Raw genomic sequence first — 288,358 nt, 5'->3', positions numbered from 1 at the left:
GCTAAAAATGCAAACTTATCAAGAGGTAAAGGATTACCTGATTTTATGATTGCGAAAAAGAAAAAAGCACGTATGGATTATGTCTACTGGGATGATCCAAATGAACTAGTCGACCGTCTTCGTTTACTTATGGCATCTCAAGCAGCTGGAAATCCAAGTCACACCAATGAAATCATTTCAATTATCGAAGAGCTACGAGAAGCAGGAATTATTTATTAGCAGCCACTGCATCAAATTTATATCATTTACTTGCTGACTGTTGAAGTGAAAAGAGCAAAAATGAGTATCGATATTTTTGGTCGGTCACTACCAACTGGTGCTGCAATCAGTGGACCACCAGGACCACCTGGACGAGGATTTCAAATAACTGTTGATGGACAGTATGATGTTGAGAGCAAAAGACTGTGTCATGTTGGCAAGCCTGCTGAAGATAATGATGCAGCAACCGTCAAATTTACACGTGATCTTGTTCACAAAGAGCTGTCTCTAATGTATGATAGTATGAGGAATGATCAGTCAGAAATCATTTCACACTTGCACTCTCAAGTGGTAACACTGGATTCTATTGTGACGCTTTCAAGAAAAGAAAATCAAGAATTAAAAGTTATAATAAAACGTATAAAGTTACGAAAAGAATTAATTAATAGAAATACACAGCGAATAAAAGAACTGGAAGCTAAAATTTTTGTTGACAATGGAGGACAAAAAATCAGTAATAGCGTATGAGCTGCACAGACCAGCACGCAGAAATTACCAACGTCGTCATGTTGACATACGAGCACTTGATGAAACTTGGCAAGCTGATCTAGTTGAAACGATTCCTTGTGCAACAGTTAATAAAGAAAACAAATATCTGCTAACTGTCATAGATATTTTTTCAAAGTATGCTTGGGCTGTACCGATTAAAAGTAAAAGTGGCAGTGATGTCACTAGTGCAATGAAATCTATATTTCAACAAGGACGTGTACCAAAAAATCTGCATGTTGACCAAGGCAAAGAATTTTACAATAAAGAATTTCAAGAACTGATGAAACGTAAAAACATCAACATGTACTCAATATTCAGCAACTTGAAGGCATCAATATGTGAACGTTTTAATCGAACACTTAAGAATAACATGTGGCGTCAATTCACTGCTCGTGGTACCTATAAATGGATTGATATATTGGAAGAATTGATACACAAATATAATACTAGAAACATCGTACTATTCAACTGGAACCTATTGATGTAACTGCTAAAAATGAAAAGCAGATATTTGAAAAAATATACAAACCTCTTCAAGATCAGCGGCAAGCACGAAAAAATAAATTCAAAGTTGGAGACAAAGTTCGAATCAGCAAGTACAAACATGTATTTGAAAAAGGCTACACACCCAACTGGACCACTGAAATTTTTACAATCAAGACAGTGCAGAATACAAATCCAACAACGTACAAACTTGTAGACAATCAAGATAAGCCAATTGAAGGATTTTATGTTGAAGAACTCAGCAAAGTCAAGCATCCAGATGTCTATCTAATAGAAAAAATTATAAAAAAACGTGGAAATAAATTATATGTAAAGTGGCTCGGCTTCGACAGCTCTCACAACACCTGGATTGATAAATCAGACCTGTAAAAACTTATTATTTAATCGTATATTCTATTAAATAAAAAACAAAATTTTTAATTGTATAAACATTTTTAGGTAGATTTTTCTAAAATCTAACTATTGTATTTGTCCTCATGGTCGATTTTTCAAGGAATTTTGTCACAACCTATCATAATTAGTTGAGTAGGGTTCGAAAATACCATCCGTTAAAAAATTTATATATGTATATATATATGGGATATAACGCAGTTTTGAGGACACGATTACGCCTACAATTCTTATCAGATCTTAATGAAATTTTTCACACTTATTCTATGGGCGATTATCACGGTTAAGTTCGAAGATGGGCAAAATCGGTTGATTAGTTTAGAAGTTATGGCTTTTTGAAATTTCCATGATTTTTTGAAAAAATCAATTTTTTTCCACATTCAAGTTCATTTAATTTTAAAACTAATACTCATAGACAATTTCCGTAAAAAGTATCTGAAAGCTTGTCTAATAAGCTTTAATTTATGACCGTAGACTTCATATTTCGACCATTTCATCCTATAATTTGATGGCCTTGAAAATTTTAATGGAATCAAAAAATGTTGAAAATATGGGTTTCATTCCATATAACTTATGAATTTCCCATTATAATCCGGTTTCGTCAGTTGTATTTTATTGTGCACAAAATAACCTGTAAATTTCACTGCTATCTTATATTTTAAAAGTATTTCTTTTATTACTTATGATGTATCAAATGTACCTCTACGACGTATGATTATAACTGGTCTTGTTATTACGATAGCACCAACAGTTCTTATCGGATCTTAATGAAATTTTCCACACTTATTCTATAGGCGATTATCTTGATCAAGTTCAAAGATGGGCTGAATCGTTCAAATAGTTTTGAAGTTATGGCTGTTTAAAATTTTCACGATTTTTCGAAAAAAACAGTTTTTATTCACTTTTAAAGTTTATATAACTTTAAAACTGAAACTCATAGATAATTTCTGTAAAAAGTATTCTAAAGCTTGACTTATAAGCTTTAATTTATGACCTTAACCTTTATGTTTCGAGTATTTCTTTCAATAATTTGATAGCCTTGAAATTTTCATGAAATCAATAAAAGTTGAAAATAAGGTTTTCATTCCACATAACTTATGTGTTTTCCATTATAATACAATTTTGTCAGTTGTACTTTATTCTAAACAAAATAAACTGCAAATTTCACAGCTATTTTATATTTTAAAAGTATTTCTTTTAATATTTATGATGTTTCAATCGTACCTGTAGTTTTAAAATTATATCTGATCTTGCCATCGTAATAGCAATTACAATTATGATCTCATACTAATAAAATTTTCTATAGTTTTTTCCGTGAAGGTTATTTGTTAGGTTACCTATAAAATGTTTTATCGAATCAACTATCTGAAGTTCTCTATCGAAAATAGTCGTTGTCTTTTTTTACCCTCACTCTAAGAAAACGAGCCTAATATCATATCATGTCTATATACACTAACATGTATCACAAGATATGTCTGTATGTGCCTTTTTATAAATCTACCTTCCATTTCGGCTGCCGAATGGCCTTTTTTTTATTTATAAACCTTAAAACTAATTTTACAAAAACTTGAAAATAATTTACATGAGTTATCTTTTTTTTATTAACAACTATTTACATAAGTTATCTTTTTTTTTTTTTATTTACAACTATTTACATAAGTTCTCTACTTTTTGTTTTTTTACAACTACCCTCGCGGTATTCATGATACGGTTTGAACACTGTATGAAAAGAGCACACACGTAGTCGTTAACAAGTAGTTTTACCGTATTTATACGGTATGTTTGTGAAATTTAATTACGGTATTCCTACAGAGCTTATACTGCGTTTATACGAAGCTTATACAACATTTCTACCGTATTAATACGTTATTTCTACCGTAATAATACGGTACTTCTACTGTATTAATACGGCATTTCTATAAGATTAATACTCTACCGAGTTCACACAACAATTCTACTGATTTAATGAGGTGTTTATACGGAATTTATCCAGTACATGATAAAAAAAACTATATATAATTATTAATGATAAATGGCTCTATATAATTATTTATATTGCTTTACAATGTATTATGTCACTCGTATATTTTTAATCATATAGTAGAGATTCTATAGACTTTTGATTAAAATATATTTGTTAAAGCTCAAGTTCAAATTCAGAGATAAATTATTTATGGAAACATTGATAATAAATATTTTTGTCATTATGTAATATAGGTTGTACTATATTACCATCAAAAAAGGTACTTATCACTATCAAATAACGGAGGAGTACCCGCGCCAGAATGGTCACAATTTCGGAATATAAGACTTCTGAAATAAGTTTCTTACCAGGGACACTACAAATCGTAGGCGCTACCTAGTGGCGCGCACCAAACTATTCTCGCTGCTGCTGCCTAGCACCAGTGACTTCCCTCTCTTCCATATATATCTTTTCTCCCAAGAAATTTTTCTCTCGATTTGAGTAACTTTTTTTTTTTTTGGTTGGAGCATACGAAAATTCTTTTGTTAAACAAATAGTAATTATTCTAAGAAATTTTATTTTTTTCAAGCAAAAAAATACAATTTTGCTACAATAACCTGGCACGGCTTTCTTCAATAAAATATCTCTTATTTTAAGAAATAAAAACTTTTAAAACAATTAAAAATTTTTCGACTAAAGCATAAAAATATGTTAACTTGAGGAAAAAAAATTTTGATTCAAAGTAAAGTTTTCAAAATAATTATTTATTTGATGTGAAAAAATTTTTAATTTCCGAATCGTTAAAAAAAATTTTCTTGTATCAAGAATATTTTTCTTAGTTCAAGTTAATTGTAGTTTCTGTGTAGAGAAACTCAAATTTAAAAGACGCGTGAAGGTTTTTATAATGTACAAATAAAGAACTTTATGAGCTAAAAAAAGACTTTTATGTCAAAATACCCATACGACATAAACACTGCAGTGTTTAGACATGTTTCAATTGAAGAATGTAATTTTTAATCATAAAATAATCCTAGTTATTAATATTGATCCTAAATGTATTTCAAAATTATCTGATGTTCTTGCGAATCATTACTACATAGAAAAAACAGTTAACTCGAATCAAGAAAACAATTCCTGATTCAAGAAATTTTGTTTTAACGATTCAGAAAAGTTAAATTTTCTTGCACCAAGTAAATAATTATCTTGAAATTTTAATCTTGAATCAAAATTTTTTTTCCTCAAGTTAACATATTTTTATGTTTAAATTGAAAAATTTTTACTAGTTTCAAGAGTTTTTATTTGTTGATGAGAGAAATTTGTTTGAAAAAAATTTTTTTGTGAAAGTAAAAATGAACTAGTTCATTTTTACAGCTGTACTTTTTTATTGAAAAATTGAAAGCAGAACATAGTGAAGAGATGAGCCATTTAAGAATGCAAGTAGTAGTAAAACATATTGTATCTGTTATAGAATCTGAAGATTGTTTGTTAATAAAACTGAAAGATATGAAAAGTATTTTTCAGCCTGCAAGAGTGAGACGGCATAATCACTGTATAAATGCGGCATAACCACCATATTTATACCGTTTAAATACGGTGCGAACATTATATGAATACCGTGTAACCACTGTTTAAATGAGGTATAGCAACCGTATAAATACGGTATAACCGACGTTTAAGTACAGCATAAAAACCATATAAATGGAGTATAATCATTGTACAAATACGGTATAGCGAGAGCGTAAATACGGTATACAGTATAAATACGGTACAGTCCCTATATAAATTTGGTATCAACACTATTGTGTTAATACCAAATTTATATATATTTACGGTATTAATACGGTAATAAAATTTCACAAACATACCGCATTTATACCTAGGGTATACCGTAATAATACTTATACCCAAAAAATACTCGGAAAATACCGTAGAAATACCGTTATAGCAATTCCGCGAGGGTATTTACATAAGTTTTCTTTTTTTAATTATTGTCTCATCATCATTATCATCTACAATTCCTTTATAGCCCCATGGTAGGGTGTCATGGCTGCCATCAATGAGCTGACGCTTATCATCAGCCGAACTTAATGCTATTTTATTTTGTACAATCGTTTTTACATTATGTTTTCGCTCTTAATTAAATACTGTTTTGTTGTTAAATTTACATGATTATTTAAACATTGCAAAAAATCATCAAACGTGATTGTTCGCAAAGTTGGACCTTTTACACCCTTTCCTCGCTTTTTGGCCTTTTCATTTTTATATGTCTTGAATGCATATAATTTCACCCTGAGTCCAGTGAATTCAGTCATGATTCCACCATTATTCTCATCCTTCATCAGACCCAGGACTTTCTTATTGACTAATGGCATATCATAAATATTATCCGCGGGGTAGTCAGAAGTGTCGAACTTGGAGATGTCACGTTTGATGATTTTATAAACATCTGGCACAGTAAAATGATAGATGAGACTGTCGGTATCAGTATACATTAATTGGGACTCGTCATTTTTAAAGTTCTTTTTTACATAATTATAATGAAAATCATAAATAAATGTTTTAGACAAATCTAAAATACAAAAGCCCACATAGATAGGTTTATTGAAACAGACTTTTACTTTCTTCATCTCAATAATTACCATATCTTTATCAACCATGGTAAGACTATGGAAATTTGGCTTACATATCAATTCTTTGACGCCATATCTACCCTCCCATTCGGTTTTTAATTGTACATCTTTATGCTTTCTTACATTTTCCATAGTCTTACCAAATACAGCGTTGTTCATCAGTTTGTAAAAATTTTTTTCAAACTCATTCTTTGCTAATTTTCTACAATCAGTATTTTTATCAATATAAGTTTTGAGCCAAGGTGATTGTTTGAATTGCAGTACTCTGTGGACTTTTGTTAATTTTAATCCTAATTCTAGACATTGTTTTAAATTTTTATAATGTATTATATAATTTTTTTTATCATACAAAGTTGTTGATAATTTTGAGTGTTTGGATCCTGGCGGAACAAAGTGCTCAGGACACAAGGGCAAGTCCTTGTGAAGTTCATGTAACTCCTCAGGATACTTTAAATCTACTTCTAAAATGTATGCTACACAATCATCATTATCATTTACAAATTTATTTACATCATCTACATTTTCCACCCACTCAAATGAACCTGCCGGCAGTGACATACTCATAGCTGCAACATATAAATTGTTTACATCATAATACATTAAATATGATTCAGCTTTGCTTGGATCAAAGTCCTCACCCATGTATCGATTATTAGCAGCAGCATATCGGTTTGTACACTGAGATACCCCACCCCTGATGCCTTTTTCAATAAAAAGTACCATTTTAGGATCAGTTAAAAGCTGAAGTTCCACACCAGTGTATTTTAACATAGCATCATTAGACGGACCAGGAGCTGTATAGTAGTGTAATGGATCTAAGCTGTAAGTTTCGAAGCAGCTACGTCTAAAATTTTCAAACACATCTGCTAGAAGAAGTACATCAGTTTTAGGATATAAATCTGAGTACTCTCCTAGTGTGTTGATGTTAAATTTGTTCCAGACTAGCTGAGCAAAGGAATAATCCTCATCAGAGACACTTTCATTCGTTAATTTTGAAAAAAATGTGTCACGATATTTAAATATCGCGGCATCTTCGCATTAGGTCGGAGAAGGGCAACAGATGGCAGCACACGCTGCTCATCACGTCTCACCCATTATTATTATTATTATACTATTATTATTGTTATTCTACGTATTATTTTATTTTATTTACTGTGGTTTTATTATGTATTTAATTTACTAGGTAAAAATTGCGGCTAAATCAGTAAAAATACTGAATTTTATTTACTGATAAATGGATTTTATAGCCGCCGGGATAAATAATTGCGTATTTATTTATTTGAGTATATGATTATTATTTTGGTTGGTTGATGCATGCGCGTCAACGCAACAGTTGGCATCGGTAAATTTATTTATTTAAAATAAATTTACTATTTTTATAAATAAACCAGGGCGAAATTTACTTGTGAATTATATTATTAATTGGCTCTGAAATAAGGGAATGGTCATTCAATGTCGGGAATGGACAAATTACACGTAAAACAAGTCATGCATCATGTTGGTGGTAAATGAGTAAATTAACATGAGACAGGTATATTGCTCCATTGGTGAAAATGAGAAAACATTATAAAATGGCGCCGGCCGAGGTGCCGGCATGGGACTCACGTGCTGCCATGGCCAGACGTGGATAAGCAATTGTAAGAGCAAGGTGTGTTGCTGTTGCCGTAAAATTTTTCTTTGTTGGGACGCCATTTGGCAATTATTGAAATTTATAAAGTGTATGGGACACTTGGCAATCAGAGTTGATTTGAGTTGTCGCAATAATTATTGCCAAATTAATAATTGAGACCAATGGAACCTGTACGCATTTTATATTACAACGGAGACTGTAAGTACCTGTGTGCTATATACATTGGCGTGTAATTTGTCCCGCGTTGGTGGCCATTCGTATATCTCTCACGTGTGAGTGAGAGAAAGAGCAATACTTATAGTAGATTCCAATATATATATATATATATATATATATATATTGTGACGTTACATTGCCGAGGAGATGGGATTTAAGGTTGGAGTACGTGGGAGTCTGTGTGCTAGAGAGAGATAATGTGAGTATGTGTGTCGAGTTGAGGGTAGTGAATAGTGAGCTGAGTATATGGAGTATAAATGTGTATGATCAGTTAAGTGTGGGATAGAGTACGTGTATGATATGGGGTATGTTTCTTGAGTGTCTGTGTGATGTAGCGTGGATTTAACGGGGGATGTCTAGCTGTGTCGCGGATAGTGGCCAAGATAACGTGCCTCCCGCCCAGGCTTAGCCCTCGGGGTTGACGTGGTGATCACGGAGGTGCGACTGAGATGTCGCCGCCCCTTCGTGATGGTACCCGAAGTTAGCTGGGGTACGTGTACGGTTATTGGAGGGATGGCAAGCCTCGTTTGCGATGCTCGAGGAAGCCAACAATTCGCTAACTTCGGATATCACGGGGAGTGACATTACGGGAAGGCCCGTGAGTCCACGGCTTGTATGTTTGTGAAAGTAAGGATGGATGGAGAAGCGAGAATGTAGGATTGAAAGAGATGGAGTAGAGTAAGCGAGTTAGAGTGGGAGATTATCGTGAAACAGTGGTGCGAGTACCGTTGAAGAGAAAAGTTGAGACCTGGCGTCGCTCGTATACGAGTCGACCCAGTAGTCGAGTTTGGAGTCTTAGAGTAAGCGGTAGTGAGTCGGAGAGTCGCCACGGTGGACCTCGACGGCCACCCTAGACTTTTCGTCGTTTTGGAGCCTGTAGCCCGGTGTATGGTGCTCTTGGAGCCGTTTGTCGTGATAGTTGTCGCAAATTACCGCATTATTTATTTATATTTTATTTTATATCTTATCTAGTAGTGTATAAAGTTTGTGATTCGTCGTCGTTGAGAGGTTCCCGATGTCTTGCCCAGGTATTTATTTGTGTGATGTACCGAGAGTACTGGACCGCGGGTCTTTTGGGCCCTCCGCGTCACTCTCGCGTTATCTTTATTGTATTTTATTTAGTTTGTTTTGTTATTTTACGTCTTTCCTATTAGTTAATTAATCGGCTTCTTTCGCATTGAAAGAACCGCGACCCTCTCTCCACAACCTAGCATACTGAGCGCACCAGGACATGCCGCTACCACCGGTCATGTCTCTCATCTCCAAAGGGTATAGTTTTTAGGTTTTAATTTACGTGTACGTTTAGACCGGTTGCCGATACCGGGGAAATAAAAGTCGGCTGGCGCCCGTCAGGATCTGGAGGAGATGAGAGGGGTGATTGGTGGGCGAAGTGTAACGTAGCCCGATTTTGAGTAATTTGAGTTATGAGTTTTGGAGTAAATTTATCGAGTAAAAAGTTTTGAGTAATTATTGGGTTTAATTGAGTTTTAAGAAATATTACGTTACAATATATATATATATATATATATATATATATATATATATATATATATATATATATATATATATATATATATATATATACTTGCGTACTTATTTGTCCCAGCGGAAATTTTTATCCAAAACTTGGAAACCTAATAATTATCATTTTATTTGTTGATTAATTATTGGGGAGTGTTCATATGTTTTGACGGTAAAGATTAAAAACATTTACATTTATTATTTATAATTTTGAGTATTATTGGGAACGTTTTATTTTAGTTGCGGTAGACATTTACAATAAATCAGGAGACACGGTAGTGTCTCGCGCCAAGTACACGTTCAATCACATGTATATGTGTGAAGTGTCATGGCGCGAGCCTGCCGTGTATCTATTCCGTAGACATAGTGGTTTTTGGCTCTTTTTAGCTCTCATTTTTAAAAACTTTTTTAAAATAATAAATTTTCTAATAAGAAAATTCCTTCTTCATTCGAAAGATGATTGATTGTTCGTCTTAAAATTATGAAACTTTATTCATTTTAGTTATGGGAATTAATTTAAATAATGAAATTAGGCCAGCATATACTATAGCACCCCCAATTTAGACACTTTTATAAATTTTTTCATGCAAAAAAGGCACTGCCAGAGAATAAAAAGTTGTAAGAAATGCCATGATTCAGTAAAACATTGAAATTTTTTTAAAGCAATGATTCATTTTTGCGCCACTAGCAGTGCTTCAGTCTGTATTTTTTACTATAGTTTCATTGAGTTACATAGAAATTCTGATATAAAATTCAAACGATCCGTACTTAAATTATCGATATCATATCAGGAGATGACGATCAATTGAATATAAGAACGTTTTAGATTTCAATGATATAAATAAATCCTCGTTAATGGCTAAGATGAATTTTTTTTATTCATTTCGTATTCAAAGTTCACTTGTATTTTTTAAATGTTTCCTGATTTTGCATACATATATAGATATATATACCACAGAAATATTATTTGTGGGTTGCTAAAAAGTATATTTTTTTTATTTTCTTAAGTTCTATCTAGTTATATCCGCTAGGTGGTATCAAAATCGTATAATATTTAGCACAATGACAGATACAGATTCCCTAATAGCCCCTTTAGCTTGAAATTGACGGTAATTTGATGTTGAAATTACCTGAAATTTGCTGCCCGAATTTAGCGTCAATTTGACAGTAAAAGTTGGAAAGAAAAATTTGCGGTTAATTTTTGCTCAATTTAAAGGTAACTTTTTACGAAAAAAAAAACTCGGTAATGTTCATTCTTACCATTTCAGAAGGTAAGCATATTTATAGATAAAATTGTCTACAATTTGAGGGTAAAAAAATACTTAACAATTTTTCAAGTCAAATTAACAATAAATTGACATAAAATTTACCTAAAAATTGATGACAACTTTGTTCTAGTCAACTTTTGAAGTGAATTTGCATTCTAACTCGGGCAGTAAATTTACGTCAAATTCAATAGCAAGTTGCATACAAATTGTCGTCCAATATGGAAAAGTCCGAAGTTGACAGAAATTTGACGAAAAATTCAACGAAACTTTTGTAAGTAAACTTTTGCTAAAGCAAACTGTGCTATTAGGGTGTTGTCATTGGCTGTCGTTGGCCGAACTACCTTGATAGCACAGTTTGCTTTAGCAAAAATTTCCTTGAATTTTTCTTCAAATATCCGTCAACTTCGGACTTTTCTGTTTTTGACGACGATTTGCATACAACTTGCTAAACAATTAGACGTAAATTTACCACCCGAATTACAATGCAAATTCACTTCAAAAGTTGACTAGAAAAAATTTTTTGTCAATTTCCAGGCAAATTTTTACATCAATTTATTTTATGTATCAATTTGCTTACCTTCTGTAATGGTAAGAAGAAACATTACTGACTTTTTTTTATAGTAAGAATTTACCTTTAAATTGAGGAAAAATTAACCGCAAATTTTCCTTTCTAACTTTTGCTCTCAAATTGTCGACGAATTCAGGCAGCGAATTTCAGGCAATTTTAATATCAAATTACTGGTAATTTTAAGCTAAATTGGCTATTAGGGTATGTATAAGGATATACATATACATGTATATGCATATATATATTCTAATAACCACTTTAGCTTGGAACTGACAGTTATTTGACAATTGAAATTACCGAAATTCGCTGTCCAAATACGCCAACAATTTGAAAGCGAAAGTTGGAAAAATCAACTTAATGTCATTGTTTGACGGTAACACTTGTAGTCAAGTTGAATTGAAGTTACATTTTAACCGTAACTGTTTGCTATCCAATATTTTCCTTTAAGTTGGCTTCAGAATACGGCAGTGTCTTGAAGTTCACTTGCGGTTATGGTAGCTATCAGGGTACTTCCCTAATAACAACTTTAGCTTGAAATTGACAGTAATTTGACATTGAAATTGCCTAAAATTTTCTGCCTTAATTTGCCGACAATTTGACAACAAAAGTTGGAAAGAAAAATTTGCGGTTAATTTTTCCTTAATTTAAAGGTTATTTGTTACTACAAAAAAAAAGTCTGTAATGTTCGTTCTTACCATTGCTGAAGATAAGCGAATTTATACATAAAAATGTCTACATGACGGTAAAATACTTTACAATTTTTCGAGTCAACAATAAATTGATGTAAAAATTTGCCTGAAAATTGACGATAAATTTTTTCTAGTTAACTTTTGAAGTAAATTTGCATTCTAATTCGGGTAGTAAATTTACGTCAAATTGTATAGCAGGTTGTATATAAGTTGTCGTCAAAAACGGAAAAGTCCGAAGCTGACGGACATTTGACGAAAAATTCAAGGACACTTCTGTAAGTAAACTTTTGTCAAAGCAAACTGTGCTACATGGAGATTTCAGAAGTCCCCATGCTGTGCTATAAAGGAAGTTTCCTCATGTTATGTCCTCAGTGGTCTCAAGTGCCTCCACCTATTAATTAATTAGTGAACTTGAAAATCATAAATAGGCGTGCATTTAACTTCCATTTGAAATTTACATATTGAGATCTTACAACATTTATTGCATCTTATCCATAATTAGTCGATAATTTAAATAATAAATCAATGTATTACATACTTATTAAATTATCTATTTAGATTATAATAAAGTTGGAATAAACAGATAAATAAATCATTATATTGTATTCGGAAAAATAGAAACCTAGTTTTAGTGGTTTCGGAATGTTTCCTGTCACCCGATACCTAAAACCTAAATAACACGCTTAAAAATCATGAATAGACCCTTTTCTAGTTTGAATCCATTGAGATTCTGAAAAAAATGCATTCCATTGGGTCAGAGGGGCGGGAGGATAAATAGTTAGCACCATATGCTAGTTGTAATAGGTGGAAGGTGCTGAGAGGTCGAACTACTAAGCCATTTGATGTTTTAAATTACTGACAGAAAAGTCCGACGTTGTCGGATATATTTGACGTTAACTTTAAAGGGAACTGTCGATAAACAATTGCAGCTCTTTGTCTTATAAAAATTAATTAATCAGGTTATAATATTTAGCAGTACAAAATTACTACAATTGTTAACAAACAATTTTATTGTTTCTACAAGATTATACTAGAAACAATATAGGCTCACTTGACTTGAATTATAAATCGATTTCTAATAGTGTATATTAAAATCATTATCAATCAACACGACAAAAAAAAGACAAATCCTACCAAAAACAGATTCTCTGTATAAAATCGCGCCAAGTACACGTTTAAATTTTTTTACAATTAAGAAAAGATTCTTTTTACAAAAAAAATAAATCAAATCGAAAAAATACCAAGTACCTAATATAATTCAAAATCATGAAAAACATTTTCATAGAATTGAAAAAAAAAATTTCAATGTACTTGGTGTGCCTATAAACTGGAAAAAAAATAAAATTCAATTTTATTAGAAAATAATTTATATGCGAAATCAATTTTGCTTGAATAAATTTAGTAATGCACACCAAGTACATTGAAATTTTTTTTTTCAATATTTTTTTCAATTCTATGAAAATGTTTTTCATGATTTTGAATTATATTAGGTACTTGGTATTTTTTCGATTTGATTTATTTTTTTTGTAAAAAGAATCTTTTCTTAATTGTAAAAAAATTTAAACGTGTACTTGGCGCGATTTTATACAGAGAATCTGTTTTTGGTAGGATTAGTTATTATCTGGAAAAATATTCTGATTTAATGCTATAATATTATTTGGTTTATTTATTATTTTGCGGTAAATATCTATTAGTATGTAAATTATTATTTGTGATCAGTATTTATTATTTTGAGTTTAATATTTTATATAGTTATCAGTGATCAATTATTTTGCGTTGAATATTTACAATAGTAATTATTATTTTGTGATCATTCCGTATTATTTTGCGTTGATTATTGTACAAGTATTGGATTATTATTTTAACACACTGGTGATCATTTGTTGTAACTATTTACAATAATTATCAGCTATTATTATTGGTAGTAAATAGTTACAAGTCATCAAAGTATTATTATTCTTTTGCGTATTCGGTGGTAAATATTGTGATGAATATATATTGTGCGCATAGAAATTATTATTATTATTAATTATTTATATTTATTAGCTATCACGTGCGAGTGATAGCAAGACGAACATTTTTTTTAAATAATTATTATTTTGCGTACTTGACCAGTGGTCAAGAAATTATTGTGAAGTGAATTTTTATTATTTATATTATTGTTTATATGCCCGCATTATAATTTAAAGACATCGGGTTGTCAAATGGCTACCAACCCGGGATTTAATTAAATTTTATTATTCTTTATTTAATGCATTCTATCTCTTTCTTGCTATCCTTTTCCAACACCTGAAACTGCTCTCTGTATTTTTATCCTTTCATTTTCATTTCTTATTTATTGTTTATTATATTTTGTTCGTGGGGATACACGAACTGGCGCCCGATTCGGTTATCTAACCCAGCCTGGGACGAGCTGTGTGTCCGGTGGGGATCGTGAGCATCTCCAAAGGATATTTTTGGTTTCTTTTGTTATTTTTATTTTCAGTTTTACCATCGGTGGGCCATAACGGCTATTCTGCACACACCACACTCCGCCGTGGGTTGTGACGAATAATAAGGAACGTTATAAATGATACTTGATCAGGCAATTGTTTGTCATTAAGCTTATCAACACTGGATATATAGTGTTGATAAGCAACCATTTTTATATAGTGGAAACCTAAACATGCAAATAACCTTCTTAATAAGACAATTTATAGATAAATTGAGTAAAATATAGATAGCCCGAACTGGGAATCGAACCCAGACCAATTCGGTAACGCACCGAGTGCTCTACCAGTTGAGCTATATTCATATGGAAATATACCTTTACGCGTAACTAATTTAAATTCATCTGGATCGGGATAGTGAAGTTTCGTTATAAGCTTTTCATCATCACCAAAATTTGAAGCTAATTTTTTAAGGCTAGATGCTACAAATCTGAATGAGTCTATGAAACGTAATGTTACTGAAGTATTTTCAATCGATTTTGTAAAAGATATATATTTTTCTTTATTAATTGGTAGTAGAGTTACATCACCTTTAATTAATGTAGCTAAACTTTTAATTAAAAAATGTGAATCATAACCGGATAAATTGTGAAAGACTATGGGAATATCATGAGACTTTGGATAATTGACATTACAAGATATATGAGCTGGACCGCGATAATTACCAGTGAAATGACAATGATCATAACACTTATCGGTATTTGTAGTGATCGTTTTTTCACAAATATGACAAACAGTTGCCTGATCATGTGTCTCTTGCTGTTGTTTAGTGAGTGGTTTCATTGGTATAGGATTTTTCAAATATCTTTCGTATTCAATAGCTAATTTTTCCAACTTTAAAATAAACCATCCAATACAAAATTTTGAACGATTTAATTCAAATTTAGATAATTTATTATCATAACTGCAATGCTGATAGAATGCTACACTGTGTGGAACATGCTTCTGAGTTTCATCATCTCCTTGGGTCTTTTCTAGTGTACATTCCAAGTCTGCATACACAACAAAAGGTACAGTGTCTTTGTATTGATAGTTTTTTAATTTTTAAATTTGATCTTTTCCCTTCGGAAATGTCATATGGACTTTATTTATTTTAAAACAATCAGCTTTATGATTTTCATATGAATAATCATATTTGAAATGATTTAAGCATCTATCACAAAAGAATAATTTACATTTTGCCATGGAAATTTGAGATTTAACTAATCGTGACAGATCATTGATTAAAGCAAAGTGAAATTTAGGTTGAAAATTTTTAATATCAAAATCAGATGTATTTAATTTAATATTTTGCTGTACCATTAAGAGATGAATAACTTTTTTATCAGACTTTATGAGTTTACTTAAGTATAATGGAACTATTGTACTTTTTTCGGATTTTTTATTACAAAATTCTGACTCGATACGTAGACATTAATTGATAAATTATTCAATTTTTCAAATTTTGGTATATCATTCAAAGCGATTGGAAATTTTATACCTTCATATTTAAATATAGAGCTGAAGTGAGGATATGATGTTTTTCTTAAAGGATTACTATTATCAGGATGTAATGCTGCTACAACGCTCCATAGAAAACAGTATTCATCAAAATTCTGAATATTAAATACTGTTTTTTTCGCTTGTATGTCCTTGGATAGCTCCACAAACGTTGAATCTCCAGCTTGAAGAGGCGCATATCTTGACATCGTAATGATCAAACTGTGGATTTCAGTTAAACTCCACCCAGAGTCTTTTTGATTGAATTCCTCGACTTTCTTCAATAATTTATCGTTAACATGATCTTTGTACCAAGTAGCAAGAGATGTTGCATGTAAAATTTCTCGGCTCTTGGTGTTGAATGTCTTTGTTTCTTCAATGACATTTTCAGCTTTTATATTTCTGAATTTGCAAATCAATTCAACATTTACTTTAAGCCCAGCAAGATCTCTGAGCATAGTCTCAACTTTTTCAATTATAAGATCTTGAGCATCATCAAGAAAAGTATGAAGATCTGTATGGGCTTGATTCACCACACATCCTGATCTGATGTTATTTGAGAATGCATTTTCAAGATCTTGCCACTTGATGAGACGTCGGTTTCCACGCAAATCACCACCAGTTACTTCACCACTCAATTGTGCAAATTGATCAGCATACCAGTATAAAAGTACAATATTTGCTTGTATACTTCTCCTGACTTGAACATTTATGTTAGGATCTAGCAAGGTCTCGTTGAAGTAATTAATTATATCACTGCACACTTGATAACACTACTGACAATGTTCTTCAGCTAATGGCTGATCGTGTAAATCATTAAATGATTTAATTATTGAATCTACTGGACGCTGAAGCGCCACAATAAAATCATTTTGTGCCATTTTTGATAGAATTGTTTTTTATTCAATCACTAATTTACTCGATTAAACATTTTCTGTTTAAAGTTTTTGAATGCACAAATAACTGTTTGAAGTCTAAACACTTCTTTAACACAGAAATAAATTGTGGACACGATTAAAAAAATAATTTTTGATATAAAATAAATCACCAACAATCAAAAATTTTAATGAAAGTTTTTTCTGTTTAAAGTTTTTGAATGCACAAAATAACTGTTTGAAGTCTGAACAGTTCTTTAACACAGAAAGAATCAAAATTTTTATTCACAATTGTTTATAAATAATTATTATAAAAATAATAATTTTTCTCTAGCACAGAGTTTTTTTATCACTTATCAACAAATTTTTTACCACGAAAATCTTTTAAGCACGAAAGTTAGGTAAAAAATATCACTTGAAATATTGATTATTAAAAATCAGAATAACTTTATATCACAAAGAATTTCACACACAATCAACAGAGTGAATACACGGAGTTATGTACTTCACTGCGAGACTTGTACTTCTTTTTAATGAAGTATGCTCTCGCGTGGTGCATTTATAGGTGGGGCGCGACTCATCAACTGCGCAGTAAAAAATTTCATAGTTCTCAAAAGTACCAACCTTATAAAATAAAATCCCCAGAAACTGGAAAAAATCCCCTAGAAAGTGGCAAAAATTCCCTAGATTTCATCAACATAACCTAAGATCTAGATGGTGCGACGAAAGGTTTGACGTCATCTACTACGCAGTTAAAAATTGAACTAGATGTCGTTATGATCTAAAAATAGAATTGAGTGAGTCATGTTCTAAAAATAAATATTCTACTACGCAGTTAAAAATAAAAATAACAATGGAAAGTTTTTTTCTCAGAACTGGATGTGTCATCATCTAAAAATAAACATTCTACTACGCAGCTAGAAATAAACATTCTACTACGCAGTTATCTTAAACAAAGAATATTTTTCAGCCAATGAAATTGAAGATTATTAATTAAAAATAGTGTGGTGGGGAGAATAATAAAATAAAAAATAGCTGAGCTGTATTAATTCTTCAGTTGCTTTCTGACTGTTGCTGAGATACAAGCTATAAAAATGGAAATGATACTAGATGTTCAAGGGTTCAAAGGTGTTGATAATCAATTTATCGTGAAAGAACTTGCTACAATTACGATTCAACATGAGATCGAAGGACATGAAGAGTTATCATGTACACTATTTCAACCACCATATAATTGGGAATCGCTACCACATTAATGTCAGCGTCTAAACACCTGGATCATACACAATCATCATAGGATCACCTGGAATGCTGGAAAGACACCATATTCTACGCTACATAAAGTTTTCGATCATGTAACAAGTAATTACAAGTACATTTATGTCAAAGGTGGTGAAAAAACTTTATGGGTACAAGATGTAGTCGGACAAGATAAAGTTGTCATCGATCTGGAAGATTTCAAATGTCCCGCCCTCAAAAATAATAAATTTTTCGATTGTAATTTCTGTAATTATCATTGTAAATTAAATGGTGAATATCTATGTGCTTTACAAAATGTAAAATTACTGAAAAATTGGTTTTTGAATAATTGAATAAAATTTTTAAAAAAAATTTTACTTCTGTCTTTTTTTTTCAACTTAAATAATTTTTATTTCTGACTTTTTTTCAAACTTAACTAATTTAAATTTAATAATTATAAAATAGTGTAAAGTTATCTGGAAAATAATTATATATTTTAAGGTATTAAAAAGTTAATTTTAATTTAGCTTGATTTTAATAAGTGATTTTTATAAGTTAAAAATTATTTTAATTTAATTTAAAAAGAATAAAGATTTTATTCAAAAGTGTGCAACTGCTTCAGTTATTTGAAAAATATATAGTTATCAGGTAAGTATATCATTTGTTTATTATTAATTAATTTTTTTCATTATGATTTGAAAACATAGAGATGTATAGAATTAACATCCATCTCAGTAGCTGGTTTATTTCACTAGGTGACAGTTATTTGACCGACATTATGCATTTACTGTATACGGAATTGACAACAGTATGGATGTATCAATCTGTGTTATCTAGTTTATCCCGCGAGATGGCAGCTATTTCCCACACATTATTTTTCTAAATTGATTTATGTGATATAAATAAAATGATTGTTTAAGAATAATATTTAAAATCGTCAAGAGATGTATCTAAAATAATATTTTAATATAATTTATATTAATAAATGTTTATTAACATTTTTAACAAAAGTGCACGTGCTGAAGTCTACAAGTGCGCCATTCAAAAGCGAACCAATCAGGTTCCATCTTTTATATAACAAGTGTTTTGATTGGTTGATTTTTACCACAACAAAAAAATTGTTTCCTTAAGAAGATAAAAATCTCTCTAGAAACTTAAATCCAAAAAAAGTCTAGACAAGTGCTGAGAGACGCTGGACTCGTCATGTATTTTTGGTGTTTGTAAGTTTTTCTTTTATAAATAATTAATCATTTATTTATTTATAAATATTAATTATTGAATCTATGTGTGATTATAAATAAATCATTTATGTAATATAATAATAATTAAGAATAAAATAAAACTGGAAAGATTTGTGGTGTCTATGTGTGGTGAAAAGAAAATATATATATTTAAACAATAAATACAATTATTTTATTGTTTTTAAGGGCGGGGTCTGGGTTTTCACTTTCGAAAAATCGTTTTTTTTTTTTTTTGTTTTATCTTATTGTTTAACATTTCAAGAATATGTCCTCAAAATTTTAATCCGATTTAAGTAATATTCTTGAAGTTATTGTTTAATTAGTCTCGGCGCCTTTAACGCTCTAACTCTAATAGCTACGGGCGGTTGGGATTGCAGTGCAGCTGTCGAGCAGGTATACAGGTTATTCATTGCTATTGTCCTGATCCCATATCCAGTATTAGAAATATTTCATTTAGTAAAGCCAGGTAACTAAAACCATATAGATATATTTTATATTTGTACGTTTACTATACACTACATTATTTTCAAATAAGAAACGAGCTTCAGTTAGTGATTAGACGTTCGACCGTGCACTTGTAATTTTATTTTTTCAAAAAATTTCCTGAGCAATAATGCCGAGAGTAAGTAAAATTTCGCGAGAAGGCCGTCAAAGTGGAAGGACCTATTTGTGTCGATCAAAAAAAAGATCAAACCCGAAAAAAAAATAAAAGATGAGGCTACCACCAAAAGTGCTTCGGCGAAGAAAATAAAACTAAATACGAGTGCTAGTGTACCGGAAGATGTTGAAAAACATTTTAGAATCATAGATTTTTTGCTTGTGTTTTCAACCATCGCAAGTTTAGTAAAATGTGCTCAGTGCGATGGTTCAATCGAGTTCAAGAGCTGTAAAAAAGAAGGACTTGGCTTCCAAATCCAAGTCAAATGTACAAATTGTGATCCACGCTTTATACCGTCGAGTGAGAAAACTGGTCATCGCTATGAAATCAACACTCGTTTTGCCTTTGTAATGCGTACATTAGGTTTGGGTTTAGCAGGCTGCAATAAATTTTGCGGACTCATGGACATAGCAAGTAGTTTTCTATCAAAACAATCTTATTTGGATCTCATGAAATCTATTCGCTGCAGCATCGAAACGACTGCTGAGAAATTTCTTGTCTCCGCCGCAGACGAAGAAAAACAGCTAACACGTGCAAATTCGGAGTCAGACACTTTGACCGTTTCTGGTGATGGCACGTGGCAGAAGCAAGGCTTTAGCTCTTCCTTTGGCGTCACTTCCTTGATTGGATATTGGTCTGGAAAAGTTATCGATATTTTCGTAAGTAGTTCGCACTGCCAGGCTTGCAAATTATGGAGAAATCAATTAAATACTGATGAATTTCAAGATTGGTACGAAGAACATGTTGGAAATGATGAATGCCAAGCAAATCACACCGGGCCATCAGGTAACATGGAAGTAAATGCTGTCATCGAACTGTTTCGCCGATCAGAAGAAAAATACGGAGCGAAAATCAGCAACTATATTGGAGACGGAGATAGTGAAACTTACGGCAATTTAGTAAAAGCTAAACCTTATGGTGAAAATTTTATTATAAATAAAAAAGAATGTGTAGGTCACGTGCAAAAAAGAATGGGTAAACGTCTACGTGATCTAGTAAATAAAACTGTTGAACATAAAGTTGTAAAAACCGGAAAAAATGCTGGTAAAACAAGACAAAGTAAATTACTCGGTGGCAAAGGAAAGCTCACTGGAAAAGTCATTGATAATTTGAGTCGATACTACGGAGCAGCAATCAGACATAATTGTGATTCTTTAGAAGGAATGAAAAATGCAGTCTGGGCAACTTTCTACCACCAGCAGTCAACAGACGATTACCCTCAACACCATAAGTGCATGAGCGGTGAAAACTCGTGGTGTTCGTATCGAAAAGCTTTGGCCACAACAGGAGTGGAAAATTTCAATCATGACTACACTCCACTTCCACAAGATGTCATAGAAGCGATCAAACCGATTTATGAAGATTTGAGTAAAGACGAACTTCTAGAAAGGTGTCTTGGAGGTTTTACTCAAAATGCCAACGAAAGTTTGAACCAGCTGATTTGGAGAATTGCACCGAAAAAATTATCTGGCAGCAGACAAATTGTTGAATTTGCATCTTATGTAGCTGCATGCACATTCAATGAAGGTGCTGGTGCTCTTTTAACTTTTCTGTCTGACATGGACGTCAGTGTCGGCCTAAGCGCTCACGAGTATGCATCATCTACGGACAGCAATCGCATTGATAGGGCCGAGTTCCAAGCTGTACAGCAGAGCAAAGAAGCCAGAATAAAACGAAGACTTGAAAAAAAACAGGCTGAAGACATCGACAATGCTGAAGGATGTGTGCTGTATGGAGCTGGAATTGATGATTCTGTGTAAGTTTAAAAAAAAAATTTTTTTCTTCACTTTTTTGCTTCATAAACTTTAAACGCGTTTTTCTCAAAACTACTTTTTCGAAGTCCGTGTTCACTGCCATTTGAAAACTACTCGACCGATTCATTTCAAACTTTGTACACATTTTCTTCATATAAAATACCTCCCCCCTACGTTTAGTAAAACTTTTTTTTTTAACATTAAGGGTGTTTCCCACCCAGAAAATGGCGGAAATTTTAGTCGAAAATAACGGTTCACACTTTAGGTGGCCCCCAAAAATTTTTAAATTAAAAAAAAAATAATCAGAGAACGTTGGGGGGAAGATTTGTTTATAATTTAACTAAATTTTTATGGTTTTTCATTTTCAGATAATTTCCGGCCGAGTTAAAGTGAACACCGCAAATTGTTTTTTTTTTCAAGACGTCCTGGGGGAAGCTCTGTCACGGGCTAATGGTTTAATATTTTTGCATGAAAAATTTACAGAACATAGTCAAAACTATGCTCAATAATGTATGAAGGTTTCAATAAAATTGCTCAATCGATATTTGAGATAAAAAATCACAAAAATAGTGTTTTTTTTTACGCTGAAACCCAGACCCCTCCCTTAATAATTGAATGAATGAAATAAATAATTATTAAATAATAAAATTGATTGAAGATTGATTGATTGAAGTAACGGTGGTTTTGTTATAAAAACTATCCTTCGACTGTATAGTTATAGGTTCACCATACGCACATTGATGCTATAACTCTTCTGTATTCTTAATTAGAAATATGATAACTAATAAGTTGAGTCATGGAAAAATACTGAATAATTAATTAAACGTAAATAGTGGTTAAATAAAAAATCAAGCATGATGTTAATAAACTAATATTTATTGCAATAAAAATTAGGTTTTAAGTTTGGTATCACGATGATGCTAATTTTATAGGAACATTCGATATTTGTCACATGGAATCCATTATCTTTCTTAATTAATTATTATTTTATAAGTATCACATAGATTCAATTATTTTATATGCAAAATAAATATAGTTGGTACATATTAATAATCATATTTCTCATTGTAGATTCCCAGCAATTATTTTTGTAAAATGAGCGAATGCTCTGTGGGATTCTGGTGTAGGTGTGGTTAATTCAATAACTAACAATTAACACAAATTACAGATAAAAGAATAGATCTTTATTAAACAATATGTACACTAAAACTATGAGAAAAATAGCGAATGCAACTACAAGATACGCGATAGCGAATGCGACTGTAAACGAATACGCGTATAAACTCGACACGTGGTCGGTAGCGGTTAATGACGCGATAAGTAATTTATACTTAATAAGACGCGAGCAACAATTCAATATATACTCAATAATTAGTAGCCTTGATATACTAGCTAATTATTGAGAATAGTTAAGCGGAGATTTAGCGGAGCGGTTCAGACTTATATCACACTAGTGATATATTGATCGAAGCGGTTAGATGGAAGGCTGTATTCGAACTGATCGATGTAGATTGGAAATAGACGTCGTCTTCTTCCTTCGTGGCTGCTCGGTGGTGACGTGGCAGCATGGCTGCAGTAACGAATTTTCCCATTGGCTTAAAAGCGCGCCAACAGGAAATAGTTAGCCGCCAATTTCTCTGATTGGCCGGCTGGTAGCGGGTTCTCATGACGACGTGGCACGGTCATGAGTAAGAAATTGCAGGTGTCGGGCCCAGATAGCGAGTGACCCGGCACTATTCTGACATTCAAGTCAGTAGCGAGTTCGGCTGCTCCCGTACGTAGCGAAAGTACACGAAGCTTTTCAAAATGATTAAGCTCGTGACTGAACATTCTCCCCAGCGCTGGCGACGGTGTCGACAGGATTGTCCTCTGGAGAGTGAGCTGGTGGCACACACAATTTAGCGATTGGTAGCGGCTGACCGAGCGTAAGACACTCTTGCGCCAATCTCAGCGTTTTCCCAAGCACGTACTGTTGCCTTAAGCATGTCGTGCAACTGTTTGTACGTTGGAAATTCGTTTGATAAACCAAGTGACGTCATCCACTTGATTCTGAGCTCTGATGGCAGACAACGTACTGTTAAGCGAATTAAAAACGAATCCAACTCACCAATTGGTATTCCTAAGCTAGCGATAGCGTCCAGCGACTTCTTGTTGGCTAGCAACAGAGCGTCCAGTTCAGCAGCGGAGCGACTAGTCAGCGGTTGACGATCCAGCAAATCATCGATGTGCATGTCGAGCAATCGACGTGGATTTGTGTAGCGAGTATTCAGTAATTCCCATGCAGGTTGGAAGGCGTCATCAGTTACCTGTAAATTGGCGAGTAGCGAAGCGGCTTCACCTTTTACTTGAGTCTTCAAATAATGCATTTTTTGTGACCCAGTTAGCGAATTTTCACTGATGACAAGCGACGTGAATAGATCTTTGAACGAATCCCATTCGTCATAATTGCCTTGGAACGTTGGCAGCTTAATCTTCGGCAAGTTGGTCTTGTGCGCACCTCCAAAGTAAGCGGTTTGATCGTGATTGATAGCATGTGCATCATATACACGTTCTATAGCGGGTCTTGATGCACTAAGTCGCACTCGGAGCGATGTATAAACTTCATTAGCGGATTGAAAAGCGTTACCTGTGTGGTATTCATTTTCGATGATCTCGGGTACATCATCATACAGTCTCTCATGAGTGGTGTTGAAGCGGGTCCACAAATCATTGAGAATAGCGAGTTCTGCATCAATAGCGGCGGCACCTTGGGTAGCGAGTATGGCGTCAGTCAAGCGGTTGGACATATTACGCATCGTGTCGATGCGGTTCATCTGTAGAGCGACTTGGGCTTCGGCGGCCATCTTGACTACACGTTGCACACAAAATGGACGCGATGAAGTAAAACCGACGCTAAGTTTTAGATCGTCTAAAAAATAAATGTCTTTTTTACACCGGTGTGTAAATTTGATCACCACAGGCAGCACTCTAGTAGTGCTCAGCAATGCCCATGGCACTTAGCGATTTTCAATGCACAATTTTCACTGCACTTTTTACTCACAGTTTTTTTTACTTTTAATTTGTAATAATTATTAATTATTGAACCCACACCAGATCCGGCTCGAAGGACCAAAATGTAAAATGAGCGAATGCTCTGTGGGATTCTGGTGTAGGTGTGGTTAATTCAATAACTAACAATTAACACAAATTACAGATAAAAGAATAGATCTTTATTAAACAATATGTACACTAAAACTATGAGAAAAATAGCGAATGCAACTACAAGATACGCGATAGCGAATGCGACTGTAAACGAATACGCGTATAAACTCGACACGTGGTCGGTAGCGGTTAATGACGCGATAAGTAATTTATACTTAATAAGACGCGAGCAACAATTCAATATATACTCAATAATTAGTAGCCTTGATATACTAGCTAATTATTGAGAATAGTTAAGCGGAGATTTAGCGGAGCGGTTCAGACTTATATCACACTAGTGATATATTGATCGAAGCGGTTAGATGGAAGGCTGTATTCGAACTGATCGATGTAGATTGGAAATAGACGTCGTCTTCTTCCTTCGTGGCTGCTCGGTGGTGACGTGGCAGCATGGCTGCAGTAACGAATTTTCCCATTGGCTTAAAAGCGCGCCAACAGGAAATAGTTAGCCGCCAATTTCTCTGATTGGCCGGCTGGTAGCGGGTTCTCATGACGACGTGGCACGGTCATGAGTAAGAAATTGCAGGTGTCGGGCCCAGATAGCGAGTGACCCGGCACTATTCTGACATTCAAGTCAGTAGCGAGTTCGGCTGCTCCCGTACGTAGCGAAAGTACACGAAGCTTTTCAAAATGATTAAGCTCGTGACTGAACAATTTTCAAAAACAAATTTTTAATCATCATCATCGTAAGCTATCAACAATTTCCTGAGGTAAATATATATATATATATATATATATATATATATATATATATATATATATATACGTTTTCTGGTTCCATATTTTTAATTTTTTTTGTTCTTCAAATTATAGATGGGTAATACGTTGACTTACAGTTATGTAATTCCTCGAACATGGGACGAGAATTATACAAGTGATGAGCTCATTGAAATCATCTGGAATCAATTAGAGCCCTACTCGATTGAGGATCAAAATTTTTATTCCGGACCGATCATAACTGTTGCTGGAGTAGCAACTATACTGAATGTTTTTAACCACCGGCTTTGTTGGTGGTTTGCGTTACCGGGTGATCTAACACCATCAGAAGAGGCTTATAGATTCAGTTCGAATTTTATAAACATAGGTCAATGGGTTAATCGCGATATTATAATGTATGGTGATGGTCACATCGATGATGGCAATGCTGACACAATAATCATCGATGATGATGATGATGATGATGATTTTATATTTAATCATAATCAGCGACGTGACTTGGAGGAAGCCATAAGACAACAGGGGATTAGAGATAGACAGTTCGCATTATTAAACAGAATGCGACACAATAATCCGAATCCAGATGACGATGTTGGGCTTGAACTCGATCCTCTGTTTGAAGAAGAGGAAACGAGTCTTGCTACTTGTCAAGATCCAGAATCAAAATTTCAAGATTTAAACAGAGAAATCCGGGTACTACGTGAAGAAAATGAAAGTTCGGAGAGACGATTGAGCGAAATGGAATTCAAAGAACAAAAAATCGATCGAATCAATCGTGACCATGAGCGAGTATCAATCGATAATTATCGGCTTAGAGGACAAATACATGGGAGAAATAAGAGAAATGAAGTAAAAATCGAGTCTAAAATATCAACTGATGATTTAGAAATGATGATCATTAGTGATGAAGAGAAAATGATTATTAGTGATGATGATGATGATGATGACCTATAATTATTATCGTTAATAATAACACTGACTTTTTTTTTTTTAAATATTTTATTATAATTTTTTTTCATTGTGACTTTGTTTAATTAGAATTGATTATTTAATTAGTTAGCTAGTTTTAAGTTAATCAGTTTTTCTTTAAACTTACATGTTTTAATTATTTATTTATTTAAAATTTGAAATATTTGAAATTAGTTATTTATTTAAAATAAGTTTAATCTTTTTAGATCTCCATTTGTTCTAATTATGATTTTTATTTATTTATTTATTATTTTTTTTTTTTAATCAGGAATGATTATTTAATTATTAAGTTAATCAGTTTATCTTTAAACTTACATGCTTTGAGTTATTTAATAGAAATAAGTTAAAAAAAATATATATATACATATATGGTGATCTCCATTTTTTTTCTAATTATAGCTTATTTTTTTTAATTAGAATTGATTATTTAATTATTTACTTAGTTCTAAGTCAATCTGTTTTTCCGTTATGTATAAATGGTAACTAATTAAATAATAATAATTAATCTCTGAATTTTGTAACATTTTTTCTTTTTGTTTTTGTTGTTTTTGTTTATAATAACTTTTTTTTTATGGATTATATGCTCAATTTATCATTGTGCTTTTCTCCATATTTAGCATATTAAGAGCTTTGTTTCTGCTCGCGGCTCCTTCCTAACCCTCAACATCTTTCTTCAACCGTCGCTGCTGCTCGCGGCTAATTCCCTACCATCACTTACATCCCTACTCTTGCGTGAACTGACTTTTAAATTTCCCCGCTTATATTACTGTCCTTCTGCGGTAGCTTTACCGGTAGTACTGGCAGGCGACGATAGGGTGAGCGTCTATCGCGCAAACGGAATTTTGAATTTCCCACATGTTTTTATGATTATTATTATTTTTTCTATCTTTTTTTATCTAACTATAATTAATTATTTATTTATTTTTTTTTTATCATTACATTAAATAACTTAAAAAAATTATTTTTAAGTATAATTATTCTCATTGTATTTAAATCTATAATTTGTGTATGGGGTACATGTAATAATTAAAAAGATATTTTAGATATATAAATTTTGAATTTATTATTGAATAAAAAATAAATACATTTAAGATGGCTGTGATACAAATTCAAATTTGTTATATTTTGAGCCATGGTATAGAATATATAGGCACTCTTCGATAGCCATGTCATTGAGATTTTTTAACTTCTCTGCATCACCAATCAGCTCGTTGTTTGTCCTGGTTGGGAAGTAGATGATGAACTGATCCTCAACATGAGCGATAATTTTAGGTCCATACTGAGTTTTAATGATCTTTATCTCAGTAATTTTGTAAGATTTGCCCACTTCCAGGTCTTGAAGTTTTTTAACTGGCAGGATATGTGCCAAGCAGTTAATTTTGTTGATTTCTGATAGATCCATTCTTAAATTGAACAATGAAAAATTAATTATTAAAACTATAATTCATTTAATTAGAACGATTTATTCAGTTGTAATTATTAGTACTTACTTGATATTAATACACATAATGTTTTCTTCAATTTCAGATAAATTATAAAAAACGAACTTATGATTTTTTGTATGCCGTCGGTTGGAAAAAAAATTTTTTTTTGACACTGACCAACCGCTAAGGACTTTTAGTGTAGACTGAATGCTATGAACTCGCGAGCTCAGCGCTCAGCTCAATTCCCCCACTCTAGCTCAAAAACAAGTTCAAACCTGTTAGATGACGTCATCTACTACGCAGTTAAAAATAGAAAGTTTTTTCTCGGAACTGGATGAGTCATCATCTAAAAATAAAAATTCTACTACGCAGTTAAAAAATAAAAAAGAAGGGAGAGAAAGTACGCCACTAGATGGCATGCCCTTCGCATGCTTCTCGCATGTGCCCTTACATACCCCAGTTTCAATATATAAAACTTTAAATCATACATTTACGTGTACATATTATATTAATCAGGGTAGGCTACGCTAGTGTCAGCTCTGGGGTTGAGCACAAACACGATGCCAAAACCTGTAACCTGATAGGCAAGCCGAAAACCCACTCTAGTCATTAATGAAATTGTACATATTTTTTTCCCTAAATTTCCAACTCAAAACATACATGGGGTGCCATCTACCAAAACACGAGCTCAGAATGGCGGAGATGAGCTCAAAGTGAGCTCAAAATGGCTGATAATTACCATCAAAATGGCCCCAGATAAGCTCAGGCGGTAAAATAGGTCCCAGATAAGCTAAAATGATAACAATTAGCGTCAAAATGGCCCCAAATAAGCTCAAATGACGTCAAAAGGCCGCAAATAACCACACCAACAGTCGATACATTATCGACAGTCGATAACTTACCATCCGTCAGTACAACAGATCATGCCCATCTTGCCCCAAGTGAGCCAGAACCCCCCCTGTCTATCTACTTAGGTAGCATTAGAAATTTTTAATGCTAGTTGAATCCTTTTATATCCTAAAAAGATAACGAAATAAAAAAATTTTTTCAGGATTAAAAAGTATTCGGTAGCATAAGAAATTCTAAATGCTGGTTAAATCCTTTCAAATCCTTCTACTCCTTTGGATTATTTTAGTAATACAAAGTATTTAATATGATTAATCGTGAATTTTGATGCAGGATTTGCAGTATTTAGCAGGATTTGAAAGTATTAAAATTTTAATCCTTCTTAATCCTGTCAAATACATTTTTTTAATCAGGGCATGATCATATACGCATGCGCCAAAGAACTCTTAACTCGAGAGAATGTCGAAAACAATAAAATTGCACCTTAAGATAATAAAAAAACGAAGAGAAGTTTTTTTTTTGAAGTGAAACTTCTTTACGGAGGCTAAAATTGAACGATTTGAGACGGAAAAGGGGAGTTAGCGCCAGAGGAGAAACATTGAGTGAAAGTCCAGAATAGGTGAGAAGGAGAATTGCTTGTATAGCAAGCCTTATATAGTTTAAAGAGTGGGGGGGGAGTTGAGAAGAGTCGAATAGAATGGACGAGTGTAATGCACATGCGTCGTAATTTAACCGCGTTATTCATATATATATATATATATATATATATATATATATATATATATATATATATATATATATATACAATATACAACAGTAAGTGGCACGTGCCCGATCGGGACGATAGCCAAAAAGGAATTAAAAAAAATATATATACAATATTGGCCATTAGATCTTGTCGGGTAGTATAGCATTGGGAAAAAAGAAATCTCTGAAAATAAAAATATGTATAACTAGTTTTCTACTAAATGTAAAAATATATGTATATTAATTAAATGTAAAATTATAAACATGTATTGTAAAATAAGTCACTAAAAAAATATGGTCTCTATTTGAAAATTTGTAAAGATTTTTTGTGTATATTTGAAAATATCTATAATTAAAGAAAACTAAATTAAAAGGTTAATCAAAAGTCATTACTATAAATGAATATATACCTCCATATAAATTACTGTATAAAATTCAATTGTAATAAATCAAAACATATATAATTAAAAGAAACTGTAATTATAGAACTATAAAATAATTCAAATATATTTTAGATATTTTCTGTAATTAAATGAATTAATAAATTAAAGAATGTAATTTTAAAGAGAACTAAAAAAAAAAAAATTAATAAAAAAAAAAGTTCTAAAAACAAAGATTTGCATAATTAAACATGAATATAAGAAAATAATATAAAAATTAATGTCTCGATAAATAAAAAATCTATAAAAAATAGACTGTTTTTGAACATCTCTATAAAATATGAATATCTATAATTAAATTAGATTATAGATATCATATTTAGAGATGTTCGAAAACAGTCAATTTTTATAGATTTTTCATTTATCGAGATATTCATTTTTACATAGTTTTCTTATATACATGTTTAATTATGCAAATGTTTGTTTTTTAGAATTTATTTTTTTTATAGTATTTTCCTTTTTAGTTCTCTTTATAATTAAATAATTTATTTTATTCATTTATTTAATTGAAGAAATTGTTTTAAATATATTTAAATGATTTTATACTTTTATAATTACAGTTTTTTAAAATTATTTATGTTTTTATTTAGTGAAATTAAATTTTATACAGTAATTTATATGGAGGTATATCTTTATTTATAGTAATTATTTTTTATTAATTTTTTCATTCAATTTTTTTTAATTATAAATATTTTCAAATATACACAAAAATTCTTTACAAATTTTTAGACATGACCATATTTTTTGTATTGATTTACAAATATAGAGATTTTTTTTATTGGGACTTTTTTTATTCACTCATTTTACAGAACATATTTATAATTTTACATTTGATTAATATACATATATTTTTAAATATAGAATTTTCTTTTTACAATTAATTATTTTTAAAATTTTTACATTTAGTAGAAAACTAGTTATACATATCTTTATTTTCAGAGATGTCTTTTCTCCCGATGCTATACTATTCGAAAGGATATAATGGCCAATATTATATATATATTTATATTTATCACATCTATTTATTTATTTAGACCGACTAAACTATTAAAAAAGTTTCACTTCTATTGTGACCTTATGTCTGTGAGGCTCACTCGTTTTTTTTCAATGATTTTTTCAGAAATTACGACATGCTAAAGTTTTTTTTCGAATTAAGAAAAAAAAAAAAAAAAGAAGGCGCCATTATAATGGCGGATCCGATTCCACTGAATCCTCTGAAATCCCACCGTGTAAATGTAAAAAAATTCCACACAACATACACTTAAATTACACCGTACTCCTCCGGGTTACACGATTTTTACCTGCTATTCCCACCGGAGCTTTGATGAAAGAAAGAGTACACCAATACTACACTGACTTTACACGACGACTGTTTTAGTGGAAATTTTAACTTTACGCTTAAATTACATCGTATTACACGATTCTTACTCGCTATTCCCACCGGAGCTTCACTAGAAGAAAGAGTACACTATAACTACACTTATTTTACACCACGGATGATTTAGTGGAAATGTAAATTGTACGCTTAAATTTCATCCTATACAACGTATTAAATAAATTGTAAATTTTTGTTCATATAGTAGAAACTCTATACTTTTTACAAAAATAATTTTTTTTCGTAAATCCAAGTTTAATTTCTGAGAATTATTATTCATAGAAGCATTGGTAATAAATACTAATGCCACGATGTAAAATAGGATATACTATGATACCAACAAAAAAAGTGCTCATCACTCTGTCAAATGACAGAGGAGTACTCGTGCCAAAATTGCTTCCAGCATTGGAGTTTAACACTTCTGAAAAAAGTCTCTTACTAGAGACACAACAACCCGTGGGCGCGATCTCGTGGCTAGCATAAAACTACTTCCGCTGCTGCTTATAGCACCAGTGACCCCCGTCTTCTACATATTTATCTTTACTCCCGAGTTATTTTTCTCTTAGTTTAAGCATTTTTTTTTTTTTTTTTTGGTTGGAGCATATAAAAATTTTTGCGCTTAAAAAATTGTACTTATTCCGAGAAAATTTATTGTCTTCAAATCAGAAAATGTAATATTGTTTCAAAAAACTAACACATCTTTCTTTAAGAAAATATCTCTCATGTTTAGAAAAAAAACTCTTAAAACAAGTATAAACTTTTTTTGTTCAAGCATAAAAATATGTTGACTTCAGGAAAAAAAAATTTTGATTCAAGATAATCATTTACTAGGTGCAAGAAAATTTCAATTTTCTGAATCGTTAAACAAAATCTCTTGTATCAAGATTAATTTTCTTGGTTCAAGTGAACTGTATGTTATGTCCAAATGAATTTTTTTTTTTTATGTTAATAATTATTTAAAATAATTATTTCTGAGCTCCTCTTTGAAAAGCGCGCGAAAACGCAGCGTCAGCTTTTTCACCTTTTTATGTGGCAAAGAATAGTGGGAAGACACCTGCAATAAGTTTAACGAATAAATGATAAACTGTCGTCACTTTCCACCAATGACGATAATTATAAATTCCCCATCAATTGTCAAAGCAAAGTTTATAAAAAGCCTGAGTACCATGGCTCAGCGCCTTCAGTTCATTTTTAACTTCTTGGTCCGCGTAAACGGCGTCGATAGCCCGTAATCTTATTGCAGAAATCTTCCGGCGTGGCAATAAGTAATCGTCGCTGATTTAGGTATCCGGCTGATTAATTTCGTGTAGGATATTAATTTATTCATTTACAAAAATTCAAATCAATTAAACCGTAAATCGATCTAGGTATCCGGCTGATTAAGTTCGTGTAGGATATTAATTTATTCATTTACGGTCATTATTAACAGACTAAATTGCCAATTGAGTTAGATACTCGGCTGATAGTCAACTATCGTGTAGAGTATAGTTTTTAATTGCAATTGAAAGATCACTAAGATCTATCCGGTTCGAGTGAATTGTGACACGAATCACGTGAATTTGTGATCTCACTTGTTCCGAGTTTCTGCGCATAAAAACCCCGTTTGGGTGTGAAAAAGGACGCATTCATAAATAAAAATCTGCTCAAAATATCCGATAAGATAAATAATCTTATAATACAAATTATATAAAAGTTGTGAAAAACTAGAGTGAACAAGTGACGTTCTGTTACAACGTTGTAATTTAAGATACTAAATAAAAGATCAAGTTCATCACTCAAACCGTTCGATTTACATTCGAAAGTAGTACATAAGACATCATCCTACCAACCCAGCCGCACCCATTCTACCAACCTTACAGGAAGGCCGAGTGAGCTGTTTAGTTCTGGAGGGATAATAGCTGCCGCACTAGAAGAATTGACATCGAAAGGTAGGTGAAAGAACTATTTTTCTATCATCATAAAATACTTTGGCTTAAACAAGAGTACCAGTCTCTTCGAAGACGTTTGGGTTCTTAATTTTCGAAAAGATCCACTATAAATAATAAATTATAGGAAGATAATTTCTTCCTCGTATTCTTTATTGTTGTCCGCACCCTCCAACCCGCTTGTCCAAAAATTACTATCGCTACCAAAGGGAGAAATCCCGGATAAATAATTAAAAATTAAGCGGCGGACATAACATGTATTACTTTGTGAAAAATAAGTTGTAGGAAGTGACATGATTGACATAAATGACTCTATCACATTTTAAGATAAGTCTGATAGTTTCGCCGAAAAAGTCAAATAATACTAAAATTTACTATGAATCCAACTTTGACCTCGAATAACTTTTAAAAAATTAACTTTATCGGAAAATTATAAGAGACTTTTTTTGTAGGACGTTTAATTTTCAACACAAGTATCCATTGATTTTTCCGATACACTAATTCCCTGGTGAGTGATAAAATTCTAAACTGTGAAAAAACATTTTTCCTATGTTATTTAAATCAGAAATCGAAAAATACGATGGACTACCTCTAGAACTTGAATTTAAGAGCCGATCTTCTGATAGAATTTTTATTTTAACATATTTCATCAATTTCTGGTGGTACCCAGAAAAAAAATCGGTCTGTCAGTTGACCCTGCAGGCCAGCCCCAAAACTTCCCGCTGTTTTCGAGCTCGTTGAGCTCGAAAACATTTTTGTGATTACATTTTCAAGCTCTTTTAGCTCGCAAATACTTTTGTATGCCATTGTTTTGTAAAAAACCATTTTTTAGCATTTCCTTCTCCCACGATATCTCGCGAACGAATTAACCGATTTTGATGGTTGAGGTGGCAATCGACGCGTTTTATCAAGTTCTGAAACTGATCAAATTTTGAAATTGATTTATTTAGCCGTTTTTGAGAAATTTCAAAAAAACCAAGGAAAAAATTTTTTTTGAATTCTTTCGTCAACGGTTTCTCTTGAACGAATGAACCGATTTTGATGGTTGAGGTGGCATTCGACGCGGCTTATATAGTTTTAGAGCTGATTAGATTTTGGAATCAATCCATCGAGCAAATTATAAGTTATCCAAATAAAACATTTTCGAAAAAATTTTATTTTTGAAATATCTCCGAACGCACCCTACCGATTAAGTTCAAATTTTTACGGCTTCAAGACATTAACAAGCCGCGTCGAATGACACCTCAACGATCAAAATCGGTTCATCCGTTCAAGAGTTATGAATATTTACATACATACATACGTACGTACGTACGTACACACATACATACACTCGGACATCCTCGTGAAATTAGTCAGGATAGCTTCCTAGGACCTCGAAACGTCGACATCTGATGGAAATTCGATTTTCGTAAATCGGACCGAAACCAATAACTTCCCGAATCTTTGAAAATTTACAATTTTCTTAGCGGGAAGTTAAAAAATGTTGTTTTCCGGCACACCCTAATTATTATTATATTATATTATCAAATAATTACAGCTTTTAGTATTTATTACAAATACATTTTACAATTATCTGATACTCTTGCACTAAGTAAATAATTATCTTGATAATTTTATCTTCTGTCAAAATGTTTTTTTTGCTTTTATGCTTAAATTGAAATAATTTCAATTGCTTAAAGTGTTATTATTTCTTAGTATGAAATATTTTTTTGAAGAAAGTTATTCGTTAAAAGTGAAAATGAATTGTATTTTTTAATTAAACAATTGAAAGCAAAATATACACTTATCCAGAAAATTAAAGGAACAAGAAAATTTTATAAATTTTGTAGTGATTGTTGGAAGGCTGTATTTTCGTGAAAAATGATCGTATCGAAAATCTTAAAAAAGCAAATTGAAGCTTTAAATCTCTAGTTTAAGGATCTTCCAGCAAAATAATTTTTTGAGCTACGGTTTTTGCGGAGTCATAAAAAATAGCTCGAGACAAAATTTTTCTAAATTTTTTGGTTTTGGTTTCTGGGTCTACGGGATCAGGAAAATTGTTTGGCTCATTTAGGAATTTTGTTTATCTACAATTTGTTTCTTTTTTGTTCATTTGTACGACAATTTGCTGCTGAGATATCAGCCTTATAATAAAAAAGGATCTTTTTGTCCTTGATAATCGATATCTCAGCAACTAATGGTCGGACAGTGATTTTGAGGGCAGCTTTAGAACTTGAATTAATACCCCACAAGCCTCATTTCCGATTTAAAAAAAAAAAAATTTTTTTCATCCTTAATATTAATTTGAAAAACTTAAAACAAATGGACTTTTTATGGTTTTTTAGTAAATCAACCGCTGTTTTAAGAATATTGATGGAAAAGGAAATGTTGTCAGATGATTTTACAGCTTAATGTACTCCTAAAAGCCCTGGAAATTTTCAAATCGATCCATTGAACTGTTTGTCCGGGCCTATTGTTCAAAGTTTTACAAAACAATTTAAGGAACAATCTTTGTTCCTTAATTTGTGTAATCATTACCAAAATGGAAAAATTAATTTTCTTTAATTTTTACGTTAGTTATTCAGTAAATGTAAGGAAAAGAAAAAAAAATGAATCTCCAAATACGAGATAAAACAAGAATTTTTTTACGTTTTACTCGGAGTTTTTTTTTCCTTTTTTATTGTAAGGCTGATATCTCAGCAGCAAGTTCTCGTACAAAGAAACAAAAAAGGCAAATTGTAGCTGAATAAATTTCCTAAACGAGCTAGCAATTGATTTTTCGGACAAAAATTTTTTCGACCCCGTAGACCCAAAAACCAAAACCAAAAAATTTAGAAAAATTTTGTCTCGAGCTATTTCTTATGATTCCGCAAAAACCGTAGCTCAAAAAATTATTTTGCTGGAAGATCTTCAAACTAGAGATTTCAAGCTTCAATTTGCTTTTTTAATTTTTTCGATACGATCATTTTTCACGAAAATATAGCCTTCCAAAAATCACTAAAAAATTTATAAAATTTTCTTGTTCCTTTAATTTTTTGGATAAGTGTAGAATTATATATAATTATTTAAAATTATATATAATTTTTTTCACTTGGGCGCTTAAATTACATCGTACTACACGATTTTTACATGCTATTCCCACCAGAGCTTCGATGAAAGAAAGAGTACACCAAAACTACACTTATTTTACTCGGCGGCGGTTTTAGTGGGAATTTCAATTTTACGCTTAAATTACACTATGTTAAACGGTTTTTTTCAGTGCACGAACTCCTTTAACGTGAAAATAACTATTTTACATACTGATTACACCAAAATTTAAAAATTTAAAAAATACGCTAGAAAATGCAGACAAAACGTCGTAAAAACTCCGAGGAAACACAGTAGAAACCTCTTGTCATCATGGCAGACAAAACACCGCTTTTTAACGAAAAACACCGTCGAAACTCCGTTGATACGTCGATTTTTTAGCGAGTTTGCACGGTAGCGCTTGAACCACTAGAATATACAGTGGAAACTCAATGGTAATAGAATGTAAAATGAGTGTCAGTAGATTAGTGTGAAACAAGGGTAAACTAAGCGTGAAATTTTCTCAAACCCACCGTGTGATACAGGTGAAATTTCGTCGTATTTTCAGTGTAATTTGGATAACACTAAGTTAACACTGAAACCCACGGTGGAAATGGATCCGCCAGGGTAGATAATAGTGCTATTAACAAAGTAATACAATGATATAAAGTTATTCCGGTCATTTAAAATGTCAGGATAGTTTGTTAATAACTTTTTTTTTTTTTTAATTAATCCAAAACAGTGAACTGAATAAAAAAAAAAAAAAGTTAAATTTGCTAGCATATCTAATTTATTTTAATAGAATATTCTATCCCATTTATTTTATTGTATATAATTAAAATTTTTTAAGATATCCATTGTCAAATATATTATTTTTTTCTGTCTGCTAAGTTCAGGCTCATATCATATATGCGACCCGGCGAGATAGGAAATTTTTTCTGGGTCTGACTATTTACATTCGAAACTAGTGGTAGGGGTAAGAGGATCATGCGTTGAAGAGAACGACTATTAGTCCTACTCATTTAGCTGTATCAGGATGTATACTTCGGTACCTATAGTATACGTATTGTGCAGATATTGTTTAATTTTGTTTAATATTGATACCTGTTCATGTGGTTATTCCACTACATCGATTGTTATGACTAATTTTGGATATTGAATAATTGTTAAAAACAAAACTTTTGTTGAAAATATTTTTTTTCTTTGAGAATCGTTCTATAACCTTAATTTCGAGTGAAGCATAAAATATAATATATTCTTCGGATAACTCAGCTATCAACAGTTTACAATTATCCTCTAACATGCGTCGGGGACCATACCAACGATATCTAGATCGCTACGGCAAATGTGTGTTGCCTCGTTCAACTTACTATCACAGAATGAAACAACTTATGATGACTGTAAGTATTAATTTTTTTTTACTAATAATAGCTTTATTAATAATATGGACACTGTAGTGATGATGATGTTTTTTAATTTAAAAAATTGCAAGCTTTAAAAAAACAAAATCATTATCAATGTACGAAACTGAGTAATAGTCGCTGGCAAATGTGTGCAATAGTATAAATTTAGCGGAAATATGATTTATTTAGATATTGAAGTGTGTAGGAGCTGCAAAAGTACCAGAAGTTCTTTCAAATTAATTAATTTCAGCTACCATGAAAACTCAATGAAACGATTTGATTTCGTTTAGAATTAATTAAGTTATATTTATTCTTTAATATTAACGATAAATTAGCAAAATGCTTAATTGTAAAAATAATTGATATAATTAATTAGAAAAAAGGTAAAGAATAATTATATAATAAATATTCATAATATTAATACTAATAACAAATACATTTTATTAAAAAAAAAAAAAAAGTATACTTTTGTTGCCAAGAAAATTGAAGCAATTAACATTTATTATTTTAATTAAACTGATACATTTTTAGAAGTACATAAACGTTTGTAGTGCAAAAAGATTATTAGAGAAATATTAGTTGAAAAGCATAATTTGATTTCTTATGATGCTGAAATTACAAAAAATCCAACAATTTAAAAACATTTTTTGCACACCTCAATCGCGAAAGCGTTAGGTGTGCTTTACTGTCACTCTCTCACTCTCGGCTCTTTCACGGACTTTAAATCCTCTCTACTTTCTTTATAGTACACCAAAGTTGTTAATGATATATACCATTTTAAAGGAAATTTATTAAGGAACATTTTTCAATGCAATCCATATTTGATTAATGATGTGATTAATTTAAAAAAAAGGATTTAGTCCGAAGCCCTCAGTGCGTCAATTGTGGTGTTCGGACTCGTCTAAACACGATAACTTTCGAAAAACAAGACTTATCGACTTAGTTTTTTTTTTATTATCTGTGTATTTCTGATCACAAGAACCCTTTCAAAAATTACTATCTGAATCCTTTTTGTTTTGGTGTAATTAATAAAAAACGTGAAAACTGATTCTTCGTGAAAAATTTAGCTGCTATTTTTACTGGTGTTATTATTTTTTTCATTGTTTCTCTCTATCAACTACTGGTGGCAGCACTAGCGTATCAATATGTTTGAAAAAAAAAGCGACATTTAAGACAAAACAAGGCGGGATATTTAGAAAAAAATGTTAGTAAAAAAATATTAAACTGAAAATACGAAATAAAAATAAAAAAATTAAATTGATAATTTGTAAGTTGAATAACAGTTCATAACAAAAAAAAATATATTAAAATTATATAATAATAAAAGTAATGATTAAAAATAAATTGAGCGATTGAGGTGTGCACTTTTGGATTTTCCAACATTTTTAATAAATAAAATCTAAAAAAAAAAAATTTCCACATATAGAAGCTTAGAAAATTGATTAGTGAAATTTTTTAAAAATATTTTATCAATAGTAATTTGGTTGCTAAAAAAAATGAAAAATGTTCAAATATCTGATGATTTCAGTGTCATAATTTTTTAGCTTTATTAAAATATTTGTAATTTTATTTTCATGTGTTATAGCAGGAGAATCAAGAGATTCAAAATTCAGCGATCGAAAATGTTGGAAATTGCTATAGCCACAGTTCAAACAATCCTATCGAAAACGTTGGCGATAACACACGATTGTCGAGTAAGCAAGGTGTTGAAGTTATTGACATGAACTTGAGTTCTCATAAGGAAAATGGGAAGCTAGAAGAAAATCAATCAAATTTATGCCTACAAGATGAATTAGATGAACATGAATATACAAGACATTTATGGTTTCGTGATGAATATGGTGAATCAACTGAATATGAAGAAGCTTGGTTTGACGTAATTATGCTCACATTATATGAAGAAGTATTTTTAAGAAAATTCTTTTATATTGTTATATCTTTAATGTGCTTTTTTGATTAGGCCGAAGAACAACTTCCAGATGAACGCTTTCATGAGGCCGCTGATGATCGGCATGATGAAGTATATTAAAAAATACAAAGGAAACGAAAATAAATATCTCGTTGCTAAAATTAAAAGAGTGAGTAAAAAAATTTGTTTCACCATCAATAACATAAAAATATGAGAACATGAAAAAAATCGAAAACCGAATTTCTCATAAATTTTGAAATTTTAAAAAAAATTTATTTTTGAAGCGAAATTGAAATTTTTTTGGTTTAAGAAAAAAAATTCTTGGCTACAGAAAAGAAGTCATCTCTTGCCAAAAAATCAACGTTTTGAACGAGAAAAAGTTTAACTTCGGCCAAAAAACTTTTTCTTGCCCCAAGAAAAAAGATTTCTTACTCCTAACAAACAAAGTTTTGAACGAAAAAAAAGTTAATTTGGGCTAAGAAAAAATTTCTTGGCCGAAGGAAAAAATTTCCTTGCTCCAAAAAATAATCGTCTTGATTGAAAAAAAAAAATCCCTTGGGCCAAGAAAAAATTTCTTGACCCAAGAAAAAAATTCTCTTGCTCCGAAAAATAAATTGCTTAAGTGAAAATAAAAGTTGCTTCGGCCAAGAAAAAAAAATTTCTTGCTCCAAAAGTTTGCTTCTTTAATGAAGACTTAAATTTTTCTCAGTCAAAAATGTATTCTCTCTCCGAAAGGTTGACGTGTGGATTTTTTTTATTTTTTGGTTTTATTTGAAACGTAAATTTTTGTGTTTTTTTTCCGAGCAAAATTATTCAAGACTTGAATTTAAAGTAACTTTAATATTAAAGTCATGAATCATGATGTATTATAGGATATACTATAGTACAATTCGAAAGGGTACTTGTAGTTCTGTCTTATCATTGTGACAGCTTGAGTTAGTACAACCTGGATGAAAGTTTTTCTCGCATTTTAAATAGCTTTCAACTATTCTAGAAATTTGTTTGTTGCAACGTGAACAAATATACGATTTTGATGACATTTTGTTCAATTATTTTCTTTAGAATTTGAGCACATTATCATTTACTATTATCTCAAACGTTAATCTTACTCACAGTTTACAGTTCTAGTGATTGTTGACTTACGAACGCACATGTATAACCTCCAAATATAACCTCAATCCTCAAGCTAGATTTTTTAACGACTTGCTTGATCATATATATCACTAATTTATAAATTTTCACTTCTCAACATATATAGACAAAATTTAAATAATTACTTTTTGTAATTTAAACTATTTTCATTCTGTCTTTCCAGTAAATATGCAACTAAATCTATTAGAGTGCACGATACACGTCCGCACACAATAATAATAATAATAATAATAATAATAATAATAAAAAAACATCGATTAAAAAAATTTTTTTATTTAAATCTTATAAATGTAATACACACAATAATAATAATGATGACATTAATTTAAAATTTATACATTAAAATTAATAATAATAAAAAATAATTTTTACAATGGATGTACAAAAACTTTAAAAAAATAAAATAAAATAAAAAAAGCTGAATGTATAATAGTGATAATAATAATAATGATTAGTTGAATTCAGCATCCATATTCAACCCAAACTCAGCAGCGTCCATATTTAAATGGATCAGTAGCACCTGGCAATTACGCCGCAGCTGATGATACTGGAGATGCCAGTAATCAATTTCTTGGCTTTGCTCCACGAACACTGAAGCATCGAGGTCCTGCAGCGTTCGTAAACGTTGTACTTCGCCCTCCAGCCCCTGCATACGTTCCTGGCAACACTGCCACTCCAATTGCTGCTGCTGGATCTGAAGCTGCTGCTGCTGCTGTTGGATTTCCAATGGAAGTTCTTCAACTAAAACAAAAAAATACAAACAATTAAGAATTTAAAAAATTTTCAAATAATAATAAAAATAATAATAATAATAATAAATACCTTCATCATCATCTGTTGATACCAAGTCGCAGTAGCTGGTTGAAGTCTCTGGTGGTGGTTGTCGCGTTTCGATCTCCATCGACTGCTGCTCGCGTACATCTTCTAATCCAAGCATGGATTCTTCTTCAGCTGAAAAAATACAAGCAAATAACAATTAAAAAAATTTTCAAATAATACTAATACTAATAATAATAATGATAATAATAAATACCTTCATCATCTGTTGATGCAAAGTCAGAGTAGCTGGTTGAAATCTCTGGTGGTTATTGCGTATACCACAGGGGCTTACCCCCATAAATCAACGGAGCTGCTGGTTGTTGTTGACACTGCTGCTGCTCGGCTTCTTCCAGCAGTTCAGCGATGTCGAGCTGATCATTCAGCACATCATCGATTATTGTATCCATCGATTCATCATCAACATCGTACCACCCTGTCGACTCCATCAGCACGTTGACCAGCGATGGAGGTGGTGCAGCTGTTGGTGAGCCCAACATTGCTTGATTTTTGAAAGAATCAATGGCGCACTCCTCGATCAGCGTATAATCCTCGGCTGATGGTTCATGTGTCGAATCATTGGTTAACTTGAACCACCAATGATTATCGGTCCAAATTAACTGGGCTGGAGTTTCACCATTAATGGTGAAAATGTGCTCCCATAACGGCTCTGTTTTAATGGCAGCAGCATGCTCATTCAGTGAGCACATCTCGACCTCGCGATCCACTTCCTCAAAAATGAGGAAGTGCGAGTAGCTCCTGATCCACACATCAGGAACGTAACATGAGGTGATGTTGTTACCCATTATGATTTTGTATATTCTACAAAAATTTAAATCAAAATTAAAAAATGAAAGTACGAGAATAATAATAATATAAAAAAAAATAACTCATATTTAATTACTTACATTTTTTCACGAAGATTGAAATAAAACCAGAAGGTTCAAAATTTGCAGTTTTCACTTGATAACACGCACACTCAGACACGAAACTTTGAATAATTTAAAGAAAAATGTAATTTAAAAAAAAAACTTTTGAAAATTGAAAGTTTGACTCACTCACACACACTACACTTATGATAAATTTGAAAACTGTAAAAATTCAAAGTCGCACTAAATAACACTACACTTTGAAGTTTAAGTAACAGACATGTTATATTATAAAAATGCAACCACTTACATTGCAGAAACCTCTACTTAACTATTGAAAAAAAATGTCCTACCCATAATTATCTTGTAATGACCAATAGCCAAAACGTTCCAGTAAAAGTTGACAAAAATCTCATGACTATTTCCACTACCATCAAAAATAAATTTTGAGCTTCACCCATAAAAATTTTTTTATAAAATTTACATGTTATGAAAACAATTGTTAAAAAAATTTATATATTTACATATATATATATATGTCTCAATGATTTTTCATTTGAATTTTAATAAAATTATACTTGAAGCTTATCCATATAAAAAAATCGGTCTATAAGTTGACCCTGCGGGCCAGCCCCAAAACTTCCCGCTGTTTTCGACTTCGTTGAGCTCGAAAACATTATTGTAAATATATTTTCGAGCTCGCAAATACTTTTGTATGCCATTGTTTTGTAAAATACCATTTTTTAGCATTTCTTTCTCCCACGATATCTCGCGAACGAATTGACCGATTTTGATGGTTGAGGCAGCAATCGACGCGTTTTGTCAAGTTCTAAAGCTGATCAAATTTTGGATTCGATTTATCGAGTCGTTTTCGAGATATTTCAGCAAAAATTAAAAAAATTTTTTCTTATTTCTTTCGACAACGGTTTCTCTTGAACGAATGAACCGATTTTGATGGTTGAGGTCGCATTCGACGCGGGTTATAAAGCTCTAGAGCCCAGTCCATTTTGGAATCAATCCATCGAGCACATTAAAAGTTATCAAAAAAAAACATTTTTGAAAAAACTTTATTTTTGAAATATCTCTGAACGAGCCCTACCGATCAAGCTCAAATTTCTCTCGGCTTCAAGATACTGACAATCCGCGTCGAAGGACACCTTAAAGTTCAAAGTCGGTTCATCCGTTCAAAAGATACAGGCATTTACATACGTACGTACGTACGTACGTGCGTACGTACATGCACACATACATACACTCGGACATCATCTTGAAATTGGTCAGAATATCTTCCTAGGACCGTAAATCGGACCGAAACCAACAACTTCCCGAATTTTAGGAAATTTACAATTTTCTTAGCGGGAAGTTAAAAATACAAATTAGTAAGCTTCTAAATAAACTATGTCAAGATATCTCAAATTTTTTTTGAAACTGATTAATTATATACTAAAAGTTTTATACATGAGAAATTTGTTAATTTCATTGGTTTTTAATCTGATTTAAATGTTTTTTCTCATATGCAACAATTATTTATGGTTTAATTAAATCATATGTTAAATATAATATTTAATGGTTATTTGTATGTAAGATACTTAGTTATTATTCGTTTATTTATCAAAATTGTTATCAATACATTCTTAAAATATATTTGAACGATTTTTTTAATAAAATGTTGTAAAATATTTTATTCAACTCATGTGCGCTATTCACGTTTTATCGTGCCTAAAATGCGAACCCTAAATGGCCGTTTACCGACTGATGAAAAATTATTTGTCAAAACGCAATAAAGATGTCTACTATCCCGGCCATTGTGACGTAATGAAAATAAACGTAACTATCTTTCAAGCTCTTACTGAATATGGGGTAATTACAAATCCCTGTTGTTACCCATTGAGTAGCCAAGATTGTGATGCCGAATGTTTTTTTTCATCATGTCACTAAACAGCTATTGAAACTTCGCTTTTTAAGCGATTAATAGATCGTGAATAACGCATATGAGTTGAATAAAATTATGGGCGCAACATGTAGGGTAAGTCATAATCCGTCACCCGCGATGTGTTTAGCACTCGTCTCCGGTGCACAGTATGCACTCGCTTCGCTCGTGCCTGCGCACCTGCGACTCGTGCTAAACGCATCGCGCTGACACATTATGAATCACCTACCCTACTAGTTACGCCAATAACTATTTTTCGCTATAGAGAAAATATAAACTAACATAATTATGAATCAAGAGGCAATAAAAAAATATTTTTTTATCAATTAACATTTAAAAAATTGTTAAAAATAAGTATTTTTTATAATTTTACATAATTATGATAGTGCATTAGATTATTTTAATATCTTTTGAATCAGTTAAGAGAGGCGATAAAAAAATAAAAATATTTTTTAGCAAATAATATTAAAGAAATCGTTTAAAATAATTATTTTCATAATTTTACATAATTATGTTGAGGTGATTTATTGCTACACATGTATGCACATCCAAATTTTCAATTAAAAAATTTTTTGTGATGAATCATGAAATAAAAAATAATAATAATAATGATAAATATACAATTAAAAAATATCAACGATGAAGAAAATAAAATGAATTTTTTAAGAACCCTTATCTTAAAATTTATACATTAAAATTTTTTAAAAACCCTTATCTCAAAATTTATACATTAAAATTTTTTAAGAATGCGTCATATTGTTAAACATTTAAAAGAGAAATTGTTATTCCTAGAATTGATATAAATAATGATAACTTTAAGATTGCCCATTGGTCAGAAGTTTTATCATTATCTATATAAAGAAAGAGTTTTCAGTAAGCATCAGTTGATTTTTTTTACGTTAAACCCGTTTTAACTGTGAAAACTCCAATAATTATACATTATTATTGATTTCGGAATTGTATCAGAAAATCATAATGTCTATCGCTAAATATAATAGTGTTCTTAAAACAGTAGCTCAAGCTTATGAGCTATTATCTCAGCTTGATGCTGTGAGTGAAGAGAAATGTCTCACGTGGATAAGAATTTGTAATGATACTTGTGAACAGTTCAATAAATTATTATTAGAACGTAAAAGCAGTGTTCATGAGAGGAAAAACTTACAAACTAACATCTCACATCTGTGCTGGTATAGTGATAAATTTTTACAATTATCTAAGCCAGTGACTGGCGGTGCTCTCAATGCTAATAATATTGTTCAATGGCGAGACTTGGAAAATGCCTTCCGAAATAGAATTAAGACCGGTTGTGTTGTTAACCTGGGGCATATTGACTTGAGAGCATTTTTAAATGATGCGAAAGTTTTAATAATTGAAAAAATTAATAATATTCGAGAACAAGAGGGAAACCTCAAAGTAAGCGTCACTCTTTTATGTGGTTTTGAAAATGTTAAAAGTGACGTTACGATAAAAGACAATAAATCCTTCAAAACTAAAAGTGATGAAATTTTAATATCTACTTCACTTGCTGATTGGTTCAGTGATAGTGTATATGAGCCGCTATTAAAAAAAGTTGAAGAATTCAATCAGAAAGATTCGGGGTGGAGTTTGAGTGAAATTATAAACTTGATTGTAAATATATCACGATACGCTCCACTGCAAGTTGATTTTTCAACATATGAGAATCTACCCCAAGATATTAAACAGAAGAAGGCTGTTCTAAACATCAAGAATAATGATGTCTACTGTTTTCTGTGGTGCATCAAAGCTGCATTGTTTCCAGCAAGAAATAACCAACCTGAAATAGTGTCATCATATCAACATGTGGATGCAGTTTTCAACCATCAAGGTATTAGATTTCCGATATCTCTCAAAGATATCCCTAAATCTGAAAAACTGAATAATTTAAGAATCAACGTTTACGGTATAGAATCGGAAACTGATAAAAATAATGAAGATAATATAGATAATATAATAGTTCCTTTATATTTAAGTTTAAATAGATCTGATAAAGAAACTATTCACTTATTAATGGTTGAGACGGATATTACTTTGCATGATGATGATGAAAATCCTGATAGCTTTCAACCTATACATCATTTTGCTTTGATTAAAAATCTCTCTCGACTAGTCAAATGTCAAATTTCAAAGTCTAAATCAAGATTATGGTTTTGCGATCGATGTTTAAATCATTTTAGGTTTCAACGTACACTTGAGAAACACACACCTGATTGTTTGAAATATAATAAAGTACGAATGAGATTGCCGGAGAAAGATAAAGATATGGTACCAAGTCTTAAAAATCTAAAATATAAGGATCCAGTACCGTTCGTAGTCTATGCTGACCTTGAATGCACTCTCGAGATCGGTGCAGATGATACACAAAAGCATGTCCCTCACAATGTAGCTCATTACCTGCAGTGTAATTATGACAATTCTTTATCTAAGTTCAAAATCAATCGTTCACCTGATTGTATTATATGGTTTTTAAAAAAATTAGAAATCTTAGGTAGAAATGTTAACAAACTTTTAAGAAATAATGTTAAAATGTTACCGCTCACAATTGATGAGCAACATTATCATAATAATTAAAAACTTTGTCACATCTGTGGAAAACCATTTAAATTAGCCAATGAAATAAGATGTCGCGATCATTGCCATTTTACTGGAAAGTATCGAGGCCCAGCTCATAATTCATGTAATTTGAATTATAAGCAAACTCAGACTATTCCAGTAGTTTTTCATTATCTATCTGGTTATGACTCACATTTTATTATAAGTTCATTAGCTACATGTTTTGATGGTCAAGTAAATGTTTTACCAATTAATAAGGAAAAATATATTGCATTCACCAAGTCAATCAAAAATACATCTGTACAATTGAGATTTATAGATTCTTTTCGTTTTATGACATTAAGTATTGAAAAATTAGCTTCATATCTTGAAAATGATGATAAAAAAATTACACAAAAGTATTATTCCGATTCAGAGCAATTTAAATTAGTTACACGTAAAGGTGTATTTCCATATGAATATATTGATTCGATAAAAAAACTTGATGACACTCAATTGCCAGATAAAAAATTATTTTATTCTAAGCTTAATGATTGTGATATCTCAGATGATGATTACAATTATGCTAAACAAGTTTGGGATAAATTTAATATAAAGACACTTGGTGAATATTCAGATTTATATTTAAAAACAGATGTCTTATTGTTGACTGAAATATTTGAAAATTTTTGTAGCAGTTGTTATAATACATATGAATTAGATCCTTTGCATTACTACACTGCGCCGGGACTTGCTTTTGATGCAATGCTCAAGCTTACAGATATAAAATTAGATTTATTAGATGATCCGGAGATGACATTATTTTTTGAGAAAGGTATAAGAGGTAGTGTTTCTCAATGTGCAAATCGATATGCAAAAGCTAATAATCGATTTATGGGTGATGATTTTAATCAAAGTGAAGATGAGTCATATATCATGTATTATGATGTGAATAATCTATATGGGGCAGCTATGAGTATGCCTTTACCACAAGGTTCTTTTGAATGGATACATGATGATGATATTGATGTACATGATGTAAACAAATTTTTTAATGATAGTCCAACAATTGGATATATTTTAGAAGTAGACTTAGAATATCCAATTGAATTACACGATCAACATAAAGATTTACCTCTGTGCCCTGAACATTTTATACCACCGGGGAGTAAATATTCAAAACTAGCTACTATACTTCATTCTAAACAAAAATATGTTATTCATTATATAAATTTAAAATAGTGTCTTAATTTAGGAATGAAGCTTGTAAAAGTTCATCGAGTCTTGAAATTCAATCAATCAGCTTGGTTGAAGCCATATATAGATAAAAATACAGACTGTCGCAAAAATGCCAAGAATGAATTTGAAAAAACTTTTTTAAGCTCATGAATAATGCTGTATTTGGTAAAACTATGGAAAACGTTCGAAAATATACAGATGTAAGAATAGTTACCAAATGGTCAGGTTGATATGGAGCAAAATCTCTAATATCAAAATCTAATTTAATTAGTTTTACAATTTTTGATAAAGACCTAGTTATAATACAATTAAAGAAAGTCAATCTATATTTTAATAAACCAATTTACATTGGTTTTAGTATCTTAGATTTATCAAAAACATATATATGATTTCCACTATAATAATATTCAGAAAAATTTTAATAATAATGAAGCAAAATTGTTATATACCGATACCGATAGTTTAATTTATGATTTTAAAGTACCAAATATTTATAATACAATTCAACGTGACATTGACAAATTTGATACCTCTGACTACCCGCCAAATAATGTTTACAACATTCCATTAAAAAATAAAAAAGTGATTGGACTTATGAAAGATGAGTGTAATGGTCAAATAATAACCGATTTTTGTGGGTTACGAGCAAAACTTTATGCATTCAAAATCCATAAGAATAATATAGCTAAAAAGAGAGCTAAGGGTGTCGAAAGATCTACTTTGCGAAAGATCACGTTTGATGATATTATGACTTGTCTGGTTGATCATGTAAATATAACAAAACATCAATATCACCGGCACACAAAAAAAATAAATTCTCTGTACTTTTGACGGGACCGATTTATTCCCATGTAGTTTGACCCGCTGAATCTGAATCCGAGGTCCGTTTAACCCGTACACCCTCAGATTTTTAGAAAACTTTAAAAAACCTCAAAGAATCACAAAAATCGACCGTTTTTTAAATTTATAAATTTTTTTAACCCTAACTAAGCATGATTTTTATGTATTTCGGTCCTCCATATACTCACCTGAAGTTTATTTAAAACATTAGCCATTTAAAGTCTGAGTAAATTCCAAAAAATTGCAAAAAAGCAAAAAAATTCTTAGTATTATGATGAAAAAAATTTTATAGGGCTAAATAAATAATTATTTTCATGTATGTTTATCTGTCACATATAATTCTCGAACATCCATCTCCAGCATATAAATCTCGAAAATTGTGTTAGATGAAATAATGCATTCGGAACATCAATGGAAAGCCTGTAGTGATCTGAAAATTACGGGATTATTCCCAGATAGCAAAATGACGTCTTGATGAGTTCTGAATGAGTTCCTATTTATGATTTGGACGTCTTAAAAACACGTTAAAGAAGTCTTTAAGAAGTTCTCAAGATGTCGAATGCGCCACCTAGCGAAGTCAGTAAGACATCTTTAAAAGTTCTCAAAGAGTTTTCAAAGAGTTCTTTTTTCTGACTCCGCAAATAAGACTTCAGAATGAACTTACCATGACGTCTTAAGGAGTTCCTAATTTTGACTTCATTTTGACTTCAAAAAAGTTAAAAAAAGAATACATTTAGACGTCACAAAACTGACGTCTTATTTATGAAGTCTTCAAGAACTCTTAATTTAGAGTTCTTAAAAATGACACCTTTAAGAAGTCATCATAAGACTTCTTGAAGAATCCTTCGAAAATACGTCGTAAAGCAGTCATTCTGACTTTCATGCTGTCTGGGTTGCAAGGTCGACAGTTGGGGTTCACGAAATGTCACTGTTTTTTATTTTTGTGGAATAGTTGCGATCGAAAAAACCGCTATGTTAAAAAAAGTGGCCAACGAGAAAGAATTGAATTCTGGTTCTCAATATCACGCGAGAACCTCTAATTGATCCTTCTAATACTTGGCCGAATAGTTTCCGGCTATAAGTGATGTTAAATTGAAAGAAGGAATTCTTATGGACCCCAAATTCGGACTTTATTCCAGGACAATAATCTCGAATATAAAATGAACGAGACTGAGAGAGCAGCATGGGCAAGCTTTAAAGAAGCATCCCAGAACGTTTTAGGAAATACGAAAAGAGTGAAGAGCAAGGTGAAAGATTCCATCAGGACATCAGTGTAATGGAAAAACGTTATCAAGGTAAGTGGGATGTCAATATGATGGCAGATCACTGTTGGACACTACAGAGAGATCTACCTGAAGAAATGAGGAAACGAAAGAGAAACCCTCTATGTAGGACATTTGAGGACAAAAGGGTTAGATATAAGCGGAGAACGAATTAATATTGACATAACGTTTCTATAAAGATTTTTCGAAGCATATTAAAATTTTTTTATGTTTTAAGCCAAAATATTTTTTATATATATATCACAGATCGAACAATATGATTTCGTTTATTTATTTCGATTTAAAAATTGATTTTTGTTATACCAAATTTTATTTTTTTCGATTTTTTGGGAATTTTTGCCATTTATTAAAAATTTTCGAGATGTCTGAGCCATGGATGTTCGAGAATTATATATGACAGATGAACATACATGAAAATAATTATTTATTTAGCCCTACAAAATTTTTTTCATCACAATACTAAGAATTTTTTTGCTTTTTTGCAATTTTTTGGGGTTTTTTGGAATTTACTCAGACTTTAAATGGCTAATGTTTTAAATAAACTTCAGGTTAGTATGTGGAGGACCGAAATACATAAAAATCATGCTTAGTTAGGGTTAACAAAATTTATAAATTTAAAAAACGGTCGATTTTTGCGTATTTTTGAGGTTTTTTAAAGTTTTCTAAAAATCTGAGGGTGTACGGGTTAAACGGACCTCGGATTCGGATTCAGCGGGTCAAAATATATGGGAATAAATCGGTCCCGTCAAAAGTACAGAGAATTTATTTTTTTTTGTGTGCCGGTGTATTTAATAAGAAGTAGTCATCATGAAGTGAAAACAATTAAACAAAGTAAATGAGCATTAAGTTGGAACGATAATAAAAGGAAATTAAGTGACACCTCAACTGATACTTTACCTTGGGGTTATAAAGTATCAAGTAAAAAGATAAAAACTAGATAATAATATAGATAAAATTTATTTAATTCTAAGTTTGTAAAAATAAAATTGAATAAATATAGTTATTATGTGTAAAATTAGAGGATAAACTAATTGGATCTGGTGTAGGTGATAATAATTTTAACAACTAAAAATTACACACTTTTTAGGTAAAATAAATTAACTATTTATTTACACTTTGTACAGAATTATTGTGAGAAATAATAATTATTATTAGCGAATTCAACTTGATTAATACGCGAGAGCGAATGCAACGTAATAAGCACGTATTAAGACTCAACACGTGGTTGATAGCGGTTACTTCCCGGAAATCAATTTACAATTGATTCTCCGCGGATGACAATTTATTTATATTCAACAAATAGCAGCCTTGATATACTGACTAATTATTGAATATAATTCAGCACAAGATTTATTATGATTACTCAATAAAACGTTTATAAAAGCGAAGCGGTTTTAAGCACGAGGTGAACTTTTGAAGAGCACGTTGTGAATTAATGAGAAAACGTCGTAAAGTGAAAGCCCACAACGGTTTCCTTGTGACGTCAGAGCGGTAGACCAATGAGAAAATTAGAAAGCGACGCTAACGAGATTTCAGCCAATAGGAAAAATCCACGTAGCTTGATGAGATCTTGAGCCAATGAGTGCGTTTCATGTCGCAACTCTTTTATTCATTGTTGGAACTAATTGATTTGAATGATGGATTTTCCTCATTGGCCAAGATCTCGCGCGTAAGTTCAAATAGCGAAAGTGCTGCCGACCTATTGGTGAGGCTCGGCGTTCTCAGGTGGTAGCGAGTTTGCTCTTGACTGAACATTGTGAAAATAAAAAACTCAGAATTGTTTATTGTTATTTTTTGTTTATTAATACTATAAAAAATACATGATAATTTTATAAATTAGACTCATAATCCAGCTATTATGTGAATTATCAAAGCCTAGCCATTTAACATACATTTTATTTCCATGTTTTTTTATTATTTTCTCAACTAGATACACATCTGAATAATTGACTTTACTGAGTTCTTCAGCATAAAATCCTCCTTCTATCGGTTGATCTTGATAATCAATCAGCTTGTAAGTTGTTGGATTCGTTTTTTGTATTGTCTTAATTGTGAAAATTTCAGTCGTCCAGTTTGGTGTGTAACCCTTTTCAAAAACATGTTTATATTTGCTTATTCGAACTTTATCTCTAACTTTGAATTTAATTTGTTTTCGCGCCTGTTTACTTTGAAGAGGTTTGTAAATTGTCTGCAGTATGTGTTTTTCATTACCAACAGTTACATCTGCAGGTTTCATTTTGATGGTTCGATGTTTCGTATAGTTATAATTATCAATCAAGTCCTTTAGTATGTCGATCCATTTGTAATTTCCACGTACTGTAAACTCGGGCCACATTTTATTTTTAAGTGTTCGATTGAAACGTTCACATATGGAGGCCTTCAAATTACTGAATGTTGAGTACATATAAATCCCATAATGTTTCATGAGATCTTTGAATTCTTTATTATAAAATTCTTTGCCTTGATCAACGTGAAGATTTTTAGGTTTTCTTCCTTGCTGTAACACAGACTTCATAGCGTTTCTGACGTCACTGCCACTTTTACTGTTGATTGGAACTGCCTAAGCGTACTTTGAAAAATTATCTATAATTGTGAGTAGATATTTATATCCACTATTAGCTGTAGAGTATGGTATCATCTCAACCAAGTCAGCTTGCCAAGTCTCATCAAGTCCACGAATGGCAACATGACGACGAAGATAATTTTTTCGAGCTTGTTTGTGGAGTTCTTTAGCTATCACTTTCTTTTTATTTTCGATTTTTATTAAGATCAGACAGTCTACGATCGATATCAGATATTATTTGAGTATCACGTACTACAGATCTTACAAGCGTTGTTACACGACTTGATAGCTGTTGGATAGATTGAATCTGTTCACTAACAAGTTGCTCTAATGCACTCACTTTGGTTGTCAATTCGATAATGAGGTCTGGATCTTTACTCGTCATTTGATTCTCTAGCTTAACTATTTCAACCGTTACTTTATCTTCAAGATCAGTTATACGATATTTATTGTAGTCACTGATTGTTTTCACACTGTCTAATTCTTGTTTTATTTCAATTTTCATAGTATTATATGTGACTGCATCATTTTCATTCTTAGGTTCGGCAACATTGCATAACCTTTTTCTGTCCAAGTCGAACTGTCCATCATCTGTCAACTTGAAACCTTTTCCAGTTGGTCCAGCACCACTACTACAGCCTTTATATTGCGTCTGATTTAATTGTGAAGATACACGTCCAAATATATCGATACCTATTTTGATGATCCTCTCTTCTCGAATGTTATTTTATAAATGATGATTTATTGTTAATGTCTCTCTTAATAAATAATTTCAGCTTCACGTAGCTCTTCAATGATTGAAATTATTTCATTAGAATGACTAGAGTTGCCTGCTGCTTGAGATGCTATTAGCAGGCGAAGGCGATCTATGAGTTCATTAGGATCATCCCAATAAACATAATCCACATATTTTCGTTTCTTTGAAACGGTCATAAACTCAGGTAGCCCTTTAACTTTTTTCATTGGTGATCCAACAAATTCAGCAATATATTTATTATATTTAGCAGACTTCTCAACATAAAGACTTCTTTCGGATCCATAATTTTTCCTATGAGTATTCGTTGAAACAATGAGTTTATGGTACACATCTAAATCACTTGTAGTAATTGATTTTTCATTCGTCTCACTTTTAAATAACAATTCTATAAGCCCCGTAGATAAAACATGATTTTGATCATTCACTGATATGGTATTATCTCTAAATTGAACTGGCAAATTACCAAAAAATAATTGATTATTTTTTTTATGAATACCAAATCTTGTATTCAAGCCATTGGAATTTTTTTTATTCAACATCTCAATATATTTAGATATAGAGTTATGATATCTCAGAGGCGTGCTTGTAGAGGTTGGAGGTTGTGATATAATGGTTTCATCCAAGTTGTTGCTACTAGTACTGTTTACATTTAAATCATCATAAGTATCATGACCATGATGTATATCACTATTATAATTAATAGTTTGATAGTCACTATGTTCGCGTTTCAGAAAAAAATTTTGCACTGATTCATCTTCTTTTTTAATTTCATGTTTTAAAGCCTTAGAATTCTCAACTAATGTTCTCAACGGTGTCACGATGGGTTTAAACATTTCATTTGCAGTTTGTTCCGAAGTGTCTTTATCGACTTTTAATATTTTATGTTTCTGTCTTATTGCATCACTAACTTTAGATATTTGTAGCAGCATATCTTTCTGCTGAGAAATATTTCTACACGCCATGTGTACATGCTTGAATGTCCTTTATAACTGTGTCAATTTGTATAGGGATGATTAATTTATACTTATAAAACAGTCAAAACCTTTTCTATAACGTCCATTATTCAATTCACTATCCTTATCAATAACAACAAATTCGTGTTTGTTATCACTTTTCTTATCGTTCCAGCATGCTAAACATAAATCTTTGAATTCACTGTACGGCATATCTGTATTCACATGATCATCATATATGTGCTTCAAATTCATTTCATCTTGACGAAAAAGTACAATTAATTAATGTAACGGGACCTAAGTCCGCCTCCGCCGACCGGAAACCGATACCTCGCCCTTTTGGGCATACTCGCGTTGCGTGTGGTCCCTATCTTTGACGCTACCATATATTATAAAAGCGAAATGTGAGCATAAGCTCACATTAACTTACCCATTAGGCATGCATTGCATGTGGGTGTCTCACCAACAACCACCACGAGACCGACCGCATTTGGACCCATACACTCCTCCCATCTCTGGTCGAAGTGGGGCTTGGAATGGATCCCCTATGGTACTAGACTTCAGCTCTGGTGAACTGCTTGCTTAGGTTTAGTGGTGGGGTGCGCAAGTTCTTCCCCAACCCATAAGGGCTACTTCCACTTAGGAATATAATCACCAAGATTTCAAACACGCCATTATAAACACATGCTCTCATCCATCACTTAGTGATCTCTAATCTGCGAGCTTTTTGTGGCCGCCATGATGTTTTGAGGCACAAAATGGCGGGGGTTACCCACTCGCCAACGAAAAAGTACAAGAAAATTGGCATTGTCACGTATCAGATGTTTTGGTATACGTGTATAGATTTGACAGAGATAAAAGCTATCAACATTTTTGTGTCGCCCCATACAAAAATATGCTCTGACATGATCTTGCTTCTCACAAGTTACGTCATCGAATATCATAAGAGAATTCGGTTGCGCATCATCTGGATTAACAACTGATTCATGATCATTAAATGGGAAGTATCCAACTCCTTCTATAGGCTGTAGTGCTGACTCTAAGAATTTATATTTAGGCTGATTAAGTGATTTAGAGTATACATAAATGTTCTCAAATCTCAAACCATTAGGATAAGTAATTAGTGCAAGGAGTGCATTCGTTTTCCCACAATTTGATGGTCCACAAAGGACTGCTCGAACAGTATTTGGTAGCAGTGCACCATGAGGTTTTATAATTTTTTTTCTCATCACCTTGAATTATTTGATCAAAATTGATCACAGGTAATTCAGCTGTCTGTTTTTCAAACTTCATCTTGAATTATTTTAGATAACACTAAATACTACGTTAATCCGTTGGTGACTCAATTCTAACTCAACAATATTCTTATAAATACCGAGTATTTATACGATTGAGATTAGTCATAAAGCTACAATGGCTAAGAGCGGACGTACCAGTAAAGTCAAAACTAAGTGTGGCAAAGGTTTTATCAACAGTGTAATAAATAAATTACCAATAGAATTATATGTGCCGGGATATCAGTACTGTGGACCTGGTACAAAATTAACGAAAAGATTAGCTTGAGGTGGTCCAGGTATAAATCCTCTGGACAGAGTATGTAAAGCGCATGACATTGCTTATTCTAAAAATCCAGACAATATGGTGGCACGTCATGCAGCTGATAAAGATCTGGCTGAAAAAGCTTTGCAACGTCTTCATGCAAAAGATGCTAGCCTTGGTGAAAAAGCCGTGGCTTGGGGGGTCAATAAAACCATGCGAGTCAAGAGAAGTTTGGGTATGGGCATGAAAAAGAATATTCGAGTACCTCGCCATATGTTAGATGTGCCTCTAGTATCTAAATCTCATAGGATACGAGTACCACGAAAAAATGGTGAAATAACACCAAAAGTTGGTGGAATATTACTTAAAAAAGAGTTGAAAATAAAGAGGGGGAAGTCTAAAAGAAATGGTAAAAAGAAAAAGAAGACAGTAGTAGTAGGGACAGGATCCTGCGAGACATGTCTAGCCCCCTCCCTGCGGCCCTTGGCGCCAGGGTTTTCCCGAGGGGGAAGAGAGAGGGGAGGAGGGACCTCGTGACGTCAGAGGGAATTCCCTAGTGGTGGGGATGTTACTAAAATAGGTATATTTGGGATGTCAGTAAAAACTGAAATGGGTATAATTAATGTTCATAATTATACCAATAATAATACTAATAATTATTATAGTAATAATAATAATAATAATAATAATAATAATAATAATAATGCCCACGGTGCATGTTGTGCGGCCAGCGGGGGTTCTATTCACCCCGTGGCGCATCGTGGGCAAAGTAGGCCGGCCTTCCATCTGCTGGCCTACAAAGCGCACAACAACCTTTGCATTGGGTTAACTCCCCAATGTGAAGTAAACTGAGTTCAAGATAATCCTGAACACAGAAGTGCTCCCTACAACCGGCCCTTCTTGGATGAGGGCTACCCACTAGCTGGGCGGAGCACCGAGATTCCGAATGATGATGACCCTGGCGAACAACGGACTGCATTTAGGTGGACGGAGGAATTACGAGCCGATCTCCTGATGTGCTATAATAACAGTGAACCGGAGCGGAGAGGTTATATGGCTAGGATGCATGCTCTCTGGAGCGATATGCACCCTAACCATAGCCATTTTTCTTAACAACATCTGCGTGATTATGCCTCTCATCTCCGGCGAATACGAAGATCACTGTTAAATAACAGACGGCTATCTCACCGTCTGTCATTTCCAGCACAGCTTCATCAGGAGAGACGCCGTTCTTCTGAAGACGCCGACAATGATTTTGAAAGACGACAAGTATGTGTCTCTAAAAAGACACACTACCCAAAACATCTACTTGACACGGAAAACCATGAGCTATCAACTCGGATTCAGGAGGATTCTACTCTACTCACCATCAATCAAGATGTCTATGATGCTGCTTCCTCACTCTTACCTCCGGCAAGACAGAATACTTCTTCTCCTGAGGCTAAGATGAGAGGGCGCATTGGGCAGCTTTCACTGAAAATTGATGATCTCCGGAAACATGTCTCCCGCATTCAGTGTGTGATTGAGTACGTGAATGCTCGTAAAGCATTTACGCCTAAAGTCCGCCGCATTGCGGCTGGACTACGATATCAACATCACACACTGAATAAGGAGAATCTTCTTAACATCAAAGAAGGTTCCCTTAACAGGTTGCGGGCTTTGGTGACTGCTAAAAAGTCACTAGAGAAAAAGCCGAAGCGGCTTACCGATGACTCTTTGTTTCGGTTAAGTCCTTCACGCTTTCTGACACCTAAGACATCTGTTTCCGGTGATTCCCCATCTATCGAGCGAGTAGAAGCTTTCTGGTCCGAGTTGTATGGCGATCAACCGAACGTGAATCGTGACACTCCAGCTCTCAACGACTTCGAGGCATTTTGTCGCCACCATCGAAACGACAATGCTGATGAAGAGAGCCCTGAAGTCAGCGTGGAAGAGGTTCGATTGGCTCTGAATAATGGTAAGAACTGGGCTGCTCCGGGTCCGGATGGCATTAACTTATTTTGGTGGAAGAAACTTACTTCTACCCATAGCCATCTGGCCCGGATTTTTACAGCATTTATTAGAGGCAACGAACCTATTCCGTGCTGGCTTGTAGAAGGGCAAACCGTGCTCATCCCTAAGAAAGGTGACTTGTCCGACCCAAAAAACTACAGGCCTACCACCTGTTTGAATGCGGCTTATAAGATTTTCACAAAAATCTTGAACAATCGCAATCTGCAGGAGATAGATCCTGTACGGCAGCAGATATACGAACAGCGTGGCAGTAAAAGAGGCCTGTCAGGTTGCAAAGAGAATCTGTCAGTAGATCGTTGTGTCATTCAAGACGCGGTCAACTATCAGCGCAACCTGTCAATGGCCTGGATTGACTACCGTAAGGCATTCGACTCAACATCTCATGAGCTCATTCTCTTTTTGCTCAAATGCCTTGGGGTCAATCGCGATACAGTGGGATGCATACAGCGTACGATGCAACTTTGGCGAACACGGTTCCACATTTCATGTGGCAACGACAAACGTGTGACCGAAGTTGTACAGTACAAGCGAGGTGTCTTCCAGGGAGATTCCCTGAGCCCGCTGCTGTTTTGCATCTCACTGCTGCCGATATCTGTTGCGCTACGCCGTACCCGTGGATACTCAGTGGGCCGTACCCGTGGATACTCAGTGGGCCCACCAACTGATCGGAAATATTCGATCACCCACTCACTCTACATGGATGATCTGAAGGTATATGCTTCTGATGAGGAACACCTTCAGACAGCCTTGAATATCGTAGGGGAGTATACACGGGATGTCGGCATGGCTTTTGGGTTGGACAAGTGCGCGGTCGTTAATCTGGTGAAGGGTAAGTGCTCTGATTTACGCGAAGATATCGAGTTAGTAGATGGGAGCGTCATTGACCATCTTGATGCCGGAGAGTCGTACAAATATCTAGGGATTGACGGGAGTCCTAGGCAGGACGTCTAGAAAATCAAAACGACTCTCTGCAGCGAGTATTGGCGGAGACTCCGGAAAATCTGGTCATCAGAACTTTCCGGGAAAAACAAAGTCTCTGCAACAAACATGCTTGCTGTCCCAGTACTACTCTACTCTTTCGGTGTCCTTAAATGGACCCGAAAAGAACTGAGAGATCTCGATATCAAGACACGCAAAGTCATGAATATCAATCGGAGCATGCACCCTAAGTCCTCAGTCACCAGATTATACCGTTCCCGGCACATCGGAGGGAGAGGTCTACAGAGCTTGGAGTGTCTACACGATCGTTTGGTTTTGGGTCTAACATACGAAGTTGTCAATTTCACTGCAGATGAGAACGACTTCCTTATGCAGATTGTTCATAATCATGAGAATCTGCAGAAGGGAACGTTCTTATATAAGGCAGCAAGGTACGCGGCAAAATCCCTCGGTCTCGGAAGAGTAAACCCTCTTATTAAACTCCCCAAGGAGGAATTTAAGAGTGTCGTCAGAAATGCTGAGCAGCAAAAACTGCTCAGTACACACATGGACAAGTCCATGCTCAGCGTGTTCTTCAAACACGTGCGTGACCATGGCTTGTCCACCCAGCTGACGTTTTTCTTCCTTAAGTCAGCTGGCCTGATGTCCGAGACCGAAGGATATATTTTTGCCAGTCAAGACGGTGTAATCAATACCCTCGAATACCGTGCAAAAGTACTCCAGATGCAGCTACCCGACACATCGTGTAGGGTGTGTAAGCAACATCCTGAGACGCTTATGCATCTCTTGTCAGCATGTCCTGTGCTGGCAAGAAGTGCATACATCCAGCGTCATAATGCTGCTCTGCGAGTACTTTATTACCACCTTAGACATACGCACGGAATCGATAAAACACCAGTGCTGCCTTATCTGTCAGGAGATATTCCGCAAGTTGTTGAGAATGACCGTTGCCGTATTTATTGGAACGTGCTATTCGCAACAACTCGGAAAATAGATCACAACAAACCTGATATTGTGCTCTTCGATAAAACCACTCGTGACATTTATGTCATCGAGTTCTCAGCACCTGCTGAGTATAACATAACACTTAAAGAAGAGCACAAACACGAGATATATCAGGATCTCCTGTTTGAAATTGGCAAACTTTACCCAGTTCACCGTGTCAAACTTGTCGTCCTCATTGTTGGCGTCCTAGGAGGGATGAAACAGTCGTTTGTGTCTGCATTAGCTAGAATACCAACTTGTTCTGCGCAAGTTGAGTTTCTGGCATCGCGAATGCAAAAAGCTGTTATTCTCGGGTCCCTCCGTCTCCTAAGGCAACGAAACTTGGCCTGCTGCGAATGCTAACTATCTTGTTGATAGAGCATCGCAGCAGTAACGATTTGGAGCTCAGCTAAGGCCCTCGGTAGAGTCGGACTACCGGGGATAACCCCCTGAGCATATAACAACAAAAACATAATAATAATAATAATAAAAATAATAATAATAATAATAATAATAATAATAATAATAATAATAATAATAATAATATTTAAAATTCTAGGTGTTTAAATGAAAAGAGAAGGTATAATTTTTTTTAATTTTTATTGATCAATTTTCTTCATACTCTCAAGCATACTTATAAAAGCATTTTTTAATCTTATTTTAGAAAATACATATTTTTTAATGAATACAACTTTGATTATAAGATAAACCTTTACCAGATAAATTTTTAAATGGTTTAATTAATTTATTTTTGAATTGTTTTGTTTTATTTTTCACAATTTTGTTGAACATTTTCAATAAAATTTTATCGTTTCGTTTTGTGTCGCCACTAAACAGTTTGCAAAATGCTGATATGGAGCGATTATTAGAAAGCCAATGCAGTATAACAATACAATATTGACCACAAACATTAGAAGTAATATCTTGTAACTGATGTCTATTCCATCTGTATGTTCTACAGTTTCTACTGAGTCGTTGAATAAATCTATGGTCACTGGGTGGTTGTCCGAAGCTGTCAAAGTAGATTCCGTATCCGTTTTTGTTGACAAAGAAGGCGACCCAATGGACGCCTGGCTTTGTGTGGTCATCGGTGTTTGCGATGATTCCGCAGGGCCTTGTCCAGACCCAGGGAATCTTGTCTGCAGGGTAAACTCCTCCGACGGTAGCATCGGTATAGGGTAAAAGCTGTAACAATTCACGGGTGTTCATGAAAACTAACCACGCAGCGTGATATCTCACTGTATACTAAATTAAATATACTCCTCTAGTCAAATATATATATATATATATATATATATATATATATATATATATATATATATATATATATATATATATATATATATATATATATATATTGTAACGAATGTGAAACTGATCTTTTAAATATTTGAATAGCTAAAAAACAAATGCCTTCTTCTCTTGTTTTATAGATGCGCGATTAAAGTCAGTCAGTCTTATATTGACAGTTAAACAGCAAACATTGTATCTCAATAAACTATATATTGCTCTTGCTTTCTTTTACTGCTGTTAATTGTGGTGTTGTTATTTCTAATATAAGTGTGTTATCATTGTAGTGTATAAGTGATATTAATTTAAGATACCAACCACTACAATTTGGTGTCAGAAGTGTTACAATTTGTGTTAGTGCGAGTCTGAGTAATTACGCGTGTGATAAAAATATAAAATAAAAGTGATCGAAACACCAAACCACGGATAATCTTATTTTTTTTTTTAAAACAGGAAAAAGTAAAGACGGTAAAAATTTTCATAGAATTGATTGAGGAGTTCAAATTGAACTTGTGGACAAAATACAATTGGGAAAGGATAAATTTGGTGATGTATCATTATTTAATTATAATTATAGCTAGATAAAATTAAAAAAAAAAAAGAAGTACAAATTAGCTAAAAATATCGTGACATCTAACCGCTCTTTTGTTTTGTAATCGATTGACATGATTAATAAACCGGGTACATTTGATGATTCTATGATGAAGAACGATAGATAACCGATTTTGTATAGATAGTAATATTCGAAAATTTTTATCTGGGCTATATAATACCTCAAATATTTTATCAAGTCAATGAATAAGTTTTACACGGATAAATAGAAAAGTTTTATGAAACTGTTGAGATTATTATCATGAGTTAGATTTACAAAAAAAAAGAAAAGTCGATACTAACGGAAATAATTAAAAAATTTATTTACTTCAATGCGATTGGGAGGGTCCTTATAAAATTGAAAATAGGCTAAATAACGTACTTTATAAAATTAGAAAAATACCAAATGAAAATATAAAATCATGCATGTAAACCGTCATATACCATATTGTGATCAATAAGAGGAAATAAAACAGAAGTCCGGCTGGGGCCCTGAACGATCTCAGTGTAGACGTTGTAAAGGGTTCCCGGGATTCTGTAGTCAATTAGTAAGTCTAGGATATCTTGCAAACTGATAGAATTGAAGATGTCTGAACGACTGCTAAAGACTGGTATAGTCCTTAGGAGAAGTCTGGCAGTGGACCCTGAATAGCCACACTGTAGACGTTGCTGAAGAGTTCCCGAGATTCTGAACGAAGTCTGGCTGAGGGCTCTGAACGATCTCGGTGGTAACGTTGTTCAAGGGATTCCCGGGATTCTATAAGGACTGGAAATGTTCTGGGTTTGAGTATATTAGCTGAAGGGAAGTCTGGCCGTGGGCCTTGAACGATTAATCGTTGCGGGGTTCCCGAGATTCCTCAGTCATTGATCGGAGACTGGATATTTCTTTTGATCTAAGTGAGCTCAACGAGGGTCAAAAGTTTGATTCTGAGGACTTATCAATGGCTAAGAGCAACCTGACTGGAGCTTTGGGATCCATCCGGAGTTGACACAGTCGACATTTCTCTTTTGTTGATGGCCACGACTTCTGAGAGATAGATGGATGCCCTGGAGAGTTTCCGAGGAGCTTTTAGGGAGAAAAATGAAATTCGTTGCAACGTGTGTTATTCAGTATCATTGATATGTTAGCTATAGATGACATATCGGAGAATGGTCTGGATGAATCGAACGGCAGAACATTGAGCATTTAAGATCAAAATTATTGAATTGATCACGATAATAAAAGTTGATAATTAACAACTGATAAATAATAGGATGTAACGATGAAATATGTTTAGCTATAAAATTTAATAAAATGTTGGAGATACTTGTTTTGTTCTTTATTATGTGCAGATAATATTTCCAATTTTATTGGGGAAGGAGAGAAGGAGTCCATTCCTAGTCCTTCAAGGAGGAGAGGAAGGAGTTTCTGTTCCCATCCCGTACCTGTTCCCATTCCCATTGAAGGTCCATTCAATCAAGAGGAGGGTTACATTTTTTTAATTTTATTTATTTGATTCGCTGAATAGGAAAATAGAGTCACGCGTATCGATTAACTATTTAGCAGAATATTTTATTTTTTTATTATAAATTCTTAGCTCAATTAAACTATAGACTATTTTTTTTTATTTTTTTATTATATTTGCGTTAGCCTACAGGGTTGTTTTTGGGCTATGGTGTTTTTTTCCCTGTAGGGTGATAGATAGGGTGTGTTGGGACCATAGCGGAATCGAACGAAGATTGTAAATAGTTTTAATTTCAATTAAGTTCGATTCTTCCAACACAAATTTTATCGGGACGATAATTTTATTGAGAAGGGGGTAGTGTAACGAATGTGAAACTGATCTTTTAAATATTTGAATAGCTAGAAAACAAATGCCTTCTTCTCTTGTTTTATAGATGCGCGATTAAAGTCAGTCAGTCTTATATTGACAGTTAAACAGCAAACATTGTATCTCAATAAACTATATATTGCTCTTGCTTTCTTTTACTGCTGTTAATTGTGGTGTTGTTATTTCTAATATAAGTGTGTTATCATTGTAGTGTATAAGTGATATTAATTTAAGATACCAACCACTACAATATATATATATATATATATATATATATACTTGTCACTGGAATTTTTAATTTAATTAATTTTTTTGTAATATTAATGATAAAATAATTTATTTAGTATTTATAACAAAATAGGAAATTACATTTGTTTTTGTAACCTAAATCGTTGACATTCTATAATTTATATATCTTTCTTACAATAATATATATTTTAAATAAAAAGAACACTTGTTTTAAAAATGTTAATTAAAGAAATGCTAATCCACTGGAGGCTGATTTTCTGCAGAATTTAAATGAAAATCTTCAGTAAATTCCGTGCTCTTCTTTCTCTTTCTCGATGGTTCAGTGCACTTTTTTAGGCTTCATGATATTGTTACACACTCAAAGTAGGGTACATCACTCTTAAAGCAGCTGAAATGATGTGAAATAATAATGAATGAAGTAAATACACTGGTCACAGAAATTAAGGGATAGAAAAAAAATCCGAAATTTTTAGGTGATTTTCAACATGCTGTAACTCGGTGAAAAATGGTTGTATGAAAAAACTAAAAAAAGCAAATTGTAGCCTCAAGTTTCTAGTTTTCAGATCTGGACCTCAAAATTTTTTATCATGTACGGTTCCGGAGTAATCATAAAAAAACCAACGAAAAAAAAATTTTCAAAATTTTTGCTGGTCTTTCAATACCTCTATGGGCGACAATAAATTTTTTTGAATAATCCGACTGTCTGACTTTTCTCGGAAATTTTATGCCCTTAAATTTGGTGGCCTTAAAAAGTCTCTACGACGATTTGGCGCCGAGTTATCAGTGATCAAAGCAAAAAAGTCCATTTTGGCTTTGATAATCAATAACTCCGGATGTATTGGTCGTACAGAGAATGGAAGCAGGGTTTTGAAAACTGGAAAACATTTTCTATAAGGCAAAATTAGTGGCATTTGATAGAAAAAATTTTTTTAAAGCGATATTGTTTGGTAAAAAACAGGTCAAAGTTCACAAATTTAAGGTTATTCGGAAATCTTGCTATAACTTTGGATATAACGGATGAACAAAGGATATCTTCGACTTTTTTCCAACCTCAAAGTGTCCTGAAAAAACCCTGAAAATTTCAAATCGCTGCGATTTTTCTTTCTTAGTGCCCCGAAGCTTTAAATTTATCGATTTTGTCAAAAATCACCATAATTGGTAGTTTCTCGGTTTTTGTTCATTTTTTCGATTTGAGAATGTTTTTTTTACCGATAATCTCCATTTCTTTGATCAAAAAGATCGATTATCAAAAAAAATTAAAAAAAAAAAAATTTTGAAAAAAAATTTTTTTTTTTCAAAATTTTTTTTTTGTTGTATCTGCAATGATTAATCATTGTCAAAAAAAATTCCAAAAATTTTTTTACCGCTGTAACTGCATCTGCATTAATTCTGAATTAATTCTGAATTAAATCTGAATTAATTCGAAAAATTATAAGAAAATAAAAATTTCATAATACTTACAGAGAAAATCACGATCGAGCGTGGAACCAGCCAAAGTGTTAGGTTATAGATTACATTTTTCTCCTGAAATTTACATATTTTTTTTTTTGTTTGAATTGAAATAAATTTTATCAAAATTTAACTTCTACTTATTTATTAGTTATAATAAAACAATTTTACAAACTCGATGTTCTTTTACCACTAATGAATTATAGTCATTAAACATTCTTATCAACTTTTAGGCAAAATTTGCGTGGCAACTTGCTTCGTACTTTTGAACGCAACTTGCTGTGAAAAAATAGTACTTAGAATCATAAGAGAAAAAGTTGCGTGCAACTTGCTGCACAAATTCGAGTACAACTTTCTGTTCACTTGTTGCCGGCTATTTTTTGACGACAACTTACCTGTACCTTGCGGCAGTAGATTGGTCTTCTTTTTCTCAGAAACTTGTAGCCAACTTGATGACAACAATTACAAATTCGGAATCTGACCGCAAGTTGTCGCTAAGTTGGCGGCAACTATCTGACACCAACTTAGTTGGACTGAAACCCTGGCTCAGGGTTTTATCTTAATTTTGTTTATCACCAACTTAAAAGATTTAAGATATTTTTTAAGACTTCGGCCTCCTGTTTATGCAATAGCAGACCTTATATATATATATATATATATATATGTCGAATTACCAGTTGATGGTATTAATGAGACTCGGGTCTACGTTGTTATCTTTGCCACTCATCTTATTTAATAAATAAATTAACGAACACACACAGGTAATTACTACTCACAAATATCGTATACACTAAATAATAAGATTACAAGCAATAATATCAGTATCGGACAACTACTCAATATCAAAGTATCCAGAAAAATATTAAAGATTTCAAAAATATCAAATATTACACAATATTAAATACACAAATTATTACAAGCGATTAGTTTATTAGAGAATAACAACTATTGACAATATTCTAGTTACTGCTGTAAGATGTAAACGGCGGTAAAATTAAAATCGAAACGAATACACGATCGGTCGGATAGCAATGTCGTCCGTTCCTTTTCTCAATTAGAACTAACTCTCTGTACCTAATATTCTTGAGTCCCCGAATCGACCAAAACTATATCTCAGGTAATTTTTACAAACTCGTACAATTACTTCCATATGTTTGAAAACTCATTATACCGAAAATATTGCTGTCTCTCGATCGTGTCTACGTTGGATGCCCAGACGGGCTCCTTCGACTTAAGTCCACCGTCATAAACGTAAATATGGAAACTAACAAAATCTTAAGCGGATTAAATTGTAAAGTATTTTTACTAAGTTTTTATTGTCTAAAAACAAACTCAATATAGTTGGGACTTTCCCAAGTCTCAGGAAAAACCCAAGTATTATTTTATCTCCGACACGGCCTTTCTGACAAGCACACGTCCTCGGGTGCATCTAAAAATTACTTCGGTTGTTAACTGGCGTGTCAATTTCCTCTCTTTTTTTTTAACTTAATTTTTCTTTTGTTCAATTCTATTATGTTCGATTCAATACTACTCAACTTAATTCAATTCAGAGATCCAATGTAACCCCAAACATTCTTGATAGCGTTTATTATGATTTTAGTTATTTTTTCTTATTCATTTTACAATTTACTAAACTTTAGAGTTAATAAGCCTGTCAGATTTCCTCAGTGAAAGTACGTGTATCATCTCAACATTGTCTTACTTCTGTCCCATCATTGAGCTCGCAATGCACCTTCAGCAAGCCACACAGGTAATGCAGTGACACCGCGACTCAACGCATGCAACATGGTCTGATAACAGGTGTATGACGACACCTAGCCTGCACTATACCGCCTGCTGCCCATCGCACACCTTTAGCAAGCCACACAGGTAATGCAGTGCCGATGACAGCCCAACGCGTATAGCCAGACTTAACATTCCTCATCACTATCGAAACAATCAGTGTCTCTTTCAACACCTTCTTCATTATTATCGATAGAACTAGTGTCTTTTTCACCACCTTCCACATTGTAATCAATGCCATTAGTGTCTTTTTTAACACCTTACACTTTATTATCAACATCACACACGTCTAGCTCCCTAGGAATATGACTTTCAGGCATTTTCTCAGTTTGTCATGAGCATATTTATACGTTCGTTTGTTACTCAAAGATCTCAAGCTGTATCTATCACCATCAAGAATTTTAGTTATCACGAATGGACCCCTGAACTTCGGATCTAATTTTGTTTGATTTCTCTCTTCATTTTTAAGCAAAACAAAGTCTCCCGTATTAAATCTAACTACTTTAGCTTTAGTCTTGACATATCTAGTTTTGTCATATTTTGCATTTAATTCCATATTATCTACCGCACGTTGCCTTACTCTAGAGATTTCAATTTATTTTTCGTTATCATCAGTCATTATTCAAAACAGTCTTGCTATTTTACTAATTAATAATTCGAACGAACAAGCCTCAGTAACACGATTAGTAATTCAGTTTATCGCTAATTGAACCTCAACTATGATCGCCTGCCATGAGTGTTCATTTTCTTTCAACTGTCATAAACATATTTTTAAGAGTACCCGTTATTCGATAAACCTGACCGTTGGCCCTACTGGCACTCGTTACTATTAAATGTAATTTAATATTTTGAGAGGTATAAAAATCTTTGAACTCTTTGCCTATAAAACATCTACCTTAGTCTGCCATCACACGAGCGGATGGACCAAACGAGGATACAGCGCGGTTCAAGGCTCTGATAGTACTTGTTGTATCTACTTTTCGGGTATCCCGCAAAATAAAATTTGAAAATCAGTATTTAAAATCACAAACCGGAATCCGGCTACCAACATGGGGAATTTTAGCATTCCAAATAAGAAATTCCATAGTACGCGTTACAAATTTTTCTCAATGTTCAAGTTACGATTGTTATCATCGTTATTATTTTTTTTTATTTATTATTTTTTTTTTTTCAATGTACGTATTTTAAGTATTCATAAGTATTCGGTTATTTTGGAATCACCAGTTACATCTTTATCTACGTTATTAAAATCGATTTTATCATTTAATTCTGATTAAATTAATTATTGAAAATAATTCTTTAAAAAATGGTAAAGTGATCTAAAATTATGGTAATGTCAAATCTTTGATTAAGAATTTTACGACCAATCATGACGTCGCACTTTGAATAAACATCTTACACAAAATGGAAAAAATCTCTACTATTTTGCCATTGATAATTACAGTAAATAAAATTTGTATCGTACAATTTACAATAGCGGTTTCTATCACCTTTAAAATTATTAATTTATGTTCTCTCTTCCCTGCATGAGATTCAAATAACAACGCTCTCTTTTAACTAATGAACAATCTGTCCAAGAATCGAAACAAAATGAAAACGACTCACGAAGTTGTCTTAAAGATTCTGATAGAGCTGCCCCAGTGCAACTATTCACACGACGTTCGTTGTTGTTAGTATTCTCCTTTCCCATTGGAGATGAACACTTTTAAGCAATATGACCACGCATGCTATACTTAAAACATAAACGAGCACAATGGACACGGCGGCTTCTTCGAAACACGATTTTCATTTCGGTGTAAATGATGTCAAAATACCATTCAAATATACAGCTAAATATTGACTGATGAGCGCACTACCTTTTAACGAATATTTAGCTAAACACGTATTCACTATCGAATACCGAGATTAATTTTACAAGATCCCGATTTTGGATTATATATATACATGTTTACTATTTTAAAGGATCTTACATAAATTATTGCAAAATGTATAGATATTTGCTCAAAACTTTATCTTGAATAATTTTATATATTTTATGCTAATTTTATTTTATCGCAACCTTCAAAGGATTAAGATATTTCTGAAAACTTCTGCCGCGTGTTTATGCAATCTGAAAAATACATTATGCAATACCAAACCTACATGTATGTAATTATTTTAAAGGATCTCATATAAATTTTTAAAAAATATACGTATTTGCTTAAAACTTTATCTTGGAAAAATTTTATAAGATTTATGCTAATTTTGTTTATCGAAACCTTAAAAGAATTAAGATATTCTTTTGAACTTCTGCTGCCTGTTAATGCAATCTGTATAATACATTATGCAATAGCAATCCTTCATGTATGGATTTATTATATTAAAGGATCTAAAATAAATTTTAAAAAAAAATATACGTATTTGCTTAAAAATGTTTTTCATAAACTGCATTGCTGTAATTTGCATTCGTTTATCCGTTAATAGATTTATTCTGAATCAGATAATGGTACTGAAAAACACGTTCCTTATAGTATAGCTTATTATGTCTTATGTAATTACGATTCTTCATTATCAAAGTTCGAGCTCAAACTCTCTTCTGATTGTATTGAATGGTTTATTAAGGAGTTGCAACTAGCATTAAGTTGGAATGATGATAAAAGACGGTTACTTGAAAACTCAATAGATACCCTGTCATGGGGGTACATGGAAACAGATAAATGACGTATAATTATTGATATTAATACTTATGAATTAAAAATTTGTAAAAAAATAGTAATAAAATTTTTGTAAAAATAGTAATAAAATAAATAGCACATTTATATTGTAAAAAAATTTTGTATTTATTTATTTATTAAAGTACAATACATACAAAAAATCATTTTAAAAAGCCTTTGAGTTGTGTCTGATTCGATTGGGAAGATACACGTCAAAAATATATCGATACCCATTCTGATAATCCTCTCTTCTCAAATGTTATTTTACAAGTGATGAATTATTGTAACTATCTCTCTTCATAAATAATTTCAGCTTCACACAGCTCTTCAATAATTGAAATTATCTCATTCGAATGACTAGAGTTGCCAACTGTTTGAGATGCCATCAACAGACGAAGGCAATCTACAAGTTCATTGGGGTCATCTCAATAAATATAATCCACATATTTTGGTTTTTTTGAAACAGTCATAAAGTTAGGTAACCCTTTACCTTTTTTTATTGGTGATCCAACAAAGTCGGCAATATATTTGATATATTTAGAACTCTTATCAACATAAAGACTTCTTTCGGATTCATAATTTTTCTTGTGTGTATTTGTGGAAATGATCAGTTTATGGTACACATCTAAGTCATTTTTAGTAATGGATTTTCTATTTGGATCACTGTTAAACATCAATTCTATAAGCCCCGAAGATATGATTTTGATGATTCACTGAAATAGTATTGTCATCAAATTGGACAGGCGAATTACCAAAAAATAATTGGTTATTTTTTTATAAATACCAAATCTTGTATCTAAGCCTTTAGGATTTTTAACTTCCCGCTGAGAAAATCGACAATTTTCAAAAAATTCGGGAAGTTATTGGTTTCACCCCGATTTTCTAAAACCGGGTTTTTATCATATGTCGACATTTGAAGGTGCTAGGATGCTATTCTGACATTTTCAGAGCGATGTCTGTGTGTGTGTGTGTGTGTGTGTGTGTGTGTGTGTGTGTGTGTGTGTGTGTGTGTGTGTGTGTGTGTGTGTGTGTGTGTGTGTGTGTGTGTGTGTGTGTGTGTGTGTGTGTGTGTGTAAACCTCTCATATCTTTTCGATGAATGAACCGATTTAGATGATTCTTGCGGCATTCGAAAGATATTTTCTGAACTTAGATTTTCAAAATAATTTTAGACCATTGAGTCAAATAAACTCTGAGATATTTAAGAAATACGAAAAAAAAAAAAAATTTTTTTTTCGTTTTTTTTTGGATATTGTGAAAACTGTTGGATCGATCAATTCCAAAATCTAATCAGCTCTAGAACTCGATAAAAGCTTTCGATTGCCACCAAGAACGTCTCAATCAGATAATCCGTTCAAAAGATATCGTCGACGAAAGAAACAGTAGGAAACGGTTTTTTGCAAATATCGTCGAAACGACAAAACCAATCATTCCCAAAATTCTCAGCTCAAGACCTCAATAAAACACGTCGATTGCCACCTCAACCATCAAAATCGGTTAATTCGTTTACGAGATATCGTTGATTAAAAAAATAGTGAAAAACGTTTTTTTCCAGGTATCTACAGAAAAATTGAATCATTCGATTTTAAAATCTAATCAGCTCTAGAACTTAATAAAACGCGTCGATTGCCGCCTCAACCATCAAAATCGGTTAATTCGTTCGTGGGAGAAAGAAATGCTCAAAAACGGTTTTTTTGAAAACAATGGCATACAAAAGTATTTTCGAGCTCGAAAATGTATTCACAATGATGTTTTCAAGCTCAACGAGCTCGAAAACAGCGGAAAGTTTTAGGGCTCGCCCACAGGGTTAACCGATAGACCGATTTATTTCTCTTTTTCTACCACATCAAAAACGTTTCTCATAATTTTTTCGAATTCTTACAACTTTAACAAATATCTACAAAAAACAATGACGATAGGTTGCAATAATTTTGTTCTATTTTTTTTCAAAAAGGACATTTAAGAACAAAAAATAGAAAAAAAAAACGTCCCAATCAGTCGAATTTTGAAAAATTTATAGCTATTCAATATAAAAAAAGCCGTTTTTTTTCAAAAATTTATAAATTTTTTTTAGTTGGGTGAAAAAATTTGAAAAAATTATGAGAAACGTTTTTGATGGGGTAGAAAAAAAAAATAGATTTTCAGGCAAATATAAAGGGGTCGGTTTCAAAAGTGGTCGATTTGGCGTGAAATGCCCCATATACATACATATATAAATTTTTTAACGAATGTTATTTTTGAACTCTACTCAACTAATTATGATAGTTTATGACGAAATTCTTTGAAAAATCGACTATGAGGACAAATACAATCGAAGACTTTGTCGTGAGTACATTTTCAAGCACTTCGAGCTCGAAAATACGTTTGTTTGCCATCGTTCTCGACAAAAACTGTTTTTTAGCATCTCTTTCTCCCACGATATCTCGCGAACGAATAAACCGATTTCGATGGTTGAGGCGGGAATCGACGCGTTTTATTGAGTTTTAGAGTTGATTAAATTTTGGAATTGATCGGATGAGTCCCTTCGAAGATAATCGACGAAAACCGCTTTTAACCATTTCTTTCTGAATCGATTTCTCTTGAACGAATTGACTGATTGAGATGGTTGAGGCGGCAATCGACGCGTTTTATTGGATTCTAGTGCTGATTAGATTTTGGAATTGATCGATTGAGCCATTTCTGAAAAATTTGAAAAAAACCGAAATAAAATTTTTTTTTTTTTATTTCTTTTATATCTTAGAGTCCATTCGGTTGATCGATTTAAAATTTTCAGAAAAGTTGCCGGCCAAAAAACTTTTTTGATTACCACCTCAAACACACACACACACACACACACACACACACACATACATACACTCGGACATCCTTCTAAAAATAGTCAGAATAGCTCCTTAGGACCTCAAAACGTCGACATTTGATGAAAACTCGATTTTCAAAAATCGGGGTAAAACCAATAACTTCCCGAATTTCTGAAAATAATCAATTTTCTTAGCGGGAAGTTAAAAACTTGTATCTCGAGTAATATGTCATCACCCATTAGTTTTTCCTCGCCTCTATTGATCGACGCCTGTGCAGTGACGACTCTGTGTACTTCAGCCTCATACCGGAAATAATAGCTATCCATCCACTATTCTGTGCACTGGGACAATTTCTTGCTCTACTTATACTGTATCAAGTATTAAATTATTTGACCTTTGCATCCAACAAGGTATTTTATTTATTTTTGTAACGAATTTTTGTTCTAAAAGTTTTTGCGATTTTTGCGATTCGTGATTAATTGAACAATTTATACGCTGCCGGATAATTATTGCAAAACAATAACTCTTAATATTTTCAAATTTTCGTAAAAATCGTAATGTTATGTAAAATGCATGTGTCATTAATGAATAAGTTTAGATAATTTGTTTTAAAAAATTATTTAGGCGATATTGAGTGAAGTAGATTCTTAGTAATAAATATATATTAGCAATGAAAATCGAGTAATACTGACATAGAAGTGATGAGATTTTTTCATTTCTTAGTAATATACACCGCCATTTATAGAGACGAAAAGAATATGTCGCAATTTTTCATCAAAGACTACTATAAGTTTTTTGGCTATGCGCATGAATACAGTGTTTACCGTATTGACATATGTGTGAATATGATGGAGATTGTATTCGTATTAATGCAACGAATTGAGCCAACAATGTTAGAATTAAAATAGATATTTTCAACTCCTCGCTAATAAAATTGCAAGTTCAATAACGTTCGGGAAGTTATTGCATTCACACTGATTTTTATAAATCGAGTTTTCATCAAACGCCGACGTTTGAAGTTCCTAGGATGCTATTCTGACATTTTCAGACATAGGCCAGTATTTGTATGTTTGTGCGTGTGTGTTAACGTGGTCCGTGTAAAACATCTATTTTTTATCCACTCCTACTTCGGAATATTGTTGTCGACATGAATAAAAATTTCCTGATTGTTTCAGCTGTCAATGTTAATTATAAGTACTATATATTTGAATTTGAAATTTTCCTATTTAAAATACATACTTTATGCTAATTTCACCCATTAGTAAGAAAATAAAGGATTACATTTGATAATCTTCGCAAAAATTATTGACAAATACTTTATTTACAAGTATAATCAAATCTCTACAACGAATAACTTAAGCGACTCAACTAAGGGGACGTTTTTTCGTAAATAATGAAATATCCTGATCATTGTCACCTGCATTTTTACTCTCAATTCCGTTATTCAGTAAATATCAACTAAAAACCCAAATTGTTATAAAAAAAAAAAAAAAAATCATCTTCAGAACCATTACAAAAGAAAAAAAATGCCATCTGGCAGCCAGAATGAAAGGTAGATTTTTCGAAAATCTTCAGCACCTCCCTGACTTTTTGCTATCTCACGCTTAGTTTAAAACGAAGGCGGCTCTTTTTCATTTTTACAAAGGTTGAATATCAATTTTTCAATCCGATATTCTTAATACGCGATTCAAATATTGTTAATATTAATCACGTATCACTAAAATCTCGGGTTGATAAACTGACTTTGAGTAGACATGGTTAGAAACGAAAATATACACACGTAATAAAATATGTATTGATGGAACCTCACACAATTCATAAAAAATTCGGGATTTATAAATTAATAAAAATGATCAAAAACGGCGCAAGCGAACATTTAGAAACTTCGAAATGAAAACTTAAAAATTAAGCTCAAAGATTTCTCATGGAATTGGTAGAGAATAATGATAGATAAATAAACAAATAGGTAAATAACAATTATAATTTATATTCATTTATTGTTATAATAAATTTGGATACGAGAAAGGTTAAACAGGTATATGACATCGGTATAGAGACACAGTTGACTTGCGCCGCCCCGTTTACATATTTATATATATAGACTTTGAAAATATAAAATAGTGGTAACGCTTACAGATTATCTTGTTTATAACGAAATTAGATTATAATGGTAAATATATAAGTTATCCGGAATCAAAACCCTATTTTATAATTTTCTTGATGATATCCAAACTCTCGCTATCAAATTATTGGAAGAAATAGTCGAAAAATAAAGTTGAAGGTAAATCATTAAAGCTTATCAAACAAGCATTAAGATGCTTTTTACGAAAATTGCTTATCAGTTTTAGTTTTAAAATTATACAAACTTTAACAGTAAATAAGAACTCATTTTTTCAAGAAATCGTGAAAATTTCAAACAGCCATAACTTTTAAACTAATCGACCGATTTAGCTCATCTTCGAAATTGATCAAGATAATCGCCTATAGAATAAATGTAGAAAATTTTATCGGGATCCGATAACAATTAAAGACGTTATCGTGATGACGAGACCAGTTGTAATTATAAGGCGTACAGTTACGTTCGAAACATCAAAACTTATAAACGAAATACTTCGAAAATATAAAATAGTTATAACATTTACAGATTATTTAATTCATAACAAAATGAAAGGCTATTTGGCAGCCGAAATGGAAGTAGATTTTTTATTATTTATGTAATTATTTAAATCCGTAAGATGGACGGTGACGTTTAAAGGTTCATATAAAGCTTATAAAGTCAATTATATTTATGCTTGTCAATTTAGAAAAAATACTTTATGTATACTTTAATGTTGAGATTTTAAAAGTGTTGTACGGCAGTAATCTGAATTGGAGCAGTTCCATGAATTTATTAAAAAGTAGAAGATCGAATGCAACAGCTAAATTTCAATAAATGAATAGGTAATTCTTGTCGAATATAGTAAAACAGTACTGAAATATGAGGCTCATTCGATAAGATGCATAAAAATATTAACGAGATTCAACTATTCTGTGTTACTGAAAAGTTATTAAAAGAGAAAACGAAAATAGAATATTATACTACAAGGGCCGAAAGTTTAATTTTCCGCCCTGCGCGTCCGAGTTTCAACTTTTCGCCTGTGTAGTGTATCCGATTTTTCTTCATAGCCGGTCGAAAGTACTTATTAATTCTACTTTTTTTTAACTTTAAATGCTGATAAGTATGTTTTTGATGCCTGCCCCGACATTTGCGGCACGAGCTAAGCGAGTGCTGCTGGTCGTGGGGACAGGCATTGAATACATTTGAAGAGTCAAGTCTGGTCATATTTTTTAAAAATAATTAAATTCATTATATATGATAACTAATATAATTTGTTAAACTAATGAAAATAAATACATCTTTGATAAAATGAAATTAATTTATTTTTAAAAAATATGACCAGACTTGACTCTAAAAATGTATTTGATGTCTGCCCTTACGACCAGCAGTAAATTTGTTGTGATAGAGTTATTGAATTGACTTTAATAACACTTTCAAATTAAATTAACAGCCCGAGTCAAAATTTGAAATGTGGATTTGCCCTCCATATTCTAAATTACGTTATTGAGGCTGAAATCATGGTTATATGAGGGTATTGAGGGTAAAATCACATTCGAGCAATAAGGCAAGCTATTGAACAGAACTGTAAATCTGACCTTACTTTGGGAGTTTTCTCCGCTTTTACCAAATGTAGGGTAAATTTACAGTCGGCAGAATTAAAAATACCCTCCGAAACCTACTTTTTAATTGTGGAAGAGATCCTTATCGGATCGTCGTTAGTAGGTAAGGGGAACAAAGAGGATGTCAGCTTGTCACGATATTTAAATATCGCGACATCTTCGCATTAGGTCGGAGCAGGGCAACAGATGGCAGCACACGCTGCTCAACACGTCTCACATATCATTATTATTATCATTGCTATTATTATTATTATTTTATGTATTATCTTATTTTATTTACTGTGTCTCTATTATTTGTTTGATTTCCTAGGTAAAAATTGCATCTAACTCAGTAAAATTTACTGAATTTTATAAACGGATACATGGATTTTATATACGCTGAGATAAATAATTGCGTATTTATTTATTTGATTATTATTATTATTATTTTGGTTGGTCGACGCATGCGCGGCAACGCAACAGTTGGTCTCAGTAAATTTATTTATTATAAATACATTTACGGGTTTTATAGATAAATCAATGTGAGATTTATCTATAAAATACATTTATAATTGGCTCTGAAATGTGCGAATGGTCATTTAATGTCGGGAATAGACAAATTACACCAAAAACAAGTCATGCATCATGTTGGTGTTGATGAGTAAATTAACATGCGACAGGTATATTGCTCCATTGGTTGAGGTGAGAAAACATTATAAGATGGCACCGGCCGAGGTGCCGGCATGGGACTCACGTGCTGCCATGGTCAGACGTGGAAAAGCAATTGTAAGAGCAAGGTGTGTTGCTGTTGCCGTAAAATATTTTTTGTTGGGACGCCATTTGGCAATTATTGAAATTTAAAAAGTGTATTGGACACTTGGCAATCGGGGTTGATTTGAGTTGCTGCAATAACTATTGCCAAATTAATAATTTATGCCAATGGAACCTGTGCGCATTTTATATTACAACGAAGACTGTAAGTACCTTTGTGCTTTATACATTGACGTGTAATTTGTTCCCACGTTGGTGGCCATTTGTATATCTCACACGTGTGAGTGAGAGAGAGAGCGCAATACTTATAGTAGAGTTCAACGTATATAAATACCTGCGTACTTGCTTGTCCCAGCGGAAATTTACCCAAAACTTGGAAAGTAATATTTATTATATTTTATTATTGAATAATTATTGGTGACTGTTCATATGGTATGACGGTGAATAATTAATAATATTTACATTTATTAATCATCCTAGTTTTGAGTATTATTGGGAACGTTTTATTTTAGTTGCGGTAGATATTTACAATTAATTAATTATTATCTGGGAACATTTATGATTTAATGCGAAAATATTATTTGGTTTATTTATTATTTTGCGGTAAATATCTACCCATATGTAAATTATTATTTGTGATCATTCCTTATTATTTTACTTAACCAGTGGGTAAAATTTATGTTGAAGTGAACTGTTATTATTTACATTATTGTTTATTATTGTTAATACCCGCTGAAACAATTTTTTGTTATAATTTAAAATATAACGGGTTGTAAATGGCTACCAACCTGGGATCTATTTAATTTTATTGTTTATTTATTGCATACTGTCTCTTTCTTGCTATCCTTTTCCAACACCTGAAACTGCTCTCTGTATTTTTATTATTTCATTTTTCATTTTCATTTCTTATTTATTGTTGATTATATTTTGTTCGTGGGGGAGACGAACTGGCGCCCGATTTGGTTATCTAACCCAGCCTGGGAAGAGCTGTGTGTCCAGTGGGGATCGTGGACACCTCCAAGGGATTTTTTTTGTTTCGTTTATTATTTCATTTTTAGTCTTACCATCGGTGGGCCATAACGGCTATTTTGCACACACCACACTCCGCCGTGGGTTGTGACGAATAGTAAGGAACGTTATAAGCTATAAGATTAAAATGGCTGTCATAATCGTGAATTTTTAAGAAAAAACGTTACAAATGTTTGTAAATTAATTTATAGTATAAAGATAAAACAAGTATAAACAATCACGTTAGCGAAAGATGAAAAAAAATTGATGTCAGAATCGATTCTAACATCAATTTGTATTTCAGTGGAAATTGGTGATCGTATGTTTATAGCTGAACTAATTAATACTGAAGAGCTTGAATAAATTAATTGTATTAAAATAAATTAACAATAAATAATGAATATTTGATCTAAGCCACAATTCTAGATATCTATTTATTTTAATTTATCAAAATTTATTAAATCAAAAAAAATAAATTTGATGAGTCAATTACTTTACTTTATTTGATTAGTTAAGTACTTTTTCTAAAAAGTCAACGTATCTTCATAATTTTTATCTTAACAAAGATTTTTTTGGTTTATAAGAGTGTGGCCAATAGTTTATTTAGACCGTAGTAGACATTTTTTTTTCTTTTTTTCTAACTTTGAAAAAACACTTAAACTATTAATTCAAAACAGTTATTATTAAGAAAATATTTGAATATCGATTGGATAAAATAAATATTCATTTAATCGAAATTTCAAAACCGTCAGGATAATATAAACATTAGGGTGGCGCAAAAAAACCGACTATTTTTAACTTCCCGCTAAGAAAATCGACGATTTTCGAAAAATTGGGAAGTTATTGTTTTCACCCCGATTTGCGAAAATCGAAATTTCATCAGATGTCGACGTTTTGAGGTCCTAGGAAGCTATTCTGACTATTTTCAAAATCATGTCCGAGTGTCTGTGTGTATGTGTGTGTGTGTGTGTGTGTGTGTGTGTGTGTGTGTGTGTGTGTGTGTGTGTGTGTGTGTGTGTGTGTGTGTGTGTGTGTGTGTGTGTGTGTTTGTGTGTGTGTGTGTGTGTGTGTGTGTGTGACTTGTCTATATCTTTTCACTAATGAACCGATTTGGATGGTTAAGGCGGCAATCAAAAGAGCTCGTTGGCCATCAACTTTTCTGAAAATTTCAGATCATTCGATCAAGTAGACTCGAAAATATTGGCGAATTACGGAAAAAAAAATTTTTTTTTTTAGTTTTTTATTGATTTCTCAGATAAGACTCGAACGATCGACTTCAAAATTTGATCAGCTCTAGAACTTAATAAAACACGTTGGTTGCCGCCTCAACCATCAAAATCGGTCAATTCGTTCGTGAGATATCGTGGGAGAAAGAAATGCTAAAAACGGTTTTTTTCAAAAACAATGAGATACAAAAGCATTTTCGAGCTCGAAAATGCATTTACAACAATGTTTTCGAGCTCAAGGAGCTTGAAAACAGCGGGAAGTTTTGGGGCTGGCCCGCAGGGTCAACCGATAGACAGATTTTTTTTTTTTCCATCTCGCATGAAAATTTGTTGGTTTACGATGTTTTAAAAAGCCTCTCCACAAATCAGCTCGATAAAAAATTTTCAAGAGGTCGCTCACGAATTTTGAAAATATCAAAAATGATCGAAATTCGGATTTTTATTAAAAAAATTTTTTTTTTCTTGTGGCAGCAATAGTTTATATTTGTGAAATCATGACTATGCTGAAAATTTCAGCCCAAAATTTGAATATTCAAACGGCGCTCAAAAATTTCGAATATTAACTGATAATATGTAACTATTAGTTTGAATTAGTTTTTATAACTCAATTATTGGCATTTCACTTGAATATAAATTTTGCATAACCAAAAATATACAGAACAGTCTTAAACAATAAAATTTGGTAAGTTTTAAATAAGCGAAAAAACCTACAAATTGGATTAAAAAATAAAAAAGTATGTAAATAACTTATCATTTCTATTTCTCGGGTTGTATTTTCATTCATTGTCATGCAAATTGATGATGAAAAAATCGAGAAGCTTTATTATTAATATTTAAGGGTCGCTCAAAAACGTCCAAGAGACTGCGCTCGGAAACATTCAAACTTCTTGAGCACCGTTTAAATATTTAAATTTTGGGCTGAAATTTTCAGCATAGTCATGATTTTACAAATATAAACTATTGCTGCCACGAGAAAAAAAAAAATTTTTTAATGAAAATCCGAATTTCGATCATTTTCTATATTTTCAAAATTCGTGAGCGACCTCTTAAAAATTTTTTATCGAGCTGATTTGTGGAGAGGCTTCTTAAAACATCGTAAACCAACAAATTTTCATGTGAGATAGATAAAAAAAAAATAGTCGGTTTTTTTGCGCCACCCTAATAAACATATATAAGAAAAAATTCGGGACTTCGAAAAATTCAATGGATTTAAAAGAGTTGAAAAATTTTCTAAGTCTAGAATAATTTTACAATTTTATTTTGGACTTAAAAATATATAATCGACTGACAAAAGTTAAAAAATGTATAAGTCCAACAAAATGCTGTCTTAAATTGAATTTTAAGCAATGGAGGATAGAATCACAGTTCTAAAATCACTTTGAAAATATGATTTTGCCCTCCCAATGCTACTTTGAGGGCATGGAGATCAAAATTACAGTTCAACTGTGAGCGGCAGGCCTGTTAACAAAAGAATTGAGGGTAGCTAGGCTAAAACCATATTTCAGATTTTGACTCGGGAGACGACAAAACAACATTGATAATTATTTATGAAATCCCACTTTTCCCGAGTATTTAAAAATCAAACGTAATGTACTTTAAGGGGAGGGGGGGGGGGTTTAAAGGCGAAAAAGAAGCATATTTTTGTGATTTTTTCCCGGCGAGATGAGTAATATCATTTTATTAAACTTAATCACATATTATTGTACAACTTTTAAAGAATATCAGAAAAAATTTTCAACGAAAAATATTGATTAGTAAGCTGGTGACGTTGAATCTCCGGAGGCGCCTCGAAAAAAAGTTGTTTTGCGGTGAACATCATAACTCGTTACCGGATCATCGGAAAAAAAAAAATCGATATGCATTTTAAAGTTGATGTATTTCTCGAGGTAACCACGAAGAGTTTTTTTTTTTTTTTTTTTTTTTCGATTTTTTGCAGCACTTGGAAGTGAAAAACGCGATTTTAGCTCAAAAAATCGCGGTTAATTTGTTATTAAAAAATAGAAAAAAATGAAAAACAAAAAAAAACTCTTCGTAGTTACCTGTTGATTTATGTGAAGAAGTAATGTTCAAATTTTCAAAGGGATCGGTTCAGTACATTTTGAGTTATGATGTTCACGGACTTTAAAAATAACGTTTTCGGGAAAATCCATTTAAAGTTTTTTATTCGTGAAAATTTGAAATAAACTATCAATCAAAGAATATGAATTTTTATACTTATCTTGAGTCATCAGTTTACATCCTTTGAAAGACACACTGCCGGAGAAAGGGATTCGGAAGAACAAAGAAAATTGCAGCTGATTTCTACTAGGAGTATGTAGGGGCAGGTCGGGCAGGTATAAAAATCAGGTATCCCGGCCGGTCATTTGAAACGCCGTAACTCCGTTAGTTTTACTCGTATTGATTTAAAATTTGTACACAATATTCTTGACATATTGTTCATTCAGAAAAAAAATTAAAAAAAAATTTTTTTTTAAATAATTCTAAAACCCTACCCCCCCTTAAATTTAAATTAAGGGCCTCAACTTGCAGGGAATTTTTTTTAATGCTTACAACAATATTCTAATGTGGAAGTGAAAATGAAAAATAGTTATTCCAAAGGGACCACCCGAGTATGTGTGTGTGTGTGTGTGTAACTTTCTCAAAAACGACTCGATAAATCAATTTAAAAATCTGATCAGCTCTAGAACTCAATAAAACGCGGTCATTGCCACCCCCTCAGTCGGTTTACTCGTTCGAGAAGTATCGTCGGGGAAAGAAATGTTAAAAAGAAGTTTTTCGCGAATATCTGGAAAACAACTGCACTTATCATTCTCGAAATTTAAGTAGCTCAAAAACTTAACGAAATGCGCTGATTACGACATTAATCATCAAAATTCGTCAATTAGTTGAAAAAATATCGAAGACGAAGAGTTGAAAAAATAACTTGTTATGTCATTTTTCCCGGCTAAATCATGATATAATATACTAAAATGAGTTTGAGTTTGAAAAGATCATAAGAAAACAATCGCAACTAAACGTATTTTCGAGCTTGAAGAGCTCGAAAGTCTATTCACAATAATGTTTATAAGCCCAAGGAGCTATGATAAAAATGATACAAATTTTTAATAAATATGAAATTGTACAACTGCATCAAATGGTTTAATCGTTCCCTTTGCAGGGGCAATTGAACCAAGAGTATCATCACTTTTAAAACTTCTGTTAACGTAAGTATTTTTTTTTCTTGGTTGAGTTGGCTTTTTTTTACTTTCATTCAAGATGCGTGCACATATCAGATGCTCACAGCGCGGTTCAATCTTTCCTGAGAGTAGTGGTTTCATTGTCCCCATATGATTTTATTGAAATAATTCGTATAAAAAAAATTATTCAAGAACTATTTTGCTAGAAGTAAATTTAGAAATTTATCACCAATATATGTCAGACGATTTGACGAAAAAAATTTCGAGAATACATTAGAAAATTACAAAACAATTAAGCAATTTGTCAAGAGCTGATAAAAAAGTTGAGATGCCGAAGAACACATGAACTTGAATTTTTCAAAATTAAATCTTCAAAATAGTTTCAAACCTTGGTCAGATTAAAAATTAGTGTCTTAAAACATCATTCGAATAGGACGACTCATTTTTTTATATTTTCCGATTTTTTGAGCTTACTGGTTTAATTGCCCCTTCGTAAAATTGAACTCCTTTTCCCCTACAACTGTTTCCCAACTCACGACACTCGAAAACATTATTTATTAATGCATGTTCAAGTTCTTCGAACTCGAAAAGAGTTAAATTTCGTATAAATCTTCGAGAATTTAAGAAGTTAGAAAGAACCAATGAGGATTTTTTTTGTAACATTTTGCTCGGGATTATGCTTAAATAATTAAATGTTTTTGAACAAAAATTAACAGAAACGAGCAACTTGCAGTCTCTACGTGACTGCCCACATATCACTACTAAATTTATAAAATACGCAAAAAAAGGATTCCTTGCAGCAACAAATTTTAATTTACACCAAGAAATTTTATGCATTATGAATTGAATACGAGAATTGTCTTCGGGCGAGAAAAGATTTTTTTGATCAAGAAAAAATTCCTTGCACCCAGTAATTTTTTCTAGTCTTAAATAAATTTTTGTTTTCAATTCACAATGCAAAACTTTCTTGGAGTAAGTAAAAATTTTCTTTAGGCGAGTAAAGATTTTTTGTGTCAATGAATCCTATTTTTTCTATGCACACTTTTTTGGCTTTAAGAAGCTTTCTAAAACCAGAAGTAATATAGATGATCACAAAGAGTTAGGGTAAGTGTGGGAATTACCGGGGGTGTAAGTATTACTGGGGATTTTTTTCATTCAATTACCCTGGCGGTTTCAGCGCCACGGTGACCTTACAGTAAAAACACCGTTAAAACACCGTGGAACGACTGTGAAAACGTGGTTGTAATGCAGTGAAATCAAAGTATTTTTGTAATGCAGTGAATCACGGTATTTTTTGTGCAGTCACGCCACTGTATTCCGACCGCGTTTCCATTGCACTTAAAGAGTGTTTCCACGGTGTTTCGATTGTAAGGTCACAGTAATCTCACGGTGGTTTTACGGTGAAACCACCGTAAAACTACGGTGGCTCCACAGTGGTTTTCAGCGATATCCACGGTGAGTTTACAATGGCTTTCCGATGGCTTGACAGTTTTTTAACCGTGAATTCACCGTATTTCCACAGTGAGTGCATCGTTCCATGGTGTGTCCATAAATTTTATAGCGAAAAAAAAAAAAAAAAATTACCGCTGGCTCGGAGAATCGATCCCAGCGCCTTCGCATTCAAAGTCTGATCTGCTATCCACTGTGCCAAATCACACACTTGAGTGTATGGATTGATTGAATTTATATAAGCACAAATGAACTTTAGAAAATTAAAGATATCTAATAAATGATTGATTTTCTGATTTGTATTACATTCAATTATATAATTGTTTATAGCGTAACGAGACCAATAGCGGTATACCCACTAGTAGCGGGGCAATAAATACTTTTTTTGGTAAATTATGTAAATGAGAAGTTAAAATTTTTCAAACTTAACCATACAATATTTTAAATTTGAAATCTAAGTTTTTCATAACTAAATTCATTATTCAAACATCGAAATGTCGTTAACTATCTCACTAATGATCTTATTAGCTTATTTTCAAAAATTTTAAAAAAGTTTGCGTACTTTACAACATTTATGAATGCGGTAAATTGAAAAATTTCATAGACTTTATAAGATTTATGAATCATTGTAAAATCATTTTTTTCGAATAATGTTACATTATTTAGTCGTATAGAAAGTATATTACAAAATATAATGATTCACAAACCTGCGCGGCATATTTACTCAGAAATCGCTATTAAATAGAATTTGCTAGAACTCAATTATATAAAATTTTGCATAATTGAATAAAAAAAAAATTCACTTTGGGACTAGAAAAATTTTTTGACGCAATAACATTTTGTTTTCGCCTAAAAAAATTTTTTTTTGAATTCAGAAAATTCTTTCTCGCCACAAAAAAATTTTTGTTTTCAATTCATTATGCTTAAATTTCTTTAGGGCAAGTCAAAATTTTCTTGGAGTGAGTGCAACTTTTTGGCGCCAAGAAATTCCTTTTTTCTGTGTACTCATATTGATAAGATAACTTAAAATGATAAGCTTTGTTCATTTTAATAATTTAACAATACACTTTAGAAAAGATACTTATCAAAAATACTGAGAAAATAAGAAAATATGATTGACAGAGATTTGGAAACTATAAGAAAAAAATATATCAATGGTGAAGAAACCATGAAATCATCGTGAAAACAACGAGAAAATACCGAACTACCACAGAAAAAACGCTGAAAAATCCACGCGAAAATACTGTGAGGCCATCGTGGGACCACCGTGAGCTCACCGTGGAAATTACTGCCAACCACTGTGAAACCACTATGAAAACACTGGAAATTCACTGTCGGAACAATGTGAACTCGCTTTCGAAACACCCTTAAACCACCGTAAAAACACAGTGTGGACCCGGTCGGTACATAGTAGCGTGACTGCACAGAAACCACCGTAAATTCACCGTCGAATCTCCGCCGCTTCACTGTCAGAACACGGAAGACGTGTTTTCACGGTAAAAACACCGTGATTCGACCGTGTTTTCACCGTCGCGGTGAAACCGCTAGGGTATAAATGAATGATACATAATTTTTTGTAATTTGAAAAAAATCTAGCAATACATTTAATATTTCGAAAATGTAATTAACAAACAATCCGGTATGAAATGTAACTACTATAGTTTATCATTAATTATCGAAAACCGATTGATCGTTTTAAGAGATAATATATAATAAGATTATTAAAAGAAGCGATTAAAAACGATTTGTAATAGTCTACTTTTCCTGCTACAAAGCTTTGTGGCGAAAAATTGGCATACGAAATGAAAAATTGAATTAAATGGAGAAAAATCTGACGAATCTTACGGTACAAAAACCTAGCAAAAAAAGTCGTAATTTTTTTTGTTATTAACAAAAACGTTTTGCAAGTGCAGCCTCAGTCGACTTTAACGGAATACTGGATAAAGATTTTTCTCATGCAGTTAATTAAATGTACAATATATGATAATTCATTCTTTTCTGAATCGTTTGGTCACAAAGTTTATACGAAAATGTTAATTATTAATTAGGAATATAATTGTTTGATTTTATCATCACAAAAAAATATTAGCCTAACAGCTGCTTTAGGTACCGACGTGGTCAGGGCATATCCATAGTAAGGAGAAGTTGCGCGCGTTGCCATTAGTTATTTGAAATTCCAATTTTAAATAATTAGGAAATTAATAATTTTTGTGAAATTATAAGTTTTTTTAAATATTACTACAGTATATTTTAATATTTTTATCAATTGTAATAAAGAATTCTCATTAATTACTCGAATTTATAATATTAAAATGAATAATTGCCTGATATAAAATTATTCACGCGCTTGGAATTTAAATAACTCATGGCGACGCGCGCAACTTCTCCTTACTTTGGATAGGCGCAGACCACGTCGATACATGAGGCAGCTGTTAGGCTAGTATTTTTTTTGTATTGATAAAATTAAATAAATTATTTTCATAATTAATAATTAACATTTTCGTATAAACTTTGTGACCAAACGATCCAGAAAAGAATAAATTATTATATTTTGTACATTTAATTAACTGCATGAGAAAAATCTTCATCGAGTATTCCGTTAAAGTCGACTGAGGCTTTACTTGCAAAACGTTTTTGTTAATAACAAAAAAAATTAAAACTTTTTTTACCAGGTTTTTGTACCGTGAGATTCGTCAGGTTTTTCTCTATGGTATTCAATTTTTTATTTGCGTATGGCAATTTTACGCCACGAAGCTTCATAGTAGGGAAAGAAGACTATAATTTTAGTAGTAGGGACAGGATCCTGCGAGACATGTCTAGCCCCCACCATGTGGCCCTTGGCGCAAGGGTTTCCCCGTCCGGGGGGTGGAACCGAGGAAATTCCCTAGTGGTGGGGATGTTACTAAAATATGAATAATGAAAAATTATTTTTACGTGATAATAATAAAACCTTAACGAGTTATAAGAATGATACTACTGATAATTAATAATGATAGATAATAATAATGCTAATAATTAATAATACTATAAAATAATAATAATAATAATAATAATTAATAATCCTAGGTAGTAATCAATAATACTAGGTAATAATAATAATAATTATAATAATAATAATAATAATAATAATAATAATGATAATAATAATAATAATAATACTAGTAAAAATAATTTTTTGTTAAAGGAATCACGGCTTTACTGGTCTTGTTTATTGACTTGTTAGATTAGATTCATCGTATTAATAAATACATGTGGACTAATATTATTAGTACGCACTGTAATAAAATACATTTATCGAATAAAATCAAAATCTTGAATTTACTATGTTTTAAAAAATGGTTTCGCCCCGAATACACTTGCTGGGCTCATCAGTAAAGTTGATGCAATTATATTCTACTTTAGACCGTATAAATGATGTTAATTTTGAAAAAAAATGTAGAAATTAAAAATTTAAAAAATTTTTTGGAAAAAAAATGGAATGAAAAATTGAAAAAAAAGATCATATTTTGTTTAATGAAGAATTTTTTATATGATGATGTTAAAGCAAGGATTCCAAATTTGCTGTCATATTTTGAAAAAATTCTATATGATTTATATAGCCTAGTATTATTTTATTTTATGTGCACTGCAAATCCCAGTGTTTTGTTTTAAAACACTTTAAGCATTTAAATACTTGTAGTCACTTACTAAACACTTTTTAGTGTTTAAAGTGTAGTAAACACTTTAAACGTTTAATTTTAACACACATAAAATGTTTTAGATAATAAGGCACTTAAAGTGTTTAGGCATCAATACACACTTTAAGTGTTTAGTGTCATTAATTAATAATATAAATATTTTTAAAATAAAAATAATAATTTTTCCATTGAAGTACAATCAATCAAATTTTTATAATAATATTTCTAATATTAAAAATAATAGTTGCCTTTGAATAAAAGTCGTTATTGATTGTTGTCATATCCTGGAATAATATTCCTATTATCAGAAGATTCAGATAATTATTGCATCACACATTCAGCATAAAAGTAGAAATAGAATTAAGTATAAATTAAAAATATATTTGTATTTTTGTCCAAAAAAAAGCTCTAAAAGATGTTTATACTTGAAGAAAATTAGAAACCATAGAAGTAACTTCAAAATAACTGGTTATTCATTGAGTTATAAAAATTATTCAGAATCTGAAAATATACAGTATAATACAAATAATTAATTGCAATAAAATAACAAAAGAATTAGAAAAAGATCGTCAACAAATTTAATAAAAAAATTAGTTAAAATTTGAAAATTAAATAAATAAAGATTCATTTTCTTCCATTAAGTGTAACATAAATTTTATAATATTGTTCGAATGTCATTTTTTAATTATGTCCATATTACTGCCATAGCATCTTCCAATCGTGACAGTCCTTACAAATTTCTTCATTTGTTTTATCCATCGTAAGAACTGGAATAAAAATTGAATAGTACCATTAATAGTCATAAAATCTACAATAACAGAATCTTAGGTTGATGAGCAAATTTTATTGTAGAGAAATTAATATTAGAAGTTAATAATTTAATTAAATATTTAATTTTCATTATTATTTAATATTTAATTATTTATAAAAAATATTAAATTTAGAGAATAATCAATACATATTATATATGTACTTTATACAAAATATTATTAGATTATTAATTTTAAATATTTATTATTTTAATTTAATATTCGATTGTAATTTTTACCACAAATTTTGTGTTAAATTTATTGATTTATTTTTTAAATATTTATTTATTTATTTATTTTTCCTTAAGGCCATTCTCCAAGGGTGCCCCCCACTTTTCTGTAAAAAAAAGTGGCGCCACCTGGTGGCGAGCGCCCGAACTAAAAAACTTACTAACGCTAAAAAATTTTAAAATTAAATTAAAATTATAAAAAAAAATAAAACATATAAATTTATAATTTTTAAATAAATAAAAAAATACAGATTTTATTTTAAAATCATAAGTTATGATAAAAATCTCCTAAAACGTGAAATTGAGAAATTAAATTTTAAATGACCTTGAACTGTCAATGTCGTATTTATTTTACAAAGGATATTACAAATTAATGAAAACATTAATCAAAAAAACGGCAACGTACTCGTAATTTTACAGATATGTAGAATATTTAAAAAATAATTCACAGTAATTATAAATTGTCTGCTAAGCGTAATATCTTGAATAAATTTCAGCGTGAAATTCATCATCTAGTTATTTTTTATTTTGACAGATGTAAACATCAGGTCTGTACTCTATTTGGGGCGCATGAAGGGCGCTTGAATATAGTCACGGGAAAAATTAAATTTGAAACAATATTTATTTTTTTTCAGAAATAATATATAGAATAATGTATGCCTGTATATGAAGTATATATATATATATATAAATATTTATGAATTCATAAATGGTCATATATACGCACATCAATCTTCGTATATAATTATGATATTATTCATCATGTAAATATTAATTTGTATCATTTGATCATGTCTGGCTAGTGCATTATATCTGGAGCCATACATGAAGCTACGCATAGGTTTATACATGATTACATGTGATCAGATCTGACTAATTATGAACCCGTGTGCAATTAGATATAGGTATGTATACTAGACCGGTTCAAAAAAATCGACTATTTTTTTTTTTTCAAAACCCGCAGTGAAATATCTTCCTAGTCATAAAAAAAGAAGCCTGCGGAAACGGGAGCTCTTAATATCAATTTTGAAAGGTCGCTCATCGTAAATTTCTATTTTACGTTTAAATAACACGGAAAAAAAAACTTTTTTAGTTTGAAATTTTTCACCTCGGCAATGGCTTATTGTACAAATAAGCCCAGCATATATTTTGTAGGGAATTGAACGCTCTACAAAAAAAGTTTCTTATCATTTTTCGACAAATCCATCTGTTCAAAAGTTATTGGAGCTCGAAGTCAAGTCAGAGTAAATTTTGATGTCTTTTTACTTTTCCGGCAAAACTATCATACTTATTATAAAATGTCATTAAATCATTTTTGTAGACAATTTTATTTTCTATAAATTATCATTGATAAATTTTTTTCAAATTCCACATTGTTTTCTAGTTATTTCCATTTCAATGCCAAGCTCCTAAAAAAATAGTGTTCTGATCGAATTTAAGAGCTTGGCACTAAAACGAAAATAATTAGAAAACAATGCAGAATTTAAAAAAAATTTATTAATGATAATTTATAGAAAATAAAATTGTCTACAAAAATAATTCAATGACATTTTATAATAAGTATGATAGTTTTGCCGGAAAAGTAAAAAGATATCAAAATTTACTCTGACTTGACTTCGAGCTCCGATAACTTTTGAACAGATGGATTTGTCGAAAAATGATAAGAAACTTTTTTTGTAGAGCGTTCAATTCCCTACAAAAATATATGCTGGGCTTATTTGTACAATAAGCCATTGCCGAGGTGAAAAATTTCAAACTAAAAAAGTTTTTTTTTCCATGTTATTTAAACGTAAAATAGAAATTTACGATGAGCGACCTTTCAAAATTGATATTGAGAGCTCCCGTTTCTGCAGGCTTCTTTTTTTATGACTAGGAAGATATTTCACTGCGGGTTTTGAAAAAAAAAAATAGTCGATTTTTTTGAACCGGTCTAATGTATACATATAATTAGGTTCGATCAGGCATGACCGACATAAACTCGAATATACGTATGTATATGAACTTGAATAGTTCAAAAATTTTTTTTTTTTTTTGGCTCCAATTTTTCTTTAGACTACCTTTGTTTGGTCTGAATGACCTTGAAATGTTCAAAAGGGTTTTTTTTTCGTCAAAGATAGTACTTTTTGGAATTAAAATTTTTTTTTTTTTTAACCTCTTGGTGGAATAATTATTCCAAGATTGGTTTCTGGAGTTTTTCGAAATGGTATAAAAAATGAGAAAATCCAACATCACTGCAAGAAATCCCTGTGCGGTTATTTTTTATAAACGATTTCTATACTACGGTCGTGTAAATAAGCTGCTCGAAATTAAGTTTATTCAGATCAATTTATTTACGCGGTCGTGGTGTAAAAATATTCCCTGATTAAACAAAAGTATTTGAAAGGATTAAAAAAATTTATATCCTTATGAATGCTATCGAATCCTGAAAATATGATTCAGAAGGACTTAACATGATTCAAATTTTTTAATTCTGTTAAATACTATTTAATCCTGAAAACATGATTTAACAGGATTTGAAATGATTTAAACTGTCAAATACTTTTAAATACTTTTTAATCCTAAAAATATGATTCAGGATTAAAAAGTATTCAATAGCATTAAAAATTTCAAATACTGATTAAATTCGTTTATATCCTAAAAAGATAACGGAATGAAAACATTATTTCAGGATTAAAAAGTATTCGGTAGTATAAAAAATTTTAAATACTGGTGAAATTCTTCTATATCCTAAAAAGGTTATGAAATAAAAATATTATTTCAGGATTAAAAAGTATTCGGTAGCATTAGAAATTTCAAATACTGGTTAAATTCATTTAAATCCTAAAAAGATAACGAAATATAAAAATTATTTCAGGATTAAAAAGTATTCGGTAGTATTAGAAATTTCAAATGCTAGTTGAATCCTTTTATATCCTAAAAAGATATTAAAATAAAAACTTTATTTCAGGATTAAAAAGTATTCGATAGCATTAGAAATTTTAAATGCTAGTTGAATCCTTTTATATCCTAAAAAGATAACGAAATAAAAATATTATTTCAGGATTAAAAAGTATTCGGTAGCATTGGAAATTTTAAATGCTAGTTGAATCCTTTTATATCCTAAAAAGATAACGAAATAAAAATATTATTTCAGGATTAAAAAGTATTTAATAGCATTAGAAATTTTAAATGCTAGTTGAATCCTTTTATATCCTAAAAAGATAACGAAATAAAAATATTATTTCAGGATTAAAAAGTATTCGGTAGCATTAGAAATTTTAAATGCTAGTTGAATCCTTTCAAATCCTTCTACTCCTTTCGATTATTTTAGTATTAAAAAGTATTTAATATGATTAATCGTGAATTTTAAAAAAGGATTTACAGTATTTAGAAGGATTTGAAAGTATTAAAATTTTAATCCTTTTTAATCCTGTCAAATACATTTTTTTAATCAGGGTTTTTTTTGTTTATAAAAAATAGACGCACCAAGATTTCTTCCGGTAATGTTGGATTTTTTCATTTTTTATATCATTTCGAAGAACACCACAGATCAATCTTGGACTAATTTTTCCACTAAGAGATTGCAAAAAAAAAAATTCTTATTTTAAAAACTAATATCCTTGACGAAAAAAAAACCCCTCTGAAAATTTTAAGGTCATTTAGAACAGACAAAGGTAGTCTAAAAAAAAATTTGAGCCAAAAATAAAAGTATTTGATTTATTTAATTTTGAACGTTTCCAAATTTTGCAACTTTTTGATTTTTAAAAATTCGTTTTTTAAATACACGGGTAACAAATATTAAGAGATATAAAAGAAATTCTAAATTTTTGAGTGATTTTCAACATGCTGTAACTCGGTAAAAAATGGTTGTAGAAAAAAATTTTTTTTTGTTAAATGCCCAGTATATAACACATATTAGTGTGTCGAAAAACAACAATTTTTTTTTGTTTCTTACAGGCACCACCAAAAATCGATAGTATACAACAAAATAAAAGTTCTGTCTGAAGATTAGCTCTTAAATACAAGTTCTAGACGAAGCTCATTGCAATTTTTGATTTCCCATTTAATTAACATGGGAAAAAAAAATTTTTTTTTTGTTTAAAATTTTTGAACTCGGCTATGGCTCATTGTATAGATAAGCCCAGCATACATTTTTGTTGGGAATTTAACGCCCTATAAAAAACGTCTCTTTTCGATTTATTTATAAATCCGGCTATTTAAAAGTTATTGGAAGTCAAATTCGAGTTAGTTTCTAGAACTTTTTACTTTTCTGGCGGAACTATCGGATTTATCATAAAATGTCTTAATGTCTTTTTTATAGACAAGTTTATTTCCTACAAATTGTGTCCGATAAATTTTTTTTAGATACCACATAATTTTCTAGTTATTTCGGTTTTAATGTTAAGTTCCTTAAAAAATAGTGCTCTAATCGATTTTAAGAGCTTGGCATTAAAATGGAAATCGCTAGAAAACAATGCGGAATTTTAAAATAATTTGTCAGAGATAATTTGTAGGGAATAAAATTGTATATAAATTTGAGATTTTAACTAGAACAATTTATCACTTAAAAAGCTTTCAATATTTTGATTTATTGAAATTTAGTGCGCAGTTTCTATGTTTCTTACCCTTCAACATTTGAGTTTTTACGATTTGATCGGATGAATAGTTTTTATTTTAGAGCAGCATGTTTACGCGGTCGTGGTATTAAAGTATGTTATTTGTTGTTTATAAAAAATAACCGCACAGGGTTTGCTTCCGGTATTGTTGGATTTTCTCTTTATATACACTAATGCAAAAAATGTCAAAAAAAAAAATTGAAACTTGTTTTTTTTGTGTTCGAAAATTTTTTTTTGACATTTTTAGGAAATTTTTTATTTTTTTTTGTCATTTCCTTGCATTTGCTGAGTCACCAACGCAAAAATTTGAGAAAAGTCGAAAAAAATAATTTTTTCATTTTGATTATGATTACACAATTAACGGGAACAAAACTTGTTCCTTTAATTGTTTAGCAAAACTTTGACCGATGATTCCCAAATAACGGTTCGATAGATCAATTTAAAAATTTACAGGGGTCTTGAGGGTACATTAAGCTAAAAAAGTCCATGGCAACATTATTTTTTTTATCGATATTTGCAGAGTACCGGTTGATTTACTTAAAAACCAAAAAAAAGTCATTTTTTTGTACTTACTTGTAATGGATGTTAAATGTAAAAAAAAATTTTTTTTTCAAAAAATGATGACAGGGTCTTGTAGGGAATTTATTCAAGTTTTTAACACCGCCCTTAAACTTTCTGTGCAATCATTGGTACCTCAAATATCGAAGATTAAAGCCAAAAGGATCATTTTTTGTTTGATATCTTTGCGACAAATCGTCCTACGAGGTTAAAAAAAAACAAATTGAAGCTGAATAAATTTGCTAAACGAGCTATGCATTCGTTTAGTTGAAAGAATTTTTCCGCGGTCCGTGGGCTCTTCGGAAAAAAAAAAAAAATTAGAAAATTTTTGTCTCGCGATATTTCTCATGTTTGCGCAATAACCGGAGCTTTTAAAAAATTTTTAAAAAATGCACCAAAACTAGAGATTTTAAGCTGTAAAATACTTTTTTTAAAATCTCGATACGATTATTTTTCACCAAGTTACAACCTTCCAAAAATCACTAAAAAATTCATAAAATTTTTCTGCTCCTTTAATTTTTTGCATTAGTGTATATCATTCCCAACAGCTGTACAAATGAATCTTGGACTAATTATGTGATTGAATTATTGCGAAAAAAAACATCTCTAAAAGTAATACTCGTAATGCAGATCACATTCCGGATCTAATTAAAATTTTCTTATTTTTATTATCAATTTATTAGTTTTTAAAAAAATTATTACTAATAAGGTAACCCTAATAAGGATTTGATGAGGATATCCTGGTAAGGACCTGATAAGATAATACTGATAAAGGCTTCATGGGATAAAATGATAGCCACCTTAACCATAAGTTAACCACAAGCTACTGCCGTATTCTGAAGGCAATTTAAAGTAAAATATTGAAGAGCAAGCAGTTAACTTAAAGTTTACAGTAGATTGTTTGTTAACTTGAATTTAATTTGACTACAAGTGTTACTGTCAGACAATGACGTTAAGTTGATTGAAAGTTTTGCTTCTAAATTGACAGCAAGTTCTTCTGTCAAATTTCATTCAGATGATGGCAATTGATTTGCATCAACCTGCACGCAAGTATTATACAGCCAAGGCTTGCCAGAAACTTGTCGTTAAGTTAGCCGTAAGTGCTTCACCGCAGCACTTGATATGCAATTGTATTTAGAGTGTGGCTATCAGAGTAGCCAGTACAGATTCGGTTTAGGTGGAAAGCTCCAGTGTGATCAATAAAACTCTAATTTTACCGATCACTGGATCTTCATCCCGCGCCTAACGGTCAGAGACCTCTGTTCGAACCCGACGCGTGGCTAAGCGGTCACCCAGCCAAATAGTTATCATGCTCGATGCTACTTAACTTTGGTGATCACCCGAGCCACACGCGTGCCGAACGGCTATCTCAGTCACAACTTAAAAAATGTTTTTTTCGGATAACTTGTAACGTACTTAATGGGTTGATTCCAAAATATAATTAGCTCTAAAACTTAATAAGCCGCGTCGAATGCCACCTAAACCATCAAAATAGGTTCATTAGTTGAAAAAAAAAATCGTTGTTGAAAGAATTTCGATGAAGTTTTTTTTCTGATAAAATTCAAATCGTTAAACTAATTGATGAACTTTTTTTTTACCATTAGCAGTTAAAAAAACTGCGTTAAATGTCACTTTCAACGTCAAAATCTGTTCATTATTTCCAAAGATATTTCTGATGTGAACTAAAAAAAATACGATTTACTTCATTCTTTTTTTTTTTTTTATCGTTTATTACTTGAATTTTTGTAATAGAAGGTGCGACTACTTTCAAGCTTGAAGAGCCAAAAAAATGTATTAACAATATAGTATTTTCGAGCTCGCAAACTTGAAAATTGTGGAAAGTTTTAGGTCTGGCCCGCAGGGTTTGGTTGTTTTCTGATTTTTTTTTTTGCTATTCTATAATTTAAACAAATTTTCTTAGCAAACATTATGATACTTTCCTAATATAATACAATGAAAAAAATTGTATCAATTGCTAAAAATATGGAAATAGCAACGACCAATATATCATCCCTTATTAAAAAAAACGATTTAAAACGATTAGAAAAAAAAATTTTTTCTCCTTGACGGGCGGAAAGCGTCAACTTTCGTCCCGCTGTGCAAAACGAAGTTGCCGCTTTCCGCCTCCGTCGAGGAGAAAAATAGCATACACTCCTTGGGAAGTAAACAAGAAAGCCTCAGATCACATGTTTGTTGACCTCGGCTTCGCCTCGGCCAACAATTACATGTGATCTGAGACATTTCTTACTTTCCTTCCCTCGATGTGTAATATACTATTCAATACTTTTTAATGCTTTTCAATATTTTGAATACTTTTGAATCACCCCTCTTATGGATATATTTAATGTTGCAAATCGTTTTAAATCGCTTCTTTTAATAAGGGATGATCTATTCTAAAAAAAAATTAAACTCACATCGAGTAGCAACATTTAGCATGTATTTCAATTAAAAATTAATTGTTTTCAAAGTCAAAACTTTGAAAGTTTAGATAAAACTTAGAACAAAAGTCCACTATTATTAATTTTTTATTTAGTAATACAATAATTCAATTTTACATTCAGTAAACTGAAGCTCTACACCATAATATTATTGTATAGATACGTTGTGTTTATACTTTTTTTTAAAAGTATAGAAAATAGCCAGTACATCATATCTTTCGTCGATTGTCGATGCTCACTTAATGTTCTTGATTTGTAAAAATGGCACTCGGGAAATTACTCACACAATACCCAGTAAACACATTGCCGTAAATTTGACGTCAGAGTGATGTTACGCTATGTCATCATTTACGTAAGATATAAGACATGAATGAGTAAGGTTTGACTCATTATTTCGCACTTTTTTACGTCAGATTATAATGTACAACTAATGACGTATACATGAAGTAAATGTGATGTCTGTGTGACATTCTATGACGTTAATATGACATATGGGTCATGCTAAATTTATCCATTCGGAAACAATATTTTTGGAAAAAAAAAAATAATGAAAAATTCATTCTATGATTGTTTTATTTTAATAAATAGATAATAAAAAACTGTAACTCGGAAATTACATTGGTATTGCGTAAAATACTGACTTACAACTAATGAAAAGAGATGATTTAAGAGTGACATCCATATTACGTATAACTGTAACTTTGCAATTGACATAAATGTATGATTTAAAAATTACGTCATTATAATATACGATAATGACTTTATTACTACGTAACAATATGATTTTGATTTTATGTCAAGCGCACATAATACATGTCATAACTGTGACGGCATACAAGAGTCATGCTTACATCAATATGATGTCACAAGTTTTTACATCATATTAAAGTCATGTAGAACGTCAAATTGACATCAAATTTACATAAGATGTAGTGACTTTTCTGTGACCTACGAAATAAGGTCATGTGTTCACTGGGTAATACTGTGAAAAAAAATTTAGTCTATACACCCAAAAAAAGGAACTGCAATAATAGTATATTGTGCGACAAGGGATGAAACAAGACGATTTCAGACCAGGGTGAGGTTGGCTGTCCGAGCCGCAGGCATGGCCTGACATCACTCGCAGTCTGAAATCGTGTTTTATCCTGAGTCACACACTATATTTTTCATGATTGTCTGCATCGGAACTTTAAGATTCAGTGTCAGCAGCCAGTAAGAAACAAGTTAATTTCAAGCCGACGATGCGGAGAACTGTTAGAAATGAGACATATGTGATCTACAGTCATTTATTAAATAGTAAATAATACAAAAATATTATTTTCACTCATTTTTTAATAATTTTATTTGGTTAATTAAAACTGTCACTTAAAAAATAAAATAAATAAAGTGAAATGACATGTAAACAAATGAGAGTAATAAGGCTGCAAATGAACATTAAATATAACTGACACCGGGCAGAAACAATTGTGTTTCTGCCCACTGTATGAAGGTATTTTTGAATTATGAATTCGCTAGCAGTTGTTTGCAGCATCGGCTTGAAATTAGCTTGTTTCGACTGGGGTAGAAGCACTGAAACTTCAAGTTTCGATGCTGGTATCATGAAAATAAAATTTGATGTCAAAATATAATTATAACATTTTTAGTAAGTAATATTAATTCAAATAGTAATATCGTGATTTCAATATTCAATAAATAATAATTATAAATCAAATGCCAAAATACATATAGTTCATTTAGATGAAATTATCATTCAAAACTCTAAAAAGGACAAAGTAAATGCTAAAAAAATTAAACTTCAAAGATTAACAGCTAAAATTTAAATACCTGTAAAATAATAAATTAAAGTCTCAAACAATGAAAATAAAAAGGATACTAAATATAAATTTAGTTAGAACATTTTTTTGTAAAGGCCTTTAACTAAGAAACTTTACCTAGAATTGTTTTTAAATTTTAATAATAGTCAACAGTTAAATTTAATGATATAAACTGGAATAAATAACTTTTAACGGATATTTATTATTAAAGTAAATATTAAAAATTCACACTGAAATCAATAAAACTTGACTATGTGAAACTGTATATTATACTTTGTCAATTTGTAAAAGGTATGTATCATCCTCAGCAAATTTTATAGTTTGGTGCAGTAAAATTTCATGCGCTACCGTCATCCATTTAACTACAGAAATAACTTTCTATTCTCATATGCATGTGGTGGCCGAGCACTCTAAGTGCCAGGGACTGAACTCTTTTCGCGAAAGGTCTGCGGTTCGAGCCTGTGATTCGGGTGAAATTTTTCTGATGATTTTTCATATTCGAGTAAATTTTAACATTTTTTTTTTACGTGTATTTTTATATTCCAATTATATTGAAATCGCCAGCGCAGTCTTCATACTTGTTAATTTGGCATTATTTTATAAAGAAATTTTAAGCAAATTTATTTAATAAAAATAATTTCGTCACAGAATATTCTGTAGCATGTAGTTTCTATGGTAACTTACATTAACTAATAAAGCTGCATCAATACTTGTGTTGATAATCAAATCTTCAAGCTCATCGATAATTTGAAAATAAATTAATGACATCAATGTTAATGGATAATAAATAATAACCAATTGTTTCCGCATCCGTTAGCCTGACAGTTTGTATTTTATGAGTATGTATTTGATTTTCACGTTCAATACAAAGTATCAGTTTCCAGGGCGTACCGGTCGAGGAGGTGGATGTCGGGTTATGAAAAAATGAAATTCAAATAATTTGCAGCCTTCTTTTTTTTTAAGAAAGTATTATATAAAAATGAAATTAAAAAAAATTAATTTAAATAATACAACATATCAATCAATAAATATATTAAAATAAGGATTTCATTTTTACAAACAAATTTACGCCCCAAAAATTTTTTTATTCTTATAGTAGACTTTGTATGAAATGTGTATGGCTTTCCATATTACTTCCAAACAATTTTTTTTAACGACAAATTAATTAGTCCTTTTAGTTTATTTACTTATGATTTCATACAAAATCTACTGTTATTGAATTATTTTATGTTTTTCATTAATTTATTTACTATCATAAGGAATTTATACTTACTTTAACAGAGAAATATAGGTGAAACAGTATTAATTGTCTGTTACACTCTTATATATTATCACACTGAAAAAAAATAATCACTAGCTGCTAGCAATTATTTTCTTTAGCAGCAAGCACGGTGCACTTTTAACTCGGTGTGAGTGTTATCATCTAAACTGTTTGGTGTTATTAGCTAAAAACTCATATATATATATATATATATATATATATATATATATATATATATATATATATATATATACATAATCATTGTAAAAAAAAAAAACAGTTATTGGGTAATTTTTAACTAAAAATCTTATGAATCTACTTAGAAATCGTAAGCTGCTAAAGAAAATTATGGCTATCAGCTAGTGATTATTTTTTTAAGTGCAGTCGCAAAATTAATGCAGACTGCACATTACAATGAGATATTATAAGTCGCAAATTCAATGCAGACTGTAGAGGGTACTTATATGAAATCAGTCGCAAAAATAATGCAGACTGCGAATGCATTTCGATATTACCAGTCGCAAATTCAATGCAGACTGCAGAAGGTACTTATATGAAATCAGTCGCAAAAGTAATGCAGACTGCAAATGCATTTCGATATTACCAGTCGCAAATACAGTGCAGACTGCTGAAGATACTTATAAGGAATTAGTCGCAAAAGTAATGCAGACTGCAAATGCATTTCGATATTACCAGTCGCAAATTCAATGCAGACTGCAGAAGTTACTTATATGAAATCAGTCGCAAAAGTAATGCAGACTGCAAATGCATTTCGATATTACCAGTCGCAAATACAGTGCAGACTGCTGAAGATACTTATAAGGAATTAGTCGCAAAAGTAATGCAGACTGTCCAATATACGTTCATGTTATTACTATGGTAACTGTTTAGTAATTAATAACTTATTAATTATTAAATATTATTTTAATATATACATTGTGTTTTGAATGTCAATGTATTAATCGTCACTTAGCGAATAATATTCGTCTTCTCGACATATGTCATCAGCAGAGTCATCATCAGAAAAATAATCATCTAAATTTTCCATCGACTGTGCCATTTCTTCATCAATATTACTATCAACATTGATATTACAAGAATCATTATTGTTATTTTGATTTTTGTTGTTTATATCATGATTTTCTGTTTGAGCTTCTCTACTACGAACAATTGGAGTTAAAGAAAACCATTGCTTAATTATCTTCTCACCATAATAAAATTCCTGTAAAGGTTCATTTGATTCTTTATGAACTTTTGGTATCTTCTGAGATTGTTCAGCTTTTCTCTTAGAATTCGTTGAATTGTAGAGCAAAGTTGGATTTAACAATTCAGGTACCAAATATTTCCAATAAAAATCATTTAGAATAGGAAACATTTCTTCAGTCCAAAATTTTTCATCATACTTGATTTTTAGATTCAGTGAAGCTTTTGGTGTCCATATAGATAAAATGCACCATTGCCTTTTGGTAATATGTAGTTGACCTTGAATTTGATAGTAATAAGAACTGCTTGTTCTTAACAATGTTGGATCCTTATCTTTAAAGTGTTCATTACCCCATTTGCTACCTTTTCTTATAGCTTCTGAGGGTTCTGTTTCTCTGATGGTATAAGGACATTTAATTTCAACGATTCCATTTTGGCCAACCAAGCCATCTGGTGTAGCTCCAAATCCAAGAATAGTATCATCAATAAATAATCCACAAGGTTCAACTAAAATATTCAAATGCTCCTCAAGTCTATCGAGTGCATTTGCTTCATTGCACCTACCGTGAATCAACGGAGGACTATTATTATTAATCGTTGGATACAAAATTGATTTAACAACATTACTTTTAGTATTTTCTTTTCTACATTTACATACATCTTTAAATTTTGATGCAGTCAAAAGCAAACGACGGGTTGTGTGCCATTTTTTAGACTGCGCTTGGTCAATAGTTTCACGTTCTATCTCAACGCGTTCATTTTGCAATTGTATCAATTTTTCTCGGTGATGACTGAGTAATTTTTCAAACTCATCAGGAGTAATTGCAATACCGGCACTTGGTCCATAATAACAATCTTCAGTAGCATTGCTATTTTTAGTGTAACGAGCTTGATTTTCCTTTTCGGAATAACGACGATTATTATTTTCGACTTTTTTAAGCCTTCTATTTTCTATAATCGGTAATCGTTCAGGAATACGTTTTTCCCAGGTAGAAAATGTATCGCACATAGCAGTTTTACTATTAAATTGAGTCACAGCAAATGCTACACGAATTGTATACCCACCTAATTTACAGAAATCAATTCGTTTACCACCGATTTTCGAAGTAATAACATTATTTGCGCACTCGGCCGGATTATTACTTGAATTTAACAATATATCTTCAGGGACAGATATACATCGAGCATAATATCCTAATATTGTATTCCAAGCGTTAAGTTTTATTAATGCCAGAACGTTATCAGTATCAGGTTTGTTATCGCAATAATGTTGACTACAATTGCGATGATGTCCAAATGCGTGAAACGGTATATTTTCTAAATCTTCTTGCATTTTTTTTATTTTTGTTTTATAGGCATCTTTCGTGGAGTTCCAATGACGAGCTGCTGCTCGTATAGCTTTAGAACTTCTGATAACAGCTTCAATAATAGCTTTTTTCAGCTTAACTTGTCTGTTCAGCTGACTTAATTTTGCAGCGGTACGAAGATTTTTTGATAATCTTCTAAGCAAGTGATTTACACAGTTGACTCTATTGACTGTGATGTTATATTTTCCATATACATTATTATCAACTATTGCTTGATGCACACTGCTGTCACCATCAGTTAACATTGTTTGGTATATTAGATTATACTTTTTAACGCTACTTTGAAATAGTTCTAAAATAATAGATGATTCCATTTGTGTGGAACTTAGGCTTGCTGAGTAATTCTGCCAACAAAGATGATATTCTTGCTGTCCGTATTGGCACTGCGAGCATCTTTTATTTGCTACCCCAGCATCAAGAACTTTGTTAGTAAATTTATCAATAACAACAGCGGCTCCAGAAGAAGAATTAAATAATCCTGAAGAATAACTTCTTTTTTGATAAGTCCCGTCTGTAATAACTGTTGTATATGGAATGTCGGTTTCAGTAACACGTCCTTCATCGCGAGCTCTATTTGCTGATTCTATCGCAGCTTCAGACATTGATTTCAATGCTGTTTTAGCAACATAACAACCTACAACTGTCTCAGCTACACAATACGAGTGATAGTTGTGACAAGGCAAATCTGCAGCAGTTAGTAAACCTTCCAGCTGATAAAAACCAATTCCACTAGATACACAACCTAATACAATACTATCATTAGTTCGTGCAATATCGTCAGCTTCTGGCTTGCTAAGAATCATAAATTCAAATTTACACTCAGAACATTCGTACAATAATGTACTTTGTAAGCCATTCATAATTGGTCCAATGAAGTTTAATTGACACTTTAAATCCCGACATTGACCATTATATGAGCTTAAGCGATGCTCATAGAAAGATGTATTGAGTTGATTTTGTAAGTATCCAACATCCACGATTAATTTAGCATGTGAATTACTTACAAAGGAACTACGTGGGCGATGAGTTCTCTTCTTTTTTAACTTACCGCTAAGAAAATTGTAAATTTTCAAAAATTCGGGAAGTTATTGGTTTCGGTCCGATTTACGAAAATCGAATTTCCATCAGATGTCGACGTTTCGAGGTCCTAGGAAGCTATCCTGACTAATTTCACGATGATGTCCGAGTGTATGTATGTGTGTACGTACGTACGTACGTACGTACGTATGTATGTATGTAAATATTCATAACTCTTGAACGGATGAACCGATTTTGATCGTTGAGGTGTCATTCGACGCGGCTTGTTAATGTCTTGAGGCCGTAGAAATTTGAACTTAATCGGTAGGGTGCGTTCAGAGATATTTCAAAAATAAAATTTTTTCAAAAATGTTTTATTTGGATAACTTCCAATTTGCTCGATGGATTGATTCCAAAATCTAATCAGCTCTAAAACTCTATAAGCCGCGTCGAATGCCACCTCAACCATCAAAATCGGTTCATTCGTTCAAGAGAAACCGTTGACGAAAGAATTCAAAAAAAATTTTTTCCTTGGTTTTTTTGAAATTTCTCAAAAACGGCTGAGTAAATCAATTTCAAAATTCGACCAGCTTTAGAACTTGATAAAACGCGTCGATTGCCACCTCAACCATCAAAATCGGTTGATTCGTTCGCGAGATATCGTGGAAGAAAGAAATGCTAAAAAATGGTTTTTTACAAAACAATGGCATACAAAAGTATTTGCGAGCTCGAAGAGCTCGAAAATATATTCACAATAATGTTTTCGAGCTCAGCGAGCTCGAAAACAGCGGGAAGTTTTGGGGCTGGCCCGCAGGGTCAACTGACAGACCGATTTTTTTTTTTGTTTTGTGGTGATTTTTCAGTAGATGAAGGTCTCTTAAGGTTAGGATCGCCTTGTGAAGAATTGGTAGATTTATTGAGATTAGAGTCACCTTGTTCTGAGTTTTCGAATATATTAACAGTAGGGTCTACTGATTTATAACTGGGTAAATTATTGCTTATTGATTGTTCAATTATTTCCGGGTATTTGATTTTCAAAAATGACTCAAATATTTCAAATGGTCCTCCTGAAAGTAATCCTTCCATTTGATAAGTTTGATCATTTATTTTAACAATATTTACGTCAATTGTAGCTAAAAGGAATACATTTCTTTGCGTACTTGCACTTCCATCAGCAATATACATATTATTAACTATCATGAGGTATAGTTGTTCCAAATTATTGAAACAGCAAACACAAGATTTACCTCCTGCATTACCTACATAGCCTGCTTCATTTCTACTATGTGAATCAAATAAGTAATACAAACCGTTATAGGAAATAATAGATACAGAAACACCGTTCATCGTTAATATTGCACTGATATTATTTCCTAGAAATATCTCGAGTCGTTGTTGTAGTGGCATAAAATCTGTATCGATACTATCACCACATTTGCCGTAAAAAGTATCTTTAATCTTAAAACGACAACTGAATGACGGGTCAATACACACTTCGTCATAAAGCTCAGAAACTTCTAAGTAATGTTGATCACTAGGTCCACCTTCAACAGGAGGATCTGGACGAAGAGCCATGCTAGTCTCATAAAGACAATTTCCAATATCGAGAACTGAGTCGATAATTGAGGATTTCCAATATTGGATAGGAACGAAGGTAGCCAGCGCTATGGCAGAAGCAGCCATCGCAGTACACTGTTTACCAGCAGATTCTCCGAATTTGTCATTTGCTTGATTTATGCTACCTCGAATAATAATAAAGGGTTTTTCCGCATTTGGTATAGATGGTTCAGAATCTGGTAATAGCTGACAGCATTCAAAATTTTCTGCTTCAACATTCTGAGGAGGGAATTCATTTGATATGAAATTTTCTATAGAATTGTCGTTTATTATATGCTGAGAAATATCTGTTGTAGATGAAACTAGTTGATCAATGTCATTAATGCTATCTCCACATACTGCATCAAAGATTGTTTGGAAATTTGTTGCTTCAGCATTACTGTCATGAATATCAAATAGTATTGTTTCAATTCCTTTAGTTACTAAAGTGACATTGTTATCATCATTAACAAATGAGAACGGTGAATAATTATTTGAATTTTTGTCATCAATTTTGTCTTTAATGACATGTGATGAATCAATTTTTTGACCCTCTGTTGATAAATAATTATTTGTAATTAATTTAGAGGGATACTTACCATTTTCAGCCGTGAAATCACTTTGTTGTTGGCTTATTTTTTTTTTTGCTAACCTGTGAAATGTAATTTTTCAAGAATAAAGTATAACTAACGCAATTATTTAAGCACGGTATTAAATTAACTCTTGAAAATAAATTAAGCAGTCATTAAAATATTTATAAAACTTGAAAAATAGTTAAAATTTAGGCAATCAAAATATTAATATATTACATGCATTTATAATGTCACTACAGTTTGAGGCCTGTTTATCTATTAGAAACAAGCCAATACCAGATCAACAGGCTAGTCGAAAAACTACCCAGTGAACACATGATCATGTACCATGAGATGGGAAGTAGCTAAGCTCAGCCGCGGTGGCTTTGGCGTCACTCAGGTGTGACAGGTGTGATAGTTTTACGAATTAAAAACATACTTTATGAAAGCTAGCGTTTTGATACGTAAAAGTATACTATTATGCTACTCAAAAATTAAATGGCAGACGACTACCACGGTTCTACCGTCGTGGCGGATCTAATATTACGATAGGTCTAGCGTAACTTACAGTATAGCTACCGTAACCTACGGTAGTGTAATGGTAGTAAAATTATGGTAGAACTACCGTGAAACTACCGTAAGTTACGGTCGAACTACCGTAAGATACGGTACAACAACCGTAAGTTACGGTAGCTCTACCGTGACAATACCGTAAGTTGAAGTGTTTTTCTAACCTAGTATTTTGGAAATTGATGTTTACTTGGGATTTTATTACTCGAATTAAAAATTGGAATGGCGTCATCTGCCAAACAAAGACAAAATGAATCGATAGAAATGGTGTGGATATAAAGCCCTTACATTCAGGCAGCGTGGATTTATCAGAACTTCTTATGTACCCTGATAGCCAAGTTGGCGAGAAACTGGCGTCAAACTAACAGTCGCAACTAGACGCCAAGTTGGCCGCAAAAGTTGGTACTTTCAAAGTTGATAGACACTTTCTGAGAAAGTTAGTGGAAAAGTAGGTTGTAAAAGTTGGCAATACATAAGTTGACGCAAAGTTGCCTTCAATTTTCTCAGAAACTTGCTTTCGAATTGCGGCTCTTCCCTGCCGTCAACTTTATCAGAAAGTTGGCGGTAACTTGTAACCAAAAGGTGCAAAAGCTGGAGATGTCGACAATTTGTCGCAAAGTAATGAATACCAACTTTTTGACGAGCAATTCGTGCTATCAGAGTATGAACAAACATCTTCTAAAATTAATCACGTAAATTATTAACCGTGAACCACCATAATGCGGTAGTGTACGGTAACTATTAGGTTGTACTGTAACTCTACTGTAATCAACAGTAAAGATATTACTCATAGTGAAACACCAGAACTTTGTTATTGATGATCGCACAAATAGGTACCATATTTTTACCATAGTTCTACTGTATATTAATTTACCGTATCTTGCTGTCATGAAATGATAGGATTGAGGTAGAATACGGTAAAATGCGATAGAATTACGATAAATTAGGTTGAACTGCGGTAAGATTACGGTCCATCACGGTATGTCTACGGAAGGATTACGGTAAAACTGCGGTAAAACTACGGTAGGATTGCGGTATAAGGGCGGTAAGGTTACGATATATTACCCCCGTGCCTTAATCTACAGTAACTTACCGTAATATCGGGTCTTGTGCGCGCGCTCTCTTTCCGTCAAAACGCATTCAGCGGTCAATAGGTTCAAATATTTCCAAGTTTTTTGAATTAAAAATCAAAAAAAAATTTTTTAAAAACGATAAAATGTCGACACTACCAATCGGCCGCGTTCTTCTCGGAACGAATTTCTATTGAGTCGTACACAGAACTATTTTTTATTTGTTAAATAATTTTATAAACAAATGGATTTTCAATTTGTTTATGAAATCAACGAATCAACAGAATATAGATACTACCAGAAAAATATTTTTTCCGTCCAAATCGAAAACGGACTGAAAAAATTCATTCGTTCACTACCCGAGCGTACATGCCAGTAGTTTGGGAAGACATCTGCATGTGGATCGTCGGTAAATTTTACACATGGTATAAATATATAAATATATATATATATATATATATATATATATATATATATATATATATATATATATATATATATATATATATATATTAAACTGATTCAAAAGCATCGACTAATTTTTTTTTCTTCATTATATCAAAAATATTGTTGGAAATGACGAAAAAAAAATACTATGAAAGTTTGAGCTCTTAATATTAATATAAACAACTGCCGCATCGCAATTTTCTATTTCCCGTTTAAATAACATGGGAAAATTTATTTTTTAAGCTTTGGAATTTTGTAGCTCTCAGTGGGACCAATACTTTTAAATGTTCAAGACATATTCTTATGGGAAATTTGACGCTCTATAAAAAAGGTCTCTTATAATTTTTCGATATTTTTATTTCTTCAAAAGTAATTCGAAGTTAAAATTAGATTGACGATAAATTTTTAACATTTTTTCAATTTCTTGACGCAACCATCAACTTTATCCGAAAATTTTTTGTAGAGCATTTTATTTCCTACAACTTATCTCAGAGAAAATTTTCGATATTTCACTTAAGTCGTATGTTATTTGCAATTAACTGAAAATTTTCTTAAATTATCTTAATTTTGTTTCTTAAAATTAATTTTATTAAATTTTCAGTTAATTGCGAATAACTTACGACTTATGAGAAATATCGAAAATTTTCTCTGAGATAAGTTGTAGGAAATAAAATGCTCTACAAAAAATGTCCTCTAAAATTTTTGAATAAAGTTGATGGTTGCGTCAAGAAATTGAAAAAATGTTAAAAATTTATCGTCAATCTAATTTTAACTTCGAATTACTTTTGAAGAAATAAAAATATCGAAAAATTATAAGAGACCTTTTTTATAGAGCGTCAAATTTCCCATAAGAATATGTCTTGAACATTTAAAAGTATTGGTCCCACTGAGAGCTACAAAATTCCAAAGCTTAAAAAATAAATTTTCCCATGTTATTTAAACGGGAAATAGAAAATTGCGATGCGGCAGTTGTTTATATTAATATTAAGAGCTCAAACTTTCACAGTATTTTTTTTTTCCTCATTTTCAACAATATTTTTGATACAATGAAAAAAAAAAAAATTAGTCGATGCTTTTGAATCAGTTTAATATATATATATATTAAGGTGCTCCAAAAAAAATCGATGTTTTTTTTTTCTTTCGGCTGTTGTAAAAAAAGTTTGTATATATCGAAAAAAAAATCCTGTCAAAAGGACGATTTTTAATTTCAATTTTAAAAGGTGGCGCTCGCTCTTCGAATTTTCGCATGCTAATAGCACAGGAATTTTACTTTTTTTATAAAAAATCCTATAACTTTATTTGACGTTGAGGAACAAATTTGAGTAATAAATATTTTTGTAGCAAATTTTATGCTCTACAAAATTGTTCACAAGATAATAAGCTCTAAAACGTACGGTTCAAAAGTTACAGGTATTTAAAGTTGATGACTTTCTAAAAAGTCATCATTTTTAGAAAGTCATCAACTTCAAATATCTGTAACTTTTGAACCGTACGTTTTAGAGCTTAAGAGCTCATTGACAATTTTAAAGAGCATAAAATTTCCAACAAAAATATCCATGACTCAAATTTTTTCCTCAACGTCAAATGAACTTATGAGATTTTTCATAAAAAAAGTAATATTCCCATGCTATTAGCATGGGAAAATTCGAAGAGCAAGCGCCACCTTTTAAAATTGAAAAAAAAAAATCGTCTTTTTGACAGGATCTTTTTTTCAATAGACTTTTTTTACAACAGCCGAAAGAAAAAAAAATATCGATTTTTTTTGGAGCACCCTAATATATATATATATACATTAGACTTTGTCAAAATAAGTTTTTATTTTTTTTTTTTAGATTAAACGTATCTTAAAAGTTTCTTCATTATAAAGAAAAAAAATTCTCCTAAAGTTTGAGCTCAATATCTCAAAAATTGAGCTGGCGCAAAGGGGGGTCTCCTTTCCCATTTAAACAACATTGTAAAATTTTTTTTTTTTTAATTTTTAAAATAACTACACAAAGAAAATTTTTTTTTTTAATTTAGCTTTCGACTATCTTCTAGAAAATTTAATTCTCTATAAAATTGTCTATGTCTATTTTTTTTTTTAAACTCAACAGAAACAAAGTTACAGAGGGCCGAATAAAATTTTTGAATTCAACATTATTTCGAATTAATTACAGAACAAAATTTACAATTATAATTATAATTAATTTCTGTTTTATTGTAAATTTTGTTTTGTTATTAATTTGAAATAATTTTGAATTCAAAAATTTTTGATAAATAATGAAGTATATTGAGTTAATTAATTGATAAGTTAAACTAATAATTTTTTTTTGTTATTAATTCATTAATTATCTTTTTCCTCCTATTCGGCTCTCTGTGACTTCGTTTCTGTTGAGTTTAAAAAAAAAGTGGACATAGACAATTTTGTAGAGAATTAAATTTCCTATAAGATAGTCGTGAAGGAAAAAAATTGTTTATATTAAATTGTTAAATAAATAAATGAATAAATTGTTGACCCAAGAAAATTTTTTTTTTGCCATTTTATTTAGAAATGCAAATTATGATTTTTAATAAGGAAACGATTCCTTAATGTTTTATTTAAACAATCAAAATATAAAAAAACGATTATAAACAATAAGATATTTTTTTTTAAGAAAAAAAATTTTTTTTAAAATCATTATTTTCTTACGCTAACAATATGGTGAAAAAAAATTTTTCAAAAATATTTAATTAATCCATTTGTTTATAAAAAATTTATAAACTATTGGCATGAAAAAATTCAAAAAATAATCAGATAATGCCTAAGAACAATATGAAATCAGTGATAACTTAAGATTAAAAAAAAAAATTATTTACCATACATTATTCAAATTTTTAATTTTTTTGGTACTTCAAAAATTAATAATTAATGAAATTAAAAAATTTTATAAACTTTCATCATGTCGTCTTGTTGAGTATGTTTATAAAAAGGGCTCCAAGAAACAAAAAATTTATAGATTAAATATTTAAACTTTTATACTGCCTTTTATGATAACACATACCCGTAAAAAAAATTTTAATTAACATTTGAATAACTTTTTGAAAAATGCTGATACAACTTTTATTACCGCGGAATCATATTCTTTGAAGTGTCTAGATGACACAAAAATTTCTTCAAATTTTTTAAATAATATTTAATTGCATAAAAAAATTACTTAACGATTACGCTCATACTAGAGTGGCGGTGCGCGTATGCCGAAACTGCCGCGCAAAAGCCGATTTTAAACGTTAAATTAAAATTAGAAATATTGGAGCTACAATTCGGGGAGTCAAGAACTTTTGTACTCAAATTTTTTGCTCTTTCAGAAACTTTTTTAATATTTGAGCTATCACTTATACTTTTTGAGATTTTGCCAAAAAGCTGGACGGCTGACTTTTTTAACGGTTTTTTGTTAATAACAATTGTAATTTTCTTTTCCAGGAAAAAAAAAGAAAAAAAACGTTTTTGTCTAAACGCCATTTCGGATCGTTTAAGCCATCAACCATATTTTCAGGAGACCTGTAACTATTTTTCGCAGGTTTTCATCTGCAGGTTTTCATCATGGGACCTTTTTTGTAGAAAATTTTATTCCCTATAAGTTATTTCCAATAAAGTTTTTTTGAATTCCCCATTGTTTTCTAGTTATTTTAATTTTAATGTCAAGCTTATAAAAAAATAGTATTCTGATCGATTTTCAGAGCTTGAGATTAAAATAAAAATAACTAGAAAACAATGCGGAATTAAAAAAAAAATTATTGGAAATAACTTGTAGGAAATAAAATTGTCTACAGAAAAGGTCCCATAATATTTTGTAATAGGTCTGATAGTTTCGCCGGAAAAGAAAAAAGATCTCAAAATTCAATATGAATTCGACTTCAATCTCAAATAACTTTTGAACAAATAGATTTATCAAAAAATGATAAGAAACTTTTTTTGTAGAGCATTCAATTACCTACAAAGAAATGCCTGACAATTATTCCTATGACGCATCGTTAGCTATTCATAAAAATCAGAAGACAAAAAAAAAAAATTTTAATTTTAATTATTTGAAATAGTAGCAAAATTATTCAGTGGTAATAATAATTAGTTTTACCTTTGAAAATTGTAATAATAGCAATTGATGGTGGTGACGATTACTATCAAAAATGCTTATTGTAACTATTAAAAATTACAATTGTTACAATCGAAGCTGGTAACTGTTACCATTCAAGGTCGTAAAAATTCTAAATCAAAAAATAGGATAAATTTATATAAATTTGAATCCTTTATTTATATCCATATTATTGTTCTAATTTACAAAGCAATTGAAAGAGCTCATCAACCGTAAAATTTCATAGTAATTTCAGATGGTTCGATCCAATTGATTATGAGAAAAGTAATAAATACGAAAAAAAAAAGGTTTTTTTTAAGACTTTACGAAACTTCTTAGCAACGACTTGGCTAATCGATTCCAAAATCTAATCAGCTCCAAAACTTAATAGCACACGTCAAATGCCGCGCGGACTATCTCAATCGGTTGATTCGTCCGGAAAAAATCTTTGGAGAAAGAAATGGTAAAGACGGTTTTTCTAGAATATCTCTGAAACAACTTGATCAGTTACTCGAAAATCTAATCAACTCTAGAGTGCAACAAAATGCGTTGACTGCCGTGAGAACCATCTTAAATGTTTGATTCGTTTCAAATAAATCGATGAGAAAAAGTTTAGAGACTAACATTTTGTCATTTTTCATGAATAAATCATTTTATACAATGTACTAAAATGTGTTTAAAATCATACCAGCTCTTCGTCTTCATGGTCACTCTCGGTCACCACATAATGTTATGCAATTAGTGCTTTAATTTAAATAATATTATCAAAAAAAAAAAGAAAAAGAAATAGAAAAAACACCATTTTTAATATTTTTCTCGAATATTTTATACATTAACGCTTTGGTCTGAGTCAAGGCTCATTTTAATCCTTACTTTAATAACTTACAGTGATTCCCGCCTAAAGTGATCGATTTCATTGAAAATAATCGTGAATAAAAATTAAAAAACGCTTGTTTATTAATTATTTTCAGTTCTTAAATTTTCTAAATTTAATATAAAACGTAACTTGTGTATTAAGTATTTTGATGTATTGAATTTTTCAAGTTTTATAAAAAAGGTAGCTGTTTTCAAGTTTGAAAATACCAATGTAATTAAAGGTATTGCTAAGTTAAAAATATTTAAAATACTTAAAGCTCAAAGAGCTCAAAAACAGCCGGAAGATTTGGAATTGGCCTATAGTGCGTCAATCGATTTCCAGATATTTTTGTTTTATTTATAACTTTTTTTACTTTTTGTTTTTATTTATAATTTGTTTACATTTAAATTATTATTTTTTTTTTTAATTATTTAAAATTTGATAAGAATGGACATTCTCTTAGAAATTAAAAAAATCTTAAATATTATGTCAATTTAATTATACATACGTTTTTAACCGTCTTTTATAACTTCTTTTATAGTATGGTTGGGAATCCTTTGTTTTACTTTTAGTTTTAATTTTTGGTTTTTCTTTTTTAGCATTATTCATTTTAACAATAAATTGAAATATTCTTTATAAATAACGTTTATTCAATATTGCTAAGAAATATAAAAATCCAACTGACATACAATTTCATGACAGATTAAATAACAAATGAAGGATAAAACTGAAGTAATATGATATTGAGTACAAATAAAATTTGAAATTTAAGAATAAGTAAATAATTCAAAAACAAATTAAAAGTGTGAAGTTATAACGAAAAATTAATAATTTATTTGTCATATATAGTTTATAGTAAAAGCCAAGTTGCATGAGAAAGTATTGGAAAATTTTTTTCTTTTTTCTCTAGTCGGTGGAAATTATGAAATAATTTAAACTTCGATAAATTAATAATAAATTAATTAACAAGTTTAATAAAAATATGCATCTAAATAAAAAAGGCTGAAAAAGTAGATTGAATTATGTCAATCTGTTTAATAGCAATTGTGATCATTATTTAAAACGCTTAAATAAAAGCTGATCCACCAGAGAGTGGATATATTTTGGCACCACCTGACAGTGACAACGAAAAAAAAATCACATACAGTCAAAGTCCTATAATAGACCAGTCATTTTACTCCTAGGCTACCTAAAACTCGATGCCATGTGAAATTTTTTTTTTTTCAAAAATTTCTACAAATAAAAAGAAATGAAAAAATCGAAAATGTACAAAAATCGGTGAATTGCGATTTTTGTTATTAACAAAAAACTACAAAAAAAAAAATTTCGCTCACTTAAAATTATATTTTAAACCGATTAAATGAATTAAAAAAAAATGTATAAATGGCTGATATTGTAAAAAAAATATCAGAAATAATATTTAAAAAAAAACATTTGCCCTAAATGCCTTTGTTTATTTATTAAAAATGTTTTTAGGTATTATTTATTAATGCTAAGCTGAAACTTTTACCGACATAGACTATGACGTCAAAGTGGCGCTGCTTTCGCTCGGGGGGCGTGGCTTAGATTCAAATCGCTTAAAACTCCAAAACTCAATTTAAAAAATTAAAATTTCTTTTCTTAACTTTTAAACAATAATAAATAAATATTAATAAGTTTAAATGAGTAAATAAATAAATAATTGGATGTATTATATATATTATATGATATATTTCATTAATTTACTTGCCTTGAGCCATAAAAATGATAAATTTTAAGTTGAAATAATATTTAAAATTTCAAGTATATAATGAGTACTGAAATATTTTAAAACCATTTTTTTTTAATTAAATAAAAATATTATTTATTATATTAATGATAATAAATATTTTTTAGAAATTAAAATTTATCATTTTCATGGCTCAAGATAAGTAAATTAATGAAATATATCATATAATATATATAATACATCCAATTATTTATTTATTTACTCATTTAAACTTATTAATATTTATTTATTATTGTTTAAAAGTTAAGAAAAGAAATTTTAATTTTTTAAATTGAGTGTTGGAGTTTTAAGCGATTTGAATCTAAGCCACGCCCCCCGAGCGAAAGCAGCGCCACTTTGACGTCATAGTCTATGTCGGTAAAAGTTTCAGCTTAGGATTAATAAATAATACCTAAAAACATTTTTAATAAATAAACAAAGGCATTTAGGACAAATGTTTTTTTTAAAATATTATTTCTGATTTTTTTTTACAATATCAGCCATTTATATATTTTTTTTTAATTCATTTAATCGGTTTAAAATATAATTTTAAGTGAGCGAAATTTTTTTTTTTGTAGTTTTTTGTTAATAACAAAAATCGCAATTCACCGATTTTTGTACATTTTCGATTTTTTCATTTCTTTTTATTTGTAGAAATTTTTGAAAAAAAAAAATATCACATGGCATCGAGTTTTAGGTAGCCTAGGAGTAAAATGACTGGTCTATTAATTTTGACCCCCCCCACTACGAATGACGCTGTCTCCCGACCGATGCTAACATTTGTATGTATCTGTGTATATATTAATGCAATATTCAAGTGGTTCGAACGTATCTGCGCCTGGCGGATTATTTAAATGAATAGTGACAGCCGATAAAGAAGAAATAATTGTAAGTGAAAAAATATATATATTTGAAAATACGCCTTTAATTTCGATAGCGCAAACTTCACAATATTTAAAATAAAAAATTGAACAACGAAATAAATAAACAATTCATTAATTGAAAAGGTAAGCAAACTTAATTTCTTTATAAATAATTAAAAGATAATTTTAAAAACTTGAAGATTTGAAACTCGTAAATTGTTCATAATCTTCAGTATTTTTTAATTTTAATTTAATAACAGAATTTCTTTTGATAAAATGAAAATTTTTATACAGATTATTATAAATAGTGCATGTACTAGTGTATATGTATATTAGGTTGCGTCAATTCAGAGCAATATTGTTTTTTTTTAATTGGTTGTGGAAAAAACCATAGTTCACAAAAAAAAAATTACGCGCAGAAAATAATTTTATATTAATATTAATATTGATTTTTTGAACTTAAATGTCAACGAAAAGTGAACTTCATTTTTTGTTGACATTTAAAGCTCTGTAACTTTTTTCTTATTCATTTGACGTATATATGACATCAGATACTTTTAGTAGGAAATTGAATTTCCTACAAGAACGTACTCGTCGAAATTAAAAAAAAAAACTTTTTGATGGAATAAAAATGAAAAATAATTTTAAAAAATTTAACATTGAGGAAACTAAATTTTGGTTGATCTTTGAAGCCCCGTAACTTTTTCCCAGTTCGTTTGACGTACATAATGTATCAGTACTTTTTTTCTAGAGAATTTAATGCCCTACGAAATTGTGCTAGACGGAAGTAAAAAAAAAAATTTTCTCATATTCTTAATAACGAAAAACTAAAATTAAAGATTTTCGCGGGTATTTTAAATGAGAAAGCCTCCCCCCCCCTCTGTGATAGCTCAATTTTTAAGATATCTGGGTTAAATTTGGTGAAGATTTTTTTAATAATATAAAGTAACTTTTAAGCTCATAAGACGTTAAAAAAAAACATTTGTTTTTTTTGGGACGCCCTAATATATATATATATATTTATGCATACATGGATCAAAATTAATAATTATTTTGAACATCTTCATTTATTAGGTTTCAAATGAGTGAATATTCTCCAGAAGAATTGGGTTTAATCGAGGCGTTGAGAGAAACCAATTTGGGTGATAACAATTCTCTTGAAATGGATGGTACGTAATTTTTTTTTCTCTTTAATACACAGTAAAAAGGATTCGTCAAAATCAACACATATCGTGTGTAAATCGAAGGTTTACACTTATTTATATATTGTTTTAACATGTTGTGCGTGTTAAAAAAGTTATATGCGTCTATGTTAAAAGTAGCAAATTTCCAAGAATTATTTTGTGATGGTCGAGATTATTTTAGACATATTTTGTGTGTTGATTTGACAGTAGCATGCATACACAGAAAAAAAGAATTTCTTGGCGCAAGAAATATTTTGTATTATGAATTGAAGACAAAAATTTTTCTTGGCTCAAGAATTTTTTTCTCGCCTAAAAAATTTTTTTCTTGTTCCGAGAAAATTTTTTCCTACCCCAAGAAAAGTTTTGTTTTCACTTTATAATACAAAAAATTTCTTGAGTCAAGTAAAAATTTTCTTAGAACAAGAAAAAATTTTTTGCGCCAAGAAATCCTTTTTTTCTGTGTATAAAAAGTGTTCCTTCCTTATATAAAATAACATTTTTGTGTGTTAAAAAATCAATCAATTGCGACAGTTCAAACAAGATAATAATACTCTGTGTTAAATTGACACACGGAAGTGTTAAAAATTCAACACTCAGAATTTTTACACACGCTTTTTTTACACTTTGACGATTCGTTTTTTACTGTGTACACACACACAGACACTAACGATCAATTTAAAAATCTAATATATATAAATCTTCCAATCACAGATCTGAAAAAGGATTTTGAAAAATTGAAAGGTAAGCAACATTAATTGCTTATGAAAAAATATCTTATCCTGTTCAAAAGTTGTTTTTTATAAAATTTAAATTTTTTCCAGAGGCTTATGAACGGCAGCAGGCGGCCATGCTCGATCTCCAGAAAACGTGTGTCGAGCATGGAATAGGCCTGGATGGTGCTGGAGGAAGTGGCGGTGGTGGTCAAGGTGGCGGTCGAGGTGGCGGTAAAGGTGGTGGTCAAGGTGGCGGTAAAGGTGGCGGTCGAGGTGGCGGTAAAGGTGGTGGTCAAGGTGGCGGTCGAGGTGGCGGTGGAGGTGGACATGGTGGCCAAGGTAAGCCTTAGTTGCACGTGGAGGTGATTTGCTGTCATCATACACGGAGAAAAAAAATTAAGTAATTTTTGCTAAACTTGAAAAAAAAAGTACAATCCGAGAAGTAATCTCGAAACGTTAAAAAAAAAATTCAAAACTTTTACAAAACTCAAAGTAAAAAATACAACATATTATTTAGAATAATAATTTCTGTTGATTGTAAACATTACTGCATTCCAAATGAAATTTTCTTCCGACAAATAAAAATTATAATGTACCAATAATTTTTACTACTGTGCTTAGTAAATATTAGTTAACGCGCTTTGTGAATGATGTATTCTGGCGAGAATTTTTACAATTCAGATAGTAATTTTTACAATCTTAAATCGTAATTTTATCTCCCGGAGTAGCAATTTGTCTTACCGATATTCCAAAATGTACACTACTTACGTAGAATTACATTGGAGATGTAATATTTATCAACTACGAAACAAAAATTGCGACTAATGTACTAACTTTTAATAATTCTAATAACAATTTCTACTTTTGACAAGATTGAACTATTGTTATATAAATAAGTAAATATTGATTTCCAAGCGAAAATTTAACGAAGCTATTGTAATTATTATGATAAGTGAAAATTACAATCTAGATAGTAATAATTGAGACAAAAAAATCAATTTTCTACAAATCATCGTAATTTTTTTTATGGATCGTGTTTTTTTATTTGAGATAGCAAATTTTTCATTTTGGTTGTAATTATTATTTAATTTTGACCTGCGTTTTTCTTCGTGTATACATATCTTTAGTACAAATAATTAAAAAAAAAATTTGTTTATAGGATTCATTAAGCGTAAAAGAGGCTTCAATGGTGGTCAGCAGAGGAAGCTGAAAAATACTATCTACCACGAAATAAAAAAATTTACAGCTCGTAATAATAACAATAATAACAACAACGACAACAACAATAATAACAACAACGACAACAACAATAATCACAACAACGACAACAACAATAATAACAACAATGACAATAATGACAACAATAACAACAATGACAACAATAAAGCTCGTTCTTCAAGTGGAAATCATTACCACTTTTATAATTATTAATTTTATATTTCATTTTACACCGTTTTTAATTAATAAAAAACTAAAAAAATGTAATTATTATATATCTGTATTTTATTCTTGAATATTCACGACTAAAATTTTTCATAAGGACCTGACGAGGTCATTATCAGGTTAACCTTATTTCAAATAAGGTCCAGATCAGGATATCCTGACGAGGAACTGATATGGATGTGAAGCTTAAGACCCATGAGGTTCTTATCAGGAGTGCCTTATCAGAACCTTACCAGGATATCCTCATCGAATCCTTACCAGGATATCTTCATCAAATCCTTATCAGAGATGCCTTTTTAGTAATTATTTTTAAAAAAATGTTAAATTGCGAAAAAAAAATAAGAAATTTCAATTCGATCGGGAATGTTATCTATTGCATTAATAGCATTAATAAACATGTTTTTTATTGATGAGAAAATCCCAAAGACTGCTGAGCTCTAACCTGCGTCCTTTTGACTCAAAGTCCTTAATAATACTATCCACTGCGCTGAAATACACATGTAATCTTGGAAGTGTAAATATTATATTCATTATGATGTCAAAGAATAACTGATGAAAAAGTAAAAAATTCGTGCTGCAATAATGATTAACATGATTTTTATGTAATTTTCTTTTGTACTTTGTTTAATTTTTAGCCTGTAAATAAAATATTGAAAGGGATTGGATAACATTTTTTTGAATAAGGATATCCGGATGAGGTCCTGACTAGGAACTTGTCAGGTTGACCCGATGGCAAGTGACTTTTTTTTTAATAAAGATTTCCTGATGAGGTCCTGATAAGGAACTTGTCAGGTTAGCCCTAACAAGGCAAATCTTATATTAACCTGACCGAGTCCTTGTGGTACTTCAGACAAATCAGGAAAAAAATCTACACAGTAAAAATGGATTTGTCAAAATTAACACATACCGTGTGTAAAACAAACGTTTTACACTCATTTATATGTTACTTTAACATGTTGTGAGTGTTAAAAAAAGTTACTCACGTATACGTTAAAAATAAAAATTTTCAAAGAATTCTTTTGTGATGATCGTCATTATTTTTAACATATTTTGTGTGTTAATTTGATAGTAACATATAAAAAGTGCTACTTACGAATAAAATGACATTTTTGTGTGTTAAAAAATCGATCGATTGCGACATTTCAAACAAGATAAATACTGTGTGTTAAATTGACACATAAAATTGTTAAAAAGTCAACACTCAGAATTTTAGCAGACGTTTTTTCTTACACTTTAACGATTCGTGTTTTACTGTGTGACATTTTATGATAGTTTCGCCGTAAAAGTACTCTCTGAACATGAATTAGTGAAAATAAGTGCATATTCACTAATTCCAAGTGCAAACCGAACCACTAATTTCAAAAAGTGGTTCGATTGGCACTCAGAATTAGTGAATATTCACTCAGTTCACTTGTTCATGTTTAAAGAGTAAAAAAATCTTAAAATTAACTCGACTTCGAGCTCCAATAACTTCTGAACAGATGGATTTATCAAAAAATGATAAGAAACGTTTTTTGTACAGCGTTAAATTCCCTACAAAAATGTATGCTAGGCTTATCTGTACAATAATCCATTGCCAAGTTAAACAATTTCAAACAAAATTTTTTTTTCTTTTCCATGTTATTTAAATGGGAAATCAAAAATCGCAATGAGCTTTGTCTAAAACTTGAATTTGAGCTAATCTTCTTACAGAATTTTTATTTTGTCATATATTTTCGATTTGTGGTTGTGCCCAAAAACAAAAAATATCAATATGAAAATAGTCAGAATATCTTCCTAGGACCTCAAAACGTCGGCATCTGATGAAAATTCGATTTCCGAAAATCGCGGTGAAAACAATAGCTTCCCGAATTTTTCGAAAATCATCGAAAATTTGAGTAAAAAAAAAAAGAAAAGTTTTTGAATTATTCAGGTTTTATAAAAAACAAGCCGGATCAGACCGAATAATATATACCTGATGAAAAAAGATTTTATACAATTGTATAGAATTATATATCAATTATATATGGACTATATATAATTGGATAGAAAAAATGGCCTGATCCAATTGTACACAATTTTATACAAATTGTATACAATTCTATATAATTATATACAATTCGATGTATTTCAATTAGGTAGAATTGTATATAATTATATAGAATCGTATATAATTATATAGAATTGTATATAATTTGCATAAAATTGTATAGAATTATATGGACTTGTATACATTTTGTATAGAATTGTATACGATTTCTATACAGTTGTATACAATTGGATCGGGCCATTTTTGTATATAATTTTATACAATTGTATAAAATCTTTATTCATCGGGTAGACTTATACATACATATATCCGAGTTTATTTCGGTCATGCCTGATCGAACCTGATTATACATGTATATATACCTATATCTATTTACACATATGGGTTCATTATTAATCAGATCTGATCACATGTAATCATGTGAAGACCTCTGCGTAGCATCATGTATAGCTCCAGATATAATGTACTAGCCAGACATGATTAAATGATACAAATTAATATTTCCAAGATAAATAATATCATGCATAATTATATACGAAGATTGATATGAGTATATATAATAGGGCGTTTAAAAAAAAACAAGAATTTTTTTTTTCTCGGAACCAGGCTCAAAAGTTTCGTTTAGATGCCAAAGTAGGCCCCTGAAAATATGAGCCCTTAATATTAATAATATTAAGGTTGTCCGCATCGCACTTTTCGATTTCCCATAAGAATAACACAGGAAAAAAAATTTTTTTTCTTCTGATTTTTGAAACTAATGAACCGTAAATTACATTGTAATGTCCATCAGATATTTTTATAGAAAATTGAACGCTCTACAAAAAAGGTCTCTTATCATTTTTTTAAAAATCCATCTGTTCGAAAATTATTTGAGCTGGAAGTCAAATCTACAGTAAATTTCAAGATCTTTTCACTTTTCCAGCAAAACTATCAGACTTATAAAAAAATGTCGTAGGACCTTTTTTCTAGACAATTTTATTTCCTGCAAATTATCTCTGATAAATTTTTTTAAAATTCTGCATTGTTTTCTAGTTATTTTTATTTTAACGTTAAGTTCTCAAAATCGAATAGAAGACTATTATTTTTATGAGCTTGGCATTGAAATAAAAATAACTAGAAGACAATGCGGAATTTGAATAAACTTTATGGTAAATAATTTGTAGGGAATAAAATTGTCTACAAAAAAGGTCCTGTGACATTTTTTGATAAGTCTGATAGTTTCGCTGAAAAAGTCGAAAAATATTAAAATTTACTATAAATTGAATTTGACCTCGAATAATTTTTGAAAAAATAGATTTATCTACTTTTATTTTATTATTTCGCACAAAATTTTCGATATTTCTCACAAGTGGTAAGTTATTTGCAATTAACTGAAAATTTAATATAATTAATTTTAATCAACAAAATTTAGATTATTTAAGAAAATTTTCAGTTAATCGCAAATAACTTACGACTTGTGAGAAATATCAAAAATTTTCTTTGACATGAGTTATAGGAAATAAAATACTCTACAAAAAATGTCCTATAAAATTTTCCCATAAAGTTGATGGTTGCGTCAACAAATTAGAAAAATGTAAAAATTTATTTTCAATCTAACTTTAACTTCGAATAACTATTGAAGAAATAAAAATATCGAAAAATTATAAGAGACCTTTTTTGTAAAGCGTCAAATTTCCCATAAGAACATGTCTTGAACATTTAAAAGTATTAATCCCACCATGAGCTACAAAATTCCGAAGCTTAAAAAATAAATTTTCCCATGTTATTTAAACGGGAAATAGAAAATTCTGATGCGGCAGCTGTTAATATTAATATTAAGAGCTCAAACTTTCACAGTATTTTTTTTTTTTGTCATTTTCAACAATATTTTCGATATAATGAAGAAAAAAAATCTGGACGTCGGTTGGCCCTGCGGGCCAGCCCCAAAACTTACCGCTGTTCTCGAGCTCAAGGAGCTTGAAAACATCACTGTGAATATATTTTCGAGCTTTTCGAGCTCGTAAATGCTGTTACATGCAATCATTTTATTATGAGCCTTTTAAGCTCTAACAAGTTACGTTTTATGCTAGAGTTTGAAATGTTAAGAATCGAAAATCATTAATGAAGAAGCGGCTTTTAAATTTTTATTATCGATTATGTTCTTTGAAATAAATGTATTGAGACAGAAATCAATGTCAGTCACCAAAATCGTGATTTGAATAAGTTTTGATTTAGGTCAGAGCAATAATAGATAGAATATCCGAGAAAAACATTAACGACTGGGTTTTTTCAATATTTTGCTGACGATATCTTTAAAACTAAGGAACAAGTTATACGACATTATCTGATAATCGAAAGAGACTATAAAGATAAAGAGTTAGTATGATTTCAGACACATTTTAGCACATTATATTTTGATTTATCCGGAAATAATAACATTTTATGTTATTTTTTTAACTTTTCAGCGCCGATATCTTTTGAACTAATCAACCGATTTTGACGTTTGAGGTGGCAATCGGCGCGTTTTCTTGAACTCTACAGCCGATTAAATTTTGAAATTGATCGGATGAGTCACTTCAAAGATAATCGAAAAAAAACGTTTTTTACCATTTCTTTCGCCATCGATATCTCTCGAACAAATTAACCGATTGAGATGGTGAAGGTGGCATTCGACGCGGCTTATAAAGTTCTAGAGCTGATTAGATTTTGAAATCAATCGTTCAAGTCGTTTCTTAGAAATCACTAAAAAACTAAAAAAAAAATTTTTTTTTTCATTAATTCGCCAATATCTTCGAGTCTACTTAATCAAATGATCTGAAATTTGCAGGAAAGTTGCGGGCCAACAAGCTCTTTCGATTGCCACCTCAACCATCCGAATCGATTCATTAGTTAAAAAGTTACAAAGAGTTTACACACACACACACACACACACACACACACACACACACACACACACACACACACACACACACACACACACACACACACACACACACACACACACACACACACACACACACACACACACACACACACACACACACACACACACACACACACACATACATACACTCGGACATAATTCTGAAAATAGTCAGAATAGCTTCCTAGGACCTCAAAACGTCGACATCTGATGAAAACTCAACTTTCGAAAATCGGGGTGAAAACAATAACTTCCCAATTTTTCAAAAATCGTCGATTTTCTTAGCGGGAAGTTAAAAAATAGCCGATTTCTTTGATACAGCCTAATATGTATATATATTAGGTTGTTTCATATTTTTTTTGTCCTACATGAAAAACTAACAATTTATAGAATAAAAAAAATATTTCTGCTTGAAAAAAAAAAATCTAAGTCAATTAGGGGCTTAGCGCATTGAAAAATTCAATTTCCCATTTAAATAACATGGAAAAAAGAATTTTTTTTGGTTTGGAATTTTTCACCTCGGCAATGGCTTATCGAACAAATAAGCCCAGCATACATTTTTTTTAGGGAATTTAACGCTCTACAAAAAAAGTCTCTTATCATTTTTTGATAAATCCATCTGTTCAAAAGTTATCGGGCCTCGAAGTTAGAGTAAATTTTGAGATCTTTTTACATTTCCGGCGAAACTATCGGACATCATAAAATGCCATGAAATCGTTTTTGTAGACAATTTTATTTCCTACAAACTATATCTGATAAATTCTTTTTAAATTCTACATTGTTTTCTAATTATTTTCGTTTTAGTGCCAAGCTCTTAAACTCGATCAGAACACTATTTTTTTAGGAGCTTAGCATTAACATGAAAATTATTAGAAAAAAATGCAGAATTTAAAAAAAATTTACCAGAGATAATTTGAAGGAAATGAAATTGTCTACAAAAAAGATTCCGTGGCATTTTATGATAAGTCCGATAGTTTCGCTGGAAATGTAAAAAGATCTCAAAATTTACTCTAACTTGACTTCGAGGTCTAATAACTTTTGAACAGATGGATTTATCAAAAAATAATAAAAGACTTTTTTTGTAGAGCGTTAAATTCCCTATAAGAATGGATGCTGGGCTTATTCGTACAATATAATGAGCCATTGCCGAGGTAAAAAATACCAAACTAAAAAAAAATTTTTTTTCCATGTTATTTAAATGGGAAATCGAATTTTTGATGCGCTAAGCCCCTAATTGACGTAGAATTTTTTTTCAAGCGGAAATATTTTTTTGTTCTATAAATTATTAGTTTTTCAGGTATTTGCAGAAAAGAAAAAAATTCCACATAAATATGAAACTTCCTAATATATATAGATATATATATATATATATATGCCTGTATATATATATATATATATATATATATATATGTATGCCTGTATATGAAGTATATATATATATTGTAACATGAGAAAAAATTCGACATCGACCCGAGGTTTGAAATTATTTAAATAAAATAAATAGTTATCCGGTGAGCCAATTCTGGTGACACCTATGAGCAAAGATTCCGACTTTGACCAAGCCATCGACTCGAGGCATTGATTGAACGAGAGATCCGGGATAGACGCCGTACTGAACGGCCACGTTTTTTTTTTTTTTTTTGAACAATTCGACCCGACCAAACGACCAATTTCGATTGCGACGTACGAACAATTTGAATTACGACATGTAAGATCAATCCGAGTTTGATCAACGAACAATAATTCGCGATAATTAATTACGACCGACAATAACCGAGTTCGTGAACAAGTGAACAAGCCGAAGCCTCGGCCCGAAACTGAACAACGTGTTCTAGTGAATTTAGTGTGAACAAGTGATCCGCGTTCGTGTAATAATTAAAAAATGAAATAATTAATTTCGCGTAATAACTGTGTGATCGTGAAATTGAACGCGTTACCGAAATAAAATATTATTTTATATTTTATTTTATTTCGTTCGAGCAATTCTGAGAATTACGGCTTATCCGTGTCTCATTCGCAACAGTAGTCTTGTCACCTCGCCGTGTATGAATACTCTGACGTCACTCGTCAAGTATTTCTTTAATACTTCCGCTGTATGTGTGTCTCCGGACAATAAAATTATTTTATTTTTAATTTCGTCAACCGACTGTGTTTTTTTTGAGCAATGAACTGATTTGTTTTCCGATCAAGTACGAGAAATTTTGTTTTGTTTATATCGAGTCAAGCCGACCACGGCAATTTATTATTTTTGTTGTAACCGATTATTTTTGTGATACTGATCAATTATTTTGTATTTAATATACGACTAATTATTTTGTGTTAATTCTGATCAATTATTTATCGTAATCTTAAGTGCCTGACCTTTCCCCGATCCGCCACCCTGAGCCGAGTTATATTTTGATAATTGTTTGATTTGGGGATTATAAAATCACCTGGCGCCCAACTAATTATTTTGGAACAAGGTAGCCAAAAACCGTAAGTGTATTCGGACTTTACTCCGGTAGATCCCCGGTGGTGAAAAACCCGTTCCAATATATATATATATATATATATATATATATATATATATATATATATAAATATATATATATATATAAATATATATATATATATATATATATACTTCATATACAGGCATACATTATTCTATATATTATTTCTGAAAAAAAATAAATATTGTTTCAAATTTAATTTTTCCCGTGACTATATTCAAGCGCCCTTCATGCGCCCCAAATAGAGTACAGACCTGATGTTTACATCTGTCAAAATAAAAAATAACTAGATGATGAATTTCACGCTGAAATTTATTCAAGATATTACGCTTAGCAGACAATTTATAATTACTGTGAATTATTTTTTAAATATTCTACATATCTGTAAAATTACGAGTACGTTGCCGTTTTTTTGATTAATGTTTTCATTAATTTGTAATATCCTTTGTAAAATAAATACGACATTGACAGTTCAAGGTCATTTAAAATTTAATTTCTCAATTTCACGTTTTAGGAGATTTTTATCATAACTTATGATTTTAAAATAAAATCTGTATTTTTTTATTTATTTAAAAATTATAAATTTATATGTTTTATTTTTTTTTATAATTTTAATTTAATTTTAAAATTTTTTAGCGTTAGTAAGTTTTTTAGTTCGGGCGCTCGCCACCAGGCGGCGCCACTTTTTTTACAGAAAAGTGATGGGCACCCTTGGAGAATGGCCTTAATTGTACAACGTTACGTTTTGTACAGGTTATATCTTACGTATATTTGAATATATTTTTATAATTTTTATTTTTATTTTTTAAATATTAAATAATTTATAATAAATATTTTAAATTAATAATTTAATAATATTTAGTAGAAATTAGATTAAATAATAATATAATAATTTATATCAATAAATAATACATACGGATAGTTAACCCTAATTATATTAGAACACTTGAAAAAGTATATAAGCACAATTTTCTTCACTAATATTTACAAATAAGTAGTAAATAATATTTATCAAAGTGTTTAATTTAAATCACTATAGTGATTCAGTATACTGAATATAATTATTAAGCACATATACAATTCGCACTTTTAAAACACGAGTTGTGTATGGAGCTACTTCAACATTTAGTTTTCGTGTAAGCCCTGTGCGCGCGCATCGCAAAGATGCGGATCATACATTAACATATATGATAGTACATTTAGTAATGTATGGCCTAAGATTAAAATGGAAATAACTAGAAAACAATGCGGAATTCGAATGAACTTTATTTCAACTAATTTGTAGGAAATAAAATTGTCTATAAAAAAGACCCCAGAACATTTTTTGATAAGTCTGATAGTTTTGCTGGAAAAGTAAAAAGATCTGAAAATTTATTATAGATTTGACTTCCAGCTCCGATAAATTTCGAACCGATGGATTTATCAAAAAATGATGAGAATCTTTTTTGTAGAGCATTAAATTCTCTATAATAATATGCTATGGACTTATTCATCTGACGTGCGAATGCCGAGCTAGAAAAATAAAAAAATTTTTTCCCATGTTATTTAAATGGGAAATGGAGAATCGCAAATAGGCACCTCTTAATATTAATATTAAGAGCTCAAATTTTAATAGAATTTTTTTTCATCATCTCAAACAATATTTTTACTGTAACTAAAGAAAAAATAAAATAGTCACTTTTTTTGGCCCGCCCTAATGAACAGATATGATCATATCTAAGCATTTTTTCCCGGGCTATTTTTTTCGATTCATCATATGGTTATTTTAAAATACTATTCTTTATTAATTACAGAAAGAATGTCATCAAAGAAAATACGCTGATACTCAGAAACTTAACTTTGAAGACATAAAAAATGTATTAGTTCAAGAATTTCTCTATCGTCGTTTAAAATTAAAAATCTAACATTTATTTCAATAATAAATTATGATCGTTTAGAATTCATTCGATGATATGAACTGAGTTCAATCATTTGTAAAATTTTATTTTTAATACAAAAAAATACGTTTTGATACATTTATATCGTAATGCATAAATATATTTGAAAATTATTACACTTTTATATTTTGAAATTGTTATTTGCATCATTTGTCGATTGACAAAATTGAAAGAATTTTTTTAAACTGTTGAAGAAATTTAAGCGTTTTATAATATACATGTTTTTTCGATTAAACGTTTTTTCTGAAAAAGTGTTTAATTCCGGAATATTTGCTTTAATTTAAAACACTCGATGTTTTTTTAAACGTTTAATGTAAAAGTAAGCGCTTTATAATAAACAGGTAGAAGTGTTTTTTTCTTTAAACGGATAAAACGTTTTCGGATTAAACACTTAAGTGTGTTACGCGAACCTTTAAAACACTTGTAATGATTTATGCGATTGTTTAAACGTTTATGCCGTTTTACTTCTAAGCGCTTAAGTTGCAGAAAACACTAACGTGTTTTATTTTAACACACTGAGTCAAACACTTGGATTTGCAGTGTGATTTTACTGAAACGACCAGAGTTTTTTTATTTTATGTTAAAGGAATCACGGCTTTACTGGTCTTGTTTATTGACTTGTTAGATTAGATTCATCGTATTAATAAATACATGTGGGCTAATATAATTAGTACGCACTGTAATAAGATACATTTATCGAATAAAATCAAAGTCTTGAATTTACTATGTTTCAATAAACGGTTTTGCCCCGAATATACACTTATCCGAAAAATTAATGGAACAAGAAAATTTTATAAATTTTTTAGTGATTTTTGGAAGGCTGTATTTTCGTGAAAAATGATCGCATAGAAAAAATTAAAAAAACAAATTGAAGCTTGAAATCTCTGGTTTAAAGATCTTCCAGCAAAATATTTTTTTTCACGGTTTTTGCGGAATCATAAGAAAAAAGTCGAGACAAAATTTTTCTAAATTTGTTGGTTTTGTTTTTTAGGTCTACGGGGCCGGGAAAAATTAAAAAAAAAAACGAATTCATGGCTCGTTAAGGAAATTTATTCAGCTACAATTTGCTTTTTTTTGTTTCTCTGTACAACAATTTGCTGCTGAGATATCAGCCTTTAAATGAAAAAGGAGCCTTTTGTCTTTGATTATTGATATCTCAGCAAGTAATGGTCACACAGTAATTTAAAGGGCAGTTAAATAAACTTGAAGAAATTCCCTACAAACTCCATTTTCGATTTTTTCAAAAAAAAAATTTTTTTTACATCCTTGATATCCATTTGTAAAACCCACAAAAAATGGCCATTTTCTGGTTTTTTAGTCAACTCATCGCTACTCTACAAATATTGATAAAAAAAATAATGTTGCCAGGTGATTTTACAGCTTAATGTACCCGAAAAAACCCTGGAAATTTTCAGATTGATCCATTGAACCGTTTGTCCGGACCGATTGCTCAAAGTTTTACAAAACAATTAAAGGAACAAGTTTTGTTCCTTAATTTGTGTAATCATTACCAAAATGATAAAATGAATTTTTTTTTGATTTTCTTTCATTTTTGCGTTAGTTATTCAGTAAATGTAAGGTGAAGAGGAAAAAAACAAATTTTCAAAAAACGAGACCAAACACGAATTTTTTTACGTTTTTTTTTTTTACGTTTCATTCAGGGGGTTATTTTTTTTTTTCGTTTTTCGGAAAAAAATTTTTTTTTTTTCCTCTTTACCTTACATTTACTGAATAACTAACGCAAGAATGGAAGAAAATCCGAAAAAAATCAATTTTTTCATTTTGGTAATGATTACACAATTTAAGGAACAAAACTTGTTCCTTTAATTGTTTTGCAAAACTTTGAGCAATCGGACTGGACAAACGGTTCAATGGATCAATCTGAAAATTTCCAGGGTTTTTTCGGGTACATTAAGCTGTAAAATCACCTGGCAACATTATTTTTTTTATCAATATTTGTAGAGTAGCGATGAGTTGACTAAAAAACCAGAAAATGGCCATTTTTTGTGGGTTTTACAAATGGATATCAAGGATGTAAAAAAAATTTTTTTTTTGAAAAAATCGAAAATGGAGTTTGTAGGGAATTTCTTCAAGTTTATTTAACTGCCCTTTAAATTACTGTGTGACCATTACTTGCTGAGATATCAATAATCAAAGACAAAAGGCTCCTTTTTCATTTAAAGGCTGATATCTCAGCAGCAAACTGTCGTACAGAGAAACAAAAAAAAGCAAATTGTAGCTGAATAAATTTCCTAAACGAGCCATGAATTCGTTTTTTTAAAAAAATTTTTCCCGGCCCCGTAGACCTAAAAAACAAAACCAACAAATTTAGAAAAATTTTGTCTCGACTTTTTTCTTATGGTTCCGCAAAAACCGTGACTCAAAAAAATATTTTGCTGGAAGATCTTCAAACTAGAGATTTCAAGCTTTCATTTGCTTCTTTATTTTTTTCTATGCGATCATTTTTCACGAAAATACAGCCTTCCAAAAATCACTAAAAAATTTATAAAATTTTCTTGTTCCATTAATTTTTCGGATAAGTGTACTTGCTGGGCTCATCAGTAAAGTTGATGCAAGTATATTATACTTTAGACCGTTTAAATGATGTTAATTTTGAAAAAAAATATAAAAATTAAAAATTAAAAAAATTTTTTGGAGAAAAAATGGAATGAAAAATTGAAAAAAAAAAATCGGTCTGTCAGTTGACCCTGCGGCCAGCTCCAAAACTTCCAGCTGTTTTCGAGCTCACGAACCTTGAAATCATTATTGTGAATACATTTTCGAGCTCGAAAATACGTTTGTGTGCTGTTGTTTTCGAAAACAAACGTTTTTTACCATTTTTTCTCCAACGATATCTCTCAAACGAATAAACCGATTGAGACAGTTGAGGTGGCAATCGACGCGTTTTCTCAAGGTCTAAAGCTGACCAAATTTCGAAATTGATTTATCAAGTCGATTTTGAGATTTTTCAAAAAAACTGAAAAAAAATAAATATTATAATTCTTTCGACAACGGTTTCGTTTGAACGAATGAAGCGATTTTGATGGTTGAGGCGGCATTCGACGCGGCTTATAAAGCTCTAGAGCCCAGTCCATTTTGGAATCAATCCATCGAGCACATTAAAACTTATCCAAAAAAAACGTTTTTAAAAAAACTTTATTTTTGGAATATCTCTGAACGAGCCCTACCGATCAAGCTCAATTTTCTTTGGGCTTCAAGGTATTGACAAGCCGCGTCGAATGACACCTTAGAGTTCAAAATCGGTTCATCCGTTCAAAAGATCCAGGTATTACATACGTACGTACGTACGTACGTACATACATACATACATACACTCGGACATCATCTTGAAATTAGTCAGAATAGCTTCCTAGGACCTCAAAACGTCGACATCTGATGAAAATTCGATTTTCGTAAATCGGACCGAAACCAATAACTTCCCGAATTTTAGAAAATTTACAATTTTCTTAGCGGGAAGTTAAAAAGATCATAATTTGTTTGACGAAGAATTTTTTATATGATGATGTCAAAGCAAGGATTTCAAATTTGCTGTCCTATTTTGGAAAAATTTTATATAATTTATATAGCCTAGTATTATTTTATTTTATGTGATTTTACTGAAACGACCAGGGTTTTTTTCATTTGTTGTTAAAGGAATCTCGGCTTTACTGGTCTTGTTTATTGACTTGTTAGATTAGATTCATCGTATCAATACGAAGATCACGACCTTGGCGGACAACGGACTGCATTTAGGTGGACGGAGGAATTACGAGCCGATCTCCTGATGTGCTATAATAACAGTAAACCGTAGCGGAAAAGTTATATGGCTACGATGCACGCTCTCTGGAGCGATATGCACCGTAACCATAGCCATTTTTCACAACAACATCTGCGTGATTATGCCTCTCATCTCCGGCGAACACGAAGATCACTGTTAAATAACAGACGGCTATCTCACCGTCTGTCATTTCCAGCACAGCTTCATCAGGAGAGACGCCGTTCTTCCGAAGACGCCGACAATGATTTTGAAAGACGACAAGTATGTGTCTCTAAAAAGACACACTACCCCCAAGACCAACTTGACACGGAAAACCACGAGCTATCGACTCGGATTCAGGAGGATTCTACTCTACTCACCATCAATCAAGCTGTTTATGATGCTGCTTCCTCACTCTTACCTTCGGCAAGAAATAATACTTCTTCTCCTGAGGCTAAGATGAGAGGTCGCATTGGGCAGCTTTTACTGAAGATTGATGATCTCCGGAAACATGTCTCCCGCATTCAGTGTGTGATTGAGTACGTAAATGCTCGTAAAGCGTTTACGCCTAAAGTCCGCCGTATTGCGGCTGGACTACGATATCAACATTACACACTGAATAAGGAGAATCTTCTTAACATCAAAGAAGGTTCCCTTAACAGGTTGCGGGCTCTGGTGACTGCTAAAAAGTCACTAGAGAAAAAGCTGAAGCGGCTGACCGATAACTCTTTGTTTCGGTTAAGTCCTTCACGCTTTCTGACACCTAAGACATCTATTTCTGGCGATCCCCCATCTATCGAGCGAGTAGAAGCTTTCTGGTCCGAGTTGTATGGTGATCAACCAGACGTGAATCGTGACACTCCAGCTCTCAACGACTTCGAGGCATTTTGTCGCCGCCACCGAAACGACAATGCTGATGAAGAGAGCCCTGAAGTCAGCGTGGAAGAAGTTCGTTTGGCTCTGAATAATGGTAAGAACTGGGCTGCTCCGGGTCCGGATGGCATTAACTTATTTTGGTGGAAGAAACTTACTTCTACTCACAGCCATCTGGCCCGGATATTTACAGCGTTTATCAGAGGCAACGAACCTATTCCGTGCTGGCTTGTAGAAGGGCGAACCGTGCTCATCCCTAAGAAAGGTGACTTGTCCGACCCAAAGAACTACAGGCCTATCACCTGTTTGAATGCGGTTTATAAGATTTTCACCAAAATCTTGAACAGTCGCATTTTACAGGAGATAGATCCTGTATGGCAGCAGATATACGAACAGCGTGGCAGTAAAAGAGGTCTGTCAGGTTGTAAAGAGAATCTGTTAGTAGATCGTTGTGTCATTCAAGACGCGGTCTACTATCAGCGCAACCTGTCAATGGCCTGGATTGACTACCGTAAGGCATTTGATTCAACATCTCACGAGCTCATTCTCTTTTTGCTCAAATGCCTTGGGGTCAATCGTGATACAGTGGGATGCATACAGCGTACGATGCAACTTTGGCGAACACGGTTCCACATATCATGTGGCATCGACAAACGTGTGACTGAAGTTGTACAGTACAAGCGAGGTGTCTTCCAGGGAGATTCCCTAAGCCCTCTGCTGTTTTGCATCTCACTGCTGCCGATATCTGTTGCGCTACGCCGTACCCGTGGATACTCAGTGGGCCCACCAACTGATCGGAAATATTCGATCACCCACTTACTCTACATGGATGATCTGAAGGTATATGCTCCTGATGAGGAACACCTTCAGACAGCCTTGAATATCGTAGGGGAGTATACACGGGATGTCGGCATGGCTTTTGGGTTGGACAAGTGCGCGGTCATTAATCTGGTGAGGGGTAAGTGCTCTGATTTGCGCGAAGATATCGAGTTAGTCGATAGGAGCGTCTCGAAAATCAAAACGACTCTCTGCAGCGAATATGGGCAGAGACTCCGGAAAATCTGGTCATCAGAACTTTCCGGGAAAAACAAAGTCTCTGCAACTAACATGCTTGCTGTCCCAGTACTACTCTACTCTTTCGGTGTCCTTAAATGGACCCGAAAAGAGCTTAGAGATCTCGATATCAAGACACGCAAAGTCATGAACATCAATCGGAGCATGCACCCTAAGTCCTCAGTCACCAGATTATACCTTTCCCGGCACATCGGAGGGAGAGGTCTACAGAGCTTGGAGTGTCTACATGATCGTTTGGTTTTGGGTTAAACATACGAAGTTGTCAATTTCACTGCAGATGAGGACGACTTCCTTATGCAGATTGTTAATAGTCATGAGAATCTGCAGAAGGGAGCGTTCTTATATAAGGCAGCAAAGTACGCGGCAAAATCCCTCGGTCTCGGAAGAGTAAACCCTCTTATTGAACTCCCTGAGGAGGAATTTAAGAGTGTCGTCAGGAATGCTGAGCAGCAAAAACTGCTCAGTACACACATGGACAAGTCCATGCACAGCGTGTTCTTCAAACACGTGCGTGACCATGGCTTGTCCACCCAGCTGACGTTTTCCTTCCTTAAGTCAGCTGGCCTGATGTCCGAGACCGAAGGATATATTTTTGCCTGTCAAGACGGTGTAATCAGTACCCTCGAATACCGTGCGAAAGTACTCCAGATGCAGCTACCCGACACATCGTGTAGGGTATGTAAGCAACATCCAGAGACGCTTATGCATCTCTTGTCAGCATGTCCTGTGCTGGCAAAAGGTGCATACATCCAGCGTCACAATGCTGCTCTGCGAGTACTTTATTACCACCTTAGACATACGCACGGTATCGATAAAACACCAGTGCTGCCTTATCTGCCAGGAGATATTCCGCAAGTTGTTGAGAATGACCGTTGCCGTATTTATTGGAACGTGCCATTCGCAACAACGCGGAAAATAGATCACAACAAACCTGATATTGTGCTCTTCGATAAAACCACTCGTGACATTTATGTCATTGAGTTTTCAGCTCCAGCTGAATATAACATTACGGTCAAAGAAGAGCACAAACGCGAGATATATCAGGATCTCCTGTTTGAAATTGGCAAACTTTACCCCGGCTACCGTGTCAAACTTGTCGTCCTCATTGTTGGCCTCCTTGGAGGGATGAAACAGTCTTTTGTATCTGCATTGGCTAGAATACCAACTTGTTTAGCGCAAGTTGAGCTTCTGGCATCGAGGATGCAAAAGGCTGTAATTCTTGGATCCCTCCGTCTACTTAGGCAACGAAACTTGGCCTGCTGCGCATGCTGATCATCTTGTTGATGAAGCATCGCAGCAGTAACGATTTGGCGCTCAGCTGAGGCCCTCGGTAGAGTCGGACTACCGGGGATAACCCCCTGAGCATTTACTTAAAAAAGAAATAATAATAATAATAATAATAATAATAATAACAATAATACTAATAATATTCAAAGTTGAGGTGATTAAATGAGAAGATAAGGTATAATTTTTTTTAAAATTTTTATTAATCAATTTTCTTCATCCTCTCAAGCATACTTATAAAAAAAATTGTTTTTTTAAATCTTATTTCAGAAAATTCTTATTTTACGATTTACTTAATATAAATATTCTAAATTAACAAATTAATATTATTATTTAAATAATCATACTATTTTAAATCCAAAATCGTTATTTATGGTTCACAACTTGAAAGTTTTATTTAGATTCGTAATATTTTAGAATTCACAAATTATTTATTTGATGTTTGCAATACTATTGAAAATATTAATTTTTCATACTTCACAAATTAAATTAGATTCATAAAATAATATTTTATAATGTATTCAAATTCGCAAACTACGATTGATTATTATTTCATAATTCATAGCTTAAATTTGTTATTCAAATTCGTAAAATAATATTTTGTAATGTAGTTAATTTCACAAACTAGACTTAATTATTTAGATTATTATTTAATTGATTATTGAAAATAGTGTTATTTCATAATTCACAAATTAAGATTATTATTAAGATGCACAAAATAATATTTTTGTAACGTATCTTAAACACAAATTGAAATTATTATTTAAATTCATAAAGTAATATTTCGTCATATATTTCAAGTTCACAAACTAAAATTAATTATTTAGATTAATATTTAAATTACGATTGAAAATAGTATTGTTTTATAGTTCACAAATAAAAATTATTCTTCATATTCATAAAATAACATTTTGTAATATATTTTAAATTCACATTCAAAATTAATTATTTAGATTAATATTTAAATTATTATTGGAAATAGTATTGTTTTCTAATTCAAAAATTATAATTATTCTTCAAATTCATAAAATAATATTTTGTAATATATTTTAAATTCACACTCAAAATTAATTATTTAGATTAAAATTTATTAATTAATTAAGTTAAAATCATTATTTGAATTCATAAAATAATATTTTGTCATTTGAATCACTCATTCATCACTCAATTAAAGTTAAATAAATTGTTATTCTAATTGTCAGTCGGAAAGAGAACACGCTCATAAACAGATCATTACCTTTTTGTTGTGGTTTTAAAAGAAATTCTAAAAATTAAACTTCACAAACTTGATTTAATATCACTGGATTTTATATGTTTCCACTAGGAAATTTTAATTAAATTATTTTAATTGCCCATAAATTTCACTGCACAAATAAATGAAAATCACTGCACCCTTTTAATTTTAACGCAGGGGATGAGTTTAAATTTACTGAGATTCTTGAATTAAAATTTGTAGTTGTAAAAAATGAAATATCCTTGAAAATTGAATGAATGACGGAATTGAAATATTCTTGAGAATTGAATGAATGAAATATCCTTGGAAATTGATAAAACTTCTTGAGCTTGAATATATGTAATTCTTGATTGGACGCAAAGCGGGATCACATCCGAATACTGTTCTTGAAAACTTCAAATAATGAAAAAAAACAAAACGGGGTCACACCCGACGAGAACGGGATTACGCCAGACGGTAACGAAATTACATCGCGTACTGATGAATTTTTCTGACTCTCCGTCATTAGCGGATGCAGTGACTTTTTTCAACTTTGTAATATTAGATGGACCCTATGGTAGAGGCTATGAGAAAAGACGCAGAAACACTCTCCCATAGTTATTGTTTATTCATCAGAAATTTTATCGATGATCCAGGTTTTCTCTGAATCTTTGTTTATTTAAATAAATCTGATATATCATATCAGCAATTTTTATTTTTTTAAATAAAATAAGAAGTACTGCCATCGGCAGTTTAATTTATTGCATTAATATATAATATAATGATAGTTATTTTCCAAAATGCATAGGTAAAAATTTGTAAAAATGAAATTATTATTGAATTTAATGTTTTCGATAATTTTGCTATTAATTTTGGGGGTATTATAGCCCTCTGAACAGTCTTTTCTTGATTTAATGTATTAGGATAGCAACAGGAGTAAGTTGGTCGTTTACTCTTACTGCGGGTGTTTTCATCAAGTAAATCTGGGCCTTCCTCTATTGTTTTACTCCGCCCGGTACTCAGGTTACAGCACGGTATTCGCGCCCACTCATATGTAATGTTTCGCCTACTCGTATGCTCTCTTTCTTACAAGATGGTGTACTTATTTATTCATATGAATATTTATTTATTTACTATTGATTTATCATAACTTTAATTATTTCGAACTTTATATAAATATGTATACATATATATTTATCAGACTGTGCCAAATGAAATCGATATTTTTTTTTTTCGGTCCCATACGAAAAGTAGGTTGTCTCACTAAAAAAAATCGGTCTGTCAGTTGACCCTGCGGGCCAGCCCCAAAACTTCCCGCTGTTTTCGAGCTCAACGAGCTCGAAAACATTAATGTGAATACATTTTCGAGCTCTTCGAGCTCGCAAATACTTTTGTATGCCATTGTTTTGTAAAAAACCATTTTTTAGCATTTCTTTCTCCCACGATATCTCGGGAACGAATTAACCGATTTTGATGGTTGAGGCGGCAATCGACGTGTTTTATCAAGTTCTAAAGCTGATCAAATTTTGAAATCGATTTATCGAGTCGTTTTTGAGAAATTTCGAAAAAACCAAAAAAAAATTTTTTTTTGAATTCTTTCGTCAACGGTTTCTCTTGAACGAATGACCCGATTTTGATGGTTGAGGTGGCATTCGACGCGGCTTATAGAGTTTTAGAGCTGATTAGATTTTGGAATCAATCCATCGAGCAAATTAAAAGTTATCCAAATAAAACATTTTTGAAAAAATTTTATTTTCGAAATATCTCTGAACGCACCCTACCGATTAAGTTCAAATTTTCACGGCCTCAAGACATTAACAAGCCGCGTCGAATGACACCTCAACGATCAAAATCGGTTCATCCGTTCAAGAGTTATGAATATTTACACACATACATACGTACGTACGTACATACGTACGTACGTACGTACGTACGTACGTACGTACACACATACATACACTCGGACATCATCGTGAAATTAGTCAGGATAGCTTCCTAGGACCTCGAAACGTCGACATCTGATGGAAATTCGATTTTCGTAAATCGGACCGAAACCAATAACTTCCCGAATTTTTGAAAATTTACAATTTTCTTAGCGGGAAGTTAAAAAGAATCCTGAAAAAATTTCAGCTCGATATGTCAATTTTTCAGTTAGCGCTCGCGTAAATAAGAATTTTCTTATAAAATTGTTTTTTAACCCAACTTAATATTTTACAACTCATTAAATATAACTGATTAAAAAATGGCCAAGGTGCCATTTTGTAGGGAATTTAATTCTCTACAAAAGGAACTTTTGATCGAATGAAAAACATCAGCCAATTTTTTTCTGCAGCCATTTGATCCTAATTTTTTTTCAAAATTTACATTTATATTTACTATTAAACGCTTAGAAAACTATGTTGCTATGTATGAAACTTATTGAATTCAATTTCTCTAGGAACCTTTATGATCCCAAGGAATAGTTTTCATACTTAAAGTAATAAAACTAACATTAAACTATTGATATTAACGATATTTCTAACAAGACTTTTTCTTCGTTTTGACATTTTTTGCATTCAATCTTTCTAGTAATTTTTTTTTGCATTAGAATATCGTTCGTAATTGTGATTTTGAGATTCTCATACTGCTGATCAAAAATTATTACTTTATTGATAAAAATATACATTGTTTATCATAAAAAATACTTATAAAAATTTAAATAAAGGAAAAAGTGATGTTCTAATTGTGCCGAAAAGTTTTTATCGATTCTGTTACTAGTTTTTAAGAGATTATGATTTGTCAAGAGAACCTATTGGAAACAATCTGAAAGTTGCCTACAATGGGCAGCAACAACTTGTAGTAGAAATTATTTAATTTATCAATTTATTGATTAATTAACTAATTAATTAATTAGTTTGAAGCAAGTACAATTTATATTCGCAATAGGGTCTCCTGACATATCATAAACTCTTAAAAACTCGTAACAGAATTGAAAGAAAATTTTCTGCACATTAGAACATCAATTTTTTCTTTAATTGAATTTTTATGGGTATTTTATTATTATAAACAATGTATATTTTTATCAATAAAGTCATAATTTTTGATAAGCAGTATGAGAATTTCAAAATTACAATTATGGACGATATTCTAATGCAGATAAAAATTACTAGAAAGATGCAAAAATGTCAAAACGAAGAAAAAGTCTTGTTAGAAATATCGTTAATATCAATAGTTTAATGTTAGTTTTATTACTTTAAGTATAAAAACTATACCTTGGGATCATAAAGGTTCCTAGAGAAATTGAATTCAATAAGTTTCATACATAGCAACATAGTTTTCTAAGCGTTTAATAGTAAATATAAATGTAAATTTTGAAAAAAAATTAGGATCAAATGGCTGCAGAAAAAAATTGGCTGATGTTTTTCATTCGATCAAAAGTTCCTTTTGTAGAGAATTAAATTCCCTACAACATGGCACCTTGGCCATTTTTTAATCAGATATATTTAATGAGTTGTAAAATATTAAGTTGGGTTAAAAACCAATTTTATTCGAAAATTCTTATTTACGCGAGCGCTAACTGAAAAATAGACATATCGAGCGGAAATTTTTTCAGGATTTTTTTTTTTAGTGAGACAACCTAATTTTCGTATGGGACCGAAAAAAAAAAAAAATATCGATTTCATTTGGCACAGTCTAATATTTATTATTTAACGTTTAAATGTATAAATCGTATATTGGTCAGTAATTTATATATATTTAATTTAATTTGGAATATATATTTAAACGTTAGTTTCAAATATATATTTCATTCCATTTAAAATATATAAATTATTTTCCAATTATTTAAATACTCATTTGGTTGAAATTTATCCGATTTTAACAAATGTATATAATCCTAATTGTGTATATTTATTTTTATTCATTTATACATATGTGTACCCACATATATATATACATGCGTAAGCGATGAAGGATGCCGGGTTCGTAACACACACTGGTTTAAAATTTTAAAGTCATAAAAAAAAGTCTGTGTAAGGGGGGTGGAATGTTGTGACTACTACAGGACTGAAAATGGAGAAGGGATGAAAAGGAAGAGTCCCTGGTACAAAACCAAGTAGAATAGAAAAGTGGTCAGTACATTTTATACTTACAATTGTGAGCTTTAAAACAAAAAACAAAAAAAATGTGTCCAATATACCCAGTTGTTGATAGCGGTTTCATACATCCATCACTAAATGACGAATTTGATGAAGATATGATAGCTGCTATGGAAGAGTTTGAAATGATAGCAGCTGCGGAAGAAATTGAAAACCTGGACAAAATCAAGGAGCTCCTGGTCGACGTTGAAAACATTAAGGGAGTAGAGTTTAAAGGTGTATATAAGGGTGTGCCAAAAAAAATCGATAATTTTTTTTTTGACTCTCTCACGAAAAATTTGTCAGCCCTAAAAAAAAAATTCAGTTAAAATTTTAGCCCTTAATATTAATTTTAAAAGCTCCATCATCGATTACAAAGATTTTCCATTTAAATAACATGGGAAAACTATTTTTTTGCATTATTTATGGCTGCAAACTGTGAAGATTTTTTTTTTTTTGACATTATTAATCAGTGAACCTTCTTGAGCAATAAATATGCGAATTTTACGGAAATTCGTTATTTTTACATCTGAAAATTAAACTGTTGGTTGTAGATAAAAAAGTTAAATAGTAATTTTGTAGTACATTCGATTCTCTACAAAATTGCTATTAAGACCTTTTTTGTATGATGAACAGATCAATAGTTATGAGCTCTCGAAATCTCATTATTTAAATTATTCACTTATAACAATTAAAATATTGACTATAGAAAAAATAGTTAAATGGTAATTTTGTAGTACATTCGATTTTCTACAAAACTGTCTTTATGACTTCTTCTGTATGATGAACAGTTCAATATATATATATATATATAAACTTTTGAACTGAATGTATTTCCTGACTCAGCTCATCGAGCTGAGTTTAGAGGTAGCAAAATTTTTCGAAAATTCCATCATGAGGACAAATACAATAGTTAGATTTTTATGAAATCTACTAAAAGAGGAGCTGCTGGCAAATTCAATCAACAGCGATCCATCAATTTCGCACTTCTTCGGTAATTAATTAAATTTTTATTGTAATAAATTTGTGAAAAAAAAAACAAATTATAAAAAAATTGTTTGTTTTCTAGGTTCTTTATCACCACCTCCGACCAAGGCCCAAAAACGCAGAGCTAAAAGCGTTTCTGCTGAACCAGAGTGCAGTGGAGAAGAGGGAAAGAAAAAGAAGAGGAAATATACCCGCAGGAATAAAAAAATTCAAAAAGTCAAGAAAGATAAAAAAAAAATAATAAAAACAGTTTTTGAATGAAAGTAAAAAAAATTTGTAAATAGTTATTACTGATTACATTAATAAAAAAAAAATAATTAAAAAAATATCGTTTCTTTCGATCACCTCTCGCTTTATTTTAAGGTAAAATTAAGTATTTTTAACTTAAATTCAAGTCTTTAACTTAAAATAAAGAGAGAGTAGTTCGAAAGAAAAGATCGAGTTGTACCAATATAACGGAAAATTTATAACGATGGATGCCACTATCAGCGACCAAGGATTTCCATTTTTCTGGAAGTTAATTCATTTTCACGAAGAATTAGTTCAAGAAGTTATAAAATAAATAGACCTACAGCAAACGCAGTGGTCTACTATACATTATTATCATAATAATTATGCTATGGATGGTGACGACACCATATTTTAAAAAAATTTATAAGTAAATCGTAAAATTAGAATTTTCTAAAATAAGATTTTGGAAAAAATGTTTTTATAAGTATGCTTGAGAGTATGAAGAAAATTGATTAATAAAAATTTAAAAAAAATTATACCTTATCTTCTCATTTAATCACCTCAACTTTAAATATTATCACTATTATTATTATTATTATTCTTATTATCATTACCGTTTATTATTAATTATTAGCATTATTATTATCTACCATTATTATTATTATTATTATTATTATTAATTATTAGCATTATTATTATCTATCATTATTAATTATTAGTAGTTTCATTCTTACAACTCGTTGAGATTCTATTATTATCACGCAAAAATCATTTTTCACTATTCATGTTTCAGTAACATCCCCACCACTAGGGAATTCCCTCGGTCCCACCACCCGGACGGAGAAACCCTGGCGCCAAGGGCCGCAGGGTGGGGGCTAGATATGTCTCGCAGGATCCTGTCCCTACTACTAATGTTAAATGCCCATAAGAAGGGCGATTTAAAAGTATTCAAAAGTATTAATTAGTATTGAAAATTTTTTTTCTAATCACTTTAGATCACTTCTTTTACTGAAGGATATGTATTAATGAGTTGATACTTATATTTATTGCATTTCGGGACAAAATTATACTATTTTACAGTCGAAAATTCAACAAACATTGAATTTTAATCAATTGTCACTTTCAATTTACTGCCACGGTAATTTTCGCTTACTTTTGAAGAATGTCAGTCTTACCGTGGTTTCACTATGATTCCACGGTAATAGAAACATCTGTAGTATCTTGGGTGAATACAACAATTGTCACCGTTGAAATATAATTTTATCCCTGGAATCATCCTCCCAGGAATTATTCATCCCTGATTAAGAAATCTAATTTTGAATGTTTTGAGATTACGTAACTCTTAATTATTTTAAATCATTTAAAATTGTCTGAATTATTTTGCTTCCGAGTATAAATGTTGGATTGAATCATTTGAAATCATATTGAATTAAAAAATAACGAAATATCATTTTCTAATCTGAGATTATTTTAAATAATTTGAACGCTCGAATCATTTCAAATCAAATCAAATTAGAACACAATATTGCGATTTCTGGTCTCTCGGACAATTCAGAATTATTTGAAATAATTTGAACGCTTGAATATTTCAAATTAAACCAATTTAGAAAATAATATTGCAATTTCTGGTCTCTCGGACAATTCAGAATTATTTGAAATAATTCGAACGCTCGAATCATTATACTTAAAACAACTTAGAAAATATTATTGAAATTTCTGGTCTCTCGGACAATTCAGAATTATTTTAAATAATTCAAACTCTCAAATCATTTTAAATAGAATTGAATTGACAAATAATATGACAATTTCTGGTCCACGGCTGATTTCAAATTATTTGAAATAATTCAAACTCTCAAATCATTTTAAATTAAAATAAATTTAGAAATAATACCACAATATCTGGTTCCTCGGCCGATTTTAAATTATTTGAAATAATTCAAACTCTCGAATCGTTTTAAATTGAATTGAATTGAAAAATGATATTCTATTTCTGGTTCCACGGCTGATTTAAAATTATTTGAAATGATTCAAACTCTCGAATCATTTTAAATTAAATTGAATTGAGAAATACTATTCTATTTCTGGTTCCACGGCTTATTGAAAATTATTTAAAATCATTCAAACTCCAGAATCATTTCAAATTGAATTGAATTAAGAAATAATATGGCAATTTCTGGACTCTTGGGTGATTTAAAATGATTTGAATTCTTGAGTCATTTTAAACTAAATTTAATGAGGAAATAGTCTCGATTTATTATTCCACCCGTGGATTTAAAACGATTCAAAAAAATTTGTCGGATCGAATGCTACTTAACCGTTCTGAATTGTAAAATAATAAGTGAATTTCCAGTATCTTTAACCCTGCTTAAAAAATCCGATAGATTCTTATAGCTGTATGTATAAGGCCCTATACTTAACTATAGCACTTCTCATAGAACTCATTAATTCTTAACAAATTTCTATAGGAATTTATGAGAATCTAATGGATTCCATGAGATTTTCTAAACAGGGAAAAGACTTAAAATGATTCGAACGAATTTGACCAGAGAAAAAAATTATTTGGCTTGAAATTTATCTTGAGCCAAGGAATTTTACAGGATATGGAACGAAAATTGAGATTGTCTTTGGGGAAGTAAAAAATTTCGTTGGATTTTAAATCTTAAACAAAGAAAAAATATTAATGACTCAATAAATCTTTAAAGATTGATTCAACAGTAGAATTAGTTAGTTATAAATAATTTTAATCCCTTGATTTAATAAATGTTGTTTCTCACTGTAAAAAATTTATTACTTCAATCAAAAAATCGAAATGCTCATTAAAAGAAATTAACATTATAGAATAAAGGAATGCGATCGTTTGAATCAATAAAATCCCGTTCGGCATCCATGTCAGTAAGGCATCATTATGTTATCTGAAAAAAGATATCTTTTAGAGGCCAGACAAATGTTATCTTTTGGACAACTTTTTACGGACATCGGTTCATCGAGACCTAAAAGATAACTTTATGATAACTTCTGTAGATGTCCTTATGAGGCCAAAATGATATCTTTTTGTTAACACTTGATCATAACCTAAATCTATCAGCTGACGTTTGTATTCATATATTTTATGTTTAGTTTAGTCTAACCTACAAAATAGATATACGTGCAAAGAGTGTTTGATAAAAATTGTCCTTTAGAAAAACATTTAAAGAATTATCTACAAGTCAAAAAAATGGACGTTTACGAAAATTCTTAAATATTCCAATACCCTGATTAAAAACATTCATTGCAAAATATTGAAAAAGATGAGAATTGAAGCCTTCTGAATACTTTCTATACCCCAAGGTTTTCATTTGGACATAGAATTAATACATTTCGATCCCAAAATTATATAAGAATTTCTAAACTTCCGAGAAATCGGAAAAGATTCAAATGAATTGATATTTTTAATCTTTCTGAATACTTTCCAACACCACAAAAGTTTCGAATTTTAGAGTCACGTATGGGATTGAAAAAAATTCAAATGAATTGAAATTATTGAATCTTTATGAATCCTTCTCAATACTAAAATAGTCCGATATTTTGGATCGAGTGCAGGATTGAGAAGAATTCAAATGAATTGAAATTTTTTGATCTTTCTGAATCCTTCTCACTACTAAAGTAGTTCCATATTCCGGATGGAGTGTAGGATTGAAAAAAATTCAAATGGATTGAAATTTTTGAATCTTTCTGAATCCTTCTCAATACCAAAATAATTCCATATTAAAAAGTATTGAAATGATGAAAGATTCAATTCGTTTCACTACTTTTGAATTCCATTTTGAAAATTAGAAAGTATTCAAATGATAAAAATTTCAATTCCATTCAATACTTTCCAAAACCTCCGTGGGATTGAAAAGAATTAAAATAATTTTCAATCCTTTTCAATGGATATTTTTAATCAGGGTAAACAATTCTAATCTCTAGGAACCTCAGATTATTGAGCCTCAATCATGCCCCTGAATAAGAAAAGTAATTTAATCCATGTTAAGTGTATACCTATGAATTAGTCGATTAAAATCATTTGTAAATTATTTCGAATTGTTTTGAATCATTTCAAATAATTTTTCTTAATTATAGTACCAAACTTTGAAGTTAATGGCAAATGTCAATTGGATTACACTAAAAATGATAGTATAAATATTAATAGCGATAATAGTAGTGACAATAATGATCATAGTGATAAACAAGTTGAAGTAAATTTGAAGATTATTATGATTATTATTATTTATTTTTAGTGAAATGCTCAGGAGGTGATCCCCGGTAGTCCGACTCTACCGAGGGCCTCAGCTGAGCGCCAAATCGTAACTGCTGCGATGCTTCATCAATAAGATGATCAGCATGCGCAGCAGGCCAAGTTTCTTTGCCTTAAGAGACGGAGGGACCCGAGAATAACAGCATTTTGAATCCGCGATGCCAGAAACTCAACTTGCGCTGAACAAGTTGGTATTCTAGCCAGTGCAGACACAAACGGCTGCTTCATCCCTCCTAGGACGCCAACAATGAGTACGACAAGTTTGACACGGTAACCTGGGTGAAGTTTGCCAATTTCGAACTGGAGATCCTGATATATCTCGTGTTTGTGCTCTTCTTCAACCGTAATGTTATACTCAGCAGGTTCTGAGAACTCGATGACATAAATGTCTCGAGTGGTTTTATCGAAGAGCACAATATCAGGTTTGTTGTGATCTATTTTCCGAGTTGTTGCAAACGGCACGCTCCAATAAATACGGCAACGGTCATTCTCAACAACTTGCGGAATATCTTCTGGCAGATAAGGCAGCACTGGTGTTTTGTCGATACAGTGCGTATGTCTAAGGTGGTAATAAAGTACTCGCAGAGCAGTGTTGTGACGTTGAATGTATGCACTTCTTGCCAGCACAGGACATGCTGACAAGAGATGCATGAGCGTCTCTGGATGTTGTTTTCGCACCCTACACGAAGTGTCGGGTAGCTGCATCTGTCGTAATTTAGCACGGTATTCGAGGGTGTTGATTACACCATCTTGGCAGGTGTTACGTTCTGGCTTTAATTACATTTAAGTAAAAATTTTAGAAATTTTTTTTTTGAAGTCTCGAATTATTTATCCGCCGCGGTGGGCGAATAAACGGTTCGACACTTCTTAGAATCATAAATAAATTACTCAATCGTTACTTTGTTGGCGAAATTATTTCTTTTCACCGCCAACAATGTAACGGAAATCTCTTGCGATAAGAGAATCGCCGTGGCTCGCGAATAGTCCAAACTCATGACGATGCATGAGACTCGGGCCACGATGGTGTTCACCAGAGTAACCTGAGATGCAACGTCGCAATAATTAATTTTTATATTTCATTGTAGTCTGGATGAAAATCTAGAGCAACCAGTCAGCCGATGAACATCTTAGGCCCCGGACGTACGTCCGAAGACCCACTGGCTCCAATCAAATTTTTAATATTTAAAATATATTCACATTCTTATAATTAAAATGTTTTATTTTAATTCTCAAACCCTACAAAATACATAAAAATTAGAGATAGCTCAGCAACGGGTGCACCTGGGGTCGATTGACACCCTAACGCCACCAACCTGGTAATTTTTCGTATGCCTGGATTTTCCAGTATGTAACAGTGGTACTGTGACCAGGATGTTGAAAGCTCTCTCTCCCTCTAGGAAAAGGGTTCAAAGTAAAGGAAATTCCGCTGAACTACACTAATGCAAAAAATTAAAGGAGCAGAAAAATTTTATAAATTTTTCAGTGATTTTTGGAAGGCTGTAACTTGGTGAAAAATAATCATATCGAAATTTAAAAAAAATCATTTTACAGCTTGAAATCTCTAGTTTTTGTGCATTTGTTTTTTAATTTTTTTAAAGCTGCGGTTATTGCGCAAACATAAGAAATACCGCGAGACAAAGAATTACTAAATTTTTTTTTTTTTTCCGAAGAGCCCACGGACCGCGGAAAAATTCTTTCAACTAAACGAATGCATAGCTCGTTTAGCAAATTTATTCAGCTTCAATTTGGTTTTTTTTTAATCTCGTAGGACAATTTGTCGCAGAGATATCAGCCTTCAAACAGGAAATGATCCTTTTGGCTCTGATCATCGATATTTCAGGTATCAATGATCGCACAGAAAGTTAAAAGGTGGCGTTGAAAACTTGAATGAATTCTCTACAAGACCCTGTCATCATTTTTTGGAAAAAAATTTTTTTTTTATTTTTAACATCCATTAGAAGTAAGTATAAAAAATGACTTTCTTGGTTTTTTAGTAAATCAACCGCTACTCTGCAAATATCGATGAAAAAAATAATGTTGCCAGGGACTTATTTAGCTTAATGTAACCCCAAGACCCCTGTAAATTTTTTAATTGATCTATCAAACCGTTTTTTGGGAATCATCGATCAAAGTTTAGCTAAACAAGTAAAGGAGCAAGTTTTGTTCCTTTAATTGTGTAATCATAATCAAAATGAAAAAATTTTTTTTTTCGACTTTTCTCAAATTTTCGCGTTGGTGACTCAGCAAATGCAAAGAAATGACAAAAAAAAATAAAAAATTTCCAAAAAATGTCAAAAAAAAAATTTAGAACACAAAAAAAAAGCTTCAATTTTTTTTTTTTTCGATTTTTTTTGACATTTTTTGGAAATTTTTTATTTTTTTTTGTCATTTCTTTGCATTTGCTGAGTCACCAACGCGAAAATTTGAGAAAAGTCGAAAAAAAAAATTTTTTCATTTTGATTATGATTACACTATTATTATGATTACACTATTGGATCAAGAAATTATTTCTAAAACATAAATTTTTTAAACCAAGAAAAAACTTTCTTGGTCCCAAAAATTTTTTTTTTGGATCGAGAAGATTTTTTTTTCAATTCAACAAATTTTTTTTTTGGCTGAAAATTGTTATGTTTTTAAGTCAAGAAAAAATATCTTGAGCTGAAACGAAAAAGTTTTTGAACCATGAAAAATAATGTTTTAAACCAAGAACAAACTTTCTTGGGCCAAGAATTTTTTTATTTACCGCAAACAAAAAAAAATTTTCAGCCAAGAAATTAATTTCTTTAATTAAGCAAATAAATTTATCGAGCTAAAAAATTTTATTTTTTGTTTCATTTTTTTATTGAACAATTTTTTTTTTTTTAAATATTACAAACAATGCTGTGAAGCAAATAAATACTGCATCAGAAGCATTTGTAAGGGATAGGCTAGTTTCGCAATAAGTTAAACATTTAAAACAAATTGAGAAAAAACAATTATCGCTTAACCAAGGAATCGAACTCAGATCGATTCGGCGTCACGCGAGAGCTTTACCAACTAAGCCCTCCCAGCCTTTGTTAGGCTATGTTTACTTTGCCCACATATACTGAGCCACACTTGGCTTATGGTCAGTCACATTTTTAAATCCTAAATCCAGAATTAATATAACAAATGTTATCGCCAATAATTTAGAAAAATGTTAGTTCTGACATTTTACCAAAATACTGAACGGATTGTATGAATCATTCATAAATGAATTTCGACATAAAAATAAAAAAGTTAAAAAAAAAAAAAACAAATTTAATTACAAAAAAAATTGAGAAATTATTCAATATTATGTAATTACATTAATCAATTAATTTATTATAATAATATAATTTGGTTATTTAATTTTTAATTTATTTAAAATAAAAAGGTGGACTCAAAATCCATTTGCTGCGCTAGTGTGAGAAAGAGAGAGAGTGGGGAGTATTCATTCCTTCGGGTGCGAAGGAGGGAGCACCTATGAGTGAGAATCCAAGAGAAAACTTTCTTGGCTTGAGACTCTAGGAATCTTGGTTTGAGATTTTTCGTGTGATTGGTCAGAGAAACTACACTATACTCAAACCAAGAGTTTAAATTTCTTAAATCAACTCCCTTTATTTTTAGTTCGAGTTCGTACCGGTTATTGTTTCAAAACATCATAGTTTTTTAATTAAGTGTATAACTAGCTCGAACTAAATATTATTATTTCTTGGTTTAAGTAAGTAACATACTCAGATTAAGAAAAATTATTATTAAACTAAAAACTGCAAGATTTTAAAACATGTAATTCTATTATTGGACCAAGTATGAAATATGTATTGGCTTAAGAACTTTTTTTCTTAATTGAAGATTTAAAATTCAAGAAATTATTTCACTTCGTTCAAGAAATTTCCGGTTTTCATTCCACTCGCTGAAAAATTTCTTGGTTGAAGAAAAATTTCCTTGAGTCAAGATTTTTTTTTTCCTGTGTACGAGGTTAAAAAAAAACCAAATTGAAGCTGAATAAATTTGCTAAACGAGCTATGCATTCGTTTAGTTGAAAGAATTTTTCCGCGGTCCGTGGGCTCTTCGGAAAAAAAAAAAAAATTTAGAAATTTTTTGTCTCGCGGTATTTCTTATGTTCGCGCAATAACCGCAGCTTTCAAAAATTTTTGAAAAAAATGCACCAAAACTAGAGATTTCAAGCTGTAAAATTTTTTTTCAATTTCGATATGATTATTTTTCACCAAGTTACAGCCTTCCAAAAATCACTGAAAAATTTATAAAATTTTTCTGCTCCTTTAATTTTTTGCATTAGTGTACAATTTTCAAAGTTAAAGTGAAAATTTTTGCTACGGACTAATATTTTATAAAAATCGAACGGTGCCGCATGACAGATTAATTGCTACTGCCGAACAAAATTGAAGGTTAATTTTTAGTGAACTGATCAGTGTGTTACTTCAAAATATGCAGTGAAATATGTGTACAGTGAGCGTGTATTATTAAGCAAAGGATTAATTACTCCACTAGATCTTAATCAGTAAGATTATTCTAATCCATTTTACATTCCAATCCACGCGCAAGAGGCTTTCTAGCTGTCGGCAGAAATCTGTTTTTTTGATAATCAAATATGTTGTGCATTAGACTTAATAACGTTTTTTTTTTTAAGTGTTGCTACGGACTCAATGAAATTATCACATGCTTACATGCAAATATACGCGATATTGTGTGACTTTATAATTTTTTATATAACTTATTACGAAAATGTTCGTGATATTTGATTAAAAATATTCTTATAAGCGCCGCTGCGGTCTTAATAAACTTGAGACGGATTTACTTCAAAAATACTGCAAAAATACGACGTTATTCCGCAAGAAAATAATTTTCTAAAAGTGGTACTATAAAATTGTCATATGGCGTATCGTGAATATTTTTGTGATTTCGCGTTATTATTACACCTGAATAATTACATTCAGTATCAACAGTGAATTTTTATAAATATTATGTTTTAATTTGAAATGAAGCATCTTAATTGTGTTAATTAAATTTTTAATTACTTCTCTACTGAATGAATACTTTATAATTGTAATACATGCATAAGCTGTATGTAAAAACTAATTTTATTTTTATTTTTCTTTCTTAAGTAATAATTATTCGAATTTGACAATTGTTTTCGAAACGTCTACGGAGTTATTGTAAATAAATTTTGAATTTGGTTTTATTGTAGCCGAAACGTACATTGGTTGAATTAATTATGCACTATCATTCATCTGACGTCATTAGTAATGTGGTTACAATTCTAAATATTTTATTGACGAAATTGGAGGATGTTAAATAACCTGTCAAACGAATAAGTTCTGTATTTAAACGCGATTTCATATCGATTTTCCTCAAATAGAGTTAATCGATAATTACTGTGCAGGCCATTGTCATTTGTTTGTACCCTATAAGTATCGGTGTTGTCAGGGCATTTAGTCAGACGCCGAGAAGGGATTTGTAAACTAGGAATTGCAAAACGAAAGTATTTGCAATCTCTGAAAATAATTTATATCGGAGCGAATCCGTGTGTTGGTCGACTTCGTGGATTTATCCGAGGCGTTTTCGGATGGATACGCACAAGGCATCGAGATTAATTTTATTGTGGTTCGATATCATTTTAATTTTGAAGAACTTATTCAAGAAAGTTGACAGGTTACTTAACAAATTTGTTCACATTTATGAGGGCTATTAACTTCTTAATCGATTATTTAATTATTGTTAAGGTGCATAACTAATCGCTGGTGGCAGATAAAATATTTGGTTTAATTTGGAAACTATTAGTTTTTATAATGTTTCAATTATCAGTCACGAAGGCACTTGCGCTTATTCCTGATTTTGGCGGTTCAAGCGCAACTGTTCTAAATTTTACGAGCTCTTGTAAGAGAGAATGTTCTATACTACCACCAGCAAGCCAATGTATATTTTTGCTACTGGTCCGGAATAAATTCGAAGATTCTGCGTGCGACATAATTGAAAATGTATATTTTACTGATCTACACGATTTTGAAAATGTAATGAAGTCATTATTTGTTTCTCAAGCGTTATTAAATGATTGGGAAACGACTTCCAAAAACGTTACAGATGTGATAGCAGCATTATCAAAGGTTGAGCTCACCACTGCAAGAAAAAGCGATAAGGTTGAGCCTGCAAACGTTGTAACCGTGCAGCAGCGATTTTAAGACGTGAGAGTGCGGCTCTCTCGCTTCCATTGTTCTCTCTCTCTCTCTCTCTCTCTCTCTCTCTCTCTCTCTCTCTCTCTCTCTCGTATATTTTCTCATCTGCGAGTTCAGCTGAGTCTTGGCGGCAGTCTTAGCGCCGCAGGTGACCGCAAATCGGTCACTGTGCATAATTGGGAGGGGTCAACACGAGGTGTTGACCCAAGACGATTCATCAAGAGACGACACTTGAGTTCTAGAGTTTTTTGAAATTCTACATTGTTTTCTAGTTATTTCCATTTTATTGCCAAGCTCTTAAAATCGATAAGAATAATTTTTTTTTCGGTGCTTGGCAATAAAATGGAAATAACTAGAAAACAATGCAGAATTTTAAAAAACTTTATCGATGATAATTTCTAGAAAATAAAATTGTCTACAAAAAATATCCTATGACATTTTATAATAAGTCCGATAGTTTCGCCGGAAAAGTAAAAAGATCTCAAAATTTACTCTAACTTGACTTCATGCTCCAATAACTTTCGAACAGATGGATTTATCAAAAAATGATAAGAGACTTTTTTTGTAGAGCATTCAATTTCCTACAAAAAACTGTATTAAGAATTCCAGAATTCTCATTAGTCGACATGGTATAAAATTCAGAACGAGCAAAAACAAGTTCTTCGAATTGTATCAAACTTTGACGTCGATTATCTTGTGAATGGTTGAATTTATGCAAAAATCATAAAAGACCTTTTTTGTAGGTCGGTGAATTTGCTACAAAATGTTTAGAGAGAAATTTTCTGTGTCTTGATTTTTTCGGAAGTTATGTATTTTTTACCATGTTACTAAATGAAAAACCGAAAATTATAAACAGCCACCTCTAAATATCAATATTAAGAGCTCATATCTTAACTGTCAACATATTTTAACATACCCTTTCGATTTTTCAAAGTTCTTCAAAAAAAAAAAAAAAATAGTTGCTTAATATGAAACAGTCTAATATAAATATTGTTTATTGTTATTCGCGCATAATTTCTTTTCTCTCTTCAACGTGATTACTTACCCATCATTCATTCCCACTCGTCATTATTTATTCCTGCGCGTTTCGAGTCGATGAATTTCCTTGAGTTATTTGTAAAATATATATAAAATTTATTGTAATTTAAGGGGAAAACTGTACATATGAAGGGATTTGGTTGAATAAAACTTGTAAGTTTAATTTATATTAAGCATTCAACCTCAATTATCACCAGAGTCCTTTATTTAAAGTTTATTTCAGCCGCGTATCCGGTCAGGACGAGCCGACCCACTACTGAGACATACAAGTTTCCCGAATTTTGCGGTAACGATAACCGACTTAAATTTAAGAAGAAATTAATTAGTAATTTAATTTACAATTTCGGGAAATTTATTTAACTGTGGTTCTTGGCTATCGACATACAGTAGCCAGGGCCCACCGTTATATTTGGCGCCCAACTCGTGTTCCTCGTTCTGAAAATTTTAAGACCTGGTGATAGTTATATAATACCGATTTATGATTATAAAAATTACAGAAAAGTTCTTAAAAATTATTATACCCCTATAACCGTTGAAGAGAGAATTTTTTTGCAACCAGAAATTGTGCTAATTGCATTAGTTGCCCAAAACTTTATAAAATTATATTAAAATTAAGATAAATAATTGAGAATAAAAATTCAAAATTTAACGCGTACGAAAAATCGATAAATTCCAGTGGCGCCGGGTAGATAAAGCGAAACTCACCGGCTTACGTATCGGTCGCACGCGTCATCCGTAGACGAACAGTAAACACCGTAAAAGAAAATAAAATAAAATGAAATAAAATAAGCAAAAAGAAAAAAAAAAAACGGCTATTCCTTTTGAAAAATAATAAAGGAAATAAAATTTCTTTTCGTAACAGTGTCAGTAAAAATAAGAGATTAAGAATAAATAAAATTTTGTTGAAAAAATTTTAAACAAAATAAAATCTTAAATAAACAAATTACTTCTTATTTAGTTTGTACTGGTTTAGAATAAACCATCTTTCGAGTAACCGGTAATTTGAATTTATTTGGTAGATGAGTCACCATAAATAAATTACTCGATCATAATAAATTAAAATCTGTAATTGCCGGTCAATAACATTCGTTAAGACATTTGTTTGCGGAAGTTTATTCTAGAAGAATAATTAAATTTGGTATAAATTAAATAAATAAAATAAAATAATACTGTCACTGTAGGATTGATAATAATTATTCAAGTAATCGGATAAATGTTTTCCGGAAGTTAATTCCGGTAAAATAATAATTTTTTTGAGAACAAACAAAATAAAACTGTCATTTTAGGAATTAAAATATTAGTCATCGGTTAAAATAAAATAAAATTTAATCCGGAAATAAAGATTAGCCGAGTATATATTAATATCTTATAATTGTGCTTCGGCAATATTTGTTTAAATTTAAGTTTATTTGGGCTCGTAAGCTGATCATAGCTATCGAGTAGTATCAGAAATTGAAAATAAATTTTTTTTGAATAATGAGTAACACGCGACCATTGACGCGCCAAAATTCTAAACAACAGAATAGGCCGGATAGCGTGGAGGTAATATTTGACGGGGTTGGTTCAACGAACTAGAGTAACCAATCCAGAGTAGTACACTCACCACCTTCGACAACGAGTACGATAACGTCGAGTACTACCGTTTCGTCCGCGAACTCGACAATGTCGGTTCCCTCTCCCACGTTACCCAATATACCAAGCCTGGTTGTCACTGCAGGTTCGCCACTGCAGAACAGACCACTGGTTAGGCGTAGTTTAGGAAATAACTTAGGGACGGTACCAAGTGCCACGTCAATGGTCACCACGATGACCACACCGATCGTAACAACTACACCGGTTATAATAACGAATACACCGATAACAATTACTACCACATCGGGATCGGTTCGAACGAGTAACTCACCGGCAATTAACTCGAATGCACAAATAAACCAAAGGATAAATAATAACACTTCGCAAGCGTCTGTGGACGCAGTAACTCTAGAAAACCCCCCACCGGTACAATTACAATCAATTCAGCCTAATGCGGGACTCGCTTTTAATCCTGGCACTGCTCCAGCTTCCGCACAAGCTGAACAAGGGGTACCTCATGGCCAGGGCCTGGAAGTTGGGGCAAAACAATTAAAAATAAAAAGAGAACAAAATGCAGGCAACAATCCCTAGCAATAAGACGATCGCAAGCAAGTTTACGTGCATAGATTCATGTTATATAGCCTATATAAGTCAAACATCAAAACAAAAGTGAAGTTGGCGCAAAAAAACACAAAATTAAAATAGCAAAATCTAAAAATTTGATAGAATAAATACGCATCACTCATAGTTAGAATTTGAATTTGCAAAAAAATTGCATGTTCTGTTTCCAACATTTTCAGGAATTGGGTATTCTTCAGCGCAATGTATAGAAGTTATAGAGAAAAATACTCTCTACAAACAAGTACTGAGGTGTTTTTTACGCCAGTATAGCCTAGACAAAGTTATGCAATACTTTTAATTAGAAATTAAAATTTTTTAAAAAATTAAATTTTTCTTTCCTACTTTTTTATGGGATTGATATTTTGTGGCGCAAATGTGTAGAAGAAAAAAATATCCTCTAATAACACTTTAGAGATCATCAAATCATCGGGCTTGAATAGCTCTAACATCATGCTCACGATCTTACTCGCGATCTTGTTGAGAGTCTTGCTGACAGTCGTGCTCGCGATCTTGCTCGCGATCTTGATGGCAATCTTGATGACAGTCGTGCTTGCGATCTTGCTCGTGATCTCGCTCGCGATCTTGCTCGCGATCTTGATGGCAATCTTGATGACAGTCGTGCTTGCAATCTTGCTCACGATCTCACTCGCGGTCTTGTTGGCAGTCTTGCTGACAGTCGTGCTCGTGATCTTGTTCGCGATCTTGATGGCAATCTTGATGACAGTCGTGCTCGTGATCTTGCTCGTGATCTTGCTCGCGATCTTGCTCGTGATCTTGCTTGCGATCTTGCTTGTGATCTTGCATGCTATTTTGCTCGTGATCTTGCTTGCGATCTTGCTTGTGATCTTGCTTGTGATCTTGCTCGCGATCTTGATGACAGTCGTGCTCGCGATCTTAATCGTGATCTTGCTCGTGATCTTGCTCGAGATTTTGCTGATGATTCTTATCATGATCTTACGAATAGTATGACACTCTTGCTGACAATCTTAAAATTTTAATTCCTAATTACAAGTACCGCATAACTTTGTCCGGGCTAGACTGGCGTAAAAAACACCTCAGTATTTTTTTGTTGAAAATATTTTTCCCTTTTACTCCCCCACTCATTTGCGCCACAAAACATCATTCCCATAAAAAAGTAGGGAGAAAAAAATTTAATTTCTAACCAAATGAACCGCATAGCTTTGTCTAGGCTAAACTGGCGTAAAAAACACCTCAGTACTTTTTTGTAGAAAATATTTTTTCCTATAAATTCCACGTCTTTGCGCCACAGAATATCAATCCCTTAAAAAAGTAGAAAAAAAATTTTAATTTCTTTAAAATTTTTAATTTCTAATCAAAAGGACTGCATAACTTTGTCCAGGCTAGACCGGCGTAAAAAACACCTCAGGCTTTTTTTGTAGTGAATATTTTTTCCTATAACTTCCACTCATTTGCGCCACAAAACATCAATCCCATAAAAAAGTATAGAGAAAAAAATTTAATTTCTAACCAAAAGAACCGCATAGCTTTGTCTAGGCTAAACTGGCGTAAAAAACACCTCAGGCTTTTTTGTAGTGAATATTTTTTCCTATAACTTCCACTCATTTGCGCCACAAAACATCAATCCCATAAAAAAGTATAGAGAAAAAAATTTAATTTCTAATCAAAAGGACCGCATAACTTTGTCCAGGCTAGACCAGCGAAAAAACACCTCAGTCTTGTTTTGTAGTAAATATTTTTTCCTATAACTTCCACACATTTTCGCCACAACACATCGATCCCTAAAAAAAGTAGGAAAAATAATTTTAAATTTTTATAAAATTTTAATTTTGAACAAAAGGACTGCATAACTTTGTCTAGGCTATACTGGCGTAAAGAACGGCTCAACACTTGTTTGTAGAGAGTATTTTTCTCTATAACTTCTACACATTTGCGCCACAAAATATCAATCCCATAAAAAAGTAGGAAAGAAAAATTTAATTTTTTAAAAAATTTTAATTTCTAATTAAAAGTATTGCATAACTTTGTCTAGTCTATACTGGTGTAAAAAACACCTCAGTACTTGTTTGTAGAGAGTTTTTTTTTATAACTTCTGTACATTGCGCTGAAGAATACCCAATTCCTGAAAATGTTGGAAACAGAACATGCAATTTTTTTGCAAATTCAAATTCTAACTATGAGTGATGCGTACTTATTCTATTAAATTTTCAGAGTTTGCTATTTTAATTTTGTGTTTTTTTGCGCCAGCTTCACTTTTGTTTTGATGTTTGACTTACATAGGCTATATAACATGAATCTATGCACGTGAACTTGCTCGCGATCGTCTTATTGCTAGGGATTGCTGCCTGCATTTTGTTCTCTTTTTATTTCTAATTGTTTTGCCCCAACTTCCAGGCCCTGCTCATGGCGTTTCGTGAGGGTTGGTTAATAACAGATTTAATAAAAATTCTTGGTTATCTTTTCGTTGGTAAAGTCACAAAATGGTATGATACTTATAGTAGGCATTGGACAGATTATGGCCATTTTAAGCGGGAATTTTTACGAGCATTTGGCTCACATAAAACAGACACACAACCGTTAATGGAAATTGGTCAGTTAAGACCAGAAGCCGGTGAATCTTCAACGAACTTCGTATTCAGAGTACAACAAAAATACGGTGAAATGCGTAACCCTCCTTCCGAATCAGAACAGGTGACGTGTATACGTAACCATTTACCTAGAAGCTTATCAACGTTGGTATTTTCCAGGTCAGTAAATAATTATGATGACCTGTTATCGGTATTACACGAAGCTGCTGTATTATTAGAGGAGAATAAACGCACGTTTGAATCATCCGAGAAGTCGAACTCTAAAACAAAAGAAAAATCGCGTTTCTCAGCAGTACATACGTTACCGCGTACCCCTATTTTGGTTGATATGATGAACGGAAAACAACCACTCATTATTGAAGGAATTTGTGAGGGTGAGGACGGTCAATTTATTGTTTGTGCGTCGGCAGCAACGGTGCAACCTCCTCAACAAAATTTTTCATCCTATCGTCCTCAAAATAATCGGGCGCGAAATTCCAATAACGCGAGTAACAACGGCAGTTTTAACGTTACACCGTGCTCTTATAGTGAAGCTACTGCTGGTCGTAATTTAGACCAAAATTTCTGTTTTAATTGTGGACAAAACGGTCACACATTTGAGCAATGTAACAATATTAGAGTAGATGTCTGTAATTTTTGTTTTAGAGCAGGTCATATTAGACAGAATTGCTTTCAAGCTAATGGTGGTTCACCCAAGAATGGGTTTAACCAAAATTTTAATTCCCGTCGGTCAAATGGTCCTGCCCAAATTAATTATAATAATAGAAATAATAATAATAATCTTACAAATGTAAATAGAAATAATTTTGATTCAAATCGTGGGCAATCTAATTTTATAAACACTAACAGAGCAAACCCGAATTTTACCTCGGGCAATTTTAGAATAAACGGTAACCGCAATGATAGCGGTAATCAGTTTCAAAATAATAATCGATCAATTCCCATTTCTCAAATTGAAAATAATGTAAATAATAATCATAATAATGACCACTCTAATTGCGTCGAAGTTCAGTGCTGGCGATGCCAGTCACACTCAGTCGTTAAAAAACTAACCTCGCCCTCCTATTCCCCGAGGAGAAAGGGCGCAAAATCCAGAAGATCTAGAGAACAAATAATATGGGGAAATCGGAGTCCTAGTAGTTGTAATTCACACGTGAACTGGTTAAACAAACCAAATAAATTTAAGAACACTGCAATTAATAATAAAAATTAATTAAATCCGGAATCAGACGGCGGCTTGGTGCGTACTGTCGATCCGAATGTTCAATTTAATTTTGAAAATTTCATAAATTCTAATCCGGAGTCAGACGGCGGCTTGGTGCGTACTGTCGACCCGATTGAATAGCTTAATTTTAAAAATTTAATAAATTTAAATCCGGAATCAGGCGGCGGCTTGGTGCGTACTGTCGATCCGAATAAACAAAATAAATTACAAGATTTAATAAATTTAAATTTAGAACCTGGCGGCGGCTCGGCGCGTACTGTCGGTTCGTTTGAAGAAATTATCGATGAAAATTTGATTGAAAAAGATTTAATTGTAAGACCTGACAACGTAGAGAGTACTGTCGGTCACGTTGTTCTAACCAGTGGTGAACAAATCGGTGAAATTATATTAGAAAATCAAAGTTTGAATTTCACTGGCTCCGATATAGTTAATGATAATAAATTTGAGACTGAGGTCGATTTAATCGACCTACGCGGCCCAGCTACGGTCGGAAATAATTTTAATCCAGAAGTAGATGATTTAATTAGCTTCGAGAATGAGGATGATATTAGTAGTGGTGATAGAGTAGAGAATAGGTGTGTCGAGGAAGACACTTTCTTGGAATTTTGTAATATATACGATAACGTTAACGGTTTATCGGTTTTTAACAATTTGTCTGTCTTAAATGAAGATTGCCCTATTTTAATTAATTTATTTGTTTTAAAAGCTGACGAAATTAATCGATGGGAAGGCTTGAGGGAAGAAGCACAGCCCACGGTTAATTTACTCGATTCTAATAATTTAATTGAAGTTATTTATGGAAATTTTAATCGAAATAATTCTTATGAAATTCCTCTAAACCTCTTGGAAATTCTAGAAGTTAGTGATTTTATTGAGTCAATTGGTTCTGATGAATCCGAGGAACCAGGTTCTGTTAATGTTCCTGGGATACCTTATCTATGTGGATTGGAGCCACTTGAAAATAATGAGGAGACCGAAAAGACGTGAGAGGAAGAATTGGATCCAGGTTTTGAATCTGAAGATCCCGCGCTGACTGACTCTTCACCATCTTGTCCTTCATCCCCACGAGCGTCGTATTTACCGGACATATTTAAAGATAAAATATTACCCTCACGTATCGCAAATCGGATTGCATCTCGGACCAAATTTTATTCTGGTACTGGTCCAGCACCACCCATGATTACGGCACGAATACCTGTGTCTATTTGGATATTCGGGGTACAAGTAAACGGTATAATTGATACGGGAAGTGAAAGGTCCTATATCAATCGGCGAGTTTATGACCAAATACGTGAGCTAAGCTCTGGTTAATTACAATCGGACGATACGAACCGTCGGGGAGTTCTTCTCGCGAACCACACCGAATGTAAAACTATCGGCGGGGCTCCCTTCATTATTCAAATTAGTACAATAGCCGGAGAGCAATATTTGAGTGTCCTCGAGGACCTGAGTTATTCAGTAGTCCTGAGTATGGACTTCGCTCTTCAGTTTGGGTTATTGATAGATTGCGCAACTAAAACACGGAAATTTAAAGGCACTGATGAAAGTCATCCTTTTCAGTTAATAAATTGCAATGATAATAAAACTCGTTGTCAATCACTAACTTCCGATCAGCAAAAAGATTTCGATGAATTTTTAAAATCGGAAATGTCTAAATTCGCGGAGTTACCGAACCAAGGTCTAACTGACCTCGTGCAGCATACGATCGCTTTACAGCCGGGAATAAAACCCATACAAATCCGTCCATATCAGCGTAGTCCTGTTATATCGGCGGAATTAAACAAACAAATAGACGAGCTGCTCGAGAAGGGTTATATAAGACCCAGTAACAGTTTCTGGTCGTGTTCTCCGGTCATGGTGACCAAAGCCTCGGGTGATTGGCGTTTTTGCGTCGATTACCGACCAATCAACAAATATACTACTTTACCCGCTCACCCTCTTCCAAATATGCTACGTATCTTAAGTGCTTTGCATGATGCGAAATATATAACTACCGTGGAACTTAAGGAAGCGTTCCATCAAGTTTTAATGGCACCGGAGTCCATTCCTCACACTGCCTTCGAAGTAGAGGGTAGGGGGCAATTTGAATGGGTTCGTATGCCTTATGGGCTCGCGGGTGCACCATCAACTTTCCACAAAGCGATGGATAAGCTCCGCGAAAGGTTTGTGGATAGAGTGCATAAAAGAAATCTACCGAGGTCTTGGATAGACAAAGTTTTCGCGTACCTGGACGACTGGGTGATAATAAGTGAGACCTATAGTGAACATAAAGCTATTTTAACTCTTGTCTTCGAAATATTTCGCGAGGCTGGATTATTAATAAATCCAAGTAAATGTAAATTCGCGAGATCTGAGGTAAAATTTCTTGGTTTTATCGTAGATAGAGAGGGTCTACGACCTGACCCTAAAAAAATAGCACCTATCGCGAATTTCCTGCGTCCAACGACTAGAAAACAGGTACGCAGTTTCTGCGGATTAGCAAGATTAGCAAGCGGCTTTCCAAGATCTTAAACAAGCTCTTGTTAATGCGAAACCTTTGGCTGTACCCCAGCCAAATCTTCCGTATTATTTATACACCGATGCGAGTGATACGGGTCTAGGCGCGTTCTTGGTTCGAAAAGAACCAGACACCGGGAAAGAGTTTGTTATAATATGTCTAAGTAGACCGTTGCGAGGTGCTGAAACACGCTATACTACAACCGAGAAAGAGTGTTTGGCGGTTGTATGGGCCGTAAAAAAATTAAGATGTTATCTGGAAGGATTTCCGTTTGTTGTGGTTACTGACCACGCTTCGTTAAAATGGCTCCATACTTTAAAAAATCCGAACGGTAGGCTTGCCCGCTGGGCAATGGAACTTTTGGCCCACCAAATCACGATTGAACACAGTCGTGGAACTGAGAACGAAGGCCCGGATGCTTTATCGCGCTTATACGAGGACCAGGAGCCCGTGGAGTGGTCCGAAGTCCTCGATGAAATTAAAAATAAAGGTGTAGACTTTGTACATATTTAAGTTCTCTCGTAATACGACGTAAAGAAAGCAAATGTTAGAAAATACCCGGAAAATTTTGTTGATTGGCGAATAAATAATGAGGATAAATTAGAATACGATAAACCAGATTATTTAAAAGAATGTATAGATGATCAAGACGCGTGGAAATTGGTTTTAACCGAAAATGAGATTCCCGATATTTTAAAAGCAAACCATGATGTGCCAGACGCGGGACATTTGGGTCGCGATAAAATGTACCATCGGATACGTACACGTTATTATTGGCCTGGTATGTATCGCGATGTAGGCGAGTACGTAGATAATTGTGAGACGTGTAAAAAGGTCAAATATAAATAGACCTCGTCTCAAGCGCCGATGCGCACGCGACAACCAATCGAACCCTGGGTCATAGTCGCAGCCGATGTGACTGGCCCATTTCCGCGATCTAAAACCGGCTATCAATATGTGTTAATAGTACAAGACCTATATACGCGTTTTATTGAGGTCTTTAGACTTCGTAAACAGACTGGATTAAATGTTAAGAAAAGTTTTCGTCGCATTTTTTCACGTTGGGGATATCCTCTATTTTTAATCACAGATAATGGGAAAGAGTTCATTAATCATGAGATTAAAGATTATTTGAAAGAAACGGGAGTAAAATCTGTACCGACCGCGATTGCACACCCACAAAGTAACCCGGTTGAAAGAATCAACCGTACTCTTAAGCCAATGATACGAGTATTTATTTCGAAAGATCAGACGTCGTGGGATGAGCACTTAGGCGAATTCCAGCTCGTTTATAATAGTAGTTACCATGCTTCATTACATATGTCGCCATATTGTTTGGTTCATGGTAAAGAACCACGGCTGTCGGGTAAAGTAACCGGACTCGAAATAGACGACCTAGATACAGATGATAATTCATGGCGCGATCGGGTAAATCGTCTTGATCAGTTACGTCACAAAATCGAAGACATAATGAGAGTAGAAAGTGAAAAACAAGCCGTACATCATGATAAGGGACTTAAAAAGCCACCTAAATTACAAGTAGGTGATTCGGTATATTACCCAAACAGAAAATTGAGTAAGAGAATTGATAAATATTCGTCTAGTTTGGCTAACAAATTCTTGGAGCCAGCCATTGTCAATAAAATCATCAGCCCTTTAGTTGTTGAGTTAAAATCAGATACTGGGAAAATTTTGGGCAATCATTATGCACCCGATTTAAAATTACCCAGGCGCAGGGCACACATATATACATATTGTTTATTGTTATTCGCGCATAATTTCTTCTCTCTCTTCAACGTGATTACTTACCCATCATTCATTCCCACTCGTCATTATTTATTCCCGCGCGTTTCGAGTCGATGAATTTCCTTGAGTTATTTGTAAAATATATATAAAATTTATTGTAATTTAAGGGGAAAACTGTACATATCAAGGGATTTGGTTGAACAAAACTTGTAAGTTTAATTTATATTAAGCATTCGACCCCAATTATCACCAGAATCCTTTATTTTAAGTTTATTTCAGCCGCGTGTCCGGTCAGGACGAGCCGACCCACTACTGAGACATACAAGTTTCCCGAATTTTGCGGTAACGATAACCGACTTAAATTTAAGAAGGAATTAATTAGTAATTTAATTTACAATTTCGGGAAATTTATTTAACTGTGGTTCTTGGCTATCTGGACACGCATTAGCCAGGGCCCACCGTTAGAACGTACCATCAGAAAACAATACTATTAGCATTTTGTGCAACTTGAATCCAGTAATGAAAATGTGCTCACTTGATGAAAGTATTACTAGTGAGGTTAAAATTGTTAAGAAAAATATTCTGGGCATAAAGCAACCCACGTTAATTATAAAGCTGCCTGCACTTGTGAGTTCAGGAGCTTATTTTGACCGATCAACTCGATTGACGTGGGATACCAAGTTAGTGAATGGCCGTATCGACGAGCACAATGTTCTCGCGAAGACGGAAGGTCCGGTATCGTCAGTTGAAGACATCGAGCTCTTTGAATTCGGGAAAATTCTTGACATTGATCGCGTTAAAACTGGGGATTCACCAGTTAAAAATGAGTTGCCTTATTCGCCAGATGCTAAAAATATGATTAAATTATTGGATTTGGAATATTGTTTGCCGTCGTGGGTTACTCCTAAAACAAGTAACTCCCAAGATAATTTGAATTGTAATAATAATTTCTTCAAAAATTTTGATGATCCCTCAATGTTTGCACGCTCCACTTTGGTAAAATATATAATTGTAATTATATCGTTAATCAATGATGTTCTGGTAAAACTTATGATGACGAAAAAGTGCTTACGGGTTAGTTTTCACATTATGAATTTTAAAGAGGGAAAATTTAAAATTAAGTTAAAGGTTCCTCCAGACAAAAAGAGTTTATTAGCAGATAAAACTCGTGTAAATGCTAATTATTTTAAACTGGGCGTTTCTATTGACCGTGAACGACGAAAAATTATTAACCGCATTCTTAAGTTACTATTTACAGTAGAAATAGAGTTTTTACATACTGATTCAGTTTCGTTGACAAGATGTGCGACTCACGGACAGTCTTCAGAGAACATCAAGAATTATTAAATGACGCCTGTGTGGAAGTTAAATTTGGGGTCTGTCGTGAAACCGACCGCCGCAAGAACTTTGAGTTCTATCAATGATGTTGTGGATATTATACGTTTCAAGTGTACAAAAATAAAATTTGTACACATTGAGATGACTACACTGATGCAGATCATCGGTTTCCACTGGTTGACAGCAACAGTAGGATAGTCGACTGCAACTACGACCACCTTCACATTAAGGTTATGTGACCTGGGATGCTCCCAAATAGGCCTGATACATTCGAGTTACATCCAAGGACCAACAGCAATTAGTTATCAACCTCAGACTTTCAAATCATCAAGACAGATCACTTGCCAGCCAACGTCAATAATTCAACTAACACAGCCGTCGATCTCTAAACTGAATCAGTCCTACTAAGAAACCTATATTTCCTTAATATTAGTTCAAGAAAGATCATGTAAGCGTTGTATCTCAGGTTGAGGTTAACATACTAAAGCTAAGAACCTTTATATTTACAGTATGCAAAATTGATCTTTACTTTTAGTTTGTATAGAGACAGTGATACAATTAACTTAAATTTATATCGAGCCACTTTATTCATGATAGAAATCGCACAGATTTTATTAAATCGCCGTGACTTACTTAAGTCAGGAGGTGTTACGTTCTGGCTTTAATTACATTTAAGTAAAAATTTTAGAAATTTTTTTTTTGAAGTCTCGAATTATTTATCCGCCGCGGTGTTCGAATAAACGGTTCGACACTTCTTAGAATCATAAATAAATTACTAAATCGTTACTTTGTTGGCGAAATTATTTCTTTTCACCAATAACAATGTAACGGAAATCTCTTGCGATAAGAGAATCGCCGTAACTCGCGAATAGTCCAAACTCATGACGATGCATGAGACTCGGGTCACGATGGTGTTCACCAGAATAACCTGAGATGCAATAATTAATTTTTATATTTCATTGTACTCTGGATAAAAATCTAGAGCAACCAGTCAGCCGATGAACATCTTAGGCCCTGGACGTACGTCCGGAGACCCACTGGCTCCAATCAAAGTTTTAATGTTTAAAATATATTCACATTCTTATCATTAAAATGTTTTGTTTTAATTCTCGAACCCTACATAATACATAAAAATTAGAGAGAGCTCAGCAACGGGTGCACCTGGGGTCGACTGACACCCTAACGCCACCAACCTGGTAATTTTTCGTAAGCCTGGATTTTCCAGTATGTAACACAGGCAAAAATATATCCTTCGGTCTCGGACATCAGGCCAGCTGACTTAAGGAAGGAAAACGTCAACTGGGTGGACAAGCCATGATCACGCATGTGCATAAAAAAAACGCTGTGCATGGACTTGTCCATGTGTGTACTGAGCAGTTTTTGCTGCTCAGCATTCCTGACGACACTCTTAAATTCCTCTTTAGGAAGTTCAATAAGAGACCGAGGGATTTTGCCGCGTACCTTGCTGCCTTATATAAGAACGCTCCCTTCTGCAGATTCTCATGACTATGAACAATTAGCATAAGGACTTCGTCTTCACTTGCAGTGAAATTGACTACTTCGTATGTTAAACCCAAAACCAAACGATCATGTAGACACTCCAAGCTCTGTAGACCTCTCCCTCCGATGTGCCAGGAAAGGTATAATCTGGTGACTGAGGACTTAGGGTGCATGCTCCGATTGATGTTCATGACTTTGCGTGTCTTGATATCGAGATCTCTAAGCTCTTTTCGGGTCCATTTAAGGACACCGAAAGAGTAGAGTAGTACTGGGACAGCAAGCATGTTAGTTGCAGAGACTTTGTTTTTCCCGGAAAGTTCTGATGACCAGATTTTCCGGAGTCTCTGCCCATATTCGCTGCAGAGAGTCGTTTTGATTTTCGAGACGCTCCTATCGACTAACTCGATATCTTCGCGCAAATCAGAGCACTTACCCCTCACCAGATTAATGACCGCGCACTTGTCCAACCCAAAAGCCATGCCGACATCCCGTGTATACTCCCCTACGATATTCAAGGCTGTCTGAAGGTGTTCCTCATCAGGAGCATATACCTTCAGATCATCCATGTAGAGTAAGTGGGTGATCGAATATTTCCGATCAGTTGGTGGGCCCACCGGGTTCGGCATAGCGCAGCAGAAATCAGCAGTAGTGAGATGCAAAACAGCAGAGGGCTCAGGGAATCTCCCTGGAAGACACCTCGTTTGTACTGTACGACTTCGGTCACACGTTTGTCGTTGCCACATGATATGTGGAACCGTGTTTGCCAAAGTTGCATCGTACGCTGTATGCATCCCACTGTATCGCGATTGACTCCAAGGCATTTGAGCAAAAAGAGAATGAGCTCATGAGATGTTGAGTCAAATGCCTTACGGTAGTCAATCCAGGCCATTGACAGGTTGCGCTGATAGTAGACCGCGTCTTGAATGACACAACGATCATCATCCATAATAAAAACCAAAAAATTTGTAAATACTAATTATCATTAAGTAACCTCAAAATCATATCTAATTAGAGATAACTTTATTATATCATTGATCTCATATCTTTTAGACATCAGAAAAATGTTATCTTCCTGATACCTTTTTGAAGAGATCTAAAAGATGTTAGTAAGTGGCGCATTAGACATCTTTCTGATATCTTTATGTTATCTTTAAGATGAGTCTTAGAGTTATCAGATCCAAAAAATGTGACTCTATCCCGTAAGCAGAGGATGCAAGTCAAAAAACAAGTAGAGCTACCACATCAAGCACTCACAAACATTGACTTACTGAAATACGCTAAAGCTTTAATAATTCCAAACTATCGTGGTGTTTTTATGAGAAATAATTTACCAATATCTGGACCAAGAAAAAATGAATCAGTTATTATTAATCTTGATGATAAACAGTGTTACGATGTTGGCTTTAGATGTCATTTTTTCCTGAGAAGGCGTAATATTCTTCTCTCATCGTCAGATTGTGAGTATGTGTCAGTTTGTGACACTGAATCTCTGGTGTTCTGTAATCGTCTTGCTGTCGACTTGGTAATATCCCTGGCCCTTTTTTCATCTGCTAGCCTTCTTTCTGCTACTGCTATTGCTTCTGCTAGCTGTGTATAAGACATAATTCGCGGCATTGTATTTAATTCATTTTGCATTTTTGCCATTAATTTTGGTATTAGTATGTCTAGTTCTCCATCAAGGCCTAATGGTTTGTCCAATTCTTTAAATCTTGTCCTCATATTTCTGATGAATTCCTGGGTGTCTTCATTTCTTTTCTGATATGTGTTGAACAATTCTTGTAGCACATCAGTATCCTTTATTGTCTTGCAGAACGTTACTTTTAATGACCTTTCTACTTGATCCCAACTTGCCCATAAATCACAATTTTGAGTAATTCATTCCTCTTCATTTATGGCAATTTTTAGTAATTCCTGCCTGTCCTCAAAATCAAATTTTTGTTTTATGCAGACATCTGTTAGTTTTTTAATCCATTGTTTCGGCTGTGAGGATATTGTGAATTTTAATCATTTCACCCTAACACGTTTCCATCAGATGAATTTTTTCTGTTAATTTTTTCATCGAGTTATCTCCATAACTCTGAGACATGGTTGCTGAGTTTGGGTATGCTGGGTAGTTCTGGTATTGGCTTTAATATTCTGGCCTGTAGTACTGTTGTTGTGTTTGCTGGTATCTCGCGTGTGTGTCATAATTATTCGTTGGCACGTTCTCTTGCACGCGTGACCTCATATCGTTCTGATGTATTTGGAATATCTTTGTTGAATTTTGTATTCCATTCAATTCTACTGTGTCGTCCCATAGCTGTGAACCTCTGGCGATGTAATTTACTATTGAACTCTGCCAATGTTTATAGTCTCCTGTTCTTATTCCTAGTTCTCGTTCTAAAGAACTTATCTGGTGTTTGTCTGTTGTCTGTGGCAGTGACTTGATCAATTCGATGCGTGTTGTTATATCTTTCTTATTTTGGATTCTGTTCTTCATCCATTGGATTAGATTTGCTATTGACTTGGTCCATTCCGCCTCGTTTGCTCGCAGATCTTCTGTTTTTTCCATATTCTCTAGGAATATTTGTCTCTTCAATTTATCGAGTTTCCACATTTTTTCTTCTTCTATGAGGAATGTGATATTGTCATCCCTTATTGACACGCTGTCACTGTCTTGGGGATAGTCATGTATTGTTATATTCTCATATTCCTCCAATCCTTGTATAAAGTCGTAATTTTCGGCCGATTGCCATTGGTCTTGATCTGGTCTTATTATTTTATATGGTTTTTGTACAGAAATATTTTCTGTTATTACTGGAAAGATTTTCTTGATTAATCCCTGGTTATTTCCCTGGGTTGTCGATTGGTTGGTTACCGTGTTACTCCTCTCGTTTGATTGTCTGTCGATCCGATCATCTTTCTGGTCTGTTCTTTGACTTTTGTTATTTTCCATCTCTTCTTTTAATTTTAGACCGGTCTCGTTCAACGTTTTTACTTCTTCTGCCAAGCTTTTCACATTTTTCCTTGTTTTGACCATTTTGTTTGCAGAATAAGCCGAAACATAAATCTAAAAAAAAATAAAAAAACCCCCAACAAATATGGGAAAAATAATATAGAAATAATTTATAAATAGATGATATCCAATATTCGAGCTATTGATTTTGCTCTGACCAAAATCTACCGTCCTTGACGCTTGTTACACCTGTTAACCTTCAATATATATATATATATATATATATATATATATATATATATATATATATATATATATATATATATATATATATATATATCTATATATATATATATATATATATATATATATATATATATATATATATATATATTTATATATATATATATAAATATATATTATTATTCGCGATCACGTTTTATGGATTAAACAAATTTTATTGTATTCAATAAACTATTTCATACATTTTGATAATTTTAAAACTAAATTTATTTTATTTTATTTTAAATTTATTACTTATTTTGTGATATAAAATATATTTTAGTCAATACCTGTTTGCAATTTTAGCACGTGGTTAACCTGCTATTAAATTTTATCTTGAATATATTTCAAGTTATATATCCTCGGGTGTTTTAATACTCGTTATTAAAATATATTTTATTTACTTGATGTGTTTTATTTAATTTCATACAACAAAACTGTTTTTATGTAATAAACTTTACTTGACTTGATATTTATTTTAGCTGTTAAATATGTGATGCGTAATAAATTAACTCGTCAACAACTTTTAGTTATATCCTTATCTAGAAAGAGACGTGTATACTTGTTACTATATCTTTTAGGTAGATGGCGATCGATATTATTTATGACCTTTGAATTTCTTTGTTACCGACGGTAAGGTTGATGAATTCCTAGGTAGACTTGTATCACAAATAAATTCAAATTTAAATTTTTGCCGCTTTTACAGATTATTGCCTAATCTATTTTATTCTGATATTTGTTTTTTATAATTATACTTAGACGCGACAATGAGTCATTCCTGGCTGTTCGGGTATTTTAGTCGTGTTTATTTTCTATTACTAAGCAGATAGTTAATTCTATTTTATATAGTAAAATTTAAGTCTTTGTTTTTCTCTGATCTTATATTACAAACGTTTTTGTTTGTTTGAGTAAATTTTATTCTGATGCTTATACAAACTCTACGTCTTTATTCTTTTGTAATTCATTACTGAAAAAATTTTTATTTACTCAACAGAGTTTTTTTTTCTCTGTTCACTTTTAGATTTTAATCTTTGTTGAAATTTTATTGTAACACAATTTATTCCAGAATATTCTTTTTTTCTGGTTTTTTTTTTGACTTTACTGAAATACTTAAATTTCTCTTTTGTCTAATCCGGTAAATTATTTATCCTTAAATAAATACTTCCAAATATTATAAATATTGGTTATATAAAATTACTTATAACTAGTTTTACCAAATTAATCACTGTAATCTTAATTAACACTTAATAAATTTTTCTTATAAACAACACTTTCACTGGTATATATCTTCCTTACCAAAAGAACACGTTTTTGTACTTAATTCCTATGGAATTTTCCGCTTGTTTTATTTTATGTATCCCGGGCGAAAAGAAATTCTTAGAAAAATAAATCCCGGGTGAATGTTCTTTAATTATTTCAAATTTTAGAGATTTAAAATAAAACAAAGAAATGAAATTTTTTTCTTTTCAGAATCAAAAATTAATAAATTGCTATATTGTTAAAGCGAAAATATAAAAACTGGAATTGCACGTTTTCTTTCTGATAAAACGCGGTAAAAAGTCAAGGCTTTGAGAATTTACTGTAACAATTTTCTATAATTGAACCCGCTTGATATATGATAATTTTTATCCGATGTTCTTAAGTTTTATTTCGCAGACTTTAACTCGAAATTACTGTTTTACGTCTGGAATTTTTGATTGCAAAGGGACTAATATAAGTTTATGTAATTAAAAAGATGAATTTTTTCGGCTTAATTAGTTGATTAAACTAATTAAAACCCGTTGGCTGTCATTGCAACGTTGGGGATTGGTCAAACTGTATTTAAGATGTTTATATACAGCCTTCGTGAGTCAAATGCTCCACTAGCTCAATCATGAGACTCGTCCGTTATGTTTTATTCGAACTGGCCTCACAAAACTAAACTAATACTAGTACTTAGCCTAATTTTGGAGTTCAGTGATAGTTCTCGATGTCCTTGAACGTGGCTTGTGGTTTGATCCTCCAGGATACCCCTCTTTGATCGGTTGCTGGACCAGGATGCGGCTTATATTACACTTAACGATAGAGGTGGGCAGGAAAACGCATACGAACTGAACTAAATACTGGTATCAGTTGATAAAATAAGAATTTGTTAACGGAAATAATTATTTTATCGCCACTTTACAAACACACTGACTCCAAGTTTGTATATTAATTAACTAACTGTAATTAATATACGATTACCGTAACTAAGTGCACGGGAGCTTTAGGCAATCGACTAAATAACTGTTAATAACGTCCGAACACCTGCGTCATACTAGCTGATCACAGTAACTGTTAACTAAGTGTAACAATTACACAGGATAATTAATTGAAATTAACTAAATGTAATTTATTAGGTATTAATAATCACTGGCAAGCTAGATTTTAATATATAACAGCGAGACTAAGTGCTCTGATTAGTGACTGGATGAAATCTTTACAATAGAGAAAAACGTCAGTAATCAATAAGTTCAGAAATGAAAATGCTAAGCAATCTCTAAGGCTCGGAAATGAAAAAGCTGTCGATTATCGAATGCGCGCTCTTTTATAGACTTGCCGACGCACTGTCCCACGTGACAATGCCTCGGCCGAGTATGGACGGAGGCGCACGAACCAACTTCGTAACACGTTGTCAGACAAACACCAGATGAGTTCTTTAGAAAGAGAACTAGGAATAAGAACAGGAGACAATGAACATTGGCAGAGTTCAATAGTAAATTACATCACCAGAGGTTCACAGCTATGGGACGACACAGTAGAATTGAATGGAATACAAAATTCAACAAAGATATTCCAAATACATCAGAACGATATGAGGTCACGCGTGCAAGAGAACGTGCGAACGAATAATTATAACACACACGCGAGACACCAGCAAACACAACAACAGTACTACAGGCCAGAATATTAAAGCCAATACCAGAACTACCCAGCATACCCAAACTCAGAAACCATGTCTCAGAGTTGTAGAGATAACTCGATGAAAAAAATAACAGATAAAATTCATCTGATGGAAACGTGTTAGGGTGAAATGATTAAAATTTACAATATCCTCACAGCCGAAACAATGGATTAAAAAACTAACAGATGTCTGCATAAAACAAAAATTTGATTTTGAGGACAGGCTGGAATTACTAAAAATTGCCATAAATGAAGAGGAATGGATTACTCAAAATTGTGATTTATGGGCAAGTTGGGATCAAGTAGAAAGATCATTCAAAGTAACGTTCTGCAAGACAATGAAGGATACTGATGTGCTACAAGAACTGTTCAACACATATCAGAAAAGAAACGAAGACACCCAGGAATTCATCAGAAATATGAGAACAAGATTTAAAGAATTGGACAAACCATTAGGCTTTGATGGAGAACTAGACATACTAATACCAAAATTAACGGCCAAAATGCAAAATGAATTAAACACAATGCCGCGAATGATGTCTTATACACAGCTAGCAGAAGCAATAGCAGTAACAGAAAGAAGGCTAGCAGATGAAAAAAGGGCCAGGGATATTACCAAGTCGACAGCAAGACGATTACAGAACACCAGAGATTCAGTGTCACAAACTGACACAGACTCACAATCTGACGATGAGAGAAGAATACTACGCCGTCTCAGGAAAAAATGACATCTAAAAAGACCAGAAAGAAAAGAGTCTACTGAACACAAGAAACGAGTCGACAAAAGCGACGAGCAAAATATTAACGTTGTCATTGACAATAAAATTAAAATCAAATATAGAGACAGATCTCAATCGAGGGATCGTAGCAGAAGGTCTGGATCGAATACATCAAGATCACCAATGAGAACGGTAGGAGGAATCTGCCTGAACTGCGGAGAGAAAGGAGGCCATCGGTGCAGAGACTGCAGAAATGAGAGAGTGAATATCTGTGTCATCTGTTCGAAAATAGGAGAGGCAGTGAAAACTTGCAACTGCATAAAAAACTAGCAGTGCGAGTGCAACAGGTTCAGGGGGTTGCACTCGTCCCACTTGTAAACCCCGACGTACGGATTTGGAGGGGAGCCTGTACATGCAGTCTCTACTCGAGTGGAGAGGAGGATACAGACGGCTATCAGCTATCAAGCGAGTCGGACGTAAGTGACGGCGGTAATTATAATATTTGTAACCAGTTAAATAGTGCCAGCATGGGAAACTGTCTAGTGAATTGCTGCGGCGGTTATTACATTGTACCAACACCAATAAGAAAACAAAAAGTACCTGTGAACCGCCAAGAAATCGACGAACGTATCAGTATTGTTGTACCTAAAGGGGCGACACTAGTCAACAAGATACAAATAAATGTATGGAAACATTTTATTTGTTGCGTAAAAATAAATAAAACAAATTGCACGGCATTGTTTGACTCAGGTGTTAGTAGAAACTTTATGACACTACAGGTTGCAGATAAAATACAGGGCAATATTATTAAAACAAAAATCTATTCGACTAAAAATTCCTTCATATTTGCAAATAATTCAGCTATCCAGAGTCTAAAGAAAATATTCGTCACCTTTGAGATAGACGGCATCGAAATAAATACATGGTTTGAAGTATTTGACAGAATGCCAGATGACATCATTTTCGGAATGAGATTCATGATGGACCATGGGATACGGCTATGTGCAGATAAAATGATATGGTCGTGGAAGCACGATAATCAACAGAAGGTTTGCCGCGTAATAACACCAGGTAATCATATCTGTACCATTTATTTAAAACCAGACGAATCAGAACAACTAACCAGATTTTTGGACGCTGAATTTAAATTAATGGATTAAGCAGATCTGTACATTAAAAGGGTACATTAAAAGGAGTCGAATATGAAATTAAATTGAATGACTATTTACCAATTCGCGTTAAACCCTATAGAAGATTACCTAAAGTCACAAAAGCTCTTTATAAAATTATTGAACAATTGATGGAACAGAACATCATCCAGCCTAGCACCAGTGAATGGAGTTTTCAGCCAGTGATGGTCAAGAAAAAATTTTGACCAGGGCAAGATGCTGATGACATCAAGACGTGGAGAATGTGCATTAACTACAGACCATTAAATAAAATCATGAAGATGGTCAACTACCCAATGAGAAGAATTGACACCTCACTAGAAGTCATTCGAGAAGGTGCATATCGAAGTGTCATAGACTGTACAAATGCATATTATCAAATTCAGATAAAATCAGAGCATCGCAAATTTACTGCGTTTGTACGAACGTTTGTACGAACGCCTTTTGGTCTATCAACAGCACCAGGAACGTTCCAGAGAAATATGAATTTGATAATACAAACGATCAAAAAGGTAATACGCCAGCTAAAATTACCAGGACATTGGATTAATTATATCCATCCATATATGGATGACTGGGTCATCGCAACATCAACGTTCGAAACCCATCTGCAAACCCTGGGGATATTATTCCAAGTCTTCAGAGAGGTAGGATTGTTTATCAAGCGAGAAAAATGCTGCTTTTGTGTTGCAGAGATGAAGTACCTAGGATTCATTGTCAAGGAAAATGAATTATATCCAGATCCAAATAAACTGAGCGGAATCAGAGACTACCCAGAACCTGTAAACAAGAAACAACTAAGAAGATTCTTGGGCTTGGTAAATTGGTACCGAAGACACATGAAGATGGTCGCAAAAATCCAAAACTCACTCACGTCTATTACCAGTGAACAATCCAGTTGGATTTGGGGGTCTGAACAACAAGAAGCATTCAGACAAATGAAAGATTTATTATTAAATGCACTAGATCTGACAGTACCAGACTATAACTTACCATTTATATTATATACAGATGCCTGTGATACCGGGATTGGTGCCGTATTAACAAAGAAGGGCCAAGACCGGGAATACTACATCACTGCTATCAGTAGATCATTGAACAAGCATGAACGGAACTACACCACAACGGAAAAAGAATGCCTGACAGTTAGTTGGTCATACCAAAAGCTGAGGGCTTATTATGAAGAATATCCAGTGACAGTTGTCACTGATCATGCAAGTTTAAAGTGGCTACAGAATGTCAAAAATCCAAGAAGACGACTAGCCCGATGGGTAGCAGAGTATTCACTTTGGACTATAACTATAGTTCATTGACCAGGCATAAACAACGAAGCGGCTGATGCACTCTCACGAGCGTATGAGGGTGTTAAACCCGAAGCAACGAAGCTCAGTCGAGTCACAGACATCCAACACCAGTGGTACACCAGAAAAGTCGACGAGGTCAAGGCTACACCAACTCGCTTTCCTCAATGGAAATACCTTGATAATGACCTATATTACTATTGACCACGGCATCCGACCCAGTTGTTTGAAGATGCGCCAGAACATTGGAAATTCGTCGCAAGACCAGAAACGCGCATGTCAATTATATGCAAAGCGCATGACAAGCTTGTGTCTGGACATGGTGGCATAACCAAGACATACCACCACGTAACAAGTCAGTATTATTGGTCAAATATGTACCACGATGTGATAAATTACGTGAACAATTGTGAAATCTGCAAGATACAGAAACCAGATACTAATCCACCTCAGATGATACCAGGACATCGACCCTTCACTGAATTATGGGAAAGTGTGTCAGTAGATACAGTAGGACCACTACCGAAATCTCAACACCAGAAAACACACCTGATTGTTGTGTGTGGCATGTATTCACGATATTTGGAGGTTCAACTGATATCAGAACCTACAGGTAACAAAATTGTATTCTTTTTACGAGCTGTATTCAATCGATGGGATTACCCAAGAGTTGTCGTCACTGACAACGGTACAGAATTTGTGAATTAAACAGTTACCGAGTATTTGTAGACCAACCAGATTATACACGAACTGACACCGACATATCATCCGCAGGCTAACCCTGTAGAAAGAATAAACCGAAATTTAAAATCATTAATTAGACTTTTCCTTTCAAATAAACATTCCAAATGGAACCAAAATCTACCTAAACTTGTATATGCTTATTATACATCTGTTCACAGCTCGCTGACCGTCAGCCCAGCGTATCTTAATTTTAGTCGGGACCCGAGGTACTTAAATCTCCATCGGGGCGGAAAAGTTCTCACTGAACTAAATAACCGGGACAACCGGAGTACTGTGCTATCACTTATCGATGCATTGCGACACTATATCGAGTCGTTTATGATAAAAGCTCAGAATCGACAAGATGAGCAAGCACCAGAACCAAATATTGACATTGTCATTGGTGCTAAGGTATTTATCAGGAACAAACAGTTAAGTAAAAAGGTTAATGGATTCACAGGTAAGCTTGCGCCACCTAGAAAAGGTCTGTATTTGGTACACAGTTTTTACTCTAACAGTTTAGTTGATATATGTGATAAAGAAAATGTATTAATCGGTACTTACAGTATTAATGATCTTGAAATTCCACGTAGGTCAAATAGACATAAAAACCAGGTCGAACAATGAGTCGGTTAGGTTAAAATTAAAATATATATTGTAATAAGTGTAACCAGAAATAGTTAATACTAGTACGTTGCACAGCTTAATGAGTTCTGTTTTTCAGTATGATTTCCCTGGGCAGCTTACTATGGTCCATCGCCAAAGTAAAGCCGGAAGACATGATTAATCAACAACTACTGAAGACTCAACGATTCCACGGTAAAATTGGGGATCGTAATTCATATTGGCTGAATCCAGCATTCGCAACCCCAGCTGGATATTTGGGATTTGATATCCCAGTTTCAACCGACATCACTTTGTTGTCTGAATTCTATCGCAGACAAAGTAACGTACTTGTGTACCAAGAGAAGAATTCAGTATTGATAGTACCGGAAACGCCAGTGCAGGTACCAGTTACACAACCGAAATCGACAATACCATCCATACCAGTGCAGTGCCAGATCGGTGTAGGTCAACAAATTGACATCAATGAGATGCATAATCACAAAACCAGAGTGGCAGGCCGCAGTAGAAAAAATAACTCAAGAGCTCGCGCTGAAGACAACAAGAACGGTTGCAACACAGACGATCGAGACTAGATTGGCACCCATGCCAGAACCAGGGTGTCTAAAATGCAAAGAGAAAGGACATTCATTCGATAAATGCCCAAATGAACTGCGCGGTGAGTGTTACTGTACAAACTGTAGACGATTGGGGCATACCAGCAACACATGCCCTTACCGGATTTGGTGCACTGATGGCTACAAATCCATGAAAAGATATTGTCAGCATTGCTCCACTTAGCATCCATTTGTTAACGACGCTTGTCAGACATGCAGACAACGCGTCGAACTGACTAAAGCAGCGTGGGGAGCGTACCTTACATTGCCCCCGTAACTACCTGATGTGACATCGACAAGAACTTATGTAAACCAGGGAGAAGAAAGAAATTGCTCAGCCAGAAAGTGTGATATGAACAATAATACTTTTTATATACACCAGTTTTTTGGTTAATTTTGATTTTTATTTTTATTTTTTGCGAGATTTTCTCTCACATAAATTCAAATTCCTGATTTTGACAAACATGTTAAACTAGTGAAGAAATGCTTTCTTTGATTTAACTATGAAATTTATTTTAACGATAGTTCAAAGACTGTTATTGTCAGTATTTGTAATTTTCAGTTTTCGATTACTATTAGTAATATATATTTTTATTTTTTGTTTTTATCTACTACCAGAAAGGTACCTGAATGTAGATTAGAGGACATTGATGAATACATACAAAACTGAGATAATAACTCTAATTTTTTATGATATTTATAATATTTATTGTTGTACAAAGTGTTTAAGAGTACAAATGTTTTATATTATATTTTAGGTAGATTTTTCTAAAATCCAACTATTGTATTTGTCCTCATGGTCGATTTTTCAAGGAATTTTGTCACGACCTATCATAACTAGTTGAGCAGGCTTCAAAAATACCATCCGTTAAAAAATTTATATATGTATATATATATATATTGTAAAGTAATATTTCTTAAAACTGAATTAAACCCAATATTTACTCAAAACTTTTTACTCAACAAATTTACTCCAAAACTCAAAACTCAAATTACTCAAAATCGGGCTACGTTACACTTCGCCCACCAATCACCCCACTCATCTCTTCCAGATCCTGACGGGCGCCAGCCGACTTTTATTTCCCCGGTATCGGCAACCGGTCTAAACGTACACGTAAATTAAAACCTAAGACTTAACCCTTTGGAGATGAGAGACATGACCGGTGGTAGTGGCGTGTCCTGGTGCGCTCAGTATGCTAGGTGGTGGAGAGAGGGTCGCGATTCTTTCAATGCGAAAGAAGCCGATTATTTAAATAATAGAAAAGACATAAAATAGCAAACCAAAACTAAAGAAAATACAATAAAGATAACGCGAGAGTGACGCGGAGGGTCCAAAAGACCCGCGGTCTAGTACTCTCGGTACATCACGCGAATAAATACCTGGATACACCATCGGGAACCTCTCGATGACGACGAATCACAAACTTATTAAACTACTAGGTAAAATATGAAACTAAATATAAAATATTGCGGTAATTTACGACAATTAATTACTACGACAGAACGGCTTCAAGAGCACCATACACAGAGCCACAAGCTCCAAAACGACAGCAGTCCACGGTTGCGGTCGAGGTCCACCATGGCGACTCTCCGACTCACCACCGCTTACTCTAAAACTCCAAACACGACTACTGGGTCGGCTCGTACACGAGCGACGCCAAGTCTCAAGTCAACTTACTTGCACAACGGTAGTCACACAACTGTTACACGATAATCTCCCACTCTAACTCGCTTACTCCACTCCATCTCTTTTAATCCCACATTCTCACTTCTCCATCCATTCTTTTCTTCACAAGCATACAAGCCGTGGAATCATGGGCCTTCCCGTGATGTCACCCCCCGCGATATCCGAAGTTAGCGAATTGTTGGCTTCCTCGAGCATTGCAAACAAGGCCTGCCGTCCCCCAAACAACCGAACACGTACCCCAGCTAACTTCGGGTACCACCACGAAGGGGCGGCGACATCTTAGTCGCACCTCCGTGATCACCACGTCAGCCCCGAGGGCTAAGCCTGGGCCTAGTCGTCATCACTGGTCGGGAGGCACGTTATCTTGGCCACTATCCGCGACACAGCTAGACCTTCCCCGTTAAATCCACGCTCCATCACACAGACACTCCAGTAACATACCCCATATCATACACGTACTCTATCACAAACTTAACTGATCATACACACTTATACTCCATATTCTCAACTCATTCTCTACTACACTCAACTCAACACACATACTCACGTTATCTCTCTCTAGCACACAGACTCCCACGTACTCCAACCTCAAACCCCATCTCCTCGGCAATGTAACGTCACAATATATATATATATATATATATATATATATATATATATATATATATATATATATATATATATATATATATATGAGGGTGAGCCAAAAAAACCAACCTATTGAATTCACGTCTTAAAAGGGACTTATATATTGAGAAAAAAATTCTCCCACTGGGCAAAATTTTCAGCTCAATTTTAATAGGTGTCGGTAGCCATTTGAAATTTCCCATTTAAATGACATGCAAAAAAATTTTTTTTGATTGAAAATATTATAACTTTTGAACCGTGTGAGATAAAAATTCGGCTCTAGAATATTCTTGTAGGGCATTCAATTTCTTAAAAGAAAGTCCTGGGAGTCGAATTTGTAAACTCGATATTTCGTATACTAATAGGCTATCAAAGTCTAGAGTAAACAAAATCATACAAATTTAAGGCTTTATTTGGATTTACCAAATACTTTTCTTTTATTGTGATCGATAACAAAATATCATTTGTTACAACGTGGATATTGTTGGTGATTTTATTGCACTACATGTAGAACAAATTTTTTCGTAGTATTGAAAATTCATAATAAAGCCTTAAATTTGTATGATTCTGTTTACTCTAGACTTTGATAGCCGTTAGTATACGAAATATCAAGTTCACAAATTTGACTCCCAGGACTTTTTTTAAAGAGATTTAATGCCATACAAGAATATTCTAGAGCCGAATTTTTATCTCACACGGTTCAAAAGTTATAATATTTTGCATCAAAAATAATTTTTTTGCATGTTATTTAAATGGAAAATTCCAAATGGCTACCGACACCTTTTAAAATTGAGCTAAAAATTTTGCCCAATGGGATGATTTTTTTCTCGATATATAGGTCCTTTTAAGACATAAATTCGATAGGTTGGTTTTTTGGCTCACCCTAATATATATATATACATATATATATATATATATATATATATATATATATATATATATATATATATATATATATATATATATATATATATATATATATATAAGGGTGGCCCAAAAAAACTGACGATTTTTTTTTCGAGTCTCTTATGAAAATTTGTTAGTTTAAGATGTTTTAAGAGGCCACTCCAAAAATCAGCTCGAAAAAAATTTTCAAGAGGTCGCTCACGAATTTTGAAAATATCAAAAATGATTGGAATTCGGATTTTTTGTTTCAGAAATTTTTCTTCCTCGTGGCAGCAATATTTTATATCTGTAAAATTATGGCTATGCTGAAATTTTCAGCCCAATATTTAAATATTTAAACGGCGCTCAATAATTTTGAATATTAACTGATAATATGTAACTATTACTTTGAATTAGTTTTTGTATTTTTTTATAACTCAATTACCGTCATTTCACTTAAATATAACTTTTGCATAACCGAAAGTATACAGGACGGTCTTAAACAATAAAATTGGGTAAGTTTTGAAAAAGCAAAAAAACCTAAAAATTGAATTAAAAAATAAAAAAGTATGTAAATAACTTATTATTTCTATTTCTCGGGTTGTATTTCTATTCATTATGATACAAAATGATGGTAAAAAAATTGAGAAGGTTTATTATTAATATTCAAAGGTCGCTCGAAAACGTCCAAGAGACAGTACTCGGACACATTCAAAATTCTTGAGCGATGCTTAAATATTTTAATTTTGAGCTGAAATTTTCAGGGTAGTCATGATTTCATAAATATAAACTATAGCTGCCACGAGAAAGAAGGAATTTAGAACAAGAAATCCGGATTTCGATCATTTTTGATATTTTCAAAATTCGTGAGCGACCTCTTAAAAATTTTTTATCGAGCTGATTTTTGGAGAAGCGTCTTAAAACATCTTAAACCAACAAATTTTCATTAGAGACTCGAAAAAAAAAATAGTCGGTTTTTTTGGGCCACCCTAATATATATATATATATATACATATATATATATATATATATATATATATATATATATATATATATATATATATATATATATATATATATATATATATATATATATATTGTAACGTAATATTTCTTAAAACTCAATTAAACCCAATAATTACTCAAAACTTTTTACTCGATAAATTTACTCCAAAACTCAAAACTCAAATTACTCAAAATCGGGCTACGTTACACTTCGCCCACCAATCACCCCTCTCATCTCCTCCAGATCCTGACGGGCGCTAGCCGACTTTTATTTCCCCGGTATCGGCAACCGGTCTAAACGTACACGTAAATTAAAACCTTAAAAAACTATACCCTTTGGAGATGAGAGACATGACCGGTGGTAGCGGCATGTCCTGGTGCGCTCAGTATGCTAGGTTGTGGAGAGAGGGTCGCGGTTCTTTTCATGCGAAAGAAGCCGAGTAATTAACTACTATAAAAGACATAAAATAGCGAAACAAAATTAAATAAAATACCATAAAGATGACGCAAGAGCGACGCGGAGGGCCCAAAAGACCCGCGGTCCAATACTCTCGGTCCATCACGCAAATAAATACCTGGGCAAGACATCGGGAACCTCTCGACGACGACGAATCACAAACTTAATACACTACTAAAAAAAAGATAAACTAAAATAAAATATAAATAAATAATGCAATAATTCACGATAATTAATTAATGCGACAGACGGCTCCAAGAGCACCATACACAGAGTCACAAGCTCCAAACGACAGCAGTCCACGGTGGCGGTCGAGGTCCACCATGGCGACTCTCCGACTCACTACTGCTTACTCTAAAACTCCCAACTCGACTACTGGGTCGAGTCGTACACGAGCGACGCCAGGTCTCAACTTTTCTCCTCAACGGTACTCGCACAACTGTTTCACGAGAATCTCCCACTCTAACTCGCTTACTCTACTCCATCTCTTTCAATCCTACATTCTCGCTTCTCCATCCATTCTTACCTTCACAAACATACAAGCCGTGGACTCACGGGCCTTCCCGTAATGTCACTCCCCGTGATATCCGAAGTTAGCGAATTGTTGGCTTTCTCGAGCATCGCAAACGAGGCCTGCCATCCCCCCAATAACCGTACACGTACCCCAGCTAACTTCGGGTACCACCACGAAGGGGCGGCGACATCTCAGTCGCACCTCCGCAATCACCACGTCAACCCCGAGGGCTAAGCCTAGGCCTAGTCGTCATCACTGGTCGGGGGGCACGTTACCTTGGCCACTATCCGCGACACAGCTGGACCTCCCCCGTTAAATCCACGCTCTACCACACAGACACTCAAGAAACATACCCCATATCATACACGTACTCTATCACACACATAACTGATCATACACATTTATACTCCATATACTCAGCTCACTATTCACTACCCTCAACTCGACACACATACTCACATTATCTCTCTCTAACACACAGACTCCCACGTATTCCAACCTTAAATCCCATCTCCTCGGCAATGTAACGTCACAATATATATATATTTAGTGGTTGAGGTGATAATACAAATTATCAAAACCAACTAATTAATTTAAACAAATGTTTTATTTAAATTAACGTAAATAACACAGTGATTGTAAGTATACAGTAAAGTAAGAAACCTGGATGCGTGTGTACAATCCCACGGTCTATTACTAATTGTCCCCACCAATGTGGTAGAGATGGATAAATGAATAAATCGATGTTCGACGGAAACTGTCGAATTTTATCGATCGCGTCACCTAGTAGCAACGCTACAGAACTCCCTTTGTTTTTTTTTTTTTTTTTTTTTTTTATTTAATACACGATAATTAAAGTAATGGAATATTTACAATTGATATGAATAAATAAATATTTAAATGGATGAATATTATAAAGTAGTGAATTATTACTTTGTAAAAAAAAACTTTTATGTAAAAAAAAATTATTAAATCGCGTAAATTTTTAAATATTAAACCGGACTCGGCGTTTTACGGTCTCGGTTGCTGTATTATTCGGCTGGGAGTTTGTTATTATCGTCGTCGTATCGACTGAATTTCGACTCGTAGGGCGGCTTTAATCTGTCGACAGAAATGGCGATTTGTCGTCCACGAAAATCAACGATGAAGTATTTATCGTGTCGGGTTATTACACGATATGGACCCTCGTACGGTGGCGAGAAAGATGGTCCAACCTGGTCATTCCGTACCAGTACGTGGCTGCGAGTACTAAGGTTCCTGAAACAGAAAACAGAATGCTTGCCGTGACGCGACATTTCGGCCGGTGCCAATGAATTAAAATGACGTTTTAATGTGTTAATGATATCATGAGGTGAAGTTTTGTTACTGGGAGTGAGTAACTCACCAGCTAAACGTATTGGCTCACCGTACACTAATTCAGCCGGTGTCGTCTGTATGTCGTCTTTCCAGGCAGCGCGTAAGCCGAGCAAAACGGCTGGTAATGCGTCATACCATGACTCTTGGTGACACAAAAGTGCTGATTTCAGCTGACGATGTAAACGTTCGACGAGACCGTTGGCTTGCGGGTGATACGGCGTGGTATGTAAGTGTTTTATTCCGTACATCTTCATCAACGATTGGAATAACGACGATTCGAATTGCGGACCTTGGTCCGAAGTTATGCGTTTCGGTACTCCGTGGCGTGAAATCCAGTGCAGCGATAGTGCATGTGATATCGTCTCTGCGGTTCCATTGGATAACGGAGCAGCCTCAGGAAACCTCGTGAATCGGTCGATGATCGTTAAGCACTGGTTAAAGCCTCTTGATGTTTTTAATGACACTAAGTCGATGTGTATGTGCTCGAATCGTTCAGTTGGAGGTTCAAAACTGTCGATCAGTGATGACACGTGTCTCTGAATTTTATTCTTCTGACATTCGATGCAAGATTTCGCCCATTCACGGCAATCTTTGTTAATCGATGGCCAGACGTATCGTTTGGAGATCATTTTTAATGATCCTTTGATTCCGGAATGAGCTAGCGAGTGCACTGAATTAAACACCTTCTTTCTCAGCGGCTCTGGAACATATGGACGCACTGTACCTGACGCAGTTCACAATACAGTGCAGGTCCGTTATCGAGTTGTATCGTCTTTAAATTTAAAGCAGTTGTTTGACGTAACAACTGCTGAAGTTCATTGTCGGTTTGTTGAGCGTCGGCAAGTTCTTGCGATGTTATAGCAGTAGATACTGCTTCGACGCGTGACAATGTGTCAGCGACAATATTGTCGGCACCCGACACATGTCGAATATCGATGGTAAATTGACCGATAAAATCGAGTCGGCGAAATTGCCAAGGCGATGCTCTTTCGGTGCGCTGTTTGTAAGCGTGCTGAAGCGGCATGTGATCGGTGTAGATTGTAACATGCCGGCCTTCGAAAATATGCCGAAAGTATTTTACAGCCTCGTAGATGGCGTTCAACTCGCGGTCGTATGTCGACAATTTTTGAATCGACGGAGACACTTTTCAACTGAAAAATGCCAGTGGTTGCCAGTTGTTATTCACTTTTTGTTGTAAAACGGCTCCAATACCGATTTCGGATGCGTCGGTGAAAATTGCTCAGTCAGCATCGATTTTAGGGTGTACCGACAGAGTAGCATCCGCGAGAGCGCGTTTAGCTGACTTAAAAGACTCTTGAAGTTCAGATGTCCAGTTGACTGGATGAGAGCCTTTGACTTTGGGTCCTTCCAAAATTTTATTTAACGGTGCTAGAATTTCTGCAGCGTTCTTGATGAACTTTCTGTAGAAATTCACTGTGCCGAGGAATCGACGAAGACTTTTTACGGTGATAGGAGGCTCGAAATTCACAATAGCCTCTACTTTTTCCGGTAACGGCTTGATTCCATCTTTAGTGATGAGATGGCCGAGAAATTTTACTTCCGGTAGACCAAATTGACATTTTGGTACATTAATTACTAGTCCATATTCACGGAGACGCTCGAATAAAATTTTCAGATGCTCCATGTGTTGTTTTTCGTCGGTAGATGCGATTAAAATATCGTCAATGTATGGAAAGACGAATTCAAGGTCGCGAGTGACTTCGTCAATAAATCGTTGAAACGTTTGAGCCGCGTTTTTAAGCCCAAACGTCATAAACCGGAACTCGAATAATCCGAACGGTGTAATTATCGCCTTTTTCGGCACGTCCTCCGGTGCAACAGCTATTTACCAAAAAGCCTTTGCAAAATCGACTACTGAAAAAATGTTTTTACCATGTAAAAATGCGGCAAAGTCGTCGAGATATCGTAACGAATATTTATCGATGAGTGTTCGATCGTTAAGCGATCGGTAATCACCGCACGGCCTCCATTCTCCGGACTTCTTCTGCGCTAAATGAAGTGGTGAAGCCCAGGCGCTGTTGGATGGTCTGCAAATACCTTCCTCGATCATTTTTCGGAACTCTGATTGTGCGATTTTCAACTTATCTGGAGCCAGGCGTCTTGCTTTGCACGAAACTGGCGGTCCAGGTGACGTTCGGATATGATGCACCGTTGAATGTTTTCTAGTTTGACGCTGAGTAGCATCAGGTCTTGTAATATCGGTAAATTCTCTTAATAATTCCATATACGCAAAATTACCATTGACTGCTTTAATATTAGTTTCTGCCGATGTCGTGTGAGAATTTCCGGGTGTCAATAAACCAGTGATACCATTACGAAGGCATTTTCGCTTTAGGTCGACTAGTAAGTCATAATGACTCAGGAAGTCTGCACCTATAATCGGTTTAGTGACGTCAGCAATGATAAAATTCCATGAGAAGTCACGGCGAAGTCCAAGGTTCAATGTAATCGATTTTAAACCACAGGTTTGAATTATCGAGCCGTTTGCGGCATACAATTGATAACCTATGGGTGTACTAGTTGATTTCAGCCAGCCACGTGGAAAGATAGATAAATCGGAGCCGGAATCGACAAGATATTCCGTTCCTGTAGTTCGGTCTCGGATAAACAGGCGGCGAGAAATCGATTGAGAATCATTAGCCGCCTCTACTGATTCTCGTTTGAGCTTCCCTGCCATTTGCAGCCGGGAATGCACGATCGGGCATTTTTACCGTGCTTGTAATGGTACCAGCAAAGATCAAATTTCTTCGACACACGTGATCGTGATCGTGATCGACTTCTGGATCTACCACGTTTAACTGTCAAGTTTTTTTTCTTGATTCGTGAGTTTCGCAATTTCTCTGCGCAGTGCAGCAATGTCGCCGTGCTCGGCGGTTGATGGTGGATTTGCTGTAGCAGCGGCAACTTGAGGTTTGAGCGATATCCGCTCGACCATACGGTCAGCTGACTCGGCAAGCTTGTCAAGCGTTGAATCGCTGATAGCTTCAAGACAAACTTGAATCTCATTTGGCATATGCGAAAACCAACATGCTTTGATGATGGCGTCATCGATGCCGGGTACCAGTGTACGCAGATGACGTAAATGTTGCGAAGGTGTCCGATCGCCAAGTCTCTCTCTGTCGAGGAGCTGAGTAATCCGTGCTTCTTCGGATTTCGTGACGCATTTTATCAGATCGGCTTTTAAATTGCTGTAGGGCGTGTTTGCTGGAGGATTGACGATGGTGTCTTGTACTTCAGCAGCAATGCGAGTTTCAAGCAGCGGTATCACCAGGTCAAATTTGGCGCGCTCTGTTGCTACCTGAAATGTTGCAAACTGCGCCTCAACCTGCGCAAACCACAGTTTCGGATTCTCAGTGCTGAACTGGGGTGCTTTGATGTTCACGGCCATATTTAATTTAACTGACGTAAACGACGATGATCCCGATAAATTAGATTTAAATGTGTCTTCGTCAGTTGACTCGGATTTTATTTTCTCGTCGCCGTCGGTTTTCGAGTCTGACATCACCTACTGAAAATGTCTTTAATTCGGTATTGTGCTACCGAAGATTATCGATGATGCACGGCTCAGGAATGTGCAGCCGGCGAATCGGCTTAATCCTCGATGGTATTTCCGGCAACGAAAAGAAAATTATAAACGACACTGCACGAAAAGTTAATTAACAATTTTTTTAAACAGCTCGCGAACACTTTTCTCGCGGTAAATATTCTTTAATTCTTCACGTTTTTCGTGCTAAAGTAAAATATAAATTTGTTTGTAAAATCTTTGCATTTTTCGCGGTAATATAATCCTTTAAAATTTTTGCATTTATAGCGGTAAAATATTGTTACATTCCCGTAATATTTTATTGATTAAATTAAATTGATAATTTTTAATAAATTAATTTTTTGCAATGTATCGGAAATCGGTTACGATAAGATAGTCGCTGTGGCCCGCGGGTAGTCAAAACAGATGACGATGCCTGAGACCCGGTCCACGACGATTCTCTCACAGAGAACCTGAGATGCAGCGTCAACATTTTGTCAACTCTGTTGACTTCATTATATTTTTATAATAACTAAATAGTCAGTCTTGGGAGAGAGCTCATGGAGCTCGATCCTCTGCTTCATAAGTAATTGATAAACTACAATTAATCCTAAATTAATTCAACCTTATTTTGGAGTGCCACTTAGCACCGCAATATTTTCACCTACACGATGATCTATCCATTCACCTGCTGTCATAAATAATATAGAGTTGAAATCGGCATCGAATGTTAATTAAATTGCGAAAATCACATGAAATAATAATTTATCAAATAATCGACGACCAAGGCCCACCGAAGGTCTATTGATACTCCAACGAGGCCAAGCCTGGACTAAATTAAAGAATTAAAAATTATTTTTATTTTTAATTTATTTGGGGTAATTCCCAAAACATAACAATATTCTTTAATTTTTCACGCTTATCGTGGCACAATTCAATATTAAAATGAAATAAAATGATCCAAATAAGATGAAGATAATCAGCACTACCGGTACTTTCGATTGATATTAAATCACGACTTACGACGATCAAGGTCCGGTTCATATGTCTAGCTACCGTCGACCAAATGGTGAATTTAATAACACGTCAATTATCCTCCTGAGATTAGTAGAAAATGATACACTGATTATTCGAACGCTTACGTCGATCAAGGTCCAGTTCGTACGCCCGGCTACCGTTAACCGAATGCTCGATCGGGACATCAATCCTCTAGCCACGAACACCGTCAAGTGTCCGGAGTTCAGTATGGTTCATAGTTTGAATACCAAAATAACTGATGAGCTGAAGTCCATGGTCTTTTTATATGGTCTTCACCTGTGAAAAGTGGTGGTAACTTGTTTTCCATACGAAAAGACTCGGACTCGCCCGAAAGTTCTAGTCCCATGTGCACGTGTGGTTCTATGCATTTCATTTTACTATGGTAGCATTGAATTTTAACGAATACAAAATTTTACTATGGAAATTTATTAAAAATCACTTTGTACATCAATAATTTTCATTTTTTTTAACAATAAAATTTTTGTAAGTTGTTTATGAAATTGTGGCCTATGTAAATTTACTGTGGCCAATAGTAAATATTCATAGTTTGAATGTAACATTTTGATATATTTCTGGTAAAAGTCTGGACATTATCATTAAATTCCGGCCTTAATATTTGCCTATCGTAAATTTTTACGGAAAATTTCCACAGTGTAGTGATTCATTATTACTACGTCAATTATTGCAATCAGTTTGTTAATTTAAACAATATCGTAATCGAAAATTTCTTAAAATCAATGTTTCTGACATTTTTTTCTGTCTGTTCACTTCAATCATTGAATTTATCAAGTATAATTGTGTGCAAAATGTTAAAAATCGATCACCGCTGATTATTTTTCATTTTCTCGGATTCCCGCACTGAGAGAAAAAAACGGTTTTCTGAACTAAGGAATCGTAGTTCACAGACGACTCAGCTATTGAAGTCAGTTTCAGTAACTAATACGCCACAGTAAAGTGCTCTATGACTACATAGTCGTTCTTACTATTTTTAGTTACATATACTAAGATGGCAATAATGAACATAACTAGTTTAGGGAAAGTTTTTATTACTATCAGTTTAAAGTTAACATAACTATAATTTATATTGTAGTAAGAAATTTATTCTTAGTCTAATAAACATTAAGATTATTGTGATGTTAATAATGTACACTTAGTTCTTCAGATCATTTATAATAGTAGCAATAAGTATTTGTGTCTAGATGTACACACGGTTCCATGTAATATTATCACAACGACAAAATATCTGATTGGAATAACCAACGACATAATAACCTGAGAAATAATAACTTATAACAAAATAACCTAAAAAACAATAACTAACGACAAAATAACCAAAAAAAATAATTAAAAAAAATAACCAAAAAAAAAAAATTCCAACCAGATATTTTGTCGTTGTGGTAATATTACGTGCTACCGTACACACTAGAAAATCGAACTTTCTGCGAATGTACTAATTTGACTTATTGTAACTAAACATTCATAGTTACCATTGCCATAATTTAGTATTGCAAAAAACAAAATTATTTAGCGATCTGTAGGGCAAATTTTGTTTTATTGCTACTGAATTCTTTTTTCTTTAATAGCCAACATTTATGTGATAAATACAGAAAATTTTTTTTCTATTACATTAAATGTACTTGATGTTTTTCTATTATTACAAAAATTATTTTAGGAAACATTAATGTTAAACATTAATGTCATAATGTAATTTAGTACATACTATAATATAATCAAAAAGGATACTAGTCACTCTGTCAAATAACAGAGAAATACTAATGCCAGAATTGTTCTCAAGCTTGGAATATAATACTTCTGAAATAAGTTTCTTACCAGGGACACTACAAAATGTGGGCGCGATCTAGTGGCGAGCACCGAACTACTCCCAATGCTGTTGCCTTGCTCTGGTGACTTCCCTCTCCTCTATATATATCTTTTCTCCCAAGAAATTCATCCCTTAGTTTAAGCAACTATTCTCTTTTGGTTGGAGCATGAAAAGTTCTTCCGCTAAATAATAGTACTCATTAAGATAAATTTTATTTTTTTTAAACAAAAAAGTGCAGATTGCTACAAAAAACTAATACATCTTGCTTCAAAAAAATATCTAATTTTAAGAAATAAAAACTTCTGTAACAAGTAAAAATTTATCTTGAATTTTTATCTCAAATCGAAATATTATTTTTCAAGTCAACATATTCCTACGCTTAAATCGAAAAATTTTTACTTATTTAAAGAGTTTTAATTTCTCAATATAGGAGATATTTTTTGTAGCAAGATATGTTAGTTTTTAGTAACAATTGCATTTTTTAGTTTGAAAAAAATAAATTTTCTCAGAATAACTACTATTTTTTTAACGCGAGAATTTTTGTATGCTTCAACCAAAAAAAAAAAAAATAAATAAAAAGTTGTTTAAGCTAAAAGGAAAATTTATTGGGAGAAAAGATATATATTATCTTGATTGCTTTTCATTTTAATAAATAATTCCGAATTGATTGACAACAAAAAATTTTTACACGCCCGTTTGGTATAAAAAAAAATGTTTTTCACTTTTTTAATCCATCTTCACATTTTTAACAATTCGGAATTGATAAGCAAAAAAAAATGCTTGATACGCTTCTTTGGCTCAGCAGACCCAATAAGGCGTATATTTTGCAGTACGCACTTTTGGCATTAGGATCGGAATTTATAGCCAGGGAAACTAAATATTAAGAGTATCCATAACTATATTCCCCTTGAATTTTTTTTTACAGTTGATTATTAGTCAGCAGAAATATTCTATAATTATTAAATTAACTGAAAATTGATTGTTTAGACAACTAAGATGAAATAGTACGCTTGATACTTTTGTCAGTAGTAAAAGAAACTAAATAAATGCAGTTCTATGTGACGACAACTAAATTCTTAGTTGAGTCAACTATTAAAATTATTTCTACCCACTATCATACAGTCACTAAGCTAACATAGTTACTGTATCTATATTATGTTAATTGACCCAATGATAAAGGTAATATTGTGTTCACTACTAAGCCTTGATTTAAAAAGATTGAAGTTTTGTAGTGACCATAATGAGGAAAAAATAGTTTCTTAAGTTTAGTTAATGTAACTATTTTTTCGTGCTGATCCACACTAGTATATAGTTCCAGTAACAATAAAAATTGGTTAGGGAGACTGCATTTTTATATCTGTCGCTGAATAGTTCAGGTTACTAAGCACTTTTCTCTCAGTGCGGAGATTAATTTGAAACGTCACGTTTATGAGATGAATAGCTCATAAATACCGATTATTTAAAGGTATTGTCGAGCTCACATAGCTCGAACATGTATCGACAACAATGTTTCTGAGCTCCTTGAAAACGGCAAAAAGTTTTGGGGCTGGCTCGCGAGGTTAACCATTATTAAGATTTTTTCTTGATATCTTCAATAAGACTAAACTTATTAATCCGGAATCTAGTCAGCTTAAGAATTCAATAAAACTCGTCGATTGCTACAGGAACCATAAAAATTTGTTAATTCGTTTGAGAGATATCAAAGCTGAAAAGTTTCAAAATTGCCAATCTACCTTCCCAGATACTTCATAGTATTGTCACGACCGTAGTGAGTGAAAGCGAAGGGCAAAAGGTTTATTTTAATTTATTATTTAATATCGAAATACCGAATTACTTCGATCTGTAACTCAGCCAAGGAGTTCGACTGAACGTCACGTGGTTAGTGTGAGAACATATGAGCGATTGGGAGTTGATGATAATTTTAGGAGTTATTAAAAGAATCAACTATTCCCAAACAAGGACTCTGGTTGCCTAGGCGGTGAACGTCACGTGAAGAAGTTTAGTTAGTTTGAGTGCGAAATTAAAAGATTTCAATCTAAGTATTCAGCCTAGGACCCTGATTGCCTAGGCATGGAGCGTCGCCAGAACTTAGGTAGGATTGACAAGGGTTTCGGTAGTAGAAGTAATGAACGATTTTGATTATTTCTCATGGGTTTATATAGCAAGGGTTTAATCGAAAAGTGTGGCTGAGTGTTGTCATATCTCTGCGACAAAAATGGGTTAAAGAAAAAGGGAAAAAATAAAATAGAGGCGTCTTGATTTCTGGACAGCTGAGAGTGAAATACGAGGTTCAAGGGGTCACGGAATTTGATACCAACTGGATGTAGATAGGAAATAACTCTGCGGTGGACCATGGGACACCTTAAAACAATGTCTCTGTGTCAAATATATGATGATATTTATTACCAACATTTAAAATGCTCTCAAAAATATAATTTTGAAAAACACAAAAATCAAAAGGGAAATATTCCCTACAGTAAGAAGAGATCAGAGAGGTTTCGCAGGATACCGTGGGACAGTGTCTCCATGTCGATTATATGATGTCATTTAAAATCAATATATTGCGTACTCTAAAAAACATATAATTTTTAAAAAACAAAAATTGAGGGCAAAAATTTTCGGTGATAGAAAATGGGAACAGAGAGATTCCGCGGGAAACCGTGGGACTTGTTGGTCATAGTCGTAAAAATTTAAGTCGAACTAGATCAACGAAATATTATGATGAATTTATGTGACATCCACGATGATATTTACGATGATCTGAGGGACTCGCGTCGGACATCTGGAAAACGTCGAGTCGATGAGATCATTGTGAGGGACCGGCCGTGGCGGTGCAGCTGTGCATAGAGTGAAAGAGAAACGCACAACTTTATTATTTGGTTACCCTTATTCCACTTTCTCTCTCACTCTTCTAACTTGACCATTCGTATTCACATACTCCTGTGATGGGAATTTATAGCAAACCCAAAATGAGCTAAATGAACATTTGTATGTAAAACAATATTCGCGTGAATATGCCCTTACACATACACGTATTTTATATATAAATGATGATATATTATTATAAATTGTTGGGTTTGCTAACAATTACGCAGGTTGATTATAATTTAATAAGATTCCGGAAAAATTTTTTAGATTTAGGTACAGTAGAGTGGGGATTGTTACAGTATAATGAACTGAATGTTTCCGGAATTTTATCAGATTTTATTATTAAATATTAAGTTGTTGTGAAATTTCAAGTTGTCTGTTTATAAGCTAATTTTTGGAATTTCTGGAGTTCAAGTCTAGGCATATCTTTTTAAAAGCTTATAACGCTTGAGAAAACAAACATACTGAGAAGAATTCTCGACTTCAAAGAGCTTGAAAATGTATCCATGACGTTTTCGAGCTCATGAAGCTGATAGAGCTTGAAAACTGCGGGAAGTTTTAATTGTTAGCCCACGAGGTTTACCGTTTCCCAGATTTTTTTTTGCATATTCCAATTATTTTCCAATTAAAAACTTTTGCTCAAGTAAATATTGTTGGAACTATTAAGAACATTAATGATGAATTAATATTTAAATCATATCCTCCGTTGAAATTATAGTAAATGGGAACTATATTGACTTATATATTTTATAGTAATTTTTTTCTTATTTCAGAGAAAAATGGTTTCTTGTTTTCGAAATTGGAGACAAACTAGATAATAGATATACTCGGATTTGATTATATGACTGAAGATAAAAAGATAATTTTATCACATAAAATTGAAACAATTATCTAATGCATTTCATTATGTTATCAACATATTCATCTGTCAGCAGTATCAACATTACCATACAATGGAAAAAATACTTTTGATATTCATGAAGTTATAGCAACTGTACACATTATTACTCGGTCCATTCAAACGATAAAATATAAAAATGAAGAAAAGTAACGAACAGACTGAAAAAAAACTAACGTAAATATTAAGAAATTAAAAATAACCTGAAGCCACAAGTATGAATAGAAAGTGGATAGTTGTCATCAATTGTTCTAAGATATTCAAGTAGAAATAATGTCAGAAATAGAACATCAATCGGTTTCACCGGTACCTTCGCAACCAGTAACGACTCTAACTATTCAACCATCAGCGTATCGTATACTACGTTCACCAAGTCACGAAAGTGTCACAACCGACTTATCACTATTTAGCGTTTCGTCAATAACGAGTAATATTAAAAGTAGTAATCGAATAACTGCTTTGAAATCATTCAGTGATATACATCTGTCTGACCGTAGATCATCACCAAATCCCGATGCTCGTGATAGTGAAAAGAACAGGTGAGGTTATTGACTTTGAAAAGTGAGAGTACAATGCTACTTGTCAAATGTTATTAAAACTAAAGTTATTAAGCTTGTTAAACTATCAAAATCGTTAGTAAATTTAATTAATGGCAAGTTACAAGTAAATAATTAGATAATGAATTAGTTATAAAACCTGCTATGAGAAATTTTATCCTTGATTCAAGATTAAATTCAAACTTTGAGCTCTAAATCGTTAAGTGCTCTTTAACAGAATGACTTTTTTATTTTTAAGGCCAGCAGACATTCCTGAAATTTTATGGTTTGAAGAAGAAACTGAATTAATACGTAGTTGTGCTGCACTTTCATCAGCTCTTGGCCTTTCAAAGAGTTTTAGTACCAGTGACGTATCACAGTTACCCAGTCCAGAAGTATCTTGTCCACAGGTATTACGGCTTGCGGTTTCAGCTCTCGCTTTAAACTCCGCGCATTGCGATAGATTTTTGATAGAGCAGGCTCACCTTGATCATGCATCAAGATCTTGTAGCACTTGGGTAGCCGTTGGTGATATTGCCGGTACATCACAATTACCGAGTCCACATGGAGGCACTTCTCAACAAATCTCAGCATCACTACATCCGCAACCTATACCCTTCACAGCTGCTGATCTTGTGAGGTCTGTTAATAAAAAAGTTCGTCAAAATTATATCCGACGGAGGTAACTGTTTTTATTTTTTGTAATTATCGATTTTGGATGACGTTATTTTTTTAACATGAAATGGCACTTTTTGATTATAGGCTATTAACAACTTATCGTGCTCTTGAACGACTTTCACAGAGTGAATTCAATTTAGACAGACTAGAAGCCGTCGCATCGGCTGCACAAACCACATCAGGTGTAACTCTCGTAGTACCTGCTACTGGTTCGAACATAGATAGGTCAACAATACTCAGTGGTAAGACTAGTGATCATCCACTTACAGTGAGTGACGTTGAACGTGAAAGTGGTAAGCAATTGACAAAATATGAGAGAAATATGATGATATTCAATTGGTTACACAACCTAGATGACAATCCGGATGAAAACCTTTCGACCGCAAGTGAAATCAAAGTGCTGAATGATTAGTTAGTTCTATTTTGTATTTATATTGTGTATAATATTTGTACAAAGAATTGATGTTTCTGATAAATATGAAATTTGTTTAGAAATATCTATATATATATCTATATATATATATATTAGGGTGGCCCAAAAAAACCGTCTATTTTTTTTCCGAGTCTCTAATAACAATTTGTTGGTTTAAGATGTTTTAAGACGCCTCTCCAAAAATCAGCTCGATAAAAAATTTTTAAGAGATCGCTCACGAATTTTGAAAATATCAAAAATGATCGAAATTCGGATTTCTTGTTCTAAATTTCTTCTTTCTCGTGGCAGCTATAGTTTATATTTATGAAATCATGACTACCCTGAAAATTTCAGCTCAATATTCAAATATTTAAACGACGCTCAAGAATTTTGAATATTAACTGATAATATGTAACTAATACTTTGAATTAGTTGTTGTATTTTTTTATAACTCAATTACTGTCATTTCACTTAAATATAACTTTTGCAAAACCGAAAATATACAGGACAGTTTTAAACAATAAAATTTGGTAAGTTTTGAATAAGCAAAAAAACCTAAAAATTGAATTAAAAAATAAAAAAGTATGTAAATAATTTATTATTTCTATTCCTCGGGTTGTATGTTTATTCATTATGATACAAATTGATGGTGAAAAAATTGAGAAGGTTTATTATTAATATTCAAGGGTCGCTCGAAAACGTCCAAGAGACAGTACTCGGAAACATTCAGAATTCTTGAGCGACGTTTAAATATTTTAATTTTGAGCTGAAATTTGCAGGGTAGTCATGATTTCATAAATATAAACTATAGCTGCCACGAGAAAGAAGAAATTTAGAACAAAAAAATCCTAATTTCGATCAATTTTGATATTTTCAAAATTCGTGAGCGACCTCTTGAAATTGTTTTATCGAGCTGATGTTTGGAGAGGCGTCTTAAAACATCTTAAACCAACAAATTTTTATTAGAAACTCAAAAAAAAAATAGTCGGTTTTTTTGGGCCACCCTAATATATATATATATATATATATATATATATATATATATATATATATATATATATATATATATATATATGGGCAGATCCATTAATTCTCGACGAAAGTGTGCGCACTCAGGTCAACGATTTTGATGCCGATTATTTCCTCAAAAGTACACCTTAAAAAAAGACGATCATAAATTTGGACCCGATATATTCAAATCTGGCCGCTGGAGAATTTTTTGAATTTTTAAAAAAGTCGATTTTTCACTGATTTTCGAATATTTGTATCTCAGCTTCTATATAACTTAAAGACTCCTGCCCAACGGCATTTTTCTCAGTAGACTCTCTACTTTTAAGAAAAAAATAAGTATTTGGTCTAAACTCAAATAGGGCTTAGCTGACAGCCTCTAACTAACGAACTGTTTTGGTTAAATTTTACCTATTTGTAAAACACTAGTATACGTACAGTGTTCGAAGTTGAGGATCGACCAGCAGCTAATGTCTTCTATTAGGGTATACTTTAGTAGAATCTATGCAATTTTTACTTCATTGCTTCTATTAAATAAAGTTATAGCCATCTGAAACCAATCAAATTTTAAAAAATTGCAGTTTTCAGATGGCAAGAACTTTTTTCTCGGAACTTCGATTTCCTTCAAACTTTCAGGAAAGTTGCTTTATTATGTTCCTAAAAAGCCCTGAAAATCAGGGCTAGGGAATCGAGCTTGTATTCAAGTTATGAATTTTTTAATGTTGCTAAAATTGCGTTGTTGAATATAATATTTGCTGATACTTTCTTACATATCTATCCAATTATTCATATCTTATAGACAAGTGAATTATTAATATTCTCTGTACATAGATATAGCTGCTGTCAGTAACCATTTGAGTAACGTCTCAAGTAAACATTTTACCCTCATAAGCGCTATCGTTCTTATATTGTTTGAATTTGTTTCAAAAGTCGCGCTCGGGCTACTCTGTTACTCAATTTATCCGCTTCGTGGCGTGACTGAGGTACCAATGTTATCATACGCTCATGGACGCATTACAATCTACGTTGAAGTTCTCTAGGTATGAAGGTCTACAGTATTTAGAAATTTTTATGTGTTTAATTTGGAGTGTTTAAACTATCAAAACTTGAAACAATGGATAAGTGTTATATTGGTCAGTCACGCCACGAAGCGGATAAATTGAGTAACAGAGTAGCCCGAGCGCGACTTTTGAAACAAATTCAAACAATATAAGAACGATAGCGCTTATGAGGGTAAAATGTTTACTTGAGACGTTACTCAAATGGTTACTGACAGCAGCTATATCTATGTACAGAGAATATTAATAATTCACTTGTCTATAAGATATGAATAATTGGATAGATATGTAAGAAAGTATCAGCAAATATTATATTCAACAACGCAATTTTAGCAACATTAAAAAATTCATAACTTGAATACAAGCTCGATTCCCTAGCCCTGATTTTCAGGGCTTTTTAGGAACATAATAAAGCAACTTTCCTGAAAGTTTGAAGGAAATCGAAGTTCCGAGAAAAAAGTTCTTGCCATCTGAAAACTGCAATTTTTTAAAATTTGATTGGTTTCAGATGGCTATAACTTTATTTAATAGAAGCAATGAAGTAAAAATTGCATAGATTCTACTAAAGTATACCCTAATAGAAGACATTAGCTGCTGGTCGATCCTCAACTTCGAACACTGTACGTATACTAGTGTTTTACAAATAGGTAAAATTTAACCAAAACAGTTCGTTAGTTAGAGGCTGTCAGCTAAGCCCTATTTGAGTTTAGACTAAATACTTATTTTTTTCTTAAAAGTAGAGAGTCTACTGAGAAAAATGCCGTTGGGCAGGAGTCTTTAAGTTATATAGAAGCTGAGATACAAATATTCGAAAATCAGTGAAAAATCGACTTTTTTAAAAATTCAAAAAATTCTCCAGCGGCCAGATTTGAATATATCGGGTCCAAATTTATAGGATCGTCTTTTTTTAAGGTGTACTTTTGAGGAAATAATCGGCATCAAAATCGTTGACCTGAGTGCGCACACTTTCGTCGAGAATTAATGGATCTGCCCATATACATATATTTGATGGATACATTTACAATATAAGAGTGTTTTGTTTACAATAAAGGAAATGGGCAAAAAGACTAATCAAACTAACATTTTTTAGATAGATAACGTTGCATGATTTCTCACTACTTTCCAAATAACTTTAATTGCACAATAAAGGTTGAAATGAACATGATTCAATCGTGTTTTCGTTACTGTATGAGGCTACTGGAATAAATCCATACAGCCCGTACCTTATTTCATTGTTCACCTAGTGACCCACTCACAAGATCAGTACGTTGAAGCCGAACGTACTGTCGGGAATCTTCATTTACCCAAATAAGATAAAATGAGTCAGGATATACGGTGGGCCCATATACCAAAAGTGACAGGTGATGAGACAGGTAAAGAAGGATATAATGAGGAATAAGGAGGTTGGAGTGAGGTGAAGCTAAGAAATATGGAAAGTAATTAAAGCTCTCTGCACTTCACGCAGGTGAACAAATCTCGCGATGTCTGAGTCGATGTCAACTCTGGCCCAACCGGATTCATTTCCGATTGCTTGGATTGCAGCAGATGTTCTGGTATAACGTTGTTGTCTGTTGGCCATTCACCATCCGGGGATATACGTGATCATGTTCAGACAGGAGAAACTATACAGAGAGGTATATGCAGGGGGGTACGTATTGCCGACTGCGGGTAATCAAGTCTGAATAAATAGAATACTGCCAATTTACTCAATTATACTACTATTAAGGATTAGGTTATAATTGTTTTGTTTTTTTATTAATTTTTGCAGTGTATAGCCTTTTTGGCCTTTTACACTTTCATCGTTATATCGTGAACTTTTTTACTTCTTCTTCTGCCTTCATTGTGCAGCTGTGGCCCAGCTTGTACTTATACTATACTGCATCATTACGGTGACGCCCTATACCCCACTTTTGCTGTGGGAGTGTAGCGAAAAAGGGAAATCACAGAAAAAACCCATTCCAGTACAGTTTTTTTCGGAGTGGACGAAGTTCCGGTGATCGATGAAACGCCAATTTTACCAATTACTAGATCTTCAGACCACGCCAAGCGTACAGAATCATGCTCAACTTGAGTGATCACCTGAGCCACGCGAAAACCCTTCGGTTGCCTCTGCGACCTAGGTTTAGGTTATGTAAAACTGAATACACATGTCTCTGTGTACGATACTAGTATAGCTCTGGTACTGTATTAGAGCAGAAGCCCCAGTGGTGCTACAGTGGGCTGTCAGAACTTACTTTCGGTCAGAATATAACTAACTTTACTATAGTTAATCGAGCATTCATAGCACAGCAGTCCCCGGTCCGGTACAATAATTCCGGTAGCGAGGGTAAGAAAATTTGAAAATAACAACATCTCTTACAATCGAAAGGTAATTAGGGAAAGCACAGCTTGTTCCCATGTGACTTTTCTGAACTTCGTTACACTCTCCGCCTTGACTGCTAGTTGGGGTTAAAAACTCCAAATAGCAAGTCACATACTTTAATTGGATAGCCGTGATTTCCCTAGTTACAAAATTAAAAATAAATAATTGTAAATAGAAATAATAAATTACAAATAATACACATTGCATAATAATCGACAATAATAAACATATTATTCAAAATAATGACTAACTACTAAGCCTGTGAACATCACTAAAATATTAGAATCACTCTTGCTGTCTATTTCTTTTAATTTGAGTTATTTCTATCTTTGTCAGACTTAGCAAGTTAGTGTGGTCATTGTTGATTTTATCTGCAGTCTCTCTTTTACTATCACAGTATACTACACATCTGGTATAATTGTTTTTCTTTCTTTCTCTATTTTCGCAAAAAAATGTAGACATTATATTTTTAAAATGTAACTTAGATAATATATGTTATTTCATGATACTTTTAGTAATACTAAACACATTACTATGGACATAATTAAAATACTAGTTAAAATTTGTAAGAAATTTTAATTTATTCATTCATTTATTCTTTTTTTTCTATGTCTTATTCTGAGTGATTATATTATATATGCGACAAGTTCAGAATATTTATCCTGTACGATTTCCGTTTTTTTTTTAGGCAGGGAAATATGAATAAACTAAAATAATAATATTTTCATTCAAAAAGTGATAATTTTGAGATTTTTTCTTCAACTAAAATTGTTGAATAATTAAACAATTCCTTATTTCAATTAGTCATTTGAATCGTTTAGCTGAGAAACCCCATAAGTCAAGAAAACGAAATTTTTCAGGAAACACAAAAAACATTTTTTCGGAAAAACTTGACATTAAAATGATAAATAAATAATTGAATAGAATGAATTTAGCGTCTCTGAAAAAGATTCCAACAAGAAAAATTTAATTTTTTAACTGAAACTACTTAAAAAAATTATTTAAAGTTGATTTAATTATGGGGTTTCTTAACCACACGAAAAAAAAAGTTAAATCATTGTTTCTTTCAATGTTTCCACTCAAATCATTATTACACTGATAAAATAAAGTATTAAATATGTATTTGAACTCTAAAACTCAAAAATTATAATTAATTTGAACATTTTAATTAGTCTTATAACAGTCAACAATAAAACAACATTTGAAATTAATTTCCCAAAAAAGCGCGAATTTGAAGTAAAAAAAAAAGAAAGTTATTTTTGTAAAAGTGAAACTGCATATGTTGATTTGAGTCATTGACTTATGGGGTTTCTCAATTAAATGAAATTGTTGTCAACCCGTTAATTGTTTTTTAAACGCTGATTTGATGCATATTTTGATTGATTTCTTTGGAGGGACATCCAAAGAACCCAAAAATGCAAAAAACCCAATTTCGTAAAAAACATCACTTATGGGGTTTCTCAAATAAACGATTCATTTCTCTTTTGAACTCTTGCAATATTCTATTCTTTATTGTATATATTTTTTTTTAATTTGAGCTATAGTCTGGTAAAAACTGGTAACAATGAATTATTTATCTTAATTACTATACCGATGTGAATTGTTATTTTTTCTCATCAGCCTACGATCAGCTAATTTTCTGGTCAATGTTATTGATAGCTAGTCCACTCAAGACTGACGCACTCCAGTGGCTTACGGTGGTAAGATGTTCTGTGGTCCAGGTTATATCTTGTCGATGTCCACTCGAGGTTTGCATTGTACACATCGGAAGAAGTAGAATGGGAACTGTGTTTTACAATGTGAGCAAAACCCATGAATCTGCTCAAGTTTACTATCGTCATTCAACATGAATGGACAGTCATTATTGGTATGTCCTATTTGACGGCAATTCGAGCAGAATGGATCTTCTACTAATTTATTCGAGCATGGCTGGTATGTGTGAGCTCTTAAATCACATTTTTAGGCCACGATTATTTACATTTCTGACATCCTGGCGCGGCAAACTCCATTAGGCGGGTCCCGATGGTTTGATTCACTACTTCTTTGGTTGATGGCACTGATGCTTGCAAAGCTCACTAAAGGTATTGTCATTCTGCTGGTTAACATGCAGACACGATGTCTACATCCTCTTCAAACTTCATAAGACCGATGGTAGCTCTGACTTTGACAATTAGTGGTGTCAGAGCAAGAGCTGGTGGTAGTGCTGGTGTTGGTCCTGATCGTTTGTTTGCTTTATACGTGTGAATTAATCTAGTCGTTCGCTGACGGTAGATTACTGTTGCCAAATTGGGTTTAACTATCGTGCCAATAGAAATCAAATCTGTTTCTTCCGTGGGGATATCAAGTCTAATGTGTGATGGGGCTTTGAACGCAGGGTTGTTGTAATAAGTGTTATTACTAGTAGTTGTACTAGTTCTTGCCGATGATATGTTGTAGCCCTGGTGTACTACCGTAAGTCCCAAAAGACGTCAGCTTAACCCTAGAACTACAAATTTATTTTTTTAACCTGCAAACTACAAACGCGAGTAAATACTTACCCCACGGGATATTGCTCGTAAAAACGGTCTGAATGCAGTAATCTGAGTCATGAGCATTGGATTTTTTTTTTGTTTTTTTATGCCAAGAAGAATTGTGATACACAAATTCAATTGTATCTGGGTTGAGTTCGTTAAGAATCGATTTAAATAGCTGATAGTACTGAAAACCGGCCAAACCACCATTTAAGAAACAAACATTTATAACTATTTCTCTTAGCAACCGATTTTAAACGGGATTTCAAAAAGTGCACAGAAGGCTACGAGAAAAATATTACCGTCATAATGTTGTGCCGAAAAATTCTATTCATTTCGGACTTTATAAATTGAAAAAAAAATTTGTTCGTCGGTTGGCCCTGCTGACCAGCCCAAAACTCTTCGCTGTTTCCGAGCTCAAAGAATATGTTCGCAAATATTTTCGAGTCTACTTGATCAAATGATTGAAATCTTAAGGAAAGTTGATGGCCAACAAGGTTTTTCGATTGCCACCTTTAAAAATAGTCATAATAGCTTCCTAGGACCTCAAAACGTCGACATCTGATGAAAACTCGGTTTTCGAAAATCGGGGTGAAAGCAATAACTTAGAAATTTGCAATCCAATCGATGGTAAAGTTGAATTATAATTGATGAAATCTTGATTTTCAAGGATATATTTTAGTTTCTGTCTTAAAAATGTAAAAAAAGCGAAATTTGATACTGAAAAAAAAATTTAAAAGCACAGTTCCGATTTGACTTATTCAAATACAGTCGATTACTATGATTCTCTGGAAGTCTCGGATTCTGTTAAAGTTTTCGCCAGTCAATCGACACTTCTTAAATTGCATCTTTTTGCCATCATCTGCCAAACAAAAAAAAGAAATGCATATAAATTTTTTTGTTATTCCTGTTGTGTGGGTACTTCAAATTTGAAAATCATCACCGAAAATTATGTATGTATGGTTTTATTGTAAAATGAGGTAACGAAACCTGAATTAAATTTATATTAATCAGAAATTAAAAAAGAACTTACCTCCACAAAACACTAACAAGAACTTTAAACCGGGGTGGATATCAAGCCCACATGAGCTTGAAGTCTTTATGCCGTCACAGTAAGCAAGAAACTGAAGGTTTTTGTGACTTCACCCTATTTGTAGAACCTTGAACTAAATTATGTTATAGGTCTTCAGTCAAAAATGTCACTGGCTAACTTAAAATCATAGTCCAAAGTTTACCTAGGGTAGATATTTACCCCGGATTGTAGTTCTAGGGTTACAAAATTGCTAAAGTAATTATCTGTAATAGAATAAATTACATTAGATCTTAAATTCAGTTTCATTACGAGTGGTGTGTCTAGGAACTTCAAGAAATCAGAAACTTTCAACGAGTCTAGTACGATATCTTGTAAGCTGAAATATTAATGAAAGATGGTGATTTACAGCTGTGTTTAAAATATGGGCTTTTGTGCACAGGCGCGATCTTGCTAGCAAAGACTTCTGCTTTCTTACTAAGCGATTTTAATTTTATATACACTTCAGCACCTATGGGTAGTGTCATTTGTGCTAGTTCAGATTTCTGAGCTTCCGCTTGAGAAATTTGACTCTGGTTAATGTTTGTTTTCATCAAAAAGCGATAAAATCTATCATCATGCTGGGGTCGATTTCACACGCATGTTCAATGATTTGCTGCGCAATTATTCTAGATATCGCGGATCTCTTCTATAATTCAAATACACTGGACTGCAATTTAATGAACTGTGTATGGAAATGTTGTATGTTTATGTTAGTTCTGATAATTGGTCATCCTATTTATAGTGGTTGTCAGTCAGGAACGTCTCAATTTATAATTTTGGGTTCTGGTTTATTCGATTAATAGGATTTGCTTGTGGGCAATAAGGTGGTGAATGTTCATGTTCGATGGCATAATCATTTGATTATGACTCTATCTATATCTTTGTTACAAAATTTTGTTCGTTTGTATGATATTAAGACACGCAGCCATCCTCACCTACTGAAAATGTGACGTAAAAAGTCTGCGACTTTTTTACCCATCAGTTCATCAACTTATTCAAACTTTGAACACCGTGGTTGAACATCACATAGGACAAGGATATGGATTTTTTGTCTGGTGGATTTAAGTAATGGTCCCGCAGTATTAAATGATACACATTCCCATAATTCTGTAATCGGTCGACGTTGTCCCAAGACGTTCGATAGAGTTGTGTCCTGTTTTAGTATCAAACACTCGGTGTAGTTTGACACATATTTCGTGGTATCCCTGTACATACCAGGGTAATAATATAGAGTGGTCAAATGATCGTAAGTTTTATGTATTTCTTAAAGTCTAGATGTCAAATACTCAATTATTATCTTGAGTACATTTGATCAATCTGATTCTGGTGCAACCGATTTCCAATTTTCTGTAGCTTCCTCCACATAGTTGAAGGGTGGTCGCTCTTGATGATAAAATATCTGGTCTATATCTATTTCCGATTGTAAAAATCGGTCTGGACACGATTGTACTTCCTTGAATTTTTTTGTTTTCTAATCAGTAGTAATGACTCGTTACGCCATATAAGATAGTGTTCTGTCAATGATAGTGTCTGGAGCTATGTATTTTCGAGATAGAGAGCATCCAGAGTTTCTTTTCCTGTTTCTGATCTGTGTATCATGGTTATAGGGTAGTTCAAACCCTCCATTGCCCATCTTGCGAGTTTACCTCTGGGGTCCTTAATATTTTTAAGCCATGTTAAGCTAGCATGATCCGTAATCACCGTGAAACGATATCCTTCAAGGTACCCCCTTAACTTCTTTACAGCCCACTGTCAATCATTCTTTTCCAGTGGTAGTGTAAGTTCGTGGAGTTGAATGGTCGGCAAATAGCTGTGATGAAAAATTCTTTATTTTCTGCTTTTGGAATGTGCACTAAATGGATGATATGTACAGACACCATATCATTTAGAATCGTAAGACAGCGCTGTATTTTGTGGTTATTCGAATGCTCGCTGACGAGGTAATTTAGTCAGATATGTCTGGGAAAGTATTTTGTAGGTCTAATTGAGCAGGAGTCTATGGATTGACTATAACCGTTTTAATGCAATTTTTTATGGTTATATTATTTATTCACTTTCGGGTTTGCTAAATCAAGTTTTACATGTAATTAGTAGATTTATTAATTACGGCATTGTTGTGGTTTGTTGTACTATTTTTATCGACATTGTAAGAGAAATAATTTATTATCTGGTTGTATGCAATATTTCATTTGAAATAATGTCTTTATCTATTTGGATGATATTTTAAGAAAGTTTGCGTGAATAGTGTGTGTTTCTACGAAATTTATAAGTATTCAGCGATGCTAGTTGACGAAAGGGCCGGAAACTGGCAACGTTACAATGATGTTTTTTGCCATGCAATTTTTCCACACATATGCTGATGGTTAACGGAAGGAATGCTAGAAATGTTAGATATATTGATTTTTGACTCAAATTTTTATTTATGGAATTACGAAATTATTTATATTATTGTAACGAAGTTTACGTTATATTTGAGGCAATGGACAGTGTAGGATTTGGCGACGCCGCAACTTATAGCCAAATTATTCGTATAAATGGACTGATAAAGTATATACTGTCACCGGTAATTCCCTAATGGGCCCCATTTTAGGCGCCATTGGACCGAAGTTAAATAAAACTTGTGTTTGTTACTTTATGGGGCTACCAAAATAGACCTATCCAGGCCGTACCTCAATCAATGGATAACCTAATGTCTCACTCACTGAGTCACTACGTCAAATCCAAACAGATTGTCAGAAATCTTTACTCACCCGAAAAGGGTAAAATGGGTTAAAATATATTGTTGACCCATGTACCAAAAGTGACAGTTGATAAGACAGTTCTGGAAGGATATATTGCGAAATAAGAAGGTTAGAGTGAGATGAAGCTATGAAGTTTGCAAAGTAATTAATTACATGAAATCATGGTGCAGCCGTTAGATATGCAAAGTCTCTAAAAAGTAGGTGGAGTAATAGATTTTGATTTTCTACTTAGTTATACTACTTGACACACGCCGATGAGATCCGTGCATTAGGTATCTGGTCTATACACAGGTGAAAAGTAAGTGTTGGAGCTCTCAGCCATTCACGTAATTAAACAAATCTCGCCGTGACCAAGTAAATAATTGATTAATCAATACAACGAGAACAAAGTCTGTGTTCTTTTCACAAAAGACCCTTTTCACGCCCGTTTTGGTATGCAAGCCCTTCGTACATCCCTATCTTCTACTATATTATGTAGTAAATGGAATAGGCCTTTTAATGCAAGATTTGAAATAAATTTCAGAACTTTTAATACACTAATGCAAAAAATTAAAGGAGCAGAAAAATTTTATGAATTTTTTAGAGATTTTTGGAAGGCTATAACTTGGTGAAAAATAATCGTATCGAGATTTTAAAAAAAGCATTTTATAGCTTAAAATCTCTAGTTTTGGTGCATTTTTTTCAAAATTTTTTAAAAGCTCCGGTTATTGCGCAAACGTGAGAAATACCGCGAGACAAAAAATTTCTAAATTTTTTTTTTTTTTCGAAGAGCCCACGGACCGCGGAAAAATTCTTTCAACTAAACGAATGTATAGCTCGTTTAGCAAATTTATTCAGCTTCAATTTGGTTTTTTTATAACCTCGTAAGACGATTTGTCGCAGAGATATCAGCCGTCAAACAGAAAATGATCCTTTTGGCTTTGATCTTCGATATTTCAGGTACCAATGATCGCACAGAAAGTTCAACGGCGGCGTTAAAAACTTGAATAAATTCCCTCCAAGACCCTGCCATCATTTTTTTGAAAAAAAAATTTTTTTTATTTTTAACATTCATTAGAAATAAGTACAAAAAAATGACTTTTTTTGTTTTTTTAGTAAATCAACCGCTACTCTGCAAATATCAATAAGCAAAATAATGTTGCCAGGGAATTTTTTAGCTTAATGTACCTCCAAGACCCCTGTAAATTTTTAAATTGATCTATCAAACCGTTTTTTGGAAATCATCGATCAAAGTTTAGCTAAACAATTAAAGGAGCAAGTTTTGTTCCTTTAATAGTGTAATCATAATCAAAATGAAAAAATTATTTTTTCTGGACTTTTCTCAAATTTTTGCGTTGGTGACTCAGCAAATGCAAAGAAATGACAAAAAAATTAAAAAATTTACAAAAAATGGCAAAAAAAAATTTAGAACACAAAAAACAAGTTTCAATTTTGTGACGCGTGAGCTGACGCCTATCCGTCTAATACTAATGAACAAATATTAGATAGATATATTTTAGTTCAGAAAGCAATACATTTTATTGTAGTTTCATTAGGCGCTATACAGCTGCACATAAATATCGCATTACATTAGTTGTATTGTCACGTAGCGATTCAAACGTGAATCGCTGCGCGCGCTTTCCCATTTCGCCGTGACTTTAACAACACCTCCTAGCTATTAAAGCGCATTTATTTATTATAATATTTTATTATATAAGTATTGAGACAAATCGCTTATTATCTTCGCGATTTTTACCAGCAGCCACCAGAATTCGCGAGTTGAACCCTGGCTTAGGCTGGCCTCTAACAAATTTTATTTTTATGCTGGACAGAGCAGTGGGCTGGGGTTCTTGCAAAGCAAAGACCCGCACTTATTCAAACTCGGCAACGTATATAAAAAAGCTTATCAACTTACCTCACGGCTGATAATTTTTATGCTGCTTTCTTACAGCTAATTTACTTATTATTTCTAACTTAATTAATAGTAATTTATCGTATTAAATAATCTCACCAGTATAGTAAGATAGGGATAGAATAAGGTGATGAATACAATAAGGAAATTATTAGGACAATGCGCAAGTTTATTGCCAATTATAATAAATTCAATTACTTACAATAAGAGTTCACGCAGAATACAGAATAATCGTGGTCCTGGCTGGCACGCAGGATACGCAGTAGTGATCACGTGGAATGAATCCTTATCACACTGATTTTATTATTTAATTTAATAATATTACCGCGAATAGGTCGCCGGTAACGTATAATATTTTATATGCTTAAAGTTTAATTATAACTAAGAACTAATAAACAATATAAAAGATACTATTTTGCAAGGTAATTGCCAGAACGAAATATAAATTTTACAAAATGTAAAGTACGCTAATATTGCAAGTAGATTGCCTGATTAATAATTAATACTGAATAATAGAGACGTCTGAACGCTAATTGATCCAGGATCGAAGTGAAGTTCGATAAATTTTGGGCATAGGGCTAGCCTCCTGACTCTGTCCCCACTTCCTTCAGACAGACATGCGTCGACGTGACGAGCTGTCATGTGACCACGGCACTATGACATCAACGTCAGACGGCAACGAGACAGATCAAAGCGGGAACCGCAAGGCTGAGAGTGATGAAGGACAATTCACATTGTCTCAATCCCCCCCACCAAGCCAAGGTTACCCCTTTGGATTCCCGTCTAGGTTGTCTGACTGTAATAATAATACAAAATAATAAAAAAAAATATTTACATCACGCTATTTACAACGGTGCGAATAAATCGCCCGGGGGTTGCAAGTGACTTGCCAGTATTCGAAACGAATTTTTAGTTGTAAGAATCTTGCCAGAGAAAGTAAGAGGAACATTGCTGGTCAACCACCAGTATTGCAAGTAAATTGCCAGTTAAAAGTAAAAAGATCATTGCTGGTCAATCGCCAGTATTGCAAGTAAATTGCCAGATTGGAATTCTTAAGTCGATCGCAAGCCGCTGAGAATACTGTGGCCAAATATCTGCGTCCAGCCACCAAATTTCAGGCCCACCTCAATCCTGGGACTTCGACCTGGATCAATAATTACTCCTGACAAAATAAATAAAATAATTTGTGAAATATTTTAACTTAATGCTAGGTATATAAAAAAACGTCGTTTGAAATATTTAATTTCCAGCAACCCCTAGGCTGTAAAAAAAAATTCTCTTTTTTTTTTTTTTTTTTTTTTTTGTAGTTTATCTGCCAACTGCCACAGGACTTGAAGCTGTAAATGAAAGTTATTACAATTGGCAATAATTAAATGAATTAATGAGATGGATATGATTGAATGTCGGTGTGTTTATTTAGATTTACATCTAAATCGGTAACGCAAAGAGGTAATTTTATTCGAATTTTTTAGTTGCTCGCAGGTGACTACGGTGAAACTGCTCTACGTCCTCCTGGCTGTATTTCGCTGAGATCCAGTCCTTGTACCCCGGGTATCTTCCATTACAAGCATTGCAGTATGGGTCGAACAATTGACTTGGGATACCGCAACCTTGACAGCGTCCCCGAATATAATCCTTGTATTGTTTGTCATGGGGGCGGAAACACGTTGCCGTTGTGACTTGGTCTTGGTAGCAGACATGACACATGTCAGGCCGCCATGGTAACTGACATTCGGCAATTTTATGGTCCCGTTGCCGACAATTTTGACACGCGTTCGTAATATATAACGACTGAGCTTGCGTCGTTACCGTTTGTGTCCATGACTCTCTGAGCTCGGTGTGGCATACGCGAGGCTTGACGGTGACGCAGATTTTTTCAATGGCCTTGCAGAAGGTGTTGAAATCCATAAAATGGAGACCGTTGTGGATTACGACTTGTTGTGACGTATCTTGAGCCGCTGCAGTAGGGTTTGGCGATGATACGGTGTTCATTCCAGACAAAAATTGTTGGTACGCCTCTTTTGGCTGCAGTGGGACCTGATACTTCGGAGCTGCGGTCGTCTGGGAATATGGTAACGAATTGGCGAACGTTACCATTTGGATTTTGGTCTTGATGTCCTTATGAATAGCACCGGAAGCTCGCAGTGTCGTCATTTCCTTCTCGGTCAGCTCTTGACGCGCCATTCTTCTGGCGAGCAGTGACGATGGTGGAAATCTGGCATTTTCTGGTAGTGGACGTTGATACGCGCCCTCACGGATTTTAAATCCAGGATTTGGACCACACGCTGACGATTGTTGGGCCAGTAACGGTAAAACCGATTTATTGTTTGGGGTAGTACCAATATCATATTCTACCTTGGCTGGAGTAGAAGGTATAACCGGTGTCTGTGTTGCTTGGCAACCGATTTCTTTAGTGATTGGTGGTGTTGGTACGGTGACGGCTTGAAGCTTCTGCATGAGTACTTCCAGACTTGGCATCTTCAATTCAGAGATCATCTGCTGACTTTGCTGGACTTGCTCCGATAACTGTTGGAGTTGGGCCGTGAGGTGATTGATCGAACTTGATTCGGGAACAGTTGGGGGTGTTTTTAGTGATTCCAACTGTGTCTGTAGGTCTGCAACCTGCTCGGTATTGGTTTGGATGATTAGCTGGAGGTCTTCGAGTCTCTCGTCAATACGCTCCATCCACTGAGTATCAAATCTTGATACCCCAGAGGCCGATGATGTCGCCGTAAGACGCTGACTTGTAACTCGATCAATACGAGCGTGGAGCTTACCGAACTCATCTTTCATAAACTTGGTCAGTGTTTCGACCATCACTGACGTAGGTGTTGTAGCAGGACTTGGTGCATATAGTACTGACGAGGGTCGATTAAATTCCAGACCAGTCGTAGTTTGCCATGGCGGCAACGAATTTTGGGACCCAGCGAATGATGCTGATCCAGTTGACCACGTTGATGATGGTGCGACTGTTGTGGTGATGACAGGTGCAGCCGGTGACGAGGTTGGCGATGTTGTTGCAGTGGTAGATGGTACTTCTGATGTAGATGTAGATTCGGTGTCTAATGAAAGTGACAATGAGACAGATGGTGGTGTAGTTGGATGAGTGGATGGTGTTTCTGAGTCGGATATTTCACCCTCAGACTCATGAAGTGAGACTTCGGTATCCGAGTCTCCAAAAATTTTCACTTTCATGATGAGTGATCTGGAATATATCGAAAATAATCAGTTACGTCTTCGAGACCGTCTGGGAATTTTTAAGTCATTGTAATAATATGTGCCAATATCGTTACCGGCATCATCTTGCAATTTAACTACTAGAGGACTTAAAATTTTAGACACAATGGCGGGTCCCGAATATTTCGGTGCTAATTTAGCACTGTAACCATCTACTTTTTTACTCAATTTTTTATTTAAGTAGTAAACTTCATCACCGACTTTTAAATCTATTGGAGTATGAGAGAATTTTTGTTTATTTTGTTTACGCGTACGTTCCCGAGCTTTCAACATATTTTGCTCAACAAAATGTCTTAATTCGATCGCACGGTCCATTCGGGCTTGCCAAACGGTAACGTCAGATACGTCTAGATTTTCGAGAGGGTCGGTATCGTTAATTAGTCGTGCGTCACGTCCGTGATTTAAATAGAATGGTGACACTCCTAAGGCAGTGTGTACCGAGGTATTGTACGCGAATTTTAAATCATCGAGATGTTCATCCCAATCTTTTTGATTTTGACTCGTAAACGCGACAATCATAGGTTTAATTGTGCGATTACAGCGTTCAACAGGATTTGCACAGGGGTGACCGATAGGGGTTGGTGTGAATTTTATGTTAAATTGACTAATTAAATTAATTATGTCTTTATTTATAAATTCTTTGCCATTATCAGAGATAATTTGACAAGGAGGGCCCCAATGATTAAAGACAGCCGTCAGGTGATGTTTTATAATTTTGCCCGATTGTTGTTTCAGCGGAAAGATCTCGAGATAACGTGTATAAAGGTCTTCAATAACGAGAGCATATTGATTTCCCATAGTTGATCGAGTATAGGGACCAATAGTGTCAATCGAGATAATGGACCAAGGTTGGGTTGGTGGTCTTGTGCCGATATATCCTTGCGGTTTTGTCTGGTCACTTTTGGTCATTATACAAGTCTCACAAGCTGAGACGTAAGATGCCACGTCTTTAAACATTCCTGGCCAGTAAAAATTATCCCGTATCCGTTGGTAAGTTTTATCGATCCCGAGATGGCCTGATTGGGCTTCGCAGTGGGCTTTTTCGATAGCTGGACGAATTTCTGGCTCAGTTAAGACAATTTTCCAGGGATTTAATTCACCGAGTATTTCCTTGACAGCTAGTGGACGGTAGAAATACAATTTATTATTCTCATATTTCCACTCACGGTAATTATCCGGATATTTTTGAACAACGCGGACTTTTTCATCATACCAAGCGGAATTTTGCGCAATTACGCACAGCGATGGAGAATTAGGATCTGAAACGAGTAAATTGGCAGTCTCTGATTCTTCATATCGACGTGAAAGCGCGTCTGGAGCTTCATTCTGCGTACCCCGATAGTGAACAACTTCAATATCGTAAGCAGAAATGTCAATAGCCCATCTGGCTAATCTACCTGCAGGATCTTTTAGCGAGTGAAGCCATTTCAATGCGGAATGATCAGTATAAACCGTGACTGGTAAACCCTCGATGTAACCGCGTAATTTCCGTAAGGACCACACGACAGCAAGACATTCTTTCTCTGTTGTCGTGTAATTCATTTCTGCTTTATTTAAAGGTCGACTCAGACAGATAATTAAATTTTCTCGATCAAGTTCTGGATCATACTGTGTTAAAACAGAACCTAATCCAGTGTTGCTAGCATCGGTATATAAACGATATGGTAAGTCTGGGTGAGGTAATGACAATGTTGCAGCCTTTAACAGAGCTTCTTTCGTTTCAACAAAAGCTTTCTCTTCAACATCTGTCCATTCCCAAGGAACTCGAGTACTCGTCAGCTTGTTCAAAGGACCTTGGACTTGTGCGACATTTTTAAGATGTTTATGGTACCAGTTAACTAATCCATTAAATCTTCGCAGTTCCTTACGGTTAGTGGGTCGTTTATAATCTGCAATCGGTTCTAATCGAGCTGGATCGGGTTTCAAGCCCTTTTCATTGATGATAAAGCCCAAGAAATGAACTTCAGAGCACCCAAAATGACTTTTTTTCTCATTCATCTTTATTCCAGCCTTGCGGAAGCTTTCGAAGACAGCTTGAAGGAGGATTTTATGTTCTTTTAAGTCATCGCTGATAATTATCCAGTCGTCGAGATAAGCAAAAATTTTATTTTCAGCTTCACTGTGAGAAAATTGTGTTTTTAACGAATCAACAATTTCTCGTCGTACCGTATCCGAGACTTCTTGATAAGTACTGGGGGCATTTGTAAGACCAAACGGCATCCGGATCCATTCAAATAAACCTCGTCCATCTACGCAAAATGCTGTATATTGACGGCTATTTGGCTCAACTAAAACATGATGAAAGGCATCACTGACATCAAGTACTGAAATTACTTTAGCACCCTGTAGACTTGACAAAATACGGTGCATGATCGGTAACGGATAAGCAGATTTTTTCGTGACTTTATTAAGTGGCCGGTAATCGATGCACATGCGCCAAGTATTGTTTTTCTTCGGTACCATTACCGGCGAACATGCCCAAGCACTGTTCGAAGGCTGAATATAACCCTTCGCAAGTAATTCATCTACTCTATCATGCATCGCTTTCATTACTGGAGGACTTCTACGATAAGGTTTGGTACGCACCGGAGTGTCATCAGTTAGTTCAATGCGATGTTGAACTAAGTGTGTTAAACCCAATTTGACCTGTTTATTTTTCTCGAATTCTTGGGCTAAAAATCGTTCAAGATCGGCCCGTTCAACTGAAGAAAGTGCATTTAATGATGTTAGATTGGTGAATCCGGACCGAGAGAAAAATGAATGAAGGACATTACTGGTATTTAATTTCCAAGTACTATCCTTGGAATTTACTTGAATCTCTGCTAGCTGCCAGAAATCAAGACCAAGGATGACTGGAGTAGATAATTCAGATAAAACACTCAACCAAGTAATGATATCGTGACCGTCAAGTTTTATTTTAAATGGCGCTCCACCACGTGTTTGCGTGGACTTGGAGTTAGCCATTGTTACCCCATGAGTGCTAGTGGGATCAGGTGTGAGGTCTTGCAGCTGATTTTCTTTGATTTGTTCGTAGGCAATCTCAGAAATATAGCTGCGCTCACTCCCACTGTCCAGTAGTGCTTCCAATTCATATTTACCGATAGAGATTTTAGCAATCATGCGACTGACTGTCGAAGGTGCTTTAAGACTCGCTGAAGACGTCATGAGACTGTAACTATTATTATTACTGAGCATCGGCAGTAATGTACTTTGTTTAGTGTCTGCATTCAGTGATATCGAGAAATTTGGGGCATAAGCAATCTCTTCACTGGAATCAGAGCGATACTTGTCGATCTCTGAGTCATATAAAGGACTAATATCCTCCCTTAGATCACAGAGAAGGGTATCGTCTGCATCTGAGTTATTCTCAAGATTTAAGACCGTTGGCCGTTGCCGTTTTTCAGTGTCTGAATCAATTAATGAATTTTCGATTGAAACTTTTGGTCGATTTTTATTAATGTTATTTTTAGAATTACGCGACGGGTTTATGGATTTTTTAATTTTAGATTTTAAAGTTTTTATCGGATTTTTAAATTTTGGTGTTTTGACATGTAGAATTTGCTGTGACGCTTCAGAACTCGTTTCCCAATTGGACTCTGCATCTGCCAACCTGTCCGTAATTTGGTCGAGAGGAGTTGTGAAATCGATTAAGTCGACGTTGGAATTTTCCGAAACGTTACCGACCAATTTTGGAGCATCCGAAGCGATAGGATAATTTAAAAAGAATTTTTCGTTACTGATCATAAATTCAGGCGCATCGGGATTTAATTTAGACAACTCAGATGTGACGTTCGATTTATCCGAATTTTTAATTGACACAGAGGCCCTGGTAACGTGATTGGTGTCTACCAGGGCACTTACTCGTTTTTTGGAGGCGAGGGACGAGAACGAAGGGGCAATCCCGCTTTAATACGTAACTCATCAGTTACGGGCCCACAACAAACTTCAGCAACATGACCAATTCTCCCACAACGACCGCAGACAGGAGCTTTTGGTGTAATATTTGGTGACACTGGGGGTGTACTGACTTTTCCCGGTGACGTATTAACAGTAGTTTGATTTAACTTCTCTAGAATAGTTTTCATCATCGACTCAAAGTTACTTAGTGAAGTAGAAAACTCAGAGTTTGGACTTTTGAAATGTGAATCAAATTGAACCGGGTTTTGCATGTTTTTAAAATTATTGAAATTTCTATTTTTATTAAAATTATTATTTCTATTGAAATTATTTCTATTGGGATCATTATTTGAAAAATTATTATTACCGGGGGCTGAGACAGATACCTGTGCAGTTTCCATACTGTTTAATTGGTCTATTTCTGAATCTTTGATGGAATTTAATTGAGTACGCGTTTTGATTCTACTGTTATTCTCTTTATGACTTTTAAAGTGGGGATTCAGTGCATCAGCCGTTGGCTGCCAAGCGCTGACCCGAGTGTACAACTCCGCGTACGTCATTATGGTCGTGTCCGAAAATTTTTGTAAAAATTGCAGATTGAATCGCGACGTTATAATTCGAATTTGCTTTGTCTGCGGTAACGGGTCTTCTAATTTTGCAAATTCACTTTGCATACGATTAATGAATGCAACTCCTGTCTCGTCGTTGCTTTGTTTGGCCGAGTAAATCCCCTGCAACACCGATTCATCCGTCTGTTGCACTTGCCAAATTTTAAAATATTCTTTAAACGCCGACCAGCTGTGAAATAAATGCTCGTTGAGATAGTACCATTCCAGGACGTCGCCGTTGAGAGTGTTGGTTACGACTGCGTGAAAATTCTCAAACGAAATTTCATTACTGACCATTCGCTGCTCTATTAATTTTAAATATTTCTTTGCATCGATAGGGGAAGACCGATCACGAGAAGGAAACGAAACACCCCAAGATTTGACGAGACGACTGAGATCGTATAACCGCATAGAATTAGAACCACTCGTGTTTGAATTTCCCGCTGGAATTGTATATGTGTTATACCACACTGATGGCTGTGTTTGTGGGTGTGTGGACGGCAATGGGGCTTGTGCGTTGATGTTCACATACGCTGGTGCATGGTTGCTGCTGTGTGCTTGTGTATGTGTGCATGGGAGCGAAGGCTGTAAATTCATATGTGGTGGTAATGTATGAACTGGTGGTGGGACCATCGAGTGCGCGTACGGTTCACGCGCAGGTAAGCTATACGTGACGGGCTGCTGCCCGCTCGCTTGCGTTGCCGGGGTGAATGCATGTGGGTATGAGTTGACATAGCTGGTAGGGAGAGGGTTTGCTGCTTGTGACGTCACAGTGGCAGCGGGAAATAATTCTCTCGGCATCAAAATACTTGACGCATTTGACTGAAAATTCGGGGGTGGTAATTGTGCACCCGGGGGTCGTAAGACCGTACTCGATATCCGAAGCAAATGCTGACGTTCAGCTTGCAGAGCTTCAATTTCTGTCCGTAGTCCCGAAACTACGTTTTGCAATACGGCGACGGAAGTCGTATTTTGAGATTCCGAGATGGGTATAACCCCAGTAACGTTGTGAGGGTTAACATCAACATTAACACCCGCGCTGGTGGTAATGACATTATTATGGTCGTTTACAGCTTGAGTTTGAGTACATATGGTGCTGTTATGTACACCGTCAGCCTGCAAAAGCCCAACGAGGTCGTCTATTGCACTCGTACTTGCGAGGGCCGCGCCCGATGTCGTGGGGAACAGTAGAAGATCAGCGGGATTGTTAGCTGAACTGACCGAGGGGGGTGGCTGTGCGATCGGCGTCCTTGGGAACGGCATAATTTGGCCGAAAGATTTTCTTTATTAGTCAAAATAAATTCTTTGCAGCAATGACTTATCAAGATTGTATAATTGATACTTTTATTTAATCCGACTAATTAAAAGTTTTATCGGATTATAAGTAAATTTGTTCAGTCAATAATTATCGAGTTGAGATTTTAATTAAAGCTGTAAAGATTATTTATTTATTAATAATTTATTTTGGTACGTAGGGTTCTTGATGAGTCATAAATTTTAATTTGTTACTGCAAAGATTTTATTTGTAATTTGTTTAAGTGTTTATTTTAATTAGTTATGGGTAAGAGGTTTGTTGAGCAAAAGCAAAAAAAAAATTATATTTTATTTTAAATCGGAAACGTAGATAATCTTTTGTGTCACTAAGGAATTATTTACCGTACGAACAAAGATTTTATTTTAAATTTTTAGGTATTTATTTTAATATTTACTTTAGGTGGTTTTGTGCGTAGCACAAGATCGTAGCCGGAAAAAATAAACTCTAGTATCTTGGATCACGACGTGTATAGCTTAGTATACTCTCAAGGTCAAAATGCATGAAATGTTTATGAGAACGAAGCCGGCACAAAATATTACAATGACAAATTTTATTTTATATTATTTTAGAAATAGAATAAATAATTTATAATAAGAAAAATTTGGAGATTAATTATATAGTGAAATTAGGTAATGATTATGACATGTTATGATGTGATGATTGTAGGGGAATGGGAATCTTTTTTTTTTTTTTTTGATACTGGTAAGAATTTTATAAAAGTTATTACTGGAAATTTTATGAAATTTTACCGTGAGGCCGTGAGAAAAATTAATAAAGACTTTTCGTTACCCGTTTGAACTACTGCAAAGTCCCTGTTCGAGCGCCAGTTGAGACAAATCGCTTATTATCTTCGCGATTTTCACCAGCAGCCACCAGAATTCGCGGGTTGAACCCTGGCTTAGGCTGGCCTCTAACAAATTTTATTTTTATGCTGGACAGAGCAGTGGGCTGGGGTTCTTGCAAAGCAAAGACCCGCACTTATTCAAACTCGGCAACGTATATAAAAAAGCTTATCAACTTACCTCACGGCTGATAATTTTTATGCTGCTTTCTTACAGCTAATTTACTTATTATTTCTAACTTAATTAATAGTAATTTATCGTATTAAATAATCTCACCAGTATAGTAAGATAGGGATAGAATAAGGTGATGAATACAATAAGGAAATTATTAGGACAATGCGCAAGTTCATTGCCAATTATAATAAATTCAATTACTTACAATAAGAGTTCACGCAGAATACAGAATAATCGTGGTCCTGGCTGGCACGCAGGATACGCAGTAGTGATCACGTGGAATGAATCCTTATCACACTGATTTTATTATTTAATTTAATAATATTACCGCGAATAGGTCGCCGGTAACGTATAATATTTTATATGCTTAAAGTTTAATTATAACTAAGAACTAATAAACAATATAAAAGATACTATTTTGCAAGGTAATTGCCAGAACGAAATATAAATTTTACAAAATGTAAAGTACGCTAATATTGCAAGTAGATTGCCTGATTAATAATTAATACTGAATAATAGAGACGTCTGAACGCTAATTGATCCAGGATCGAAGTGAAGTTCGATAAATTTTGGGCATAGGGCTAGCCTCCTGACTCTGTCCCCACTTCCTTCAGACAGACATGCGTCGACGTGACGAGCTGTCATGTGACCACGGCACTATGACATCAACGTCAGACGGCAACGAGACGGATCAAAGCGGGAACCGCAAGGCTGAGAGTGATGAAGGACAATTCACATTGTCTCAGTATTTATATTATTTTGATTAATTATTTAATTATGATTTATTTTTGAATTATTGATATTATTGTTTATTATGCTTATGTTTTGAAAATTATTTTGAATTTTATGTACTTAATCGATATTTTCATTTCAGTTAGTAGCACACGTGCGCGTATGTATTGTACAAAAATATCGACCGAAGGGAGAGTAAGCCGTTATGGTGGGGATAAAATCCAATATATCCCTCCCGCCACGTGGTGCACTGAAATAATTATTATTTTATTGTTTAAAGGGTTAATTATGATTATCTTTACAAATATTGGTGAATAACATTATTTCGTTCATTGTTGTTAGTTATTTTAATATATATGAATGCTAATGCATTCATATATTCTTAGATTGGTGTTTTAATATTTTTTAAACTTCAATGGCAATCCAATCTCATTTATTGTAATATTTGGCTAGCCTCTCTGTGCTAGCACTACAATTACTTTTTATTTCAAAACGGTTTCGCCCCGAATATACTTGCTGGGCTCATCAGTAAAGTTGATGCAAGTATATTCTGCTTTAGACCGTATAATTGATGTTAAATTTTTACTTACTTCCATTTTTTTCCAAATTTGGAAAAAAATGGAATTTTTCTCCACTCCATGTTTAATGCCTTTTATATTTATTGTTGTTAGTTATTTTAATATATATGAATGCTAATGCATTCATATATTCTTAGATTGGTGTTTTAATATTTTTTAAACTTCAATGGCATCAATTATACGGTCTAAAGTAGAATATACTTGCATCAACTTTACTGATGAGCCCAGCAAGTATATTCGGGGCGAAACCGTTTTGAAATAGATTGGTGTTTTAATATTTTTTAAACTTCAATGACATCAATTATACGGTCTAAAGTAGAATATACTTGCATCAACTTTACTGATGAGCCCAGCAAGTATATTCGGGGCGAAACCGTTTTGAAATAAAAAGTAATTGTAGTGCTAGCACAGAGAGGCTAGCCAAATATTACAATAAATGAGATTGGATTGCCATTGAAGTTTAAAAAATATTATTTCGTTCATTATTATCATATAACTCAGGTCGGAAAATATGTTTAAATATTTTATTTTAATTGGTAATTTCGGGTCCGAGGTCATTAGAGGGGATAACACGTGAGTGATACCCATCCCTCGTAAAACCGACACGAAAAATGATGAGAGAGGACCGGGCTATTGTAAAGGTAGGACGTGTTGTTGTACGTGATTTAAGTAAAAATTATTCTGGCCCAGTTGCCGTAAAATGATAATTAATAAATAACGAAAGTTAATTTGGTGATAATTAATTTTGTTATATTGAATTAAAAGTATACAGTTTATATATTTTTATTGCTATTTAAAACTCAAGAAGTAAATTATTCTCAACGCCGGTAAGTCAATTGTATTATCATTTGTTGCATCGGCTATCGCTGGACCCTCGGTAGAGTTGATCGCGATATTTAATTGATCAATAATTGAACCTGAGTTATTATTTATAATAATAAGTAGAGTATAATTGGCGTACGTCCCAGAGTTTGGTATACGTGCGTAGACGCGTCGAATACATTCCTTAGTGGATTATAAACAAGGATAGCTTTTGACTCCTTGTCTTACGATAGTATTTAAAATATTATTTCTCTGGGTAAAATTTAATTTATAATTTGATGGTATACAACCCAGTGTTGCCAAATATATTTTGATTTCCCGCGTCTTTCTCTCCCCAGAGCAAATAATATAACATAAAGATTGGTATTTTTATATGTATAAATTTTATACTGAGTTCAGAGAGAAAAATTTGTAATTTGTAATTGGAATTCCCCAGAGGATAATTTAATTTGATTAATTTGATTTTTATTATTTTTATTTGACTATAATGAGTATATTATTATTTGTTGAAATTTACTATGAAGAATTAATATATGGTAAATGAATTTTTGGTATTGTAATATTTTATTGGGTTTATATTTATAAATATAATTGAATTAAATAATAGTAAAAGGATTCCAGTGATAGCCAACATTTGTTTGTTTATTTCCTGGATATATTTTAGTGATAAGTATTCCTTATTGATTTATTCATTATATTTATTTGGTTTATTTCTGCTTGGTGCATACATTCTCGCTCAAAATTTGGTCCCGTGATCTCTCCCCTGATTTAGAATTATTTTTATCCGTTTTGTAAAAACGGGCTGGCGCCCTCGTGCACTAACCCAGCCTGAGGAGCTGGTTCAGGCACACTTTTATTTTATATATTGTTCAATATTATTATTTACGAATATCTAACTATTATTATTTTGAGTCATATATTTATCATTTATAATTTATAATTGTGTATTACACGTGGGTGACCGCATACGGTTTACCGAATTTATTCGCGTCTCCGTCACGAATTGAAAAACGGTATACGTTATAGTATTAAGTCTTAATTTTATAAAGACAATGCGATGAGCAGACGTTTCGCGTGGTCAGCAGTTTTGACTGTGGGGAGAAAAGACTTCCATTGGAGACTGCGAAGGGATATTTTCTTATGCAGCACGAAAAGAGTTCTCATGGGAAACGGCGGAGTAATATTTTGGAAGCAGAGGATGCAATTGCAGAAGAAGAGTTAGTTACCATAGTTAAGCTGATTCGAATAGTCGTCTGCTCGCGCATAAATATTATATCTCTCTTATTTTACCGCTTTTATTACAGATCACTATAAGAATACGTTTAATGCCACTATTGTTGAATGAAAATATTGTATTAGTATCCGATTCATTTATGCTATTTTAGATTTGTAAAAGAGACTCTCAGGGCCTTTTCTGGGTACTCCCAAATTTTGGGGACGCCCAATAAACAAATATCCATTAAATTCATATATAGTCATTCCTTCACTGAGCGACCCACACCCTTTATAACATCCTATTAAATTTCTAGAGACACTGAGCTAGGCACGGTAAGATCGGTTGCGCAGTAAGAACATTAAGGTGTAAGCTCACACTTAACAGAAATTATTATTATTATTATTATTATTATTATTATTATTATTATTATTATTATTATTATTATTATTATTATTTATTATTCATTGGCCATGGAGTCTAAGCTTCTTGCGGCCATCCAAGTACAAGATACAAAATTATAATACAGTATTCAGTATAAAATACAATACAATCAAATAGCAAAAATATTAAAGATTAACATTAACATAAACTTAATGTCATCACACATCCATCAATATAGCTCACGAAACCGAAGAATTTAGCAAGTAAGTATAACATGATTTCCTGAATTCTATGAAAGTCGATTGTGAGGTACAATACTCTGGTAAACTATTCCACACTCTAATGGCACTAATTATGAACGACTTATTATATTTGGCACTATGACAATACGGCACTACAAGAAGATCTTGCCGTGCCTCCCCTCTTCGCAGACACGTTCTAAGGATCCTTAAGTTCCTAGCAATTAAAGGTTTTTGATCTAAATATACCGCTTTGTAAATAAGGCAAGCCATAAAAAGCTCACGCCTAACTTTTAAGGTAAGCCAACGCAAGTCTTTATAATAACCAGTGACATGTTCATATTTCGATATTTTAAAAATATATCGAACACATACATTAAGCTTACGCTGTAATTTACATTGCTGTTGACTAGTAATATCCGTAAAAATTGCAGCACAATAATCAAAAGTAGGAAAAATTAAAGTGGTTACAAGCTTTTTTCGGACGGCAAAATTAAAAATATCACCATTCATCTTAAGCTGAGCGAGAGTTCTCATACTTTCATTACAAATGTCCGTGATTTGCTGCGACCAAGTTAACGTATTTTCAAGAAGAATACCTAAATATTTAACTGACTTCTGATATTCTATTACATGACCATCGACAGAGACTTTAGGGACAGTTACAGATTTGAGATCCGCTAACTTTTGTGGCGTGCCAAAGATCACAGATTTTGTTTTGTTGAAATTCAGTTTAAGTCCATTCTTAACACACCATTCCAAGATAATCGAAATCTCACTTTGAAGAGTTCTCACACATTCAGCAATATCTCCCAATCTACAGCTAAGGTAGATAACCAGGTCGTCAGCATTAAACAAATGTTTACATTTTATTATTAAAAGGCCAAGATCAGTAACAAAAATAGAGTATAACAAAGGCCCAAGTACACTACCTTGCGGCACACCACGTAAAACCTCTCCCCAGCCCGATTTATAACCGCTACTAGTCCGAATAGCTTGTAAACGACCTTTCAAATATGATACAAACCAATTACACGCAACTTCATCAAATCCCATAGCTTTAAGTTTCAATATTAAAATATCAAGCACTACCGAGTCAAACGCCTTGCTAAAGTCGAAGAATATCGCAAAAGTTAACATAGAGTTATCCATAGCCCAGCGAACATCATCACAAAACTTGATGACAGTATCTTGCGTATTGAGGCCTACCTTAAAAGCCGTCTGAAATTGATCAGTAATTCCATTAAGAGTTAGATAGGCAGAAACTTGGTCATACACACAGCGCTCCAATGATTTTGATATTGCACACAATATAGAAATCGGACGATACTCCGAATACTCAGTTGGATTACGTGTTTTCGGCAACGGCAGTACGTAGGACCGCTTCCAAGTCGATGGATACTCTCCTGTAGAAAGCGAGAGATTGAATAAACTCGTAATATGCTGTAGGAAGAAAGGCATCAAAACTTTATACGATTTAATTTCAAGTCCATCTGGACCAATAGACCCAGAGGTTAACCTCATGATTACCTGCTTAACCTCAAAATTTTCGATAACTCTGAAAGAGAAAGTGCTATGACATTTAACTACTCTTGCCTCTAAATATTCATAATCAATAGTAGCACAACCATCAGACAGGTCAATGAAATTTGCTGCATTAATAAAATAGTCATTCAAATCATTTAGGTTAACATGACGGTCAATAACCGAATCTGAATTTTTAATCAGCCCAAGTTTCCTAAAGTCATTCCAGACTGCCTTTGCATCTCTACACTCCCGAAAACGATTGTCAAAATAATGTTTCTTAGCCTCAATTATTCTACGTTTAATTAACTTTCTCACGCACACATATTCCTTATACGCAAATCCCGTTCTTCTGAAGATCCTATAGAGCTTTGACCTACGACGCTGAAGAGCTTTTATATCCTGATTTATCCACGGCGCTGGTTGGCCTCTAATGTTAATTTCTCTTAATGGCGCTATACGTTGAAGAACTGTATCAATATGGCCGTGCAACAAGTTGTTTATATCATCCACCGAGTTTGCATTTTCAACATCAGAGCAATCGAGGCCATCACAAACAGCTTGAAGTAAATCACTGTCTATATTCGTCCAGTTCCTACAACGAATCGACTTGCGACCTCGTAAGGGCATACTATATTGATACTGCAAGGAAATAAGATCGTGGTCAGCCAGAAATGGTTCAGACGACTGCCTCGTAGAACATACAGAATCTAAGTTGCTTACTAAGCAGTGATCAATCCAAGAGTGGTGATGCGGCATGTGATGCGTCGGATTATAATTAACTAAATGTAGTCCAAGACATCCGCAGAACTCTTCCAGTTTATCCGTGTTCATGTTTGTACTGCTCATGTCAATGTTAAAATCACCTAACACAATAACGTGGGCATAGTGCGGCATAATAACATCGAGATCAGTCTCAATAAGATTCAGCGAATGTGACATCGGCGGATTATAAACCACTCCAACCAGAATTTTTTGTCTTGAAGAGTACCAAATTTCAATGAACAGATGCTCAGAATGAGCCAGAATATAGGTAGAGCTGAGAATGAATTTAGATGACAAGATGTTGCGGGCATACAGAGCTACGCCACCTCCTCTTTTATTAGTTCGATCATTTCTGTAGATCGTAAAGTCGGGTAAAGCAAATTGGGCATCAGACATAATCGTATTCAGCCATGTTTCGCTGACAGCAATGACGTCAAATGAATGAGTCCTAAAGAACTTCTTGAACTCATTAAAGTTACTATGCAATGATCGAATATTTACATGACAGATGTTAAGCGGAGCGTTTAAAGAATTTGATGTCACTGTCTGATTCAAAGCGAGTGATGGATGAGTGTATTTTGGCTATTGTAGATGATTTTTGAGCTCTTCAAGGCCAGACGAGGGTAACAGCCTCAATGGCGGCTTATTTGAAGCAATACGAATATATACTGCTGAAGACATTATCCAAACATTCTTAGGCGGTAATTTAGGGAAATTCCTCAAAACCGATTGACGAAATTTATACAGCACAGGTGGATGCCGACGATGAAGATGAACTACATTCAACTGACTATCATCACCCTGTAACAATTTGTTTCCCTGTTAATCAACTCCTTTAAATTTTGGCGCCCAACGTGGTTTTCGCCCAGCGAAGTGAGGTGAGTGAAGAGAATTTTCGGGAATTTTAGTGGTGAGTGCCCAGTCAACGCGACAGGAAACTGTGAGACTGAGATTCTTAATCTTTCCCCAATAAATAAATTAGTGAACGGTGTCGTGAGATAGCAAGGAAAGTGCACACATTGAAGATAATATATAGAAAACTAAGTGAATTGAATTGTGAAATATTGAAGAAAAGTGAATTGAATTGAGAAATATTGAAGAATTATCGAGTTGTACTATGAAATATTGAAGATTTATGAATAAATATTAAATTGAAATGAAAATATGGAAAAATAAGTGAATTGAATTGTGAAATATTGAAGAAAAGTGAATTGAATTGAGAAATATTGAAGAATTATTGAGTTATACTGTGAAATATTGAAGATTTATGGATAAATATTGAATTGGAATGGAAATATGGGAAAATAAGCGAATTGAATTGTGAATTACTGAAGAATATTGAATTGAATTACGAATTATTGAAGAATACTGAAGATTATCGAATTGTAAATTATTGTAGAATATTAAATTGAATTGTAAATTGTTGAAGAATACTGAAGATTATTGAATTGTGAATTATTGAAGAATACTGAAGATTATTGAATCGTGAATTATTGAAGAATATCGAATTAAATTGTGAATCATCGAAGAAATACTGAAGAATATTGAATTGAATTGTAAAACACTGAGAAATATTGGAGATTTGTAAAGAGTTATTTAATTGAGTGCCAAATATTAGAGATTACCGAAAAAGTGCCGAATGAACTGTAAAATCCTCTGAATTAGTGAAGCCAGTTTGAGTGTGAAATTATATGTCAAGGTTGCCCCGCTAGTGATAAGTGAGAAGAATAGATGAGTGAGTGGAAACGAAAAAAAAAAGAGAAATAAAGAGTGAAATAAGTAATAAGAGTAGGGTGAACGAAAAAAAAAAAAAAAAGAGAAGAGGAAAATAGTAATCTGTGGTGCCGCTAAGAGAAGAAGCCGTTGCAAGGAATCGGATACGGTAGCAGCCTGAGAGGAAATCAAAGTCAACAGACAGGGATGCTGATAGCAGTAGCATTATTCATCGTGGTGTCTATGTAAGTAGTAAAAATTGAGTCCTTTAACGATAATAGTAATTCGGATCGACGGGAGTATTGGACTAACTGGAGGTTAGACAATCCAAGTAACTCCCCGTCGGGCTCTATAAGTTCGAAAAAATCGGTCGAAGATTGTTCGTACGAGACCGACATAAAAAATATCGGGGAATTAGTAGACATTTTTGAAAAAAGTCGGGAGAAAGCTAACGGTAATTCAAATTGCCCTGGTGCGACTTCAGGCGCAAAAACGGTAAAAACTATGGAGGAGACTGAAGAGGTTCATTTGAAAAAAATAATATCGTTAATGCGGCATATACCGGTTTTTACGGGAGAGGGTGACGTGGAATCATTCATTGACGCTATCGAGTACAGTGCGACGAGGTTAAAGGCTGATGATGATCCGGTATTTATTTTTTAATTGTCAACGCGATTCGGGGGACTGGCTTCAAGCATTATGCGTACATTTTTGAGAAAGGTAGAGTCTGTTAACCAAGTAATAGAGAAACTACGTCAAAATTTTGGTCGAACGGAAACATTCCATGCGGTAATACATCGGCTGGCGGGAATGATTTAAGAGGATAATGAAAGTGTAACAAAATTTGGTGCACGTCTGGAGGATATAAAAGGGGAAGCGGAGAATAAAATAAGCAGGAGTGAATTAACAGTGAAACAGAAGGATTATCGAACAAAGGATTTGGAGGCGACAGTGCTGGAAACCTTTATTAATGGACTATACGAGAAAATATCGTTCGCGGTCTCAAATAAAGAACCCAGAGATTTAGCAGACGCAATAAAGATCGCAATGAAGGCGGAGATACAATACGAGAGGACGAAAGCAGCGGAAAGAGCGAGAGAAGGAAAACTTAGATTCAAGGAGCAGAAGCATGCAAGGATAAGACAGCTAACGCTTGAAGAAGAGGTGAAAGAAGAAGGTAAACAAGAAGGCACAGAATATATTCATAAACTAAAACTCAACGCGGAATTTACGTATACAATTACTAATGAGAAGATTGCGGACAATGGAGACAAGCGAAGCTGTTTCACATACGGGCAAGTTGGGCATTTGGCACGAAATTGCCCGATTCCAATACAAAGGAAACGAAATACTTGGGCACCAATAAATCAGCAGGAATTCCGGGGAAGAGTTCCACAGCAACAGAAGCGGTAGTATGTGCAAAACGATAGATACAGAGGAAATGGGAGATATAATTATGGAAGAAGCGGTAATAATTGGCAGAATAATGGTAACTATGTATGTGGACAGAATGGCAACAATTATAATGGGTATCGGGATGGAAATAATTATGGAAATCAATGGGGAAATTATGGAAATAATGGTTACTACGGCAGAGGCAAAGGTCAAGGAATTCAAAGCAATCTTAACAGGCGGTACAATAATTATGGTAACTCAGGTGCAATGGTGACGAACGCCTTCGAAACGCAGCGGCTTATGAACAGTTTGCCTGGTAATTACGACAATAGATGGGACGGATCACGTGGAGTTAATCAGTAGAACCGGGGAAATCAGATGTCCAACAGGGGTCGAAACGCACGGCCTTTAAACTAGAAAGGGCCGGTGCGATAACACGCTCCGTCAAAACGGCCAACTCAGAAGAAACGGATAAGGAGCGGATAAATGAAGGAAAAGAAGTAAAATCTGTTAAATTAGTGGGTGCTACACATATACATGTAAAATTGAGAGCCGATAGAGTATTTGGAGGTACAGGTATCTTCCTCATTGACACGGGCGCAGAAATAAATTTAATACAACGAGACTCACTGGAATTAAGAACAAAAATTGACAGTACAAAAAGAACGCTGGTAAAAGGTATAACATCCGATACTATAACTACGATAGGTCAAGTTCAACTAGAGATGGAAGGTCAATGGGTACTGTTTGATATCGTGGAAGAGGAATTTAACATGAAGGAAGATGGTATATTGGGCCAGCCGTTCTTTTCAGCACAAAATTCGCAAATTGATTTTGGTAATAAAACTGTTTCAATTAATAATAAGAAATATAACTTTTTGGAGAATATTATAAAAATTCCGAAAAGGTGTGTGAGAATGATAGAGGTAAGAGTTATAAATAACGTTTCGGAAGGATATATTCCACGGTGTGATATTGCACCAGGAATATATTTGGGAGAAGCCATAGTATCAGTCCACCAGGGTGCAGCGAAAATGTACGCATTTAACACTACAGAAAAAGAACATGATTTTGCGATACCGTACGTTGAAGTTGAATATCTTGAAGAGATAACAGCAGAGGCAAAGGTGCGGTTCACTGAAAAAACGGAGCAAGAAAATACAGCAGAACGAACAGAACGAGTACTAAATTTAATATCGGTAACACATCTGGACGAAGAAGAACTTAATACAGTGCAGCAGAACATCGAATACGAGCCAAGAGTTTATATATTACCAGGTGAACGATTGAATGCAGCGAATGTTCCACCTCATCGGATAAGAACGAAAGATGATAACCCAATTAATATCAAACAGTATCGCATGCCACATCATTTAAAAGACGTATTAAAAGAACGAATACAAGGAATGATTGATGCTGATATAATTGAACCATCGGATTCTGCGTACAGTTCACCCGTATGGATCGTTCCCAAGAAACCAAAAGCTGATGGAACTAAAGATTGGAGGTTGGTAATCGATTTTCGAAGGTTAAACGATAAAACAATACCAAACTCGTATCCGTTACCAGATATCCGGGACATTTTAGATCAAATTGGTGATGCTGTATATTTTTCTGTGTTTGATCTCGATTCGGGATTTTATCAGATACCATTGGCAGAACAAGATCGACATAAAACAGCATTTTCAGTCCCGATGGGACATTATCAGTTCAAGAGGATGGCGATGGGTTTGAAAGGTAGTCCACCGACGTTTCAAAGTACGATGGAAAACGTATTGTCCGGATTGCAAGGTGTAATATTATTTATTTATGTCGATGACACAGTAATATATGCAAGAACATTAGGAGAACATTGTCAAAAATATTTGCTATTTGTTGATAGACTTCAAAAAGTGGGATTAAAATTAAAACTGGCAAAGTGCGAATTTTTACGGCGGGAAGTTGCGTATTTGGGCCACATAATCAGTGCGGAGGGAGTAAAACCGAATCCGGCGAGAGTGGAAGCGGTCGAAATGTTTAAGAGACCAAGGCACGAAAAGAAAGTGCGAGAATTTCTTGGACTTGCAGGATATTATAGAAGATTCATCCGGAATTTTGCAGGTAAAGTGAAACCTTTGACTGATTAATTGAAAAAAGACGCTATTTTTACATGGGGTGAATCTCAAGAAAAGTCATTTAAAATATTGAGAGAAGAATTATGTGGAGATGTAATGTTGCAGTATCCGAACTTTGAATTACCGTTCATTGTCGCTACAGATGCGTCAGACTTTGCATTGGGTGCAGTATTAAGCCATGGGAAACTTGGAGAAGATAGAGTGATAAGTTATGCTTCTCGAGCTTTGTCAATGACAGAAAGAAATTACACAGCAGAGTTGCAAATATTCAGTATTTTTTTTAATGCATTACGTTTTCACTACTAAGTATTATTTAAATTCATAATTGAAAAAAATCAAAATAAAAAATAATTTTTATTTTTACTTGACATATTTGCCATTATTAAGTATCACGTTACTTTTTAATTAGAAAAAATTGAGATACAGATTTCTTTTTATTTTTACTTGAAAAATTTGCCATTATCAAATAATACTGAACTGAATAATTAAGGAGAATACATATTCAAAATATTCTTTCATCATACTTCACATCAGTAGCCATTATCAAATAGTCCTTGACTTATAGTGATCAGAACGACACTCTATAGTTGCAAACTGCAGAAATTTTTTGGAGTGTAGGGGAGTAAATCTGCAGTGGATGATTCTTATTGACTCGATTTCTCCGGAGCGAAATTTACTCGGACAAGAATTTTGTTTATATTATTTAAAAAAAAAAAAAAACATTATTTTTAATCAAAAATAAGTATAAATAATTTATTTTATCAAAAATAAGAAAAATAGTTGTTATCATAATACGAAATCAACAGACATCTGACGATTTTTCAGATTTTTATAAAAATTGAATTATTTCCTGATTAAAGAAAATGATTTACTCAAAGATGAATGTGTTTTTACATAGTATTAAAATTGAGATGTTTTGAATCATTTTTTTCAATCAGGGTTGTGAACAAAATTTAATTAAAGAATCCCACATGCAAACATTAAAAAAATTTTAAGTGCGAATTTCTTAAATGATATTTAGTGTCATAATTAAATTATTATAAAACTATCAATAGTTGTTAAATCTCTATTGATTTCAGTATCATTTGTTATTCATTAAAAATTACTTATTAATTTAAAAAATTAACGTAACCTTTTTCTTTATAGTTTTCCATTTTATTTATTCATGTTATATGAATTTCACAATTTATAAATTGTCTCACATCTTCTATATTCACACTTAAATAATGACAAGTTGATCCACTATTTATTATTGATTATTAGTATTATTTTTATTTATGTCTCATATATTATGTTTTATTTGTATATTATTCGTTAAGAAATACAAATTATTTTCCTGTTTAGTAAATAAATACTATAGCCGTCAAATTAGTTAGATGTGGCTATTTGTAATTGAATGATTATAATTAATTAAGTGCTTTAATTCATTGACACTATTTGAAAATCATTCATAAAAAGCGCTAAAATATTTAAACTAAAACCTTTTGAAAAAGTATAAGTATTCTGTTTTGATTAATTAATGGAAGTTTTTTATAACCTAATATCTACAAATTTTTATCTTTGAAAAATATTTATTGATATTGATTTTCTTATTTGTATTCCTTCTTAACCATAAAAAATCATAATATGCTCATGTAGAATTTCAAATATGACTGAGCAAGCCACTTCTCCCTCCACAAGCTAGTTTAAGATTAAGTTTCTAAAAGTCACGCATGGTGGCGTAGTGTGTAATACTCTGATACAACTATGTAGAGTTTTTTATTATATAATAATCACACTATACACATTATTCTTTTGTGTCGTTCTCACTCTTTCAGTGCAATAAGTGTTGACATTCAAAATAAATGTTTTGAAGAAAGACATCTTGTTATATTTTGTGAAAATCGAATTGAAACGTATAAGTTTGGTGTTGTATACTGAATTAGTGTAATCTAGATGTGATTGACTACTAGACGGTACAATTATAACCTTTTTGTGGCTTTAATTTCATAAATTTTGAAGCTCGCGGAGATTTTGGAAGCTAAGTTTAACTTAAAATACATTATTTGAATAAAATATTCTATGTTTTGAGTTTTATTTTGTTATATATTATTCTTCATCAACATGTAAGTGTAATAATTATAATTAAGTCGTTGAAAATGTGCTGCTCCATATTGATATTAAAATGTTCTTTCTTTTTATTTATTTTTAGGTCTGTAGAAAATTCACCTCGTAAAAAAAAGTGTAAGCTACAGTTGTCATCAACTTTTAATAAAACAAAAAACAATATTCTTATATTGCAAGAATCAAGTAAAGATGAAGGTAACGACTTACAGTTATCTCGAGAACTAAGTGGATTATCTATGCACTCAGATAATGAAGATGGTGTTAAAAGAGATGTCTCTCGTAATATTTGTGACAACAGTTTTGAAGAGAATAACACCGAAAAAAATTCAAATGATATTAGTGACGATGATGATGATAACGATGATGATAATGATGATAATAACAGTGGTAGTAGTCAAAATCATGATCTCAGCAATACGGACGGTAATGATGCCAATGATAATACTATGAGTGAACAAGAAAAATTTTTGAATGCTATAAAAAACTCGGCTTGCCTCGATGGAAAATTTTTTAAAGTTGATATGGAATTGAGTTCGTTTAATTCAGTTCATGCCATATGCAATTTCTGCGATCCACCAAAGAAATTTAAAGGATCAATGCAAGTAACATCAAATTTCATAAAGCATCTTAAGGTAAACGATTTTTAGTTGAATAAGAGTAATTTTGTTTTGAAAAATTCAATCGGTAATACATTAACAAAAAAAAAAAAAAAAAAAAAAATTAAAAGTTTCATGCTACAGTTAAATTAAAAATAAATTTCTATTGTTGTTTGAACTTTTCAAGTTTCATAGTTATCCTGAAGTATCTCATTTATGCTTAGAAAATTTCGACTGTTTGTTCAAATATTTTAAATTTTACAAATCAACTATTTGTATTTGTTTGATTATAGACAAAACATTCTAAGTCTCATGAAGAATATCAGAAATATGCTGACATGAAACGCAAAGGGTTAAAAGTTATCATTGATAAAAAACGTTGGAAATGTAAATTTAATCAAGATCTCTATGAAAAAAATATCACAAATGTTGTATTAAAGTTTATGCTTCCTTTTCGTATTGTTGAAGATCCGACTTTTCGTAAAATATTTGATGGTAAGTTAAACTTGACTTTGTGATTTGGTCTAATGTTGAACTAAATAATAAAATACTTTAAAAATTTTACAATCGTCACAAAATTACAGACTGTTATAATATATTTTCCAATTTGTAAGTTTATTCATTAGTATACAAATGCTGATTTTAATAGAATTTAGTTACTAAAAATATTTGTTCTAAGTTCAAGTTACTATAATATCTTACATCAGTTTTTCAACTAATCATGATTTGTAATTCATCTGACGTTTTTATTAATTAATTTTTGTGAAATTCTTATTTCATTAAAAACAACAAAAAGATAAAATTGATATACATAATAAATCTTGAGCTTCAATTAAAAGTAAACAATTGAAAATTTTTCATAGTTTTCTTTATTTCTGATATATTTTTGACTAGCACTTGGTAATTATTTATTAATAGACTGTTTAAAAATAAAAGATTATAATATATTAAATTTTTAGTATTCAGTAGTGGTATGATTAAAGTATTACTTTTATGAGTTTATATATCATAAACAATTTTCCAGATTTTGAGTTTACAAAAGGTACAAATCAGCTGAAGCATTTAACACGCTTTACTTTAGCGAAGAAAGTCAACCAACGTTATAAGGAACTGATGGCAGAAGTTCGCAATAAATTGCTATTATTAATTACTGATGGTGGCTATGTTTGTACGACAGCCGATATGTGGTCAAGTAATCAACGTCGTTACTTAGGTGTCACGGTCAGCTGGGTAAATATGTTTTTTCAATTCAACCTCTACAGTATTATAGGCATTTTTTTTTAAATATTTGACTAAAAAAAGTCCACTATGAAAAAAACAAATTATACAAATATATAATTGTGTTCAATACTGGTTATATTAGTTGTGATACATCTTATTTATAAAAATATAATTACTTTTTTCAAGATTGAACCGAAAACTTACACCAGAAAGTCTGCAGCTATTGCTTGCCGTCGATTTCCGGGGACTCATTCGTTCGATGCTATAGCAAAACTACTATCCGGAATTCATGAATCATTTGGATTATCAGTTGATTCAATCCAAGCTACTGTTACTGATAATGCATCAAATTTTTCCAAAGCATTTAAAGAATTTGGTGTTGGCTCTTATGACGATACTTCATTAGGTAAGTTAATCGAAATATTTTTTATTTTTTAAAATAAAAAATCAAATTTTTTTCTTTAATAGATGTAAGTGAAAAAAATGATGGAAATGCTGACGAGGACGATGATATTGGTATTAATGAAATTGATAAGAGTGACCCGGATAAAATTGTAAAAAGTGACGATACATTTGGCAGTTATTGTAAACATAAGTTACCTCGACATGTCAAATGTGCGAGCCATACTTTAAACCTTATTGCTTCTGAAGATGTGACAAAGGCTATCAATAATGATAAACGTTTGAAAAGACAACATAAAAACGTCATGGATAAATGTTCGAGTTTGTGGAAGTTGCTTCGATCTCCAAAAATACATGAACGCTTGAAGTCCACTTTAGGAATTTCTTTACGGCGTCCGGTAGTCACCAGATGGAATTCTACCTATGATTGTTTAAAACAAGTCATAAGTATTAAAGATAAGTTGATTAATGAAGATTTTGGTGAACTAAAAGAGCCATTGTGTAAAGTAGATTTCGAGTATTTAGAGGAATTTCTCATGTGTTCAACCCCACTAGCTTTAGCAATTGACAAATTGCAAGCAGACCAATGTTATTACGGATGTCTTTTGCCACAATTAGTATCAGTCCAAAATGACATGAATGATTTATTACTCGGTGAAAAACTCAGGTTCTGTCATACTATAGTTGTAACTACAATTAAGTCTATTGAGCGAAGATTTCAAAATCAGTTTGACTTTTCCTTAGCTGATAATCAAGCTCTTATTGCAGCTATCTCTCACCCACTGTTTAAGGGTCAATGGCTAGCATCTTTTCCTCCGGATGTTCAGAAGCTTGCACATGAAAAATTTTCAGAAACTGTGTCGAAAGAAGCATCTATCGACACTTCTATCGACGTAATTGATAATGGTGATGCCGATAATCAAAAATTAAATTTTGGAAATCGGGGAGCTTTAGTAAGAGAATTTAAAGTTTCGTCATCACAAGGCCAAACCGCTGCAGAAGTTGACTGCTTTTTAAAAAGCTCAAAATTTAGATTTTCCATACTCGATGATTATCCAACTATCCGTCAAGTATTCTTAAAATTTAACACTCCATTACCATCATCGGCTCCAGTGGAACGACTTTTTAGTCACGCAACGATGATGAATTTGCCCAAATATAATCGCCTGAGTGATGAACACTTCGAACAGCGTGTGCTATTTAAAGCTAACTCAACAAAAAGTCATTCATAAAAAAAAATTTTTAATTTGTATTTCCCATTACATGTCAATTAAAATTAAATTTTTTATTTTTACTTAAAATTTTTTTTATTATTAAATACTGGTTATTTTCATTTATGCGCATTTTCAAATACAATTAATTTTTGTATTTTTACTGCAAATAAACTTTAATTAAAAAATACGATGTACTTGTATTTTTAATATTCTCCATTAATAAGTATATTAAATATTGTACTGTCAGTATTTTTTAATTGCAAATCTCGCAACTCTGTTACACAGTGACCAAAAAGAATTGTTGGCTATTATGTATGCTGTTGAAACGTTTAGACCATATATTTTTTGTAACAAATTTACGTTAGTTACCGACCATCAACCGTTGCAGTGGCTCAAGTCTACAAAAAGCCCCGGAGAGCACATTCGGCGATGGATAAATCGATTAGAAGAATATGAATATGAAGTTATCCATCGACCAGGTAAGAATAACACAAATGCAGATGCTTTATCACTGAACCCAGTAAGAAACGAAAACGGTGATTTATTGGCAATGGTGGAAGTAAATGTTGGTAAAAGAGCAAGAGAGGAAACATCAGCAACACACTCATCAGCTGATGGAAGAAGTCAGAGAAAAGGTCAAAAATTTAAAGAAGAAATTAAGAAGAACGGACGATCATCAAGATAATACATCATCGCGAGAATCTGACATCGAAATGAGGACTGACAATGATACGAAAAGAAATGATAAGCCGAATCCAGTTGTGATTACTCAAAATCCGGGCCCGTCGGGTATACAACAACAAAAAGAAGTGCGACGAAGGGGACGTCCAAGGGGAAGTAAGTCGCGACCCAAGAACGTGGTACGGATTCCCCTCAGTGACAGCGAGTCAGCACGGGGAATGGCAAGTGATGGGAGTGGGGAGTATTACCTGCCGTCCGGATCAGCTTAAGAACCTGGAGCGGAACCACAAATTGCCAGTAGTCGTCCGCAACGGAGTAAAAATAAAGCGAAAATGGAAAGGAAGATGCAAAAAGCGGAAAGAGATGAAAAAGCGAGGCAGGAAGCGGAGAGACAACAACCGTCAGAAGAAGGCAGGGTAACGACAAAAGGAAAAATCAAGGAATCATCAGCTGCTAAAGAAAAAATGAGAAAGAAAAAGAGAGATGAAATAATTGAAGTGCAGAAGCCTGAGTTGACACAAAGCGAGTTGGAGCGATTGGCGGAAGTGCCAATGGAGCACGAAGATTCGGGACATGAGTATCAACAAAACTTCGATGGAAAAGATGGCAAGAATGGTAACGAGCCATGGCGATTCCAGTTATCGGAAGATTTTGAAGCAAGAAGCACTTGTGTTAACGACTCCACGGATTTAGAGTCAGATTCGGGTGACTCACTAATGAAATGGGATATGCCGGATGACCATTGTATGAACCCGGAAGAAAGATCAAGGCTGAAACATTCGAAACAGCATGTCACCGATGTCAATGACAATTTTGCTTTCTTTGTACCGGCCAACGGGGATGTGAATTCAGACTTAACGGATGTGCTACTCGAGATGAAGTGGATAAATATGGCGAATTTGCAAGGAACTCAGCTGGAAAAAGGTGATATTTTGATAATAAATAAACGGAAAAGACACGGATTGGAGTTGGTCTACACAGTGGATGCTAGTGGTCGTACATCAGAAAAAATAATAGACATGATTATGGAGTCATTGGGGATACTTGTAAAACGACAAGAGTATAAGACTTTGAGAGTTCCAACGGGAAGTGACCATTTAAATAATGCATTGCAAGATTATTACATTGAGAAGTTACGAGAAATTGTAAAGGAACAGGATATAGAAATAACGGTATGTGATGGAAAATTGGAAGTACCTAAAGCTATTAACAGAAGATCACTGATGAGAGAGTATCATACGTCCGCAGTTGGAGGACACAAAGGAATGACAAAGACATATCGCCGAATGAGAACTCGATTTTACCGGAGAACAATGCAACAAGATGTGAGAAATTTCGTAAAAAATTGTTTTATTTGTCAGCAACGAAAATTGGTACGCGTAAAGCCTAAGAAGCCGATGATGATTACTGATACACCGGAGACGGCATTTGAAAAAATTTCCATGGATATTCATGGGCCACGAGAAGAAACATGGCGGGGTTACAAATATATACTGACTGTATAGGATTTGTTAACAAAATTCGGGATAGCAATTCCACTCAGGCAACAGGAAGCTGAAGATGTAGCAAAGGCATTGGCAGGAAAAGTAATTTGCTTGTTTGGGGCACCAAGAGCAATTTTGACTGATCAAGGAACAAATTTTATGAGTGATACGATACAGCGTCTATGTAATCTGTTCCGAATAAGGGATTTGAATACAACGGCGTATCATCCGCAGTCTAATGGGTCAATTGAGAGGAGTCACCACTCTCTTACGGAGTATTTAAAAACTTTTATAGATAAATATCGAGAATCTGATGAATGGCTTGACTTTGCGATGTTTTCATATAACACGGGGGTGCATGAGGCGACAGATTATACCCCGCATGAGCTCGTTTTCGGGAGACCCGCACTAGTGCCATCCGAATTTTCACGAGAAGGAGCGGCGGATGGAAGATCGTATCATGATTACTTGGATGACTTGGTTGACACGCTGGAGACAACTCGTAGACTAGCGAAGGAAAACTTGGAAAAAGCGAAAGAAAGATCAAAAAAATATTATGACAGAAATGCGAAAGACAGAGTTTTTGAGGTCGGTAACTGGGTGTGGCTACTAAAAGAGCCGAAGACGGACAAAATGAAGGATCATTATGACGGCCCGTACGAGATAGTCAGAGTATTCGACAACAAGAATGTCGAGTTAATTGTAAAAGAAAAAAAACGTGTAGTTCATCAAGACAAGATAAAATTGGCACGTATTGCTCCAGAGTCTGATTCAGAAAATCCACAATTGGAGATATAATAAGACGATAGACGATATTACTATTAAAATAAAGTGCAAAAATCACCACAGCAATGATAGATAAAATTTACTCTGTTAGCAGATAAATAAAGAAGAAGAAAGATGGAGCAAGAGAAAGCGAAACAGCTGATGAATGAAGCAATAGAGATAAATGGAAGCGACGACGTAGCGGCAATAATAAGACGATATGGGCTGTCATTTGTACCAGAATGGAGGGAAGAATAAGCGTTGATTATAAAGGCACTGCTACGAAAAAAGAAAGAGGCGGTGTAGGCTCTCATTATGCATAATGCAAATATAAATGGACCAAATCACGCAAATTCCGAAGTCCCATTATGCAGAATTTTGAAATATACAAACACGGAATTAGTATGGTTACTCATAGCTTGAGGTGCAAATATCCATGCAAATAATGATGACAGTGGAAATCGACCAATACATCAACTTGTGATCGCTGCTGGACAGGAAACAGGAGTGAACAAGACAAGGCTGGCAGAGATAATGGAATATATGCTACAGAATGGAGTCGAAATAGAGGCAAGAAATCGTGAAGGAGTAACAGCTGTGCATCTAGACGTACGACAAATTTACATGGAAATATTTGATTTGTTTATTGAGCACGATGTGAATATGGACATGGAGGATGAAAAAGAAAGAACACCATTATTCTACGCGGTGGAATATGGACAATTGGAAAAAGTAAATGCATTATTAAAGCAAGGAGCTAGAGTGAATCATAGAGATTGCCATGGAATGACACCGCTGTTCATGATATTTAAGAAAATTTTGACTCACCGGTATGAAGGAAACAACTTGTATAGTCCGGATCACATAAGGAAGATAGAAATAACGGGAATGTTAATAAAATTTGAAGCCAATGTCAATCAGCAGACGTCTAAGGGGGGCGTAACACCATTGCACCTAGCAGGGACAAGAGGATATGATGAGATTGTAACAGTGCTGCTAGAAAATAGGGTAAATGTTAACTTAAAAGATGAAAAGGGAAGATACGTGGTACAGTATTGTAGATATGCGCGGCAAGATGATGATTTGCCTGCAGGATACGAAAAAGACCGGATGAAATGTGGTTAGTCACTGAGGGACATGTCAGTTGGACGCATTTGATAATCAGACAGTTCCTCATAAAGAAAAGAGTTATGGGAGACATAATAAACCAGGATTTGGAGCTGGAATTGTTGTACTTAAAGCAAAATGAAGAAGAGTATGAAGTAAAATGTAGAGAGGAAGTGGAGGAAATGAAGAAAATTGTGTTAATACGTCAAGGGGGAAGAGAAGTGACACCTATCAACGTATAGAAAGCATTAACGGAAGGTATGAGGTGATTTATGAGGCATAAGGATTTGGTCCGAAATTTTCAACGAGGAAAGATCGGCCATTATGGGAATGAAATGTTGGAAAAAATTGTAGCGGCAAGATACAGGGAGAAGCTTATCAAACGGGCTATTCGGGTGTTAAATAACATGACAAGAAGAAACAGCAAGATACCATTAGAAGATTTGCCAAAGTATGTATTGGATGAAATCGTCAGTAATATTAACAATGAAGAGCTCATCAAGATGACACGCATGGACCAGTAATTCTAAGTGTGGAAAAGAAGTGAAAATAAAAGGAATAGTCGTAAATACGTGGATTAGGAAAAAATGACAAATAAAAATGTATAATAATGGAATATGATTATTGAATGTATCAATAATTGCGTACGAAATTAATAAAGAATCTAATTAACTCGAATTTCACCCTCTGATTTTTTGTTGTTGTAATAATAACAGAGTAAAGTTAGAATAAGAAAGTGGGAGGAAGAATTTAAATATTTCATTGCATGAAAACCCGGTACCGGTAACCTATTCTTCTACTTTTACTTTCTGCTACTTTCTATTGCATGGCTTCAGATCATATACTTGAAACTTCGATAAATTCTTTCTCCGGCTCGAGAAATTAATCAATAAGTGATAATAATAAATTTACAATAAAAATTTGTAGCATTATTTAAGTTAAGAATATAAATTACGAATAACTGTGCATAATTCCACGGGATATTTAATAAAATTGAGTGGGGAATAAATAAGAGAAGGAGTGTAAGTATAAAGAAAAGATTTATTTTATGTTAAGAAACGCTCGAGTAAAGGAAGTAAAGAATTATATAATTATAAAGATAAAATTATTGTAAAGATTTCCCTTCGCCATACACAAAAAAACACCCCCTTGCGGAGGATGTCGATCATAAGTTAGGGTTCGGAGATAAATGAAAACACGGAGGATGATCTGGAGAGTAAAAAAAATAATAAATATGTAGTAGAAGCTAGGTTTCATTGTACTCAAGAAAAATCACCAAGTTAGGAAAAACAAGATAATAAAAATGTAACTTACGTCGACAGGGACGAATCGCTCGCAACATTGTTCGAGGGTAAGGGGTTGATCCATGTTAAATTCTTGTTAAACTCCACCAGTGCATTAGAACAATTAACTCGGTACAACGAATGATTGCAATGGTAAAAGGCATGGGGTCACTAGCAAAGATATCGCAGAAACCGCAGCATCAGCTCAGGAGGCTGATAACGACAGAGGGATTGTCGAGACGCACACGTGCAAATAGAGCATCGAAAGAGAGAAATTAATATCCAGATAAAATTCTTTTTCCCGAAGAAGAAAAAAAATCGAGTAAAGTTACACAAGAAACTCATAAAATTTTAAGAATATTAATCTAACATTAAAGATCGTATTTTATAATTATGAAAAATTATGTGAGGAATCCAGAAGGAAATCAGAATGTTTTTTTTATTTTTTTTTTTTTTTTCTAAATCATTTTTCTTTGAAAAAAAAACATAGACATTAGTAAAACGGTATGGATTTTTTTTCCCTTTCTCCAAGCTAGAAATAATAATTCGGGCAAGTTACTCATATAAATGTTTCTTGGTTTTGGTCTAATAAAATTTTAACTTGCAAACAAGTTATCAATAAAAATTTTTTACTTAGAGCGAATTTTTTTTTCACATATTCTCACAGCTTTTATTATTATACGTACATTAGATGTTTCCTTAAGTAGTAAATACGCATACATGTAAATTGCGGGTAACACACTTTTAGAAAAAAAATATAGATTTTTCTGGAAAAATGATGAAATGATGAATTTTTGTCAGAATTTTTATTCAAGAGAAACCACTGTTAAATTTTAAACCGAAAGGTAGGGTTCTATTGGGAAAACCAATTTTGAGAAAGCAATAGTTTCATTGAACTAGGTCAGGGATATCATAAGGGGTACAACAAAGATACTTACCTGCAAAATACACTGTAAGTAGGAATAAAATAACGTCGGGCGTGGATGAAAGAATTTTTGGTAGTTCTAACAATTAAATCAGGGCATTGAATCAGAGGGATTGATTTCATTAAGTAAAGAGAAAGGTTCGCGCGGACTTCAAATTTTTTTTTCTCCCTCTCTTCGTTTTTCCCCTTTCCTTTTGCCCTTCCCAAGTTATTTAAAGAGCATTTGAATGAGGAAAACGGGATAATGAATTTTGAGGAAGATAATATAATACAATAGAATTTGGGATGAATAATACAATATGATATAATCAGGTAATAAATAAAATTTTAGATAATAGGATGAATCAATGGAATTATGCATAGTCGCGATTAATGATAATAATTAGCTTCGCTAGATAACAGAGGGTGAAAATTATAAGTTAATAATAAATTAATTGTGACAAGTATATATGTGAATCGCAAAGTATTGTAGAATTTTGCTAAGTTACAAAAAGATTTGTTTGAGTACAGGAGGGAGCGCAAGAATAAAATGGTACTGCTTGCGATAATCCTGTTGGCTCAACCCCTACAAGCACTATTGGGGTACGATTGCGGGGGCATATCTATGAACGTCACTACCATATCAGCAAATAAGGTGGGCGAGTGTGACATACCGTTGAAGAATCCAGATGAAAAGCCGGTATCGCTTCAATTACTTCAGTTAGCAGAATTTAGTAACACGGAAGTGTTTGAATGTCGGGTAGAAATAAATCGGGTGATAACATATTGTGGAGATGGGTATCATGCATTCGTAGTGGCAAATGGAAGAAGAGAATATATTTATCAATTAGAGTACAGACAATGCAAAAGGTTACATGAGACTGGCAGCTTAAAATTGGGTTATAATGAAGAATTGGAGGGATTAACAAGAAATGCAACATATTATCGGACAATTATGTTGGCAGGAACTACCACGGAGAATGGAAAATGTGCGGGAACACAATATAGTGACCCGTTTGGTACTTTGAATCAAGTGATTGTGGAAGCGACCGTTAGAGTAACAGTTAGGAACTATTTTGCCACAGTGGAACGTGCAAGCAATAAGGTAGTTCTTAGCAGTGGAGCAAGATGCGACTGGGCTGAAGGAGAGTACATAGATCAAACAGGAGGTAACACATTTTGGGAGGTCATAAGGGAGGAATCATGTCAAACAGCGAGTCACATAATTTTGTACGAGGGACCTGGCACGCTATTGTCTGGAGAAAAAGGAGAACCAGAAATTTATACGATCAATACAGAGGATATAACATTTGCTCTAGCGATGAAAATGGAGAAGAAAATATGCAGTTACACCTTAATACAAACGGAACATCCCAAACTATTAATTAAGGTACTCAAACCAGGTGAAGAAACGGCGAAAGTAAAATCAATCTCGACGCAGGACCTTGACATATTTGCTTACATAAATTCGAAATTTGTGTATGTAGAAAAACAAATTAAACGACAAATGAGATCTCTTTACAGAGATATATTAACACACAAGTGCGAGGTCGAACGGCAAGTAATATTAAATGCACTGATGTTGTCAGGACTAAAACCAGAGGAATTCGCTTATGCGATAATGAAAGGACCAGGATACTACGCAACAGTTGCAGGAGAAAATATTTACCTAATTAAGTGCATACCGGTAGATGCCCAATTAAGAAAAGTGGAAGAATGTTATCAGGAGTTATCGGTGACTTATCAAAATCAGAGTTGGTTTGTCACAGCTAGATCAAGAATGTTGACAAAGCAAGGTACTATTGTAGATTGCAGCAGTTACTATCGGTCGGATATGAAGTAGATGGGGCATGGATCGTTATGAAACTGGGATTTGAAGATATCCAAGAACCACAAATGCTAAAATCAACGACCATACCAACTTGGGATTATGAGGATCCAAGATATTTGGCGACAAGTGGGATATACACTAGGGTGGTTGTTAAAAATTAAATTTTCCCAGACGCCCCATAAAAAGCTTCTTTTTAGTAAAAAAATACGTGGGGAATTTGGTTTTTTCTTTTTAAGTAAAAAGAACACGAGCCTCAGGACGATCAAAGTTCATTTTTCGATACAATCGCGGTTTTTTTTAAATATCTCATGAAATATGCAGATTAAAGAAAAAAATCATAGGGACAATTTTGTAGGAAATTAAATTTTTGACAGAAAAGGTCATTTTCATTTTTTTTATAAAATGTATATTTATAAAGATATCTTTAAAAAACTTTTTTAGATCTTGTCAATTGAGCATTTTAAGGATAACGAATGTGAAAAATAACGTTTTTCCTTAAATATAGACAACTTCGTAACTCGCAACATATCAATCCTTAATGCTAGTTATAGTTTCTATATACTTAGAAAAATGTTATTTTCAAAATTTGTAATCCTTGAAACGCTCAATTCATCAGATCTAAAAAAAGTTTTTTAAAAATATCTTCATAAATACACATTTTATAAAAAAAATGAACATGACCTTTTTTGTCAAGAATTTAATTTCCTACAAAATTGTTCCTATGATTTTTTCTTCTAATCTGCATATTTCATGAGATATTTAAAAAAAACCGCGATCGCATCAAAAAATGAACTTTGATCGTCCTAAGGCACGTGTTCTTTTTACTTAAAAAGAAAAAACCAAATTCCCTACGTATTTTTTTACTAAAAAGAAGCTTTTTATGGGGCGTCTGAGAAAATTTAATTTTTAACGACCACCCTAATATACACCGAAAAGGATTTAGAAAAATTGAGGAATAGAATAATGCTGCCGGTAGAAACTCCAGTTTTGGTTAATACCATAATAAGAGGGGAGACAGGCCGCACTATTGTTGGTAGTACGGGAATATCAATGTTGCAGTTCATGGAAAAATCAGTAATTGAAAATTATGCAAAGAAGCAATGGGATAAATTTTGGGGAGGAGTTTTAATATTTGGAACGGCGAATGCAGGCTTAATAGGCATAATGATAAGTATAAGAATGTTGAAAATAATAATCGACACAGTCGTACATGGGTATATTTTACATCGAGCATACGGCTGGAGTTTATATTTAGTAGGCGCAATTTTATCGTCAGTAACACATTTATTGTTACAATTGGCGGAAGAACCATTAAAAAGCAAGAAGAAGAAATCGAGGGAACGTAAAAATAGAGGGAAGCCGGTTTCGGAAACCGCAAATTAAGATAAGCGAGAACAAAAAAACGAGAGGGAAATTAGTTAAAAGATCGGTTATTTTATTTTTGAAAAATTTCTTTTTCTCTCTCTTGAAAAAAAAAAACAAAAAAAAAAGGAGGGAAGGGTGATTATGATTTTAAAATTGAGAATTAAATGGTTGCAGTGCCACGATGAGGACGGAAGAAGGGACTACAGGAAGGATGATAAGATTGGACAACAGACGGGGATTGTATTCAGAGGATATCGGGCAATACAGGGTTTTGTCGCATAAGTGGAAAATAATAACATTCATAGATATGTATGAGGAAGAAGCTGAGACGGATCGGTTAGTGAAGGAATTGGACAAATTAAGGGAGCAGATCAAGAGTGAGGAGGGCCTTATGGAATTGGAAAAACGAGTTAATCAAATAAAAACCTGGGTAGAAGAAAGTAGCGATTGGTGTAGGCGGAATCAACGCCCGATTTAATCGATTATTATAAGAAAATATCTAATTTTGTGGAAAATAATAATAGTTTAGTAAGGACAGGAGATAACGAGGTCATACTGAAAATTTCAGATCATTCTATCGTGCAGACTCGAAAATATTGGCGAATTACAGAAAAAAAAAATTTTTTTTTTTTAGTTTTTTAGTGATTCCTCAGAAACGACTTGAACGATCGACCTCAAAATCTAATCAGCTCTAGAACTTCATGAGCCGCGTCGAATGCCAACCCAACCATCTCAATCGGTTAATTTGTTCGAGAGATATCGTTGGCGAAAGAAATGATAAAAAATAGTTTTTTTCGATTATCTTTGAAGTAACTCATCCGATCAATTTTAAAATCTAATCAGCTCTAGAACTGAATAAAACGCGCCGATTGCCACCTCAAACGTCGAAATCGGTTAATTAGTTCAAAAGATATCGGCGCTGAAAAGTTAAAAAAATACCATTTTATGTTATTTTTTCCGGATAAATCAAAATATAATGTGCTAAAATGTGTCTGAAATCATACCAACTCTTTCTCAATATAGTCTCTTTCGAACGTCAGATAATGTCATGTAACTTGTTCCTTAGTTTTAAACACATTGTCAGCAAAAAATTGAATAAACCCAGTCTTTAATGTTTTTCTCGGATATTCCATATATTATCGCTCTGACCTAAGTCAAAACTTATTCAAATCTTGATTTTGATCACTGACATTGATTTTTGCCTCAATACGTGTACTTTGAAGAACATAATCGATAATGAAAATTTAAAAGCCGCTTCTTTATTAATGAATTTTGATTCTTAACTTTTAAACTCTAGCCTAAAACGTTACTTGTTAGATCTTGAAAAGCTCATAAAAAAATGATTTCATGTAATAGCTTTTTCGAGCTCGAAGTTTTGGTCAGTGAACTAAATGTATTTTGTTCATGAATTTTACTTGATTGAACCACAGCCGTGATTCAATCAGCACCCCTGATAAAAACGTACAGAATCTCATCAGATTTCCTATGAGATCTGAAGTAGAATCTTTACAAGAATTAGTGGGGGAGTAAATTCAGTAATTAAACAAAAAACTTACGACAGTAAACATCATATAGTCCTTATTGTTCAAATGATTTGGACAATAATCGAAAATACAATCTCGAGCAGTGATTAATTTCTTCATTTCATTTTCATCTATTTTGAATCCTTCTTCATCAGGCGCCAATCGGTATTAAGACGTAATAGAAACTAATTTATGGATTTTAATAAATAATAAAATAATTATTAAATCTGCGTTAGAAAAAATAATGGAAAAAATACAAAAAAAAGTTATTATTTCACGATACTGATATAAACGTTATTATATTCAACTATCTATCGGTAAACCAAACAATCATTTTCATCAATATCATTAAAATTATCATCATTTATCATTGGAATTGTATTTATGCTATCGGTCATTTCAAAAGGTTCTTCTAAAATTAACATGACCCAATCACTATCTATTATGTTTTCTTTGGAGGCATCATTCGGATAAATTCCCGCTGTTCTTCTGGACACGCAAAATTTTGGACTTGAATCTTCTCTCCAATCAATTATCTCGCAATCAGTCACAGCCAATAAATTATCAACATCGCGACTAAAAAAAGTTAGACTGTATTTGTATGAGTTTTATAAATAACGATATTCATCATAATTTTAAATATACTGACTCTAATACTGCTTTTGATGAGGTAAAGACAATGTTATCTTTTATAATAGCGCCATAACTGATGCCTTTAACATAATTTTTCAGTTAATAGTTTATAAATACACTTATCCAAACAGTGAAGGAACAAGAAAATTTTATAAATTTTTTAGTGATTTTTGGAAGGCTGTATTTTCGTGAAAAATGATCGTATCGAAAAAATTAAAAGAGCAAATGAAAGCTTGAAATCGCTAGTTTGAAGATCTTTCAGCAAAACATTTTTTTGAGACACGGTTTTTGCGGAATCATAAGAAAAAGGTCGAGACAAAATTTTTCTAAATTTTTTGGTTTCGTTTTGTAGGTCTACGGGGCCGGGAAAAATTTTTTAAAAAAAACGAATTCATAGTTTGTTTAGGAAATTTATTTAGCTACAATTTGCTTTTCTTTGTTTCTCTGTACGACAATTTGTTGCTGAGATATCAGCCTTCAAATGAAAAAGGATTCTTTTATCTTTGATTTTTGATATCCCAGCAAGAAATGGTCACACAGTAATTTAAAGGGCAGTTTAATAAACTTGAATAAATTCCCTACAAGCTCCATTTTCGATTTTTTCAAAAAAAAATTTTTTTTCATCCTTGATATTCATTTGAAAAACCCACAAAAAATGGCAATTTTCTGGTTTTTTAGTCAACTCATCGCTACTCTACAAATATTGATAAAAAAAATAATGTTGCCAGGTGATTTTACAGCTTAATGTACCCGAAAAAACCCTGGAAATTTTCAGATTGATCCATTGAACCGTTTGTCCGGACCGATTGCTCAAAGTTTTACAAAACAATTAAAGGAACAAGTTTTGTTCCTTAATTTGTGTAATCATTACCAAAATGATAAAATTAATTTTTTTTGGATTTTCTTTCATTTTTGCGTTAGTTATTCAGTAAATGTAAGGTAAAGAGGAAAAAAAAATTTTTTTAGGAATAGTTTCTATATATTATTGCAATGATTCCCATAATATTGAACACTAATGCAAAAAATTGAAGGAGCCGAAAAATTTTATAAATTTTTTAGTGATTCTTGGAAGGCTGTAACTTGGTGAAAAATGATCGTATCGAGATTAAAAAAAAAACATTTTACAGCTTGAAATCTCTAGTTTTGGTGCATTTTTTTCAAAATTTTTTTAATGCTCCGGTTATTGCGCAAACATGAGAAATACCGCGAAACAAAAAATTTCTAAATTTTTTATTTTTTTCCGAAGAGCCCACGGACCGCGAAAAAATTATTTCAACTAAACGAATGCATAGTTCGTTTAGCAAATTTATTCAGCTTCAATTTGGTTTTTTTTTAACCTTGTAGGACGATTTGTCGCAGAGATATCAGCCTTCAAACAGAAAATAATCCTTTTGGCTTTGATCATGGATATTTCAGGTACCAATGATCGCACAGCAAGTTGATGGGCGGCGATGAAAACTTGAATAACTTCCCTACAAGACCCTGTCATCATTTTTTGGAAAAAAATTTTTTTTTTATTTTCAACATCCATTAGAAGTAAGTACTAAAAAATGACTTTTTATGGTTTTTTAGTAAACCAACTGCTACTCCGTGAATATCGATAAAAAAAAAAATGTTGCCAGGGACTTTCTTAGCTTAATGTACCCCCAAGACCCCTGCAAATTTTTTAATTGATCCATCGAACCGTTTTTTGGGAATCATTGATCAAAGTTGAGCTAAACAATTAAAGGAGCAAGTTTTGTTCCTTTAATTGTGTAATCATAATCAAAATAAAAAAAATTTTTTTTTCGACTTTTCTCAAATTTTTGCGTTGGTGACTCAGCAAATGCAAGGAAATGACAAAGAAAATAAAAAATTTCCAAAAAATGTCAAAGAAAATCGAAGAAAAACAAAAAATTGAAACTTCTTTTTTTGTGTTCTAATTTTTTTTTGACATTTTTTGGAAATTTTTTATTTTTTTTTGTCATTTCCGTGCATTTGCTGAGTCACCAACGCAGAAATTTGAGAAAAGTCGAAAAAAAAATTTTTTTCATTTTGATTATGATTACACAATTAAAAGAACAAAACTTGCTCCTTTAATTGTTGAGCTCAACTTTGATCGATGATTCCCAAAAAACGGTTCGATGGATCAATTTAAAAATTTACAGGGGTCTTGGGGGTACATTAAGCTAAAAGAAGTCCCCGGCAACATTATTTTTTTTATCGATATTCACGGAGTAGCAGTTGGTTTACTAAAAAACCATAAAAAGTCATTTTTTAGTACTTACTTCTAATGGATGTTGAAAATAAAAAAAAAATTTTTTTCCAAAAAATGATGACAGGGTCTTGTAGGGAAGTTATTCAAGTTTTCATCGCCGCCCATCAACTTGCTGTGCGATCATTGGTACCTGAAATATCCATGATCAAAGCCAAAAGAATCATTTTCTGTTTGAAGGCTGATATCTCTGCGACAAATCGTCCTACGAGGTTAAAAAAAAACCAAATTGAAGCTAAATAAATTTGCTAAACGAACTATGCATTCGCTTAGTTGAAATAATTTTTTCACAGTCCGTGGGCTCTTCGGAAAAAAATAAAAAATTTAGAAATTTTTTGTCTCGCGGTATTTCTCATGTTTGCGCAATAACCGGAGCATTTAAAAATTTTGAAAGAAATGCACCAAAACTAGAGATTTCAAGCTGTAAAATGCTTTTTTCAAAATCTCAATACGATCATTTTTCACCAAGTTATAGCCTTCCAAAAATCACTAAAAAATTTATAAAATTTTTCTGCTCTTTTAATTTTTCGCATTAGTGTAGAAAGTATTCCTATAAATTAGAGGGACCATTTCTATAACGTTATGGGTATCATTCCCATAATTATAGGAATTATCCCTATAATTATAGGAAACATTCCTATAATTATAGGAACTGCTACCCTAACTTATGGTCGTAATTCCTATGATGATATAGGAAAAAAATTTACAAAATTTTGGGAACAGCTTCCATAATTTTCTTTCCGTGTAGACAGATAACAAATTTTTTAATTTTTTGTGACAAATCACGTTTTGATTGTAAGCTCCTCATTTCGATTCTTACTAACAAGACTACTCTATGGAAAATTCATATGGGAAATCAGCATGGATTTTTATGTGAGTCGCTACATGGCATTTTTTTATTAATTCCCGTAAAGTTTTCTATAGAAATCCAGCATAGGTCGCAATATGGATTCTCCCATGGTTTCCTATAGGAATCCAGACTATGCTAAACCTGTAGGGGAATCTAATACAGATTTTCATTAGAATTTTTCTATTGACTTACCATGGTAATCCACACCATGTAACACCCCATATGGATAACAAGTTTTTAATCCTATGTAGATTCCTACATAGCGTGAACGGATGGATTCCCATATGACTTTTAATGAAAACCCACCATGGATTAGTGTTGTAATAATAATTAAATAAAGACATGCCAGGACTGGTTGGTGGTTGGGATGTTTGAAAAATACGCATATTCAAAAATATAACAATATTTTTATTTGTCACAGCACAAAATATCACTGGGTTGTAAATTAAATAGTTTATTTAATTTATAAATACTGTTAAATGTCTGAGCTCATGAATACGTGAATAATTGAATACAAATTATTGAGTTGAGCTCGAGTAAATAATGAATTAAAAGTAATCAAGTTAAGTTTAATTGAACACTGAGTTGAATGCAAAAATGTCATGATAATAAGTAACATGTTGTCAGAGGTTACTGAGCGAAGGAAATTACTGATCACATAAATTACTATTTTTAATAGCACTGAATACATAAATCATTTAGTTATTGAGTTTTAATAGTAATGATCACTTAATTGAATTGAATTTAATGAGCTCATGATAAATTACACTGATTTTAATTTATTTGTTGAACACGTGGTAGCATGATAGCAGAGGCTACTGAGCGAAACTGGTCTTTTAAATTAATTAAGAAATTGAGCGTAATGATAATTAAATAAATAATAAAACTGAGTCTTTTAAATTAATTGAGCACTGATAGCAAGTAAATATTTAATAAAAAATGCACCTGTTGCTTTCTCGATGATATAACCTTGCGAGGAACAGGTTGTAGAACGCTGGATTTCTTGATGTTGTTTTATATTTATTTTTTGAGCTCTGAGCTCGTAATTATAAAAATAATTATATTTTTATATAGAGTTATGAACCCTTAATGTAGTTTATTGATTACTTTGAATTATTTACTCGAGATGAGCGCAATTTTAATAGATTATACAAAACACGTGGTGACACTTGAAATTGTATAAACGAATAGATAATGGCGTCGGTCTTCTTGCCACGAGGCAGGAAAAATCCATGCGCATGCGTCGCACAGCGCAAGTCAAGTTTGAATAGATAGACACTAGGCCCCAGTAGGTGCTGCCTCTATTTGCCGGAAGTTCAACTACATTCAAATTTGAATGTAGTTGTGATTACGCAACAATTAGTCTATGGTTTTCTATAGGAATTCACAATTAAATTGCTTTCCTCAAAAATTTCGTGGATTACTGAATTATTATTTTAAATAATCACTTAGTAAAAATTAACGAATGTCGTTGCTGATTTTTTCGACACCAGTATCATAATTTTTATAGACAAGCTCGGACTTGTCATACTCAAACATATGTAATACTGTTACTCATTTTCTAATTACACTCCACTAACCTGTCGTTTTGTAAACTTAAATTCATTAATGGCAACGTACATTGCCTTTTCAAGAATTTTGTACATCTCAAGCGCAAAAACGCTGAAAGCACTTTTTTGGCGCTGAATTTTTTTCGAGTATCTTATTCACGTTCAATTATCTCCACACTTTTTTAAGTATATTTAAATGGGTTTAAACATATTTCATAATATAAAGGAATCCTACCCGAGCTGTCTCCCATCTTTGATTTGGCTTATTCGCTTATATCGCTTCAAAGAGCGAAGGAGAAGGCAAATAACCTTCTCAATAAGACCATTGTCTTATTGAGAAGGTTATTTGCATGTTTGCATGTTTAAGTTTCCACTATATTTAAATGGTGTATTACCGTACGATGGACGGTGTGGCTCAATAAGTTATAGATCAAATTGAACGGAATATAGTATAGGGCCGGATAGCTCAACTGGTAGAGCACTCGGTGCGATACCGAATTGGTCTGGGTTCGATTCCCAGTTCGGGCTATCTATATTTTTCTCAATTTATCTATAAATTGTCGTATTGAGAAGGTTATTTGCATGTTTGCATGTTTAGGTTTCCACTATAATTAAATGGTGATTTGGATAATTAGAGTATATCGCGGCTCGGGAGAGTAGACAATCTATCAGGGGATGAACAAGCGGATAATGGCTTGTTAGGAACCCGAAAGAAACGAGTGGAGGAAGCCTTTTACATAAGTGTTGGAAAGGAGTTGCACCCCACCACTAATCTTACGCAACCATGTTGAACAGAGCTAGGAGTCTGGTATCACGGGAGCCTTTCCAAGCCTACTGCGACCAGAGTCTCTTTATTTCCTGAGATGGGAGTAGTGTTTGGCCCGACAGAGGTAGGACTCATGGTGGCTGTGGTTAGATACCACGCGCAATGAGGATTTTTGATCATAGCCCCGGTTCGTGTCTATCCTTAGTCGTCACTAAAACTATATCCTAGGAGTGTAACCTAGGGTGGAAATAGGAATACCCGCAACGCATGCATGCTTAAAATGGCGTGGAAACGGTCTCCTGTAAGACGGAGATGGACGTTAATCACGTTGGATTAGTTAATGAAATAGATAATTCATTAAAAATTAATTATGATGTATCGCAAAGTTGATTTCTTGATATGATATTTTTAAAATAAATAATTCAGCTGAGAGAAGTGGGGACATCAACCAAGTAACTGATTTCTTGTGATCACAATAACTCACGAATAAAACGAATCACGGACCTAATTTTTTATTTCAAGGCGTTGATTTGGTGACTACAAAAACCCCTTCGTAAATCACTATCTAAATCTTTTTGGTTTGATTTATTTTAAAAAAAGAGAGTAACATCTAAGAAAAAAAGACAGGATATTTAAAAAAATTTGATAGAAAAAATAAAATTAAAAAAAATTAATAATTTGAAAATTGGATTAAATTTCATAATTATAAAAAACATAAATCGATGGTATAGAATACAAGCAATGATTTAAAATAAAATGAGTAATTGAGGTGTGCACTTTTAGATTTTCTAACATTTTATTAATATATTTCTTATATGATGAATAAGATACTGATTTTGGAAAAAAAAATTTCATACTTTTATGGTCAAAATTTAACTTTTTTTTAACAGTGTTTATAATCACTGTATCGTATTAATAACAGACATTATTATTATTATTATTATTATTATTATTATTATTATTATTATTATTATTATTATTATTATTATTATTATTATTATTATTATTATTGTTGTTGTTTATTTATTTTATTGACCATGTAGTCGAAACTACTTGCGGCGATCCAAAAAGATACAATAATTACAAAGTATAGTATATAATTTTACATAAGTGACTCATTAATTTCTGTCCGTTGAGAAGATAGATCATATAAACTTCCCTCTAATATTTCATATTTGTCAGATCCGTATTTATCTTTTGAATGATATACTTTATAGACAATTGTCGATAGGCCAGTTTGTATATATTGACTTGAATCATTTTTCAGTGGACATGCAATTGGACTTCCCAAAAAACTCTGTCAACAAAATACAACTCGATATAGACAACCAACGAATTTTTACATAAGAAGTATTCCCGTGCGCTAATTCTTGAAAGGAATATTTTTACATACACTTACACTGCAAAAAATTTTGAAACCGTAGTGTAGTGTAAATGATTTGGTAGTAAAATTTTTGACACTGCCAATCTAGAACGTACACGACGCACGCTGTCAAATTTTTGAGCATATGAATTAGAACGCTCTCACTATTAATCATGTGAATGTAAAGGTTATTTCTTTAAGTAATATCCTGCAGTTTCTCACAGAAAATCATCGTGAAAATCTATATGGGAATCTCTACTAGATTCCTATATGGATTTGATATGGTATGGATACTTATAGAAACTCATTTGAGAATCTATATCGCCCTGGTGGATCCGAATTACGGTAAATGATGCTGATCCATCGAAAATTACGGTATTTTACGATAAAACATGACATTTTAGGTAAAATACAGTACTCTACGGAAACACACGGCATTTTACGGTAAAAGTACGGCATTTTCCTTGTACTTTCGCGGTAAGAGAACAGTAATTTACCGTGAAATTGTGGCAAGCCTGTGATATTCTATTGTAGAGTAAAGTATTGTACTCAAAAAACTGTGACAGTAAAAAAGCATATGGTACTAACGGTAAAAATGCCGCAAATTACGGCGAATTGCCGCATTTCACCATAATTGGCTGTAAAATACTGTACATTGCTGTGGGTTACCGTATATGACCGTCAAATGCGGCAAATCTACGGTAGGAATCTCGTATTTTACGGTATCTTATGTCAAAATGCAGGAAACTACGGTAATTTACTGTAAAAACGCGGCAAGCACGCGGTAATTTACCGTAGACTAGAGCATTGCGCTGTTAAAACTGTAAAAATTAGAGATGGGCAAAAAAATCGATGAATCGATTATTTAATTTTTTTTTTAATAATCGAAAAAAATCGAAATATTTTTTTGAACATTTAAAACAAAAAACGGATGTACTTTTAACTTATCTAGCCTAACTTTTTGAATGCTAACATCAACCATTCTACTGACGCGTACTCAATAATGATTATTTCTCATTTCATTGCACTTTTGTTTGTAATTTTGACATTAATATTTGGTATCTTTCTATTCATTGTTATTCATAATATTCTGTACTTTTATATTAATATTTATGAATCAAGCGAATCAAATTCGTGTTTCAACAGTCATACGTACTCTCTAAAAACGAATTAGTGAAAATCACTATTCGGCAGTGAATAGTCACTTATTGCTAGAGCAAAGTATACCACTATTTGAATTAGTGATATACTTTTCACTACCAAATAGTAAATAGTCACTATTTTCACTATTTCATATTGAAGAGAGTAAGTGATACGGTTTATCAGGTTAACTTTAGAGCAAACTGAACATTGAAATTTTCAACGGAAAGTGACCCAACAGAATATTGACTGTCTATGAAAAATGCTTTTCCAAACTTATTTTATGTTGCAGTGAAATATCTGTGTATAGTTGCAACTTCCGTCCGATCGGAACGTTTGTTTTCAAAAGCAGGAGACATTAAAAGAGAAAGGCGTGGTCGATTAACTGGATCTCATTTAAATGAATTAGTTTTTTTGAACTCTACTTCTGAAGAAGATTGGAACTTTTTAATAATTAATTAAACTTATGTTTTTATTTTAATATGTTTAAGCATTTACTTTTTATTTATTCAATGATCACATAAACAATAAAATTTTATATTAAAAATTTGAATCAGATTTTAGCGGTTCTTTTTCCATCGCGTGATAAAAAAACATCGATTTTTAACTTCCCGCTAAGAAAATTGAAAATTTTCAAAAATTTTGGGAAGTTATTGGTTTCGGTCCGATTCGCAAAAACCGAATTTCTATCAAATTTTGACGTTTTGAAGTTCTAGGAAGCTATCCTGACTAATTTCACGGTGATGTCCGAGTGTATGTATGTGTGTACGTACGTACGTATGTATGTGTGTAAATATTCATAACTCTTGAACGGATGAACCGATTTTGATCTTTGAGGTGTCATTCGACGCGGCTTGTTAATATCTTGAAGCCGTGAAAATTTGAACTCAATCGGTAGGGTGCGTTCAAAGATATTTCAAAAATAAAATTTTTTCAAAAATGTTTTATTTGGATAACTTTTAATTTGCTCGATGGATTAATTCCAAAATCTAATCAGCTCTAAAACTTTATAAGCTGCGTCGAATGCTACCTCCACCATCAAAATCGGTTCATTCGTTCAAGAGAAACCGTTGACGAAAGAATTGAAAAAAAATTTTCTTTTTAGTTTTTTTAAAATTTTTCAAAAACGGCTGGATAAATCAATTTTGAAATTTGATCAGCTTTAGAACTTGATAAAACACGTCGATTGTCTCCTCAACCATCAGAATCGGTTTATTCGTTCGCGAGATATCGTGGGAGAAAGAAATGCTAAAAAATGGTTTTTTAGAAAACAATGGCATACCAAAGTATTTTCGAGCTCGAAGAGCTCGAAAATGTATTCACAATAATGTTTTCGAGCTCAACGAGCTCGAAAACAACGGGAAGTTTTGGGGCTGGCCCGCAGGGTTAACCGATAGACCGATTTTTTTCGATTGTTTTCGTCAATAATCGATTACACATAATCGATTAATAGTTAAATCGATTATGTAAACAGAGATTATTTTATTCAACATCGCCCATCTCAAGTAAAAATGATAAAGCATACGGTGCTTATGGTAAAAATCCGATAACTACGGTAAATTGCCGTAGTTTATCGTAACATTCCGAAAAATACCGGATTTCACTGCAGATTGCCGTGAATTGAAGTAAAATGCGGCAAATTCACCGTGTAAATCCCGTATTTCACTAGAAATTACGGTGAACTGCGGTTAACCACATTTTACCCTAAATCAGATCGACCAGGGCGAGATTTTTGCTGGACTCCTATAGTAAACCATATGAGAATCCATCCATGAACGCCGTGTAAGAACTCACATAGGAATCTAGGCTGTATTTCTATATTAATTTTTTTTGAAAGCACACGCAGCTTGTGAAAATTTCTAATAAAAAAATTTATTCTGTTGCTTTTTATATTTACAATACACATTGTAAATTCTGCTCGACGTTTCCGAAAAATTTCCCTGTTACCGGTAAATTTCACCATAATCCCATACTGTTCTCTACTATAATAACGATAGTAAATTTTCTGTCAACTATTTATGTAAAAAATGCCGTCAAATATTCTGAGTGGACAAGATCAATGTATCAAACTTACAAGACTTTTACATAATCAATGATTCATATGAGATCATACAAGACTTTATTACATTTTCCGTAAGATCTTACCAGAAGCTTTACAAGAATTAGTAGGCGGGAATTCAGTAATTGAATAAAAAAACTAACGACAGTGAACGTCGTATAGCCCTTAACATCCGAAAAGTTTGGACAAGAATCGAGAAATCAATCTCCAGCAGCGATGAGTTTTTCATGTTCATTTTCATCTATTTTGAATCCTCTTCTATCGGGTACTAATTGGTATTGGAATGTAATAGGAACTAATTTATGGATTTTGATAAATAATAAAATAATTCTTAAATCTGCGTTAGAAAAAATAATGGAAAAATACAAAAGATAGTTATTATTGCACGTTACCCCCAAAAAAGTCATCATATTCAAGCATCCACTGATAAACCACACAATTGTCTTTATCAATATCATCAATATTATCATCATTGATTATTGGAATTGTATTTATTTCATTGGTCAGTTCGAAAGGTTCTTCCAAAATTAACATGACCCAATCAGTATTTTCAATGTTTTTTTTAGAATCATAATTCGGAAAAATTTCCTCTGTTCTTCTGGACACGCACAATTCTGGACTTAGATCTTCATTCCAATCACCTATCGCGCAATCAGTCACAGCTAATAAATTATTACTATCGTGACTGAAAAAAGTTAAATTGTATTAGTATGCGTTTCATAAATAACGATATTTATCACAATTTTGAATATACTGACTCGAATATTGCTTCCGCTGAGGTTAAGACAATGTTTTCTTTTATAATAGCGCCATAACTGATGCCTTGAACATAATTTTTTAGGTTAGAAGTTAAATAATAGTTACCAGCATCGAGGTTGTGAAATAAAACGGCTGGAACTTGGGTTGTAATTATCAGATTCAAATGCAAAATCATCATTCCGAAGCTTTTGCGATCTACTTCAAAGTCCAATTTGTAATTGTATTGTTAAAATTTGTTTTGAATAGTTACAGTACAAAATAAGAAAAAATCATAGATCACTCGATTAAGAATTGTTTATCCGTAGCGTCTTTACCGAAAAATACCAACAGGCTCTATTGGAAAACACTAATGACAAGCTAATGAAGGAGTATTTATGCGCACTAATGCTTCAGTGTCGTTAGCTTGTTTAGCATTTTCGAGATTTTTGATGACATAAACATAATGTACTAGTTCTTTACCCTGGGAGATTCGAATTACCGTAAATTACCGCATTTTTCCGTAATTTACCCTTACGTTATTTTCCTTACGGAAAAAAACTATTGAATACTCAGGAACACTATTGAAAATTCATCGGTGTTGATAAGTGTTTTATTAGTGATCATCAGTACTCTGGCTAGTAAATATTACACGGAGAGAAATTTATAGTAACCGTTCCTAGTACGTTTATGAAATATCATCCCATACCGTTATGATAATGATTACTTGAAATTATGGGATATAGACCCATACTTTCTGGTAAAAGTTCCCATAAATATGGGAACAATTCCCATCATTATGGTAACAGTTTCCATATCGCATGGACAAGAATTATAGTAATGATTACCATAATATTATGGTAAACGCTACTATAATATTATGGTAATAGTTACCACATATTCTGGTAATGGTTACCATGTATTATGGTAGTTGGTTACCATAATATTATAGTAATCGTTACCATAATATTAAGGTATAATAACTGTGATATGTATGGGTGCCATTCCTATAATTGACATTTCAAAAAAAGCGGTTACCATATATTATGGGAACCATTCCCATAATCTATTGTAATTGTTACCATAAATTTCTCTACGTGTCCAACTCTATTGGATGTGATTCGTGTTTCATAGTGCTGTATCAATGTTCATTAGTTGATATACTAACGGATCTCACTAAGTGAAATGCTGACTAGAAGAGCAGATCACTATCCAGCGATAACAAAAGTTGAGCAGCATTGGCGTGGGATATAAGTTGGATAAGTGACCTCTCCTGGGAAAAAATTTAATACTGACGATGGCCTAGAAAAATTCTATTAAGTTTAAGTACTGAAATTGAATAAAATTCTATAAAAACGTTTCTTCTTGGGTTGTCGGATTACTAATGATTACTACACGGAAAAAAATTTACTTTTGCTGCAACATGAATGCCTCCGGTTGCAGCTGCAGGAAAATCCTGTTGCTACAACCGGATTTTTTCCTGTTGCTGCAACAGGAATGCCTCCCGTTGCAGCAACAGTAAATTTTTTTCCGTGTAATAAAACACTACTCAACGTCTACACTAATGAATGTTCAACAGTTTTCACTAATTATTTTCCGCAAGGACACTGCAGCTTTTACAATAATATTAATAAAATCAATCCTACCAAATGGTGAAGTTATAGTTTCGTCGACAATAAGCACCAGCCATGGTGACTTGAAATTCTTCTTCACTTCTTCGGTTAACGGTCGATCAGTCTCTATGACACAGCAATTAATGCATCCCATTAAATGAAATGTCATAAATATTAATGATTTTTTCATCATATCTAGTTTATTAATTTATTAAATACTTTAAATAAATTTTCACAAAGTTGACTTTGCAATACTTTGATGATTACATTCTACTGTTTACGTAAACTTTACTTACATATTGGTAATTAGTTACAGATAATTTTGCTATCAACAATACGATAATAACTGAATATAATTGAAGCCATTTTTTTTTTTTGTAGAAGACAACATACAATTAGTTTACGTATACTTCGAACGAGGTTACGATAACCTGTTAATTTTATTGAATTGCGTTATAAAATTATTTTCATTCATTTTTTTACAGGATGATTTTAATCAGCTTGCAACCGTTCGTTTTGGTTTTAATTATATTCAGATCATGACTAACAAGATTACCCTTTAAAAAAGATTCCTATAGAATTCCAGCCTAGATTTCTATGTAGGTTCCCAAATGGCATTTTTGGATGGATTTCTATATGGTTTCCTATTAGAATATTTATCTATTCTTTTATTCATATCCGCTTATCGATAAACGATAGACACCAAAATCCAGATTCTCCGGATTCTATCGAAATTAAGTAATATTTACATTATCCAACCGGCTTGTAGTTATTTTTAAAGAATTTAAATATTTATTGTGGTCCACCGATCATTTATGGAAAAATTTGTATTTCTATTGAGAATACTCTCTAAATATGAATTAGTGATTTTTCACTAATTTCAAGTGAATATTCACTAATTGTCAATGCTACAATCGTACCACGCAGAATTAATGAATATTCACTAAATGAATATGTGAATATTGGAATTTACTGATTTGATAAGTGAACATGGGAATCCACTGATTTTATCGGTGAAAAAAAAATATTATATTGCGAAAAAAAATCTAAGACACTTGTAATTAGTTCCGAAATGTGATTAATGTATTAGAATCATTAGTCAGAGGAAGTATACATGATTTTGATTGATGAAAAAATCCTGGTGACTGCTGGACTCGAACCTGCATCCGTCCCTTTCAAAGTCTTTGGTGCTATCCATTGCGCTGACCTACGCATGTGATCACGTGAGTGTAAATAGTATATTCGTTATGATACCAAACAATAACTGATAAAGAAGTGAAAAATCCGTGATGTTATGATTGACGTTCTCTTCATATAAATATATTATTGTTCTGTACTTCGATTTTCTTTTATTTTAGAAGTTTTTTATTAAAATTTTCAAAAATAGAACTATAATTATTAATTATATTTATATCTAGTAAAATATTTAATTATTTGCTAGTTAAAGTTACTAGTGAAATTGTGAAATTCATAAATTAAGAAGTGAATAACAGTTTCACTTGTAGAAATTATGAAAATATCGCTAGTTCAGTAGTGAGAATTCACTAATTTGTTATTTAAATAAACTGATTATGAAGTGGATACTGCTTCACTAACGTAATTAATGAAATTTCGAATAATTCATGTTTAGAGAGTAGCATACTCAAGATCTTTTATTATTTTTTCTTGATTTTTTACAGATTGACTTACATTGGTAACAATTCATTGCATCAATTGTGGATCTTCTTTCAAGTTCAATGAAAAAAATCTGGGCATCGGTTGACCCTGCGGGCCAGCCCCAAAACTTCCCGCTGTTTTCGAGCTCAAGGAGCTTGAAAATATCACTGTGAATATATTTTCGAGCTCTTTGAGCTCGAAAATGCTATTACATGAAATTATTTTTTTATAAGCTTTTCAAGCTCTAACAAGTTACGTTATATGCTAGAGTTTGAAAAGTTAAGAATCGAAAATCATTAATGAAGAAGCGGCTTTTAAGTTTTTATTATCGATTATGTTCTCTGAAATAAATGTGTAGATGCAGAAATCAATGTCAGTGATCAAAATCAAGATTTGAATGAGTTTTGACTTGGGTCAGAGCGATAATATATGAAATATCCGAGAAAAAACATTAAAGACTGGGTTTTTCAATTTTTTGCTGACAATATGTTTAAAACTAAGGAACAAGTTACATGACATTATCTGATGATCGGAAGAGACTATAAAAAAAAGAGTTGGTATGATTTCAGACATATTTTAGCACAGTATATTTTGATTTATCTGGAAAAAATAAAATAAAATATTATTTTTTTAACTTTTCAGCGCCGATATCTTTTGAACTATACAACCGATTCTGATGTTTGAGTTAGCAATCGGCGCGTTTTTTTGAATTCTAGAGCTGATTAAATTTTGAAATTGATCGGATGAGTCACTTCAAAGATAATCGAAAAAAACCATTTTTTATCATTTCTTTCGCCAACGATATCTCTCGAATAAATTAACCGATTGAGATGGTTGAGGTGGGATTCGACGCAGCTTATGAAGTTCTACAGCTGATTAGATTTTGAAGTCGATCGTTCGAGTCGTTTCTGAGAAATCACTAAAAAACTAAAAAAAAATCTGTCTATCGGTTGACCCTGTGGGCCAGCCCTAAAACTTCCCGCTGTTTTCGAGCTCCTTGAGCTCGTAAACATTGTTGTGAATACATTTTCGAGCTCTTCGAGCTCGAAAATACGTTTGTATTCCATTGTTTTCGAATAAACCGTTTTTTACCAATTCTCTCCCCACGATATCCCGCGAACGAATTAACCGATTGAGACGGTTGAGGTGCGGTAATTGAAAGCTTTTATCGAGTTCTAGAGCTGGTTAGATTTTTGAATTGATCGATTCGACAGTTTCCGAAATATTCACGAAAAACGAAAAAAAAACGATTTATTTTCATCCTTTCGTCGGTGATATCTCTCGAACGGATTATCTGATTAAGACGATTGAGGTGGCAATCGGCGCGTTTTATCGAGGTCTAGAGCTGATAGAATTTTGGGAATGATTGGTTTAGTCGTTTCGACGATATTTGCAAAAAACTGTTTTCTGCTGTTTCTTTCGTCGACGATATCTTTTGAACGGATCATCTGATTGAGACGTTCTTGGTGGCAATCGGAAGCTTTTATCGAGTTCTAGAGCTGATTAGATCTTGGAATTGATCGATTCAACAGTTTTTACGATATCCAAAAAAAAACGCAAAAAAAAGTTATTATTTTTTTCGTATTTTTTAAATATCTCAGAGTTTATTTGACTAAATGTTCTAAAATTTTTTTGAAAATCTAAGTTCAGAAGATATCTTTCGAATGCCGCAAGAACCATCTAAATCAGTTCATTCATCAAAAAAATATGAGAGGTTTACATCCACACACACACACACACACACACACATGCATACATACATACAGACATCGCTCTGAACATGTCAGAATAGCATCCTAGCACCTTCAAATGTCGACATATGATGAAAACCCGGTTTTTGAAAATCGGGGTGAAACCAATAACTTCCCGAATTTTTTGAAAATCGTCGATTTTCTCAGCGGGAAGTTTAAAATATTAAAAATTAATAAGTTGAGTGATTTTGAATTTATTAGAAAAAAGTACTTATTTGAAATTTTTTCGACACCGATTCCTCTCGAAGAAATAATCTAATTTCAATAATTAAGGCGGCGATTGACGCATTTTATTGAGTTCTAGAGCTTATTAGAGTTGTAAATCGATCGATTCAATTATTTCGGAGGTATTCCAGAGAGGAAAGCATGACGGGCCCAGGCTTGGCCCAAGTATGTAAACTTGTAAGCCAGCCTTGGTAGAAGTCTGGAATGATAACACAGAGCCAGTCCTGGTTGCTAGACCTGGTCCATGCCTTGAGGAAACGAATAAATTTTATTTAAAAAAAATTTTATTATTATTAACCTCGTAGAGTTCATGATCATTAACGTTTAAACTATCTAAGGGAGGTAAATGATGTGAAAAAAACTCGGTAAAAATTCTGCTGGAACCTGGGCGTGAACTGCCGTCCTTCTGATTGCTGGGTCTGAACGGTAGATACTGGACGAATCTACTAATGTTGAACTGATACTTTTATATGATCTACTTATTCATTCTACTACAACCACTCGGTTTTATAAAATATACAGAGCCATTGAATTAATATTTTCAATTATTTAAAAAAAAAAAAAAATCATTTCGTACTATTTTGATTATAATTACATAATTTTTAAAAATAAAACTTATTAAATTTAATTGATTATTTATCGAGAACCCAGTTGAATTATCTTGCTCTACCACTACTATTAAAAGTGACATTTACTTTAAAAATTTACTATACTTATTTTTTAATTAAGTTAATTTTTATAAGTAAAGTTATTAAATTGCGGTTGTTGATTGCAAATGATAACGAACTAAAAAATATATTAATTGTTAGTTGTAAATAACTTTCATCAGAAAATTAAAATATTTATTCATTGAAACTTAGTTTAATTCAAAAATAAATAATCATTATTTAAAGGATACTACAATAACAAGTTATTTGAATAATTAATAATTAATAAGTATATTTTTCATTGAACAAGAATCAATCATGGACCACTGATTCACCAACAGTAGCCCAACGTTGCGAACCGATAATCGGCCTGTCATAAGTAGCCATTCATTGGCCAGCCATTGGCATCGTCGTATGTCTGACGTTTTCTTTAAAAGGATTACGGGAAGTCATATTCTGATATAAAACCAGCAGTGCCATTACATATACATTCAAAAATATTAATAAAAATTCATTTTGATTTGACTACGCTATCTTGATAAAAAATCAAATGGCTGCTGGTAATTAACCAGGTTTGACCCATTACGAATTGCCAATGCTTGGCCGAGCGATGGCAGTCAGACATCGGCCAACCTATGGCGTTTTTTCCGTTAACTGTGACTTTGTATGGGTAGTTAAATTCAAGTATAATTCACGGTATTTTTTTCTGCATATGCGACGATGGTTCCACAGTAGCTTCCGGCATCGTACGCTCAGAGAATAGAATAGAGTAGATTATTCCTCTAGGGTAGTCGAGTAGAGGCAATTTTCGATCACAGACACAATCGATGGTTGAACGTTTGGCCGCAACTTTTGAATTCACAAAAGCTACTCACGAGAGTGATTTCAATGATTCTCTCCCGCCTCTATTTCCTTCATTTCTAACCCTCTTCCAAATCCACTTAGCCTTTGTCTATACAATGTAATTTTATTTTTATTATTACTATTATATTTTTTTTATAGAAATTTGACTTTCATTAACCTTATTTCTCCCAGTGAGCACAAAATAAAATTCGTTATACTTTTGCTGAACGCGCTCAGAATATATGAGTTGATTAAAAAGCCGTGAAAATTTATCCTGAGATTAGTTTTGTATGCAAATGCTATTGGTCTCGCTTGTTTTACACTGTTCTGACCTTTCTTTGTCACTATCATATTCTTTATATGAACAATACAATACATTGAGATACAAATTAAATAATATGTTTAATCTTTAATGAATAATTGTATATTAAAATACCAGCAATTTTCATGCTTATAACTAATGATATATATACACGGGTCACAAAAATTAAGGAATATAAAAAAATTTTCAGAATTTTTGCTCGTCTTCCAACAAGTCTATGGGCTTCAATAAATTTTTCTTGATAATCTGACCTTATGACTCGTTTAGGAAATTTTATGCCCTTTCATTTGCCGGCCTCAAAAAGTCTCTATAACGATTTGGCGCCGAGTTATCATTGAGCAAAGCAAAAAAGTCCATTTTGGATTCGATAATCAATAACTCCGGACATATTGGTCGTACAGAGAATGGAAGTAGGGTTTTGAAAACTGTAAAATATTCTCTATTAGGCAAAATTAGTGGCTGTTGATGGAAAAATTTTTCTCGAAGCGATAATGTTCATCAAAAAACAGGTAAAAATTCGGTTAATTCGTTCGCGAGATATCGTGGGAGAAAAAAATGCTAAAAAATGTTTTTTTAGAAAACAATAGTATGCAAAAGTATTTTCAAGTTTGAAGAGCTCGAAAATGTATTCACAATAATGTTTTCGAGCTCAACGAGTTCGAAAACAGCGGGAAGTTTTGGGGCTGGCCCGCAGGGTTAACCGATAGACCGATTTTTTTTTCGAGTATTATATTTTTTTTTTTTTGAACAGGTATGCAACGTAAATTGTTGTGCAGCTAAAAATCAACCTGAGCTCCAACTGGTCGAAAAGGAGAATCGTGATCTCGGGTGATATCCGGGAGTTCACATGCGACTAACCCTGTGAATAGGATTGTCCCTTTTACCATTCGGGAGAATGACTTTCTTTTTCGAGCCGGGGGAGCGTGTGACAGGTGAGCTGACACCCATCCGTCTATTACTAATGAACAAATAATAGATAGATATATATTAGTTCAGAAAGCAATACATTTTATTGTAGTTTCATTAGGCGCTATACAGCTGCACATAAATATCGCATTACATTAGTTGTATTAAGTCTTACTTTTATAAAGACAATACGATGAGCAGACGTTTCGCGTGGTCAGCAGTTTTGACTGTGGGGAGAAAAGAGTTCCATTGGAGACTGCGAAGGGATATTTTGTTATGCAGCACGAAAAGAGTTCTCATGGGAAACGGCGGAGTAATATTTTGGAAGCAGAGGATGCAATTGCAGAAGAAGAGTTAGTTACCATAGTTAAGCTGATTCGAATAGTCGTCTGCTCGCGCATAAATATTATATCTCTCTTATTTTACCGCTTTTATTACAGATCACTATAAGAATACGTTTAATGCCACTATTGTTGAATGAAAATATTGTATTAGTATCCGATTCATTTATGCTATTTTAGATTTGTAAAAGAGACTCTCAGGGCCTTTTCTGGGTACTCCCAAATTTTGGGGACGCCCAATAAACAAATATCCATTAAATTCACATATAGTCATTCCTTCACTGAGCGACCCACACCCTTTATAACATCCTATTAAATTTCTAGAGACGCTGAGCTAGGCACGGTAAGATCGGTTACGCAGTAAGAACATTAAGGTGTAAGCTCACACGTGACAGAAATTTTTTTTTTCTTCGATTTTTTTTGCCATTTTTTGGAAATTTTTTTTTTTTTTTTGTCATTTCTTTGCATTTGCTGAGTCACCAACGCAAAAATTTGAGAAAAGTCCAAAAAAATAATTTTTTCATTTTGATTATGATTACACAATTAAAGGAACAAAACTTGCTCCTTTAATTGTTTAGCAAAACTTTGATCAATGATTCCCAAAAAACAGTTCGATAGATCAATTTAAAAATTTACAGGGGTTTTGGGGTACATTGAGCTAAAAAAGTCCCTGGCAACATTATTTTGCTTATCGATATTTGCAGAGTAGCGGTTGATTTACTAAAAAAACAAAAAAAGTCATTTTTTTGTACTTACGTCTAATGGATGTTAAAAATAAAAAAAAAAATTTTTTTTAAAAAAATGATGACAGGGTCTTGCAGGGAATTTATTCAAGTTTTCAACGCCGCCCTTTAACTTTCTGTGCGATCATTGGTACCTGAAATATCGAAGATTAAAGCCAAAAGGATCATTTTTTGTTTGAAGGCTGATATCTCTGCGACAAATCGTCTTTCGAGGTTAAAAAAAAAACCAAATTGAAGCTGAATAAATTTGCTGAACGAGCTATACATTTGTTTAATTGAAAGAATTTTTCCGCGGTCCGTGGGCTCTTCGAAAAAAAAAAAAATTTTTGAAAAAAATGCACCAAAACTAGAGATTTTAAGCTATAAAATACTTTTTTAAAATCTCGATACGATAATTTTTCACTCAGTTACAGCCTTCCAAAAATCACTAAAAAATTTATAAAATTTTTCTGCTCCTTTAATTTTTTGCATTAGTGTATAAGTTACTCTGAAGTGCCTAAAATAGAATAGTGGAGAAATTTTTTCAATGATCCCTCAGGGCGGGTTGAAAAAAACTAAAAAAGGGGCTTATACTCGTGTTGTTGTTATACATACTTTATTGTTCACGTGTGGAATGTTATATGATCCTTTGAAACTCAGTTGATCAATGAAAAGTAAACAATGAACAATTCATTGATGTAACAGGACCGAAGTCCACCTCCGTTTGACGGGAGGCTGATACCGCATCCTTTTCAGCATACTGACGTTGCGTATTTAGTACCTTCTACTGTAATATTACAAAAGCGAAATGTAAGCATAAACTCACATTAGCTTACCCTTTAGGCCTGCAATGCATGTGGATGACTTACCCCCAGCCACCACGAGTCTAACCTCACTTGGGCCTATCACTCCTCCTATCTCAGGAAACAAAGAGACTCTGATCAAAGTGGGGCTTGGAATTCCCCCCCCCCCCATGGTACCAGACTCCCAGCTCTGATCAACATGGTTGCCTACGAAAGTGGTGGGGTGAAACTTCCTCCCATACCCTCTGAAAAAGGCTTCTTCCACTGTTTTCTTTCGGCTTCCCAACAAACAATTATCCGCTTGTTCTCATCCTCTGATAGATTTTCTACTTTCCCGAGCAGAGAGATACTCTAATTATTCAAGCCAAATTTGAGTTTTTGAGTAGCTTGGGGAGTAAACAATGAACAAATTAATTAATGTAACGGGACCTAAGTCCATCTTTACCGTCAGGAAGCCGATCCTTCACCCTTTTGGGCATACTCACGCTGCAAAATCCCTTCTTTTCTACTCAGACGAAACTCTTAATCGAAAATTAACTAAGGTGGACATTAACCAGAGGTATAATCAAAAATCCTCATTGCGCGTAGTATCTAACCACAGCAACCACGAGTCCTACCTCTCTCAGGCCAAGCACTGCTCCCATCTCAGGAAACAAAGAAACTCTGGTCCCAGGCTTGGACAGGCTCTCCGTGGTATCAGACTCCCGGCTCTGGTCATCACGGTTGCGTAGGATTAGTGGTGAGGTGCAACTTCTTCCCATACCCTATATAAAGGGCTTCTTACACTTGTTTCTTACGGGTTCTCAACAAGCAATTATCTGCTTCTTTATCCCCTGATAGTTTTTCTACTTTCCTGAGCAAGTCACACTCTAATTATTTAAGACAAATCACAGTTAAAGTGAGCTCGGGAGCAACAATGAACAAAACAAAGAAAGATAGATAGGTAGACAAATTGAATGTGTAACGTCAAAATAACACATATTCAGAGTAGCGCTCCTGTTTATCCTTCGCCAAGCAAAATAACTGCAACGGAGCTATAAGGATATTGAAAATAAAATAAAAATGCTTTGTCGTCTAAGGGATTAATTAAATATAAAATTTAATTGAATCAATTGAATGAAGTAATTGAATCAAAATTAAATCTACTTCCAAATTTATTTAAATTGAAACAATTATTTAAAATTATTACAAACCAAAATAAAATTGGAATTAGATAGTAGATGCGATTTACTATTTTAACATTTTATGAAATGATTTAGCTTTCGATTTTACTTGTGATTCAAATTATTTAAAAATAACGAATTTATTATATAAAATTTATCATTAATTATTCACTTAATCAAATTGTTACCTTACTTTATTTGGTGATTATTATTCTTATTAACAATTATTTAGTTGATTTATTGATTATTATTCTTCCTTCTTAACCTTCTTAACCCTTGATAATTAATAAAATTTTATCAATATTTTATTGTATTTTTTGAATAAACTATATTTAGATATTTGTTGTTGTTATTTTAATATATATGAATGCTATTGCATTCATATATCCTTAGATTGGTGTTTTATTTTATGTTATTACTGATTCACTGGCAAACCAATCCCAATTCAATTATTTTATTGTAATATTTCGCTAGCCCCTCGGTGCTAGCAACTTCAGACTCACTGTTAATTTACATATTTTATTACAATTTATACTTAAAAATTAAATAATATATTAAATTTTAAACTTACAATATTGAACGTGGAAATTTTTTTATAAATATGAAATTATAATTTTAATTTAAAAACAATTTTATTAATTATAAATCTGGAATCAATATAAATTATTTTAGAAAAGCACGTGTCATATAGAGGTTATTTTATTATTTTATACCTTTTTTTATGTGAAATAGTGATGAGAATGATTTTTTTCTTCTTTTTCTTTTTCATTTTGACTACAGTAATTTATATTTTATAATTTTTAACTATTGTTATTTTATTGTTATGTGAAGCTATAAGTTATAATGTTGTAACTTCAACAGTTGCTGTTATAATGTGATATTTTTTGGTTAGCTTGTAATTATCGGTAATAGAGTTATTTTATTTTTAATTTTTTGTGATTGGTACATAAATTTGTTATCTATTATGATATTTTTTAATTGTACTGTTGTCGGTAATATAGTTTTGATTGTAGATAAATGTAATTTATTTGTATCAGTTTTAGATTTGATGACTATTGACGATGTTATAATGACTATTATAATTTATTTTGTTGTTATTATACCTAACTCTATTTTTGTTTAATAAGGTTGTCACGTCAAAATAACACATATTAAGAGTTGTGCTCCTGTTTAGCCTTCGCCGAGCGAAATAACTGGGACGGAGCTATAAGGATGACTGTTTATTATAAATAAAATTAAAATAAAAATACTTACGGTTCGTTGTCTAAGAGATAATTAAAATTATTAAGAATTAAGTAAAATAAAATTTGATTAATTTAGTAAAATAATAAAAGCAAAATTAAAACAACTTCCAAATTTATTTAAATCAAAACAATTATTTAAAAATTATTACAAAACAAAATTAAATTTGATTTAGACAATTAAATGCGGTTTACAATTTTTAACGCTTTATAAAATGATTTAGCTCTCGATTTCACTTGTTATTTAATTTATTTAAACAATCAATTTATTATTTAAATTTATTATTAATTATTTATTTAATTAAATTGTTACCTTGATTTATTTGATGATTATTATTATTATCAACAATTATTTATTTGATTTATTATTTATTATTCTTCCTTCTCAACCCTTGATAATTGATGTAATTTTATCAATATTGAATTTTATTTATTAAATGAATTATATTTAAATAATTCAAATTAGATTTGATAATCGATGGAATGTTTATCAAAATTATTTATTAATTAAATGAATTACCACTTTTGAATAATTCAACAATTATTTAAAAAAACTTCTGAATTATATTTTAATAATTCAGTTTATAAACAATTAAATCACCATTATTAATGATTTAATAAAATTAAGGACTTTGCCTTTAAATAATTAAAATTTCGTCAATGACGAATGAGCTCACTTAGGAAACTGAAATCTTTTTCGATTTCCAGAAGAGCTGTTACCAGGTAGTAACATCCCTTCCAATAATTATTTAATTATACCAATTATTTCATTGGTCATAATTGAATCAATATTTTTTTATAAGTATTATTTATATATACATTTTTCATGACTTCCAATGCAGTTAGCAACATACGCATAAAGCATTGGAGTCGAATTCATAAATCAATATTTATTGATTCTTACTTTTTCCTTTATTGCAATATATTCTTTTATTATTTAAACATTCATAATTCATTTCATTTTTAATTATTAATAACTTGTTTATTAATAATTATTATTTAATTATATTTTATTATATCATTTCATAATTTCATTTCATATTTATTTATTATTTTACTTCATTATTAATAAACAAATCATTAATAATTAATTTCATTTCTTTTCTTTTAAACAACAATTATCTTTACTTTTTTAAAGATATTTCGAAATTTATTTCATATATTTTTTTTATAATAATATTTTCATTATTTCTTTCATTATTTCATATTTTGTATTTATTATTTTATTTCAATATTTCATTCATTCAATATTTATTCAACAACAATATTTCATATAAATAATTTGAATTTAAATTCAAACTTAAAAATCATCAGCCGTAATAATGGCTGGAAGTCATTTGCTAATTAATTAATTTATGCACAGCCAGATGGCATATCATGTACGATTTTTCAATAAATTGATTGACAGGAAGAATAAGACGTCGTGACGTCACAGGTTGTTATATGACTCATTTAAATTTTCTGAATGTTTTCTTTTGTTAACTGTATTTTTGTCATTTTCTATATATATTGATTCCAATATTAATCTTTTCCTGTAATTTGATTCTAAATCTAAAATTTTTACTTGATCATAATTAAAGTTATGGTCTTTATTTATTCTGTGAACTATAAGCATGTTATGTTTGCTTGGGCTAAATTTAATATTGTTTTTATGTTCATTTATTCTTGTTTTAAGCCACCTTTTAGTTTGGCCAACATAATATTTTTTACAGTTTATACAATTTACTCTATAAATACAATTTGATTTTTCTAAATGATTTATAGGATCCTTTCCACTATTATAAAATTTTTTTAAACTATTTTCAATTCTAAATGTTACCAGAATTCTATATTTTTTCAAAATGTTTCTTATAAACATATTCAAATTATCATCATGTGGAAAACTAATTGTTTTCGACATATCTAGATTATTTGTAATGTTTCTATTGTTAGTTTTATTATTTTTTTTATCTACTAATTTTTTCCATCTATTATTGCAGTATTATTGAATTCTATTGGGTAATTGTTGTCTATTAAAGCTTTTTTAATTAATTTTACAGTCGACTCTGTCTAAAGGTTCCACGTCGGGACAGAACCATTGCCTAAAGGTTCCCTCCCCACCATCAGCACTTCCCCTGCAATATATTCCCCTCGAGCGCCGAGGCGCACGCTAAAACGAACACATTGCGCAGTAAACATAACCTCTAAAAAACGAGCATTCAAAGTTAGCGCTCGAAAACTGAATTGTGATTCGTCGCTCGAGAAAGCGGGTGGGGGAATATCCGGGAACTTTTAAGCAATGTATCCTGGAACCTATAGACAGCGGGAACCTTTAGGCAGAGAACCTTTATACAGAGTCGACTGTAAATTTTCTTGTTTGTATTTTTCATCAGCAAGATAAAAAACTTTATCTATTAGATGATATATGATGCCTATTTTTTGTGAAATTGGATGATATGAGTAATAGTTTGAATATCTACCTGACCATGTTGGTTTTTGGTACCAGTTTATTTCTAAATTTTCATTGTTTCTAATTATAACTGTATCTAAATAACTAATTTTATTATCTTTATTTTCTCTTTCTATTGTAAATTGTATTCTTTTATGGTAATTGTTAAATGTTTTCAAGAGTGTATCAATAGAATCTCCTGACAAACACAATAATAAGTCATCTACATATTTTTTAATGAAGAATATTTCGAAATTTATGTTTTTTAAACTAATGAAAATTAATCTATCCATAAGAATATCTGCAATAATTGGGGATAATGGTGAGCCCATTGGTGCCCCAAATATTTGTTTATAAATTTTATTGTCAAAACTAAAATATGCATTATTTAATCATAATCTTAAACCTGTAATCAATTAATTTTGTGATAAACGTATTAAATTTTTAATTTCCGTCCAATAACTTACTATTATTTTTATAACCAACTCTATTGATACATTCGTGAATAAAGATACTACATCTAATGAGCATATTTCAGAATTTTTTGGAATAATTCTATTACTTTTAATAAATTTACTAAATTCAAAACTATTTTTTTGTTATAATTGTATTTATTCTTGCAACAGTTTAATAAACTTGATAACCACTTACTTAGATTGTAAGTGGGCCCATTGATAGAAGATACAATTAACCTATAAGGTATATTAGGTTTATGTATCTTTGGTAGAGCATAGGCTCTAGGTAAAATACTTTTGTGCGTTATTAAACTGTTTCTAGTGTCAGATGTAATGTAAGACTTTTTTTCCCATTTATTTATTAGATCATTGTTACTTTTTTCTAAAATGTTGTTGTAATTTTTAAATATTACTTGCTCATAAGTTGCTGTATCATTCAACATTTCAATTACTTTATTATTGTATTCTATTTTATCTAAAATAACTGTTGAGTTGCCTTTATCGGCTCTAGTTATCATTATATTTTTATTGTTTTTAAGAAAGGATGTTATGTTGTATGAGTTTGAAGTATTGGAATTATAACTGTAAAATGTGTTTGATAATTTATTTATAAATTTGTTTCTTTCTGATATTCTTTTATCTTCATCAATCAAATAAATTTTAGATTCAAAACTGGTTATAAATTTATATAGTGGAAAGGATTTTTTATCATATTCTAAACTGTGTTTAGAACCCAATTGTGAAACTTTGGCAATAGTATCAGGAGTTTCTATTTGACTTAAATTAATTAACCATTTGTTATTTATTTTATCTATTTTTTCATCTAGTCTATTGTTGTTGTAATTTGATAAATGATTATAAGTAGGTCTATATTTTTTTAGATTAGCAATTTTTGTTTTGTAATTACTATTGAAAATATTGACTAGTCTTTTTATTTTTAATTTTTGTGTATTTATAAATTCTAAAATATCATTATGATCAAGCGATCTTTTTATATCTGAATCTAAATCACGGATTCTTTTTTTTATTTTATCTATTTCATAATATAATTCACTGATGTCTATTTTTAATGATTTTACCTGAAATTCATGTACTAATTTTTCTAATTTATATTTATTTTTACAAACTTGTAGATATTTACTTTTAATAAATTTATAGTTCATCGATTTAGGAATTAAATGTAATTTTAAATATTGTATTAAAAATTTAACTTTACTTCATCTTTTGGCTAAATTGTATGTAAATGTTGTTCTTGATTTCAACTTAACTGTGATGATGTTTCCATATTGGTTCTTTAGTTTTCTCCATTCCATGTTTAATGCCTTATATAATTATTTGTTGTTGTTGTTTTAATATATATAAATGCTATTGCATTCAAATATCCTTAGATTGGTGTTTTATTTTATTTTATTAATGATCCACTGGCAAACCAATCCCAATTCAATTATTTTATTGTAATATATTTAGATAATTAAAATTGACCTTGATAATCGATGAAATACTTTTAAAACTTATTTATTAATTAAATAAATTATTTCTTCTCAAAAATTCAACAATTATTTAACATTGTTCTGAATCGTATTTCAATCATTCAGTTTATAAACATTTAAATCATTATTTTTGAATACTTCGATAAAATTAAGGACTTTGACTTTTAACCATTAAAATTTCGTTATTGACGAATGAGCTCACTCAGGAAACTGAAATATTTTTCAATTTCTAGAAGAGTTGTTACCAGGTAGTAACATCCCTTACAATAAATGTTTAATTATACCAATTATTTCATTGGTCATGGTTAAATCAATATTTTTTCTAATAACTATTTATGCATTGGTACGGGTTTTTCACCACCAGGGATCTACCAGAGTGAAGTCAGAGTACACGTACAATTTGGCAACCTTGTTCAGAATACTTAAAGTTGAGCGCCAGGTAATTTTATAATCACCAATAAACAATCATCAAAAATAAATCGGCTCAAGGTGGCGAAACGGGGAAAAGTCAAGCACTTGAGATCACGATAAATGGTTGATCAGAATTAAATAAAATAATTAATCGTATATTAAACAAACAAAATAATTAATCAGTTTCACGAAAATTATCGGTTGCAACAAATTATAAATTACCGTTATCGGCTTGACTCGATATAAACAAAAAATTGCTCGCAAAAATCGTACTTGATCGAGACAGAAAATCAGTTCATTGCTCGAAGAAAACAGAGTTGGTTAACGAAATAAAATAACATAATTTTATTGTCGGGAGACACACATACAACGTACGTGTTAACGAAATACTTGACAAGTGACGTCAGAGTATTCTTACACGACGAGACAACAAGGCTGTTGTTGCGAATGAGACACAGATAATCCGTAATCCTCAGAATTGCTCGAACGAAATAAAATAAAATATAAAATGATATTTTTATTTTGGTAACGCGTTGAATTTCACTATCATATAATTATTACACGTAATTAATTATTAATTTTTCATTATTATACGCAACGCACTTCACTTATTCATTAACAAATAAAACAATCGGTCGTACTCGTTGTTCAAATTCGCGCCGATGATTTAGCTTGTTTACTAGAGGTGGCTTATTGTTTACTCAGAATTCATTTGTCGCGATTAATTATTCATTGTTCGAACTCGGATTGATCTTAAAAGTCGTAATTCAAATTGTTCAAATGTCGGAATCAAGAATTGTCCATTTGGTCGCGGTCGAATAGTTCAAAATACCGGAACGCGGTTGTTTAGTTCGGCGTCTTCACTGGATTTCCCGTCACAATCAATGTGATGGGGCGATCGCTCGGTCGAACTCGGAATTTTTGATTCTAGATGTCACTAGAATTTGCTCATCGGGTAACGATGTATTATTTCAAATAATTTGAAACCACGAATCGATGATAAATTTTTCATCATGTTACAGCATATATATATATATATATATATATATATATATATATATTCAATGACTTCTTATCAGGGGTGCTGATTGAATAATAGCCGTTGAAACGTTGGGAATCGTTCAAACTGTATTTTTGATGTTAGTATGCAGCCTTTGTGAGTCAAGTGCCCCGCTAGCTCAATCACAAGACTCGTCTGTACTGAATTACCCGAACTAGCCTTACAAACTAAGCTAATACTAGTACTTAGCCTAATTTGGAGTTCGGTAGTAGTTGTCCTTGATGTCCTTGGATGTGGCTTGATCCTCCAGGATACCCCTCTTGGACCGGTTGTTGGATCAGGATGCGGCTTATAATATCTTAACGATAAAGGTACTGGTATCGTTTGTTAAATTAAGAATTTATGAAGAGAAAAACTTATATTAACGCTACTTCACTCACACACACTGTCCGTTTGTATATTAGTCAACTAAGTGCAACTAATACATGGTTGTACCGTAATTAAATAAATGTAATTACAAATACGATCGCCGTAACTAAATGTACGGGAGCTTTGCACAATCAACCAAATGTGACTGGTTCAACCTGAGATAATTTAGACTAAGTGCTAAATTACACTAGTAACTCCGATATGGAAAAGCTGAGTTAACTAGTACTGCAGAACTGAAAAAGCTTAAACTGATTGATTGCGCGCTCTTTTATAGATATGCCGACGCACTGTCCCACGTGATAGTACCTCGGACGAGTATGGACGGAGGCGCACGAACCAACTTCGTAACACCACCCTCCTTAACTTTAACCCGGGGTATTGTCAATGACATTTGATAATAGCAAGGGTTGAAGCTAACCAATGTTAAAGCGCCGACAATAACATACTCATTCATACAATACAATAGTATTACATTTACACAGTGGCATTAACTCTGAAATACCGCTTTACAATTCACTAGCTGGTATTCCAGTTAAATAGAAAAATAAAACATAACACATATGTTTTCTTATGCACTACTACAATAATAAATATTATTATAAATATCATAAATAACATCAAAATTTAAGTCATGATTTCAGTTTTGTATGGCCTCATCAATGTACTCTAATCTACATTCAGGTACCTTTCTGGTAGTAGATAAAAACAAAAAATAAAAAATGAAAATATAAATTACTAATAGTAATCGAAACCTAAAAATTACAAATACTGATAATAGTAGTCTCTGGCTTGTCGTCGAATTAAATTACATGGTTAAATCAAGAAAACATAACTTTTTTTCCTAGTTTAACACGTTTGTCACAATCGAGAATTTGAATTTATGTGAATGAGAATTCAAAAAATAAAAATAAAAGTAAAATTAATAATTAAACGAAAAACCGGTATATATAAAAGCACTATTGTTCATATTACACTTTCTGGTTGAGCAGTCTTTTTCTTCTCTCTGGTTCACATAAATTCTGATGTCACTTCCGGTTATTACGGGGGCAATGTGAGATGTGCACCCCGCGCTGCTTTGGTCAACTTAACGCGCTGTCCACATGTTTGACAGGCATCGTTCACAATTGTATGTTGCGTGGAGCAATGATGACAGTACCCCTTTATTGCTCTGTAGCCATTGGTACACCAATTTTGATATGGGCATGTGTTGTTCGTATGCCCCAGCCGTCTACAATTTGTGCAGTAGCATTCACTTCGCAGTTCATTCGGACTGTATCTGGTGTTTGGACTGGTGTTTCTGGTACTGCCAAGACTGAGTTTTTCTCTTGATATATGAGTACGTTACTGTGGCTGCGATGGAATCCAGACAGCAATGTAATTTCGGTTGAGACTAGGATGTCAAATCCCAAATATCCAGCTGGGGTTGCAAAAGCTGGATTCAGCCAGTATGAGTTACGGTCTCCAATTTTACCGTGGAATCTCTGCGTCTTCAGTAATTGTCGACTGGTCTCGTCTTCTGGTTTTCCTCTGGCGGTAGACCATAGGATGCTGCTCAGAGAGATCATACTGAAAAATAGAACTCATTAGGCTGTGCAACGTACTAGTATTAGCATTTTCTAGTTACACTTTACAATAATTTTTTTTAAATTTAACCTAACCGACTTATTGTTCGACCTTGTTTTTCTGTCTATTTAACCTACGTGAAATTTTAAGATCATTAACACTATATGTACCGATTAATACGTTTCTTTATCACAAATATTAACTAAGCTGTTAGAGTAAAAACTATGTACAAAATACGGACCTTTTCTTGGAGGCGCAAGCTTACCTGTGAATTCATCAACCTTTTTACTTAACTGTTTGTTTCGGATAAATACCTCAGCCCCAATGACGATGTCAATATTTGGATCTGGTGCCTGCTCATCTTTTCGATTTTGAGCTTTTATCATGAACGACTCGATATAATGACGTAATTCATCAATGAGTGATAATACGGTACTGCGGTTGTCCCGATTGTTTAATTCAGTGAGAACTTTTCCGCCCCGATGGAGATCTAAATACTTCGGGTCCCGACCAAAATTCAGATATGCTGGGCTGACGGTCAGCGAGCTGTGAACAGATGTATTATAAGCATATACAAGTTCAGGTAGATTTTGGTCCCATTTGGAATGTTTGTCTAAAAGAAAAGTTCTTATTAATGATTTTAAATTTCGGTTTATTCTTTCCACAGGGTTAGCCTGTAGATGGTATGTCGGTGTTAATTCATGGATTATCCGGTTTGTCTGCAGGTATTCAGTAACAGTTTTATTTACAAATTCTGTACCGTTATCGGTAACGACAACTCTCGGGTAACCCCATGGATTGAATACCGTTCGTAAAAAGAATACGATCTTGTTACCTGTAGGTTCTGATATTGGCTGAACTTTCAAATAACGTGAGTACATGTCACACAGAACGAATATTCGGCCAGTAATAATAACTTGACACGTGGTGGTATGTTTTGGTTATGCCACCATGTCCAGATACAAGCTCGTCATGCGCTTTACATATAATCGACATGCACGTTTTTGGTTTCGTGACGAGTTTTCAGTGTTCTGGCGCATCTTCGAATAATTGTGTCGGGTGCCGTGGCCGATAATAATATAGGTCATTGTCGATGTATTTTCATTGAGGAAAGCGAGTTGGTGTAGCCTTGACCTCGTCGACTTTTCTGGTGTACTACTGGTGTTGGATGTCTGTGACTCGACTGAGCTTCTCTGTTTCGGGTTTAACACCCTCATATGCTCGTGAGAGAGCGTCAGCCGCCTCGTTATTTATACCTGGTCGATGAACTATACTAATAGTCCATAGTGAGTACTCTGCTACCCATCGGGCTAGTCGTCCTTGTGGATTTTAAACATTCTGCAGCCACTTTAAGCTTGCATGATCGGTGACAACTATCACTGGATATTCTTCGTAATAATCCCTCAGTTTCTGGTACGACCAAATAACTGCCAGGCATTCCTTCTCTGTTGTCATGTAGTTACGTTCATGTTTGTTTAACGATCTACTGATAGCAGTAATATGGTACTCTCAGTCTTGGCCATTTTGTGTTAATACGGCACCAATCCCAGTATCACAGGCATCTGTGTATAATATGAATGGTAAATTACAATATGGTACTGTCAGAGCTGGTGCATTTAATAGTAACTCTTTCATTTGTCTGAGTGCTTCTTGTTGTTCAGACCCCCAAATCCAACTGAACTTCTCACTGGTAACGGATGTGAGCGGGTTTTGAATTTTTGCGACCATCTTCATGTGTCTTCGGTACCAATTTACCATGCCCAAGAACCTTCTTAGTTGTTTCTTATTTACAGGTTTCGGGTAGTCTCGAATTGCGCTCAGCTTATCTGGATCTGGATATAATTCATTCCCCCTGACAATGAATCCTAGATATTTCATCTCTGCAACACAAAAGCAGCATTTTTCGCGCTTAATTAGCAATCCTACTTCCCTGAAGACTGGGAATAAAATCCCCAGAGTCTATGGATGAATTTCATAAGTTGGCGTTGCGATGACCCAGTAATCCATCTATGGATGGATATAGTTGATCCAATGTGCTGGTAAATTTAGCTGGCGTAAAACTTTTTTCATAGTCTGTATTATCAAATCCATGTTTCTTTGGAACGTTCCTGATGCAGTTGATAAACCAAAAGGCATTCGTACAAATTCGAATGACCCCATTCCTTCCACAGGCAAACGCAGTGAACTTGCGATGCTCTGGTTTTGTCTGAATTTGATAATAAGCATTTGTACAGTCAATGACACTTCGATACGCACCTTCTCGAATGACTTTTAATGAGAAGTCAATTCTTCTCATTGAGTAGTTAACCATCTTCATGATTTTATTTAGTGGTCTGTAATCGATGCACATTCTCCATGTCTTAATGTCATCAGCATCTTGCCCTGGTAATAATTTCTTCTTGACCATTACTGGCTGAAAACTCCATTCACTGGTGCTGGGCTGGATGATGTTCTGGTCCAACAACTGTTCAATAATTTTATGAAGAGCCTCAGTGACCTTGGGTGATCTTCTATAGGGTTTGACGCGAATTGGTAAATAATCGTTTAGTTCAATTTCACATTCGACTCCTTTTGATGTACCCAGATCTGCTTGGTCCATTAATTTAAATTCAGGGTCTAAAAATCTGGTTAGTTGGTCTGATTCGTCTGGTTTTAAATGAATGGTACATACATGATTACCTGGTGTAATTACGTGGCAAACCTTCTGCTGATTATCCTGCTTCCACGTCCATATCATTTTATCTGCGCATAAACGTATCCCATGGTCTATCATGAATCTCATTCCAAAGATAATGTCGTCTGGCATTCTGTCAAACACTTCAAACCATGTGTTTATTTCGATACCGTCTATTTAAAAAATGACGAATATTTTCTTTAGGAAATGAGAAGGAATTTTTAGTCGAATCAATTCTAGTTTTAATTATATTATCCGGTATCTTAACTGCAACCTGTAGTGGCATGAAATTTCTACTAGCACCTGAGTCGAACAACGCCGTGCAATTTATTTTATTTGTTTTTACACAACAAATAAATGTTTACTCACGTTTATCTGCATGTTACTACCCAGTGTCACCCCTTCTGGTACAACAATGGTGATACGTTCGTTGTTTTCTTGGTGATTTACAGGTACTTTTCGTTTTCGTATGGGTGTTGGCACGATGTAATCGCCGTCGCAGCAATTTGCTAAACAATTTCCCATGCTGGCACTTTTTAACTGGTTACAAATATTGTAATTACTCCCGTCACTTACGTCCAACTCGCTTGATAGCTGATCACCGTCTGTCTCTTCCCCACTTGGGTAGTGACTGCATGTATCCGCTCCCCTCCAAAGTGGTGCGTCGGGGCTTACGAGTGAGACAAGTGCAACCCCCTGAACCTGTTGCACTCACACTGCTAGTTTTTTATACAGTTGCAAGTTTTCACTGTCTCTCCTATTTTCAGACATTTAACGCATATATTTACTCTCTCGTTTCTGCTATCTCTGGACCGATAGCCTCCCTTTTATCCGCAGTTCAGGCAGATGTAGGTACCTCCCACCGTTCTCGTCGATGATCTTGATGTATTCGATCCAGACCTCTTGTTGCGATTCTTCGATTGAGATCTGTCTCTATATTTTATTTTATTTTTATTGTCAAAGACAACGTTAATTTTTTTTATGTCACTTTTGTCGACTTGTTTCTTGTGTTCAGTAGATTCTGTTCTTTCTGGTCCTTTTAGATGTCTTTTTCTTCCGAAAAGACGTTGTACTCTTCTCTCATCATCAGATTGTGAGTCTGTCTCAGTTTGTGATACTGAATTTCTGGTATTTCGTAATCTTCTAATCGTCGACTTGTTAATGTCTTTGGCCCTTTTCTTATCTGCTAGCCTTCTCTCTGCTATTGCTATCGTTTCTGCTAGCTGTGTGTATGACATAATTCTCGGCATTGTATTTAACTCGTTTCGCATTTCCGCCGTTAATTTTGGTATCAAAATGTCAAGTTCTCCTTCATGGCCTAGTGGTCTATCCAATTCTTTAAATCGTGTTCTCATATTTCTGATGAACTCTTGGGTGTCCTCGTTTCTTTTCTGGTATGTGTTAAATAGTTCTTGTAACACATCCGTATGTTTCATTGTTTTGCAGAACGTCGCTCTGAACGACCTCTCTACTTCTTCCCAACTTGACCACAAGACACAATTTTGAGTTATCCATTCTTCCTCATTTATGGCAATTTTTAACAATTCTCATCTGTCTTCGAAGTCAAATTTCTGTTCTATGCAAGCGTCTGTTAATTTTTTAATCCATTGTTTCCGTTGCGAGGATTTTGTAAATTTTAAGCCTTTCACCCTAATCAGTGTTTCCATCAGATGAATTTTGTCTGTTTTTTTTTTTCATCGACTTATCCCTATAACTCTGAGACATGGTGTTTGGGTATGCTGGTGGTTCGGGTACTGGCTCTGATATTCTGGCCTGTAGGTCTGGTATTGGCTTTGATATTCCGGCCTGTAATACTGTTGTTGTGTTTGCTGGTGTCTCGCGTGTGTGTCGTAATTATTCGCTCGCACGTTCTCTTGCACGCGTGACTTCATATCATTCTGCTGTTTATGGAATATTTTTGTAGAGTTGTGTATTTTGGCCAATTCCAATGTGTCGTCCCATAGCTGTATACCTTTGGCAATGTAATTTACTATCGAGCTCTGCCAATGTCCATGGTCTCCTCTTTTTAATCCTAGTTCTCTTTCTAGGGAACTTATTTGGTGCTTGTCAGTTATATGTGGCAGCGATTCGATCAATTCTATGCGTGTTGCTCCATCTTTCTCGTTTTGTATTTTATTCTTTACCCTACGGATCAGATTTGCTGTTGACCTGATCCATTCTGCTTCTTTTGCTTGTAATTCTGTTTTTTGAATATTTTCCATAAATACTTGTGTTTTTAATTCGTCGAGTCTCCACATTTTCTCTTCTTTTGTCAGGAATGTGATGATGTCATCCCTTATTGACACTGTGTCACTGTTATGGGGGTGATCGAGTATTATTACATTTTCATCCTTAAGTCCTTGTATAAAATCATAATTTTCCGCTGGTTGCCATTGGTTTTGATCAGGTCTTATTATTTTATATGGTTTTAGTACTGATTTATTTTCCGTTATTACTGAGAACTTCTTTTTAATTGCTCCCTGGTTAATTGTCTGGGTTGACGATTGGTTAGTGACCATGCTGTTCTTCTGGATTGATTGTCTGTCAATCTGAACATTTCTCTGGTTTGTTCCTTGGCTTCTGTTATTTTCTATTTCTTCTTTTAATTTTTGGACGGTCTCATTTAACGTCTTCACCTCTCCTTCCAAGATTTTCACGTTTTTCCTTGTTCTAACCATTTTGTTTTCAGAATAAGGCGAAAAATAATTCTAAAAAAAAATATAAAAAACCACCACCAAATATGGAAAAATAAAAATATAATTTATAATAAGATGATGTCCGATATTCGAGCTATTGATTATGCTCTGACCAAAATCTACCGTCCTTGACGCTTGTTACACCTCTTTACTTTCAATATATATTCAATATATATTATTATTCGCGATCACGTTTTATGAATTGAACAAATTTTATTTTATTCAACACGTAAAATTCCAAAAAAATTTTTTAAAAAACTAAATTTATTTTATTTTATTTTAAATTTGTTAATAATTTTATGATATAAAATATTTAAGTCAACACCTATTTGCCATTTTAGCACGTGGTTAACCTGCTATTAAATTTTATCTTGGATATATTTCAAGTTATATATCCTCGGGTGGTTTAATATTCGATATTAAAAGATATTCCATTTACTTGACGTATTTTATTTTATTCTATAAAACAAAACTGTTTTTATGTAATAAACTTTATTTCAACTGATATTTACTTTAGCTGTTCAATACGTGATGCGTAATAAATTAACTTGTCAACAACTTTTAGTTGCGTCTTTGTCTAGAAAGACACGTGTATACTTGTTACTATTTATTTCGGGTAGATGGCGATCGATATTGTTTATGACCTTTGAATTTCTTTGTTAGCGACCGTAAGGTTGATAAATTCCTGGGTAGACTTCTGTAACAAATAAATTCAAATTCAAATTTTTGCCGCTTTTGCGGATTATTGCCTAATCTGTTTTGATCTGATATTCGTATAAAATAATAATACTAAGACGCGACAATAAGTCATCCCTGGCTGTTCAGGTATTTTTGTCGTGTTTATTTCCTGTTGCTAAGCAGATTGTTATTTTTATTTTATAAAGTAAAATTTGAGTCTGTTTTTTCTCTGATTTTGTCTGTTACTAAGCAAAATTTAAGTCTTATTTTTCTCTGATTTTATATTACGAGAGTTTTTATTTGCTTGACTAAATTATATTTTGATGCTTATACAAACTCTAAGTTTTTATTTTTTTCTGTAATTTCGTTAACAAAAAAATTTTATTTACTTAACAGAGTTTTTTTCACTGTTCACTTTTAGATTTTAATCTTTTGAAATTTTATTGTAACAAAATTTATTCCAGAATATTCTGGTTTTTTTCTAGTTTTACTTTGAGACTTTACTCAAATGCTTAAATTTTTCTTTTTTCTAATCCGGTAATTTATTTATCTTTTGAAAAATACTTTCCAATATTATAATTATTGGTTCTATAAAATAACTTATAACTAATTTTACAAAATTAATCACTTTCATATTAATTAACACTTAACAAAATTTCATCTTATTTACTATTATTTTACTGGTATTTTTTCTTTTACCAAAGAACTGCGGTTATTAATTCCTATGGAATTTTCCGCTTATTTTATTTTGTGCGTCCCGGGCAAAAGAAAATTACTAGGAAACTCAATCCCGGGTAGTTTTTCTTTTATTATTTTCAATAATGAAAATTTTATAATAACAAATTTTTTTTTAATTTTTACTTTTTTTGTGTCCCGGGCAAAAAGAAACTCTTAGAAAATTTAATCCTGGGTAATTCTTTTTTAGTATTTCCGATTTTGGAAATTTCAAATAAAACAAAAAAAAAATGAAAATTTTTTCAGAAACTGAAAAATCAATAAATTGCTATATTTTTGAAGCGAAAAAATAAAACTAGAATTGCGCGTTTTCTTCCTGATAAAATGCGGTAAAAGTCAAGGCTTTGAAAATTTTCTGGAACAATTTTATATAATTGAACCCACTTGATATATGATAATTTTATCCGGTGTTCTAAGTTTTTATTTCGCAGACTCTTAATCGAAATTTTTGTTTTACGTCTGATATTTTTGATTGCAAAGAGACTAATATAAGTTTATGCAATCAAAACGATGAGATTTTTGGCTTAATTAATTAATTAAACTAATTAAAACCCGTTGGGTGCCATTGAATCGTTGGGAATCGTTCAAACTGTATTTTTGATGTTAGTATACAGCCTTCGTAAGTCAAGTGCCCCGCTAGCTCAATCACAAGACTCGTCTGTACTGAATTACCCGAACTAGCCTTACAAACTAAACTAATACTAGTACTTAGCCTAATTTGGAGTTCGGTAGTAGTTGTCCTTGATGTCCTTGGATGTGGCTTGATCCTCCAGGATACCCCTCTTGGACCGGTTGTTGGATCAGGATGCGGCTTATAATACCTTAACGATAAAGGTGGGCAGGATATCGCAGACAAATTTACTCAAGTACTGGTATCGCTGGTTGGAATAAGAATTTATTAAGAGAAAAACTTATATTAACGCCACTTTACTCACACACAATGTCCGTTTGTATATTAGTCAACTAAATGCAACTAATACATGGTTGTACCGTAAATAACTAAATGTAATTCCAATTACGATTGCTGTAACTAAATGTACGGGAGCTTCGCGCAATCAACTAAATGTGACTGGTTCAACCTGAGATAATTTAGACTCAGTGCTAAATTACACTAGTAACTCCGATATGGAAAAGCTGAATTAACTAGTACTGCAGAACTGGAAAAGCTTAAACTGATTGATTGCGCGCTCTTTTATAGATATGCCGACGCACTCTGTCCCACGTAACAGTACCTCGGACGAGTATGGATGGAGGCGCACGAACCAACCTCGTAACACCGTGATTCAATCAAGTAAAATTCATGAACAAAATGCATTTAGTTTAATGACCAAAACTTAAACAGTTAAAGGAAACCATTTGTGATGACCGATCGTATCACGATACTATACGTATTCGGCTAAGGACACTATCTTTTCGTTCCGATCTTAAAAAAATTCAGTCTGTTGTTTCAAGCCGGTGAGTAAAAATCTTCGTGTTCAATCGGGTTAACGAAAAGGCGTGAGTGTAAGGGTGTAAATTTTATCCCTACCGTATCATCACTTGAACTGAACGAAATACTTATGTTAGGAATAACTCAAAACAACCTTTGAATTAAACCTCTGAACAAAACCTCGTGAGTAAAACGTTTAGTTCACAGCGTTTGAATCATTCAACTGCACAAGCCAGTGTTTCGCTAGATGGTGCTAATAATAATATTCACATGACTTGTGTTATTCAAAAGATGACCATTCAATAAAATATGCTTATGAAGCTTATGAATATTATTGAGTAAGGGGTATCGGTAGAACACGCTTAAGATAGGGGGGGGGGGGTAATTTAAGCTATTTGCAAAGTTAAAAATATAAATAAGTTCAAACTGCTCGTAAGAAATTATTGTATAACATTTTATAAAATTTTAGTAAAATCTTATTTTACCTCAGCACAAGTGGCCGAATATAAGTTTGGAAAAAGTATAATAAATTTTTAAATAGGGTTAAGTAATATATTGAACTAAGAATATTTGTACACATAAATATCAAAGTGTTTCAGAAATCCGAAAATTAAAAGTATATCTGAAAATAAAAAATTTCGTACCAATTTGAGCTCTTTATAATGATATTACGGTTTGCCTCAATCTGTTTTTCTATTTGCCATTTAAATATCACGGGAAAATATCTTTTTATTTTTTTTTTAAACTTTCTAGCTCACAAACCAATCAACGGATTTCTAGGCGGGATCAATATTTTTGTAGGAAATTTAACACTAAAAAAATCTGTCTATCGGTTGACCCTGCGGGCCAGCCCCAAAATTTCCTGCTCCTCGAGCTCGAAAACGTTGTTGTGGATACATTTTTGAGCTCTTCGACCACGAAAATACTTTTGTGTGCCATTGTTTTCGAAAAAAACCGATTTTAGCATTTCTTTCTCCCACGATATCTCAGGAACAAATTGACCGATTGAGATGTTTGAGGCGGGAATCGACGCTGTTTTTTGAATTCTAGTGCTGATTAGATTTTAGAATTGATCGATCGAGCCATTTCTGAAAAATTTGAAAAACACTGAAAAAAAAATTTTTTTAATTAGACTAATATTTTGATGGATTTGTTCAAGGTTGAACAAATAATTAGAGGCTTAGATGTGCCGTCGTGCCCCAGTTTTCCTTACATTCTCAGCAACAAATCGTCGTACAGATACAACAAAAAAAGTAAACTGTAGCTGAATAAATTTTCTAAGTAAGCTAGGCATTCGTTTGCTTGAAAAAAAATTTCCCAGGCCCGGAGACCCAGCAAAAAAAAACCAAAAAATTTAGTAAATTTTTGTCTCGAGCTGTTTTTTATGATTACGCAATAAACATGACTCAAAAACAAATTTTTGCTAAAAGTTGTGTAATCTAAAGATTTCAAGCTTCAAATTCCTTTTTTTAATTTTTGATACGACCATTTTCCACAAAAATACAGTCTTCCGAAAAATACTAGAAAATTTCTAAAATTTTTTTGTTCCTTTAATTTTCTGGATAAGTGTAGATACTAATATTAGAAAACAAAAAAAAAAGTATCAAACAATTAGGAGCTCGAAATTTAAAGTTTAAAGATCTTCTGACACAAAATTTTTTGAGCCACGTTTTCTGGACAAAAATTTGTCTCTGTTTCGAGACAAAAATTTGCTAAATTTGTTTTGTTTTATTTTAAGGGTCCACCGGCGAGGGCTAGTTATGCAATTATTATTATAACAGAAACTTATTTTTTCTGATTTTTCTTTCAATGTCGCAGTAATTACTTAATGATTGTGAGGTAGAAAAGAAAAGAAAAGTTTTTACCATGTTGAACTTTGAAATTGATCGATTGGTCTGGAAAAACGGTTTAATGGATCAATTTGGAAATAGGGGCCAACATAAATTGTAAAATTTATAAACGATCAAATAAAAAAAAATCGGTTTATCGCTTGACCCTGCGGGTTAGCCCCAAAACTTCCCGCTGTTTTCGTGCTCAAGGACCTCGAAAACATTAGTGTGAATACACTGTCGAGCTCTTCGAGCTCAAAAATACTTTTGTATGCCATTGTTTTTAAAAAAAAACCGTTTTATAGCATTTCCTTTTCCCACGATAGCTCGGGAACGAATTGACCGATTTTGATGGTTGAGGTGGCAATCGACGCGTTTCATCAAGTTTCAAAGCTGATCTAATTTCGAATTCGATTTATCGTGTCGTTTTTGAGATATTTCATAAAAACTAAAAAAATGTTTTTTTTTAATTCTTTCGACAACGGTTTCTCTTGAACGATCAAACTGATTTTGATGGTAAAGGTAGCATTCGACGCGGCTCATGAAGTTTTAGAGCCCGGTTGATTTTGGAAAATTCTGCAAAACATTTTTGAAAAAATTGTATTTTTGGAATATCTCTGAACGAGCGCTACCGATCGAACTCAATTTTTCAGAGCTTCAAGATATTGACAAGCCGCGTTGAATGACACCTTAAAGATCAAAATCGGTTCATCCGTTCAAAAGATACAGGTATTTACGTACGTACGTACGTACGTACATACATACATACATACATACATACACTCGGACATCATCTTGAAATTAGTCAGAATAGCTTC

The 288,358-nt window shown here is 32.9% G+C and overlaps 8 protein-coding genes and 2 long non-coding RNA genes across 13 annotated transcripts; 7 read left to right on the top strand and 3 right to left on the bottom strand.

The window, feature by feature from the left end:
* Positions 1–279: 279 nt before the first annotated feature.
* On the top strand, positions 280–1,620 carry LOC130676962 (uncharacterized). Its single transcript, XM_057483473.1, has 3 exons — positions 280–616; positions 720–1,135; positions 1,198–1,620. Exons 1-3 carry the CDS (start codon positions 280–282, stop codon positions 1,618–1,620), a joined length of 1,176 nt encoding a protein of 391 aa, XP_057339456.1.
* Positions 1,621–37,854: 36,234 nt separating this feature from the next.
* Positions 37,855–40,097, top strand: LOC130676961 (uncharacterized). Its single transcript, XM_057483472.1, has 3 exons — positions 37,855–37,953; positions 39,542–39,832; positions 39,917–40,097. The coding sequence occupies exons 1-3, from the start codon at positions 37,855–37,857 to the stop codon at positions 39,983–39,985; spliced, it is 459 nt and encodes a 152-aa protein (XP_057339455.1). The 3' UTR covers positions 39,986–40,097.
* Positions 40,098–73,249: 33,152 nt separating this feature from the next.
* LOC130677078 (uncharacterized) lies at positions 73,250–196,397 on the top strand. 4 transcript variants are annotated; one of them, XM_057483666.1, is made up of 5 exons: positions 73,270–73,364; positions 142,086–142,236; positions 193,714–194,377; positions 194,634–195,056; positions 195,137–196,397. In XM_057483666.1, the coding sequence occupies exons 3-5, from the start codon at positions 194,112–194,114 to the stop codon at positions 195,462–195,464; spliced, it is 1,017 nt and encodes a 338-aa protein (XP_057339649.1). In that variant the 5' UTR covers positions 73,270–73,364; positions 142,086–142,236; positions 193,714–194,111; the 3' UTR covers positions 195,465–196,397. The 4 variants fall into 4 exon arrangements, with proteins under 4 accessions (XP_057339647.1, XP_057339649.1, XP_057339648.1 ...); XM_057483665.1 differs by lacking the exon at positions 142,086–142,236 and adding an exon at positions 82,813–82,858 and having other exon boundaries at positions 73,300–73,364; XM_057483664.1 differs by lacking the exon at positions 142,086–142,236 and having other exon boundaries at positions 73,250–73,364.
* Positions 116,140–117,305, top strand: LOC130676959 (uncharacterized). The gene is made up of 2 exons (XM_057483471.1): positions 116,140–116,227; positions 117,064–117,305. Exons 1-2 carry the CDS (start codon positions 116,140–116,142, stop codon positions 117,303–117,305), a joined length of 330 nt encoding a protein of 109 aa, XP_057339454.1.
* LOC130676958 (uncharacterized) lies at positions 186,484–187,191 on the bottom strand. The gene has a single exon (XM_057483470.1). The coding sequence runs from the start codon at positions 187,189–187,191 to the stop codon at positions 186,484–186,486; it is 708 nt and encodes a 235-aa protein (XP_057339453.1).
* A 1,965-nt stretch (positions 196,398–198,362) lies between the features above and the next one.
* LOC130677081 (uncharacterized) lies at positions 198,363–200,341 on the top strand. Its single transcript, XR_008991527.1, has 3 exons — positions 198,363–198,903; positions 198,996–199,164; positions 199,299–200,341. It is a non-coding gene; the product is annotated as an uncharacterized LOC130677081 (long non-coding RNA).
* Positions 200,342–231,021: 30,680 nt separating this feature from the next.
* LOC130677076 (zinc finger BED domain-containing protein 4-like) lies at positions 231,022–235,320 on the top strand. The gene is made up of 5 exons (XM_057483662.1): positions 231,022–232,396; positions 232,654–232,855; positions 233,385–233,590; positions 233,768–233,987; positions 234,050–235,320. Exons 1-5 carry the CDS (start codon positions 231,797–231,799, stop codon positions 235,213–235,215), a joined length of 2,394 nt encoding a protein of 797 aa, XP_057339645.1. The 5' UTR covers positions 231,022–231,796; the 3' UTR covers positions 235,216–235,320.
* A 3,341-nt stretch (positions 235,321–238,661) lies between these two features.
* On the top strand, positions 238,662–239,252 carry LOC130676957 (ankyrin-3-like). Its single transcript, XM_057483468.1, has one exon. It carries the CDS (start codon positions 238,662–238,664, stop codon positions 239,250–239,252), a length of 591 nt encoding a protein of 196 aa, XP_057339451.1.
* Positions 239,253–246,451: 7,199 nt separating this feature from the next.
* Positions 246,452–259,362, bottom strand: LOC130676956 (uncharacterized). The gene is made up of 5 exons (XM_057483467.1): positions 259,137–259,362; positions 257,514–257,577; positions 257,148–257,440; positions 246,790–246,853; positions 246,452–246,716 (listed from the first exon to the last, which is right to left on the bottom strand). The coding sequence occupies exons 1-5, from the start codon at positions 259,294–259,296 to the stop codon at positions 246,452–246,454; spliced, it is 846 nt and encodes a 281-aa protein (XP_057339450.1). The 5' UTR covers positions 259,297–259,362.
* A 9,347-nt stretch (positions 259,363–268,709) lies between these two features.
* LOC130677080 (uncharacterized) lies at positions 268,710–269,325 on the bottom strand. The gene is made up of 3 exons (XR_008991526.1): positions 269,196–269,325; positions 269,054–269,129; positions 268,710–268,984 (listed from the first exon to the last, which is right to left on the bottom strand). It is a non-coding gene; the product is annotated as an uncharacterized LOC130677080 (long non-coding RNA).
* Positions 269,326–288,358: the final 19,033 nt, after the last annotated feature.

Source organism: Microplitis mediator, chromosome 11, assembly GCF_029852145.1.
Source record: "Microplitis mediator isolate UGA2020A chromosome 11, iyMicMedi2.1, whole genome shotgun sequence".
Taxonomy (NCBI): domain Eukaryota; kingdom Metazoa; phylum Arthropoda; class Insecta; order Hymenoptera; family Braconidae; genus Microplitis; species Microplitis mediator.
This window is presented reverse-complemented; position numbering and strand designations above follow the sequence as displayed.

Excerpts from the sequence above, each read along its gene's own strand:
- LOC130677078 (XM_057483664.1), top strand. The coding sequence starts at position 194,112 with ATGTCAGAAATAGAACATCAATCGGTTTCACCGGTACCTTCGCAACCA. Across the intron at positions 194,378-194,633 it reads CGTGATAGTGAAAAGAACAG|GCCAGCAGACATTCCTGAAA; the intron begins GTGAGGTTATTG and ends TTTATTTTTAAG. Across the intron at positions 195,057-195,136 it reads CAAAATTATATCCGACGGAG|GCTATTAACAACTTATCGTG; the intron begins GTAACTGTTTTT and ends TTTTGATTATAG.
- LOC130676962 (XM_057483473.1), top strand. The coding sequence starts at position 280 with ATGAGTATCGATATTTTTGGTCGGTCACTACCAACTGGTGCTGCAATC. Across the intron at positions 617-719 it reads ATTAAAAGTTATAATAAAAC|CGTATGAGCTGCACAGACCA; the intron begins GTATAAAGTTAC and ends AATCAGTAATAG. Across the intron at positions 1,136-1,197 it reads ACATGTGGCGTCAATTCACT|AAACATCGTACTATTCAACT; the intron begins GCTCGTGGTACC and ends ATATAATACTAG.
- LOC130676956 (XM_057483467.1), bottom strand. The coding sequence starts at position 259,296 with ATGATGAAAAAATCATTAATATTTATGACATTTCATTTAATGGGATGC. Across the intron at positions 246,854-257,147 it reads ATATGATGACTTTTTTGGGG|GCATCAGTTATGGCGCTATT; the intron begins GTAACGTGCAAT and ends ATTATGTTAAAG. Across the intron at positions 246,717-246,789 it reads TCATCAAAAGCAGTATTAGA|TCGCGATGTTGATAATTTAT; the intron begins GTCAGTATATTT and ends AACTTTTTTTAG.
- LOC130676959 (XM_057483471.1), top strand. The coding sequence starts at position 116,140 with ATGAGTGAATATTCTCCAGAAGAATTGGGTTTAATCGAGGCGTTGAGA. Across the intron at positions 116,228-117,063 it reads CAATTCTCTTGAAATGGATG|AGGCTTATGAACGGCAGCAG; the intron begins GTACGTAATTTT and ends AATTTTTTCCAG.
- LOC130676957 (XM_057483468.1), top strand. The coding sequence starts at position 238,662 with ATGGAATATATGCTACAGAATGGAGTCGAAATAGAGGCAAGAAATCGT.
- LOC130676958 (XM_057483470.1), bottom strand. The coding sequence starts at position 187,191 with ATGTCAGACTCGAAAACCGACGGCGACGAGAAAATAAAATCCGAGTCA.
- LOC130677076 (XM_057483662.1), top strand. The coding sequence starts at position 231,797 with ATGTGCTGCTCCATATTGATATTAAAATGTTCTTTCTTTTTATTTATT. Across the intron at positions 232,856-233,384 it reads TTTTCGTAAAATATTTGATG|ATTTTGAGTTTACAAAAGGT; the intron begins GTAAGTTAAACT and ends ACAATTTTCCAG. Across the intron at positions 233,988-234,049 it reads TTATGACGATACTTCATTAG|ATGTAAGTGAAAAAAATGAT; the intron begins GTAAGTTAATCG and ends TTTCTTTAATAG.
- LOC130676961 (XM_057483472.1), top strand. The coding sequence starts at position 37,855 with ATGCGTCGGGGACCATACCAACGATATCTAGATCGCTACGGCAAATGT. Across the intron at positions 37,954-39,541 it reads TGAAACAACTTATGATGACT|CAGGAGAATCAAGAGATTCA; the intron begins GTAAGTATTAAT and ends CATGTGTTATAG. Across the intron at positions 39,833-39,916 it reads ATGAAGAAGCTTGGTTTGAC|GCCGAAGAACAACTTCCAGA; the intron begins GTAATTATGCTC and ends TTTTTTGATTAG.